General features: G+C 46.8%; 11 protein-coding genes, 5 long non-coding RNA genes and 4 other non-coding genes across 37 annotated transcripts; 12 read left to right on the top strand and 8 right to left on the bottom strand.

The window, feature by feature from the left end:
- Positions 1-557: 557 nt before the first annotated feature.
- TRNAL-AAG (transfer RNA leucine (anticodon AAG)) lies at positions 558-639 on the bottom strand. The gene has a single exon. It is a non-coding gene; the product is annotated as a tRNA-Leu (tRNA).
- A 994-nt stretch (positions 640-1,633) lies between these two features.
- TRNAM-CAU (transfer RNA methionine (anticodon CAU)) lies at positions 1,634-1,706 on the top strand. Its single transcript has one exon. It is a non-coding gene; the product is annotated as a tRNA-Met (tRNA).
- A 2,291-nt stretch (positions 1,707-3,997) lies between these two features.
- Positions 3,998-4,071, top strand: TRNAT-UGU (transfer RNA threonine (anticodon UGU)). Its single transcript has one exon. It is a non-coding gene; the product is annotated as a tRNA-Thr (tRNA).
- Positions 4,072-10,887: 6,816 nt separating this feature from the next.
- LOC109259430 (olfactory receptor 2B11-like) lies at positions 10,888-11,832 on the top strand. The gene has a single exon (XM_019437059.2). The coding sequence runs from the start codon at positions 10,888-10,890 to the stop codon at positions 11,830-11,832; it is 945 nt and encodes a 314-aa protein (XP_019292604.2).
- A 3,519-nt stretch (positions 11,833-15,351) lies between these two features.
- Positions 15,352-27,468, top strand: LOC109259463 (zinc finger and SCAN domain-containing protein 23-like). 3 transcript variants are annotated; one of them, XM_019437122.2, is made up of 4 exons: positions 15,352-15,433; positions 15,926-16,402; positions 16,666-16,807; positions 27,355-27,453. In XM_019437122.2, the coding sequence occupies exons 2-4, from the start codon at positions 16,013-16,015 to the stop codon at positions 27,417-27,419; spliced, it is 597 nt and encodes a 198-aa protein (XP_019292667.2). In that variant the 5' UTR covers positions 15,352-15,433; positions 15,926-16,012; the 3' UTR covers positions 27,420-27,453. The 3 variants fall into 3 exon arrangements, with proteins under 3 accessions (XP_019292667.2, XP_019292669.2, XP_019292668.2); XM_019437123.2 differs by having other exon boundaries at positions 15,373-15,433; positions 15,948-16,402; XM_019437124.2 differs by lacking the exon at positions 16,666-16,807 and having other exon boundaries at positions 27,355-27,468.
- On the top strand, positions 27,431-34,187 carry ZSCAN23 (zinc finger and SCAN domain containing 23). 4 transcript variants are annotated; one of them, XM_019437114.2, is made up of 4 exons: positions 27,431-27,838; positions 28,078-28,228; positions 28,545-29,170; positions 33,622-34,187. In XM_019437114.2, the coding sequence occupies exons 1-4, from the start codon at positions 27,431-27,433 to the stop codon at positions 33,670-33,672; spliced, it is 1,236 nt and encodes a 411-aa protein (XP_019292659.2). In that variant the 3' UTR covers positions 33,673-34,187. The 4 variants fall into 4 exon arrangements, with proteins under 4 accessions (XP_019292659.2, XP_019292664.2, XP_019292656.2 ...); XM_019437119.2 differs by lacking the exon at positions 33,622-34,187 and adding an exon at positions 31,745-32,275; XM_019437111.2 differs by lacking the exon at positions 33,622-34,187 and having other exon boundaries at positions 28,545-32,275.
- Positions 34,188-35,598: 1,411 nt separating this feature from the next.
- Positions 35,599-41,034, top strand: LOC128772508 (uncharacterized). Its single transcript, XR_008423005.1, has 3 exons — positions 35,599-36,239; positions 36,462-37,994; positions 40,395-41,034. It is a non-coding gene; the product is annotated as an uncharacterized LOC128772508 (long non-coding RNA).
- A 3,445-nt stretch (positions 41,035-44,479) lies between these two features.
- On the top strand, positions 44,480-60,941 carry ZSCAN12 (zinc finger and SCAN domain containing 12). 2 transcript variants are annotated; one of them, XM_019437110.2, is made up of 5 exons: positions 44,480-44,591; positions 45,043-45,498; positions 50,250-50,415; positions 52,643-53,777; positions 60,325-60,941. In XM_019437110.2, exons 2-5 carry the CDS (start codon positions 45,088-45,090, stop codon positions 60,488-60,490), a joined length of 1,878 nt encoding a protein of 625 aa, XP_019292655.2. In that variant the 5' UTR covers positions 44,480-44,591; positions 45,043-45,087; the 3' UTR covers positions 60,491-60,941. The 2 variants fall into 2 exon arrangements, with proteins under 2 accessions (XP_019292655.2, XP_019292653.2); XM_019437108.2 differs by lacking the exon at positions 60,325-60,941 and having other exon boundaries at positions 52,643-54,540.
- A 6,379-nt stretch (positions 60,942-67,320) lies between these two features.
- Positions 67,321-71,332, top strand: LOC128777797 (uncharacterized). Its single transcript, XR_008423127.1, has 2 exons — positions 67,321-69,382; positions 69,583-71,332. It is a non-coding gene; the product is annotated as an uncharacterized LOC128777797 (long non-coding RNA).
- Positions 71,333-78,652: 7,320 nt separating this feature from the next.
- On the bottom strand, positions 78,653-92,400 carry LOC109259434 (zinc finger protein with KRAB and SCAN domains 4-like). Of its 3 annotated transcripts, XM_019437067.2 has the most exons (7): positions 90,987-92,400; positions 89,813-89,866; positions 84,962-85,417; positions 83,291-83,438; positions 82,148-82,230; positions 81,077-81,200; positions 78,653-80,194 (listed from the first exon to the last, which is right to left on the bottom strand). In XM_019437067.2, exons 1-7 carry the CDS (start codon positions 91,062-91,064, stop codon positions 79,332-79,334), a joined length of 1,806 nt encoding a protein of 601 aa, XP_019292612.2. In that variant the 5' UTR covers positions 91,065-92,400; the 3' UTR covers positions 78,653-79,331. The 3 variants fall into 3 exon arrangements, with proteins under 3 accessions (XP_019292612.2, XP_019292614.2, XP_019292613.2); XM_019437069.2 differs by lacking the exon at positions 89,813-89,866 and having other exon boundaries at positions 91,408-92,400; XM_019437068.2 differs by lacking the exon at positions 89,813-89,866.
- Positions 82,225-84,572, top strand: LOC128777808 (uncharacterized). The gene is made up of 2 exons (XR_008423130.1): positions 82,225-83,299; positions 83,823-84,572. It is a non-coding gene; the product is annotated as an uncharacterized LOC128777808 (long non-coding RNA).
- Positions 92,401-92,611: 211 nt separating the features above from the next.
- Positions 92,612-102,955, top strand: ZSCAN31 (zinc finger and SCAN domain containing 31). 2 transcript variants are annotated; one of them, XM_019437081.2, is made up of 4 exons: positions 92,612-92,714; positions 98,409-98,871; positions 99,767-99,917; positions 100,417-102,955. In XM_019437081.2, the coding sequence occupies exons 2-4, from the start codon at positions 98,491-98,493 to the stop codon at positions 101,190-101,192; spliced, it is 1,308 nt and encodes a 435-aa protein (XP_019292626.2). In that variant the 5' UTR covers positions 92,612-92,714; positions 98,409-98,490; the 3' UTR covers positions 101,193-102,955. The 2 variants fall into 2 exon arrangements, with proteins under 2 accessions (XP_019292626.2, XP_019292624.2); XM_019437079.2 differs by lacking the exon at positions 92,612-92,714 and adding an exon at positions 95,884-98,284.
- A 4,835-nt stretch (positions 102,956-107,790) lies between these two features.
- Positions 107,791-142,778, top strand: LOC109259447 (uncharacterized). 2 transcript variants are annotated; one of them, XR_002076672.2, is made up of 3 exons: positions 107,791-108,212; positions 141,912-142,233; positions 142,431-142,778. It is a non-coding gene; the product is annotated as an uncharacterized LOC109259447 (long non-coding RNA). The 2 variants fall into 2 exon arrangements; XR_002076671.2 differs by lacking the exon at positions 107,791-108,212 and having other exon boundaries at positions 141,292-142,233.
- On the bottom strand, positions 114,324-143,539 carry PGBD1 (piggyBac transposable element derived 1). Of its 5 annotated transcripts, none has more exons than XM_053905348.1 (5): positions 143,398-143,539; positions 139,666-140,066; positions 138,161-138,317; positions 120,304-120,400; positions 114,324-114,982 (listed from the first exon to the last, which is right to left on the bottom strand). In XM_053905348.1, the coding sequence occupies exons 2-5, from the start codon at positions 140,050-140,052 to the stop codon at positions 114,931-114,933; spliced, it is 693 nt and encodes a 230-aa protein (XP_053761323.1). In that variant the 5' UTR covers positions 140,053-140,066; positions 143,398-143,539; the 3' UTR covers positions 114,324-114,930. The 5 variants fall into 5 exon arrangements, with proteins under 5 accessions (XP_053761323.1, XP_019292606.2, XP_019292607.2 ...); XM_019437061.2 differs by having other exon boundaries at positions 114,324-116,857; positions 143,398-143,535; XM_019437062.2 differs by lacking the exon at positions 143,398-143,539 and adding an exon at positions 143,270-143,387 and having other exon boundaries at positions 114,324-116,857.
- Positions 143,540-149,591: 6,052 nt separating this feature from the next.
- Positions 149,592-157,326, bottom strand: ZSCAN26 (zinc finger and SCAN domain containing 26). Of its 2 annotated transcripts, none has more exons than XM_053905356.1 (4): positions 157,304-157,326; positions 154,644-155,123; positions 154,204-154,321; positions 149,592-150,916 (listed from the first exon to the last, which is right to left on the bottom strand). In XM_053905356.1, the coding sequence occupies exons 2-4, from the start codon at positions 155,061-155,063 to the stop codon at positions 150,015-150,017; spliced, it is 1,440 nt and encodes a 479-aa protein (XP_053761331.1). In that variant the 5' UTR covers positions 155,064-155,123; positions 157,304-157,326; the 3' UTR covers positions 149,592-150,014. The 2 variants fall into 2 exon arrangements, with proteins under 2 accessions (XP_053761331.1, XP_053761330.1); XM_053905355.1 differs by lacking the exon at positions 157,304-157,326 and adding an exon at positions 157,122-157,297.
- Positions 157,327-164,880: 7,554 nt separating this feature from the next.
- On the bottom strand, positions 164,881-166,420 carry NKAPL (NFKB activating protein like). Its single transcript, XM_019437089.2, has one exon. It carries the CDS (start codon positions 166,306-166,308, stop codon positions 165,097-165,099), a length of 1,212 nt encoding a protein of 403 aa, XP_019292634.2. The 5' UTR covers positions 166,309-166,420; the 3' UTR covers positions 164,881-165,096.
- A 4,956-nt stretch (positions 166,421-171,376) lies between these two features.
- Positions 171,377-177,779, top strand: ZKSCAN4 (zinc finger with KRAB and SCAN domains 4). Its single transcript, XM_019437075.2, has 5 exons — positions 171,377-172,006; positions 173,530-173,677; positions 174,737-174,819; positions 175,791-175,914; positions 176,797-177,779. Exons 1-5 carry the CDS (start codon positions 171,578-171,580, stop codon positions 177,657-177,659), a joined length of 1,647 nt encoding a protein of 548 aa, XP_019292620.2. The 5' UTR covers positions 171,377-171,577; the 3' UTR covers positions 177,660-177,779.
- On the bottom strand, positions 172,390-173,728 carry LOC109259448 (uncharacterized). The gene is made up of 2 exons (XR_002076673.2): positions 173,669-173,728; positions 172,390-173,139 (listed from the first exon to the last, which is right to left on the bottom strand). It is a non-coding gene; the product is annotated as an uncharacterized LOC109259448 (long non-coding RNA).
- Positions 177,780-197,583: 19,804 nt separating the features above from the next.
- On the bottom strand, positions 197,584-205,758 carry ZSCAN9 (zinc finger and SCAN domain containing 9). 3 transcript variants are annotated; one of them, XM_053905358.1, is made up of 5 exons: positions 205,645-205,758; positions 203,714-204,220; positions 203,388-203,535; positions 200,065-200,163; positions 197,584-198,494 (listed from the first exon to the last, which is right to left on the bottom strand). In XM_053905358.1, exons 2-5 carry the CDS (start codon positions 204,128-204,130, stop codon positions 197,893-197,895), a joined length of 1,266 nt encoding a protein of 421 aa, XP_053761333.1. In that variant the 5' UTR covers positions 204,131-204,220; positions 205,645-205,758; the 3' UTR covers positions 197,584-197,892. The 3 variants fall into 3 exon arrangements, with proteins under 3 accessions (XP_053761333.1, XP_019292632.2, XP_019292633.2); XM_019437087.2 differs by lacking the exon at positions 205,645-205,758 and having other exon boundaries at positions 203,714-204,889; XM_019437088.2 differs by lacking the exons at positions 200,065-200,163; positions 205,645-205,758 and having other exon boundaries at positions 203,714-204,889.
- A 6,007-nt stretch (positions 205,759-211,765) lies between these two features.
- On the bottom strand, positions 211,766-211,847 carry TRNAS-GCU (transfer RNA serine (anticodon GCU)). The gene has a single exon. It is a non-coding gene; the product is annotated as a tRNA-Ser (tRNA).
- Positions 211,848-216,725: the final 4,878 nt, after the last annotated feature.

The raw sequence follows: 216,725 nt of genomic DNA on the forward strand, positions 1-216,725 counted from the left end.
TTGAGGTCCGCCTGAACCATCCAGGATAATTTCCCCATTTCAGCTTTTTGCCATATATGGTGATATTTACAGCTTCCAGGAATGGGGAGGAAGGGGTATTTTTCAGTCTACTACCGTCACTACGTCCTGAATCCACCTACAGGCACAGGGTTTCCTGGTCTTAACTTTAGTCTCCTTCTCTCCTTGCATCTCTAATGTAAATCTCCTTGCCTATTATTGAGAATATTGGATGGCTTAATATGTGTAAGGAACCCATGACAGTATCAGGGGACTAGCAGGACATACGTGGCAGTTGTGATGCTCACACCACGCGACAGGCTGGCGGGGAACCAGGACCTTCCCAGGCGCTATAGGAAGACAGTTTGGTAACATCTGGGGGAGGCCAGACTCAACAAAAGTGCCACCCCATGTCGGGTCTCACGACCGCTCCCCTGCCGTTTAGGGAGCTCGGTGTGGCTGGTGGAGGTCTCACTTCCGTGTGAACCTCATGACCTTAGATTACATATAAATAATTAGCAGCCAGACTTTTTTCTAAGGTCTGCTCACAATATAAAGGCTGGCAGCGGTGGGATTCGAACCCACGCCCCCGAAGAGACTGGAGCCTTAATCCAGCGCCTTAGACCGCTCGGCCACGCTACCGCACGCCTGCCGTTTGTGGATCCTGCGGGTGATGAGAAACTTCCCTCCCCCCCCTCCCTCCCCGCGATCCTTCCCTGGGGTTCTCCCCCTCCCACGACCCCAGGGGCCAGAACACCGCACACCCCGCGGGGTCCGCACGGGGGGGTGGGGGGCGCCGCTTAGAGCCCCAGCGCCGCAGCGTGCAGGGGTGCGGCCGGGCAGTGCACCCCCGCCCCCCTCTCGCCCAGGCCCGGGCCACTGCCCATCTACACCGTGGACATAAACGTGCGCACAGAAGGGATGGAGAGACGTGTGTCACTTCAGGTAAGTGGCTTCAAAGAGCACGGCCCAGGGGAGCTCACCGTCACTACCCGCGTCCCTCCCGAGCATCCGCGGCCGTCTTGTGTCCAGGGTTCGGTGGCGTAAACACTCCTGTTAGACGTCATCCCGTTTCGCACATCACGAAGCCCTTCCACGAGGCCCTTCCAATCAGGAACTTCTACTCGCAGGAAAACCAAGCGAATCGTTTCCTGGGCTGCCAGATGGCACGTGGGAGGCCTGCACTGAGTCAGGACGCGGTCCGCGTGGCCGGTGGTCTTCCGGGGCCGACCCGGCGGCTCCTTCCCGGTCCTCGGAGGTCCCGCCGCACCTGCTGCCTGGACGTCGGGGACGGGGGTCGCGGCCGCCCGGGGGCAGGGGGCAGGTGTGCGGGGCAGGCGCGGGGCCCGCGGTCCGGAGGTCCCGCGGGGGTCGGGGGGTGGGGAGGGTGCGCGCCCTGGCCCCACGCGGGGCCGACGTGGGGCTGGGGTGAAATCAGCCGTGTGGCGGCGCCGCTCGGGGCGGGTTCTTTCCTCGAGGGTAAACCCCGGGGACTCGGATCGGTCACTGAGACCTGCCGGGGACACAGTGTCCGCGGAGGGCCGCACGACAGCGGGCAGGACCTCCCGGGTCCGGGGTGTGCCTCGGGTGCCGGGGCTGGACCGGATGGAGAGGCCGAGAGGCCCGCCGGGCAGGTGCCTTCTTAGCGCAGCGGGCAGCGCGTCAGTCTCATAATCTGAAGGTCCTGAGTTCGAGCCTCAGAGAAGGCACGCGACTTTTGTCCCCTCCCCACGCCTTGTGGACCAAGAAGCCAGGCCACTACCGCGCCTCAAGACCCGTGACTCACTCCCGCCCTCCACGCCCCTTTTGCCGTGCAGGACACCGTGCTCACAGGTTTGGAGGTTGGGAAGCCGAGATCCCGGGGAGGGGGCGGGGAGACGCTATGGCACCTAACAACCTGCCCCCTGCTCCCCAAAGCCTTCCACGGGTCCCCCAGGACAAAACACGCACCCCAGCCCAGTCTCCCCAGATCTCAACTCGTCTAAATCGCCCAGTTAGGAAGGGTGTGTGAGCGGTGGCTCTACGCGTGAGCGATTCCGGACACAATTCCTCCCCGTTTGCAAATGTGCGACATTCACAGGCTATCTGCTCCCCCAAATGCAGCGGTGGGACAGGCATAGATAACCATGGTAGAGACTCCCCCTGCAAAGCGAAGCCCTTGAGGGAAGAAGGAGGCACCAGTCCTGGGCAAGTTCAAAATGAAGTTCCCCAGTCCCGTTTGGATCTATTTCTGGGCTCTGTTCTGTTCCATTCTATTTTTGCCACCAACACCACACTGTCTTGATCACTATGGCTTTCTAGTAAATCCGAGGTCAGGTAGTGACAGTCCTCGAAATCTGTTCTTCTTCAGTTTTGTGTTGGTTATTCTGAGCCATTTGTCTCAACTTTGGAATCGGTTTGTCAATATTCTAAGTAACTTGCTGGAGTTTGGGTTGGGATTTCCTTGAATCTATCAACCAGGCTGTGTTGAGTCTCGGGTCTGCGGTCCGGGTAGACAGCAGGGAAATGTTTTCAAGGTCTGCAGGTGGAAGTCACCGGGGTTCCCTCCCCGTCCCTGCCTCCCCCCCAGGGGAGCTGCACTCGGGGTTGTGCTTGCCTGACTGGCGGAGGGGGGGGGGGGCGGGGAGGGGAAGGAAGGGAGGGAGAGAAGTTTGGGGAGGGAGGGAGAAAAACAAAGACCCGGAGTTTAGGTCCTTTGGAATTCGGTGCGGATGTCACGCGGGGCAGAGTCCACACGCGGTCTGGGCGCGTCCTCCCACGCCGGTCCCTGCCTCCCGGTCTCCCGCCCTCCGCCCCTCACCTCCGGGTGTCCAGGACCCCTGCCCGCAGACATCCCCCCAGTCCCAGACCCCACCCCGGTCAGTCGCGGAGCCTTTCCGGGGGCGCAGCGAGACCAGGTGCCAGCTTGTGCGCCTGGCTCTCGGCGCCCTGGGTACGACCTTGGGGAGGGGGTGCGGGCCATCACTGGGGTGCGACCTCGGGTGCGGGGTGCGGGTCACCGAGAGGGATGCGACCTCGCGGGGGGCGGGGGGGCGGGTCATTGCAGGGAGGTGCGACCTCGAGGGCGTGGGTCAGGTCACCGTGGGGTGCGACGTCGGGGAGGCGGGGGGAGGGGGCGGGTCACGGCTGGGTGCGACTTGGGGACGGGGGGGTGGGTCACCGCGAGGGATGCGACTTCGAGGGGGAGTCGGGGAGCGGGTCACGGGTTGGTGCGACCTCGGGGGGTTGGGGCGGATCACCGCGGGGGATGAGACCTCGGGGGTTGGGGCGGATCACCGCGGGGGATGCGACCTCGGGGGGTGGTGCTAGAGGGGAAAAGGCGTCCCCGTCGCCAGCTGAAGACGCCCCTCCCTCTCAGGCGGCCCGGGCTGCGCGGGGTGGGACGGAGCAGAGTTCGCCGGAACCGTAAAGCCCCAGGAGGGCCGACCCGGACCCACGAACCAGCTGGGGCGCCGGGGGCCTCTCCACCTCCCCTTCGCCTCCAGCGGGGCACCTGCGCGGGTCCCGGCAGCGCCCTCCGCGCGGGCGTCGTGGATTGGAGACGCGGCATGCCTCGCTTGGCCGAGGTCCACACCCCGGCATCTCGCTCCCAGCTCCTGACCCTCCCTGCAAGTGACTGCTTGCGCAGTGCAGGTGCCGGGTGTCCGGGCGGCGCTCCGAGAGTCCTGCGTGAAGCTCCTTTGTTAGAGACCCCAACTTCGCACATTCGAAGGTGGAGTCCACGTTACAGAAGAGGCGCAGCCCCCGCAAGGTGTGATTTTGGAAGACGTCATCCCGCTGGGGGGTTACGGGGGATGGCGTCGACTTACTGAGGGCTAGCCTCGGCCTGAGAGAGGTGCTGTGGGTTATCCTTGGACCGAACGAAGCGCTGGGAGGCCTAACAGGGCAGAGGCGCGGAGCGTGTCCGCTTCCCACCGGGTCCTGCACCTGCACCTGCTGGGGCGGGAACGTTTAGTCTGAGAGCGAGGACAGACCTAGCACCGACCCCGCTGTGTGCGCAGGCCCCATGGCTTAGTTGGTTAAAGCGCCTGTCTTGTAAACAGGAGATCCTGGGTTCGAGTCCCAGTGGGGCCTCGGCTTTTCTCTTATTGATCCATTAACCCCTTCTGCTCCTTGTTCTGCACTGTATTCAGTGTTTCTATAAATTCTGACACAATCGTTCATAAAGCACTTGTGACCGTGAAATTCTCACTCTCAAGGGAAAGTGATGTTCCTTTATGATCAAAGTGATAACGACTGTAAGAGAGGGAATCAATAGAAATGGACCTCCGGTGACTCTCAGAGCCGAGAAACACAGAAATCGGCAACTCCCTACTTCGCTGAAGCTCCTCCGTGTCCTCGCTTTTTTGGGGGGAGGGAAGTGGCGAGGGAGGGGGGGGGAGACAATATAAATGTTCCCAACTCTTAAAACCTTTTTCCGAACTCCCACGGAATTTATTAGTGATTCTAGAAAACCCAGCATGGTATGTTTTACATGTGATTTTCCAAATACTACTAAATTATAAAATAGTAATGTATATTTTCTTATGTGTCTTCAGTCTTCAAGGGAGGCTTTTAGTCCCCAAGGAACTAAATAAATTGGCCCCACGGGAAACTGAACTTCAGTTCTGCAGTTTAAAACGCAGAACGATCCTACAACGCAGTGATTGCCAAGCTGGGTATGCACTGGAGTCACCTAGGGAACTTGTTAAAACAGTTTCTTGGGACTCATCCCCAGAGGTTTTAATTTGGTGAAGGACCCAGCTGTGTGTACTTTTAGCAATTACCTTTGCAAAACTCCAGCTTAAAATATTGCAGATAGAGCTGAACCCAGAGGGAGGTGGGTGTATGCCCTTCGCATTTTCGTGCTGGTTCACGAACATCCACTTACCCTCCTATCATCAAGTTCGAATTGTGGGACGTCTACAATATTCCAGGTGTTTCCAGACCCACCCTCTCTTAACCCACCAATCCTGTCGAACACGTGTAATAAATAGATCTTTGTCAATATGAAAACAGCCTCGATAATGTTCACAGACACATAGTTAAGGACAAAGTTCAATGTCAAACCCAAGCCTGTCTGATTCTAGAACCCATGCTTTTCTCATGATACATGTCTTCTATTTTATTAGAGTCAATAATGAAGTCTTTGGTCACAGAGCTGAACAAAGTTAACTGACTTGGACTGATCTCAAACCTAGTCAAAAAAAAAAAAAACAAAAACCTAGTCCAATGGGTTTGGGAGCAGGAGATAACTCTGGTTTTTGTTTGTTTGTTTGTTTGAGAAAATTCTTGCCCAGTGAACGACTGCTCAACTCATGTTTGAATCATGGAAGAGGAAAATGTAAAACTAAACCTCAGGAAATGATGTAAGAAGTTCTCCGTGAGGAATGAACAGACCCTGTGAACAAACCGGGCCTGTCTCCTAGGATCTATCTTCTTTTGCCCTGGACAAGCTCTCCTCATCCCCTGCTTCTTTTGATTTAAACATAGTGTATTAGTCAGCTGGGGCTGCTGTAACAAAATATCACAGACTGGGTGGTTTAAACAACAGAAGTTTATCTTCTCATAGTTCTGGAGGCTAAAAGTCCAAGACCAAGGTGCCATCAGAGTGGTTTTCTGGTGAGGCCTCTCCACCTTGTAGACATCAGCCTTCTGCTGAATCCTCACATGGCTTTTCAAGGGGAGAGAGAGACAGCGAGACACTGTGATAGATCTGCTAGCTCTTTCCCTTCTTATCAGGACACCAGTCTTTTTAAGTAAGGGCGCCACCCTTATGACCTCAGTTAATCTTAATTAATTCCTTAAAGACCCCATCCCCAAATACAGGCACATTAGGGGTTAGGGCTTCAACATATGAGTTATGAGTTGGAAGGGTGGGGGTGGGGGGACACAATTCAGCCCATAACAAGCAGGAGAGGGAGAATTGTGTGGCTGAGCTCTGAGGAACAACTTCGTCATGACAGCATCTAAGAGCTGCTAAAGTGCTACCTGCTGAAAAGGGAGCTTTGTGGATGTGAAGAAAGTGTTGAGAAAAAAGTGTTGTCATATAGTCAGCAAGGATTTGGCCTTTAAAACACTTTTTAAATGGCTTTTTCTGTTCTGCCTGGTCCTGAGGAGTGACCTGGTCTGACATATTCTCCCATATCATAATGGAGATAGCTGGAAATTTTCCCAGCCTTTGTAGGAAATAAAAGGAAGACTTAATTGGATTAACACCATCCTGAAGCCAGCTGAGAAAGACATGAGCCTTGTCTCCAAGGAACCTCCAATATGGTTGAAAAGACCAAATAAACACATATCCTAAACACTACAGGCATAAGAAAACCAATGCTTACTCATGACATTTGCAAAGAATTCACTTGGTGTCTGAATTCTGGAAATGTTGTGAGCCTTGGGTACATTGGACAAATTACACCTTTTTAAGCTTCAAGTTCCTCAGCTATAAAATTAGGACATTAGGGGGCGCCTGGGTGGCTCGGTCGGTTAAGCGTCAGACTTCGGCTCAGGTCACGACCTCGCGGTACGTGAGTTCAAGCCCCTGAGCCTGTTTCAGATTCTGTGTCTCCCTCTCTCTGACCCTCCCCCGTTCATGCTCTGTCTCTCTCTGTCTCAAAAATAAATAAACGTTAAAAAAAATTTGTTTAAAAAAATTAGGACATTACGGGCGCCTGGGTGGCTCAGTTGGTTAAGTGTCCACCTTTGGCTCAGGTCATGATCTCGTGGTTTGTGAGTTCAAACCCTGCGTTGGGCTCTGGGCTGACAGCTCAGAGCCTGAAGCCTGCTTCGGATTCTGTGTCTCCGTCTCTCTCTCTCTCTCTCTCTCTCTCTGTCCCTCCCCTGCTTGCACTCTGTCTCTCTCTCTCTCTCTCTCAAGAGAAAATAAACATTAAAAAAAATAAAATAAAATGAGAACATTCATAGTGCCCATCTCAAGGAGTTGTTAGGAGCATTGTATGAGAACATTCGTGTAAAGTGTCTAGGATATATTAAGCTACTATCATCATCATCATCATTAATGCAATATATGCTTTCTGCAAATTGTTGGAGTAAATCCTACTCACCCTTGCTATTACAATGGGACTAATGGGTGGAGGCAGTGACGCCCCTATAATCATAACCCAAACTGTAAGTAAAAGATGGATGCTGTTTCCCCAGGGAGATTCACTTGCCAGGGATGTGCCCCGCCCCGCCCCCAGGGGCCACTGGCATAATGGGTGAGAACTGGCTTTATATGCCTTTGAACCAGACTTGGCACCCAGGCCTCAGGAAACACATTCACCCTACCTGCCGCATCAAGACCCTTAGTGGCTCTTACCGAAGCCGAATCGTACTTGCTTCCCTCTCCCAGGACTTTTGGGATCCAACCCTTTGGCAATCTTTCTCCTGACTAAAAGCTTCTATAGCTAAAGACACCTGCTTAATACAAGTTCAGATGAGAAGAGGTATGTTCTGGTGATGTCTCTCTCTAGTCACACCAGCCAAGAGGGAAATGGGTATTGTTCAGTTTTATTTTGTTTTGAGACAGAAAGTGAAGGTTCCAAACTGTGAACAAGATCAAGCATGGTGAGGCGACCCCATGAGCTAAAAGAATTCTCATTCTGCCAGACCAATGGCTAGCGTGTATCCACTTCAGTCCAGAATCATGTGCAAAAGATCCCATTGTCCAGGAGACAGGAGGAAAGAGAGCAGGTGTCACTAAAAATCAGTTCTCTAAAGGCCAAGACTCTGAAGATAAATGCGAAGATCAAACGTTGTGAACAGTGACCAATAAGCCAACGTATTGAGGATTTTTGGTGGGGGAGGAGATGCTGTGGGATCTTGTTTTATTCTTTTCCTCTGCCATTTCATATGCACATGTAGGAACTTCCTGGCAAATGTAGTTTATTATGTTCTCTGTTTTGTGTTTTTAATTTATTTTTGAGAGAGAGAGAGAGAGAGAGCATGAGTAAGGGGGGCAGAGAGAGAGGGAGACAGAATCTGAAGCAGGCTCCAGGCTCTGAGCTGTCAGCCCAGAGCCCAACATGGGGCTTGAACCAACGAACAGCGAGATCATGACCTGAGACAAAGTTGCCCACTTAACCGACTGAGCCACCCTGGGTGCCCCTGTCCTCTGTTTCCGGAGACATGTTCCCTTACCACTGCCTCTGCCCTGATATCTGTCCTTGGTGGTGAAATAGCAGCAACAAAGCGTCCTAACCATAGATTCAGGTGGTTGTGTGACACTTCATGAATGGGAAGTTGGTCAAGTTGACACAGAAGTGACTTGAGAAGCAGAATTCATCCTCTGGACCCCGAGGACCCTTTGTTACAGGCCAAGCTTTAAATTTACCTTTTTTTAGGATGCGTTTTTTGGTTAAATCACATACTCCTCTCAATCCTCACATACAAGCCCCTTCCTGTCCATTGCATTTCCATTCTCTCAGCACCTCGGACTAACACTTCAGATTTCTCTCCACTGCTTCCTCTGTCTTGCACACATACCTGGCTCCTGATCATTTCCTAGCCGACACTCTCAGCCTCTCTCCCTGGACTCCTGCAGCAAATTTCCAACCGACCCCCCAGTTTCCAGTCTCCTCCCCTCAATCCCTCATTCTGCGGCCCTAGTAAATGTTCGGAGTGCCGCTCCCGTCATTTCACAGCCCTTCTGAAAAAAGTCCTGATTCGCTCAGACCCCTTAACCTCACATTCAAGATTTTCCGTATCCTGGACTCGAGTTATTTCTACAACCTGGTTTTCCACTGCGCCAGTCTATGCATCCTAGACTGCATCATCAGTGCGTGCTTCCAGTTTTCAAAAAAATGCGTCTCTCTCTAATGCCCTTTGTCATCACTTAGAGATCTCAAGATACCCTTCCATCCCTTTTCATTTAATTTTCATTTCTGTTCAAAGTTAAGAAATAAAAGAATACTATGAGCTCGCATCGAAAAACCTTCCTCATCGCTCCTCACTCTTGATTCCTGTTCGCCTGAGGTAACACATTTTTAATAATTTTGGTGTTTTCTTCTATTCACCCATATTTCCTAATAACCAGCTTTCATTCTGTTTGGATTTTTTCACTTTAAACATGATTTGTTTATTATTTACTATGAAAAATGAGAGGGGCGCCTGGGTGGCTCAGTCGGCTGAGCGTCCGACTTCAGCTCAGGTCACGATCTCGCGGTCCGTGAGTTCGAGCCCCGCGTCGGGCTCTGGGCAGACGGCTCGGAGCCTGGAGCCTGCTTCCGATTCTGTGTCTCCCTCTCTCTCTGCCCCTCCCCCGTTCATGCTCTGTCTCTCTCTGTCTCAAAAATAAATAAAACGTTAAAAAAAAAAAGAGAGAAACTTTAACCCTTACATAACAAAGAGAGAGTGAAAGGAAGAGCAAATGAGAGAAGACAGAGAGAGAGCGCTCTACGCCTCACCCTTCGAGTAGTCACACATCACCCTGTTTAGTTACAGCAGCATTGAGGGTTCACGCTTTCGTGGCTGTGTAAACGTTCGTAACGATGGAATCATGTAATGAACCACAGCTGCTTAAAACTCTCCTCTCAGTTCTATCGCAGATGGTACAAAATTCTTTTTTATTTTTATTTTTTTCATTGTTGGAGCTATGCTGTTCGACACTTGCTGTACTCTAGCACGTTCCCAAGACGCCCCATTGCTGTTGTTATGGGATTGCCCCTCATCGCGGGTTCCCTGTCTCCTGGGGTCGTCCTATTGTTTTGTTCTCGCCCCTATTTTGAAGGTGCATAGCTTCCGATAACTCCCTAAGAAATGGTGCCTGGGAAATGGCATTTGGGGTTTTGTTCATGCCTTCAAATGTCTTCTTCTAACTTCATACTTGATTGCTTGGTTGTGAATAGAATTCTAGGTTAGAAATCATTTCCTTGAGAATTTTAAAATCATCGCCCTTCCCTTCTCACTTCCATGGTTGCTGTTAGGAAGTTCAGTACCATTTTTTATTTTGTTGTACTTCATATGCATATTTTCCCCTCTGGAAGTCTTTGGGATCCTGTCATCCTGATTTATCTGGATGCCACCTATATCCTCATTCCAATTCTTGGAGTCCCGCTCTTTCCTCCTCAGTGCCCCGACTTACGAGAGACCTGCAGAAAATTTCAACCCACTTTCTGGTACCATTTTCTGTTTCAGTCAAGGTCCCTGGTCGTAAACAAAGATAATGATTATGATAAGTTAAGCAGAAAGGAGATATTGGAAGAGTGGTAGTTTACAGCGCAAAAGGAGAAGAACCAAACTTGATCAACAAGCAGAAACGAAGGGAAGCAAGACACAGCCAAGATCCCTCTCCAGAAAGACGATGAAGGATATATCCTTTAATGCTGTCACATGGGACATCAGTCAGGGAGGCACCTGCTCTGACAGTCCGTTTCCTCCTCCCCATTCTTTTGCATCATTTTACCAAGATTCAAATCCTGTGTAGAAGAGTCTGACTGACCACATGTAGATCACACGTACCCTTTAGCTCAAGGTTGCTGGGAGAAGAATACACTGCCCACCTCCCAATGGCTTCTTTAATGATACAGAAGAGCCACAACCACTAATGTCCACTAACCTATCACACAGTGCTTTGATTTAGGAAAGAGATAGATAGATAGATAGATAGATACATATAGATACATATAGATACATATAGATAGAGATAGAGATAGATAGCTATAGATATAGATAATATAGATATAGATAGATTTGAAAGCACTTTCTCTACTGAAAGGGCTTTTCAAATGTTACTTTATAATGTTAATTATAATTATGATATTCATTAATGTTATGATTTATATTGAGCATGTCCCCCACCTGTCTCGCATAAAAGTATATTTTTTCTCATGTCTTCAAAACTTCTGCTAACTTGGGGTTTTAAAATCAACCTTATCTTCCTTGATCTTAGCAGGTGTCTCCCATCAAAATTCAATGAAGCACATGAATGAAAGTTTTCCAGAAGATTTAATTCTTATGGGTTTTACCAAATACCCTTGGTTGGATCTCCCTCTCTTCTTTGCCCTCCTGATCTCCTACACGTTGACACTGTTGGGAAATATTGCTATTATCCTGGTTTCTCAACTAGATTCCCAACTCCAAAGTCCTATGTATTTCTTCCTCACAAACCTCTCCTTTTTGGACCTCTGTTTCACCACCACGACTGTACCCCAAATGCTGTTCAACTTGGGAGGCTCCAACAAGAACATCACTTATGTAGGCTGTATGGTGCAGGCCTATATATTTCACTGGCTGGGCTGTACTGAATGTGTCCTGCTTGGCATCATGGCCTTAGACCGCTATGTGGCTGTGTGCAAGCCTCTGAGGTACTCTGTAATCATGGACCACAAGCACTGCCAGCAGCTCTCCAGCTCAGCCTGGCTCATTGGTCTGGCAAATTCACTGCTGCAGTCGACACTCACAGTCCAGCTGCCCCTGTGTGGGAATCAGGGGCTAGATCACTTCTTTTGTGAGCTGCCCGGGCTTATTAAGATGGCTTGCACGGACACCACAATCAATGAGGTCACTTTGGCAGTGGTGGCCACCTTTCTGATAATGGGACCCCTCTCCATGATTCTTGTCTCTTACAGTTGTATTGCCCAAGCTGTATTTCGAATCCCTTCTGCTGATAGGAGACTTAAGGCCTTCAACACTTGTTCATCACGCTTACTGGTGGTGTCTTTATTTTATGGCCCCGGCATCTACATCTACATGCAGCCCTCAGGGGACAGCCCTCAAGACCTTACCAAAGCTCTGACACTGTTTTACTGTGTTATTACTCCTATGGCCAACCCATTCATCTACACCTTGAGGAACAAGGATGTTAAAGGAGCTTTGAGGAGATTTCTGAGGAGTGCCATTTTGTCCAAAAGAATATGAGAAAATGATGCTTTGCTATGAATTGAAAAGCTCAACAATAAACTGAAATATATCCTCCTTTAAATATATGTTTCACCAGAATTGTGCTCAAAAGCCAACTCAAGAAAACCTTCATGTGCTATATTTATCTACACCACTTTTAACACCAGTTATGTTGGTTTATTTCCAACACCAGCCAATTCTCTGACACCAATGGGGTGGCCTACAATTCGATTCAATTCTGATACTAACTACCCAGAGTTAGCATAGACCCCACAACTTAAGGGCTCAGTCCCACAAAAACAGCCTCCACCTTGGATGTCAAGCAGAAGTCCAGGCCACCTACACTTATGACCCACAAACTAAGTCAAGGATTTCTACAACCTCCTCAGGTTTGATAATTGGCCAGAACAGTATATAAAACTCAAGGAAACACTTTTCTTACTTTTACCAGTTTGTTACTAAAAAAACAAAACAAAACAAAACAAAACCACCTAGGAAGTGCTGAATGCAAGAGGTGCATGTGGTGAGGCTTGGCAGGGAGGGGTGGTGGGTAGGGTGTCCATTCATTCTCAGAGCATGACACCTCCCAGCACCTCAATGTGTTTACCAACCTTGAAACTCTCTAAACCCCATTGTTTAGGGGGTTTTATGAAAGCTCCATTACACAAGCATGATTGATTAAATTACTGGTGAGTGATTCAATCTCCAGCCTCTTCCCCTCTGGGGAATCCAGGGAAGGGGCCAGAAATTCCAACCCTCCAATAGAGGTAGTTCCCTCTGGCAACCAGCCCCTTCATCCTGAGGCCATGAATCACGTTATTAGGATAAACTCAAGTATGACTGGGAGGGCTTGTTATGAATAATAAAAGATGCTCCTATCACCCCTATCACTCAGGAAAACACAAGTTCTGTGTCAGGAACTGGGGGCAAAGACCAAATATATATTTCTTTTTCTCACACTTTGCTTGTGAAAATAAGCACCTTCATAAAAAACACATTTACAACAGGTGTTGTTAATTGCAACACATTAAATGTGAATCAAAAATTTGGTATGGTAACTACTTAATTTGGGTCTATTCTTCATAGTCTAAATTATAACAAATTATATTTGAATCAAAAAGTTAACATTTTTAAAAAGCTTTTCATGAAAAATAGTATATTTTTCTGTCACATTTGTAGAAGGGAATTGAATTTATGACAATTGAATAAATGGAATGTAAGACCAAACAAGATGAATAGAAATGATAAAGATGTGTGTCACAAAATAAACATAAAAAGTAAAGTTGTGGTTTTGAAAGTGTAGGCAATAGTATATTTTTTTCTATGCAAAATATAATAATTATGTAATATATACATTACCCTGCAATCACTAAATACGCAACAGCTAATAAATATACAGATAGTTTATGTATGGGGAAACATAGGGAAATATACCATTATGTGACAAAACTTGGTCTTGCAAACAAATTTTTAAAAATGCAGACAAGGTTGCAAACTGACGTGGGTTCCTGGCTCCTTCTGCTAATACAAGCTGGGAAATGTGATAGGTATATGAAAGAAGTTGAGGGGTCTTAGAAAATAACATTTTTTAAATGTGAGAAATAGTTGGAATATGTAAATTAGCTTAGTGCTGTTATCTGGAGGGCAACAGGACCCTAGAGAAAGAGCTTTGAGGGCCAAGACTAGAGGGTAATCTTGGGAAAACCTTCTCGCTCACATGTGACATGAGGGGATCCTTGCCCTCATTTTGGAAAAGCTGTCTGTTGTTCTTTGAAATATGAGGTGGTTACAGCCTTTTGGAAAGCAATCTAACAGGACCTGTTATTATTAAAAATATATATGTTTTTCTACCCAGCAATTTTACTAGAAATAAAATCATCTGTGAGGAGGGCATGCGTAAGAATAAATGCTGCAGGGGCACCTGGGTGGCTCAGTTGGTTAAGAGCCAACTTCGGCTCAGGTCATGATCTCGTGGTTCATGAGTTTGAGCCTGGAGTCAGGCTCTGTGCTGACAGCTCAGAGCCTGGAGCCCGCTTCGGATTCTGTGTCTTCCTCTCTCTCTGCTCCTTCCCCACTTGTGCTCTGTCTCTCTCTGTCTCTCAAAATAAATAAACATTTAAACAATTAAAAAAAAAAGAACAAATATTGCAGACTTGTTCCTTATAACAACAACAAACAGAAATATTTTTTAGGGGGATCCTGGGTGGCTCCGTTAGTTAAGTGTCCAAGCCTTGATATCAGCTGGGGTTGTGATCTCACAGTTGTGGGATCGAGCCCTGAGTTGAGCTCTGCATTGACCGTGGGAAGCCTGCTTGAGATTCTCTCTCTCCCTCTCTCTGCCCCTTTCCTGCACGCTTTATTTCTCTTTAGAAATAAAGAAACGTCAAAACAAAAAGAAATATATTTTAGTATGCTATTGATAGTAAATTAGCTATTAAAATAAATGCCTTAAGACCATTAAAAATAATGCTTAAAAATTATTCCAGATGACTTGGATCTATCTGGCTGTAGGGGCTCTTTACACATGATAACTGCCTGATATGTGTACTGTTATTCTTATTTTACAGATAAGGAAATGAGGTACACAGAGATTTAGTAACTGGGTCCTGTAGGGACCAAGGGCAGGCTGTCCCAAGATGGGCCTCCTAGGTGTGAAGGCTATTTTGAGTTAAAAAGCAATAGAAACCCAGCAGATTCTGGAAAAGCTCTTTACCGCCCCCACAATTACCTAAAAAGAATTTAGGTAGAAGAGCTGCTCCAGGAAGAGCGGTAACCATGGACAACCACACTATGGTATGAAGTAGGCATGGTGGACAGAGAGGAACCTGGCAAGGCTTCTTTGATCAGGGTCCTCCTCTATTTCCCATTGTTTCTGAGCGGTCGTGAAAACGTTTGTTTACCAGACACTTAACTCTTTTTCATCTGGTGAACTGCATTCCTTCCCTTGGAGTCTCAGACTCCGATCCCTTCTCTTTAGTTGAGAATGACATATGTGCCTCATTTTGCCAGTCTTGGCAATTTCATGTCTGTGTGGCTTCCCCTCACGTATACTATTAAATTTGATGTTCTCCCTTCAATCCGTCAATTTGATTCTTTTTGGGCTAGAAGGATCTTTAGGGCAACAGGTATTCTTGCTCCCCCACAATCCATAGCACAAAACTAACCGACCGGTTAAACCCCACAGTGCCCGTCTGTAATTGCACATGAACATGTGTCTGCATATATGATCACACGAGCCGGGAGGAAAATGCGGAAAGGGACAAGGGGAAGTGTAGACTTCGGGATGGCAGAGGTGGAGAGAGGAAGAGGAAAACCGTGGGGGGGGCGGGGGGGGGAGTGGAAGAAGAACAAAATCAGTATCTCCAGACTGACGGTCATTTCTGGACCAGCCAGCCAGGTGTTGACCCGGCAGAGCCCTGGTTCTGCCAATTCCCAGGCCACGCGAGACCACCTGGGACAAAACGCAGCGGTTTCCGGCCGGCGGGAGCCACAGAGACGAGAACTCCTAGAGCGGCACGGCGCACTTCCGGGTTATAGGCCGGCCGGAAGTGGGGTTTCTGGGCTTCCGGGTGAGTGAGCCCAAGCTCACCGACTTAGCTCCGGACCCGCCGCGCCGAGGGTAAGACCCCGCATGCAGGAGACGGGTCTCCTGGTGACCCACGAGGGCCCGCCCCGGCGGCTCCCGTCCCCAGGGCTGTCCGGAGTGTCAGAGGGGAGCCCCGCATCCGGCTCTGTGCTGTTTGCAAAGCAGGCCGAGCCTGCTTGGGATTCCCTCTCCCCTTTCCCTCCCCAACTTGTGTGTGCTCTCCCTCTTTCTCAAGAAAAATAAATAAACTTGAAAAAAAATTAATAAAATTGAAAAGGGTTTAATTGGAGTAGAGTGAGCACAGGAAAGACTGGTAGGAAAAGGATTATTCCCTTAATTTCGAAAATAGTCAGAAATTTCCATTAGAAAAAAAAAAATCCATTACCAAGAATGTCAACTCCTCCAATCATCTACATCAATCATTGTTAGCCAAACTTCAAAAATCTTTTCTGTCCTCTGGGCAGCCTTTAACGTAGATTAAATTGTAGATTTTGCTTTTTAACTGGTGGCAATTTTTCATCTTAGCACTTTCCTACATTTTGTGAAGGGGAATCTCCTTGCAGCAGAGAGCCGTCTTCGCGGACCCCTCCCCTCGCCCCCAGCTGAGAGAAAATGGCTACAGATCTTATCCAAGAAGGACAACAGGAAGGACCTGCGATGGTAAAGGTGGAGGAAGATCACTTTTACGTACAAGAAACTGACTTGCAGCTGAACAGCCAGTCCAATCAGATCTTCCACCAGCGCTTCAGGCTCTTCCGTTACCAGGAGACGCCTGGACCCCGCGAGGCGCTGCGCCGGCTCCGCCAGCTGTGCCGCCAGTGGCTGAGCCCAGAAACGCACAGCAAGGAGCAGATCCTGCAGCTGCTGGTGCTGGAGCAGTTCCTGACCATCCTGCCCGCCGAGCCCCAGGCCTGGGTGCGGGGACAGCACCCGGAGAGCGGGGAGCAGGCGGTGACCGTGTTGGAGGATCTGGAGCGGTTGCTGGACGAGCCCGGAGAGCAGGTGGGAAGAGAGGCATGTTCTGTGGTGACAAAGCGCAGCATTTACCGGTTAGGTCAGTAGGAGAGCTGTGAGGGCAGCCATGAGCTTCCGTCCCTGTCCTGCATCATTGTTTCTGTCTGTTCCTTTTCCTGCCTCATCTCTCCTTCTAAGCCTGTTGAGTCCTTTCTCCCTGTCCTGGCTCCATGGGAAGTACTTCCCAAGGTTTTACATCTAGTTCTCAGGGCACTTTCTTCCCAAGCCCCGTGGTCCCTAATTGTCCCCAGGGCACATTCCAAGCAGATGGACAGGAAGTGCTCTGGGAGGAAGTGACATCCCTGGGAGCGGGCTGCCAGTCACCATGTGATCAGCTCCAGCACGTGGAGACCCCGTCCAGCATGACCCTGGAGCCCCATTCCCTAGAGAGAGGTGAGGAGAAAGAGGAGGATCTGTCTGGAAAGGTGGATCAGGGTAGCTGGGCTCCCGCTTGGCCAATCACAGCCATTCTTTACAGTTTAATCAGGAGTAGTATCCAAGAAGACTGATGGCCGTGCATGATTTCGCCCAAAATCCTCCCTGGCTCATCTGCCTCTCTGTTTGCAAAGTATAACCGGTATTCTTGACCTTTTAAGCAAAAGATTTTTATTTACTTATTTACTTACTTACTTTAACATACCCATCTGTGCTTTTCATTGAAACGTGGAATTATCACCTCATTCAGTGGCTTCTTATATTATCTCTCCATTATGATCTTTACAGAGGCCTTCTCAGTGTCTTGCCCTATCCTGTCTTTTTAAGTTTTCTCTACCCGTTAGGATAGAGCCACCTTTTAAACCTTTCACTTTGACTGCACTGCTCCTATCTTCTTCCACATTAAATTCCCTCCTGTTTTCATGCCCATACCTTCCCCTGCATCTCCAGTCTACTTTCAACCCTTTTTCCCTCCCACATTCTCTCCATGTCAGGAAGAACTTCATACACAGCATGTCAGATGTGCTTCCCACTAACAAAGTTTCCTGATCCCCTTTTTACGTCCTGATCCCCTTCACAATCTCCAGAAAATAGGGATAAAGTGACCAGAACAGCCAAGAAATCAGACCTTTTCCGGTATTTCCTTTGAGTTGAGGTAGAATCTTCATCTTAATGAGTTTGGTGGGACATTTATCTCCCTCGGGCCAAATTTCAGTAAAACTGTTTTTCCATATCTTAGTTAATATAAGGGAATTGTCAGTTTACACTGAATCTTCAAGAAGTGCCCTATTTGGGGGAAGATTAAGAGGAAGTTTTCTTTCCAAGCAATAGAACGAATACACGTTTGCCTTTCTGCTATAATTGAATTTGATTGCAGTTTAAAGTGCTCTTTATACACTTAGACTTTTTTCTTAAGTTTATTTATGTATTTTGAGAGAGAGAGAGCAAGCACAAGCTGGGGAGGAACAGACAGAAAATCCCAAGCAGTCTCTGTGCTGTTAGTGCAGAGCCTGACTCGGGGCTTGATCCCACAAACCACGAGATCATGAGTTGAAGTGAAGAGTCTGATGCTTAACCAACAGAGCCACCCAGGCACCTCCTATAAACTTAGACTTTTAACAAACATTTTAATAATCTGTGCCCTTTGGTAAATTCTGTTCTCTGTCCTACCTTGGTAAGTATCACTTTCACCTTTCCTCTCTAGTACTTGCCTTCCTTAACTGAGCTGAGGACATATTTATTGATTGTTGGGGGAACATGACCACAAAAGAGAAAAATGGTCTCTTGGGGTGTAATAGACCATCAGCTCAAACAGGTGACATTTCCATTTTGTTTACTTTTATAGATGTTTAAAATTTTCCATAACAAAAAGTTTGGAAAGAAAGTGACATTGGAACAATCCATGCCCTAGTTTAGATAGTGAGACCAAGCCCAAGGCTGGGACATTGGCTGGGAGGCAGGAAGTGTCCAAAGGAATGGAATCAACAGAAGATGATACTCTGTGGAATCTGCAGAGGCAGGACCAGTTTCCAGGGGACCCATCTTGGAGACCTTCATGAATGCAAGGACAGGTCTGGCAGGCATCAAGGAAATTCAGAGGAAGGAGAGCCACACAGATGTGATCAGTGTGGGAAAAGCTTCATGCGCAGCATCAGTCTTCTTGGATGTCAGAGAATCCACACGGGGGAAAAGCCCTTTCAATGTGAAGAGTGTGGGAGAGCCTTCAGTCAAAACAAAGCTTTATTTTAAGTGCCCCCTGATTCACATGGGTGAAAAACGATATTAGTGTGATCAGTGTGGGAAAAGTTTCAGTCAAGACTCAGTCCTTCTTAGATGTCAGAGAAATCACACTGGGGAGGAAGCTTATGAGGAGCGAACGTGGTAAAACCTTCAGTAACAGCACAGGACTCGCTCATTGGAGATGCCGTTCCTTAAACCAGCACACTGACTGTGGGAGGGTTTTCAGTGAGTTCAAACCTCACCAAACATGAGCGAGTTCATATAGGAGAAAAACCCTAGGAATGTGATGAATGTGGGAAAGTCTTTAGTGGAAGTTCTGACCTGAACAGACATCACAGAATCCACACTGGAGAGAAACCCGATGAACGTGGGAAGGCCTTCTGTTTGATCATGTGGCAATTCTATTAATTTTTTTTTTGAGGAACCTCCATACTGTGTTCCATAGTGGTGGTACCAATTTACATGCCCACCGGTAGCGTACAGGATTCCTCTTTCTCCACATCCTCATCAACACTTGTTATTTCTTGATTTCTTGTCTTTTTTATTTTAGCCATTCTGACAGGTGTGAAGTGATACTGTGGTTTTGATTCGCATTTTCCTGATGATTTGTGATGTTGAGCATCTTTTCACGTGTCTGTTAGCCATCTGAATGTCTTCCATGGAAAAGTGTCTATTCAGGTCCTGTGCCCATTTTTTAATCGGATTATTTGGGCCTTTTTGGTGCTGAGTTATAGAAATTCCTTATATATTTTGTATGTTAACCCTTTATTGGATATATCATTTGCAAATATCTTCTCCCATTCGGTAGATTGCCTTGTTATTTTGTTGATGCTTTCCTTTGCTGTGCAAAAGCTGTTTATTTTGGTGTAGTCTAAATAGTTTAATTTTGCTTTTGTTTCCCTTGCCAGAGGAGACATATCCAGAAAAATGATTCTCCGGTCAATGTCAAAGAAATTACTGCCTATGTTTTCTCCTAGGAGTTTTATGGTTTTAGGTCTCACATTTAGGTCTTTAATCTGTTAGTTTATTTTTGTGTATGGTGTAAGAAAGTGGTCCAGTTCCATTCTTTTGCATGTAGCTATTCAGTTTTCCAAGCACCATTCATTGAAGAGACTGTCTTTTACCCCATTGGATATTCTTAACTCCTTTGTTGAAGATTATTTGACCACATACGTGTGGGTTTATATGTGGGTTTTCCATTCTGTTCCATTGATCAGTGTGTCTGTTTTTGTGCCAGTACCACACTGTTCTGATTATGACAGCTTTATAGTATATCTTGAAATCTGGATTGTAATACCTCCAGCTTTGTTCTTTTTCAAGATTGCTTTGATTATTCAAGGTCTTGTGGTTCCATACAAATTTTAGTATTATTTGTTCTAGTTCTGTGAAAAATGTTTTTAGTATTTTGTTAGAGATTGCATTTAATCAGTAGATTGCATTGGGTAGTGTGCATGTTTTAACAATATTGGTTCTTGCAGTTAATGAGCATGGAATATCTTTGTTTCTGTTATCTTTAACTTTTTCTATTATTCATAATATACTATGGATCCATTTTTAACAAGGATTTAATCATTGGGGTTATGATTGCATAAGAAATACCTAATGACCTGTCATATTAACAAAATTTGAATGTTTAAGAACATACAGTCTGGGAGGCTATGTGAAAAGAGGCACTCTCAGAGTGCAAAGTAATACAGCCCTTACAAAGACACCTCCCTTTCTCTCTCCTCACTTCTCTTTTCTGTTTCTTCATTGATCATTGATCATTGCAGCATTGTTTGTTAAAATATTGGAAACAATCCAAATACCCATCCCTCAAAGACTAGTTGAAAAAGCCACACGATGGAGTACTATGCCACTGTAAAAAAAGAAAAAAAAAAAAAAAGAATATTTGAATGAACAAATTTAGAATAATTTCCAGGTTTTTTAATAAGTGATAAAGCAAGGTATAAAAGAGTGTATATAATATAATTTATGGAGGTAAAGAAGGCAGGTGGTTATTTTTGCAAGAGAAAGGAGAGGAGAGAAGGAAGGAAAGAGGAAGGAAGGACAGGATAAATTAAAACTAATGAAAATGGGGCATGAGTATATAGCTGACCCTTGAACAAGGCAGGGATTGGCGTTCTGACCCCTGTGCAGTCAAAAATCATGTGTAACTTTCCGGGCATCTGGGTGGCTCAGTCGCTTAAGCAGCCAGCTCTTGATTTCAGCTCACCGTTTGTGAGATGGAGCCCCACATTGAATTCCGTGCCTGCTTGGGACTCTCTCTCTGCCCCTCCCCTGCTCCCTCTCTCTCTCAAAATAAATAAACTTTAAAAATTGTATTAAAAAATGAGATAAAATCCTGAATAAAAAAAATTATATATACACTCAATGATATGGCCTAGAAGCAATGATATATCCTACTACCCATGGCTTATCCGCTGGTTTCTGTATACCATTCTCCACTGAAAGGAACCAGAGCTTCATGCCTTATGGAACAATGGTGGATTCTAGGTCCAGGGCAGGTAATATATAAAGTGAACCTGAAATATCTCGTGCAATTAAGTAAAGTGCACAAAAATGATTTCTTTGCAGGAATGGCAATAAATGCAGAGGGAACGTGCGTGAGTTTCCTCATCTGTTAAATGGGGATAACTATCTAACTTACAGGGTTGCAATGCAGAATGAATAAGTTAATATGGGCTAAACACTATGTTGGCTGTTGTCCCATTGCCCCCGCGGGGCAGAATACACCTCCCAGCGCCTCGCTCCACCTGTGGAGCCGATTCGGCGGGGCGACCATAGAGGCGTGAGACCTCCGGGCTTGCTAGAAGGAAAGCGGCCGGAACGCCGTCCCGGAGCTGGCACGCGTGACGCACTTCCGGCCTTTGTAGCCGGTCACTGTGCGGGCTGTGGTTGTCAAGGACGGGGAGGCGGTGGGGCCTGGCGGGGTGGCCTCTCCTCCCGCGGATGCTCGGTGAGCTTCGGAGTCGGGCCGCGCCGGTGTGTGAGCTCTGTCACCGGGCCGGGTGCGGGAGGCGGGGGCGTCCTGGCCGGACCCGAGCTCGGGCGCCTCGGGCCGTCTCCGTCCCCATAGTAGGATGAGGGGACAGGCGCCGACGGAGGAGCGTTCCTCTCGGCCTCTCGGGGTCTGGTTCACCACCCACGGGGGCGCTCGCGATTTGCTTATGTTTGTTAAGCGAATATTTCAGCAGCAGGTAGTACGTTCTGGGCAGGCGTTGTTCAAAGCACTTCCCAGGTAGTAACGTATGTAGGTGGGCTCCGAGTACGGACCAGCCCTCTCCTGCCCCCTTTTCTAACATCGAGAAGGAAAGTGAGGCCCACTGACTCGACCGAACTCATACCAGCTGGTAAGGGGTGTAGTCAGGGTTCAGATCCAGGCCGTTTTCTTAAACCTGCTGTGCTGACTCTGTTCTCTTCTCTATATTAGCTTCACGGCCACAGCCCAGGGGTTACTTATCTCGTTTGAATCTGGTCCTCCTCACTTTCAGGCCTCAGGAGTCCTGGGCTTCCGGTTAGGATTTAAAAGTAGAGAAAAGTGTTATCTGAACACATGGATGTCTTCCAGAGTATGTTTGCAAGGTTGGTGAAACAGCTACTTTAGTGGTGTGTTAACACGTGCTTCCCCGCCCACTTACCCTTGCTGTGCTTTGGGCAATAGGAAGGAAACCTTACAGTCTTGGCCCCAAGGGTAGGTAGCAGGTATTGATTAAGCCACCTGAAGCCAAAAATTGTACAGTATTTCTTTAAAAGGTGGAAGTTTATTGTGTGCCAGGTTTTGTGCCGAACCATTTTGTATGCATTGTCTCCTGTAATACTCTTGACAACTTTGCAAAGGAACTGTCCTCATTTTGTACACGAGATTGAGGATCAGAAAAACCAGTCAAGTAACTTGCTCAAGATCACATTGTTAGTCAGAATTCATAACTAAATCTGCTACCTTATACCACTTTCTACTTATTGCAGATGAATAGGAAAGGTTGTGTGTGTGTGTGTGTGTGTGTGTGTGTGTGTGTCTGTGTGCGTGCACACATTAAAGATGCACAGACGACGAAAAGATACATTCTAATCTTTTTAAATTTTTTTTTAATGTTTCTATTTATTTTTGAGACAGAGACAGAGCATGAGCAGGGGAGGGGCAGAGAGAGAGGGAGACACAGAATCCGAAGCGGGCTCCAGGCTCTGAGCTGGCAGCACAGAGCCCGACGCGGGGCCTGAACCCACAAACCGCAAGATCGTGACTTGAGCCAAAGTCGGACGCTCAACCGACTGAGCCCCCCAGGCACCCCTGATACAGTCTAATCTTTAACGGTGTCTACTTCTGGGGAGTAGAGCTTGATGAAGGAATTGGCTATTCTGTACTTCTGGGATTTTGGTTTAATGTGAGAGCTAACTGCAAGATAGAGACTGGGGGCAAAATGATAGAAGAGCTGGAAGGAGGAAGAGGGTGGGCTGGAATGCATGAGGAAGACCTCAAAGGATGTGAGATTCAAATCAAGGTGCAGAGGTTGGGTAGGGTTGGAACAAGTGCAGCTGGCAAGACCACGGATATGGAGCAGGGATGAGGAAAGCCTGACTAAAGAACAGTGAGAAGAGAAGCCCGAGTGGAGCGGGCAGGTTTTGCATGTGGAATGTGGGAAAACAAGAGGGGCCCAACAGTTGAAGCTAGAGACCTGACTGGTCTTGAGCCGAGCTTGAGTGTTTCGGGGGCCTTAGATGGTGATATCAGGGGGGAGGGTTTGGGAGTGCGTACAGTAAGTAGTCGGAGGCCTTAGATGGTGACCTCAGCGGGGAGAGTCTGTGGCTGCATCCAGTAAGTGGTGGGGGGCCTTAGATGGTGATGTCAGGGGGTACGTTATGATAAAAACATACTTGGTTGCATGCTGCTTGATCTTCAGCAGCATGTATTTCTTTGGTAAAGAGCATTCCTTCCTGAGGGCAGTGGTAGATTTGGGAGTGTCAAGCTTGCCGAGACTCTAGGAGAAACCGGCTTTAAAATGCAGATGTGGTTCTTTTAAGTGTGAGAGATTATTATGCTAACTCTCTACCTGGCATGTACCGATGGTCCCCTACAAAGGGTGGTACACGTTCATACTACTTCGAATTATGAGTTTGATCTTTCTCGAGTTGCTCGTGAGAAATAACGGATACATTTATAACCATTCTGTTTTTCACTGTCAGGACAATATTCCCTAAGGTACATGAGATTTTCAGCACTTAACAACAAAACAGGATTTGTGTTAGGTGATTTTGCCCCGCTGTAGGCTCATGTTTACGGTAAGTGAGGCTAAGCTGTGATGTGTGGTCGGTTAGGTGGACTCTGCATTTTCAGCCTATGATATTTTCAACTCATGGTGGGTTCATCAGGACGTAGCCCCACGGTAAGTCAAGGAAGGTGTGTACAATGGGGTGGTGAACCTAAGTGAGATTAATAGCTGTATGTTTGTGAGCAGGAGGGCAGCACTGGGTTCAAAAAGCAGCAAAGATGTGCCGGTGTGAGGCCACCAGACAGAAGTGAAATCGGGAGGAAAGCGAAAGGGAGCCTATCCAGAGAAGAGAGGGAAATCGATCTTCGTGAAACTGAGTAAAAATGTGAAACACCACAGAGCGGAGATGACGTTCTATGAGCAGAGCTCAAAGCTTCAGCTGCATTTTCTGTGAATAGAAAATCTTTGACTTAAAGCCAAAGCAGACGGGCAGCAAATAGGAAAGAGACCTTTTTCAGGGCCTAGAAGATTGACAAAACAAGAGGGCATGAGTAGCCGTTTAATCCTTTGAACCTGTGTTCGGTTAACTGAGTGACATCAGAGCGCATGTCCTTCACTTACCTGTTTGATACTTGCACCCCAAACTTCCACACCGTAGAAGAGACCCTGCAGACCACGCTTGCAGCCACAATCATCGCTCCCGCAAAGACTAGATAGCTTCTGTCTCTGCTTCCACTTTTCCCATAGTCTGTTATCACGGCAGCTGGTTATACTTTCATATCAAGTGTAAGTAACATTTCATCGCCACCCCCCACCCCACTGTAAACCTCAATGGCTTTCCACATGTCTTAGACTAGAAGGCAGAGCCCTCACGTGGCGTTTCATAATCTCCCGACCTGACTCTGTCACTGTACCCTTTGCTCTCTCTGCTGTCACCACATTGTTCAACTGGTTGTTGCTTGAAGAACGCAGCCGTGCTCCGGCCTCCAAGGACTCGGTTCCCTTTGCATGGAACCATCCTTCTCCAGGGAGTCCTGTGACCGCCACTCACTTCTCGAGTCTCTGCTCAGACGTTACCTTATCCGCAAGGCCTTCCCTGATGCCCCACATGAAATGGAGACCTTTCTCCCCATCTCCTTTACCTTGAATTTTCTCTGTAGCGTTTGCTGCTATTTGGCATATTACCGTCTGTCCCTGTTGGCCCCTTCCATCTTCCTTCCCACGTAGAGGAGAACGAGTGGTGTAGTGCTCAAGACTGAATTCTGAAGTTAGATTTGTGGGGTTTAAAAGGCGGCTTCCCCACCTAGGCCTGTGAAACCTGTTTCACGAAGATTTAAAGTCTTTGTGCCTCCATAATAACAAAAGCTTACTTGAGGTTGTTTGAGGATGAAATGAGGTAATATATGTAAAGCGTCTAGTACAATGCTCGGTACCTCAAAAACAATATACGTCAGCTGTTACTGATATTGTTATTAGAATGTAAATCCCATGGAAGTAGGAACTTTGTTTTTTTTGCAGCTTATCTCTAGTGCATAGAACGGAACCTGGAATATGGCAGGCTCTAAGTAAATGTTGGCTAGATGCATGGGTGGTGTGTGAGAGGTTTGGACAGAAAAAGATAACGTGGTACTCAAAGTGATGGTGAGTCAGTGCCAGGCAAAGCTGGGGAGGGAATATGAGCTCAGGGATCCTGCCTTTGGAGGAAAAAACTCTCTCCACTTCTCCTGGAGTGGTGACTATAAAAGTTAGTGAAGCCAGAAATGTTAGGAATTTGTGGAAAGGATAATATTTGCAGGTTACCCAGAACGATGCTTCCCTGCCCTGGTAGTCTTTCTCTTCCTGATAAGTATGCCTAATACTGGCGATGCAGATTTAACTTCTCTTGTACTCGTAAGTGATCCATGTTCGGTTGTAATTAAATACCCTCTCCTTAGTTTTTCTTTTTATTTTGTGATGGATCCCAATACCTAAGAACAGTGTTGGGTTATATTTACAATGAATTATAATAATTTTACTTAAATTTGGCAACTTTTTAAAGCTATAGGTCATGACTCATGTGGATCATGAAGTCCATGTGGGCTGTGACCAGGGTTTTTTGTTTTGGGGTTTAAAAACAACAACCAGGATTTAGAAAAAGAATAATACGTATCACATAAATAAGGGTGCTTAGTTTTTGTGAAGTTATTATTTCAGTTATGTGTGTGCGTGTCTCATATACATTCATGTACACACACGTGCATATATGTGTTCTGGGTCTCAGTATAAAATACCTCTTACTGCGGGTCCTGGTCAAAAAAGTTTGAAAGCCTCTGCCCAAAAATGATCCTTTGAAATCACTAGGCTACATAATATTCTTTCAGAAAATTGCTTTCCTTAATTACTATTCTGGTTTAGATTCTTTCATAAGCTTTATGTGGTCATAGACATTTGTGTCTTTATGAGCACTGATTTTATTTTACGCATTGCTGTCCACTGTCCATCCTCAAGGTCTCAAAGATAAACAATTTCCAGGAAATTAAAGGACGAGAAACAGCTCAGACCCTACCCCTGTTTTAAAATATCAGAACCAGAGGCTTGGATCAGTCGATTGAATGTCCAACTCCGTAGGCTCAGGTCACGATCCCAGGGCTGTGGGATCGAGCCCTGCATTGGGCTGCGTACTGAGTGTGGAGTCTGCTTAAGATTCTCCCTGGTCCTCTGCCCCTCCACCGTGTGCACACGTGCGCTCTCTCTTTCTCTCTCTCAAATTAAAAAAAAAAAAATTCTAAAATATCAGAACCGATATTTCTTTCATTTTAATATCTCTTGACTACTTTCTGATTCTTTTGCCGTGGTGTTTTGATTGCTAGGATTCATTTATTCCTTCAATAAGATTTATAAGAAAAATGACAATAGTAGTAATTTATCATACTTTAGGATTTACCAAGCTGCCAGCTTCCTGTGCTCTTTATCCATGATCTTATTTTATCTTCATATCCCCTAGAAAGATGGGCCCGCACAGATTGTACCTGGAAGATCGGGTCTCAGCCCAAATACAGAACTCTTTCCTGCACACCTCACCCGACTGGACGGACTTGGCCTCTGCTCCCCAGTACATTTCTTTGGCTCCTCATTGTGTCCTTTTATCTTTACTTCTCCCTTCTCCATTTTGTTTCCCTTTTCTCCTTGACTCTTAGTGTCCTCTGTGACCACTTGGCACCATGATGCTCGTTTACCTCCATTCAGCATGACACGCCACGTCCAGGATCTTGCCATTCAAATGGAAACTCAGTTTATTCTGAGTTACTTGAGCTGATTCATTGAGGATGATCAAAATGGTCCCTTCTTCAATAAAACCGTGGTTGGGGGGGGCCTGTTCTGGGGAACGTGTTCTGTTTCTGTTTTCCTTCCCCCGTATCACCTGCCTCAGGATTTGCAAAGTCCTTACTGTTAGTCATGCATTCTCTGCTCTTCACTAGACAGTGACTGCTTTTGCTATAAGTACCCCAGTGCCCGCGAGCAGAAAAGATTTTCTACATTTTAATGTGTTTTTTTTCTCTGCAAAATATGTTTTAGATTTTAGGATTTTCAGAAGAAAAGATCAAAGGGAGTCATCAAGGATAGATTCTTTTTCTGAATAGTGAAGCCTAAAATGGCCACAGCCTCCGTCCTTCAGACTCCAGAGATGCAGGAAGGACGTCTGGCAGTAAAGGTAGAAGAGGAAGAGGGGGATTGTGCCTCTGGGCAGGAATCTGGCCCGTGGAGAGATCACCCGCATAGCAGAGAGATCTTCCGTAGACGCTTCAGGCAGTTCTGCTACCAGGAGACCCCTGGACCCCGCGAGGCTCTTCGAAGGCTCCGCGAGCTGTGCCGCCAGTGGCTGCGGCCCGAGACGCACAGCAAGGAGCAGATCCTGGAGCTGCTGGTGCTGGAGCAGTTCCTGACCATCCTGCCCGAGGAGCTCCAGGCCTGGGTGCGGGAGCACCACCCGGAGAGCGGGGAGCAGGCCGTGACCGTGCTGGAGGATCTGGAGCGGGAGCTGGACGAGCCGGGAGAGCAGGTGGGAGAGGGCAGGACAGAGGTCAGTAGCTGTAAGAACGAGTGTGGGGTTTCTGCGCAGCAAGAGGAAGAGGACGAGGATTTCTTTGTGCCTGATGTGGTCTATTGTGGGTGCCCCATCCTTCTGCCTGTTTCTTCCTGCCAGTTTCTTGGTCCTTCTTTTCCCGTGCAGTGGGCCTGAGGAGGCCTCCTTACGATGTCTTCTCTGACAGTTGATTTCTAACCGTCCTTAATTTCCAGCAGGTTCCAGCCTGTGCCCGTGAGCAGGAAGAGTTGGTGAAGGAGGAGGCAGGTCGGGGAGCAGCCCAGGACTCATCAAGCGGCCAGCCCCCAACCTTGGAAGGGCCGCATCAGTGCAGGTCGCGGGAGGTGTGCCTGCTTCGGGAGATCGGTGAGGACTGGAACTTCCTCAGAGGCCTCCCTCACTCCCTCACCGTCCATCTGCTCAGCGTCTGCTGTGTGCCAGGCGTTGTGCTTGGTCCTGGGGACACGGTGACCAGCAAGGAGGTTTGCGGCCTGGTTGGGGGAAGACAGTCCCCTGACAGTTACAGTTCAGTGTGTCTTCTCCCTGAGGTCCGGGCATCCTTGTCTAGGTGGGGGAAGTACACAGAACCGTGCTTATGCGTCCCCTGCCACCCACCCTCCTGGTTGCTTTTTTCTTTTCCATTTGGAAACATGACGTTCATGTGATCCATTTCTCGTTTCAGGGGATGAGGCTGGGGCTTGGAGTGTGCAGTCAGCCCCGAAGAGGGAGCTCTGTAAAGAAAAGAAACGTCTTGTGGAAGTTCCTGAGAAACTGAACGGTGACACTCTTCTGGGGCCTGAGTGTGCAGACACATGTGACCAGGAGGGCAGGTGGGAGAGGCAGCGGGCCAGCTCCTCGGCGGAGAGACCCTACGTCTGTGGTGAGTGTGGGAAGAGCTTCACCCAGAACTCCATCCTGATCGAGCACCAGAGGACACACACCGGGGAGAAGCCCTACGGGTGTGATGAGTGCGGACGGGCCTTCAGCCAGCGCTCGGGTCTGTTCCAGCACCAGAGACTCCACACCGGGGAGAAGCGCTACCAGTGTGGCATCTGTGGCAAAGCGTTCAGCCAGAACGCGGGGCTCTTCCATCACCTCCGGATCCACACGGGGGAGAAGCCCTTCCAGTGCAGCCAGTGCAGGAAGAGCTTCAGCCGACGTTCTGTCCTCATTAAGCATCAGCGAATTCACTCTGGAGAAAGGCCTTACGAATGTGAAGACTGTGGCAAGAACTTTATTTATCACTGCAACCTCGTCCAGCATCGGAAGGTCCACCCTGGGGTGGGTGCCGCTAGCCCCCTGGAGCAGGTAGGGCAGAGGCTCCCGGTGTCGGACCCTAGTGGAGGTGGTGGGGCAGGCTCTCACTTTGTCCCTGAAGCAGAGTCCTAGGAAAAGAATCGTTCGGTCCTCTGGAGTGCAGACTGTGGAGGGTGTCCGTGTTTTTATGCTGAGAGAAGCATAATATGTTAAGTCCATCTGTCAGCTTCTCTGGGGTCTGTGACATCCGTGTTTGCAGTAGTGAACACTGTTGTGACTTCATCAACTGGTCCCACACCTGTCTGTGCAGAAAGTTCTCCAGGTGTGCTCTAGGAAAACTCCTTCGTCCGAGTTCTAAGAAATTTTTTTTAAAAAGTTTTAAAAAATTACATGCTACCTGAATACACAATTATGTTAAAAGTAGTTTGAGTATTTAAAAATTAATTTAGAAATAATGGCAGTAAAACTTGCAACTTAAACGATTTGATTGTTTTCTCATAAGATATGATAATTTGCTTTTTAACCTACAAAAGGGGACAGATAAATCCTCCCATAGATACACAGAAGGCTTCTCCCTGTTAAGAACTCTGTAGAGTTCCACTGACTCCGCCTTCAGTGAGGAGCCAAGGACCCAAGTGAGGACACATCAATGTGTTACTGTTGCTCGAGATTTCAGATTTGTGTAGACCAAGAAACTTATCTAAAAATCTGGTATCTCACTTCTGATCTTCATTACGAAAATATAGGCCTCTTTGCATTTTTCCTGTGATTTATAAGCATTTTTGGATTTTGCTTTCTTTATTTAACCCTTAGTTATACAAAATTTCAAACATATACAGAAGTTGAAAAGTATGATCAGTCTTCCACATTGTTTTTTATAAGCTCCATGCTTCTCAGCATTACCTATTAATTACCACCAAGGTCATGCTTTAAAAAACTTCTTTCCCTTAACACTGATTGAACGTTTACCAAGCTTTATACTAAGCCTAGGACACAAAGAAATGGGAATCTATGGTGATGACAATCCAGATTGGAGTACCAAATACACTGCAGGTCACTTAACCATGATAGAAACATCATAAGGGACCCTACAGATCACTTCTGTGCCCCTTATATGATACAGAAACGGAGGCTGGAAGTGACTGCGGACCTTTCAGCTGGTTCACCGAGCTGGAGCCGAAACCCTGTCTCCTGATTCCTAGTGTTCTTTCTAAGCATCTGGAAGCATTTTATCACCATGTAGAAATGACTAGTATAAGGAACTTCCAGGATTTAGAAGGCACTGAGGCACAGCTCAATAAAGCCTCCCGTCTGTGCATGTTGCTCTGTTCGGTTTACAGCCGAGTTCCAGGAAGGACTCCTTCCACTGATCCCTCATTTGGGGCATTTTATTTATTTATTTTTAATGTTTATTTATTTTTGAGACCGACACAAAACACAAGCAGGGGAGGGGCAGAGAGAGAGGGAGACACAGAATCCAAAGCAGGCTCCAGGCTCTGAGCTGTCAGCACAGAGCCCGACATGGGGCATGAACCCACAAACCACGAGATCATGACCTGAGCCGAAGTCAGACGCTTACCAACTGAGCCACTCATGTGCCCCTTATTTATTTTTGTAGTGAATGATTTTTTTTTAACTTTTAATTTACTTAGAGGGACTTTTCAAGAAGATAGTTCATTCTTTGTCTGATTCAAGTATGAAAGCAACATTAAAAAGGGAGCCTATCTTTTCCCTCATAGGTAGCCATTTTTCTAGTATCTTACATATCTTCAGTGTTTCTTCATGGAAATACAAGAGAACGTGAACATATATAACCTTATTTCCTTTGTTCCACGGAAAGATGGTGTATATTTACACTCTTCAACCCCTTGCTGTGTTCATGAAACAATACAATCTTTAGAGAAACAGCCAGCCTCCTCTCTGTTTACAAGTGGACAGTATCTCATTTGCTGATGCTCCATACTTTAACACACTGGTGTAAATGCACAACCACTACTTTGAAATGTTACAGATTATTTCATTCTCCTCCCGAATGTACTTCAAATCAAACTTTAAAAGCTAACAACTTCCACGTGAGCTGGCAAACAGGGTTTCGGCAACTAGAGGTGGACATAATTCTTCTACAGAGAAATGCAGAGTGATGGGGATGCTTTCAGTCTCGTGTATTTGGCTCTGTTAGGTATTCTCAGCATTTCAAACCATTAGTGTCGCCGCTTATGGGTAATTGTAGGTCTTCTCAAAAATCTTAAATTTTCTCAAGATTGTATTTTACTGTATCTTGAGGTTTAACCATTTCCAAAGGAAATACATATAGATTTTAAAGTGAAGAAAGATATAGTAGACTTAAGTTTGAAATAAAATCAACTTCTCAAGTAAACATATATTCCATTCAGTGACATGAGACATACACTCTAATAATCTGAGTTTGTAAGCATCACAGATACCTCTGCATATGCCAAAACAGCATGTTTGGATAATTCCATTATATCAGCTCTTAAAAGATTTAAAATATGAACAGATCAGGATTTTAAAGGATATAGTTCTAATGGATTGTTTTTACAGCTGCAATTGAAGATTGAATGTTTGGTTTGTTTTGTGCTTGTTTTTGTTTTTTTGTTTTCACAGCTTTTCAAAAATTCTAAATTTTCTCAATAACTGATAAAAATGCCAAGAAAGAAAAGATGTTATCTGTGCTGTAGAGGCATATACCACTCGAGTGCAGTGATGGTTAACATGATTAAAACTACTGACAGTTCACCAAACTAACTTGCCTTGTTTTCTGATACGAATACTTCTAATTCTTTTATCTGGGATGCACATTTGTCATTAGTTGACTTAACCGCTAGACAGGGGCATGTAGGCCCTGGCCTTTCCTGTGATTACTCCAGCCTTCCTGGTAGGGTGCTCTTAGGTGTTGTCTCCCTTTACATTTCTGAATTACCCTCACTTCTCTTTTCTTTTTCTACCCTGGCTCTTTTCACTCAACCCATCGAGTCTCTGGCATTGATCTCCTTTCAGCTGCTCTGTAAACCAGTAACCATCTCTCCTTATGCCTTTGAAAAGCCCCAGTCTGAAAGACTAGTCAGTTTTATGGCTGAGCAAGGTGTAAGAAGTATTGATTCAAATCCAATTAAAAAGACTTATTGGTTCGAGGGATGCCTGGCTATCTCACTCAGAAGAGTGTGTGACTCTTGATCACAGGGTCATGATTTTGAGCCCCACGTTGGGTGTAGAGATTACTAAAAATATAAAGAAGCCTTACTGGTTCTTGAGGAATAATACAGCACCCCTCTGAGCATTGTTAGGACAGTGAACACTGTATGTCAAGAAATGACTGAGAATTTTGCAACTGAAAGCTATCTAGAGCTGTAGGTAAGAGCCCTGAAGACTCTCCTTCACTATAATTTTTATTTGAGGAACCAAATCTTCAAGGAGAACCAAGTCTCTGTCCAGATTTTGTATTTGAAAATGACTTCTATTTTCTCTATCTGACAATATTTTTCCTTTAAAAAACAATTTATAGTGGAAGATTGTTTTACATTTTTCCAATAAGACAAAAAATACCTCTGAGAAAATTTTAAAACAATGGCATATCTAAAGTCAAAATTATAAAATATGAAGTATCTTCTCAGGAGCAGTTTTGAAATCTATGTACCAGTATACATCTGTGTCACTGGTTAAATGTTGAGTTAGAAGTTGAGAGAGAACGTAAAAGTTGAGAGGAAAGTAGATTATTTGTAGAAGGAGCTGGAAGATAGCGGAAAGTATCTCCGATAGAGGAAACAGGGTGAAGAAGGCCCAGCTAAGACAGGCTCAAGAGCCGTGAGTGTGCAGGGGTGGGGGCCAGATGCAGAGGTCACGGAACACTTTGTTAAAGCATAATGGAATCATTGAAAGTATTTTGTTGTGCTATAGGAGTTTCTTAACAAAAAATGAGAAAATATTAGCTTTAAGAAGAAATTTTGAGTTGACCAATTTCATACCTGCATGAGAAAAGTGAAGTCCAAAGTGGTTAAACACTCGTAGTGATCTATTTTTTAATCACATTAAAAATTTTAAAGTTAAAAATCTTAAAAATGTTTAAAACAAAACTGCAAACAAAGATCATTGTGAATTATATAAGGTTTCACAGGCACTTGGACTTGGAGGCTCAGAACCTTTTAGGCCTCTGCAAACAGCAACAGCAGCAACAAAACAGGATGGAAAAAGGAAAGGGAAGAACGAAATGTGAGAACATAAAAAGGAAGCAGGGAAACTTACACGCTAAAACTGGATTAGGCCAACAAGTGGTGACCAAAGAGAAGGAAAAAATAAAAAGAGACGTTGTTACCAAGAAACGTGCTTTGTCCGTAAATAATACCTATTAGCCCTCAGGCTCTCAGTTGGTCCATGTGTCTTAGTGGAAAGAGTCCCACTGCTCTTCACTCCTCACTCTTCTCGGTGCTCTACGTAACAAAGAGGAGGCAAGCACAGTGTGTAAATCACTGATTTCTTTTTTTTAGGTCTCTCTGGACTCACACCCAGTTTTCCATGCCAACGTCTCAGCTCTATGATGAAGCCACTGCTTCTGAATATATACCTGTGTTAGAATCACCTGGGTTGTTTGAACTGCAGTTTCCTGGGCACTACCACAGACCGGCTGAATGTTTGTGAGGGCAGGACCTGGGAATCTGCATTTCAGCTAGCGTATCGGTGGTTGTCAGACTTGAGGTAACTATATATAATGTATTGCCCAACCTAGGACACTTCTGAGAATGAAAGGGATTGCTGTTAATAATTACAGCCAGCCAAGAGGCATAAATCAGGATGTATGGTCTTCCTACTTAAGACTTTTCCTGCTGAGGAGATAGAAGAAGAAGAGACAGAAAGAATACAATGTTCTCATGAAAGCTCAGGTAGAGCATCTATGAAGGAGGCTGTGGGATGTTTAGGTGTAGCCACCTAGACCAAAGTAGCCACATCTGCCTGGTTTGAAATAATCCCCGTTAACACATTTATTGGATTAGGTAAGAAGGGGAGGGTATGCCTATAAAAACAACACCCACCCAGAAAAGCCCTCCCTCCCCCCCCCCCAAAAAACCCACAAACAACAACAAAACGCTTAAAATAGCTAGTTACCTAAGATGAGCCTGTTGAGACTATGGCTTACCAGACAAGAGAGATGACGTTCCAGAAGCATAGGAGCATTTCCGTGGTAGAGGATCGATGGACTAGTGAGGGCTGTTCACCTCTAACACACAGAGGAAGCGTGGGAATATAGCGCGCCAGATCACAACCTCGCGGGAATAAGGCAGAGGGCAAGCCGTTTGAAGCAAGTAGCTAGGATGAACGAGGTCCAGATACTGTGCCAAGTTTCCTAAGTTATCATAATTGATGCACATTGTTCACGGGCTGTGCAACCAGAGCGCTCTTAACACCGCAGGGTACCAAACACAGGCTGACCAGGCCCCACATTCCGCAGTTGCCCCGGGGCCATTCACAGCGGGGACCGGGCATGTGGCTTCCCCTCACTTTCTGCTAATTCTGCAGAGTCAGGGATCTGTAAGTGGTTAGGTTACTCAAAAGGACCGGAGTCACATGCACAAAGACTGAGACGGTGGCCAGCAAACCAGCACCTGCGCCTCTTAAGGCCGCTTTGCTCAGGTGGGTGTCGATTATTGCTTCAGACCCTGGGGGCCGAGTGGACCAGGGTCCTAGGGAACGGAGGGCTGCGTCGCATTCCCTCAGTGTAACAGAGAGACGGGCCCAGGCTGAGTGGCTGCTGGACACCCGGTGGACCCGCCTGCGCTGTGCAGAGGCCACCGAGGGCCCCTGCGGTGGGAGCCGGCCAACCACTGAGATGCAGGACCTCTGTGCTTCCTAGAGGGGCGGTGAGGAGCGGGTGGAGGCGTGCCCGGGCGTCGTGACGTACTTCCGGTCTCGTGTGAGCCACGGCTAGCGCGAGCCTTTTCCGGCGGGAGGCGCCCGCGAGGCTTGGTGGCCGCTCCCCGAGACGCAGCCTCGTCTGTGTCGCCGCCCGCGGACGTGGACGCGAGCCCTGCGCGGACCACCCGCATCGGCGCTCCGGGCGCTGGTGCGCCTTTACGGCCGGCGGTGGTTTTCTGTCCCCCTCCGGAGTCCTGTTTTCATCGAGGCCTTCGTGGCGGTGGTCATAACCTTGCACGCCCGTGCCGGGAGGGTTCGTCCCGGAGGACGTACGGTGACGGGATCTCAGGACTCAGAAAACGGAGGAAAGTGATTTCCTCGGCTCAGAGAACGTTGAGAAGTGAGCGCGTCCTTCGAGCGGACATGGGCTGCCGGTCGCGTAGTGCGGGTCTCCAGGTGCTTTTAAGACCCCTCCAGCTCACAGTGCCGTGGGGACGAGGGGAACACCCCTGCGATACCGCGCGGATGCCCGGAGCCGGGGGTGGGGGCACCTCCCGGAGAGGCGGAGAGCTGAGCGGAAACGGGCGACCGGAGGCAGCCGAGGGAAGGTGGGTGTGCTGTGGTCGGGGCGGAGAGGATGAGCAGGTGACAGCTGCGATACCCCAGGGAACTTGGACTTGAAAAGGCAGTGTGCCTCTCCGTCCTTTCCGTGTGACGGCTCCCGCACAGAATGCACGCGATGTGTGTGCGCACACTGCCTCGCAGAAGGGAGCAGGCCCCGGCTACGCTGCCCCGGGTCCGCGCGCGGCCGCCTCGTAGCCCAGGTGGTCAATGTGCTGGCGCTGCCCCGGGAGGCGGACTCCGCAGAGACGGGAGTCCCTGTCTTCACGCACGGGAGCAGCGTCATCTTACTAGGCTTCTAGAAATTCCAGGAGCGGGGTGGCAGATGGATTGGAAGGGGGTAGGACTGGAAGCTAGAGAGGGGAGAGGTGCGCAGGCGTCACGGAAAGAGCCGGTACTGGGAGTTGGTGAAAGCCAGGTGCTGGCCGTGGAAGTGACGAGGGTGGAGTGGGTTGTGTGGAAGATGCGGATTTAACTCCACTTGATGTCTGAGGGAGAACGATTGTTGAAAAGGTGCTGAGGACGATGCCCGGCACGTAGTACGTATTACAAGCTTTATTTTTAACATAGTTGGGGATGATTAGGTTTTTGGATTAGATAGATGGTAAGAGGAATGAATGTGTCATTTTTCAACGTTTTTTATTTATTTTTGGGACAGAGAGAGACAGAGCATGAACGGGGGAGGGGCAGAGAGAGAGGGAGACACAGAATCGGAAACAGGCTCCAGGCTCCGAGCCATCAGCCCAGAGCCTGACGCGGGGCTCGAACTCACGGACCGCGAGATCGTGACCTGGCTGAAGTCGGACGCTTAACCGACTGCGCCACCCAGGCGCCCCTGAATGTGTCATTTTTAAAGAAATGGGTAGGGCCGCCTGAATGGCTCAGTCGTTAAGTGTCCGGCTCTTGGTTTCGGCTCAAGATCTTGTGGTTTCTGGGAGCCCCAGTTGGGCTCTGTGCTGACAGTGCCGGAGCAAAGTAAAGTTAAAAAAAAAAAAAGAAATGAGTAATTTTGGAAGAGCCATTGATTATGAGGGGAAAACGATGAGTTAATTTTTGGTGGTGTTGAGGTGCTTTTAAGACCTAGGACTGGAAGAGTCTTATACCATTGGACTACAATGGTCTTGATCTCCAAAGTAAGACTGGGAAAAGAGAATAGATTTAGGAGTTGTTAGGTGAAAGCGTCTCAGTTCTCAGATGCTACTGAATGGACGAGATTGCCCAGAATGAATGTGGAATGAGAAGGCCGGATCCCAGCTTGGGGTGACCGGACATTTCTTGGCAAGCTGAAGAAAAGCCATAAAGTGGACTTAAGAATGAGCTTTTGACAAGTCCTTATATAAGCTTGAGCACCAAGTGTTGGTCTAAGCACTTTACAAAAGCCAGCTCATGGGAAAACGGCCAGAAGATTGCAGTTCCTTAGAAGATTGGGAGTGGTTGGAGTGTTAGGGACTGCGGGGGCATCTGGTAAGTAAAGCACTGAAAAATACTCACTGGGTTTGTATACAAGGGGGGCTTTGGTTAATTGACTTGGGCCCCCTAACTCAAATGTGGGACACCCCAACTGACATGCACACTGTTCTTTTCTAAAACTAAAAATGCCTTTGAAAGAATCTACCATAATTCTTGGCACAGAGAGGTTGATTTATAAATATGATTGACTAAATCTGTGTCACGCAATTCAAGTAAGCAAAGCTGTTTGCGTTGTTTTTGTTATCGGGATATTTCACATTATCTGAATATTTCACTCCAGTTTCTAGATCTAAAAGCTACTAGTATTGTTCTTTAGTCCTAAAGTAACCGAATTGTCTATAAGTCAATTTTAGGACATTTTTCTAATGACATTTTGTGCTTGTCTTATCTTTTACAGGGCCTCTTTACCTTCAAATCATTGACTTGACCACAGCGATTCACTCTGAGTAAATATGTTCTTAGTTTGGAGTTGATCTCTGTTAACAGTGATGTGTTATGCCTTATCACCAGCCTTATTAAGCCCCTGCTACTGTTGTGGTGAACTGCTTTGCCCAGGAATGATTCAGTCCAACCCGTTTGGGCTGCAGAAGAACAGAAGGGATGTCAAATAGTTAAAGCATCTAGCCTGCACAGAAATGGTGCTTCTGACAGTTCTTCGGACAAAACTCATGGCAGTTCTGTTAGGAGGATTCCCTCGGGCCTCAGGAGTCCGGCTCCAGGCAGGCTCTCCGCCGCCAGTAGCTGCGGCCCGAGACGCACAGCAAGGAGCAGATCCTGGAGCTGCTGGTGCTGGAGCAGCTCATGACCATCCTGCCCGCCGAGCTCCAGGCCTGGGTGTGGGGGCAGCATCCAGTGTATAGGGAGGAGGCTGTTACTGGACTGGGGGCTTGTTGAGGAAGCTGGACCATCCAGGAGGAAGGTGAGATAAGGAAGAAACAATCTATTACCAGAGGCAGGTATTCTCTCCAGAGAGAGAGCAGAGACTTGAAGTTTCCTCTCAAGTGTAGTGAGAGGAAATGGCTAAGATGCATTGGCCAGAGTTGTGTTCCCCTCCCTGTCCATTTATTCCCTGTCCTTGTAGGTCAAAGGAAACTCTGCTTTCTGTCGTCCTCTTCTGTTCCCCGATTAATACTGGGATCTAAGCTCTAGAACCCTAGCAGATACCACCCTGGTCAAATTTCTCTAATTGTCCCTGGGTCCTTTGTCCTCCTGTGGGGACAGGAAGGGCAAACGAGGGCCCTAAGGGCAAATGGCTTGCCTGGCAGCAGCATTAAGACTCACGGGGTGGGGAGGGCAGGGCAGCTCCAGCCAGAAACAGGGCAGCTCAGATCTGAATCTACTGAGGAGAAAGAGGAGATCCTACCGGGGAAAAGATCAGAAATGTCTTTTGCGTTTTTCCAAATGAACCTCATCACTAAACCTTTTGCCTACCTTTCACTTGATGTCTTCTTTCATTTTTACCTTGTCCCTCTAAGCACATTGTTTTAACCTTGATTGTCATTCTCCCTTCACTACTTTGCACTAACATTGTTGAAAATCCTGATTCTATTGAAGGGTTGTTTCTCCATTCTAACTGAATACTGCCAGCTTCCCTGGGCCTGACCTTTTATGCCAAAGGCAGGACAACATTTTTCTACATTGAAGCCAATAGAAAATGACTCAAAGGCTACATACAATGGAAAAGTTATTAAATGTGCATTTTCAAAGTCTTCGTGTAGAGAACAAAACTTATTTAGTATTTTTATGTGCTCATTGGACAAGCACACATATATGCCCAAATTGTAATCATACTGAACATACCAACTGACAGTACTTTTAAATTTAGTATTACATTATGGACATATTTCCCAAGAGTTACATGTAATGTATACATATGGCTGACATAAGTTCCATTGTACAGATATCAAATTATTTTTCATTTTTACTTTAATCATGTCTTTATTAAAAATTAGCTGTCCAGAATGATTTGACATTTATGGAACAAATAAACTGAAGCTTATGCAGCAGGCTTCTTGTCTTACATGGTGGGTTTCTCTTCTGCACACTTCTCAGCTGCTGGTCTCCTATATTTATGACATGAGTCTAGGCATTTGACAGCTTTCTTGTTTCTGGTATAAAAAGAAGTATAAACTCATCTAATTCCTTTCCTCCTCCTGAAATCAATCATTTTCCCAAGGACCCCAGATTCTGTTTAGTGAGAAATGGTATTTTAAAACCAAAAATAAGGTACTAGGAATGTTCATATTGTTATTGGACATTGTTCCTAGGCCTTTCAGTGCTCAGAGCTAGGAAGAATTTAAGATAAAGTATGTATTGTGAATTCATACTGACAGTTCGAGTTCAAATTCAGGGCCTTAATCGTTCATCTGCATCTCCTTTTAGAGACTTTCAAAGACACCGGGAATGATAGAGTATGAAATACTCATCTGTTTTATCCCACAGTATCTCAGTGGCCTCAAAAAAAATGTTAACATTACCATCAAATATGGTTTTTATAAACAGCTTAATGGTGGTGTCTGATTTTTCCATTCTTTTGTCCTTAAGTTCTATATCATTGGGTATATACAAAAAAATTACTCTTCGAAGGACATTGGAAGTAATTTCTCTTTTGTGTGGTTATGTCACCAGCAGGTACACATTTAAATTCAGTTTGTTTCATTTCTGTTTCAATGTTTAGGGATTGCTTTTTTTATTTTATTTTTTATTTAAATTTTTTTTTCATTTTTTAAATTATGTGAAATACAAAATTTTATACATGAAATCGATAAAATGTTTTCAAGGAAATTCTCCTTTTCCTCTTCCTGTTCCCTCTCTCATGTAGGTAATCTTTTTTGCTCTTTAATGGTTTATCCCTTTATTATTTATTTATTATAGGCACATGTATACATGCACACCCTTCCCTTTTAAAAATAACACACTATAGGGGTGCCTAGTGGCTCAGTCAGTTAAGCATCTGACTTTGGCTCAGGTCATGATCTCACAGTTGGTGAGTTCAAACCCTGCATCTGGCTCTGTGCTGACAGCTCAGCCTGGAGCCTGCTTCGGATTCTGTGTCTCCCTCTCTCTCTGCCTCTCCTCCGCTTGCTCTCTCTCTCTCTCTCTCAAAAATAAATAAACATTAAAAAATTTTTTTAAATAAAAAAATTAAAGTAACACACTATAGTTTAAGTCATAAACTCAATACACATCTGTCTTACATGAAACATTTTTTCTTCCCTCTAGCATGTAGTTTGAATGAGACTTGTTCAGTGAGCAAGTAACTGAGTAAGGTATGTGTGAATGAGGGAATTAGGCTGAAATTTTCAATCTCTTCTTTCAGGTGATTTGGTCAAACTGGAAAATGAGAAGGTGTTTCCAAAGTAGAAGAAATCTGAAGAATACATGCCAACAGGGACACACTGTTAGATTTGATGGCAATATTCTTAAGTGCCTGAATTATGTAGAAGTCCCAAAATACCAGAGAACCCTAGAAATAGATCTATGATTGCATAAGTGATGAATGTGGAATGAGTTTCAGAGCTCCATCCTTATCCAGCATCCGAGATACACAGGAGAAATGCCATGAAAATGAGAAGTGTGGAAAAGCTTTTAGTCCAAGAGTGCTGGCTTCATTGAAGATAAGAGAATTCCCACTGAATTAGACCCACAAATATGGAGAATATGGAAAAGCTCTCAGTGTAGACACTGGACTAGTTCATCATAGAGAACCCATGCTGGAGAGGGACCCTATAATAAAAGTGACAAGTATGGTAAAGCCTTGGACGGTCAGCCCTTAACCAGGACCAGAGACTTCACACCAAGGAGAGGTGTTACCATCTTAAGTGTGGGAAAGGTTACAGTCAGAACACAGAGATTTTTCACTGTATCAGAGTCTGTGTTGGAGAGAAACTCTTCGTTTAATCAATGTAGTAAGAATTTTCCTGGATATTTCATTCCTTATTAAATACCAGAAAACTCAAGTGTGAGAAGTTGGTAAATGTGAATGGAAAAGCCTGTGAACAGTAGCATCTCATCTAACATTAAAAATTTTAGGGGAGCCTGGGTGGCTCAGTTAAGTGTCTGTATTTCAGCTCAGGTCATGATCTTGGGGTTGTGATATCGAGGCCGATGTCAGGCTCTACACTCGGCATGGAGCCTGCTCAAGATTCTCTTGCCCATCTGCCCTGCTTGCGCTCGCTCGCTCTCTGTAAAGAAAACAAAACAAAACAAACTCTTAAAGTGTCCAGCATCTGAAATCAGCAAGGCAGAATTTCTCCATACCAGACCTCTGGGTGGTCTTTGATGGGAACTGGCCTTTCAGAATGTCCCTCAAAACCTTGTCAGATTCAACAGAACAAGCCATTTACTTTTCCTTAACCGTCTCCTCAAGCAAGGTGCCTGGGTGGTTCAGTCAGTTGAATGTCCAGCTTCAGCTCAGGTCGTGATCTCGCAGTTCGTGAGTTTGAGCCCTGTGTCCAGCTCTGTGCTGACAACTCAGAGCCTGGATCCTGCTTCAGATTCTGTGTCTCTCTGTCTGCCCCTCCCCAACTTGCACTCTTTTTCAAAAATAAACATTGAAAAAATAATTTTTTTTAAGTCTCCTCAAGCAGCTACATTATTTTAGTGATTCAAAGGGCTGCTTATGGACCACCAGTTCAGATTTCCAGATGTTTTAATTAGTTCTTAAATACAGTTCTTACAAAAGCTTGGACTGTTAAATTATTTTAGTGAAAATTTAAGTTATGTATAAAATACAAATAGGAATGTTATTAGATGGTTAATTATTTTAAATGCTGCAGTTATGATTTGCCAAGTCAAAAAACTTGTTCAGCATCTTTTTAATGATGACATGGTGAGTTCTTGCGCCTTCCGTTCCTATCTAGGGTATGATGTATGACGTAGCCCCCAGTTAAGACTCCAGACAAGAAAGATGCATCTTTATTTATTTTTTAAAGGTTTTTTTTTTTTTTTTTTTTTTTTTTTGAGAGAAAGAGTGTGCACACATGAGCAGGGAAGTGGCAAGAGAGGATCCCAAGCAGGCTCCACAATCAGCAGGGAGCCCAATATGGGGATTGAACTCACGAACCGTGAGATCATGACCTGAGCTGAAACCAAGAGTTTGGACACTCAACTGACTGAGCCACCCAGGAGCCCCAGGTGCATCTTTTTTTCAAAAAGAGGTGTATTGATTTGTATTAGGAAAACAGAAAAGACCCAAGTTAGTGTTCAAGGGAGAATAAGCAAACTCAAATGCCCAGAAAAGGCAGGTAATAAAAATGAAGCAATCCTAGAGTCACAAAGAAAAACAAAAACCATTATTTTACATTGCATTAGGTTCAGGGAAATTGTTAGGATTCTCTTTATTGATTTTGAATTCTACAGGAGAAAGATGATCAGGTTAGTTATTCATTGCGACCACCATAAACAATGATCTTCTCCTACTCTTGAGTATAGTACAGTTGACCCTTGGACAACATGCAGTTAGGGGTATTGATCCCCTATACAAAAATCTCAGTATAACTTGACCCCCAAACACTTAATCGTCAAGAGCCTACTATTGACCAGAAGACTTGCTCATAACCTGAAGAGTTGAACACATATTTTGTATGTTATATACATCACATACTGTATACAAAGAAAAAAAATTTTTTTTTCAGTTTTTAAAATTTTTTAAAAGTAATCTCTACCCCCAGTGTAGAGCTCAAACTCAGGACCCCAAGATCAAGAGTCACACTACGTGTGAAAAAAAGCTGAGGTTCTGAAAGGTTCTGAATGATGTTACCTTCCTCTAGATTTACTTTTGCTTCTACAGGCACTTAAGAATATAGTTGGGAGCGCCTGGGTGGCTCAGTGGGTTAAGCATCTGACTCTTGATTTTGGCTCAGGTCATGATCTCACAGTTTGTGAGTTCAAGCCCCACATCAGACTCTGGGCTGACTGTGCGGAGCCTGCTTGGGTTCTCTGTCTCCCTCCCTCCTTCCCTGCTTCAACTCTGCTCATGCTTTCTCAAAGTAAATAAACTTAAACAAGCAAACAAAAAAATGAAACAGTTGCTTGGAATAACCATCCCATGAGATTTCTGGCCAGGAATTTGGTGAGGTCTCAGCTGGAAATTTCTTCCATTTCGTGTGGCATCTTACAGTGGCACTTGGTGGTGTTTATCTGGCAGCTGGGTTTGTTGGAAAATCCAGGCTGCACTGCCATGCCCAGTGCCTTGGGGCGAGAACTGCTAGAAGGACGGTCTTGGGGCCTCCTTATGTGATCTTTGCAGTAGGGCCATCGGATTCTTTCTGTGGTGGCTCAGGACTCCAGGAGCAATTGTTCCAAAAAACAGTGAAAGCTGCTGCTGTCCTTAAGGGCTCAGGCTGGGAAACTAAAACAGCATCAGTTTTGCTGTATTTTATTTGAGCTGTCCTCAAGCCCACTCAAGACTCAAGGGGAAATGACATAGACTCCACAGCTAAACAGGAAAAGCACGGAAGAATTTGTAGTCATCTTTAATTTTCCAAAATACCCTTATCCACCCAGATATAAAGCCTGGGGAAAAAATAATAAAGTTGTTTTTGGATTCTCTATATAATTAATTTTTTTTTCTCCTTTCTTGCCTCCTTTTTAACTTCCCTAAAGACACCCAGCATGACTCTGAGCTAATCAAGTGTATCTATGCTCATTTTTTATGTACAAAGTAACAAAGTGATCTGACATTACAGTTTCACCATTTGAGTGAATTTTTCTCTTTTCGTTTTAGAAGTAGTTAGAAGGCTTATCAAAATATCACAGGAGACGGCATTTTTTAAATGTTGGAATCACCTGGTTTATAAATTGTCCAAATGTTAGTAATAAACTAACGTCTATTCTGTGCCCCTACATCCCTGGGTTTCCCGCGTGTACGAGACAGGAACTCTGCTCCTCGGCTTCCCGTGTCTTGCCCCTCGACGCGCAGGTGCTTTCTCCTGGCACTTGCACCGGTGACGAGACCCGCAGCGCGCCGGTCGTGCCTGGGGCTGGCACCCACGCGGCGGAGCCTACAGAATCGGACGAAGTCACAGAAGGGAAGACGACGGGCCAAGATGTCCCACGAGCAGAGACGCCAAGTCCCCAACAAAACACTGGCAAGTTGACGCTAAAAATCTATAAAATGAATTACACACATGACAAAGTGGCACCGATTCCAGGTGTGCCAGGCCTCGCTCACCGTGGGGCGGGGCAGCGGGGACGGCGGGCGGGACCGGCAGGGCCGAGACCTGCAACATCAGTCAGCTCCCCGGCCACCTGCCGCGACCCGTGGGGCCTCCGGCTGTAGCGGAAGTGCGCTCGCGCCCACCGGGCCCACTCTCGCGACCTCGTGGGGCAGCGCGGGATCCGCCCGGCGAGTGCCCGCCCCTTCCTGAGGCTGGAGCGGAAGTGCGCGCGCTCCCGCCCGGCTCGCTTCCGGCCTTTGTGGGGCGCTGTGGGCTGTTCGGGCTCCCGGCGCCTTGGACCGCGTGACCCGTGGTCTCCCCGGGAGGGACCCGGCTGCCGGCCTCGGGAGCTGCAGGTGAGCGCGCTGCTGCTCTCCCCTGCCCTTCCCCGCCGGCCCGAGAAGCCGCAGGGGCGGGGGGCAGCCTTCGGGAGCGGCGTCCGCCGCCCTTTCACCTGCTGCGGGGCTGCCGCGCCGGTTTCGTGGTTTCCGCCACACGCCTGCCCGTTAAAAGAGGCCGTCTCAGTGTTTTATTATTACTTGTTTGCTCTGAACGTTGGTTGTGTTCCATTTGGTCGTCCTTTATTCTAGGGCTAAATGGAAGTGTTGCCTTTGTGAAGTCCTTAAACCCTTAGCACCTTTTACTGAATCTTTCTCTTTAATGTGTTCTTAAGTCTTTCGTATTCAGTTTCCGTGAGTGTCGTGAATTACCCTGGGGGTGGCTTGCAAAGCGCAGAGGTAAATTGTTAGAATTTGCAGTTTTCGCTTATGGTGTAGCTTGTGTTAAAAGCGACGGCTTCTCCCTCAGGTCCACCCTTGCTGGAAGCACCGCTAGAGCTTCTGCACGGCCGCGATGGCGTCGGCCTGGGCTGCGCCGGCCCACGAGGAACCGGGTGCGCTTCTGGAAGTAAAGGTGGAGGAGGAGGAGGAGTACAGGAATACCACCAGACGGGATCAGAACCTGCGGAAGAACAACACCCACAGCAGGGAGGTCTTCCGACAGTACTTCAGACACTTCTGCTACCAGGAGACGCCTGGACCCCGCGAGGCGCTGCGCCGGCTCCGCGAGCTGTGCCGCCAGTGGCTGAGCCCAGAAACGCACACCAAGGAGCAGATCCTGGAGCTGCTGGTGCTGGAGCAGTTCCTGACCATCCTGCCCGAGGAGCTCCAGGCCTGGGTGCGGGGACAGCACCCGGAGAGCGGGGACGAGGTGGTGACCGTGCTGGAGGATCTGGAACGGGAGCTGGACGAGCCTGGAGAGCAGGTGAGAAAGTGAGAGATGGTTTGTGACTGAGATAAGGTAAGTTACGGATTTGTAGGCCAGAGCGAAGGACAGCATCATTCCACCAAGTCATGGAAATTTGGTGAATGTAGTCCTAACTTATTTATATCTTTTTTATGGGAGGATCCTGTATTTCTGTAGTGAGCTTATGGTTTCCAGTTGATGAAATGCTACTCTAGAAACAAGATTTATTTCATTATTATTTTTTTAATTTACATCCAAGTTAGCATATAGTGCAACAATGATTTCAGGAGTAGATTCCTTAGTGCCCCTTACCCATTTAGCCCATCTCCCCTCCCACAACCCCTCTCATAACCCTCAGTTTGTTCTCCATATTTATGAGTGTCTTCTGTTATGTCCCCCTCCCTGTTGTTATATTATTTTTGCTTCCCTTCCCTTATATTCATCTGTTTTGTATCTTAAATTCCTCATATGAGTGAAGTCATATGATACTTGTCTTTCTGTAACTAATTTCGCTTAGCATAATACTCTTCAGTTCCATCCACATAGTTGCAAATGTCAAGATTTCATTCTTTTTGATTGCCGAGTGATACTCCATTGTGTATACACACACACACACATATACCATATCTTCTTTATCCATTCATCTGTTGATGGACATCTGGGCTCTTTCCATACTTTGGCTATTGTCGATAGTGCTGCTATAAACATGGGGGTACATGTGTCCCTTTGAAACAGCCCACCTGTATCCCTTGGTAAATACCTAGTAGTGCAGTGCTGGGTCGTAGGGTAGTTCTACTTTTAATTTTTTTTTTTTTTAACGTTTATTTATTTTTGAGACAGGCAGAGACAGAGCATGAACGGGGGAGGGTCAGAGAGAGAGGGAGACCCAGAATCTGAAACAGGCTCCAGGCTCTGAGCTGTCAGCACAGAGCCTGACGCGGGGCTCGAACTCAGAGTGCGAGATCGTGACCTGAGCCGAAGTCGGCCGCTTAACCGACTGAGCCACCCAGGCGCCCCTCTACTTTTAATTTTTTGAGGAACCTCCATACTGTTTTCCAGAGTGGCTGCACCAGCTTGCATTCCCACCAGCAGCGCAAAAGGGTTCCTCTTTCTCCACATCCTCGCCAACATCTGTTGTTGCCTGACTAGCATTACTATTACTGTTAGCCATTCTGACAGGTGTCAGGTGGTATCTCATTGTGGTTTTGGTTTGTAGTTCCCTGATGATGAGTGATGTGGAGCATTTTTTCACGTGTCAGCCATCTGGATGTCTTCTTTAGAAATAAGATTTCTAAGAGAAAATGTTAAGTGAGCGTAACGGGGTGCGCAGCAGTCTCTTGGAAGGGACATCGCTTCTGTTGCAGGACACAAGTAATTAAGAAATAAGGTCTTGCAGGTATATCCACTGCTCTGCATCCATTAAAGGATTAAAAGATGGAGAAATCAAGGTCACCATCTTGGAGGAATGTGAGGTCAGAGCAGAGAGGAAGGTTCAGAGAGCAGGGACGAGATTCCTGGAGTAGTAGAGCCCAGGTAGGTCCGACACATGGGTAGTGAGTAGAAGGGTTGAGAACAGAGTCCAGGACCTTGAGTATCACCTGTGGAGTGTAGAGTCTGTTCTGTAGGACACAAGCTTCTAACCTTTCCTCTTTAAGTGAACTTCTCTAACGCCAGGATCTAACCAAATTATGTAGAATTCTGTTCTATTTTGTTCCAACATTGATAAAAGACAGTAGTTCTCAACCAATGGCAATTTTCTGCCCTAAAGGGCATTTGGTGATGTCTTGGCACATTTTTGGTTGTCATAGTGGGGGGAGGTGCTACTGGCATCGAGTGGCTAAAGGGTAAGGATGTTTTGAAATATCTTATAATGTATAGGATGGCCTCTTACAACAGGGATTTTTCTGACCCAACGTGTCAATAGAATCAAGACTCAGAAGTCTTGGTATGAAGAGTATAAAACAGGGACGTAATAAAGCAAGAAATGCAACCCAGCATTGGCAAGGGGGAGGAACATGTGGCAGAGTTTGAAGATCTGAGTTTGAAGTAGAGTCAAGACGGTGAGGCTATGAAGGATGAGGCATGTCTTAGGTAAGTATTAATTGGAAACGATGATAGATTAGATGGATAAAAAGGGAAAACTCTCTACGGAGCCATCGATTCTAGGCTAAGCGTGGGGGATTTCAAGCTTGAGAGACTAGTGTAATTGAGGTGCTCCTAACAGAGTTCAAGGCTATCGGGGATGGTGGATTGGGGGAAAGTTCATTCGTTCAGAAGACATTTATTGAATGTTTAATAAGCACCAGGCACCATTCTAGGCACTGGAAACGCAGCAGTGCACAAAGCACAGAAGTTGCCTCTGTCTTGTAAACAGATTCTAGTCTAATGAGAGTAGTAACCAGGTGGTGCCAGGTGGAGATAAATCCTATATGAAAACAGCAATGAAGCGGAAAAAAGGTAAACAGTGAATGAAGTGGAGACTGTGCGATTTTTGACAGACTGGTGAGGGAAGGCCTTCCAGATGGGGTGACATTTAGAGCAGAGATCAGGCTGTGCAGTCACCTAGGCTGAGGACATTCAGCCAGAGGAAATAGTGGGCAGGTGAGAATGTGCTTATCGTGGTAGAGATATAGGAGATGAAATCAGGTAGTTATAACGAGATCAAATCATGGGGGCACTTACAGGCCATTATAAGGACTTTGGATTTTATTCTGAGATGGAAAGTCATTGGAGGGTTTTGAACAGAAGAGAGGCTTAATCTGACCTAAATGTTATTTATTTATTTTTATTTTTTTAATGTTTATTTATTTTTGAGAGAAAGAGCATGAGGAGGACGAGGGCAGAGGGAGAGGGAGACACAGAATCCGAAGCAGGCTCCAGGCTCCCAGCTGTCGGCACAGAGCCCGACGCGGGGCTCGAACCCACGAACCGTGAGATTATGACCCTGAGCCGAAGTCGGACGCTTAACCGACTGAGCCACCTAGGCGCCCTATGACCTAAATTTTAAAAATAATCACTCCAGCCGCTCTGTTGGAAGAGTCCTAGATTAGGGTTCGTGGTGGGAGTGCTGGAGGCCCAGGGTCAAAGGTCGAAGCCGGGAAGCCCAATCAGCACTAATCCAGGCAGGAGGTACCAGTGGCTTGAACTGTGACAGTAGCAGTGGAAGCAGCGAGATGCAGTTGGATCTTGAGGGGGTTTGTTTGAACATCGCATCGTGTCACATGGGTTTGTCATTCAAGGAGATGATAAAGGCGGGGAAAGAAGAAGGTTTGGAGTAGGGGCGGGAATCTAGAGTTACTAGGTTTTGGATGTGTTGAATTGTAGATTCCTCTTAGAACCCAATTGGAAAAGTTGGGCAAGCAACTCCACTCAGCAGAGGGATGTGTGCTGGAAATAACAAAATTGGAGCTTGTCATAATATGGGTGATATTTAAAGCTGTGGGACAAAAGGATCGACAGGACGGTGGAAACTGAGAGGGAGTGGCCAGGGAGATGGGAAGAGAACCAGAAGAAAGACTGGCACTCCCAAGTGTGGGCAGAAGTAATTTGGTTTTAAACATGTTGTCTTTGTACTGCCCTTTCCCTCAAAGCATGCTGGGGGTGGCTGATGGAATTTCATCCTGATTTCTGAGGCCTCACCAGAGATCCAGGGACAGAAGGAAGGCACAGCTCACTGTACCGGCCTTTTTCTCCTTCCAAATTTGAGGTCTGAAAACCTTTTTCTGTCCGCCTCTGAGAGCATCCTACTGACTTTGGCTCTTATTCTGGGGTCAGAAGTTACAGAACGAAGCTGTGTTGGAAGTAGAGGCAGCGTGTGGTGATTTCTTACTCCCAGAATGTAGCTGTTGCAGGATTGGGGGGTAACTTGAGGGGGTCTGTTGTATGCCGGTGCCCCCGCAATGTGCCTCATGCATAGTCTGAGTCATGCACGGTCTGAGAAACCACCCAGGGACATGGAGCTCCTGAACCAAGAAGCAACTAAGTGGCCCCCAAATCGCTGCCTTTCATACCACGCTGGGGAAATACGATTTATTTTTAAATACAAGAGGGAGTGATTCCGTGGAGGAGTGGAAGCCAGAGTGAGTGAGTTTAGGGAGCAGAGGTCAGAGGTGCAGGAAGGGATGGGGTTGAAGGCAAGAGTTGAGGTTACAAGGTACGGGCCTTGATGAAGCAAAGTCCTCTTCCTCTAAGTGGAAGGGAGTAAGTGTATGTGGGGTGATGAAGAAAAGAGTGGGTGATCTCTGATGTGACCATGACCTTGGACAAGGAGAGAACAAGGTCATCTCCTGGAAGGAAGTGGGGGAGGAGCCTCAGAAGAGCAGAGACTGTAGGGAACAGCTTCCTCCTCCCATCCCCTGTCTTTCCTCCCTCTTTCTCCTTTGTTCCCTCTGCCTTTTTGCCTCGTTTCTCCCATCATTTCTCTTCACTTACCCCGTCCTTTTCTTCTTTTTCTCTTCTGTTTTAATTTCCCCCAAGTTCTTTTCTTGTGCTCGTTGCTTCCCTTTACCTTCTCTTCCTTCTCTCCTTCCTATTTTCTTCCTCTCACATCTCCACTTTGAGCATAAGACAAAGACGTGACGGTGGCACAGGCAGCATTTTTTAGCGGTTCAGAACAGAAGGGCGGGGTTCCTGGAGGAGGTGGCTTGTATACAGGCCTTGAAGAATGAGGCGCGTTACAGCAGGCTGATGTCTGGAAAGAAGTGCAGGTGCCGGAGAGCCGGGTGTCACTGCCTCGGATCGGATCCTATATCGTTGTTTCCTGTTGGCAGGATGAATGTGGCCACCGTGTCCCTGTCCACACTGAGCAACAGGACACGCTCTTGCAGGAGACGGCCCTTGTGGGAACAGGACGGGAGCCCGGCATGTCCCTCCCATCCTGGGTTGCCCGGCTGAAGTATGAATCTCCAGGACCTGGAGCCCAGCCGGAGGAACAAGGTAAGGAAGACGGAGCAGCTTGGCAGGAAGGGAAGACAGGCAGGCACAGGACCTGGGGCCTCTTTAGTTCCGTGTACCGTTTCTCCTCGTCACAGTCAGGAAGACCTCTCGTGCACGGACTCTCAGCTGGTTCGGTTTGTCACGCTTCAACTCTCGTTTTCTCTTCATGTTAATATTTTGTTCTCCACTCCTGCAGTATTTTATGAGATCGCTTAATTGAGTCCTTCTGATAGTTACTTTCCTTCATACTGACTTCCCTGCTATTTCTGGCCTTTATCCTGTCAGATGGTGCTACTGTCCTCCTGCCTTCAGTAACCAGGTTTTGGCCCAGGATGTCTGCAGTTTTCAGATGGTTCAGGAGAAAGCATCTATATGTGTACTCATAGGAGAAGGAGGAACACAGCAAATGTGGCGGAATGTTAAGTTGGTGAATGTGCGAAAGACCCCATATTCCTTATCTCTGTGTTCTCTACTTTTAATTTTTAAAAATAGGTAAAAATTCATATAGTTAAAAGATAAAAATTTAAAGTTACCCAGTGACAAGTTTTCCTTCCACTCATTCCCTCGGCCATCTGGTCTTCTCCCTGCCCTGAGATGAGTTGTCACTGTTCTGTTTCTTGTACGTGCTTCTCTAGAGATCTTTTTATATGTATACGTTTTTCCACATTCAAGCAAATACATTTTCTTCTCTTTGTTACTAAGATGGTAAAGGTTTGCGTTTTTAAAAAAATTTTTATTTTTTTTATTTATTATTTTTTTTTAATGTTTATTTTTTGAGACATTGCGAGAGACAGAGTGCAAGCAGCGGAGGGGCAGACAGAGGGAGACACAGAATCTGAAACGGGCTCCAGGCTCTGAGCTGTCAGCACAGAGCCCGACGCGGGGCTCAAACTCACGGACAGTGAGATCGTGACCTGAGCCGAAGTCAGACACTTAACCGACTAAGCCACCCAGGCGCCCCTAAAAAAAATTTTAAATAGAGCATGCATGCACGCACATGAGTGGGGGAAGGGCAGCAGGGGAGAGAGTCCCAAGCAGGCTCTACACTCAGAGCAAAGCCCGACTCTGGACTCTATCTTACAACCGTGAGATCATGACCTGAGCCGAAATCAAGAGTCAGACGGACGCCACCCAGGCGCCCCATATTTTTTATTTCCTAATGGCACCTTAATATTAAAATGTATGGATGGGGGTGCCTGGGTGGCTTAGTCAGTTGAACATCCGACTTCGGCTCAGGTCATGATCTTATGGTTTGTGGGTTCGAGCCCTGCGTCAGGCTCTGTGCTGACAGCTTGCTCAGAGCCTGCAGCCTGCTTCAGATTCTGTGTCTCCTTCTCTCTCTCTCTGCCCCTCCCCGGCTCATGCTCTGTCTCTCTCTGTCTCTCAAAAATAAATGTTAAAAAAAAAAATTTTTTTTTTTTTTTTTAATTTTTTTTTTTTTTCAACGTTTATTTATTTTTGGGACAGAGAGAGACAGAGCATGAACGGGGGAAGGACAGAGAGAGAGGGAGACACAGAATCGGAAACAGGCTCCAGGCTCCGAGCCATCAGCCCAGAGCCTGACGCGGGGCTCGAACTCACAGACCGTGAGATCGTGACCTGGCTAAAGTCGGACGCTTAACCGACTGCGCCACCCAGGCGCCCCCAAAAAATTTTTTAATGTATGGATGAACCACACAACTTGTCCATTCCCCAGTTGTCCCCAGTGATTTGCTCTAACAGGTAGTGCTGTGGTGAGCGTGTGTGAGTACTTCAGTATAAATTCCCATGTGTGGAATTCTAGCCCCAAGGTTAAATACCGTTGTCATTTTGATGGACATTGGCAAGTTGGTCTGTATGAAGCCCGGGTCAGTTTACACTCCCACTGGCGATGTATACCCATTGCATGAACAGTGTTCTACTGATGGGCGGAGGTGATGGGTGCAAATTGTACCTCAATACTCAAATTTGCTTTTCCCTTATTTTGAGGTGGGCATCTTTAAGAGCTATTGTATTTCCTTTCCTGGAAACAACTTTTCCTTTCCCCAGTTTTTATTGGATTATTGGTGTTTTCCATAACAATTTTTGGAGTGTTTTATGTATTAGGTCTGTTGTATGTTTTAATACCATTGTACAGTCCTGCAGAAACTCTGGGTTCTTAATATGTTTTTCACCTGAATGATGAGCGTCTGACGAGGTGAATATGTTGTCTAACGAGGTGCAAACTAGTAACTGTGATCCATTGCAGTTTCAGGTGTTGAGACTGGAAATAAGTACAGGAATTTAACTCTAAAGCAAGAAGTGTCTGAAGAAGCAGCACCGCAGGGGAATATGTGTAGCGGATTTGAAAGTGCCATGTCCCAGTCGGCTAGGTGCAGAGAAGCTTACGGATCCGAAGCAGAAACAGAAGAGTCTTCTGGACACTCCAGGGAAGGTGAACAGTCTGCGGGTGATGAGAACAGACTCCGTCTGACTGAACAGCAGAGGGTCTGTCCAGGAGAAAAACCTCATGAGTGCGAGGAGTGTGGAAAAGCCTTCAGTCAGCACTCGAACCTCTTAGAACATCAGAGGGTCCACACTGGAGACAGGCCCTACAAATGTGAGGAATGTGGGAAAACTTTCCGTGGGAGAACTGTGCTGATTCGGCACAAAATAATACACACCGGAGAGAAACCATATAAATGTAACGAGTGTGGCAAAGCCTTTGGCCGCTGGTCAGCTCTTAACCAACATCAGAGGCTCCACACAGGAGAGAAACACTATCACTGTAACGAATGCGGCAAAGCCTTTAGCCAGAAAGCGGGCCTCTTTCACCATCTCAAGATCCACACGAGAGACAAACCATACCATTGTGCTCAGTGCAATAAAAGTTTTAGTCGGCGTTCAATACTCACTCAACACCAAGGAGTTCACACTGGGGCAAAGCCCTATGAGTGCAGCGAGTGCGGGAAAGCCTTCGTTTATAACTCCTCCCTGGTTTCCCACCAGGAGATCCACCACAAAGAAAAGTGCCATCAGTGTAAGGAGTGTGGGAAATCCTTCAGTCAGAGTGGCCTTGTGCAGCATCAGAGAATCCACACTGGGGAGAAACCTTACAAGTGTGACGTATGTGCAAAAGCATTTATTCAGAGGACGAGCCTTGTAGAACATCAGCGAGTTCACACTGGAGAGAGACCTTACAAGTGTGATAAGTGTGAGAAGGCCTTCACTCAGAGATCAGTTCTCACGGAACACCAGAGAACCCACACCGGAGAGAGGCCGTACAAGTGTGACGACTGTGGGAACGCCTTCCGAGGCATCACCAGCCTCATTCAGCATCACAGGATCCACACTGGGGAGAAACCCTACCGATGTGACCAGTGCGGCAAAGCCTTCAGGCAGAGGTCAGATCTTAGCAAACACCAGAGAATCCATAGTAGACGTGCTCCCTCTAATGAGTGTGGGGAGTCGTTCAGGCAGCCCTCAGCTCGCAGGCAGCAGCGGACTGTCCGCGAAGGGGAGGAGTCTGTTTCTGGGATGACCACGGGGACGCTGTGTCCCAGAGTACAGGCTGGAGAGGAATACTAGCTGGGGAGTGATTCCAACGGCAGTCACCGTTGCTACAAGGACACCTCAGACGTCTTGTAAAGGGTTCGCCGTGTGCCGCGCGTGACGTCAGCTGGTGTGTAGGACAAAGAGCGTAACACGAAAGTCCTCTTCTCGCCAGTTTACGGTGGAGCCTGGGGTCCGTCAGGTCACGTGTGAGCTTAGATCGGACTGCAGGACGGCAGAAGTGATCTGAGCCGCGTGTCCGTGAGGTGGCGGGTGGCGGCCAGTGCTGTCCGTCCTGAAGGACGGATCACCAATGCCTGAGCGGGCCAGCCAAGATTGTATTGAAGATCGGGGTTCAGTGGGCAGATTTGGAAGGCGGGGTGGAAACCAGGGTAAAGCCCACGTAGGGGGAGGCGACGACGCTCAGGGCTTGTGGCGCCAGTGGCAGCCTGAGGTGGGGCATCTGTTCAGGTGGGCGGTGGTGGAGATACCCTGGGAACGGCTTGGGCCGGGCTGGGAGGGCGCGGACGGTGCCTCTTACAAAAGGCACAAAGCACTTTTCTTAACTCCTAAGATCTGCCTGTAAATTAAAATCCTTCTCTGTTTTAAAAGTGAGGGTACGCCTGCTTCTGGAGAGGGTGACCTAGCTACAGTGTCACAGGGAGGGGCCGGCAGTAGGTCTCTGACTTGTCCTGTCCCTTGCTCTCGTGGTTCTCCCCTTCAGTGCACGTCAGAGTCCCCTGTGGAGTTTGGTTAAGATGCCTGCGACCCCCTCACATCCTGCTTCGTGAAGTCTGGGGCGGGGGCCGAGAATCCCCACTCTCCAAGCTCCACAGTCACCTGATTCTAAAATTCAAGGAACACTGCATTGAATCGCAGCTGCCTTCATGGTCGCCTGTGAGGTGGGGGAGCGTGAACACGGGCCACTGAACACAGGCCACTGCAGATTCTTAGCTTGGGGAAAGCTCTGAAGGACAGGAGTGAACAGGGAAATTAGCCATCCAGCATCAGGGGCTTCGGGATGGCCTTTCCACCTCTTCCAACTTAAGTCTTAAGGAAATCGGAGACTGACCTAACATTGTGAGGCACTAGAGCACAAGGCTGTGTGTTAGTTAGGGGAGAGTGCTGGTGTTCTGGTTTGCTCCTAACCTCTCTTTTTTCCCAGCTTATGTTCTGAATTCCCTTATAGTTGCTCTTCAAAACTGGTTTACAATTTTATGGTTTGTATACCTTCTTGAGCACATAAAAGAGCCAAAGATTGGTGACTCTATCCCTTGAGGCTTGTGCAAAAACATCAACCAAAAGCTAGTTGACCGGACTCCCGTATCACTGAGTAAGCAGTTCCGTTGTAGATGAGGGCCTGTGACTCAGTCGTGGACAACAGGCACACACACGTGGCTCCTGCTCAGTTTATCTTTTCTTTTTTTTCCTTTTAATGTTTGTTTATTTGGAGAGGGAGTGAGAGAGAGGACTCTGCACTGACAGTGCAGAGCCCGAGGAGGGGCTTGAATCCACAGCCTTGGGATCATGACCTGAGCTGAAATCCAGTCAGATGCTTAACTGACTGAGCCACCCAGGCACCCGGTTTATCTTTTTATTTACAGAGATTATTTTTAATCTTCATTGACATGTCCTCTGATTTCCTTCTTTTTGTACCTCACCGCAACAGGCCCTACAACTTCTGGGACTGTCCCCACGCCCCCTCCCCCAGATCATCCCACACAACTCCAGGATCCTCTTCTCCCCACACCTCTAGCTCCTTAGTGGGCCTGAAGTGGTGAGACACACAAGGGACAGGGGAGAAATGAGGGTAGTTAACGTCTTTACTCCTAACTGCCGTTCTGTCCAGCTGCCATGTCTATCCTGTTTCCTCCCCACTCCTGTATGTACTCTGCCCCCCTTTCCCGACGGCCCCCATCTCTTGCCCCTCTATCCATCACCCTATCCAGAACACAGTATCATCACTGGCTGGAACCAGAAGTCCCTGGAGAAATTGATACGTTCTAGCTTCTAAGCTTTAAGTGTGAGCACATTTTCATAATATAATAATAATAATAATAATAATAATGGTATTAGTACTATAATTTAGGTACATTGTGTGTCAGATTTGCTTTTGGGATTGGAATTTCTGTGACTAAGGGAAAACATCCTGAGTTCACAATAGAGGAAAGCAAATGAGCATTTGAAAAACAGCTCATTCTCAAGTTGAGGACCCTTGAGGTGTTATATCCTAAGACCAACATCGGAGCTGCACACAGAAGGCGTCGAGGCAGCTGGGGTTGGGTACCTCCTTTTTTACCTCAAGAAAACTGAGTTTGTTCCCTGAGTGAGGCTGGGGGCTCTCAGCCGGGTGTGTTCCTGTTCTCTTCCCAGCTTCCCCTGCCATGCGTCTCTCACTCTTGCAAGCTCTTTGTTGGAGGGGACGTTGCTCAGAGATGAGAACCCAAATGAGAATGTCCTTCAGATGCTGTCCATGCTTGTCACCTTGCCTGATTTCGGACATGTTATCCGGACCGAAGTTACTCTTCATAGTAACCTCAAACCTCTAATCTTAACTGCTCACTGGAACACGACTCTTAATTTAAACTTGCTTTCGGCTCTCAGTGCTGTTATCTGTGGGTTCCGCCCTTCATCTGCTGCTAAACACATCCTCTCAGGGCAGACATGTTCCTCCATTTGCCTCTAACACCTTTATTTGCTTAATATGAATGAACCCTAGACAAAGATCCAGAATAGTGGGCTATGCCTATCATATAGGATACAGTTCATAACTTGGTTAAAAATAAAGGTGGGGGTTTTGTTCTGGTTGTTTCTTGTGCTTAAATGTAGTTGCACTACCAAGAAAAGGTGAGTGACCTGGCGTTTCCAGGTAGACATCAAAGGGGCTCAAACTATCCAGGATAAGAAAATAGAACAATTGGAGCTAAATGGGCAACACAGGGGTAGGAGACCCTGAGGGGCAAGTGGAGGACGTGACCGAGGTTAGACACAGAATGGGGGAGTGCAGTGCACAGAGAATGCCTCACAGTGAAGTCCACAGTACGACGTTCTGAATAAAAGGTAGACGTAGAACAGCGACAGGCTCTAGGGTCGTTTGAATAGCTTATCTTTGCAGATTTTGAAACCATCAACAACAGGTGGCAGGACGGAAAGGAAAAAGGACACTGAAGCAAGTCCAAGGTAGAAATAATGTCAGTCCAGAGTAGTGACGTAACAGCCAGCTTGAGCAATTGGTGCGACACTCAAATGATGAATCGCGAAGCGGTGGCTTGGAAATAACATTAAGGATAAGAGTGAGATTGACTGGCTTCTCTTTTCTGGTTGATTCAAGGTAAACAAGATATTCAGTGTTTAAGACAAAAAGCTCCTGTAGGGTTTGGGGGAGAATCAAATTGCTAAAGCAGTGAAAAGGGAAGGAGGCTCGGGATGAAAAGTAACGTGACAAACAGGAGCTCCAGGGGGTGTAATAGGGGTTGCAAAGGGAAGAAAGATGGGCCTCCTCCAAAAGAAACCTCAGTTGTAGGAACAGGCTCCTGGAATTTTGGGTATGAGATAAAGCTAATGCGGAAAAAGTGGGACTGAGCAGGGCTCCAAATTGAGAAATGGTCCGCTGTGTGTTGAGGGCAGAGGTGGAGAGCACGAAGGTACCAGAACGTGGAGCAGCTCTGCACTCCCGTACCCTGAATGGAAGTAGCCTCCTGTTACAGTCCATAGATGATCTGTTCCAGAACTCTTAGAGTCAGAGTCCTTATTGGCCATCTTTTGGAGTCAAGAAAAGGGTTTGTTAGTAACATGTAACATTAACAGCTTATTAAGGGCCAGGCATTACTAAAGTGCTTTACATGGTTTTATTTTTAGCCGTGAATTGGAGGAGTTGAAGCTGCCTCAGGTCACAAAGTTAGAATGTGGTGGGGCCAAGATTGGAAGGCCAGCGGCCCAGTTCCAGAGCCCATGCTTCCTTGTCTAGTTCAGTTGAAGGAACCCTGTGTTGCAGTCATAATCAAGTATTTATCTGGGAAATCTGTCACTATTCTGGAAGATAGTTCAGAAACCCCAGAGTCCTGGGTCCAAACACTCAAGGCTAATAATACCACCACCACCCTCTCTGCATACCAACTCTTGGATGAGGTTTGGTCAGCATAACATGAGCCCTAATTGTTGCCTCACAAGGAGGGTGTCCACAGTAGACATTTCCGCTAAAAATGGGCTCTTTAGAGAAAGGGATCCCCCTCCTGGCTTAGAGCTGAAATTCACTCTCCTTTCTGACACAATAGGAGATTTTTGGCAGTCTCCATTGATGCACATCAGAAAGCTGTCCCGTTTTGGATCTACCCAGTAGCCCAAATGGATCTCTTCCATGTAGCTAATACCACTTCTAAGATGAAAGAACCCATCATTATTACATAAAGTCGTTCTTTGAGGTGCCTGTCCTGTCCCCACAGCCCAGAATTGGAGCAACAAGTGCGTGTTCAACTTGGTGATAATCATGTGATAACCTTTATTTTCAACGTCCATCCTTTGGCACTGAAAAGTTCTGTCACAGCTGCTCTAGCAGTTCCTTTTATTGGAATTTCTGTAGATCCTGCCATTCCAAATACTGGGTATAATTGGTAAGGAGTCCTTGCACATTTTTTACACATGTATTTCTGTAAATATATGGAGAGTACGTGTGAGTATATTTTATAAAAATGTGTTGTGTGTGTTTTATACATACAATAAGATTTTGACAAAGCCAACCGTGATGAGTATTTTCAGCTTCTCAGTTGCTCAGCTCCTTAGCTCACATAAGACCACCGTTGAAAGCCAGGAGTTTTCCCTTGATTTCATGGAAACCATTGATTCTCACCCATGGGTCTGAACGCCCATCAGCCCTTCAGTCAAGGCTCGTCTTCTGCCCGTCTCAGTTGAAGGTGGTCTTTGGGTAGGTCTTTAGCCTAAAAGGCCCGGTCCTGGATGTCCCAAGGGCTTTCTAAGTGAAGGTTACTAGTAACCAGTAACCTAAATACTAGTTAGGTAACTGTACTAGAAGGTAACTAGTAACAACCAAGGGTTAGGTGTTTACTGGTTCCTCTCTAAGCCTGATACGCATATTTTACTTTTTGAGCTAGTGCTTCAGTGTGCCTACTTCACTGAGATACTTAGGAGCAGGTATCTCATCATTTCATACCCGCTAAAAGTGGCAGCTTGCAGTTTACTGTAAATTCCAGCTGAGTGAGTTTGGGCAAGCGGTTTACTAGCCTTGTGTCTCACTTTCCCCTTGGGGAACATGGCAATAGTACCACCATCTCCTGGGGCAGTCAGGTGGGCTGAGTGGGTTACACGCGAAGCACTTGGACGGCGCTTAGCGCCTCTGAGGTGCTGTACGGCCGTTGGCGGTGTTCGGTCACCGGGAGCGCCCGCCGCAGGGGTCACCCGTCCCCGCGCGCAGTTCCCCCAGGACTGGTGCCAGGTGCGCCACCCAGTCCCGCAGTCACTGTCCTCCGTGGGGACAGGCCTCCCCGTGGTTACCGGAGATGACGCGGCCCAGGTTCGCGCCCTTCGTCTTCGGGGGTGGGGGGAAGGCGGCTCTGGCTCGGTCGTGCGGCGGGAGGTGGGCCCCGCCGGGATGCTCTGCGGGGCGGGGACTCTGCCAGGCAACCACCGAGAGGAGAAAGCCTCCAGATTCCTAGAGGAGACCGGCGGCGCCGCGGCTGGGGCCCCGCAGCTGACCGGGAAGCGCGAGCTCCGCCGGCCTCGGCGCGCACCTGTATCGGGAGAGGGGGCGGTGCACCTGCGCGCGCCGGGCTGGCTCCGCCTCTGACCCGGCATCTGGGACTGCGGGGGCGGGGGACGGGGGGGCTTCGGTCAGACTTCAGCGTTCCAGGGGAAGTCAAGCATGGCCTCCGAGTTTTGAATTGTATTAGGATACCTTGGCTGTGGGACACTGAGAGTGGCTGGGGAGGTGATCTGACTCACGACTAGAAGCCACTTCCCGGTTATGTGATTTGGCAAACGATTTGATCCCTCTGTGCCACAGTATCATTCAGCTGTCAGTGGAATTATAATAGTGTCTACTTAAATGAGTAAATTTGTAGTCACTTTTAAATAAATATTAGCTGTTATTATTTTCTCATTTCTCATGTTATCCTCTTACCATTTATTTGGGATTCTCTGGGAAGAACCGAAGGGAAGAGCATCATGGTCTTTCAAGCTTTATTAACTAATATTTAGGAAGTAAAATATTTTAGCATAGGGTGCTAGCTAATAATTTGCAAAGCCACTCCCGCTCTTCTAATGTATTTAGCTTCCTAACAAAGTTCCTTTTTCTTTCAGTGCATTGTCTGAGTAGTGAGTTCTTGAGTAAAAAAAGAGCTTAACAAAGTTTAGAGGTTTTGTTAACAATCTTATTTTGTGTCCCAGGAAGAAGACCGACTACAAGGAAATACTTCTGAAAAACCAGCGTGAACCTCAAGCTGGAGTGAATCTTCTCCTGAGTGCTCTCATTCCAGAATGGCGTTCCTCCTGTGGGAAGGACCCTAACGTGACTGATGGCCGAGGGAGAGGGCTGTGCCTGGGACCACGCTGACAAAGAAGTCACGGATATTCCTTCAGACTTTTAAGTTGCTACTACCCAAGATAGCTGCCTGCCCCCCCACCCCGGGGCTGCCAGAAGACTCAGAGAACTTTACTTGCAGGTGCTGAGATCAGAAACAGACCAAGGAGCAGGTGCTGAAGTAGGTCCTGACACCTACCTAGGGAGCTGCACAGTTAGGCAGGGATAATACCCAGAATGTGGAGAAGAGGCATCACTTGTGCTAGAGAAGTTGGAGACAGCTTGGAGGGAAAGCCATCAGGTGGAAAGGGTCGGGATAATCGCTTATGTTATGGCTTGACTAGTGACAGCCTTCTGGAATGGCACAGAAAGCAGTAAAGCTGAACTGTAGGATCCACCGTATGTCTCTGAAGCGAAAACCCAGCGCCTCCCTCGGGGCTTTAATTCGCCCTGGTATTTGTGCACACCGGGAAACTTCCGATGTTGGGTTCCGTTTTCCAAGACCAGCTTCATCCTACTGGCTCTAGGGTTCAGGCTAAAGGATAGAACAAGATATGGCAGAGAAAGTACTTCGGAATCCGAGGCTTCACATGCAGCCTGTTAAGACCCAATTTTAGTTTGACTTTCATCATTATTGCCTTTTGAAACAGAAAGCCAGTGAGAAAGGGTGTCTGCAGAGAGAAGAGATCCTTGAAAAGAAGCTTTTTGGGTCTCTCATTAGTTCATGTCCTTTCCCTTGAAAACTTGCCCCTGTCTCCTTGTTGTCTGCCCAGTTCTTTAGGTGGAAACTCAGCTATATTTGTGGGCAGTTTTGTTGTTTGGTTTGACCTATTCAGCTACTTTACTTCAAAGTGCTGCTTTCTTATGTTTTAGTCCTGAACATTACTGGAAAAATTATTTTTCCCCACTTTAGTTTTTCCATATCAAAATAGTATGTAATTTTGAAACATTTTCCCATATCAAAACAGTGTGTATTTTATAACTGAAACCTAGCTGTTGCTTCAAGTTAACTTTTGTCATTACCCACTGTTCATTGATTCACTCAACCAATATTTGTAGAGCATTTATTTGTCTGTAGTAGTGGCCTAGGTACATTTCAGTTGGTATAAATGATCCTTTTAAGTAGTCCTAACAAATTAAAGTTTCTCTTGATTTCATTATATTCTATTTTTTATGTCTGGATTCAAACTGATCTCTTCTTAAGTTTTTTGATTATACCTTCCTGGTTCTTTGTCACATTTTGTGGGAAAATCCTCCTTGCTCTTCCAAACTTTCTGCCCAGCTGTCTCTCCTCACTCAAAGTGGAACCTCACGTGCCTTTTTGGGCACTTTGCCAACCTGAGATGACAGTTTAGATACATAAAGTCGTGTACTTTAAGTAAAACTGGGTTTTACCTTTGTCACTGTTCTTCATTTTTAGTCTCATTATCTCAGCAGAAGAGACAACTGACATTTGAATTATCTGTGCGTTTTTTTAGATGGTTATACTAAGAATAAAAATAAGGACTTGTTTCCAATTCTGCAGATGTGAAATGCTGTGGTGGGATCTCTCTAGAACTGCAACATCTATGCGGTCAGTGTAGTAGCAGCTTTAGTAACTGATGAGTCCTTACTCAGCATCAGGGAATACAGATGCCGCAGAGAACCTCCTTGAGGGCAACAGGTTTGGAAAGGCTTTTCTTTGTAGCGGGTCCCTCCTTTCCTGCCAGGGGATCCACCACAAGGAAAAGTGCTCTGTGTTAGGAGTGTGGGCATGCTTTCATGTATTGTGGCCTTATTTTACATCAGAGAATCCACGTAAACGAGAGACTGCATAGATGTGGTGACCGTGAGGAGGCCTTCATTCAGCACAGAACCTCAACGAACTGTACGTGAAGGAAATGGGAACACCTTGACCCCGAAGTCAGGACCGACTGCACCAGAGAGTCTACGCAGGAGGGAGATCTTGTCAGCGGGATGAATGTGGGCATGCCTTGCATGGAATCACCACCTTTATCATTCAGCAGTGGAGAATTCGCACTAAAGAGAAACCCAGACAGTGTGAGGAGTATGGAAGTCTTCAGGGTGGTTCCACCTTGGTAAACATCAGTGAATCCGTAGGAGAGAGGTTCTTATAAATGGCAGGATCACAGGAAGTTGTATGGGCAGAGACCAAATCTCAACAACAGAATCTCCACAGTATTGAAAAATTAATTTAATATAAGTGCACAGGTTCCATTCCCCATGGAATGGGTATTCTTAATTGCCCAATTTGGCCAATAAAAACATTCAGTGGATGCCTCAGATCAAGAAAAGGAAAGGTCAGCAGTTCTTTCTTGCTATCTAGAGGAGTCTATAGATGTGACCAACCAGGAATTTTGAAATGAGCTGCTCACCTGTGTGTCGGGACTTGGGACACTGTCTCCTGGGTGACAGTGCACACTGGGGACATGTTTCTCCCAGGTCTGCTCTTCTCAGAGCTTCATTCAACAAGAGCAGATTACTGTCTACTGTGGTCATTTTATTTTACTTGTTTATGGGCTGAATAGGTTTGTGTCTGTACCCCAGGGCACACAAATCACATTTATAAAGTTTCAGTACATGTAATGAAGAACCACGTCGTTAATTTGTTGGATGCTCCCCTAAATTTGGGACTGCTTCTGTGTTCTCCAGCATAAGGCCATGCAAGTATCCTTCAGAGTATATATTTTCCAGCTTTGGTTTAATTGTTGTTGTTGTTTTTAAGATAGTGAAATTGAGAAATAATGATGAAGATATTTCCCCTTATAGATAATACATTATATAATGTGAAGGCTAATACTTTATGTAACTTGCTTATTATCCTTTTCAGTTCTGAAACAAACTAAAAGGGGAAAGGATGTTTAGAAGCTTTTCAGCAAGTTGTTAATATAGCCCAATCGCTATGAGACAGAATGAGGCTTATGTATTTTATACTAGGTTACTAAATACAGGAATACTTAGGAATATAGGAATTTAGGAATTCCTAAATATAGGAGTAAATATAGATTTTAAAACTTTGCAATGATTATTTCAGAATTCTGAGTATATTTGCTGTACATCCCTATTTTTTTTTTTTTTGCATAGGTATTACAGTCCATTTAGAAGATGGACTGCATTCTATAAAAGGTCTTTTTAGCATCTATAGAAATCACGTTTTTTTAAAATTATTTTTTAACTTCATTATTATATTATGTGCAAGGCTTTTCTAATATTGAACCAACATTGCATTCCTGCAATAAGTCCTGCTTAGTCATGGTGTATTCTTTTCTTAATGTGTTAATGAGTTTGACTGCTAATATTTTATTTACTCCATTTTCTTCAATGTTTATGTGAAATTGGTCTGTAATTTTTTTTTGTACTATATTTTTCAGGTTTAGGTTTCAACATTTTATACATTTTTAAAAAGTGTTTTATTTATTTTTGAGAGAGAGAGAGACGGAGTGCAAGCAGGGGAGGGGCAGAGAGAAAGGGGAAGAATTCAAAGCAGGCTCTAGACTCCCAGCTGTCAGCACAGAGCCGGATGCGGGGCTTGAACCTACAAGCCATGAGATGGACACGGGGCTTGAACCCACAAGCCATGAGATCATGACCTGAGATGAAGCCAGATGCTTAACCAAGTGAGCCACCCAGGCACTCCTAGGTTTCAACATTTTAACTGCATTTTTAAAGTAATTACATTTTTGTTCATTGTTAATACTCTAGAACAATTTATAGAGCATTGGAATTAGCTAGTCTCTGAAGTTTGAATTCTGATGTAAAACCATCTGGGCTGAGTGCTTTTCTGTGGGATAGTTCCTTGGTAACCTTCTCTGTTTCTTCCATTAAAAAATAGTCTGTTTGGAGGGCACCTGGGCGGCTCAGTCAGTTGGGCATCTGACTTCAGCTCAGGTCATGATCTTGTGGTTCGTGGGTTTGAGCCCCACATCAGGCTCTGTGGCACAGAGCCTGGAGCCTGCTTTAGATCCTGTGTCTCCCTCTCTCTCTGCCCTCCCCCACTCGTTCTCTGTGTCTCTCTCTCAAAAATGAATAAATGTTAAAAATAAATAAATAAAAAGCCCTTTTGGGCTTTCTATTTATAATGGGGGTCAATTTTGGTGATCTAATATTTGCCTAGAAAATTAACCATTTCATCTATATTTTAAAATTTATTTGCCTCGAATCTGAAATATAATCAGTTATGACTTTTTAAATAGCTTTATTGAGGGAAACTGATGTACAGTAAACTGCAAAGGTATACAGTTGTACATATGTTTTAACATGTACACACCTGTGAAATGATCACCACAATCAATATAACGAACATACCACCCAAAAAAGTTGCCTTGTGTGTTTTGGTAATTCCTCCCTTCCACACTTCCCTGCACCCTGCCGTCATCTCCAGACAATCTCTGCTAGAAATCCCTATAAACTATTATAAATTTGCATTTTTTAGAATTATGTATGGATGGAATACAGTATGTTCCTTCCTTTTTTAGGCTTCTTTCATTCAGCATAATTATTCTGATATTCATCCATGTTGTTGCATATATCAATAATCCATTCTTTTTATTGTTGAGTATTTCATCGTATGGATACACCAGTTTGTTTATACAGTTACCCTTTGATGGACATTTGGGTTATTTCCATTTGGGGGCTCCTAAAATGAAGTTGGTATAGACATTTGTGTACAAGTCTTTGTATAGACATATACTTTCATTTGTTTTCAGTAAATACCTAGGAGTGGGATGGTTGGATCTACGTGATGAGAATATTTTTAACTTTTAAAGAAACTCAAATTGTTTTCTAGTGTCTGTCCTCTTTCACACCCGTACCAGCAGCGCACGAGCTTTCCTTCACTACACATTCTTCTAATACTTGGTAAGGTCGGTCTTTCATTTCACACGTTCTAATAGGTGTGCAGTAGGACCTTATTGTAATTGTGATTTGCATTTCCTAATGACTAATGATATTGAGCATCTTTTCATGGGAACATTTGTCGTTCCTATAAAGCCTTTTCCTGAAGTATCTGTTCAAGTTTTTGCCCATTTTTCCCCTTCTCTAAGAAGTACCATTTTGTCAGTCAGCTTTGATAGGTGTATTGTGCTGGGTCAGCCATTTGTTAAATGCAAAAGCGAGGTAGAAAAATATGACCTTCTAACCTCTAGGGAACTTACTAATTGGGAAGACAGAACTTTATACCCCAAGAATACCTATGGAGCTACCGCCATCACATAGAAATGACCAACTACCCCTCACTCCATACATCCCTTCATGATACAGTTTTCTTCGCTGGTCTGTAGGTATGAAAGAAATCCATGATCTGGAGCCCTGACAGTTTATTCATAGTTTCATTCTACTGGGGCACCTGGGTGGCTCAATCAGTTGAGCATCTGACTCTTGATTTCAGCTCAGGTCATGATCTCACGGTTTGTGGGATCGAGTCCCACGTCGGGCTCTGCACTGAGCACATGGCCTTCTTGGGAATCTCTCTCTCCTCTCTCTCTGCCCCTCCCCTGCTTATGCACTCTCTGTCTCTGTCTCTCTCTCAAAATAAATAAACTTTAAAAATAGTTTCATTCCACTGCTTTTACCCTACAAGGGCAATGCTGTCAGCCATAACAGAAGAGGTAGAGTGGTGACACATCATTAGACTTCATGCTAAAAATGAAGTAACTTAGGGGCGCCTAGGTGGCTCAGTCGAAGTGCCTTACTATTGGTTTCAGCTCAAGTCATGATCTTATGGTTCATGAGTTTGAGCCCTGCATTGGGCTCTGTGCTGACAGCAAGGAGCCTGCTTGGGATTCTCTCTCTCCCTCTCTCTCTCTCTCTCTGCCCCTCCCCCACTCTCTCAAAATAAACTTAAAACAATTTTTTTTTTAATGAGGTAACTTAGATTTAATATGGACTACTGGAATCTGAAAGGTCGGGAAAAAAGGGCTGCTTGGACTGCTTCAGTGGAGTTGCCACGAGATGTGGGTGGGAAAAGACTATATGAAGAAGGTCTTTTATGAGTGTTTTCAAATGTCTTCTCAACCAGAGTGATTTTGTCCCCTGGGAGTCATTTGACCATATCAAGAGACTTGTTTCACAGCTGGCAGGAAGGTGGGGGGTCAGTGTTGGGGGAGGTGAGTTAGTGGTTGGGAGGGGGGAGGAAGGAGATACTGGAATCTAGTGGGTGGAGGTCAGGGATACTGCCGATCGTACAATGCACAGGACAGCCCCTCACAACAAAATTATTCAGCCCAAAATGTAAACAGTGCTGAAGTTGAGAGATTTGTTGAAAAGAAGAAAACTGGCAAGAAATGGAAGTAGGAAACACATGTTTTCTTGGTTTAAATTCTGGAACGTTTCTGAACTTGCTTGCTTTTTTTTTTTTTTTTTTTTTTTAATGTTTATTTTATTTTTGCGACAGAGCAGGGGAGAGGGGCAGAGAGACAGGAACACAGAGGATTCAAAGCTGACTCTGCGAAGATAGCGGAGAGCCCAATGTGGGGCTGGAACTCACTAACCTGAGATCATGACCTAAGCCAAAGTCAGATGCTTAACTGATTGAGCCACCCAGACACCCCAAGACTAGCTTTTTAAATGTACTACCTGATTCCTTAGGCTGTATTCTCTCAACCAGGAAATGAAACGCTGAAATCGTCATCCTTTGACTCATGTCCCCACCAGTATTGAATTTAATACCCTACAAAGTTTTTCTGTGGGAAGTTTGTTTTCTCAGCAGGGTATATTAACAGAAAGAAGGGGGGAGAAAGGAGAAAGAACCAGGAGGAGGAAGAAGAATCAACGGGGCTGCCCACTCATATTTCCTACGAGCAAGGCACTTCTTTTGGATCTTGCATGTTCATTGGCTGGTCCCTGATCAAAGGCAGGACAGATAAGTAGCAGGCCGGTAGGGGTAAGGCGCTATTTCTATCTAGCAAGTACTCACAAAGCACTTACTTGCTAAAGGACCATATAGAACAAGCCTGGTCAAGTGGGCAAACAACCCTATAAGGAAAGCGTCTGAACCTTACAGACGGAGTTGAGCCCCCACAGTCCGCGGGAGGAAGGGGTGCAGAGCGCCAGCTTCGGCAGGGAAAGCGAAGGCGAGCCTGGAGAACCGCACCCCGCGGCCCGCTAGGCCCAGCCAGCCTCTCCCTACAACGTCCTCAAGACAACCATCGAGTTAGGGACCTTCCTGCCATCCTAGAGCGGCCCGGAAGCGCATCCGGCAGACGCAAAGCGCGGCGGCTCCCGCGGTGGCCGGGGGCGCGCTGCGGAAGCTGTTCTCGGTTGCCGTCTTCCGCAGGTAGGGCTGGGAGCCCCGGGAGGACGCGGAGTTGGGGGTCGGGCCCGGGGAGGCCTCCATCGTCCTTCCCTCCTGGCCCCTCGCCGGCGGCCCCGCGCTGAAGTCGGCCCGGGGCGGGACCGCGCGTGGTGGCTGGGGAGCCGCGGCATGGCCTTTGGGAGGCTTCGGCCACGGGTGGAGGGTTCGGGCCCCGCTCCGTGGCCTGCGGCACTCAGGGGTCATCTCAGGGAGGCCTGTCCTACGTGCATCCCTGCTGCTCTTCATACAGCTCCTACTGCTTCGTGTCCTCTAGAACCCGCTCTTCGTTTTCGTCTGTTGCTTATTGCCTCACAGCCAACTCACTCCCACCCCGACATGGGTCTGAGCCCCCGACGGCAGAGATTCGTGTCTGTTTTTAACTCGTAAGAAATGTAAATTGCCCAGAACCGTGCCTGGCGGGAGTTAACAACTGTACGTGTCGACTGTTATTATTTCGTTCAGGCAGCATCTGGGGCGCCTAAAACAGGCCTGGGACGTAGTAGGAACTCAGTGTTTATCGAATGAATGAATGAATGAATGAATAAATGAATGAATGAGGTTCTTGCCAGAACCTTATGACAAAGAAAGGAAACAGATTTTCTGTGATTAGTTAAGCTGTGTCAGTAAATGCTTCTGAGTAGGGCACTGAGCTGGACGCTGGAGGTAGAGATTCTTAGCAGAGAGAGGCTTTTAGGGCAACAGGGAAACAAGGAGAGCTAATTGTATGTATGTATGTATAACATAAATAGCAAAGAACCACATGGCTAGCAGTGACAGAAAGTGCTACTGTAATCATTTTTGCCTCTCACCAGTAGGCACTCTGGGTTGTTTTATTACACTGATTTTTACCCAGCATCCAGTTTCAGCATCACAGACATCAGTGGCCAAATGACTTGAGGTTACATTGGATTTTTCAGGGAATACAGAGCTAAAAAACACAGCACTCTGTTCCCTGGAAATAATGCAGGTAGAAATTAAAATGTGAAATGAAAAGGAAAATGGAGTGTTTGTGATCTCGTTGAGAATGCTTTAGCTCACATGCTTCACTCTTAGGTTGTTTTTGTTTGCTGGGAATTTTTGCTGGTTGGTTGTTTCGGGTTTTGTAGGAGTCGTTGGGACTTACTTGGATATCAGATCTGGGATATTTGCTATTGGACTTGGAATGAGACAAATGGGATTAACAATTTTCTGTTTTCTGACATTTTAGCTACTCCATTTTCACGTTCTTCACATTTTTAGTGTTACTAGCAAAAGATGGAATTCAACATACTTAGAGTCCTTAATCACTTAACACATCTTTTGGGGAAGGTACAAAACAATTTTACAGGATTATTGCTAGGACATAACCTTTTCTGTTAACAGAAATCCAGTCACTCTGAGGCATCCACTGAATAACTTGAGGGTTTAAAAGATATATGTACCAACTAAATTGTACATATTCAAATAAGGAAGCATAATTTAGCCGAAGAATCAGTCATTAATATCATTTAAAATTTACATCTCCAAAAATGTATATATTTGGGGGCCTGGATAGCAACGTGTTTTACTTTCTAACTCTGTATGCGTAAAACCTCCCCTAGAAGATGCCTTTTGGGGCAGAAGACATAATCCTTGTTGGTGCCCCTTGTAGTCTTGTTTATTTGGTGTGTCTAAGTCTGACTGTCCATGCATATCTATCTCATATGGAGCACCCTTTGTGGATTTTCTTTTTAGATTCATTTGTTGCCTTTCAGTTTTACGGTGACAAAACTTTGCATGTGTAACTATTTTTTAAAAATTCTATTTCCGGGGCGCCTGGGTGGCTCAGTCGGTTAAGCGGCCGACTTCGGATCAGGTCATGATCTTGAGGTCCGTGAGTTCAAACCCTGTGTCGGGCTCTGTGCTGACAGCTCAGAGCCTGGAGCCTGCTTCTGTTTCTGTGTTTCCCTCTCTCTCTGCCCCTCCCCCATTCACGCTCTGTCTCTCTCTGCCTTTCAAAAATGAATACATGTTAAAATTTTTTTTAATTCTGTTTCCCTCAAAATGCATGCCTATGTAGGTATGGGAGGCCAGCACTCCCAATGACACCTTTTAACTTGCCCTGCTTTTACTCCTTGAAGGGCAGCCATCTTGCTCATTTAGTAACTATCTGCCTTTTTCACCCCCCCTTTCCCCTTTATTCCCTCCTCCATCTAGTTTTCCTAAATGATAGTCCTCCCTGCAATCTACGGCTACTTTCTTCCTTTCAGTTAATTGGCCAAAGTAGTGAAAGGCATATGAATTTTGGAGTTAGAGACCTATGTTTAAGTAAAAAAGCTTTCGTTTCTTCCTTTTTTCTTGCATATGTCACTGAACTATTCTGAACTTCAGTTTCCTCATTTGTAAACAGATTATAATACCTAAATTGGTCACTTGTAGGAATTCGAGCATCAGTATAAGCATCATAAATGTAAGCCCAGCACAGTACCTGGCATACAGAGGATAGTCACTAAATACTAGTACTTGTCTCTTCACCTACTTTCCTCCCCGTTAGATGTCTAGTAGCACCCAGCCTTTACCAATGACCATTTCTTTACATGCTTATCTAAAGGCCATTTAAGTCAAATCCATCTTTGGCTCCCTACTCTCTAAAATAATCCAAACTTTCCAGATTCCCCTTTTTGAGTAGGTTGGATTACGCCCTCCCCCCTCTTTTTAAAGTTTATTTATTCATTTTTGAGAGAGAGAGAGAGAGCACACATGAGCCGGGGAGGGGCAGAGAGGGAGGGAGACAGAATCCCAAGCAGGCTCTGAGCTGTCAGTGCAGAATCCAACATGGGGCTCAAACTCCCCAAACTGCAAGATCATGCCCTGAGCCGAATTCGGCCACTTAACCGACTGAGCCACTCAGGTGCCCCAGATTACAGCCCCTTTAAGTGCTCTTTTAGGAACTAGAAATTCCTCCCACATAATAGAGCGTATCCAGTGTTAGAGATGTTTCTTAAAAACACTGGCATATCCCAGTGCAATCTCTGTCAAAACACTAACAGCATTTTCCACAGAGCTAGAATAAATAGTTCTAAAATTTGTATGGAATCACAAAGGATGCTGCAAAGCCATAACAAACTTGAAAAAAAAAAAAAGCTGGAGGCGTCACAATTCTGGACTTCAAGTTATATAAACAAAGCTATAGTAATCAAAACAGTATGGTACTGGCACAAAAATAGACACATAGACCAATAGAACAGAATAGAAAATCTAGAAATGAAGCCACAACTATATGGTCAATTAATCTTTAACAAAGCAGGAAAGACTATCCAATGGGAAAAAGTCTATTCAACAAATAGTGCTGGGAACACTGGACAGCAACATGCAAAAGAATGAAACCAGACCACTTTCTTACATCATACACAAAAATAAATTCAAAATGGATTAAAGACCTGGGGCTCCTGGATGGCTCGGTTGAGTGTCCAACTTCGTCTCAGGTCATGATCTCATGGTTCGTGAGTTTGAGCCACATGTCAGGCTCTGTGCTGACAGTTCAGAGCCTGGAGCCTGCTTTGGGTTTGGGGTCTCCCTCTTTCTTCTGCTCCCTCACTTGTTCTCTCTCTCTCTCTCTCTCTCTCTCTCTCAAAAATAAATTAAAAAAAATTTTTTTTAATTAAAAAAATGGATTAAAGACCTAAAATGTGAGACAGGAAACCATCAGAATCCTAGAAGAGAACACAGGCAGTAACCTCTTTAACATAAGCTGTAGCAACTTCTTTCTAGATATGTTTCCTGAGGCAAGGGAAACAAAAGCAAAAATAAACTATGGACACTTAAAAGAAAAAGCTTCTGCACGGCAAAGCAAACAGTCAATGAAACTAAAAGGGAACCTATGGAATGGGGTAATATATTTGCAAATGACATATCTGATAAAGGGTTAGTATCCAAAATACATAGAGAACTTTTAAAACCCAACACCCAAAAAATAAATAAGCCAGTTTAAAAAATGGGCAGAAGACATGAGTAGGAAAAAAAAAAAAAGGTGCCTGGGTGGCTCAGTTGGTTAAGCGTCTAACTCTTGATCTCAGCTCAGGTCTTGATTTCAGAGTCATGAGTTCAAGACCTGCCTTGGGCTTCACACTGGGCATGGAGCCTACTTTAAAGAAGAAGTGGGGTGGGGAGACATGAATAGACATTTATCCAAAGAAGACATACAGATGGCCAACAGACACATGAAAAGATGTTCATCGTCCCTTACCGTCAGGGAAATGAAAATCAAAACTACAGTGAGCTATCACCTCACATCTGTCAGAATGGCTAAAGTCAACAACACAAGAAACAACATATGTTGGCAACAATGTGGAGAAAAGGGAACCCTCTTGCACTGCTGGTGGGAATGCAAACTGGTGCAGCCACTCTGAAAAACAGTATGGAGGTTCCTCAAAAAGTTAAAAATAGAACTACCTGTACCATGCAGCAATTTGCTGGAAGGTATTTATCCAGAGAATATAAAAATGCTAATTCAAAGGGATACATGCACCCTGATGTTTATAGCAGCATTATATACAGTAGCCAAATTTTGGAAATAGCCCAAGTGTCCATCGACTGAAGAATGGATAAAGATGTAATATGTATGTGTATGTGTGTGTGTGTGTGTATATACACACACATACATATACATATATATATATATGTTACTCAACCATAAAAAAGAATGAAGTCTTGCCATTTGCAATGATGAATGGAGATAGAGAGGATTATACTAAGTGAAATAAGTCAGAGAAAGACAAATATATGATTTCACTCATGTGGAATTTAAGAAAACAAACGAGCAAAGAGGGAAAAGAGAGGCAAACCAAGAAATAGACTCAACTGTAGAAAACAAACTGATGGTCACCAGAGGGGAGCTGGGTGGGGGGGATGGGCTAAATGGGTGATGGGGATTAAGGAGGGCACTTTGTTGTGATGAGCACTGGGTGTTGTATGGAAATGTTGAATCATAATATTGTACACCTAAAACTAATATTACACTGTGTTAACCAACTGGAATTTAAATAAAAACTTTCAAAAAAAAAAAAGGACATTGGCAGATTCCTATAGGTTAATCACAGAACAGACTCTTAGGGTTTTGGAGCAAAGCCATGCCATTCTTTTCAAATAGTTATTCTCTTTCTGAGAAACAGCTATTGGCTTGCTACTGGACCTTACTAGAGAATAAATGTTTGGCCACAGACCACTAAGTTGTCATGTAACCTGATCTGTTCATCATGAATTGGATGTTATCTGATATACCAAGCCTTAAAATTGGGCACGCACAGCAGCTTCATTATTAAATGGAAGTTGTATACATATGGTCAGGCTTGAGCAGCCTTGCGGACAAATGTAAGTTGCATGAGGAAGTGACCCAAGTACTCAAGACCTTTACTCTTGTTGCATTACTTCTCTATTTGCCTGAACCTATAGCCTCATGAGGAGTTCTCTATGACCAGTTGAAGGAGTAAGAAAACAACTCGGGCCTGGTTTACGGATGAATCTGCATGACATCTACAAAAGCAGACCATTGCAGCACTATAGGCCTACTCCGGGATGGACAGTCTAGAACAGTGATAAAAGGAAGTTCCCCAGGAGACCTAACTTCAAGCAGTGCGCCTGGTTGTTTGTTTAGGAGAGAGATGGCCAGAAGTAGGAGTCTAACAATTTTGGGTTGTGGTTCTTGGTTTGACTGAAATGTTCAAGGAACCATTAGAAGGAGGTCTGGGGAAAACTGAATAGACCTCTCCAAATGAGCAAGAACATGAAGTTACACATGTACCATTAAGTGTTTCACCAAAGGGTGACCTCAGCAGAGGATTTTAATAATTGGGTGGGTAGGGTGACCTGTGTCATAGTTGTCAGCCTCTTTCCGTAGATACTCCTGTCGTTGCTTAATGGGGTCCTGAACAAAGTGGCCATGGATGCAGGGATTGAGTTTACGCATGGGCTCACTTCCACTCACCAAGGCCAGCCTTGTTAGAGCCGCTGCTGAGTAATCTGTGTGTCAACAACAGAAACCGACACTAAACTCTCAGGATGCATCATTTCTCGGTGTGATCAGCCAGCTACTTAAGTACACTCAGCTGCTTCCACCATGAAAGGGAAGTGTTTTGTTCACACTGGAATAGACACTTACTCTGGATATGGATTTGCCTTCCTGGCCTGCAGTGCTTCTGCCGAAGCTGCCTTCTGTGCACTTACAGAATGTCTTATCCACCATCATGGTATTCCACACAGTGTCACTTTTCTTTTTTTTTCTTTTTAAATTTTTTTTAATGTTTGTTTATTTTTGAGAGAGAGACAGAGTGTGAGTGGGGGAGGAGCAGAGAGAGAGGGAGACACAGAATCCGAAGCAGAATGCAGGCTCTGAGCTTTCAGCACAGAGCCCGATGTGGAGCTCGAACTCATGAACCATGAGATCATGACCTGAGCTGAAGCCAGATGCTTACCGACTGAGCCACCCAGGTGCCCCACGCAGCGTCACTTCTGACCTGGGAACCCATTTCATAGCAAGTGAAGTGGACACTGGGACTGTGTTCATGGATCTCCCTGGTCTTACCGTAGTCCTCATCATCCTGAACACGTGGCTTGATAAAACAGTAAAGTGGCATTTTAAAGCCTCAATTATGGCTCAGCTAAGTGGACATGCTTTGCAGAATTGGTATTGTTTTCCAGGAGGCGATATATGCTCTAAATCAACATCTAATACATGATTCTATTTCTCCCATAGGGAAGGTCAAAAAGTCCAGAAATCAAGGGGTAGAAATAGAAGATACTTCATCACTCTACCCCTACCAGAAATGCACTAGCAAAATTTTTATTTCTGATACTGGCCTTAGTTTCTGCTGGTCTAGGGAGGAATGCTCACCTAGACGACACCACCTGGCACCACAAGGATTCCATTGACTGATAGCTGGCCGCTTTGGGCTCCACAATGCCCCTGAATCAACAAAGTGTCACTAGACTGGCTGGGGTGACTTATCACCCCAAGGGGAAAGTGGGTTGGTACTAGACAATGAGGAATAAGGAGGAATCCAGGAGTTTCTGGGCATATTTCAGTGCTATACCACCTGTGGTTAACGTCAGTGGATGACTGTGACAACTCAGCACGGGCCTCAGTCTCTTTGGGAATGAAGGCTTGGGTCACTCCACGAGGCAGAGAACCACAAGCAGCTGAGGTGATTGCTGGGGCAATGGGAACATGGAATGGATAGTGAAAGAAGGTTGTTACAAATAACAGTGAAGACCATGTGACTAGTTGCAAAAAAAAAAGCACAGTGGTAGTTATGACTGTTTCTTGTTTTGCTATGAATGTTTATGTGTATCAACCAGATTTTTTGTTGTCTCCTTATCATTTAACACCTGTTGCTGGCAACATGTCGATATAAAGTTAAGTTTATACTTCAGTATTTGGGTTATGGGGTTTCAAAAGGAGTGAATCAGGTAGGAGATGAATGAACATCAGCAAAGACAAAAAAAAAAAAAAAGTAGGGGAGGGGTAAGGAGAGGGAGAGGGACTTCGTATTGTTTCTTGAGGACAGAGTGTGGTGATGGTTCTTTGAGGGTTCCAGTATGGTTTAGACGGAAGTGCACTTTTGTAACTGCCTTTATTAGGCGACTAAGTATGGTTAAGGAAATGGGTATTGGTACCACGTTGCAGGGGTGGATTTTGATGGCTTATGTTGCGTCAGCTTGGCCAAGCTAAACTACACTCCCCAGAATCCTCTTTCGAGTATGTTGCGATTAGGATGGGCTGCAAAGATGGTCCCTTGAGAGTTACCGGGCAGGCAGGAGGCCGCAGCCACTAGGTGGCACACAGGTGCTGTTGCTAAGCCGCTGGCTCACCCGGTTGGTCTCAGGTACCTGGATCTTCCTTCTGGTTGACTCCTGACCCAGCCCTGTGTGTTCAGCTCCACACAGGCTCACTTTCCACAGGATACCTTTGTCACAAATGTCAAACGAACAGACACAGGTTTGCTGGCTTGTGATCTTCCCTTCCTGACTACCTGCTTGTGGGCTTTGGAGCCTCATGAAGGCTGTTTAGCCAGCCCCCCAAAGGCATAAGCCTGTTGACAGATACACAGATGGTAACTAGGTAGCTAGACAGATATCCTCTGTTCTCTGGTTGAACCCTGACTGGTACGGGGAAAATAAGACTCTCTGAACCCAGAGTCTTTGGCCCGCGTTCCTTATAAGGTGTTCTTTTTCTTTTCTGGTCATTAAAATTTCTTTCTTTGAACATTCAAGCCTGGGTTCTTTTTTCAGTTTCTTTGTTTCACTTCTACAGCAGGCAAAGTTTTACCAGTGATTTTCAAAAGTGAGTATACGCAAATCACCTGGGATCCTGTTAAATGTAGATTCAGTATCTGTAGGTCTGGATCTTAATTTTTAATAAGTTCCCAGGTGACACTTATATTATCTTTATTCATTTTCTACTGCCATCTTAACAGATTACCACAAACTCGGTGGTTTAAAACAACCTAAATTTATTATCTCAGAAGTCCCAGTTAACCCAGCTGGTTTCTCTACTCCAGGTTTCACAAGGGCCAGAATCAAGGTGTCAGCCAGTTGGGTTCTTCCTGGTAGGCCCCTGGAAAGAATCTGATTCCAAGTTCATTGGTGGACTTCAGTTCGGAACTGGGTTCCCCAAATCCTGATAGAAGAAAGCAAAGAAGATCTGAATGAACGAAGACACACTGTATTCATGGATTAAAAGACACAACACAGTAGGGATCTGTTCTCCCTACACCGACAATAAATCAGGTTTGATACAGATCCTATCAAATCTTAGCAAAGAGTTTTCGTAGATACAGATGAGCTTCTTCTAAAATTTATATGGAAAGCCAAGGGATCTGGGAAAAACTAAAATATGAAAAAGAATAAAGTAGGAGGAGTCAATGAGCCTGATATAAGCTTACCATCCACAGTGGTGCAAACACAGTTCAGTGCTGTGGACCACAGGTCCACACAGAAATGCCCAGCTGATTCTTTGCAAAGGTGCAGAAGCAATTCAGGGGAGAAAGGATAGCCTTTTCAGAAAATGGTGCTGGCACAAATGCATGTCCATAGGTCAAACAGAACAAAAACAGCCTAAATCTCACACCCTATACAAAAATCAGCTCAAAATGAATCATGGATGAAAATATAAGACCAACACCTATAAAGCTTTTAGAAGAAAGCATAGGAAATAATCAGGACCTAGATTTAGGCAAAGATTCTTAGAATTGGTATCAAAAGCATGGTGATTAAAGGAACAGTTAATAATTTGTTCTTCACCAAAATGTAAAAGTGTTGTTCTGTGACTCTTTCCACCATCTTGGAGCCTGTGGATTCAGGACTCCTGAAACGACAAATATGTCTGGAAGGCTGTGGCCCAAAGCCATTTTTGCTGGCTGTAAGTGGGGTCTCTGGACAGAGGGAGCACACAGCTCTTCTTAAAATTGAAGGTGTTTGTGCTTCAGAACTGAATTCTGTCTAGGCAAGAGATGTGCTTATGTGTGCAAAGCAAAGAACACCACAGTGATTCCTGGTGGCAAACCGAATAAAACCAGGGTAATCTGGGCAAAAGTAACTTGTGCTTAGGGAAACAGTGGCATGGGTCGTGACAAATTCCAAAGCAGCCTTCCTCCTAAGGCCACGGGCCACAAAACCTGTGTGATGCTGTACCTCTCACGGATTTAAAGTAACTGAAAAGTAAGAGCACCTGGGTGGCTCAGTCGGTTGGGCATCCAACCGTGGCTTAGGTCATGATCTCACAGTTTGTGAGTTCGAGCTCCTTGTTGGGCACTGTGCTGACAGCTCAGAGCCTGGACCCTGCTTCGGATTCTGTGTCTCCTTCTCTTTCTGCCCCTCCCCTGCTCAAACGGTCTCTCTCTGTCAAAAATAAATAAATAAATAAATAAAAATACTACAGTTGACGCTTGAACAACGTGGGGCTTGGGAAAGCAACCCCTGCCCAGTTGAAAATCTGCACATAACTTTTGACTCCCCCAAAACTTAATTACTAATAGCTTGTTGCCCGGAAGACAACAATAAAGTCAATTAACATGTATTTTTTGCTATATATAATTATATACTATTTTCTTACATTAAAGTAAATAGAGAAAATGTTACTAATAGTAAGGAAAATATACTGACAGTACTGTATTTATCGAAAAAAATCTGCAAATACGTGGACCTGTGCAGTTCAAACCACTGTTGTTCAAGGGTCACTGTAATGCTGACTTGCAAAATTTTTTCTCAACAAAATTTGACTATCATGAGGGGAAAAAAGGAGAGTCTACAAAGTGTGCTTCAGAAAAGTGATAGGGGTGCCTGGGTGGCTTAGTTGAGTGTCTGACTTGATTTCGGCTCAGGTCATGATCCCAGGGTCGTGGGATCAAGCCCCGTGTTGGACTACGTGCTGAGCATGGTGCCTATGTCCCTCTCCCCTGCTCACACTCTCTCTTTCTAAAATTAAAAAAAAAAAAATTTTTTTTTAAATATTAAGGAAAGTAGATAGCCTCATGAATTAACTTCATGGCTAAAATTCTCATCGTGAATAATTAAGGAGATGGTACCACATTGGTGACGTGGAAATTAATATTTAAGACCAAGACGGTCCCACATTAATAATGGAATTTTGAAGCCTAAGTAATACTTGCTTTAAATATTTGGTATGAATCTACTGACCTAAAGGAAGTTTGAACTTAGGAGGCGTAGGTCGTGACTCGGTCTACTATCCTTTTCGGTGGAGTGGGCTATGGGCAGGATAGTGTCTGTAGCTTTAGAGAGCACTGGGCCCAAGAGAACGAAAAGGTGAGAATCAAGATGCTGAGCATTAGAGAATTTATCATTTTATTTTGATTTGATTAATTTTCATACAGTCCGCATAGGACTATTTTCTCTGCAAAGAGTAGCGATATTAACGAATGGAATCCCAAGAGTGGCACACATTCACAGTGATTTAATGATGAAGAGCCTGTTTGAGGTATTCACATGAAAATTTCCAGTCTGGTCAAGAAATTGGATTCCTTCTATCACAGTAACCCCACACGCACCCCACTCCCAATCCTCTGATTGGCAAAAAATGCACTAGATTAACTCGGAGTCTAGAGCCTCCGAATTAGACACAAGCTCCACCAGGTTTCATGAGAAGTTCCTCACAAATCTAGGTGGTATTGTGATGCAGATCTACGAAGGTCATTTCAGTGTTACATTTAGTGTTTATTAGCACCTGTGTTTAAGGCACACTGGGAGGCATAAAATGTCACAAATCTGACTGTGGAGGATCCGTTATATGTAAAACGAACAGTCACAGCAGCAGCCCCCACATCGGAGCCATCTCGCCAGGAGACGTCATCAAGTGCTGGCTGGAGGTGGTTAGCCAGTCTGGAGGCCCATTTCAGTCCAGTAGGTGAGAACAATCATTTCATGTCCTACCTCTTCCAGAAAACTCTCCCAGAGCCTCCTACCAAACAAGCTGTTTCCCAGCCACCTTCTAGAATGTAGAAGACCACGCATCCCTCCAGACTCGGCCTTCTAACCCAAGATGGCATGTAGCGGTCAGTGAAGCCTCAGCCCCGTTCTGTGAGGAGTGAACGACTCTGGCACGTACGACGGGGCTCACTGTGACAGAACTTTCTTTCCAACATGGCTCCTCCGGTGTTGAACAAGGTATGAAGTTCGGGTGAAGCCTTTCCCGCATGTGTCACACTGATAGGGCTTCTCACCGGTGTGGATTTTCTGATGTTCGAGAAGGCTTCTACTCCGAGTGAAACTCCTGTCACACTCGTCACACGTGTAAGACGCGGGAGCCTCGACGCTTTCCCACCGGCTTTCCACCCTCCCCCGACCCTCCCGGGTCTCTGCACATTCACGATCCTGCGCATCTTTATCGCCGTGGATCCTCTGGTGTCTGAGGAGATGTGAATTCCGCCTGAAAGCTTTGCCACACGTGTTGCACTGGTACGGCTTCTCCCCCGTGTGGATTTTGTGATGTTCAAGGAGGCTGCAGCTCTGGCTGAAGGTTTTCCCACACTCCTCACACCCGTAGGGCTTCTCCCCGCTGTGGGTTCTCTGGTGTTTGATGAGGTTTGAGCTGTGACTGAACACCTTGCCACACTCCTCACACTCGTAGGGCTTCTCCCCGGTGTGGACTCTCTGATGGATGACGAGGGCAGAGCTCCCGATGAAGGTCTTGCCACAGTCTTCACACTCATAGGGCTTCTCCCCGGTGTGGATTCTCCTGTGTTTGGTCAGGCCTGAGCTCTGAGCAAAACTCTTTCCGCATTCGTGACAGTAGTGCCTCCTACTTCCCGTGGCAGTCTTCTGCTTTCTCGGGAACCTGCCCTCCCGTTCGCCAGCTTCGGTGCCTTCAGGAATCTGGGCGGTGTCTTCACGCGGGGGGCGTGGCATTCCCCCGGACTCTTGTACTGGCCGGACCTCGTCCACAGGCAGGGCCCGGATCTCGGCCTCTGTCTCACCACCTGAAATAACAAGTGGCCACACGTGGTCAGTGATGCCCTGCCACGCAGGAGAGCTGTGACTACGGTTCCACATACGCGGGGATGAGGGTTTCTGTACAAGAACGAGGATGGGGACGAAGGGGAGAACGGGCCTGGGGTCATTGGAAGCGGGGTGATGGGGGGTGGAGGAGGGTGGGAAGGACCGTGCTGGGGACACTCGCAGAGGCTCTAAGTCCTGAGGACGAAGGCAGGGCCCTGCACTGGGGCTGGACTCGAGGAGGGCTGGGCAGATGGCAGCGGTAAGCAGGCACGCGTGAGGACCTGGAAGTGTTCCGTGCGACACAAGGAGAGCAGGCACGTAGAAAGCCATCGTCGGTCAGGGACGGTCCTCTTGGCTCTTATCCCAGACGAAGGCAGGGGCCCCAACACGACGGGCTTCGGTGCTGACAGGTCTGAGCCAGAGCTCCTGCTGCACCATGGTCGAGCGGCACGAGCTCAGACGGGCCAGGCTGTCCCGTGTGTCCTGCACCCCGATCTCTAGCTCGCTTCTCGCTCTCGCCCTACAGTCCCACGGCCCATTTCCCGAGGACACCCCAGCTCTCGTCCCGTGTCAGAACCAGCAACAGAGAGGGGACCAACGGTGACAGCCCTACTATGAGCCAGGCCTGTGCTCGGGGCTCTACCTGCCGTGTCCCACTTAACCCGGCCAGGACGCGGCAGGAAAGGGAAGGGAGCCGGGCCGGGAGGGTTAAAGATCGGGTCACGCACGTGGTTAGTAGCTGGGTTCAGAAACGGTGGCTCTGAACGCAGACAGAATTCAGACAGCGTCTTACGGCCCAGTAGGTTCCAACCGACAGAGGAAGCCACGAAGGCCTACGACGAACCAGCCCCCGTCAGTCTTACCCGGGGAGGTCAGGCCGCCGGGGTTCTCCCGCCCTTCGTCTCCGTGGAAGCTCCCCCGAGAGGAATCCAGCTGCGCCCAGCCAGAGGACAAAGCCAGGGCCACGTCTTCCGTTTTCAGCAAGCCCTGAAACGGCACACGGGCCTCCTAGTTCCTCTTACCCAGAGTCCCTCCCGGAGCCGGGTGCTGCGCAGAGGGGCTCAGGCGGTGAGGGGACAGTCCCCGAAGGCTCCGCAGACCAAGCCGGCGCGGCACCTAACGCTACTTCTCCCGGTCTCAAGTGACGGCTTCATCAACAAAACCACTGCGGAAGTAGAGTGACAGCACGTGAGGACAGGGGTCTCCACACAAATACGCCAGTCGCCTGCGTCTCTACACAAATACCCCGGGCGCCCGCGTCTCCACACAAATGAGCCGGACACCAGGGCAGAAGGTAAAGAGATTTGGAAAACGGAGGCCACGCCACTGCAAGGACCGGAACTGACCCCCGCTAGTGATGGTGGCTCATTTGTATTAACAGTTATTCAGATTCAGTGAAACGTGGGTCTGAAGTGAGGAAAGTCAGGGAAGCCAATGGACACCACAGAGCCTCCAGGGCGTGGAGGACCGGGTAAGAAGTTCAATCCAGTTTAAGTACAGACTGTTGCGATCGTGTGACTAGTTGACACACGTGGGCATGCCGTATCCGTCCCGGCAAGCTAAGGGACCACGTGGTTACCCCCCCGGTAACAGGGCAGGAAAGCAAAAGAAAACCTTCGGAACAAAAGCACCGTCACAACGAAAGCTTCAGTTTGCTTTTGCAGAATCACCGTTACTGATGAAGAAGATCCCACTGAAGAAGGGGCTGGCCAAGGACACGGAGTAGGGGTCTGGCAGACGGCACCCAAGCTAGTCATGAAATAGGACGAGGCTCCCAACTAGGCACCAGGAAGTCAGACAGCGACAGACGACACTAGCATACACGAGAAAGTTGACATCCCATCTGGCATTTGGCTGGAGGATGTAGACGGGGACGGGGCGACCCTCCCAGGATGCACCACGGTAGCGAAGGGCAGGGAGGGGCTCCGGCTCACCTGGGGCTCTGGGGGCAGCCTGGCCGCCACCACTGCGTCTCCTCTGCAGCGCCCTCCCGGGGCAAGCCCAGGACCCTGGAGAACTAGGAAGGAAAGAAGCTCTGGATGAGACGTCCCTGGCACTCAGCCTCCCTCCCTGGCCTGCGGAATCCAAGCTCAAACACTGGGCCTGGAACTTCGTACAGAGTGTGTCTTCCCAAAGGCCCGATCCCTACCCGCTCCAGTCCCGGGGCCTAGAGACCTGTGCTGTGCTCTGCCGACACACAAAGTCTATGCAAAAACGGCAGGATCCTAGGAAGGGATGGTGAGTTTAAACCACATAAAACAAGCTTTTCATCTGAAGATACCCTGGGTTTTGCTTGCGAAGGGGAGAAGAGTAAGATTTTGGTTAAAATGCCTTTAGGGGTCCTTAAGGGCTTTCTGCTTTGGTTTGGAAGAACTAGAGTCAAAATAAAGCTGGAACCAGAAGGCAGAAATGGGCATCTGCTTGTACAGAACTTGCTCAGCGTCCAGAAGAACCGGAGGTCTCCCTGGAGGAGGCAAACTTTACATGGAGCACAAAACAGCTGGTTTAGCTAGAGCCTGTGTTGGAAGTCAGGACTGCGTGTTGGCCGGCGTCTCAGTGCTGTGTGTCTTGGGACACGTTCAGGGCACGTGAGAAGACCCCGCAGGACATACAGCCAGTCCTGTGGAGTAAATCCTGCTATTTTCATAAGACACCCAGGGTTTAGACATTTATACTCTAATCTGCAGTAGTCCTGTGGTCTGTGGGATATTCCGACGGGCTTTACAGAGTCTGTTCGTTTTCTTCTTGGCACTTACCACTACTGGAAGCTGTACTGTTGTGTGTATGTGCTGCCTTCCCCACTAGAATGTAAACCCCAGTGCCACCAGGAAGGACTCCGTCTCACCAGCGGCCGGCCCTCAGCACCAACCACACTGGCTACCACGTAGGAGGCAGAATTGTGTATTACATGAACGGGGAACCGATTCTTTCCAAACACCGTTTCAAATTTCCCTTTCAGTCTCAAAGTGGAGTCCGTCAGTGATGGCCAAATAAAGTCGCGGTCAGCGCCCTATCCGATGATCTCAGTGAAGCTGGACGAAGTCTGCAGGTTCACGCGCCCAGAAGAGAACACTCACCTGTGCCTGGTAAGGCCCGTGATCCCAGGGATTCATGCTTGAGCAGAGCCCTCACCGGCTGGAACTGGGCACTCCGTGATCCGCGGGAAGGTGTCAGTGCTGCCATCTCGCAACAGACAAGCGCTTGGCCCTGGTCACCACCTGGGACCTAGAGGTTATTCATTCGTTTTCATTATTTGTCAGACATTTCTGGAGCACTTCCCATGTGCCTCACAGTTTCCAGGGCCACGAAAAACATTAACTCAGGTAACACAGACAACAACCTTGAGGTGGGTACCGTTACCGTGATCATTTCACCGATGAGGAAGCGAAGGCACACACAGTGTAAGCAGTTTTCCCAAGGTCACCCAGCTAATAAGTGGCGGTGCTAGGATGGGCACTCGGGCAGAGGGACCCCAGAGCCCATGCTCTTTGCCATTACCAGGTGCTCCCGCGTTGTATACGTCGTGCTTTTACAAAGACTTGGGAACCGGTGCTGGCTCTCAAAATACTCCTATCCTGACAGGTGAGGGTAATAATTTCTCGTTTATAGGGTTTTGTTATTGGTTTTGAGAACCAAGAAAGATCACAGAATGTGAAATCACCTAACGCAGGACACACGGTCTATCCCCACTAAAAGGTGGCTTCCGCGCATTTATGGGCAAATTGCACTTGTCAAGTTACTTTCTCACGTGCAGCTCAGAACTCCCCACATCTTCTGTAATGACTGAGGAGGCTGAAGCTAAGAGACTTGAAACGCCTTCACTGTGAAGGGCTCGCGGGCAGTGGGCCCCAGTGCAGACCCGTACCTCCTGGTCAGTGGTTAGGAGGCTCTGGCTGCAGTCCCCTGAAGGAACATTAACTGGTGCACAGAGGACACCACCTTAGAACAGACTGGCAAAGCAAGAAGAGGCGGGGAGATCAACCTGTTTTCCACCAGGGGTGTTCTCTAGCCTGGGGTCCTTGGACTCCTCCCATGTGGTCCATGAACTTGGGATAGGAAAGGAGTAGTTTTATTGTTACCAGCCTCTAAGGGAACGTGGCCTTTCCTTCTATTATAAATTGAAGCAGCAATCATGTGGGATAAGCCACGGCACTTCGCCACCAATAGAAATTGCAGATGTTTTGGGGCGCCTGGGTGGCTCAGTTCGAGCCCCGCATCGGGCTCTGTTCTGACACCTTAGAGCCTGGATGGAGGCTGCTTTGGATTCTGTGTCTCCCTCTCTCTCTCTGCCCCTTCCCCGCTCATGCTCTGTCTCTCTCAAAGATAAACACTTAAAATTTTTTAAAAAGAAAAATTGCAGATGTTTTCACACCACAGTACAGCACAACGAACAGTGTCAAAGTCACTCATGCTTCTAACGACTTTGAAACTGCACCCGGGCTATTGGGCCTGTGCCCAGGTCTTACTGATTAGTGCAACATTTTTAAAAAACGCACGCATAACGTTGTCACTCATTTGTTTAATGCTTTGCTGGGTGTATTTCAACATAATCGAGTTCTTCTGTGATCCTTCATGTATCTAAAAATTCTGTTACGAGGAGGGGCCCAGGGACTCCACCCGAGCGGCAGAGAGAGAGAGAGAGAGAGAAAGACACGGAGAAGTTTCGATGTTGACGGCACGCCCCGCCCTCGGCCCCGCCCCGCCCTCGGCCCCGAGACTTGGGTTAGAAACCCGGCTGGGGCCTCTACCTGCGGTGTCGGCGCCTCCAGCTGTCTCTGCAGGTGCTCCAGGAGCACCACCACCTCGTCCCCGCTCTCCGGGTGCTGTCCCCGCACCCAGGCCTGGAGCTCGGCGGGCAGGATGGTCAGGAACTGCTCCAGCACCAGCAGCTCCAGGATCTGCTCCTTGGTGTGTATATCCGGGCTCAGCCACTGGCGGCACAGCTCGCGGAGCCGGCGCAGCGCCTCGCGGGGCCCCTCGGCCTCAGGGTAGCGGAAGTCCCGGAAGCGCCGGCGTGAGTCTTCAGGACCCCGATGGGGGCTGGCGTCCTGCACGAGGGCAGGGGCCTCTCCCGCTTCCGTCTTCACCACCAGAGGCCCCATGTGGTTCTCTGTGGACTTGGCGTCCCAGGCTGTGCTCTGCGCCGATTCTCCAGCCATCCTGGATCTGGCTCTAGTGGGCCGCCGTGCTCCTGCAGGAGGATCCTACCGGTGGAAAATCACTATTAACCAGCGACAGTGCTGGCAGCCCCCTCCGCTCAGGCCCGGGGGCCCAGACATTGCCAGGGGGCAGCTGCGATTTCTTCTAGCTCCATCCTCTGCAGCACCTGAAACCATAATCCCACAACAGGCTCCTAGGGATCCTAGGGGGTGGGCCTGAAACCCCCCACCCCCCATCTCAAGACTAGTCAGGAAAGAAACAGTGACCGCTCAGATCATCCCATTTGCAGCCTGCCCTGTGGGTGGCCTAGTTCTAAGACCCCAAGGAGTCCTGCCCAGGTCCCAGGATTGGAATATGATGATGTAGCTCGTAGCTCTCATGCCTGGACTGAGCACAAGGAACTGAATTCCAGCAACTTCCACGAGCTTGTAAGCAGATCCCACCCCAGAACCCCCCTACCAGCACCCTGAATTTGGCCTTGGAAGACTGTAAGATGAGGAGTCTGCTGAGCCTGCCTGGCTTCTGACCTACGGGATGGGGAACATCTGGTCATTTTAAGCAGACAGATTGTGTAGATTGTCACGCAGCAGCGGAAAGTGAATACCAGCTCCTTTTCTGCCATCAAGGCTGCACATTTGGGAGAAAGAGATTAGGAAAAGGCAGGCCCTGAATCAAAAGCAGTAGGACTGGATTTAAGCCCTGGACACCTGCCAGTGAGGCTCCCAGTTCTCTCTGAGGTGAGTCGCCCAAACAACAGGCATAAAACTGACCCAAATTCAGCTGAAAGTAGGGCTTCCCTAGGCCCCTCCCAGCTTTGGGCTGGAGACCTTTAGCATCTGTGAGAGACATCAAAGCAGCGGAAACCCGCACCGTGTGCTGCAGAGTGGCTGCACCTCGTCCTTAGCGATCCTCACCCTGCCACTCCTCCTCCCCTTCAAGCTGAACTTCTTGAAAGGAAACATCCAGACTCCAACCGCAGTACCGGCCTCCCGCTGGCCTTCGGCACGCCGTCCGCAGCAAGCCACCAGCGGTGACCACTGAGAGCTCCTGCGCCAGAGGTGCGCCCCCAGCTGGCCTTTTCCGTGGCTGCTTCTCAAGAAGCTCATGCTGCTGTCCACTTCCGGAAACAGTCTTGTCCTCGATCCCGGGCCCCACTCCTGCTTGTCTCCTTCCCGTTTCTTTCCAGCCCCCATTTACAGCCTGGCCAGGTGAACTCTCCCGCCAGACAGCCAGGCTCATGATCTTGGCTCCACTGCTCCCTTACTGAGTGGCCGTGGCAAATTAGTCCACATCTCTGCCTCACCTCCCCCACCGTACCAGGGATATTGGGAGCATTAAGTATGTGCATACAGTTCTCATGACACTGCCTGGCTGGTGGTAAATAGCACGCACATGTCAGCTAATAGCATATAGTTCACTGGCCTTTCTCCATTCTGTTCTTCACCCTTTCCTTTCTCCACATGCTTCCCCAGGACTGTCTTCAACCGCCTGCAAGATTTTACCTCTCACTTCTAGGCTAAAGACTCCTAATCCCTATTCTGAACTTCCTCCCAGGCAGTTCTGGCTGGAAATCCTACAAATAAACCCAATTCAGACCATGCTGGTTTTCTTCCCCCTACTCTGCTCCTTCCCCAGTCTGGAATTCTCTAGAAACAGCAGCACCACCTGCCAGGTTTTCCCTCATCTATTCTACCCTTGGGATGTCTCCAGAGCTGTCCCTTCTTGTCTGCTCTTGTCCTTGTCCTGGCCCAGGTCCTCAGCACTGTCTCTAGCCTTTTCTGCTTTCAATGCCTCTCTTCCTCCCCACCTTCCCCCCAAGGGACCTCTTCTAAAATACATACTTAATCAAGTCCCTCCTCTGCTATTCCTTTTTTTTTTTTTTTTTTTTATGTTTGTTTATTCTTGAGAGAGAGGGAGAGAGAGAATCCCAAGCAGGCTCCAGGCTCTGAGCTGTCAGCATAGAGCCCGATATGGGGCTCAAACTCATGAACAGTGAGATCATGACCTAAGCCAAAGTCGGACACTTAACCGACTGAGCCACCCAGGTGCCCCTTTCCGCTGCCATTCTTACCCAAGTAAAGCACTTGTTTCTTCTCACACCCACTACTCATCCTCTGTCCCCATGAATTGGTAAATAAACTCTGGTCCTTCAGGCTGAGAACTGCTAAATGCACCCAGCCAAGGAGCCAGGGGGGCTCAGGTAGGGCTCACCATCCAAGGCCCTCAGATGGTGTCCAGTCAACGGAGGTATCGGCTTTTCAGTGGGCACAAAGTTTGCCCAAATCTGTAGGAGGCCAGCTGCTGCCCTGACAGCTTAACGTAGTATTTGTTTCCAGGATGTCACATCTCTGCAGGCCAGCCACGCCAGCTCTGAAGCTGAAATGCCCCCTGCCTAGCACCTTTTCCACCCTCTTAGGCAGAATGAGGTCTCCTCCCCTGACACTTCCTACCTTCCTCAGGAAAACCAAACAAGAGAGCTTATGGAAAACACACCGGAGTACTCAAATTTGTATGAAAAACAACAGTCCTTGTGCATCTTTGTTCTCTATTTAAAATTCTGCCAAACCTGATGGACTGCGAGCCTCCTGCCAACAGCTGTGTCTTTAGCTTACCCATGTTTGTATTCCTAGGTCCTGACACGTAGTAAGTGAACCGATGAATGAATGCAAAAGCATTAGACACGAAGGGTGCCTGCTTGGCTCAGTCAGTGCACCATTTGACTTTTGACCTTGGGGTTGTGAGTTCAAGCCCCAAGTTGGGTGAGGAGCCTACTTTAAAAAAAAAAGCACTAGCTAGTTAGTTATTTCTGTAAGCCATGGATTCTCCACTTGGACACCACTGACATTTTGGTGGGATTAACGGTGTGTCTGGGAGGCTGGGGGTGCTTCTCGGTAGAGCAGGATGTTCAGCACCCCCCCCCCCCCGCCCACTAAATGCCAGTAGCTCTGTCCACTCCCAGTTATGACCATCGAAAGAATGTCTCCAGACATTGCCGAATTTTACCTTGGGAGCTAAAGGGCCATAGTTTAGAAACCCTGCGTTCACAGGATGTGCTTAGTCTCAGTTTGGGGGTACCTTGGGACCAGAGGAGGGACTCCCCTGGCAGGTGAGTCAGGGCAAAGCCGCCCCCAGGGAACAGAGGCAGGCACTGTAGGGACCAGGTGTCCCCTGGTTGGACACCGGCAGCAGAAGGGTGTGCAAACAGGCTGGGGGTCTGTGTCCCCTGCAGACGGTCCCAAGGAGGAGCCAAGGGAAGGGTGACCACTGCTCTGACACTGGGGAGTGTCAGATGTCAGGAGGGTCACAGGAGAGCCACCTCACAGGACAGCAGGCATTAACCATAACTAGTGCCGGCACCAGGCTGCGTAAACTACCACTCCTCGTGGTTAGAACACGGCCATGAGGGTCACATCCCACCGCTGCCACTTGTCTGCTGAGTGACGCTGGACATGTTGCCTATTAACTTCTCGGCGCCTCAGTCTCCCTGTCTCGAAAAGGGAGATCACAAAAGGGTCTACTTCGTGCAGTTACACATGTGATCTCTGTAAAGCACTTAAGAACGCTGATACACAGAAGCATTTATTGGAGTAAATGGAAGAGGATGGGATTCTAGATCCGTCCCCTCCAATTTTAGCACAGACAGGTAAGAAAATTCTTCCCCCACCTTGCCTGCCACTCCCCCCCCCCCCCCATGAGTCCACTGATCCAGGAAAGGGAGAAGGGAAGAGGGGAAGGGAGAGCCCTATCAGGCTCTGCACTGACAGTGCGGGGCCTGCTTGGAGTTCTCTCTCTTCTCTCTGCCCCTCCCCTGCTCGCTCTCTCAAAACAAATAAACATCAAAAAAAAAAAAAAAAAGAGGAGGAGGGAAAGAAAAATGTCATAGATTAAAAAGGACTGAATAGACAAATCAGCCAAATCCAAATGGTAAATTGTATTTGGACCCTATAGGGGAAAAAAATAAAACCAGCTGTAAAAAGGTCGTTTCAGGAGTGCCTGGCTGGCTCAGTCAGAAGAGCATGCAACTCTTGACCCTGGGGTTGTGAGTTTGAGCCCCACGTTAGGTGTAGAGATTACTTAAAAATAAAATCTTAGGGACGCCTGGGTGGCTCAGTCGGTTGAGCATCCAACTTCGCCTCAGGTCATGATCTCACAGTTCGTGAGTTCCAGCCCCGAGTTGGGCTCTGTGCTGACAGCTCAGAGCCTGGAGCCTGCTTCAGATTCTGTGCCTCCCTCTCTCTTCCCCTCCCCTGCTCATGCTCTGTCTCTCAAAAATAAACAATAAAAAAATAAAAATAAGAAAATAAAATCTTAAAAGACATATTTCAAACAATCAGGAAAATTTGAATACAATATTAAGGAATTACCGGCAATTTTGTTGAGTGTGATAATGCTATGATTACATTAAAAATTCTATTTGTTAGAAATTAACATTGAAGTACTGTAGTTGTATTTATGGGTGAACAGAGATGATCGCTGGAATTTTCCTTAAAGTACTGAAAGAAAGAGGGAAACAAGGGAAGGAAGGATGGGGGGGGGGGGCGGCAAGGGAAAGAAAGAGGAAGGAGGGGATAGAGGTATGAAAGAAAATGGCCAAAACAGGGGCTCTTGGGTGGTTCAATTGGTTAAGCTTCCGACTCTTGTTCTTGGCTCACGTCAAGATCTCACGGTTTGTTTAAGTTTGAGCTCCCTGTCGGGCTGTGCACTGATGGTGCAGAGCCTGGTTGGGATTCTCTCTCTCCCTTTCTGCCCCTCCCCTGCTCACACTCTGTCAAAATAAACTTAAAAAAGAAAAAAGAAAATGGACATAGATAGTAGTTGTTAAAGCTCAGTGATGGGCATACTGGGGTTCATGGTAGTGTTCTCTCTACATTGATCTAGGTTAGACATTCCCCCACCCCCCATTTAAAAATTAACATCCTACCTTCCTTTTTCCCTTCCTGACCAATACAGTCTAGAAGCATTTAGGTGGGGTCACACGAGGTGAGAGGGCCTCGGCCAGCCACCTGGGAGCCCAAGTGGTGTGAGGAGGGCGTCCCCAGAGCTGGGGGGAGGCACGTGTGACAGGAAGATTAGCACTGATTCATCACTACCATCAGTCTCACATTCCCCATCCAGGTTTCACCACCGGTGGTATTTGGGGTCTAAGCCCAAATGAACAGAGTGAGAAGGCACTGGATTGGGGGACCTGCTATAAACAGGAAGTGTGATCAAATAAGTAAATATCTTGAAGATAAGGAGAGCAGAATTTCTCATTATCATAGAAGAGAGTTACAAATATGGAAAAAAATCTAGTGTAAATCCTGTTATTAGGACTGGAGTTACAGGTGTTGGTATGAACTCAGTTTCCCAAACTAATAGTAACAAGGAAACCTACAAGTAGAAACACTAAGTTACAGACAAATACATCAGGCTAGCACGTAGGGCTCTCCTGGAGGCTTGCAAACTCGAAGATCTGCAGCTCGGGGACAGGACCCGTGACCTCTAACACTGGGGTCCGAAACCTTCACTGTTAAACCATTCCTGCTCCTAGTGAATCCAGGCGCCTCGAGGAAGGGGCACTCCCAAATTTTAAAGCCTTGGGGGAGTCTCAGCATCACAACACACAACACATACCAGCTTGGGTCTTTGCTTAGGGACAGGCTCTTCTTGAGAGTATTTTATTTTCCTTTCTAAAATAGAGAAATCGTTCATCACGAAGAAAACTGACAGATGGCCCTAAAACTTAAACGTAAGGAAAGCCAAGATCACTCATGAAAGAGAACAGGCCGTCATAATGAGAAGTAACAATAGCAATGATAACAGCAAATCTTTGAATCGTTCTTACTCTGTGCCTGGTGCGTGTTACGCATCTTAACTCGCTGAAGCCTCACAACAACCCCACGACTTAGGTGATATCATTTTCCCCGGTTTACAAAGCAGTCAGGTGAGGCACAGGTCAAGGGACCGGCCAAAAGCCACAAAGCCAATACGTGGCAGGGGGATGAATCGAACCAGGCGGCCTGACCGCACAGAGACTTAGGACCCGGGCACTGACCTTGTCTTCGAATGAAGCGCGACCTGGCCCCCATCGTCGCGGCGGGTATCTGTGCGTGCGTGTGTGCGTGTGTGCGTGTGTGTGTCCCGGAGTCCCGATTGCACACACTGCGAGGCTGCGGCACCTACCCGGAAGCGGGCTCTACCTCCCCGGGTCCCCTCGCGGGAGGAGGCGGCTCCTCGGCAACCCCACCCGGACCAGGGGAGCCGGCTCGCCGCACCCCAACACTTCCGAAAGTAGCGCCCCCGGGGCGGGGCGGGGCTGCGGCTGCGGCTGCGGCTGCGCGAGGGACTTTTGGGCCTCTCTAGCCGCCGCCGGCCGCCACTCGGTGGTCCCAGCCACCAGAGCTCCCCGCGCCTGACGTCCGCGTGCGCTGCGTGGTCCCCGCCACCTGCGAGCCTGGCGCGTGGCTGTCAGCGTGCGCTCGGCGGTCCTGGCCGCCTGTGCTCCTGGAAGTAGTCTCCTCACTGGTCCCCCTTCGTCTCAGATGCTTCCCATCCTGCGACCACAGCCACAGTAACATGTGCTCCCATCACCTAACTTCTGCTGAGGGACCAGTACAAGTCCCATCCTGCGCCATCCAGCAGTGGTCACACAGTCCTGTCGTGCTTCTCCTCCTGCTTCTCCCCGCGCTCCTCCCCTGGTCCTCGTCCGATGCTCCCCGCGCTCCTCCGTGATCCTCCGATGCTCTCCGCGCTCCTCTCTGGTCCTCCTCTGATGCTCCTCCCCGGATCCTCCTCCGATGCTCTCCGCGCTCCTCCCGGATTCTCCCGGATGCTCCCCGCGCTACGCCAGCTCTCCTATGCCTTCTGGGCCGCCTATTCGGCTTAGTACGGCTGTCTGTGTTCTAAGTACACAGCGGTCACTACAGCCTGGTCGATTTACAAACATTTATTTCATTTCGGCTACACATCAGCTTTATGTAGTCACTTGTTCACGTGTCCGCGTCTCCTCCTCGACTCCGAGGATCCAGACGACGGTCAAGAGTAAATCAATCACCCCCACAACCACCATCTCCTGTGGTGCGGCCAACACCGAGGGAGCCACGGGTGGCGAGCGCCGGAACTGGCGGAACTGCTGCGTGCCCGAGGCCGCCCAAACGGGAGGGCTGGCGGGGCTCGCGGGAGCCGGAGCTGGTTGGCGGGGTGGCCACCGAGACGCAGCGACCTGCGGGGTCCTAGAGAGGACAGGAAAGCTCCTGGAAGACAGCGGGGGCTCAGGCGGCTGACGAACTTCCGGCCTTCACGGCCGCTTGGTTGCCAGGGCGCCGCTACCCGCCGCGGCCCCGGAGCTTCCCTGGACCCGAGGTGAGTTTCGGAGCCCTCGCCCCTCGCCCCTCGCCCCGGGCTCCCGGAAGACGGTCCCGCCCCGTCGGGCGGTGGGAGAGACCCCCGCAGGGGGCGGGGAAGAGGCGCTCGGCGGCGGGTCCTGCTCCCCGGGGAAGGCCGGACTCCCCGGTACCCGCCCCCTGTGCGTCGCCAGTGTTAGCATTATTGCATCTGTTTTTTCTCTAAATATTTCGAAAGACCTCACAAGCGTCCTGACTTGTCATTCCTAGTTTAAAAATTGAGGTTTTATGGAAGCAAATCACTAACGCACCTGACTAGATGTAGGAGCATTCCCTAAGATCACCTAACACCTAGTCCCTAGTCGTCCTGCGGATGTCTTTTCCAACTGATGTGCACCGACTAGGATCCAGCTAAAGACTATTCATTGCAAGCAGTTGTCTTTTAACATTTAAAAACGAGTCCTGCCTTTCCCCTCGCTTCTCCCCGTCCGTCCGTCGAAGGGAGGAGCTGACAGACCTCCAGGAGGAGAGCACCGTCGTTTCTGGATTTACCTGCGGTTCCTCTACTCGTCGTTGCAGTTGGGCGTGCTTTGGGTTGTATTTTACAACACAAGTGGTTTACGATTTTTGTGATCTCTCTGTTGCTAATGCGCTGAAGCTAATAAGAAAAATGCTCTTTTATGCTTTTTCCTCCCATGTTTTTAGTTCAGCTAAGGAACAGGAGGACGCATGTGTTTGCTGCCTGGCACATCATTGACACTTAGTATCTGTGAGTTCTTTAGTGGGTTATAGGTAATTCTAGGAGCTGACTATTAGGGGTGGCTCAGTAGGTTGAGCGTCCGACTCTTGATTGCTGCTCAGGTCATGATTTCATGGTTTGTGGAATCGAGCCCCAAGTCGGGGTCTGTGCTGACAGTGTGGAGCCTGCTTGGGATTCTACCCCACTCACTCTCTGTCTCCCTCTGTCTCTCTTTCTCTCTCTCTCTCTCTCAAAATAAGTAAACTTAAAAAAAAAAAAAAAAGAAAGAAACTGAATACTGGATTTAGGATGAGCTCACTTACTTCCTCCAGGAGTCTGCCTGAACACACCTCCAAAATCATGCCTTGTATTTCACCAAATTGTAATTCTCTCCCCTTGAGCTATAAACTCTGTGAACCCAGCTCTTAGCCCAGCTCCATAAACATCTGTCCAAAGACTGAAGCATTTTTGTACAGTAAAAATTAAGCTGTTTTGCCTTTCAGTTGTATTTTTCAGAGTTAAATAAACTTGAAGAATACATTATTGAGGCGGAAGTCTTTCTGGATCCCATGCGACGGCCTCCCTCCCCACTCTTCTTTCACCTCTGGGCTTTTCGGCTTGCACTTTGGCTCCACCGTCATTCCTTAAGCTCATTCGCCATCCAGTAGCAGAGCTTGAAACATAAATCCAGTCTCTTCGCTTCCCTTCGTAAAAGCCTACTGTGACTTTTGCGCTTCAAATGAAACCCATGCTCCTGGCCCTGCGCAATCTGGCTTGTCTTGCCGGCCTAATTCTCTGCCACTCTTCACTCTTCTGTCTGCATCCGCTCCAGCCTTTCAGGTGTGTGACCACATGGGCCTTGAACGGTGTCACGTGCTCTTCCTGTCCCCCATCTCTGCTTTTTGCGTGGCTCGCTTCCTTTTTGCTGTTAAGGGCTCAGCTTACACGTTTACCTCCCATCCACCTGTCTTAACAGGTCCTCCGTTTATTTGGTAACTCAGTGGTTGATTTTCCTCCCAGTACTTACCACGACTGTCATTGTATCATTTGCCTCCTCACTTTTACCATTGTTGCTCTTACTTTTGTTTTGTCTTTCATAAGCCCCAGCAAAACAGGGGCGGGGTCCGTCTTTTTGACGATTATATCTCTGGTGCCTCGCTAAGTGGCCTGATGCATTGTAGGTGCTCAGGGAACGTTTACGGAGTAAAATGAGTGAGGAAATGGCAACATCGATCTAGAACACAGGAATCGACATCAGAAGAAATCAAATAGGAAAACTTTGAAACTTTGAGTGTGTAACAAAAACGGCACCAAATCTATCCACTATATTTTAGAAATACAAGTTGTCAACACTCAGTTTCTTGCAGTTGTAGGACAGAAGTTCCTGGTAAAACTGAGGTCCCCCTTTCCTTGCTGGCTGCCAGCAGGACACTGGTCTCAGCTTCCTTTACACGTGGCCCCTTCCTCCAGTGACCAGCCAGCAAATGTGCATCAAATCCTCCTCATGCTTCAAATCTCTGAATTCCTCATCTGCTACCAGCCAGAGAATAGTCTACATTTAAAGAGATCATGTAAGGGAGCACCAGGGCGTCCCAGAGGGTTGAGTGTCTAACTCTTGATTTCAGCTCAGGTCATGATCCCCACCCCACCTCCGTTGGGCTACACATAGAGCCTGCTTGAGATTCTCTCTGCCTGTGTCCCCTCCCCTACTCATGCTCTCTCTCTCTCTTTCTGTCTCTAAAATAAAATTTAAAAATTTTTAAAAATTCATAGAAGTAGTGTAGCCCCACCCAGAGATCTATCTTCCTATCATAAGGTCCACTAATTAGTAACCTTAATTATGTTGCTGCGAGAACTGGAGAGACTCCCTGGCCCTGAGGCTTTCACCTAGTAATCCCAAGGATGTCACCAAAGGGTCTTGGTCACATAAAGAATTCAATGACGGGGGCACCTGGGTGGCTCAGTTAAGCATCCGACTTCAGCTAATGTCATGATCTTGTGGTTTGTGGGTTAAGCCCCACGTTGAGCTCTGTGCTGACAGCTCAGAGCCTGGAGACTGCTTCAGATTCTGTGTCTCCCTCTCTTTCTGCCCTCCCCCACTGTGCTCGCTCTCTCTCTCTCTCTCTCTCTCTCTCTCAAAAATAAGTAAACATTAAAAAATTTTTAACTCATTACATTTGGTTCATCAGATGTGTATCAGCTACCTGCTTCCTCCTAGGAAATCAGATGACACCAAATTGTACTTAATTGAATCAGGGCACTTAATTGAATGAATCAGGTAAGTAAAACATTGAAGAAAGTTCCATCCATAATTTTATGGCAAATGTAGACTTGTACATCTTCTAGGCATTTTGTCATAAGAGGTGTTTGGGATCTGTAGCAAGTTGGGATGTGATCGGGAGTGGAGAGAGACCTGGGCACCAGATAATGCTGACGGATCTCTGGGGGGGTGGGCGGGGAGCTTGGGGAGAAGGGAAAGAGGGTGTTTCCCGTCCTTCTTCCCTTCCCGTTCCTTGCCACGTCTTGATGAGATGAAAAGGGAAAATTCACTTCTTGGTCCACAAACCTCCATGAGTAAAGGCAGGTTCAGGGCGGCATAAGGGCAGGAGGTGAGATCTCACCCGGCAGCTGTGGGGAGAACAGACAGAGGCTGCCCGCCTGTGGCTTTGCGTGTGTGGAGGACTCGCCTGCGCGGCTCCGGGGTTCTTGGCAGCATTAAGCATAATCACAGAACAGCTGTTGCCTGTAAACGTAACCCCGTGGTCAGCCACACTTTTAACAATCATGAAGTTAAATGCAAATCCATAGTTAGGACTTCTCAGACTTAGTCGTCTTGGACTGAAGACTCAAAAAACCTGATACTCGGTACTGCAGTAAAGAGTAAAAACAATGCAATTGGCCGTGGACATGGGCAAAGCATAAGCTCCAGTCCCTGTGACTCTCCCGTTTTCTCAACACCATAACGTTGTTCATGTAGACGTCACACGAGCGTCCGTCTCCCCCACCGTAGGCGCCATAAAGGCAGGGACCAAGTCTGTTTCCTCTCACCGCTCTGACCTGAGCACTATGCCAGGCGTCTGGTCAGCACATGTATTTGAATGAATGGGATAAATGCATTTTCCCGCAATAAAGTACAACTGGAAAACTTGTAAGTTCTCTCAGACATTGGTAATTCTTTTTTTAATGTTTATTTTTGAGAGAGAGAGAGGCAGCAAGTAGGGGATGGGCGAACAGAGAGGGAGACACAGAATCCGAAGCAGGCTCCAGGCTGTGAGCTGTCAGCACAGAGCCCGACACGGGGCTCGAACTCACAAACTGCAAGATCATGACCTGAGCCGAAGTCGGACGTTTAACTGAGCCCCCCAGGCACCCCAGTAATTCTGTTAACACTGGGCTGAGGCCATGTATAAAACTCAAATGCTACCATTAAAGTAAACTGTCAGTGTAACCGCCATTCGGCCTCCCAGCTTACAGTCCCCAACCCTGCAACATATTCTCACGATTTCCTTCCTGAATCTTCCTCAGTATTTCTAAACACAGATCTAACGCTGTGACAGTGACATGAAAGCCTCACTGCCCCTCAGTTTTCCGTAGGATAGAGTCTAAACATCTCAGCCTGGAGTTCAAGGCTGTTTTCTGTTCCCACCTTACCTCTTCCCACACGTTTTCTGCCCACACCCTGTAATCTGTAGTCCAGCCACCAGCACCCACACCGGTCCCTAGATCTTCTGTGCCCTGTAACCTTAGAGAGCTTTGGTCCTGTTGGGTCTCCTCCCGTCGCCCTTTCTTTGCCTGACAAATTCCTGTTTGTTATTTTAGGCCTAATTCAAATGCATTTGCCCGTAAGCCACATGTTTTCACTGCTCCATACCCAGTCAGAGTGATCTTTTCCTACTCTTTGCTTTCTGGATATTTGGTTAAATCCTCTGTTATAGCACTCATCACTTGATTTTTTTTTTCACATTTATTTATTTTTGAGAGACAGAGACAGAGCGTGAGCAGGGGAGGGGCAGAGAGGGAGGGAATCACAGAATCAGAAGCAGGTTCCAGGCTCTGAGCTGTCAGCACAGAGCCCGACGCGGGGCTCGAACCCACGAGTCGTGAGATTGACCTGAGCCGAAGTTGGACGCTTACCCGACTGAGCCACCCCGGCGCCCCCATCATTTGATTTTATAGCTAGTCTTGTGTGTCCTGTTCTTTACCTGATGCTACTGTGTATTGACTGTCTAGCAGGTTTTTAAATCACTATTTATTTTTGTTTGTTTTCTTGCAATAACAATTTCAAATGATACAAAAATCAGGAAAAGTAGAGAGTATTCTGTGTAAAGTAGATTTCCCTTCTTCTTGTTCTGCACCTGCCTGGTTCCCTCCCCAGTGGCCAAGGCTGTGTCTCAGTTTTTCGTGGCCATAATAACATGGTGTAACAACCGTAAAACTTCGCGGCCTGCAGCAATACACATTTATTTAGCACAAGAATCTGTGGGGTGCAGCTGATTGGGCAGGGCTTACCCGCGTGTCTGCAGCGAGCTGGGGGGCCGCCGAGCGGCTCGGCAGACGCGTCCAGGCTCACACGTCTGGGGGCCAGCTGCCTGTCAGCTGAGCCGGGAGTGTCCATGTGCCTCTGTCATCGGGGGGGGGGCCAGTGGGTCTTCCTCCTCACGGTCGTGGAGAGCAAGCCCGGGGGCTGTGTCACACAAGTTCTTCCCAATGTTTGTGTCGCATTTGCTGATGGCACGGTGGCCAGATCCAGTCACGTGGTTGAGCACAGACTCCCAGTGGGAAGGCGCTGGAAAGAGTGAGGAGGCCGGGCGGTTATGTGCCACATGCTTTTCTCCAGATTCTGGACAAAGGTAAGTAAAAGCCTAGATGTACTTTCATGAACATAAACGGTAGCACGATGCTCGTTGTTCCCGTGCTTTACTTTTTCCCCCGGCACTTTTTCACTTCCATGAATACATAACGTTTTATCGTCAGGTGTGTGCTCTTCAAGAAGAGCAGGCCAGGGAGCCCTGAATCCGCCTCCCTTGCCCGGGCTGGGGCGAGCCTTCTGAGCAGGATGGCTTCGGCGGAGGAGCAGCCCGGACTTAGAGCCGTGAAGGTGGAGGAGGACCGTGTCTGGGACCAGGAGACCTTCCTTCGAGAGAGCGGCATTTCTACTCAGGAGGCCTCCCGCCAACTTTTCAGGCACTTTTGTTACCAAGAGTCCCCCGGGCCCCGCGAGGCGCTGCGCCGGCTCCGCGAGCTGTGCCGCCAGTGGCTGCGGCCCGAGATGCACAGCAAGGAGCAGATCCTGGAGCTGCTGGTGCTGGAGCAGTTCCTGACCGTCCTGCCCGCCGAGCTCCAGGCCTGGGTGCGGGGACAGCACCCGGAGAGCGGGGACGAGGTGGTGACGGCGCTGGAGGGTCTGGAGAGGGAGTTCAGTGAGCCTGAGAACCAGGTGAGAGTAGGAAGACGGGCTCCCAGACACCGCGTACCGAGTGATCCGGGCCAGCTGGCTGCAGCCGGTTCTCAGTTGCTGTGTAGCAAACTACCCCCAAGCGTGATGGCTTAAACAACCCCAGCACTACCTCACGGACTCTGTGCGTCAGGACCTAGGGAGCTGCTTAGGAGGGTCCCTCACGGGGTTGCAGTGAAGATTTGTTTTCTTAACTTGGATTGTCTTTTTACCAGTCCTCTGAGGCTGGGGTGATCTAACCCACTCTCCTGAGGTGGACAGGGAAACTGAGGCACGGAGCAACAGGGCCTTACAGTGAGTCAGGGCCACAGGCCCCCCATGAATCCCGTCACCCAGAACCCAGACACGGTGAGGCGAGGTGTAGCGCCGGGGTCGCTGGGGTGGGTGGCTGCAGGGCTGGGCCTATTCCAGCCCCGTGCACAGGGGAGCCCCCTCCCGGCTTGCCTGGGGCTGGTGGATCCACTTCTGAGACTGCTCCCCCTGTGGGTGCTGGTGGGCGCCCCAGTTCCTCACTGGTGTTGGCCGGAGGGCTTAGATCTTTGCCGCGTGGGTTTCTGCCTCGGCTGAGTGTCCTCGCACGTCAGCTGTCTTCCCCGAGAGAGAGAGACAGATAGACAGACAGACAGAAAAGGAGCATGAGGATAGAGCCACAGTGCTTTGTATGACTTAGTCTCAGAAGTTGTAGACCATTGCTTCTGAGTCACTAAGTACAGCTCACACTCAAGGGGAGGGAATCAGGCAGGAGTAGGGATTGAACTCTGGGCCTGTGCCCATGCCATCCCTCTGCACAATGTTTCGGACGGTTCCTTCCATAGTATATCAGCCTGGGCTCCCGTGTCCCTCTCTTATGAACCCAAATATACCTACCTGCCTCCAGGCCCCAGACGATGCCCCTGGCCATTCGGAAGTGCTGTCAGAGGATGGGGTGCATGTGAAGGCCAAGCAGGAATCAAGAGCCATCCAGCTTCAGGCCACGGTGACACAGCTCAAATGTGAATCTCTCGGTCCCCACAAAATTGGGGAACAAGGTAAGGACTTTGATGGGTCCACCTGGGATGTCTGGTGGCCCTGCTGTGTAGGGTAGCAGTTAAGACCGTGGACTCTGGGGTCAGAGTGCCTGCGTGGTAACTTAGGCACGGCCACTTAGCAGCTCTGTGACATCGGGCAGGCCAGGTGGCCGTCCGGCACCTTTGGTTGACGCATCCATGGGATGGAAATCATCACAGTCCTAGAGTCGTTTGGGGATTTCCTGAGTTGATGTGTGTGAAAGAGGTGGAACCGCGCCTGCTTACACGCGTCCTTTCGGGAGCCTCGCCCGCCCTCTCCGGGGCCCCTGCAGCCATCGCAGCAGCGCTCCTGACCCCGCTCTGGTCTCAGGTTCCTCCGGAGCCCTTGTCTTCCTCAGTCCGCCACTTCTGTGCTCTTAGAACGCGTGTGCTTGGACGGGATCTTCCGATGCCCCGTCCTGTGGCTGTGCTGTCCCGAAAGGACAGAGACGTGACGTTGTCCGTGCACTTACCGTTCCAGGCGCTGACGTCGTACCAGAAAGCCAGGAGTCGGCGGTGCGGCAAGAAGTTTTGAAGGAAGTGGAACATCTTGCAAATAGCCGACTCCAAAGAGACGCTCCCCTGGACCCTCAGTGCCGGGAAGCTTGGAAGCGGGAGAGCAGGGCGGGAAAGCCGAGGGGACGCGCCGCCGGAGAGCGACCGCACAGGTGCGGCGAGTGCGGGAAAGGCTTCGCTCAGAGCTCGGTCCTCGCTCAGCACCAGAGAACCCACACCGGGGAGAAGCCCTACGAGTGCGACGAGTGCGGGAGAGCCTTCAGCCAGCGCTCCGGCCTGGTCGAGCATCAGCGGAGCCACACCGGGGAGAAGCCCTACGTGTGCGACGAGTGCGGGAGAGCCTTCAGTGCTGGCAACGGCCTCATCAGACACAGGCGGATCCACACGGGGGAGAAGCCCTACGGCTGTGAGGAGTGCGGGAGAGCCTTCCGCCTGAGCTCGTACCTCGTTCAGCACCAGAGGATCCACACGGGGGAGAAGCGCTACCGCTGTGGCGAGTGCGGGAAGGCCTTCAGCCAGAACGCGGGGCTCTTCCAGCACCTCCGCGTCCACACGGGGGAGAAGCCCTTCCAGTGCGGCCAGTGCGGCAAGCGCTTTAGCCGGCGGACCCTGCTCGGCAAGCACCAGAGGAGCCACACTGGGGAGAGACCGTACGCGTGTGACGAGTGCGGGAAGGCCTTCGGCCACCACTGCAACCTCATCAGGCATTTTAGAATCCATACCGTTGCCAAACCGGACTAATTCCCCGGACCCCCCGACTCCTAGATGGGGCCGCCTTGGGAAGTCGGCTTTTCGCGTGGCTCATTTTGTTTTGGCCAGATTTACGGTGCTCCGGATCGAGTAGCTCGTCTGCAGACTCGGTGCCGGGGTCTCCCGGTGAACGGCCGCGGTTGTGGGCGGTTCCGGGCACCCCCCTTCTTCCCTATCCTTTGGTTCGTTTCTACGGATTTCCCTCAAAAGAGACCGAAATCACCTGGAAATAAATTGCTGCGGAGGGGCCGTTCTCGGGTGATACTGAATACTGAACAACTCTGAAAAACTGGTTTCTGTGTATGTGTATACGTTTTAAAGATTGGGTAAATCCAGGAGCGCCGGGGGCCTCAGTATACTCTTTAAAGATTAGGTAAATCCAGGGGTGCCTGGGTGGCTCAGTCGGTTAAGCATCTGACTTCGGCTCGGGTCATGATCTCACGGTTGGTGGGTTCGAGCCCCACGTCGGGCTCTGTGCTGTCAGTTCAGAGCCTGGAGCCTGCTTCGGATCCTGTGTCTCCCTCTCTCTCGGTTCCTCCCCCACTCCTGTTCTGTCTCTGTCTCAAAAAATGAATAAACATTAAAAAAAAATTTAAAGATTGGGTAAATTCAAAGAATATCAAGACGAGGTGCTCCCCACCCCCCCACCCCCCCGTAAAAGTTACATTTTATACACACCTAAGGGTTGGGAATGACCAGTGCCGTGGTCTCCCCGAAGAATGTGGTGGATGACCATCAGAGGGGGTGGTGTACTCTCTGAGCAGCGTTGTCCGTGGCGTGAAACGTGTGGAACGTGTGGTCCTGACAGCTTAGAGCGCTGTGTGCCGGGAGATATCTGAGTGCAGGTCGTTACCATATTTCAGGTTTCCAGTTTTGTTGTAAATAATGAGGGGACACTTGAGCGCTTGCTCGGTGCACTCTTTCACTTGCAGCCTCTCGGTCAGCATTCTTCCCCTGCCTCTGCCTTTTGGAGGTCAGTCGGCGACGGCGACGTTGAGTGCCCTTGCAAGAATCATGGAGGGGGCTCTGTGGAGGAGGGGGGCCGCTGACCTGGGGCGGCCTGCTGCTTAACTGGAGAGACCAGCACGCACAGACCGTCTGCTGTCAGAGTTCAGCACAGGCTCTGGCACCAGACAGCGTGGGTTCCCGTCCTGCCCTCTGTTTGTGAGCCGTGCGACCTTGGGTAACTCACTCTAGACCCTGCGCTACAGTCTCCCCACCTATAACGGGGTGCTGGCGGCGCCCTTCGCACGGGGCACAGGAGACTAAGTTAACACAGGGGCGCCTGAGTGGCTCTGTCGGTTAAGCGTCCGACTTTGGCTCAGGTCATGATCTCACGGTTGTGAGTTCAAGCCCCGCGTCGGACTCTGGGCTGACAGCTGGGAGCCTGGAGCCTGCTTCGGATTCTGTGTCTCCCTCTGTCTGCCCCTCTGCTGCTTGCACTCTGTCTCTCGCATTGTCTCAAAAGTAAATAAACATTAAAAAAAAAAAAAAAAAAGACTAAGTTAACACAAACTTTGAAACACTTAAGCCAGAGAAACGAAACGATACCATCTAATGAATATAGGTGGCATTGTGAGCACGCTGGGGACTCCCTAGGATATTAAACGCCCCTGCGGACATTCTCATTATACTTGTCTCCACGGTCAAAATCTGAGGCAGAATTTCTAAAAAGAGGAAGTAAAAGTTCAGCTTTAAAGTATACTGTGCTAAACCTTTGTTTTTGAGGTTTATTTTTAAAAAATTAGAATGTGTGTGTGTGTGTGTGTGTGGTTTCCCTTATAGCTCTTACAGCTTTGGGGGGGGTGGCTCTTTAAAATTCCTTGACTGGGGCGCCTGGGTGGCTCAGTCGGTTAAGCCTCCGACTTCAGCTCGGGTCACAATCTCACGGTCCGTGGGTTCCTGCTCCGCGTCGGGCTCTGGGCTGATGGCTCAGAGCCTGGAGCCTGCTTCTGATTCTGTGTCTCCCTCTCTCTCTGCCCTTCCCCCGTTCATGCTCTGTCTCTCTCTGTCTCAAAAATAAATAAACGTTAAAAAAAAAAAAATTAAAATTCCTTGACTGTTTCATTTGTGAGTAGAACAATTGGCTAAATTCAGATTATCCTAGAATAATGCTTATCAAATTTTAGAGTATCTACAAATCACCTGCGATCTTAAAATACAGACTCTAATTCCAAAGGTCGGAGCGGAGCCCAGCAATCTGCATTTTCAGCACGCTCCCGGCGCTGCTGCTGGTTCCCAGAGCACCAAGGCCACGCGGCCCTTCGGAAACGCGAAGGGGCGCCAGGCCGGTGCGGTTTCCCTCCCGCCCCCTCCGTCCTGCAGCCTCCGTGGGCGGCAGCGTGTAGTCCCCAGAGCGGTGCTCCCGCGCAAGAGGGCGGAGGGGGAGGCCGTGTCTGGCACAGGCAAATCCGGCCCGACCTTCAGCCGGGGAGTCTGAAAGACGCCTCCATGTTCGCCTAGAGAAAGCGGCGGTCCTCGTCCTTCGTGCCTGAGCTGTGCCTCAGCTCCGGGGGTGAAGGCCCAGGGGCTGCCCCGCGCCCACGAGCACACCGCAGACCCGCCGGCCCTCACCCCCGGCCCTCCCGGGGACCCTGGGCATCCAGGACCCAGGGACCAGGTCCCCGCGGAGGTGTCTGTACCTGCCGCTCCCACGTACCGCCCTGAACTGGAGTCTGCCCCTCTGGGTTCCCCACCCCAGGGCTCCGCACGTTCCAGTCTCCTTCCCTCCTTCCCTTCTCTATTCGGGAAGGCAAAGAAAAGACCCCAGGAAGCCAGAGGGGCAAAGGAGAAAAGCAGGGGGTGGGGGAGAGGAGGCCTTCTGAGGGGTGCAGGGGGAGAGTCTGGAAGAAAGGCCTAATTCAGGGCGAGCCTGCAGCAGGGAGAAAATGGAAGGGAGAATCTGGGAATGTTTTCATTTTATTTTTCAGGTTCTGTTTCAATAATCTGGTCCAAGTGTTGCCCAGTAAACCGGGGAGACTCTGGGCCCTGGAGTCTCCACCCAGCCTGTCCCAAAGATGTTTATTTTAAACAGGAGGTTTTCGGTCTGATCAGAAGAAAGAATTCAAGGACACAGCAAATGAGCGACACAAGGGGGAAAGTTTATTTAAAAAGTACGCTCTTGAGGGGCGCCTAGGGGGGCTCAGTTGGTTCAGCGTCCAACTTGAGCTCGGGTCATGACCTCACAGTTCATGAGTTGGAGACCCACATCGGGCTCTGTGCTGACAGCTCAGAGCCTGCTTAGGATTCTCTCTCTCTCTCTCTCTCTCTCTCTCTCTCTCTCTCTCTCTCTCCCCCGCCCCGTGCATGCTCTGTGTCCCTAGGGCTTGTGTTTTTTATTGACAGTTGTTAAGGGGGTGGAATATCCATTATTTGGAGCAGGAATTTCTTGGAAGCAGGATTTTTTGGTTGTTTGTTTTGGGCCTTTTCTTCATTATTTGGTCAGGGGTTTCCGGCCTACCTTGTCAGTAATCTTGGGCCTGTGCTTTGTTCTGGAATGCTGCCAGGACAGGTCTCTGACCCTCTCTATAGCTGGCCCTGAATTCCCCTTTGCTAACCTCCAGGCATTCCTAGACAACTGCTACTCTAAGTTTCATTAATATTTGTGGAAAAAACATGGGGTGCCTGGGTGGCTCAGTTGGTTGAGCGTCCGACTTCAGCTCAGGTCATGATCTCACGGTTCATGAGTTTGAGACCCGTGTCGGGCTCTGTGCTAACAGCTCAGAGCCTGGAACCTGCTTCAGATTCTGTGTCTCCTTCTCTCTCTGCTCCTCCTCCGTTTGCGCTCTGTCTCTCTCTCAAAAATAAACATAAAAAAATTTTTTAAAATATATTTGTGGAAAAAACATTTAAAGACCCAATTTCCAAATATCTCCCTTTTAAAACAAATCTAATCATAAGATAGCATTATAATTTATGGATCTATTAATTACTTATTTTCCATTTTCCAGTTAGAACATGGCCCGTTTTATCCAAAGATACCAAATACTACGGCAACAAACAAACCAAGCGAAGCCCAGAGTGTCTCTATGAGTGTTGGTTCCTCCCGAAAGTTGAGGCTTTACTGACTGAACCAAATGGCTTCCTAGTTTCTGATCGCTTAGTCTTCCAGCCGTTTTTCTGTAATGCTGCGCACGAGACACTAATCCAGACATGTCGAAAAGAACTCCACTTGGGACATCTGAGACTCTGGTTTTCCTTACATTTTCCCGTTAGTAAGGACTTGCAGGTATAGGCTCATATGTATTGTCCGTATAGCCTGCCAGAGTTCCCTGGGGGTGGGAGGTGGTTTTCCAGGAGTTTTGGAACACAGTTCTCTGTTCCTTTTAGTTTTATTTTTTTATTTTATTAAAATTTTTTTTAACGTTAATTTTTGAGAGAGAGACAGAGTGCACGCGGAGGAGGAGCAGAGAGAGAGGGAGACACAGAATCGGAAGCGGGCTCCAGGCTCTGAGCTGTCAGCACAGAGCCCGAGGCGGGGCTCGAGCTCACGAACTGTGAGATCGTTACCTGAGCCGAAGTCTGACGCTCAACGCACTGAGCCACCCAGGTGCCCCTAATTTGTTTTATTCTTAGACTAAGGCTTGAATAAGATCTAAGGATATTAAACGTGGTAGATAGGGTGCTGCCTGTGAATGTCACTTCTAAACAGCCGTAATATACTCTCATATGTCTCAGTTTCTCCCAGCAAGGCCTAAGGCCGTCTAGGGGGCCCAGAGCACTGGACAATCAGTCCTTATGGATGCGTCCCCCGATAAACCAATCATGAATTACCTTACAAGACAGGAAATTCCTATGGGAGAGCTAAATCTCAAGGAATTCCTCACATACTCCCGCTAGGCTTTCAGTCACCTGAAAGCACCATTTGGCCAGAAGAAGCAATTGTCCCTTCATCTGAGCTGCGATTCAGTCTCTCACTTTTCTAACCAGAAAATTTTATTCGAGCCTTATATTAATAACATCAATTAGTATAATGCTAAATTAAGACAACCAACCCATAAACTTCCCCCTCTAGGTTATCCCCACTTAGAGAACATTACCTGTAACCTTTGACCGCTCAAATAACAAGCCCATCAACTCAAATTGACGAGGTCTGGAGAGCGGGAGAACACACCAGATACACCTTCGAGGGGCCGCGAGGTCAGGGGTATAAAGGGCCCGTGCTGGTGCCCGCTGTGCTTTCCCGAGCACCCCCGCGGTTTTCGGGTAAGTTGCTCTGAGCTCCTACCGGCTACACCAAGAAATGTGGGGCGCAGAATGAACAAACCTTTTAGAATTTCTTTACAAAAGGAAGAGTTTTTAATTGGAGCCCAAGTTAGGACAGCTGGCAGGGGTCCACAATCTTCAAAAAGGGCTCTGGTAAGGGAGTGTTTGGTGTTGCGGTGTATACGTTTTTACATAAAAAGTTGTAAGTCATCGCGGAGCTTATGGAACTGTTTTAGTATCAGCAGGGCAGCATGGCTTTAAACTTACTGCAACCAGGGATGGTGATTCCTTTTTCTTTTGTGTTCAGAATCCTTTCTGGTAACTTTAACCAGGCAGAGGTACAGTGTGTGTTCACAGCAGAAAGAACCCCTGCTTTGAGGTTTTGCCCAGTTGTTCTGACTTTGGCAAATGTTAAAGTATAGCTTCCCTGGGAGTCCAGGAGCAGGACCCACAAACATGAGCTGAAAATTTCCTTTATCACGGGAAGTGAGGGAGTCCCTCGGTGCAATCTGGGAAGAGGGTACGCCTACCAGCAAAGGGATGAGGTGGAGCAAAGGCCCTAGGGATGGAATGAAGATAGCTTTCCATTGGGTTTGTGTGATGATCCTTACCTTCCCGCAGAAGGGGCGGCCATGGGCATTCGCCACGGGCCTTTACAACTGCGTCAACGGAGCCCCGCATCGGCCTCATGTTGTACTTGATTGAGGTTCATATTTGAGGCTGACTGACGCCCCCATCTAGTGTTTCCTATTAAGTGCCTGGAAACTTTGTGCACCTGGAAAGTCGCTTTTTCCTTCCTCGTCTAGAAGGAGCAGGTGGTGCCTCACGCACAGGTATCAGTGTAATTGCTGGGAGACTCGCAGCGTCCGGAGCCCACGGCCTTCGCGCGCACGGGAGAAGACGGCGCTGAGCGTGGGGACAGGTCCGACGGCCGGCGAGCGGCAGGTAGGGGACGGGGAGAAGATGGGTGGGGGCTGGGAGGGGACGGGCGGGACTGGGGGGCGCTGGGGTCCGGCGGCAGGCGCAGAGAAGTACGCTAGTTTGTCAGCACAGCGCAGGTGTTCGTTACTCTGCGGCTGTGTGCCCGCGGGCGAGCTCCTCACGTCTCTGTGCCGCTGTGGAAAGGCTGGGGGGGGGGGGGGAGGCGGGAGGGCGCATCTCAGGAGGCAAGGCGGCAGGCGAGAAGTGGGATGGGGCCGGGAACTGGAAGGCTAGGGCCAGCCTGGTTTCCTACGGGAGGTCCGCTTTGGGGGAGTGGGGAGCGGGGCACTTCTCACTCCCCCACCGGCCGCCCGCGAGGAGGCCAAAGAGCGGACACAGCCTCCGAGCAGCCTAGAGAGGCAGCGGAAGTGGCCGGGCGTGCGCCGGAAGGGGGTCCGCGCGGCCTCGCCTGCCCGGCTCCGGAGCCTCGGTGGTAGCCCCGCCGCGGCCGGGTGAGCGCGGGCCTCGGCACGTGTGCCGTCTGTGATGGCACAGAGCGCTAGGGTGCGCGCCCGCGGGCCGCGTCGGCGTGACGCGGTGCCTCCCTGGGCTCCGAGCCGCGTCTGGGAGGAGCGCTAATCCCCTCAGGCGGCCGGGCCGGACTTTCGTCCCTACGGCCCTCCTAGAGCGGAGGGCGCGCGTTGCGGGCTGCTCCCCGTGGGCTGGCGTGGAGGTCGTGTCCCGTGGTCGCTGCCGGGGACGACATCGCCGGCCGGACTCGCGCATGACCGAGAGTGACGAGCGGCTCCCCGCGCACGTGCCGGCGCGCTTGCCGTTCGCGTCTGCCGCCTGAGGTTTTCCTCGAGGGTGTCCCGGCCCATGTCTGTGAGTGCTGCTACTTACATGTGGCGGCGTATGTTTACACGGTGCAATATTCTGTGTGTGTGTGTGTATGCTGTGTACCTACCAGACGTACATGTGTGTCGTCACTGCGCTCGGGCGTCCTCCCTGCTTTATAGAACACACCTCCTTTATCACGCACTTCGGTATGTGATCTCCTTCAATTAAACGATGATGGTAAAAGTGTACTTTATTATGCCTACGCACCCATGCTTCCCGCTTTGTGTTTTGGATACTGACCCTTTAGGGGATATGTCGTTTGTAAATCTCTTCCATTCATTGTTTCGTCTCTTAGATGGTTCCTTTGCTGCACAGGAGCCTTTTATCTCCACGTGCTCCCAGTAGTTTATTTCTGCTTTAGTTTCCCTTGTCTCGGGAGACACATCGAGAAATATTTTGCTGCCACCAAGGTTGAGAAATTACTGCCTATGCTCTTAACCTAGGATTCTTATGGTTTCAGATCATATATTTACGTCCTTAATTTATCTTGGGGGCATAATTTCATCTGTGGTGAACAAAGGTCGTCTGGTTTTATTCTTTTGCATGGAGCTGTCCAGTCCCAACACCATTTGTGAGGACTTTTTTCCATTGTATATTTTTGCCTCCTTTGTCGAAGTTTAATTGACCATATAATCTTGGATTTTTTTTGGATCTCTGTTCTGTTCCAGTGCTTCCTATATCTGTTTTTGTGCCGGCACCTTACTGTTTCAATTAGTACAGCTAGGGAGAATAGCTTGAAATCTGGGATCGCGACACCTCCAGGTTTGTTTTTTCAACGTTTTGGCTATATGGGGTCTTCTGTGGTTCCTATACAAATTTTAGGATTATTTGTTCTGGTTCTGTGAAAAATGCTGTTGGTGTTTTCATAGCATTAAGTCGGTAAAGTGCACTGAGTAATATAGATCTTTTAAGAGTAATTGTTCTCTCGCTCCAGGAGCGTTCATGTTTTATTTATTTTTGAGAGAACACGTGTGTGCAAGCAGGGGAGGGGCAGAGAGGGAGGGAGACACAGGATCAGAAGCAGGATCCAGGATCCCAGCTGTCAGTCCAGTGCCAGATGTGGGGCTCCAACCCACAAACCATGAGATCATGACCTGAGCTGGTGCTTAACTGAGCTGCCCAGGCTTCTGGGGAGCATGGACTGACTGTGTCATTGCCAGTTTATTTCACCAGTGTTCTTACAGTTTTCAAAGTACAGCCCTTTTACCTCCTTGGTTAAGTTTGTTCCCAGGTATTTGATTGTTTTGGTATAATTGTAAATAGGGTTGTTTTAATTTCCTTCTGCTACTTCATTATAAGTGTATTGATTTTGTTTTCTGCAACCTTACTGAATTCATTTATCAGTTCTAGTTTTCTGGTGGTGTCTTTAGGATTTACTCCATGTAGTGTCATGTCATCTGCAGATAGTGAAAGTTTTCCTTTTTCCTTACCAATTTGGATGCCTTTTATTTCTTTTTCTGGTCTGATTGCTGCCGCTAGGACTTTGAATGCTATGGTGAAAAAAGTGGTGAGAGTGGGCATCTTTGTCTTGTTTCTGATCTGAGGAGAAAAGCTTCCCCCCCCCAACCGTTGAGTTTGATGTTAGCTGTGGCTTTTTCATATATAGCCTCTACTATGTTGAGGGATGTTCCCTCTAAACCTTCTTTGTGGAGGGTTTACACTATGGATGTCCTACTTTGCCAAATGCTTCTTCATCTATTGAAATGGGTCATATGGTTTTTACCCTTTGTCTTGTTGATGTGAGGTAGCATGTTGATTTGCAAATGTCAAACCACATTTGCATCTGAGGGATAAATCCCACTTCATTGTGATGCATACTTTCTAAAATATATTCTTGGAATCAAATTTGCTAGTATTTTGAAGATTTTTGTGTCTGTGCTCATCTGAGATACTGGCCTGTAGTTTTTCTTTTTTGGTTAGTGGTGTCTTTGTCTGGTTTTGGTATCTGGGTAATGCTGGCCTCATAGAATGAATTTGAAATCTTTCCTTCCTTTTTTTTTTTTTTTTTGCAATTGTTTGGAAGAGTAGATGTTAACGCTTCTTTAAATGTTTGATAGAATTCACCTGTGAAACCATGAGGTCCTTGACTTTTTTTTTCTTGGGAGCTGATTACCAGCAATGAAATTTGAGTCTGTAATCATTCTGTTCAAATTTTCTATTTCTTCTTGATACAGCTTTGGGATGTTACATGTTTTTAGGAGTTCATGCATTTCTTCTAGGTTGTCCAACTTGGCATGTAATTTTTCATCATATTCTCTCAATCCTTTGTATTACTGTGGTATCGGGTGTCAGCTATCTTTTTTTTTTTTTTTCAACTTTTTTTTTTTTTTTTTTTTTAATTTATTTTTGGGACAGAGAGAGACAGAGCATGAACGGGGGAGGGGCAGAGAGAGAGGGAGACACAGAATCGGAAACAGGCTCCAGGCTCCAAGCCATCAGCCCAGAGCCTGACGCGGGGCTCGAACTCACGGACCGCGAGATCGTGACCTGGCTGAAGTCGGACGCTTAACCGACTGCGCCACCCAGGCGCCCCTCAGCTATCTTTTTTCTGATTGTGTTTGAGTCATTTTAGGAGTCTGGTCTAAGGTTTATCGATTTTTATTGATCATTTCAAAGAAACCATCTCCTGGTTTCATTGATCTGTTTTTGTTTTTTTTTATAGTTTTAATTTTTTTTTATTAAGTAGTCTTGATGTTCAGTGCAGAGCCCAACACAGGGCCTGAACTCACAACCCTGCGATCAGTCCCTGAGCTGAGATCCAGTCGGATGCCTAGCCCACTGAGCCACCTAAGTGTCCCTGCTGTAATCTTTCTTACCTTTCTTCTACTGATGTTGGAATTGGCTTTTTTTTTTTTTTTTCTTCTTCTGGCTCCCTTAGGTGTAAGGTTAAATGGTTTTTGAGATTTTACTTTTTGTTGTAGGCTTGTATTGCTATAAACAAACCGCTTGTGCATTTCAAAGATTTTTGTCCTAGGGGCGCCTGGGTGGCTCAGTCGGTTAGGTGGCCGACTTCCGCTCGGGTCATGATCTCGCGGTCCGTGAGTTCGAGCCCCGCGTCGGCTCTGTGCTGACAGCTCAGAGCCTGGAGCCTGTTTCAGATTCTGTGTCTCTCTCTCTCTGACCCTCCCCCGTTCATGCTCTGTCTCTCTCTGTCTCAAAAATAAATAAACGTTAAAAAAAATTAAAAAAAAAAAGATTTTTGTCCTAAATGTTTTCATTTTCATTTGTTTCCATGCTTTTAAAAAAAATTTCCTCCATGATTGCTTGTGTGACCCATTCATTGTTTAGTAGCATGTTATTTAACCTTCTTTTATAGGTGTTCTTTCCAGATTTTTTTCATGGTTGATTTCTAGTTCCTCAGCATTGTGATGGGGGTGCAGGAAATGCATAGTATGACTTTGCTCTATTTGAATTTGTTGAAATTTGTGATCTATTTCGAATAGTGTTCTGTGTGCACTTGAGAATAAGTGCATTCTGCTGTTTTAGGATGGAATGTTGTAAATGTATTTGTTAGATCCATCTGATCCAATGTGTCGTTCAAAGCCACTTTTTCCTTGATGTTCTGTTTGGATGATCCATTCGTGTATAGGGAGTAATAAAGTCCCCTATTAGTATATTACTATGGCTACTTCCTTTATGTTTGTTACTAGCTTCTCTGTTTTGGTGATTGTGATTATATAGTGTCCTTTCTTCTTGTAACAATCTGTATTTTAACACCTATCCCTTTGAGTTAGTGTTCTTGTATTTGGGGGTAAATACCCCATAGTGCAATCCTTGAATCATAGGGCAATTCTGTTTTTAATATTTTGAGGAACCACCGTGCTTGTTTTTCATAATGGCTGCACCAACTTGCATTCCCAGCAACAGCGCAAGAGGGTTCCTTTTTCTCCACTTCGGCAAGGATGCTTATTTTTTGTGTTAATTTCTTGTTAATTTTAACCATTTTGAAAGGTGTTAGGTGATACCCCATTGTACTTTTGGTTTGCATTTCCCTGATGGTGAGTGATGTTGAGCCTCTTTTCATGTGACTGTTGACCATCTCGATGTCTTTTTTGGAGAAATGCCTGTTCATGCCTTCGGTTTCTGTTTCTTGGTGTTTTTGGTCTTCTGCTTATTAGAGTATTTGTTTTGTTGGTCTTTAGTTGTAGAAGTTCTTTCTATATTTTGGATAGGTCATTTGCAAATATCTTCTCCAATTTAGTAGGTTGCCTTTAAGTTTTGTTTTCTTTGCTGTGCCGAAGCTTTTAATTTTGATGTAGTCCCAATAGTTTTTGCTTTTATTTCCCTTGCTCTGGAGAACAATGCTGCTATGGTCAGTGTCCGAGAAATTACTGCCTGTGTGCTCCTTGAAGATTTTTAGGGTTTTAGGTCTCACGTTTAGGTCTTTAATCCATTTTTGAGTTTATTTTTGTGTATGGTCCTCCAGGGGCACCTGGCTGGCTCAGTTGGTAGAGTATATGGCTCTTGATTGTGAGTTTGAGCTCCACATTGGGTGTAGAGGTTACTTTAAAATAAAATCATGGGGCACTTGGGTGGCTCAGCTGGTTGAGTACCCTAATCTTTTAAAATTTTTTTTTTTAATTTTATTTTTGAGAGGCAGAGACAGAGCACATGTGGGGGAGGGGAAGAGAGAGAGGGAGACACAGAATCCAAAGCAGGCTCCAGGCTCTGAGCTGTCAGCAGAGCCAGATGCGGGGCCTGAACTCACAAACCATGAGATCATGACCTGAGCCGAAGTCGGATGCTCAACTGACTGAGCCACCCAGGCACCCCAAGTACCCTACTCTTGATTTAGGCTCAGGTTAGGACTCCACGGTTGTGGGATCAAGCCCCACATTGGGTTCTGCACTAAGTGTGGAGCCTGCTTGAGATTCTCTCTCTCCCTCTGCCCTTCTTTCATGCACACTCTCACTCTAAAATAATAAAATGAAAAGAAAACCTTTAAAAATATTTTAAGTAACGTCTACACCCAACACGGGGCTTGAACTCACAACTCCAAGATCAAGAGCAATACGCTCTATCAACCTAAGCCAGCCAGGCATCCCCAAAATAAAATTTAATTTTTTTAATTTTTAAAAAATTTACATCCAATTTAGCATATATCACAACAGTGATTTCAGGAGTAGATTCCTTAGATTGCTTTAGCTATTTGAGGTCTTTTATTTAGAAAATCTTAGTTTTTTTTTCTAGTTCTGGAAAATGCTATTCATATTTTGGTAAGGATTGCATGAAATCTATAGATTGCTTTGGATATTTATAGATGTTTTAACAGTATTTGTTCTTCCAACCCATGAGCATGGAATATCTTCCATTTGTGTAGTCTTCAATTTCTTTCATCAATGTTCTATAATTTGCAGAGTACAGGTCGTTCACTTCCTTGGTTAAATTTGTTACCTACGTATTTTTGGTACAACTGTAAATAGGACTATTTCTTTCTGCTAGCTCATTGTAAGTGTATAGAAATGCAGATTTCTGTGTATTGATTTTTGTATATTGCTTCCTTACACATTATCAGTTCTAGTAGGTTTTGGTGGAGTCTTTAGGGTTTTCCATATATAGTGTCATGTCCTGTGCCAACAGTGAGTGTTTTACTAATTCCTTACCAATATGGATACCATGGATACCTCTTATTTATGTCATCTAGTTCTGGCTAGGACTTCTCAGTGCTATTTTGAATAAAGGGGGTGATAGCAGACCTTGTCTTGCTCCTGATCTGAGGAGAAAAGCTCTGTTTTTCACATTATGTTGGCTATGGATTTTTCGTATAAGGCCTTAATTATGCTGAGATATATTCCCTCTAGACCTGCTTTGCAGAGGGTTATCATGAATCAGTGTACTTTGTCAAATGTTTTGTCTACATCTATTGAAACAGTCACCTTGTTTTTATCCTTTCTTTTATTAATGTGATGTATCACATTGTTTTGTGAATACTTAACCACACTTGCATCCTGGGAATTAATCCTGCTTGATAGTAGTGTATGATTTTTTAAAATCTGTTGGATTCAGTTTGCTAATATTTTCTTGAGGATTTTTGTGTCTGTGTTCATCAGATATTGGCCCTTAGTTTTTTGTTGTTGTTTTTTTTTTTGTTGTTGGTGGTGGTGTCTTTATCTGGTTTTGGCATCAGGGTAATGCTGGCCTCATAAAATTAATTTGGAAGTTTTCTTCCTATTCTATTTTTGGAATATTTTGGGAAGAGTGGGTATTAATTCTTCTTTAAATGTCTGGTAGAATTTTCCTGTGAAGAACTTTCCTGTGAAGCTGTGTGGCCCTGGACTTTTGTTTTCTGGGAGTTTTTTGATTACTTATTCAATTTCATTTCTGGTGAATGGTCTGTTCAAATTTTCTATTCTTTTGCTTTGGGAGGCTAGGTTTCTAGGAATTTGTCCATTTCTTCTAAGTTGTCCAGTTTATTGGCACATATGTTTTCAACTGATTTTAACAGGGGCTTTATGTCAGCTTTACTCCTAACTTCTTTTCCTGATGGTGCTGTCGTTACCTGATTTGCTTCATATTTCATCATTTTTCTCAGTTTTCAAAGGCACTGCTTCACTTCGTTTTTCCTCTGTAGCACTCTTCTTCAGCATGCTTGCCTGGCCCTTCTCTCCTATGCACCATCTGATCCAGTTTTATGGTAAAGCTGAGGTCTTCAGCCTCTTATCACCTAAGGTTTTAAGATCATCTGTACATCATGAGCCCCGCCTTAATTTTTCAATTGTAGATTCAGCATCAGTCTTTGGTTATTATGGCATTGCCTGAATTAAAAAAAACAAAAACAAAAACAAAAACAAATAAAACCTCCACAAAGAATTAAAGAGACACAATTTCCTCCTTTCAATGCACAAATTAATCCAAGTTATTTCTCACATGTTTCACACCAAAATTAGTCATAGAAAAAGGTGTAGCACTCAGTCAATACAATTTTTTAAATTACTTCTTTGAAACTTTACATAGGTCATAGATATGACTTTTTAAAATGTTAATTTCATTACATCAGGTTTGCTTTGGAAGGGTACAATCTGATATATACCTGTGATTTTATCTTGTTAATACTAGCATTATGCTCATTTTATCTGCCTTAATCTGATAGATTAGCATTGTTCTCCAAGTAGAAATGTGCAACATATCTCCGAAAATCCAAGAGGTCTAGAGAGGTATCTGGGTTACAGGCTCTGTGTAGCTGCCATGCATTGTTCATGGCTACGTCAATTATGTAGCTCACTAAAATTGAGTACCATTTTTTGCTTCTTATTCTCACCCTGTATTTGGAAATGATTTCATCCATTTTAGCCACACCTTCCTTGCATTCATCATACAATTTCACTATAGACGGTTGAGCTATCTGATGGATCTCCTCATCATCGGCACAACTTAGCTCACTGGCCGGTTCTATGCCTACGGCATTGGAGCACAGACTGATGATGCCATCTCCATGCCAACGACACAAAATTATCTCCTCATTTTCTTCGACTTGGAAATCGAAATACCCCTTCTTCATTTTTTTCATATGTTCTACATTCATAAGGGGACATTTTTCAGTCCTGTTCTCACGAATTGTTCCTGTTGCCCTCACTCCTTTCTTCTTCAAGGCTGACACCAATTTGACACTTGTAAAGAAGCTATCAAAACACAGGTGATAGGGATATTGGCCTCTCTCTAAAAGGACATCAGCAAAATGCATCACTAGATTTCCACCTAAACCAAGGTTAAGATCCTTATCCACCATCACAGATGATTCTTCTTGATGGGGCTCAAACCAAACCAGATAACCCTGTGTGGTTGTGCCACACCAAATTTTATAGCCAATTCTAATAGGTTTCCCATTCAGGAATTGGTCACTATCAAAGCATTCACACATTGTCTTATCAAAATAATAGTGTTCTTCAAGGGGAGCATAGAGGAGGAAATTTCTATTCATTTGCTTTATGAGAGGCCTCAACTTTGTAAACTTATCTTTTTGATCTAGGTGGTTGTTATCTGCAAAATGTAGGTATGAGAAAATCAATTCAAATCTGTCCCTTCTAATTGCATCCTTGACTAGGTTCTGATCGGTATCAGAGATTTCCCAATACATTCCCCTTCTGGGACGCCTCACAAATCCACTCAAAAGCAAGATCCCAAACAGACACCTTATTTCCTGAACTGTGACTTCTAAGTTGACATTTTTCTGAGATGCATAATTATTGGTTTCATTGACAATCAAGCTGAATGTTTCGTCATCAAAAAATAATTCAAAGAGTTCTACTGGGTTCAACTTTTCACTTTTGAGATTCAAAAGTCCAGAATCCAGTGCTGACCAGCTTGGAAAGTTGGGTTTAAGGTCTCTTTTGGTCCAATTCTTCTCTGGGACGTTTGATATCTTTAGCCTTTTTGGAGCAGGGTGGGCCTCAGGCTTGTTCTCTTCTTCTACATCTGAGTCACCAGAAAATGCAAGGCCTTGGAGCAGTTCACTCACTCGAGCTTTGTCCTTTTTTCTCCCTTTTCGGGTAATGTCTCCTGCAGCATATTCCAAGGAGGAGATGTGCATTCGGGCCCACAAGTCACCTGGGTGACGGTCCTTCAGGGTGTTCATATGTACAACTGTCCTGTCAGTACAGACAGAGGTACCAGGTGGCTGGGGCACACAATCTCTGGAAATGAAAAAATTACCATATTACAAAAATCCTTAGTCTTCCTCACCATGACATCATGAATCTGGTGACACCTAAGTATTCTTCTGCAAAGACTACCCCCTTCTCACTCTTAGGACTTCGGCCAGACCTAACACTGGGGGCCTCCCTCCCAGTAGCTGTTGAGTCTGAAACAAGGAACTGGGCAGCTGAGGGCAGTGCCTCCCCCATCTTCAGGAGCGAGTGGCAAACATCCCATGTTCCTTTGGGCCCAAGTTGAATCACCCCAGCCTCTACCGGGGGAGATGGGCTGAGTCCTCTGCTTCAGGGCTTCCCTGTCCAGTTGAGCTTCCGTCAGTAACGAAGCTGAGGTTTTCCAGAATCCTTTTACTCCGGTAGCTCTATCAGTTGACTCTAAACCTGGACCAGGAAGGAGGTTATTTACTGGGCTCCTTCACACCTCTCAGGATTTCTGAACACGGAAGGATCTACATTCACCTGGTGGACACTCTACTCTGGGGAGAAACTCAAACTTCCTGTCTTTGAACTGATTTTTATAGGGTTACAAGGAAGCGAGCTAAAGTTACCAAGATGAAACCAACAGGACATTAAACAGTCTAGTTCTAAAAGACTGAAGGGCAAAAAGCAGTGAAGGGAATAGAATTCACACTACATGTATTGACTCATTTCCTTAAAGCCTTTATCATCCGAGGTGTCTCCAGTGTGCTTGTCTGGCCCATTCAACACACCACCCATCCTAGGGTTCCCAAATACTCTCAACTGCAGGGACCCTCCTCGGCCCTGTTGTCATGCTCAATCGCTGCCCTCCCATCTCACCAACTCCTCCCTTCCCTCCCTACTTGTGGACCTCATGATCCATCACAGCAGCCCCTCTCGGGCCGGGATCATCAACCCCCTGCTGTGATGTCCCTCCTCTAGCCCCAGACCAGCAAAACTTCACCCAGTGGAGACCCTGGCTGGTTCTTCTCAATCCACACCCCAGAGCAAGCAGGGCCGCAGATACCCCACGAGGGACACTGACGCTCCTTCCCTCTTGCCCCTTTATCCCCTTTCCCCACACTCCACATCTTGGTATCCGCAAACAGAGCCTTGTTTCCTACTCCAAAGAGGACCATTTCTCAGGCAGAAACCTGCTCATTGAGACGGTCTGCCTTCCATGGCTCCTGTAACTCCTCCCAGTCTTCTCCAACCCTGTCTGGGCACAGGCACATTCACTTCTCTGTCTGCTTCCTCTCCATCTCCTCTGCATCTAGCAAATTCCTGCCTGGTGCCCGAGTCTTGTTTCAGAGGTCAGTGCTCTGGGACGCCTCCTCCAGCATCCCAGGTCTCGGCCGGGTGCCTCTCCATACCCACAGCACAGGCACATGTCCCGCTGCACTGTGGTTCTGTCTGCTCCGCTGTGCCCTCACATGATCCACTGCAGGTGGGGGTCTCTGTCACACAGGCCTCTGAATACAAGTGATAAAATGCTTCCTGAATGAGTGGAAGAAAAAAATATCTAAGTTGGAAACTTCTAAAGATGTGCCTGGAAAATGGTCTTGTCAACCAAACTCTCTTGACCTCTCCTATCAGTTCATCCTGGATTCTCCAAACCAAGTTCTTGATGCATACCTCTGTCTAGTTCACCTTGACCTGTGACACCCAGAGAAAGCTTCCCTAATTATCTGCTTCATGACAGTGGCAGAGTCGGGGACTTTCCTGCCAATGCCCCTTGCCCTCTTCCCTTTAGCCAGTCAGAGACCCCGTTCTGGGGGCAGCAGTGCGTCCAGGTAAAGGCATGAATTGGTCTCAGCCAGGCATAGTAATCCCATTCCCCTTTCCTTGGTACCCCCCGTCCCCAGCCTCTCTTATAGCCAGAGGTGGTCACAGAAGTCCATTTCTGCCCGTGAGGAACGGGGGAGGGCGGGGGGGGGAGACCTCTCCTTTCGTGGTGCCAGGAACAAACAAGGGTAAAGATGCCCTCCTACCTCCTTTCTGTGCTCGAGTTGCAGGGACCATCATGGTCCTCGGTCAGAAACCAGCACACTAAGGAAGGTAGAACAAGAGACCAAGAGCCTGGATCCTTCAGTGTGAGAACTGAGTAATGACAAATGCTGGAAGGGTGTGAACCCTCTACTGAGCCGAGTACAGGTGGGGTGTTCTTCCCAAAAGTCAAGTCAGCAATACTGAGCTAACTTTAGTAAAACACACGACTCAGAATTCTGTTCCTAGGTGTTTGTCCCAAAGAAGTTCTCGCACAGGGGGCACGTTAGAGGCTGTTCCGTGCAGCAGTGTCCTGCTGATGGGGACCTGGAAGCAGCTGGGTGACCATCTCTGGGGAAGCTGACAGGCCATAGATGTACGTTACAGATAGTATGTGGCAGCTGTAGGTAAAGGGGTAGATGTGTGCAGATAACTCCTAAAAAGTTATGCTGAGTGACAGAATATTCACAGTACTATTTAAGTAGTTTAAAACACTCACATCAAAGTGCATATTTTTTACAAACAAATACTGATAATGGGTACACATTATGGCCCTAAATGGTAGAAGGAGGAAAGGAGAGTTAGTAGTGGGGGAAAAAGTGGGAAAGAAAGTGTGTAAGTGTGGCTGGGCAGAGGTAGTGGTGGGGAGATGCTGAGTCAGTTTCTGTTCACTGAAGTTAAATGTCTGACAGGCACAATATATTCCTATTTTGCAGTTAGAATGGTCACAAAACGTTTCTGGTAGAGCTTGGTTCGGACCTCAAAAGCTTTATGAAAAATTTCACTTCTCTTAAGCTTTAAGACATTTCCATTTTCACTAAGATTTAGCCCCATTTCCCTGAGATGAGCAAGTGTCCCCCCACCCCAGGCTTCAAGCTAATTGTCCCATGATGCTTTCTTCCTCCTCTGTGCTCATCTCGGAGGAGCCAATGGCCTCACCCAAATCCAACCCCCTGCCTTTGATCAGGTCCTTCCCTGTCTGCTTTAGGAGTATCTGTGCTACATCTCCCTCCCTTCCCTTAACCCTTTCCTCCACAACCAAGGCTTATTAAGTACCTACTACTATCTTTAATTTCCGCTTCATCAGCTACTTTCCTGGTAGTTCTTGTTCAGGACTCTCCCAGTGCTCTTCGTTTCTTCACTGCCATGATAGCCCTCACTCTTGTCTGAATTCTCTTCCTTTTCTGGCTTTTCTTCTCTGTAGCTCCACCAAGACAGAAGGGAACCCAGGGAAAGGTGGCCAGGCAGGGTAAACAGAGTCAGGATAGGATTCCTGGGGGCAACTGTGTACCCACCGAAGGTTTTGTATAATGAGGATACTGACCGGTCCCCTTCCTGGCCCGGGGCCTCCTATCATTCCTGAAGTGAGAGTAGTTCTCTTCCTGTATTCTTCCAGGGAAGCAGCTTTGACCAACTAGGTTCTCTGGTCATTCCAATTTGTTCTTACAGCTGCAGGATCAGTTCCACTTAACATGGACACTCACCTGTTGGGTGCTCCTGAGGCCTCAGCACCTTGCTGTATTTCTTCAAAAGTTTCTTGCTTTGCATTAAACAATCCATCTTTACTTACAGCTTCTTCAGCTAAAATAAGAATATAAATGTCATCATCTGCATTTTCCCCCTCAATTCAATATCCAGAGGGAATAGGATTTTCAAATTAAAATAATCATCAGGTGCCCCAGAAGTGCCATCACAGCCAGTCCTACAAAGTGTGGCACGGCATGGGAAGATAATAAGAAACGTCAGTTAGCTGGAGAGAATGTCTAACAAGGCAAAGCAAATTTAGAGAAAATTCTACATGGACAATAGTATTCTCAGAGAGTGAAGAGAACTTCCTCCAATATGAAGAAGGGATCAGGCAGAGGAGTTTGTGAGACTTCCAGACATGAAGAGCTGTCTGAAGATGACAATTACATGGAACCCTTTATAGGGAAGAAAATGGGAAGCAAAGCAGGACTCGTGAGAAATGATCAGAGAAGATAACAAGAATCATTAAGCTGACTGATGGGGAGGGATGCAAAATGGTAAAGACAGAGAAGTGTGCGGGCAGAAGCGGAAGGGAAAGCAAGGGTCTGGAGGGAATGTGGGCTCCCCAGGGCCAGGTCAGAGTTAATGATGGGACAGGGGAGCAGCCCGAGGCTGTCACTACTTATCAGATGGAAGTCTGTAACCTTCTGAGCTGAGTTCCCATAGAGGAACTCTCTCTCCTCTGAGCCAGACTCAGAAGTGGCCATTCTGGGAAATCGACAAAGGACAGCCTCTTGGGGTCTTCACTGTGGTAAGGACAGGGGTCCAGTTGTGAAGGGTGGTGGCTTCCACACTCTAGACCAGTGGTGCCAAGACAAGGACCATCCTTGCCTTTCTCCTGGGCTGTGGGGGTCGGCAGCAGTCCAGAGGGTTCTCTGGCTGGGAGGTCCCTTGTTCTGATCTCTGCCTTCACATTATAAGGACACCAGTCACCAGCCCTGGGGCCCTCCCAGATCCTGTACAACTTCATCTTCACTTGCTTATACCCACAGAGTGTCTTTCAAAATCAGACCACACTGATAGGTACCTACAGTTAGGGACGCAGATCTTTCAGGGGGACACAGTTCAACCCACACCATCAGTTACATTGAAAATCCTGTAAGTTTTACTTCCTATACAATTCTTTTCACAAGAGTAAATTAAGAACAGAAGACTCTGGCTTCAACAGGATCAGGAACCAATTAGAATCCGCAGTAAGGGACCAAGTGAGGAGAGGACTCCACAGGCACATGTTCTGAGAAAACTGAGGTAGCAACAAGGACTTAAATTTTAACTAAATGACTAGGAAAATGATTGAACCACCGTGAGATCAAGGAAAAAAAAGGGTCATCTGTGGTAATGTGAAGTTTTGCTAAGGACAGAATTCCCATTACCATCGTAACTGTGAGGTCTGTGCAGGAACACCAAGAATATAAAGGAGTGTGAGGAGGAACCTCCCAAGATACAGCATCAGGCCCTGAGCCTCAAAGGAGTGGAGGCACGGTCTGCAACCAAGCATCTCCCTGCCCTCCCTCCCTCCAGACGTGGACGTGCCTCCTCCACACGGTACAGAATGAGGCAACAGCCGGTCACTGAGACGAGCCCCTGCGCGAGGCACACGTGGTCTGCTCTCGTCACAAGGGGAACGCAGGGGGCTGGTGCCGCCCCACAAGCTCCCACAGGTGAGGACTGCTACCCACGCGCCCGTGAGCTGGGAGGAGACAGGAGTCCCGCGTGAGACCTGACAGCCTTGACGAGCGCCTTTTGTGGGGGGCCCGGCCTGCACACCTTCTGCTGTACATTGAACATCCCCCATCGCTGTGTCCGCTTTGCCAGGGAGCCTACCATTCTAACACTTCAGGGTCTGCCGTCCACACAACTGAGCGCTCATGAGCTGGTCGAGTGCTTTACGGTGATGCACTTGTACATAGCAGAGGAGGGAGAAGCTAGTGCTAAAGGAGAAATTAAGCTGAGAACAGATACAAGGCCAGGGGGAAATGGGAAAGTAGAAGAGGGAGTTGTGGTGACAGGGAAATAATGACACCCCCCCCCCCCCCCCAAGACACAAATACAAGTGGCATTAGACGTGAGGTAAAAATGTTGGGAATGTGCCACATAGGAGCTGATTCCAGAACAACCGACAATAAGTGGGGCACCTGGGAGGGGGGCGCTCAGCCAGTTAAGTGTCTGACTCTTGATCTTGGTGCGGGTCATAGGATCCAGCCCCAGGTCGGGCTCTGTGCTGGGCCTGGAGCCTGCTTGAAATCGTCCCTCTCCCCGACTCTTACATGCTCTCTCACATAAAAGTGAGCTACACTACCCATGAAACTAATGTAACATTGCATGTTAACTATGCTGGAAGTAAAATTAAAATAAATAAAAAATTTCAAAGGCATGTAAAGTCAGGGGCACCTGGCTGGCTCAGTTGATACAGTATGTGACTCTTAATCTCAAGGTCATGAGTTCAGAGCCTACTTAAAATAAAAATTCTAAAATAAAGGTACATAAAGCCAAACAGACCTTTGTTGATTGACTGCTTAATCAATGACCCATTAATTAACTTGCCCAGGTCACACCGTTGGCAGATAGCAGAGCTGGAATTCAGACCTCCACATATCCTTCTTGTCTTTCTGGAATGTTTTCCTCCTGTCCTGGAGCCTGGGGACAGAATGCTTCTCTCACCTGAAGGATGCCAGGAATGAAAGTAGGTTGTGGGCTGCACGTGGCTCTCCCAGACCCTCAGTTCACATCACCTTTAGGCCATCGTGCTGTCTGGTCTTGACCCTGATGGACAATCCTAAGGCCTTGGCTGCTGGGGCAACCACACCACTGAGGCAGGCACAACTCCAGCCTGCTCAGTTGAGAGAGAGAAGGATTCCAGTTTGGAGGCTAAGGCCTAAACCACTGCCCTTTAATGAAGGCAGGGATCACACCATTCAAATGCCGATATATTGTACCACAATGTGAAACCCTTGACCACTATCTCCTCCTAACTGCTCTGCTGCCTCAGCATCTAAGTTCAAGATAACAGAAAATTGGATTCCTTGGATAATGCAAGAGGCAATTTTGCAAATCACCCTGAGCTAAGAAGAGGCACCAGAATACTACAAAATCAGTTACTGCCTAACGAGATTCTGTGGTCAAGTTCTGTATTTAAGGTTCACACCTGAATACTGACAGTAAGAAGAGGTGTGTCTAAAAATTCTCAGAGGAGGCACAGTTCCCTCTTTCAACCATCTGACCATTGTTTGGGTGCACGGGAGGGAAGGAAGGGTGGAATTTTCTGGTAAAGACAGCTAAGAACTATGTGAGTATGGGGGCTATGTCATCTGATAATGAGGCCATAGAATTGGCAGGCAGAGAACAGGACACAGGCAAAGAACTGAAGGCCACGAACCAGTCCTATGTGGCCCCCAAAGGAATGAAGAGACAAACTCAGCAGGAGCCAGAACACTCATCAGCATCAGCTATTAACTGAGCTTCGACTATACGCACAGCAGTGGGCCTGGAGCAAAGGAGGTACAAGCTAAGGAGTTTGCTCTCAGCGGGTTGGCTTTACAGACTGACCAGAGAAAGAGAATGCAGACAAACTGGGTTTGCTGGCAAAAGAACAGGGTTAGACTGCTGGGAAGATGGCACTCACCTCGTTTCTTGGACACAACTACCTAACACTCACCACAGTGTAAATGCCCCAGAAAGCAACCCGAAGGCTGGCAGAACAGAGCCACAACTCAATGTAAAGAGGAGGACACATCAAAGAAGGTAGAAAGGGCGAAGATACAGTGAGGAGCTAATACCCACAGGACTCTCCCCGGGGTGGGGGCATCTGCAGGCACAGGGAGGGTAGACAGACAATCACAGGGTTGCCCATGTGGGAAGATGAAGCCTCATAACATTTGGCTTTGAAAACCAGAGGGGCAGAATTTCAAGATTCTTACAACCAGCAGAACTTAAAATCTGGAATTTTAAAAATCACCGGGCTTGGGGCACCTAAGTGGCTCAATCGGTTGGTTCATCATCCAACTTCAGCTTGGGTCATGATCTCATGGTTTGTGGGTTCAAGTCCTGCGTCAAGCTCTCTGCTGTCAGTGCTGAGCCGGTTTCTGATCCTCTGTCTCCATCTCTCTCTCTCTGCCCCTGCCCCACTCGTATCCCTGCCTTCTCTCTTTCAGAAATAAACATTTAAGAAAAAAATCACCGGACTCCGCTCTGGGAAAGAATGGAGGCCAAGAGAAAACTAAGTCCCTGCCCTTAAAGAGACGACACAACAGCCCGTGGAGATTCAGCATAGAAGCGGGAGTTGGAAAAACACCTGGGGCCTATGGGAGGCAGAGTTCTTTGCTAAGCTCGGAGCATGTCTGCAGGGACAGAACCCTGGAAGACCACCCCCCAGGGACAAAGGAGCCAGCAGGTGCCATTTCTCTCCCCCAGCCCCCAGGATAGACACATGGAGACCTGCGGGAGCTAGTGCAGCAGTAACAGTCACTACCTAACTTACACACACCTCACCCTGCACTTTGGGGGATCCGACCCCTCCAACCAGGCCTGCCCCAGCACTGTGGGTACCCTCCCCAGAGGACCGTCGAAAACCTTGCTAACACCACCTCTCCCCAGCTCGCGAATGTGATGGATCTGCCTCTTCCAACCCAGCTGGCCTCAGTCCCCATTCACAGAGGGCTGTGCAGAAAACCTTAGTAAAGCTGCACCTTGGGGATCCACCCCTCCACTACACTTGTGGCCAGAGCCCATCCAAACCGGGGCCACAGGCATGGCAGCATGCAAGCAGCCCAAATGAGCCACCGCCACTCCAGAGTGACTCCTGCTCCGGGGAGAGGAGAAGAGAGTCCTACGTACCACTCCAGGTATAGCCCCAGCAGTGGGCCGGGGGCAGAGAGCTGGTCTGGTCTGATCGCAGGTCCCACCACCAACGAAAAGCTTCTCAGGCGACAACACAGGGAAAGTGCCCAACAGTTGCCTGCTACTGCATCTCTGGCAAACACCTGGTCTGACTCCATTCGTGCTCGATGCAGTCGCAAGCTGCTTCACTAACACCACAGGGATCCCAGAAGGAGTAGGGAGAGAAAAGAGGGAAGAAAATTTATTTGAAGAAATAATAGCTGCAGACTTCTAAATGCAGGGAAGGAAAAAGAAATCCAGATCCAGGAGGCAAGAGATCCGCCCCCAAAACTCAACCGAGGAGGTCCACATCAAGACACATGATAAATAAAACGGCAAAAGGTCACGATAAGGAGAGTTTTAAAAGCAAGAGAGTCAGCTGGGAAGATGGCACAGGAGACGGACCTTACACTCGCCACGCCCCACATGAACAACTAGAGAATATCCACATCAGTGTATATGACCTGGAAGTTACCTGAAGACTGACAGAACAAACTCACAACTAAAGACCAAGAAGAGAGCACGCTGAAGAAGGCAGGAAGGGCAAGGATGCGGTCTGAGAGAGAAACAGACCAGACCATGGCCGTCCGTGGTGGGGAGGGAGCTGGTGGCAAGATGACGGGCAAAAACAGGCCTTCACACAGGGAGTCCACAAAAGAGAGGGCAAATTCCCAAAACATCTGCCTCTGAAAGTGAGAGGGGCCAAATTTCTTGAGTTCTTCTAACCAGTGGGACTCACATCCTGGAATTTTAAAAATTGGCGGGCTCAGTTCTGGGAGAGCCCGAAGGTATTAAGACGAGTCCCCACCCTTAGCGTGACAAACAGCCCGTGCAGGTACAGCGTGGAACGAACAGTCTGAAAAATGGCAGGGGCAGACAGGAGAGTGGTTTGCTCAACTCAGAACATGGCATGGAGAGACAGGGGTCGTAGGGAGACCCCTCCAGGAACAAAGGAGCTGGCAGGTGTCACTTACCTCCCTCACCCCCAGCATAAAAAGCAGCTACCTGAGGAACCAGCTCAGCTCCAACACTCTAAACATGACTTCCTTCCACCAAGCCCCCACCCCTGCATGTGGTCAGAGCTGCCCTTTCTAGTCCTCCTCAGATTAGTCTCTGCACCCAGGGCCTCGGCCCGCAGAAGAGCTGCACAAACCCTGCCAACACATCTCCTGACAGTGCACTTTGTAGGACCTCAGTTCCGGCAGCGACCAGGGCAGGTCACCTTTCACAAGTGACCTTTCACACCCCTTATTAAAACACACCCCACTCCCACTAGGGACTAAACACTGCACAGAAGAGGCAAAGAGAAGCTCTGCAGACAACTGGCTCACGGAAAAACAGGCCAAGATTCAAAAGCAGAACACACACAAGAGACATAAAAAACACTCCCTGGAGCACCAGGCCTAGGAACAGGGGACACTGCAGGGCAGGGCACTACAGGACCTCTTCTTCATAAGGCTCTTATCCTTAGGAGCAAGAGAAGTAGCTAACTTTCCTATCACACAGAAACACAGAGAACTGGAAAAAATGAGGAGAGAGAGAAATACGTCCCAGAACAAGACCAATCCACAGCAAGAGACCTCAGTGAAATGGATATAAGTAACATGCCTGATAGAGATTTTAATAATCCTAAAGATATTCACTGAACTTGAAAAAAAAAGTGGAGGACATCAGTGAGACCCTTAACAGAATGGCAAAAAAGAACCAATCAGAGATCAAGAACACAATTCATGAAATTAAAAATACACTTGAAGGACAAATAATCCAGTGAAGAAATGGGCAAAAGACACGAATCGACACTTCTCCAAAGAAGATATCCGGATAGCTAATAGACACATGGAAAAAATGCTCAACGTCACTCGTCATCAGGGAAATACAAATCAAAACCACAATGAGATACCACCTCACACCTGTCGGAATGGCTAACATTAACAACTCAGGCAACAACAGATGTTGGCGAGGATGCGGAGAAAGAGGAACCCTTTTGCACTGCTGGTGGGAATGCAAGCTGGTGCAGCCACTCTGGAAAACAGTATGGAGGTTCCTCAAAAAATTAAAAATAGAACTACCCTACAACTCCGCAATTGCACTACTAGGTATTTATACAAGGGATACAAGTGTGCTGTTTCGAAGGGACACAGGCACCCCAATGTTTATAGCAGCGATGTCGACAACAGCCAAAGTATGGAAAGAGCCCAAATGTTCGACAGATGAACAGATAAAGATGATGTGGTATATATAATGCAGTATTACCCAGCAATCAAAAAGAATGAATCTTGCCATTTGCAATAACATGGATAGAACTAGAGGGTGTTATGCTAAGCGAAATTAGAGAAAGACAAATACCATATGACTTCACTCATGTGGAATTTAAGATACAAACAGATGAACATAAGGGAAGGGAAGCAACGTAATATAAAAACAGGGAGGGGGACAAAACATAAGAGACTCTTAAATACAGAGAACAAACAGGGTTGTCGGAGGGGTTGTGGGAGGGGAGATGGGCTAAATGGGTAAGGGGCACTAAGGAATCTACTCCTGAAATCATTGTTGCACTTTAAGCTAAGTTGGATGTAAATTTAAAATTAATTTTTAAAAAATAAGCACATTGTGAGGAAAAAAATACACTTGAAGGAATAAATAGCAGGCTAGTCGAAAAAGAGGAATGAATTAACAAACCGTAAGACAGAATAATGGAAAGTAACCAAACTGAGAAATGGAGAAGCAAATTATGCAAATTAAGAATCCTTAAGGAATTCAGTGGTTCTACCAAGCCTAACATTCATATTATAGGGATCTCAGAAGAAGAGATAGAAAGGAGGGAGGGCTGCCTGGGTGGTTCAGTCAGTTGAGAATCCAACTCTTGATTGCAGCTCAGGTCATGATCTCATGGTATGCAGGCCTGAGCCCCTTGTGGGGCTCCGTGCTGACAGTGGGGAACCTGCTTGGGATTCTCTGTCTCTGCCCCTCCCTCTCCCCTGCTCATGCTCTCTTAAATAAGTAAACGTTTAAAAAAAGGAGGGGGGGGAGAAAATTGACTTGAAAAATAACTGAGGGGTGTCTCAGTGTCTCAGTCAGCTAACCACCCAACTCTTGATTTCGGCTTGGATCATGATCTCATGGTCGTGGGATCAAGCCCTGCATTGGGCTCCATGCTGGGCATGGAGCCTGCTTGGGATTCTTTCTCTCCCTATCCCTCTGCCCCTCCCCAACTCGTTCTCTCTCTCAAATAAAAAAAAAACAACAAAACCTGAAAACATCTCTAATTTGGAGAAGGAAACATATCCAGATAGATTCAGGAGGCACAGAGATCCTCCCAAGAATTTAACTCAAGGAGGTCGACACCAAGACACATAGTAATTAAAACGGCAAAAAGTAAAAAAAATAAAAAAGGCAAAAAGTAGTGACAAAGAAAAAAATCTTAAAAGCATCAAGAGAAGAGAGTTGCATACAGGGGAAACCTGATAAGGCTATCAGATTTTTCAGCAGAAATTAGCAGGCCAGAAGGGAGTGGCCTGATACTCAAAGTGCTGAACGGGAAAAATCTGCAGCCAAGAAAACTCTATCCAGTGAGGCTATCATTCAGAATAGAAGGATAGATATAGAGTTTCTCACAAACAAAAACTAAAGGAGTCCATGACCACTAAAAAAGTCCTGTAAGAAGTATTAAAAGGGATTCTTTGAGTGGAAAGGAAAGACCATAAGAGTATGAAAAGTAAAAAAAAAAAAAGAAAATAAGTAAAAACGAGTATATCTGTAAAAATCAGTCAAGAAAGAGATTAGTAAAATATGACACCATATACCTAAAACTTGAATGGTGGGAGGGGGAGAGGAATAAAGAATGAGTTCAAAACTAAGTGACCATCCTCTTTAAATGCAGACTGCTATATGCATAAGAGGTTATACACAAACCTAATGGTAACCACAAATCAAAAGCCAGTCACAGATATGCGAAGAATAAAAGAAAGAAATCCAAATATACAAGAAAGAAAGCCAACAAGCCATGAAAGAGGGCAAGAGGAGAAAGGACGAAGAAAATCTATAGAAACAATCACAAAAAAGTAAAAAATGGCAATAAATACTTGTCTATCAATAATTATGTTGAATGTAAATGGACTAAACAAATCCAATCAAAAGACATAAGGTGACATAGTAGATAAAAAAACAAGACCCATCTGTATGCTGCCTATAAGCGCCTACTAAAGGCGGCTGCAGATTGAAATTGAGGGGATGGAGGAACACTTATGAATAAAGCCAGAGTAGCAATACTTATATTGGACAAGCTAGACTTTAAAACAAAGACTGTAAAAAGAGACAAAGAAGAGCACTATATAGTCAGAAAGGGCAAAATCCAACAAGAAGATATAACAATTGTAAGTATTTATGCACGCAACATGGCAGCATCCAAATACATAAAACAGTTAATAACAAACATAAAGGAAATAAATGACAGTAATAATAGTGGGAGGGGGTTAACACCCTTTGTGCATTAATGCACTGATCATCCAAACACAAAATCATCAAGGAAAAACTGGCTTTGATCGACCAGATGGATTTAACAGATATATTCAGAACATTCCATCCTAAAACGCCAGAATACACATTCTCTTCTTTTTCTTTTTTTTAATGTTTATTTATTTATTTTTGAGAGAGAGAGAGAGAGTTAGAGAGCAAGCAGGGGAGGGGCAGGGAGAGAGGGAGATAGAATCCCAAGCAGGCTTCAGGCTGCCAGCACAGAACCCGATGCAGGGCTTGAACTCACAAACCGTGAGATCACGACCTGAGCCGAAACCAAGAGTTGAATGCTTAACCGACTGAGCCACCCAGGTGCAACACACATTCTTTTCAATTACACACAGAACATTATTCCAGAATAGATCACATATTAGGCCACAAAACAAATCTCAAAAGATTCAAAAAGATCAAAGTCATACCATGCATCTTTTCTAACAACAATACTATATTACTAGAAATCAGGGCACCTGGGTGGCTCAGTTGGCTAAGCACCTGATTCTTGATCTCAGTTCAGGTCTTAATCTGAGGGTTGTGAGTTTGAGCCCTGCACTGGGCTCCATGCTGGAAGTGAAGCCTAAAGAAAGAAAATAAAAGGGGCGCCTGGGTGGCTCAGTCGGTTGAGCATCCGACTCTGGCTCAGGTCATGATCTCGCAGTCTGTGAGTTCAAGCCCCACGTTGGGCTCTGTGCTGACAGCTCAGAGCCTGGAGTCTGCTTCAGATTCTGTGCCTCCCTCTCTCTCTGCCCCTCCCCCGCTCACGCTCTCTCTCTCTCTCTCTCTCTCTCTCTCTGTCAAAAATAAATATTAAAAAAAAAATTTTTTTTAAAAAGAAAGAAAATAAAATTAAATGAAGGAAGGAAGGAAAACAAGAAATCAACCACAAGAAAGAATCTGGAAAGACCACAAATAACATGGAGGTTAAATAACATGCTACTAAACAATGAATGGGTCAACCAGGAAACAAAAGAAATCAACAAGTACATGGAAACAAACGAAAATGACAATACAACAGTCCAAAACCTTGGGGATGCAATAAAAGTGATTCTAAGGGGAAGTTTATAGCAATACAGGTCTACCTCAAGAAGCGAGAAAAATCTCAAACTACCTAACCTTACACCTGAATGAGTTAGAAAAAGAACAAACAAAACCCAAAACCACCAGAAGAAAGTAAATAATAAAGATTAGAGCAGAAATAAATGATATACAAACTAAAAACACAATAGAACAGATCTGAGGGGCACCTGGGTGGCTCAGTTAAGCATCTGACTTCAGCTCAGGTCATGATCTCACAGTTCATGGGTTTGAGCCTTGTGTCAGGCAGGCTCTGTGCTGACAGCTCAGAGCCTGGAGCCGGCTTCAGATTCTGTGTCTCCCTCTCTCTCTCTGCCTCCCCCATCCATACTCTGGCTCTCACTCTCAAAGATAAACATTAAAAAACAAAACAAAAACAGATCAATGAAACCAGGAGCTGGTTCTTTGAAATGATCAACCAGATTCATAAACCTCTAGTCAGATTCATTAAAAACAAAACAGACTCAAAATCACAAATGAAAGAGTATAAATAACAATCAACACCACTGAAACACAAACCTAATAGAATATTATGAAAAACTGTATGCCAACAAATTAGACAACCTAGAAGAAATGGATAAATTCATAGAAACAAAGAAACTACCAAAGAATCAGGAAGAAACAGAAAGTTTGAACAGACTAATTACCAACAAGAAGATTAAATTAGCAATCAAGAAACTCCCAACAAAGTCCAGGACCAGATGGCTTCACAGGCAAATTCTACCAAATATTTAAAGAAGAGTTAGCACCTATTCTTCTCAAATGATTCCAAAAAGTAGAAGAGGAAGGAAGGCTCCCAAATTAGTTCTATGAGGCCAGCATTACCCTGATTAAAAAAAAAAAAAAAGATAAAGACACTACCAAAAAAGAACTACAGGCCAATATCTCTGATGAACAGATGCAAAAATCCTCAACAAAATATTAGCAAACCTAAGCCAACAATACATTAAAAACATCATTCACCACAATAAAGTGGGATTTATTCCAAGGATGCAATAGTGATTTGATTCAATATTTGCAAATCCATCAATGTGATATATCAATAAAAGGATAAAAACCGGGGCGCCTGGGTGGCGCAGTCGGTTAAGCGTCCGACTTCAGCCAGGTCACGATCTCGCGGTCCGTGAGTTCCAGCCCCGCGTCAGGCTCTGGGCTGATGGCTCGGAGCCTGGAGCCTGTTTCCGATTCTGTGTCTCCCTCTCTCTCTGCCCCTCCCCCGTTCATGCTCTGTCTCTCTCTGTCCCAAAAATAAATAAAAAACGTTGAAAAAAAAAAATTAAAAAAAAAACCATATGATCATTTCTTTCTGTTTTTAAGTTTATGTATTTATTTGAGAGAGACAGAGCATGAGTGGGGAAGGGGCAGAGAGAGAGGGAGAGAGAATCTCAAGCAAGCTCCACACTGACAGCACACAGAGCTCTGTGCGGGGCTCAAACTCACAAAACCGTGAGATCGTGATCTGAGCCGAAACCCAGAGTTGGACACTTAACTGAGTCACCCAGGTGCCCCCATACAATCATTTCAATAGAAACTAAAAAAAGAAAAAATATTTGGCAAAGTACAATATCTATTCATGATACAAACACTCAACAAAGAAGGTTTAGAGGAAACAAACCTCAACATAATAAGGGCAATATATGAAAAACCCACAGCTAATATCAGTCTCGAAGGGGAAAAACTGAGAGCTTTTCTCCTAAGGTGAGGAACAAGACAAGGATGTCCACTCTCACAACTTTTATTCAACATAGTACTGGAAGTCCTAGCCACAGCAATCAGAGAAGAAGGAGGAATAAAGGACATCCAAACTGGTAAGGGCAGGAAAACTTTCACTATTTGCAGATGATATGATACTATGTAGAGAAAACCCAAAAGACTCAACCAAGAAACTACTAGAATTAATAATTCAGTAAGGTCACAGGTTACAAAATCAATGTACACAAATCCACTGTATTTCTATATAATGACGAAACAGCAGAAACAGAAATTAAGAAAATAATCCCATTTACAATTCCACCAAAATAATGAAATATCTAGGAATAAACTTAACCAAGGAAGTTGTAAAACACTGAGGAAAGAAACCGAAGATGACACAAATGAAAGACTCACGGATTGGAAGTACAAATATAATTAAAATGTCCATATTATCCAAAGCAATTTACAGCAGCATTTTTTACAGAACTACAACAAACAATTCTAAAAAATTGTATGGAACCACAAAAGATCCCCAAATAGCCAAAGCAATCTTTAAAAAGGAAAAAACAAAGCTGAAGGTATTACAATTCCAGATTTCAAGTTATATTACAAAGCAGTAATAATCAGGGAGCCTGGGTGGTTCACTCGGTCGAGTGTTTGACTCTTGATTTAGGCTTAGGTCATAATTTTCCAGTTGGTGGGACTGAGCCCTGCGTCAGGCTCCATGCTGACAGCATGCAGCCTGCTTGGGATTCTCTCTCCCTCTCTCTCTGCACCTTCCCCACTTGCACTCCCTCACTCTCAAAATAAATAAATAAACTTAAAAAAAAAACAAAACCCAGCAGTAATCAAAACGGTATGATATTGGCACAAAACAGACATATAGATCAATGGAATAGAGTAGAAAGCCCAGAAATAAACCCATGATTATATGGTCAATTAATCTTTGACAAAGGAAGCAGGAATATGCAATGGGAGAAACCGTCTTCTCAACAAATGGTGGTGGGAAAACCAGGCAGCTCCATGTGAAAGAATTAAACTGCACCACTTTCTTACACCATACACAAAAATAAACCCCAAATAAATTCAGGACCTAAATTTGAGACACGAAACCATAAAATTCTAGACAAGAGCATAGGCAGTAATTTCTCTGACATGGCTGTAGCAAAATCTTTCTACATAGGTCTCTTGAGGCAAGGAAAATAAAAGCAAGATAAACTATTGGGACTATATTGAGATAAAGCTGCACAGCAAAGGAAATAACAAAACTAAAAGACAACCTACTGAATGGGAGAGGACATTTGTAAATAGCATGTCCAATAACGGATTAAAATCCAAAAAATACAAAGAACTTACACAACTCAACACCAACAAATAATCCAATTAATAAATGGATAGAAAACACGAACAGACACTTCTCCAAAGAAGATATGCACATGGCCAACAGACACATGAAACGATGCTTAACATCACTTATCATCAGGAAATGCAAATCAAAACTACAATGAGGTATCACCTTACACCTGTGAAAATAGCTAAACTCAAAAACATAAGAAACAACTAGTGTTGGTGAAAATATGGACAAAAAAGAACCCTCCCACATTGTTGGTGGCGAATGCACTGGTACAGGCACTGTGGAAAACAGTATGGCGGTTCCTTAAAAAATAAAAGATAGAACTACCCTATGATCCAGTAATCGCACTACTGAGTATTTACCCAAAGAATATGAAAACACTCATTCAAAAGGATATATGCACCCCTCTGTTTATAGCAGCATTGTCTACAATAGCCAAACTATGGAAACAGCCCAAGTGTCCACTGATAGATGAATGGATAAAGATGTGGTACGCATATAGAAGTATACACACACACACACACGAATGGAGTCACACCAACACACACAGACACACACAGGAATATTACTCAGTCATAAAAAGGATGAAACCTTGCCATTTGCAGTGACATGGATGGAGCTAGATAATGTTATGCTAAGCAAAATAAGACGGAGAAAGACAAATACCATATGACTTCATTCATGTGGAATATAAGAAACAAAACAAAGGGAAAAAAAGAGAAAAACCAAAAAGACTCTTAATTATATAGACTCTTAACTACATAGAAAAACAAAAAAAGACTCTTAACTACATAGAACAGGGTGGCTCAGTCAGTTAAGTGTCCAACTCTTGATTTCAGCTCAGGTTATGATCTCAGGGTTTGTGGGATTGAGCCCTGCATAGGGCTCCATGCTGACAGGATGGAACCTGTTTGGGATTCTCTGTCCTCTGCCCCTTTCCCCGCTTGAGCTCTCGCTTGCTTGCTCTCTCTCTGAAAATAAAACATTAAAAAAAAAAAAAAAAAAAAAACTACATAGAACAACAGACGTTTACCAGAGGGCAGGTGGGTGGGGGAATGGATGAAATCAGTGACCAGGATTAAGAGTAACATTTACCGTGGTGAGCACTAATACACAAAATTGTTGAATCACTGTATTATATACCTCAAACTGATATAAGACTGTATGTTAACTACACTGGAATTAAAAGAAAAGAAAAAAAAGAACTAGGTTACAGCTGCAGCTGTGTGACCTTGGGCCTGTCAGTCTTGCTAAGCCTCCCATTCCTTATCTGTGCCATGGGGAAAACAGAGTCCACTTTACAGGGCTGGTGAAGATCAAATGAATGAACACAAAAGCTCTTTGTAAAACTGCAAGACCCCCCTGAGGTCACGTATTATTATATTTTCAGATCAGCTTAATACCAGCTACACAAAACTAAATGAAGAAGACATGATCATTCTAACCCAGAATTTATCCAAGACTGTAGCATCACTTTTTTTTGCTCCAGACACAATGGATCACCATAGCACCTTTTCGCTGGTGGTGTTTCGTATCTAGAGGAACTAATAAAGCTTGCTGGAAAAACACGCTTGTCCCTGATGCACTGTTACGACCTTACCCCCAACTTCCCCCAACAACACATACATGCCAAACCCTTCAACTAAAAAAGCACAATGTGAAACAGGTCTGGTGACAGAGAAGGGGCTATATTGAGAAGGGGAAGATGGGAAAGAAAATGGAAAGGGGCAAACATAAAATGCAGTGAGGAAAGAAAACAAAGACAATGGAAAATCTGAGATAGCAAAGGTCAAATCAGACTTTGTGTTTGCTCCTTATCATCCTCCTCAGGTGGAAGAGCATTAGGGTTAAGCCCGAGAAAGAGGCAGAGGGATGTTTTCACATATGGGAAAGTTCAATACAAACACCACACTGATCTACTGCTGTGCATCCCTGCTCAAGACAGAACAGGAGGAGGCAGGCTTCAGGTGCAGTCTATCGGGTGATACCTCAAGGTCCCTTCTACTTCACCAACATGCAAACACTCAACAATGTGTCTGACACTAAGACTATCACAACTGAGCATTGAGAGACTGGGAAAAATACAGTACTCGTGAGTTTTCATTTAATTCTAGTGTCCCATGACAGATGAGAATACCACACACACACACAGACACACACACACACACACACACACACACACACACACACACACTACAATTGCTGTAAATCATATTTTTGATTAAAAAAAAAAAAAAGGCTGGGGCGCCTCGGCACCTCAGTTGGTTGAATGTCCAACTTCATCTCAGGTCATGAGATGTTTGTGGGTTCGAGCCCCGCATAGGGCTCTGTGCTGACAGCTCAGGGCCTGGAGCCTGCTTCGAATTCTGTCTGCCCCTCCCCCACTCACACTCTCTTTCTCTCTCTCTCTCTCTGTCAAAAATAAAACATTATAAAAAATTTTTTTTAAAAAGGCTTCTATGGCACCCAACTTTTTAATGACAGTCCAAACTTTAATGCCACAAAACGTTCCCACGTGACTTCCCCATTCCTCCCACACACTCTTTCGCAAACAAACCCTACCCTCCAGCCACACTGGTGAACTTACTATCCCATCCCAGCACAGGAGGAAGAAACCCCACTAGTCTGGGAAATTGGTCTAAGTCATGTACTGTCAGGTAGGCTGGAGAAATGTGCTGGGTTTATAACTGATAGGTAGGCCTTTAGCTAGAGTCTTTAAATATTCAGAAGGAGCTAAAAGGATATATATTAAAAAAAAAAAAAAAAGTCTTTGAAAATGACAAAGCATGCTTCCGGAAGGCCCAGAGAGCGTTCTCATCTGGATAACACCTACCACAGCAGTGGTGCCTCCCTCTGGGGACACAGAAAACCACAAGAGGCCACTGTCCTGCCCACAGTGCGGCTAGGGTCCGGTTTGTGAGCCACGTCATGCTGTTTTAAGCATTCACTTACACGAAAGAATCTTACATCCTACGATCACTGTTACCTATTTGTCAACTACCATCCTCGCCATTCTGACAACTGCCCACCTCTGTTCATTACCCCTCTCTCCTCTCCAGTCAAAACAAAATTGCTTCCAGTAGGTGTATATTCATCATCTCATAGGTAAGCAGGAATGTCTGCTCACTGTGGGGCTCCCCACTACCTCTCAACTTCTTCAGATAAACAAACTATTCTGGGGCTTTACGCAATGCTGGTTTTTCACAGCTGCAGAAATATGACAGAACCATCAGCCAAGTAAGCAGGGAAGTATCAAGTCCTATTCATGCTACATGATAGGAGTAAACACCATAAGCAATATGAGCCGTATACATTTCATCTCCCTCTAGTGATTTATTATATGAACCGTTTATTCATTCTACACTTACTGTCAAAATATCAGTATTCACAGATCACCGACGTAGCGAATTTGGTAAACCATGGTAAACCGTGACTGGGGTAAACCACGAACCCTCTGAAATCATATGCATAATTTTGCATGTACCTACATTTTCCAGGGAAGAGAGTCAAGTTTTCAATAACTTCCGGGGAAAAACTAGTAGCACCCCTCATGAGAAGGTTAAAAAACACTGCACTGTGGAATTCTAAGGTCTCTTCTTTGAACTTTCTGTGTACTTCTGTCTGTTATCAATCCATCTGCAGACCTCAAACATTGTGCCAGATGCCCGCACAGAGCTCAACAATAAGCAACAGTTGGGATGGTTTCCTGGAGGTGAAGCCTGGGTATGGAAAGTGGGGGGACCCTGCACACAGAAGAATGCACTTCAATGGAGAACAGAGAGAACCTGTTTAAGCCCACAGCTGCATTTAAAATGACTCCAGGTTAGACGCAGGGAGGATACTGAAGACAATGTTATTGTGGGGAAAAAGGTAAATTTGTGGAAAGCTGCCAAGTAAATCTTGAAAACACCCACAAGTGTAGAATTACACATGTAGAGCAAAGGTAAGTAGCAGAGAGACCTCCGGTCAGAAGGTCAGGTGACTTGAATTCTAGATGTCGCTCTGCCTCTGATGACCCTGGGCAAGTCATTAAACAGCCTGACTTTTGGTTTTCCCAACTATTGGGAGGGGAATTGGACAAGATCTCAGGATCCTAACATTTTACAATTCCAAATGTTTTTAGAAGCTTGCTTAGATACAGGGTAGGGAAAAAATATAGACAGATAGATACATACACACACATATATAGACATAAATACAGATATAGATACATACCTACCTATATATAAAAACTGAAAGACACAGATAAACAAGCGCCTGTCAGTGTCTGCTCCCAACTTCCGTACTACACACGCACTGGCACTCACCACTCACTTCTCCGGGGTTCTCCTGGCGGAGCTCTGGAGGTTCACACTTCAAGGCAGTTACCCTGGGCAGGAGCTGGAGGCTCTGACATGCTGAAGAGGCTCCCTGATACTCTGTCACCAGTGAGTGCATGTCCTGTCCCCGAGTATAGACAGAAGCCTGGGGATAAAAGATTTACCTTGAAAATGCATCCCGGTGGGAACAGGACTGAACAGCGGTTAGGGACATCTTCAAGGAAATACCACACATGCCCCATTTGATCTTTCAAAGCAGCAGTAAGTAAGAGAGTAGCAGACCGAGATGTCCACCCGTTTGGTAAAGAGGGACTGCACATCTACGGAGACTCGGACTGTGTTCTACGTGCTGGGGATATGTGGCAAACGAGGACAGCGCGGCCAGACAGTGCGGATGCCCGCCCAGAAAGAAAACCAAACAAACCCAGGTGGATGCTCACACTGGCGGATGGAGACTGTCCCAGGACAGCTCCCACAGGCTACTCAGGGGACTACCAAGGGGAAAGTGGTAACTTGAGGAAACGGAAATCTGACAGACACCACCTTAAGCTCATCAGTAATGCAACAACCCATCCCCATGTGCCTCCCTGATGTGATGCACTAAGGCAAACACCTCTCCTGTGGCATTCTAGGCAAAAGGAACAACATGGACCTTATCAAGAGAAAATGTAAGACAAATATCAATGTCGTGGCAGACAAGGAAAGACCAAGTGGGGGACCTGGGTGGCTCAGTTGGTTAAGCGCCCCACTCTTCATTTCGGCTCAGGTCATGACCTCACAGTTCGTGAGCTCCAGCCCTGCATTGGGCTCTGGGCTGACAGTGCAGAGCCTGCTTGGGATTCTCTCTCTCCTTCCCTCTCAGCCCCTCTCCTGCTTACACACACATTCTCTCTCTCAAAATAAATAAACTTTAAAAAAACAAAAAAAAGAGACGAAGTCACTGTTCCAGATTCAAGGAGACTAAAGAGGCAATTAAATGCAACATAGGTTGCTGGACTGTATCCCGGACCGGAGTAAAACTGCCACAGAGAACACTACGGAGGTGACCTGGCAGGACGCGAACAAGGACTACTGTGTAGATGATAGTCCATAATAATTTTAATTTCCCAAAACTCGATCTTTGTATTCCAGTTATACAAAAGAACGCCCTCATTCATCAGAAATACACACTGAACACTAAAGTGTTCAGAGATAAAGAAGTGTAGTATCCGCAAATAACTCTCAAATGGTCGAAAAAATACTGCATGAGTGTGTAAGTGTGTGTGACACGCAGAGAGAGAGGAAAGGGGGTGGCTTGCACAAGAGCAGGCACATCATGACACAGTGTCAACAACTAGGGAGTCTGGGTGAGCAGCAGACAGTTCTCTTTACTACTTTCCCAGATACTTCTGTAAGTTATAAATTATTTTTAAAAATTAAAAAAAAAGTTAAAAATTAATAGACAAACGTTCCCCACTTCTCCTCCCATGCCACCGTACACATCCTCTTCCAACCTGCTGTCCTGTGTCCTTCTCCAGACCCTCCAGCGCCATCACCACCTCGTCCCCGCTCTCCGGATGGTGCTCCCGCACCCAGGCCTGGAGCTCCGCGGGCAGGACGGTCAGGAACTGCTCCAGCACCAGCAGCTCCAGGATCTGCTCCTTGCTGTGCGTCTCGGGCCGCAGCCACTGGCGGCAGAGTTCGTGGAGTTGGGCCAGAGCCTGGCGGGGCCCAGTCCCATCCCGGTAGGAGAACTGCCGGAAGCGCAGGCGGCACAGCTCCTGAGCGTGGCAGCTGCTTTCCCAAGAGCTGCACGCCTGCTCCCAGGGGGAGTCCTCCTCCTTCACTGTCACACGGCTGTCTGCACCTTCAGGTGCGGGGCCTGGCACAGCTTCATCCATGGTGAGCCTAAAGACTTAAAGGAAAACGTTCACTTAGCCCAGGTTCACACTTCAGAATGTTTTCCAAACGAACGTCTGAGGCATACGAATGGATCAGTAACAGCACAAAAACAGACATTAAGATCTGTGGAACAGAAGAGACAACCCAGAAACGGACCCACAAACCTCTGGCCAACTTATCTTTGACAAAGAATATCCAATGGAATAAAGACAGCCTCTTCAGCAAGTGGTACTGGGAAAACTGAACGGTGACAACGCAGAAGAATGAACCTGGACCACTTTCTTACACCATACACAAAAATAAATTCAAAATGGAGGAAAGACCTAAACGTAGGACAGGAAGCCATCAAAATCCTAGAGAAGAAAGCAGGCAAAAACCTCTTTGACCTTGGCCGCACCAACTTCTTACTCAACACATCTCTGGAGGCAAGGGAAACAAAAGCAAAAATGAACTACTGGGACCTCATCAAAATAAAAAGCTTCTGCACAGCAAAGGAAACAATCAGCAAAACTAAAAGGCCACCGACAGAATGGGAGAAGATATTTGCAAATGACGTATCAGATAAAGGGTTAGTATCCAAAATCTATAAAGAACTTATCAAAGTTAACACCCCGAAAAACAAATAATCCAGTGAAGAAATGGGCAAAAGACACGAACACACACTTTTCCAAAGAAGACATCCAGATGGCCGACACATGAAAAAATGCTCAACATCACTCATCATCAAGGAAATACAAATCAAAACCACAATGACATATCACCTCACACCTGTCAGAATGGCTAAAATTAACAACTCAGGCAACAGGTGTTGGCAAGGATGCAGAGAAAGGGCAACCCTTTTGCACTGCTGATGGGAATGCAAACTTGTGCAGCTACTCTGGAAAACAGTATGGAGGTTCCTCAAAAAATTAAAAATAGTACTACCCTACGACCCAGCAATTGCACCACTAGGTATTTATCCAAAGGATATTAAAATGCTGATTTGAAGGAGCACACCCACCCCGATGTTTATAGCAGTGTTATCGACAATAGCCAAATTATGGAAAGAGCCCAGATGTCCATCAACTGATGAATGGATAAAGAATACAATGGAGTATTATTACTTGGCGATCAAAAAGAATGAAATCTTGCCATTTGCAAGATTGGAACTGAAGGGTATTATGCTAAGTGAAATTAGAAAGACAGATATCATATGATTTCACGCATGTCGAATTTAAGATACAAAACATGAACACAGGGGAAGGGAAGCAAAAGTAATATAAAAACAGGGAGTGGGACAAAACATAAGAAACTGTGTTTTTTAAATGTTATTTTATTTTTTAAAATTTACATCCAAGTTAGTTAGCATAAACATAAGAAACTCTTAAATACAGAGAACAGGGTTGTTGGAGGGGTTTTGGGTGGGGGGATGGGCTAAATGCACAAGGGGCATTAAGGAGGACACTAGTTGGGGTGAGCACTGGGTGTTATATGTAGGAGATGAATTACTGGATTCTATTTCTGAAATTATTACTGCACTATATGCTAACTACCTTGGATGTAAACTTAAAAAAATAAAAATAATTTTAAAAATGGATCAGTAAATTAGAAGAGCTTCAAAATTCTATGAAACATACTTGTATTTTTGTCCCCACTGTAAGTCATGCTCAGAAACTGAGCCTGCTTGCCCATACTACCAGTGAAGTTAATGAGAAGTATATCTTGAACCCTGAGGGGGGGTTGATCCAGGAGGTAAGGGATGTGAGGGAAGCAGAGTAAACAAGAAGATGCTTGAGCAGCCTACACTCCAGCTGGAGAGAAGAGAATTTCATCCGTGGAGGAATCCTAACATAGTCTCTCATCTGTGTATTTCCCACAGAATATTCCACCTTAAATGCAGGGGAGGTAGACTGTTTACAAAGTCTCCTGTCCTCTAAAACTTCGTACGATGAGATTCTGTCACTTCTGTCATCAAAAGGTGGAGTCTACTTGTCCTTCCCTTGAATCTATGCTGGCCTGTGACTCGCTTCGGCCAAGAGAATACGGGAATAATCGTTCTGCAAGAGGAAGTGCTTACAGCTCTTGGCACACTGCCACGAGACTGCCATGCATAGGGCATGTGGATTGGAACCCAGGTGCCCCCAACTAAAGCCCAGCGGGGCCTTGTTCCCAGCTGATTCACCACCTGAGTGCAACCACAGGTAAGTCCAGCCATAGAGGTGCCCAGTCAACCCACAAAATCAATGAAAAGTAATAAGCTGAGGTGGTTTTGAGCCACTAACTTTGGTGTTTTAATTTTTATTTTTTTTAATGTTAAGAATAGACCATTGAAACACACGCTTCAAGTTCTCTCTCTCCTTACTTTCTTCTTGTATGATCTCATTAATCACAATTTCAGTTCTATTCCAGGAACACTCAAATCTCTGGCTGACTCCACCTGCCTTTTACATTCCAGACTCACGTCTTGAAATGACAGTAGATGCCTCCAGCTTCCAGCCTCTCCTGGGTCGTAATTCCAGCACATCCCAAACTGAAATCAAAGTGTCCTCGGAGCTGAACTCACTGTTTCCCCCATATTTCCATTGGCATCACCACCATCGTCCATGCATTCAGGCTTAAAACCAGCCCCTGTACAATATTATTCTGAGTCCAGTCAATTCTTCCTCCAAAACGCCTCTAACAGCCATTACTTCCCTTTTATTCCCCTATTACCATTTACATGGCAATAAAATTTGCAATACAGTAATTTTCTGTGTGGTATCCCTGCCCCACAGTCCACTCTATTATGGGTTAATATTTCCTAAAGTACAGTTGGGACCTTGTTCAACGCATCTCCCCCACCAAAGAGTTTCAACTGCTCCTTTTGAACTAAATTCACACTCCCCAGGACCTGCCCTTCCCTGGGCTTTTACTGGTTTGTCTGTCACTGGATAGACATCTGAGCACGTCTTTATCCTGCGGGAATGTTAACCCCGGAATGAAAGACGCCCTCGCCTTCGCAAACTCCGCATCCCTGCCACGCTGACTGCTCAATTTCTATCCGCCCGCCTTCTCCTTCGCGGCCAGAACTGCCCTTCCAGGAGGGCCGATTTCCCAAGTCCCAGCGCAAACACCTCCCTGAACCTCAAGTCCACACCGGGAAAACCGGAGAGCGAGCCCGACCAGCCACGCCCACCCGGTCCCCCTTCGCCGGACGCCCGAGGACGGGGGCTCCAGTCCACACGGTCCAGCGCCCACCTGGTGCCCGGTCCGCGCGGCGGGTGCAGAATGCACCGAGGGCTCCCGCAGCCCAGCACACGCCCCCACCCACCCCCCGAGGTGGCCTCAGGCACCCCGGAGGCACTCGGCTGCCGCTCAATACGTACTCGTCCGACTACCGGTCAGTCCACCAAAAGCCCAAGGACCGCGCTCAACGAAGACGTCACGGTCTCGCGAGCGCCAGCCTCCCGGCAGCCCCGAGGCCGAGTCTCCACAGCTCTTTCTTCCGCCCCACGGGCAGTCGAGTCTCGGCTTTTCTAGGATCGCGGTCCCGGCCTCTCTAGGATGGCGGCCGCGCTTCTCTCTGGTGCGCCGGGAGGACCCCGTCGCCCCTTCCGCCCCGCGCAGGCGCGTCCCGACGCCCCGCGCCCACCCTCCTCTCTGTAAATCTTTTCAATTAAAAACATGACGGCAAAGGCAAAACTGAGACTGTTTAGGATCTTCTCAGGCTGCTGGTTAGACAGATAAATGAACAATTACAAAATAAGAAGCACAAGTTCTTAAAATTTAAGTATGCAGATCATAGAAACTCAAGTTGCACAGAGACTGTAAAATGAAAAGTGCACCATCCCTAAGGTCAACCATTGTTAATATTTTGGGTGTGTGTTTTCCCAGGACGCCACCAGCCACATAGTAGCACTCAATAAATATTTATTGAGTGAATATGGACCTATAGGATCACCATAGGATTTTGCACCTCAGCTTTTTCTGTTAAGATAGCTGGGAGATCTTTCCATACCAGCTTATTGATTAACAGCTAAATAATATTCCATTGTATGGATGCATCATAATTTACCTAACTATCCCTGTTTTATGTGTACATGTATACACATATGTGTGTGTATATGTAGGGGTGTGTGTGTGTGTGTGTGTGTGTGTATACAGTAAGTAATGGTGCAGAGAACATTCAGTATCTTTACATGCTTATAATCCCAGGTTAAATGCTACACATTGGAATTGATCTGTTAAAGAGCATGTGCTTTTAAAATTTTATATACAGATCCCCTGGTTAATTTTTAAGGGCACTGCTGTTTAAAGTAAAAGAAAAATCTAACAGAAAAATCCAGAAAAATGTGAACACGGCTGTTTACAAAATCAGAATTATAACTGACCAATTAACATATAAAAAGATGTTCAACTTTGACAGCAAAAATGTTTGGTAAAACCACTTAAAAAGTACCAGCTTGGCAAATCAAAAGAGTAATTCCCAGGGTTGATGTGGGTATGAAAAATGTGGGCATTTTCATAGACTGCTAACACGAGGTGTAGATTAGTATAACCTTTCTGGAGGACCACCTGGCAAATGAATCAAAAGCCTTAGAAAATGTGCCTATCAGGTGCTTGGATAACTCAGTGGGTTAAGCATCTCTTGATCTCAGCTCAGGTCTTGATCTGAGGGTGTCATTTCAAGCCCTGCACTGGGCTCTGTGCTGGGCATGAAGTCTACTTAAGAAAGAGGGATGGGGGCGGGTGGGGGCGGGGTGGGAAGGGAAGAGAAAGAAAAGAAAAAAAGGAAAGATGCTTACCCCTTTGCCTCATTAAGTCCAGTTACAGGAATTGAACGAAGAAAAATAATTGTACAAGTGAGCAAAGCTGTATGTACACGGATGTTCACTGAAATACTGTTTACAGTGACGGAATTATAAACTAAATGACTCACAATGGGAACATATAGAATATTGTGCCACCTATATTAAAAGTTACCTTCCATGAAGACTTTTGGTTATCTGTTTGTCTTAATCAGGGATGTTTTTGTTCATTTGTGGGCAAGGTTCAGAAACCCAGTCAAACTAACTTAAAAGAAACCTTTAACAGAAGGAAACAAGGGTATTCCCTGGACTCCAGGACCAGCTGGGAGCACAGTGGACCTGAGAAGCTGAGGGCCAGACCTGCTTCTCCTGTCTCTGAGTCTTCATAGGATCCTAGCTTCAGGACTTGCCTTCTTTATTTCTTGCTGGGCTGGTTTGTTTCTATTTGTTTTTTATGTGATTATAAAAATGGTTCGAGCTCTAGATTAGTTTCTTATCCAAATGCCTAACAGAGACCAACCAGAATCTGATCCAGTATCAAACTTCTAGGGGTATCCAAATGACCACACCTGGCTTACAGGTCCCCTCTTGGTCCAATCCTCAGTGGTCAGAGAAGGATCACGTGGCAAGCTGCCAACTCAGGATTATGGCAGATCTGGACTAGAATGGACTGGGAAGATAAGCAAATTGATTGTACTTTACTTTTACAAATAAAAATTGTTCATGATATTAAGTACAGTGAGAAAAGTTAAGTGTTTCTATGCTTCAGGATCTCAAAATACATTATTAAGAGATTATATCTGGACCATGAACAGGATGATTTGCTTTCTTTATATTTTTCAGTTTTTACAATTTATGTGAATTTCTATCATAAGTAAACATGAGTTAATTTATTAAGAATTTATGAAGATACAACATGGACAATTATGATATATTAAAAATTGAGCAGAGGGGCGCCTGGGTGGCTCAGTGGGTTGAGCGTCCAACTCTTGATTTCGGCTCAGGTCGTGATCTCATGGTTGATGAGTTCAAGCTCCACATCAGTCACCATGCTGACAGCGCAGAGCCTGCTTGGGATTCTCTCACTCTGTCTCAAAATAAATAAACTTTAAAAAATACAAAAATTAAATTGAGCAGAAACTATCAATACTAATCACAATTAGTTTGTACATATATACACATACACACACACTGAATAGTGATTATTTTGGTAAGTGAAAGGGTGATTTATTTTCCCCTTTCCTATTATTTCATGCTAGTTTTATAACAGCACATTTATTAATAACATTATGTTTTTTAAACCAGAAAGTGAGCAGGAAATGAAGACACACAAGGACTTTCATTCCACTACTGTTTGAACATTACAGGATACTATCCCAACAGAAATGCTGATCGGTAGAATTTGTTTTTCAGATTTGTTTTAGAGAGCTGTAATACAGCTCATACTTTCTGGGTTCCTGCAGTCTAAACAGACTTCCAACTTTGCTTTAAGAGTGTCTAAGATGTGTTACATTGTGGGGTGCCTGGGTGGTTCAGTGGGTAAGCGTCCAACTTCAGCTCATGCCATGATCTCATGGTTTGTGAGTTTGAGCCCCGCATGAGGCTCTGTGCTGACAGCTCAGAGCCTGGAGCCTGCTTCGGATTCTGTGTCTCCCTCTCTGTTTCTCCCCCACTTGCTCTCTCTCTCTCTAAAATAAACATTAAAAAAATTTTTTAAAGATGTGTTGCATTGTAAGCAAAACTTTCATCAATACCTGTTATAACATCTGCCCTTTGTTCAATGTTTCTGTATTTAATTTTTAAAAATTTTTAAATGTTTATTTCATTTTTGAGAGCATGCGTGTGAATCAGGGAAGGGCAGAGACAGAGGGAGACCGAGAATACCAAACAGGCTCCATGTTGACAGCAGAGAGCCCAATATGGGGCTCGAACCCACGAGTCGTTTGATCATCACCTGAGCTGAAGTCAGACACTTAACCGACTGAGCCACCCAGGCGCCCAATGTTTCTGTAATTTTCAAGAATAGATGAAAGCAGATTATTAAAAGATACCTGTATTGGGCACCTGGGTGGCTCAGTCAGTTGAGCGTCCAACTCTTGCTCTCAGCTTGGGTCATGATCCCAAGGTCATGGGATGAAGCCCCGGTTCGGCTCCATGCTCAGTGTGGGATTCTCTCTCTCTTCCTCTGCCCCTCTCCCCAGCTTCCTCTCTAAAACAAATCTGAAAAACAAATAAAAAATAAAATCTACCTGTATCCTACATTCGTGTCTAGGCGGTTATGGGTGTGCCCCGGGGGTACCTATGAGAACACCATTTTCCCCCTGGGACCGTGAGAGGAATGAGCTCATTTCAGATGCCAGTGAATTTAGAACCTTTATAAATTTATACTGTGTGTACTATAGTATCACCAGAAAAAAAACGCAGAAGTAAAATTTCCAGATATTTAAGGGTAGATCATTCTTCATACATTCTTGTCATTGTCACTGCTTTTTCATGAGAATAATGACGACATTCTCTGTTCTTTCCTTCTTAAACTGAACAGAATCAAACAGACTTAAACCAGGACATGGAGCTGAGTGCTTATGTACTAACCTCAGCACAGCCCTCAAAACACACAGGGGAACATCCCTGATATCAACTCAATTTTACCCATAAAGGCAGAGAAAAAGACTTCCTGAGGGATGGCATAGGATTGTGTTTCCATGAAATACCAAAGTGCCTGAAAAGTTGCACTGCTTTTGGGGCGCCTGGGTAGCTTGGTCAGTTGGGCATCCAACTTGGGCTCAGGTCATGATCTCACAGCTCACGGGTTGAGCCCCGCATCAGGCTCTGTGCTGCCAGCTCAGAGCCTGGAGCCTGCTTCAGATTCTGTGTCTCCCTGTCTCTCTGCTCCTCCCCTGCTCACACTGTGTCACTCTCTCTCTCTCAAAAATAAACATTAAGGGGTGCCTGGGTGGCTCAGTCGGTTAAGCGGCCGACTTCGGCTCAGGTCATGATCTTGTGGTCTGAGCGTTTGAGCCCCGTGTCGTGCTCTGTGCGGATAGCTCACTGCCTGGAGCCTGCTTCTGTTTCTGTGTCTCCCTCTCTCTCTGCCCCTCACCCATTCGCCCTTTGTCTCTCTCTGCCTTTCAAAAATGAGTAAATGTTAAAAAAATAAAAATAAACATTAAAAAAAATGTCTTTAATAAAAAAAAGTTGCACTGCTTTGGGGTCAACCCTGTGTGGCTCAGTCAGTTAAGCGTCTGACTCTTGGTCAGTTCAGGTCACAGTCTCATGGTTCATGAGCTCAAGCCCCATGTCCGGCTCTGCACTGCTTGGGATTCTCTCTGCCCCTCCTCTGCACATGCTCTCTCTCTCTCTCTCAAAATATAAATAAAATTTTAAAACGTTGCACTGCTTCTCCTACAGATTCTGTCCTCCCCCAGGACATTGCTCTCAGTTGGAATGCATACAGCCGGATGCAGGACAAAAGGAAGTGGGTCAAAGACTGCCAAGTGTCTGTTCTGGCCTTCACGCTACCCTTTCTTCTTAGTGACAGAAGGCGGATTTTCAGCTGGGCACCCTGCAACCCAAAACAAGACACTCTCCAGACTCCCTTTCCTAAGTTTTGGCGTGCAACATATGTACTTACAGGACGCTTTTTGCAGAAGGCTGGCTTAACTGCGACGGATCTGTTGTCCCACCTGTCTGCATCTTGCATGTGATGACTGGAGCTTTGGCACCACCAAGGACCATGTGACCACCTCAAGGGCTGATGGTGTGCACTAGCATGTTGGAACAGAAAAGCAGAGGGAGGGTCCCTAGCGGTGTCATGGAACCACTTTATCAGTCCTGGACTGCTTATCTCCAGATTATTCTGAGAGAAAAACAAGCTTCCATGAAATCACTCCTACTTTTTTTCCGTAATCTATATGCAGCTGAACTAGATAGATCCTCAGCCACACACGAGGCCTCGCTCCTGTGGCAGACTAAGTAAAGTCTTTCCCAGACACTACACCCTAAGCAGCTACTGCCGATCAGCAAGCAGTGACGATGGTTCATGAGTGGACTCCCTGAAGCTTACTATTCTTATCATTTCCATGACATTTTGGTATTCACAGTACAAAGATCATGATCTCCTCCCAGCTGACTTTACTGTTTGCTTCCAAAGAATTCCAGAACAAGCAACATTTTAAAACTGCATTATCAGGGCGCCTGGGTGGCTCAGTCGGTTAAGCGCAAGACTTCAGCTCAGGTCACGATCTCATGGTTCGTGTGTTCGAGCCCCATGTCGGGCTCTGTGCTGACAGCTCAGAGCCTGGAGCCTGCTTTGCATTCTCTGTTTCCCTCTCTCTGCCCCTCCCCTGCTCACGCTCTGTCTCTCTCTCAAAAACAAACATTACAAAAAAAATTTTTAAACTGCATCATCAGTATTAAAGGAAAACAGTCTAATTTCTTTCCCCATTTCCTAAACAGGGTCTATGGAGGACCCACTATCCTGATACTGAAGTTTGTATCAAGTAAGACAGTTACTACCTGGATTCACTCAGCACTGTTCATTCACATGACTTATAAAATCTCTCCCATAGTTTAACCTGGATTTCTAACCTGAATGAGTGAAGTATTGTAGCAAGACTAGGGGTGGGAAATGGTAAAATTAGATCATCTTTGCTTTCTAAAATGCTTCTGCAGATGGTGCGGGGTGGGGGGATGCCAGTAGGGGTTGATTAGTAAAACCACTGGGGGAAAATGTCCACCATTAAACCTGCACTTTAAGACACCTTTAAGAGTGGTATATTTCCAAATGTCGTTAGTTTTATTTTACAGGCATTGTTGCTGCACCAGATGTAAAATTATCAACCTGCTCTTGTTCCGTTTAAGCCTATAAATCTGTGGATATGTGACTTGCTGCTACTTCAAAGCCCTAACTCAATCATGAGGCTCCCTACCACCTGGAGATGCACAATCAAGCGTTTACCATGTTAAAGGCTCAGAGAAGTCCTGCAGTAAAGAATGCTCTTGTTCCCACGGTACCCTCTAGGGTCAGATCTCTATGGGCCAAGGCTGAGCACAAGTGGATGTGCACAGCCTCCCGTGTCCCCCCCCCCCCCCCAGTGAGTTCTGTGAGGCTAGAATTGGCCGCAGTGACTCTTCCTGACGTGCTGTTTGCTTGTCGACATCCTGTCTGTGATGGTCTCCGCAGAGAGGACGCCCCGTCAAGCCATACTGTCTTTGTGGTGATATCTCTGATGCTGAAAAAGCCCCGACCTCTGCCTGAAGGCTTCTCCGCATTTGTTACACTCATAGGGTTTTTCTTCTTTGTGGATCCTCACGTGCTGAGCCAGGTGGGAGTTTAGGCGGAAGGCTTTCTGGCAAATGTCACACTTGAACGGCTTCTCTCCGGTGTGAATCCTATGGTGTCGAATGAGGTCTGAAGTCAGACTGAAGGCTTTCCCACACTCATTACAGCGATGGCTTCCGGAGTGGCTGTGGGTCCTCTGGTGGTGGGTGAGGAGAAGGGCCTGGCTGAAGGTTTTCCCACACTCCTGGCACTCACAGGGCTCCTCCTGACTGTGGATTCTCTGGTGTCGGTTGAGGTGAGAGCTGCGTCGGAAGGTCTTCCCACAGTGGATGCACAGGTAAGGCTTCTCTCCAGTGTGGATCCGGAAGTGTTCCAAGAGGCCTGTGTTCTGGCTAAAGACCTTCCCGCACTCTTTGCACTGGTAAGGCTTCTCGCCAAGATGGATTTTCTGGTGTCTGACAAGGTGTGAACTCCTCTGAAAGGCTTTCCCACACTCGTGACACTGATGACCTTTCTCTCGAGAGCGGATTTTCTGACGTCCAATGAGACCAGTACCGTGACGTGCCGCAGACTCACAGAGCTTCCCTCGCGTGTGCACGCCTTCGTGTGTGACCAGGTCCGAGGGGCGGGTGAAGCCCTCCCCACATTCTGAGCACTTATACTCGGGCTTCTCCTTGGGCTCGACCCGCTGCCTTTCCAAGTGAGATTCCTCAGAACGAGGCTCTACGGGCTCAGATACTTTCCTGGCTGATCCCACTCCTCCACAAGAGTCTGTCTCTGCAAATACCTTCCCGTTCTCAACCCTGGTCTTCTCACCTGAAACATTAAACATATATCACCAATTACTTGGTTTTTGATGCTTTGGGAAAGGAACCTGCATTTAGGAGGAATAAATTTAAATTTTTTTTTTTAACGTTTATTCATTTTTGAGACAGAGAGAGACAGAGCATGAATGGGGGAAGGTCAGAGAGAGAGGGAGACACAGAATCTGAAACGGGCTCCAGGCTCTGAGCTGTCAGCACAGAGCCCGACGCGGGGCTCGAACTCACGGACCACGAGATCTTGACCTGAGCCGAAGTCGGACGCCCAACCAACTGAGCCACCCAGGCGCCCCTAGGAGGAATAAATTTAAATCAAGCCGTGTGTGCTGGTACAAATGCTGTGGTTGTGTGTGTCTGAACAGGACATACGTGCAAGGGGACACAAGAAACTATTAACAGTGGCTGCTCGGGGGAGGATGGGGATTGTGGTAGGAGGCAGCTTATCCCCATTGGTTTGAACTTTATATGTGATATACACAGCACACAGTTAGCAAACAAGGAAACAGTCTTAAAAGGCCTGCCTATACATTCTTCAAAATGGCTTGTCAGCTGGAGTGCAAAAAAATGAGGTCAGGGCACCTGGGTGGCTCAGTTGATTGAGCGTCCAACTTCAGCTCAGGTCATGATCTCGCAGTTCATGAGTTCGAACCCCGCATCGAGCTTTGTGCTGACAGCTCAGAGCCTGGAGCCTGCTTCAGATTCTGGGTCTCCCTCTCTCCACCCCTCCCTGCTCACGGTCTCTCTCCCTCCCCCTCTCTCTCTCAAAAATAAATAAACATTTAAAAAAAATTTTTTTTAAAGTGAGGTCAACTGAGGACCTTGGGGCTCGTAAGGGAAAGCACCGGAAATGAAGAAACGTGGACACAATGCCCACTGTATCACTGCTTAGCTGTGTAATCTTAGAAAGGTGATTTAAACCCTCTGGGCTCAGTGTCCTCCAGTGAATCAAAACCACTGGACCACAAGACCTTGCGGGTGACATGAAGCTGACGAAAGTGTCTTGGGCTTTCCCGATACCCTTGGACAGCAGCAGCTGCCTTCCTGTGCAGTTCAACGAGACAGGGGACCTCGGTGCTGGGATAATTAGCTCACGTTTCTGGTACGTGAAAGACCGTAAGCCATGTCTGCCGATAACACCTAAGCTCAGGCCCGCAGGCACAGGCGGGTGAAGAGGACAGGAGTGAGAACAAAGACGCAAAGCGAGAACGACAGGCAGGAGCCATTGTAGGCAGCACGAATAACCAGCCAATGCGAGCTCATCAGTGTGAGCCACAGAAAGCAGCAGGCAGCGTAAGGTGAGAGCATGCGAGAGTCCGTGTAATGCGGACGACTGGCAAGGAGCCGCCAGAGACCGTGGGTCCCCTGTGGGGCAGGAAGATTCAGCGGGACAAGTCACTTTGTGTGTGTAGGCCCTCTGCAGGAGGGAGGCCGCCCACAGGGGAGGGAGGGGTTACAGGAAGACGAGAGCGATCCTTTACCAGCCATGATATAACGACATAAGCACTAAAAAGAGGGGAATGTCTTGAAACCAGAAAATAACTTGAACTTTGAGTGTAAAATAGCATTTTTCAACAGACCCAGAGGGCAAGGAACAGCGTCAAGGATCTCCTGTGACTGCATTTACTTGTTGCATTTCAAATAGTGCCCATCATGGATGACAGGGCCTAAATTCATTTCCGCAAGGCTGTTCACAAAAGTCAGGCCCCTCTCTTTCAGCTACTTTGCTCAGCAAATTTCCATTAGGCGGACCTTTGAACAGACTCAGAAATTGAACAGGGGAGGTGGAAAGAAGGTAAAAGAAGGTTTAGAATCACAATCAGCCATTCATCAAACATTTACTGAGGGTCTGTTCGACCCAGGAGCCACAGCAGACTCAGGAAACAAAACAATGTCCTGCCCTTTTCTGGCAGGAGAAAAAAAGACATGAACCAGCAACAATACGACGTGGTCAAATGGGAGAAATCTTGGAGCTCTAGGAACACAGGTCCTTTTCCACAGAAAAGTCGTCCAGGTTTGGGGGACCTTGGGAAGGTTGAGAAAGGGAGGTCTAAGGCCCTGAAGGAGGAGTACGAATTAGGGAAAGCGAGGACAAATTACTCCAGACAGAAGAAACGTGGCAGGAGAAACTCAGAGGAGACAAACAGCAAGGAGCAAATGGGAAACAGAATGTAGCTCAGCATGAAGGGGACCCACGGTGTGATAGGGTCACAGGGGGAAGGACAGTCCTGATTTGTCCAGGACTCAGGGGACATGCAGTGTGATGGGGCCACGGGGGGACAGACCATCCTCATTCCTTCAGGACTAAGGGGACCCGTGGTGTGATGGGACCACAGGGGGACGGACCGTCCTGATTCATCTGGACTAAGGGGACCCGTGGTGTGAGGGGGCCATAGGGGAACGGACTCAGGGGTTTCCCAGGACATGGAACCGTCAGTGCTAAAAGTCTCAAGCAAACTGGTAAGGTCACGCTCATAGATGTGAGGCTGAGAAGGCAGTAGACACCACTGCCAGGGAGGCCTCTCTCACTGCCTGCTGGAAGTCACTGCAGGTGGTAGGTTTCTTCTTGGTTTTATTTCTTCCTTTTGATCATGGAATTTTTCAAATGATAAAAAAAACATGTAGAAAAAATAGCATAACTCAGCTCACTGAAGGGTTTTAGGGACGGGAAGAGCGTTAATGAATCTAACAGTGTAAATGATGGAGAAGGAGCAGGAGGTAAGAATCCCAGCGAAGCACTGAGATGACACAAGTAGCAGGAAGCAGGATTGCAAGGCCGGACTTGCAAGGGGGAGAAATGTAAGCAACAGAAACACGAAAGGCGGATTTCAACGACGAAGACAATAGAGTAAAAACTAACCTAGGTGACATCTGGAAATAAAAGTGATAACCATACAGTAATTTGAAGGAGACAAGAAAAAATGAGCAATGGAGCACGGGCTGGGTGAGAAACCAGCCATCCTTTCTTTATTCACCCCCGCAGCGAAGGAGGGAAGGAGAAGGCCAGGGCAGGAGAAGTCCTGTTTCGGCTGAACACAAACACCACGGAAGGGATGGGGGGAAATGTGGGGCGACGAGAGTCCTCCAGTCCTGACTGTGGCAGTGACTGCGTCACGGACTGCCTTCCTGTCTGAGGAGACAAACGGACCAAACTCCCAGAGTGGACTCCACCACGTGGACACCGCACCTCGACAGAGCCACCTCAAGACAAACACGACAGCGGGGCCTTGGAAGGGACGCCGATGCCCCCCCTCTCTCCCGCCCCGAGATGCAGCTGCTTCTTACCCTTGTCTCCTTCAGGCTCCAGAACTTCGCGCTCCGGCTGGGCGCGCCGCCCCCGCACTGCTTCCACCGGGGCTGCCGCCCCCGCCAGCATCGTCTGCTCTTCAGCCTGGCCTGGGTCCTAGGGACATGCGGGGACATGCAGGGACAGTTAGGGACCTGTGGGCTGAGGAGGAAAGTGCTGTTCAGAGAGACACTCCCACGTGAGAAGAAGAAGGAGAAAGCCCAGGGGACAAAGAAGAGGCTGGGGAAGCAGCACGGCCGGTCCCTCCCAGGGGACAGCAGGTGACACCGTGGGACGAGCCAATGGCTCTGAGCACCGGACTGGAAAGAACCCGAACAGGAGCTCCGCAGGCCGTCCCCGGGTGCCCAGCTCATGCCCTCGCCTCCGGCCCCAGGTCCCAACTCCTGCTTTCCTGCAAAAGGGCACATCTGGTCCTCACCGCCTGCTTTCCTGCGTCTCCAAGCTCTGGCTGCAAATCCTCCAGAACCACCACCACCTCGTCCCCGCTCTCCGGATGGTGCTCCCGCACCCGAGCCTGGAGCTCGGCGGGCAGGATGGTCAGGAACTGCTCCAGCACCAGCAGCTCCAGGATCTGCTCCTTGCTGTGCATCTCGGGCCGCAGCCACTGGCGGCACAGCTCGCGGAGCCGGCGCAGCGCCTCCCGGGGCCCTGTGGTCTCCTCATAGCGCAACTGCCTGAACTGTTTGCACAACGGCTCCTGCCCCGGGCCTGTGCCGTCTCCCGGCAGCCGGACTCCCTGTTCCCCAGTAGAGTGGGGATCCCCCTTCGTGGTCCGAAGCACCTCCTTCTTCAGATTCAGAGGAGCTGGGGAACGGGTGCCAAGCGGTGCTGTCGCCATCCCCAGTGTCAGCGTGTTTGCTCTCTCTGCTTCAGAAAACTTCCTTTTGATGGTCTCCTCCTGAAAATGTAAAACCAAGAATCACGGAAACAATAACAGTAGTAGGAACAATAATAACAACAGCAACACGCCTTGGTTGGGCTTATACATTTGCAACAATCGCTATCAAATTTTCTTTCTCTGAAACAACCATTCCTAAAAATGGAACACACATACAGAATGAGAAAACTCTGTTCTACAGAAGATTGCCGGCTGACAGAGCAGGAATAACACATCTGAAAAACCACCATTTTGCAGCTTGATGAAATAACCAACTGAATCCAGGACCACATGGGCAAAGGCACTGGGCAAAAGAACTGGGTAAAAGGGCATTCTCACGGTCTCAAAGAATCATCATGCTAACTGTGTATTAATTACAAAGGGAAATAAATGGAGATGTCTGGCAGCCACAAACCTAATCAAATGATCAAGCCTGGCAACAACAACAGACAACTACTGACCTTCTGCCTTATCACTTATGCAGCATTTTCACTAAATATTTAACATGAATCTAATAATGAGGAGACTTTCTGATAAATCCCAAAGGAAGCTTATCAAAAAAAGACACGGACTCCTCAAAACAGTCGATTTCACAAAAATAAAAAGTATTGTTCTGGATTACACAGACATCTAAATGAATTGTGAAAAATGGCTCCTAGGTTTAAAAAGAGCTATAAAACCCAGTTAGGCTCCAAATACAGCTTGCTGTTATATAGTCCAGGATGTGTGCATGGTAAGTCCCAGCTAATACATACATATATGTTTTTTTCTTTTGGTCAAAAAATGGACCTAAGATACAAAAAGTCAAATCCAGAGCACCTGGGTGGCTCAGTCGGTTAAGTGTCCGACTTTGGCTTAGGTCATGATTCCCCAGTCTGTGGGCTCGAGCCCCACTTCTCGCTCTGTGCTGACAGCTCAGAGCCTGGAGCCTGCTTCGGATTCTGTGTCTCCTTCTCCCTCTGCCCCTCCACCGCTTGAATTCAGTCTCTTTCTCTCTCAAAAAAAAAAAAAAAAAAAAAAAAAAAAAAAAAAAAAAAAAAAAAAAAAAATTAAAATTTTCTTATGACTAGTGAACTTTCAGTTCCTCAGACTTTCAATGCTCTCCTGTTCCTGGGTCCTCCCACGTCTTACTCCTTCCTGGAACACTCCTCATCGTCCAATTTTCTCATTTGTGCCCACACACCCTTCATGTCTCAGCATAATGAAACAATAAGCCAGCACAACTGTTGCATGTACTTTTTTAAATTTTTTAATGTTTTATTTATTTTGGGGACAGACAGAGACAGAGCATGAGCAGAGGAGGGGCAGAGAGAGAGGGAGACACAGAATCCGAAGCAGGCTCCAGCCTCTGAGCTGTCAGCATAGAGCCTGACGCGGGGCTTGAACTTACGAACCGCGAGATCATGACCTGAGCCGAAGTCAGACGCTTAACCGGCTGAGCCACCCAGGCGCCCCATAACTGTTGTATGTACTTTACGAAAGTTATGCATTTAATCCCCACACAACTGCATCTAATCCTCACACAACTGCATCAAGACACGAGTGCACGAGTGCAAATTTCACTGTACAGAGCAAGGTACCGGGACACGGACAGCTAAATAACTGACACAAGGTCCCAAAGCTCAAGCCCAGATCTTTCCTTCAGTAGCTCTTGCAGCCGCAGGCCAAACCCTTGGACTGATCGTTGCCTCCTTTCTCACAATGCACATCCGCTCCAACAGCAAAGCCTGCTGGCTCCGCCTTCCAGGTAGGTCAGCAATCTGGCCGCTACTGACCACTTCTCTGGTTCAAGAGCCCCTCGGGTCTCATCTCATCGTGAGTCCCCAAGTACAGATGCCCCCCAAAACCTCCACACCACCCCGCACACCGAGCCCCGCCCACGGTGGCCTGGTGGCCTGGCTACTCCTCCGGTGCGTCAAGCAGGCGGTTCCCTCTGCCTGAAAGCTCGTCCCCCAAAGGCCACATCGGTCTCACCATGTCCTCCAGGTTTCTGCTCCAGTACCAGCCTCCGAGGCTTACCTTCGATAGGGATTTAATACTGCGCTCAGGGGACGACGCCTGTGCAGCCGACGCTGTGCCCCGTTCAGCGGACATCTCCCGCCCGGCTCCTTCGTCGCCGAGCGTTTCCCTGCACCCGGGGCCCCACTGCCCCCCAGTCTCGGCCGCAGGCCCTCCCAAGCCCCAGCAGTGACACTACGCACCCGACAGCTGACGAGCAGGCGCACCACGCTCGCTCGGCACCGTCTGCGCTACGCGCCGAGCGCCAACACCCGCTCCCCAGCGCGACGTCGCTTCCGCTCTAGGCACGCGGAGGACCGCGGCTCGATGGTGTCCGGCTCAACCCGCCCTACCGCGGCGTGCAGGTGCGCGCGCGAGCTTTTCTCTTTTTTAAGCCGGACTTAATTTCCTTCAAATAAAAACAGGCTAGCCCAGTTCAGTGTTTCCCTGACGAGCCGTCGTTTCCACTTTGCTGCTTCATAAATTAAACACGGTCACATACTTTTCCATTTCTCCCCGATTTAAACAGTCGTTAAACACAATGGCCAAAAAAAAAAAGTCAACGCATGGGGTTTTTCCCCTTTTTTCATAGTAGCAAAGATCTGAAGATTAAATTGAACAATGAAAATGTATTTGGACTGGAATATTTAAGGTAATGAAATTTCAGTCTATTACTGTAAAAGGATAATCTACAATACTTTGCAATGAATGTAGGTTTCAGGGGAAAAATCATTAGATATCACTTTACCAAAAATTCTACAGAAGAATACAGAATATTCCCTCTTGTTCATTTTACCAAAAACTGTATTTAGAGTCTTTGAATGAGATAAGTCCTTTTAAAAATCTAAACAAACGTCTGATTAGTTAATAGTTTTGAAAAATCATTAAATATCAGACTAATCATTGTTTTATGACAGGTAATTTATTCAGTGTCTTCAGCATTGAAATGATCAGAACAAAAGAAAAAAAAAAACAAAACACGTTTCATTGTGACAAGGAGAGTTACCCTTTCCTCCTTGGGTGCCAGAAGCTTGGAAGTATCTTTTAAAGTAGCAATGAAACATGTTCACTTTAAAACTTCCTAAGGCAAACAAATCCAATGAATGCAAATATTTTACTAATTAGAACTTAACATTTTTTCTTGAACAGAAAACTCATGTCTGATTTTCTCTCTTTCTAACGAAGGGCTTATATATTTTACACAAATTATGTAAGGGATAACTATAAAATTTAATTTAAAAAGGAAGTAAATAGGAGTGCCTGGGTGGCTCAGTCACTTGAGAGCCCAGCTCTTGATTTCAGCTCAGATCATGATCTCACGGTTTGTGGGATCAAGTCCCATGTCACGCTCTGTGCTGGCAGCATGGAGCCTACTTGTGATTCTCTCTCTCCCTCTGTCTCTCTGCCCCTCCCCCTCTCGTATTCTCTCAAATAAATAAATAAATAAACAAACAAATAAATAAATAAAAGTTTTAAAAAAGGAAGTAAAGATCTTAACTCATTTACTGCCCCTTTCAAACTCCCTACAATGGCTGGCTTCTTAAATGTCACTCATAGTATCAAGGCTCAGATTATTGGCATTGTATTGGATATCCCATGAAAATCAAAACCAGTAATGCAGGTTAACAAAGTATTTTTACAAAATTCAAGGTGCGCATTTTTATGTAGTCTGTATCTTTTGGAAGGGGTAGATGTAGATGAGAATAAATAAAAATGCTACCTTTTTAAAAAAAATTTTTTTTAACGTTTATTTATTTTTGAGACAGAGAGAGACAGAGCATGAATGGGGGAGGGTCAGAGAGAGGGAGACACAGAATCCGAAACAGGCTCCAGGCTCCGAGCTGTCAGCACAGAGCCCGACGCGGGGCTTGAACTCACGGACCGTGAGATCATGACCTGAGCCGAAGTCGGCCGCTCAACTGACTGAGCCACCCAGGCGCCCCTAAAAATGCTACTTTTACCAGGATAGTCTACATGTTGCTAATAACAAAAATCAATTTTCATACTTGAGATTTTCATTTTCCAGAATTATCCTTAGTTTTGTTTTTTTTTATTTTTTTAATGTTACTATTTGTTTTTGAGACAGAGACAGAGCATGAGCAGGGGAGGGGCAGAGAGAGGGGGAGACAGAGAATCTGAAGCAGGCTCCGGGCTGTGAGCTGTCAGCACAGAGCCCAACACGGGGCTCGAACTCACGGACCGCGAGATCGTGACCTGAGCTGAAGTCGGACGCCCAACCAACTGAGCCACCCAGGCACCCCCAGAATTATCCTTATTTTTGTAAACAAAATGGTGGTCTGTATGTTTTCATCAGGTCCATTCTTAAGATATTCAAAATAAGTTTCCTTTTCTATATGATCACTAGAGGCACAATTGCGTTACAAGTCATGCTACCGTGCTATAGCATAAGATTAGCAGTTATCTTTTTGTAATGATGCTTTCTGCATTTCTCTCTGCTTCCACCCGTACAGCAAGATATTATTATTCTGAAATTTTTAAAGTTTAGTTATTTATTTTGGGAGAGGGAGAGTGCGAGCAGGGAGAGAGAGGGAGAGGAGAATCCCAAGCAGGTTCTGTGCTGCCAACGAGGAGCCTGACACAGGGCTTGCTAAAATCAAGAGTCAGATGTTTAACCATCTGAGCCACCGAGGTGCCCCATCATTATTCTGAATTTTAAATAGAAAATTATGTGACCAGTGAGTGGTACAAACGACCAAATACCTACAAATGAGTCCAATAAATTTAATTCATAGTTTAATATTAGGAAATCTATAATTCTTTTCAACGTGTATTTATTTTTGAGAGACAGAGAGAGCGCGCGCATGCTCAAGAGAGAGAGTCGGGGAGAGGCAGAGAGAGAGGGAGACAGAGGAATCAAAGCTGGCTCCGCACTGATAACTAAGAGCCTGACACAGAGTTTGCAGCCATGAACCTCAAGATTGTGACCTGTGCCAAAGTTGGACACTTAACAGACTGAGCCACCCAGGCGCCTGGAGATCTATAACTTTAAACCATCTTATTAATAGGCAAATAAAGAAAAATCCTATGACCCCTAAATGCTAATAAGTCATTTAATAAAATTTGACATGCATTTCTGATTAAAAGGGGAAACTCCTAATAAAATAGGAATAGATGGATACTACCTTTATATGCCAAAACCATATACATCTCAAAAAAAAAAACACCCTCCCTCAAGACCGTGAAATCTTACAAGGATTCTCATAAAAATGCCCCTGAATTTGTTAAGAATAAAAAGACAGCTATTTGCCAGATTAATAATTTCTTACTCCCTAAGTTGCTTATAGCTATAGGTAGAAAATATCTCCTCTTGTGCTAAAGAAGAAGGAGAAGGTGAAGAAAAGGAGAAAATCTACCGCAAAATCCTCATTAGAACCCCTTATTCCAGTGGAGGAGTTTTTATATCTCGTGAAACACTATTTTACATAATCCCCCAAAGTCATAAAATAATGGCTCATGGTAAAATTAACGATGTCTCACAAAATTTATGGATTGTAATTAAACAGCAGTAGCCAATCTAATTTGCTTTCTTGGGCTGTTTCTCAGTACTGAATAAAACTAAGTGTAGGGGTGCCTGGGTGGCTCAGTTGGGTGAGCATCTGACTCTTGATTTCAGCTCAGGTCATGACCCCAGGGTCGTGGGATTGATCCCCAAGTCGGACTTCAGGTTGATCTGGAGCCCGCTTAAGATTCTCCCTCTCCGGGGCACCTGGGTGGCTCAGTCGGTTAAGCGTCAGACTTCGGCTCAGGTCATGATCTCACGGTCCGTGGGTTCGAGCCCTGCGTCGGGCTCTGTGCTGACAGCTCAGAGCCTGGAGCCTGCTTCAGATTCTGTGTCTCCCTCTCTCTCTGCCCCTCCCCTGTTCATGCTCTGTCTCTCTCTGTCTCAAAAAAATAAACGTTAAAAAAAATTAAAAAAAAAAAAGATTCTCAAAAAAAAAAAAAAAAAAGAAAAAAAAAAAAAGAAAAGGGGCGCCTGGGTGGCGCAGTCGGTTGGGCGTCCGACTTCAGCCAGGTCACGATCTCGCACTCCGTGAGTTCGAGCCCCGCGTCAGGCTCTGGGCTGATGGCTCAGAGCCTGGAGCCTGTTTCCGATTCTGTGTCTCCCTCTCTCTCTGCCCCTCCCCCGTTCATGCTCTGTCTCTCTCTGTCCCAAAAATAAATAAATGTTGAAAAAAAAAAAAAAAGATTCTCCCTCTCTCTCCCTCTGCCCCTCTCCCCTTACTCTCTCTCTTAAATAAAGTAGTAGTAATAATAATAATAATAATAATAATAAAATAAAAACCCTCAGTGTAACTCTGGTGGTTAATTCAAGCTATTTGATCTGTTCAACTGGCTCCTTGAGTAGAGTTTAGTAAACAATGATTCTGATGGTTTTTGAAGCCTAAATATGACACATTTTTTGTTGTTCTGTTTTTCTTCTATTCCACAACCCACAACCATGTACTCTGGGCAACACTACTTAAAAAGGAAAAAAAGTTCTACTGCCTTTTATTATCTCCCCTGAGACAACATGATCTGTAATCAAATTATAAATCTCACAGTCTTGTTTTAAGGCAGATATATTGGCAGGACCCTAATAACAACATTAACCAGCAAGTCAATCCTACTGACGGCACGGAATACTGTCATGGGAACTCTGCTGTGAGCATTGCACTGTGTGTTGCATTGTGTGTATTTTATCATTTTGGCAAAACCCTCTAATTCTGCCTTGACTTCTCAGAAGGCACAGCTCCTCAGCTGCATCTTTCTGCCAAGTGAAAAAGACAAAGATATTTAATTGGCTAGTATTAGGGAATCTTTGGGCCTTAAAGAACAATATGATCAAGTGTTTCCCAGAAAAGCTATTCAGAAGGCAGACAAGAGGGGAAATATTTCCAAGACATGTGAGAGAGAGATAATTTATTATTTGAAGAATTCTTATGATTAATAAGAAAAGACCAACAAGCCAGTAGGAAAATGGACAAAGCCTATGTGAGTACTTCACACACACACACCAAAAAAATTATAGGACTCATATATATACGTATATATACATATATACATGTATATATACATATATATATACATGTATATATACATGTATATATATATATGAAAAGATGCTCAACTTTGCTCTTAAATGAACATAAAAAAATAAAATGCCACTTTTCACCCATCAGATTGGCAAAGATCAAAAGGTTTAGAAGTACAATATTGTTGATGATAAGGTGTGAGAACTGGTAAATTTTATTTGGAAAGCAATGTTGCAATCCTATTAAAATGTAAAAACACATACAACTTACACGTGACATTCTTAAACTTTTCCTGAACACCCTTTTTAAATTTTTTTAAAAAAATGTTTATTTATTTTTGAGAGAGAGAGTGAGACAGAGCGTGAGTGGGGGAGGGCCAGAGAGAGGGAGACAGAATTGGAAGCAGGCTCCAGACTCTGAGCTGTCAGCACAGAGCCCAACTCGGGGCTGGAACCACGAACCGTGAGAACATGACCTGAGCCGAAGTCCGACGCCCAACCGACTGAGTCACCCAGGTGCCCCTCCTGAACACTCCTTCAAAAATGTCCCCCAATTACTGTCTCTAGTCCTTTATTTTCTTCACAGCATACTGCAATTAATACATATTGTCTGTTAGTTTTTTAAAGGCCTGTCTCCTCCAGTAGGATGTAAAATTCTGTGATGGCAAAGATCAAACTTAATTTGCTCTCTGGTTTACAGCCAGCATAGTCCCTAGTATATAAAAAGCACCTATTAGGGGCACCTGCGTGGCTCAGACGGTTAGGCATCTAACTCTTGGTTTCAGCTCAGGTCATGATCTCAAAAGTTCATGAGTTCAAGCCTTGCATCAGGCTCTGCACTGACAGCACAAAGCCTGCATGGGATTGTCTCTGCCCCGCCCCAGTGCTCTCTCTCAAAATAAATAAGTAACTTAAAAAAAGAAGACACTATACACATTTAAAAAAAGAAAAGCACTTAATAAATATTTTCCTTTTGATCCAAGAACTCTACTTCTAAGTGGCCATATCCACAAAGATTTTCACTACACTACTGTGTAATTGCAAAATATAGGAAACATCTTAAACATCCAATAAAATATGGTCCTTTCATTCAATATATTATGAAGTCATTAATTAAAAAGAATAAGGTAGATTTATATGCACTGATTACAACATCTCCAAGATATATTAAGTGAAAAATGCAAGGTGTTAAGTCCATGCATGTAATGCTGTATGGTTTGTTTCTAAAAATAGAAATATACATATGTAACACTGGTTTTTAGTAGTGTTGCCCAACCCTCTTTGGGGAAATTCTCGAGGTAGTGTGGTCCGGTGTCAATGTCATCTACTAGGACGAAAGTGCCCTTCCGCATCACACTGCCTGTGAGATTCTAGAACCCCTTCACCTTCAGTTCTGTGGGGCTTAGTAGGGTCTTGAGCCTTGAAAAGGGAGTTTACTCTTTTTTTCTTCTCCTTCTCCTCGCTTCTACTTCCCCTTCTTCTTAAGAGATAGTGCATGAGCCAGGGAGAGGGGCAGAAAGAGAGGGAGAGAGAATCCCAAGCCTGACATGGGGCTGACATGGGGCCCAAGTCCTGGGATCATGACCTGAGCTGAAATCAAGAGGTGGAGTGGATGCTAACTGAACTGAACCACCCAGGTGCACCACAGGGCCCCTTTTCAAATGAGGTAGTTTGCCTAGTGATGAAATGAAATCTTAAAATTCAGGCAGATGTCACTTGATAAAAACAAAGGTTTATGATAGACCATGAGTGGAGCTCACTCTAAAGTCTTCTCCAGTACTGGTGCTAGCCAGGTTCTCAATGTCAACTCTGTTGTCCATGAGGTCCCTCCTGATCTCCTTTCCATGAGCTCCACCAACTGCATTCTTCTTTATACCTTCTCATTTCTTTCCTTGTCCTCTTAGTCTAAGGTGGCAGCTAATCCACTCTTTGGAAGACCCAAGCACCATGGACCTTCATCTTTTCTTCTTTGTATCTATTTTATGGATAAACCCTATGTCCCTTCCAATCAGCTATTCCCCAATATTCAAAACCAAGCTTCAGCAAAATTTTGGCTTTCAGCACATGTATTGGTTTTTAGAAATCATTCACAACTATATTTGGCATTTTTTCGTTGCCTATCTGCCTTCCAGTTCTTCCCCATGTATGTAGCCTATAAACTGACTATACCTATAGCTCCAGGAGTGGGCCTATTTCCATGGCAACAGTACATTTTTTTGAGAGTAGGCATGTAACTTAAGCTAATCCAATTAGGGTGAATCTCAGGATTCTTATTTGGAATGCCAAGACAGAAATGTTCTTTCTTCAGAGGTGGACCAGGAAGTATATAATCAAATCCAGGACCTTTGGCAGCCTTTTTGTTATTTAAGGGAAACTAGCCTCAGGAGGAAAATGACCCATGATGAAGAAGAAAGCCAAAGTCGCATAAAGCCACACAGGACACCCATTCTCCTGGAGGACTTTGCAATTTCATGAGCCAGTAAATCTTTACTTTTTAACACCAGCTGTTAATTGCAACCAGAAGTCTACATTCAATTGAATCCTCTCTTCTTTCTGGGGTTCTTCTGGTCTTCCTTGGGGCAAATGAAGGGCTCCATAAGGCCCTTCAAGAGAGAGAGAAATCAGAGCAACAGGGAAAATAACCTTCAGGTTAATATCTCCAGCCTTTATCCTGAAATATGCTTGCATAGACACGGAACTTATGAACAGACATAAAAGACATCAAAAAGATTTCTTTGGGGAGAAGAATTAGTGTCTAGGGTGAAAGACCTTTTATTAACTTCTACTATAGCATTTGAATATTTTTTAAACTATGTGCACATATTAAGTTAAAAATACAGATCTCAGCAGCTTTTTCTTGAAGGACTTTCTAACATCATAGATACAGTAGCACCGTTAAGTCTTTTCATATTGTTTTGATTACATAAAATTGTTGTTAAAGTCCCACTGTACAACACAAAGTCCTTACTTGTCATCTTTCCCTCTTGTCTTTCTGTACACCATCTCTCGGAAACTGGCTAGAATCTTATTCTCTCTCTTTCGTCTTTCTTCTTGGTTAAAGGATGCAAGAGCTCTCTTCTCATCAGCACTGTAGATCTGGTTCTCTTTACGCAGTCGTACAGCCTCCATTCTACGATGCCTGCTACCACTCATGACATAACCTGAGCATTCAAATGAAGCAATCTCTTCACTTGTCAGCCCAATTTCACCTCTTCGTGGGATTCGCTTTCCAGCTTTCACATATTCAGCCATTGCTGCACCTTCACCTGGGAGCAGAGCATGGCCATAGTTCAAAGGTTTCTCATCTTGAGAGATATGTATTACAGGTGCTTCTGGACCTATTAGATCCATGGCATCTGTAATCTTTGACTGCTCAATCCAGGTATCTTCTGGCAACTCCCCTTCTGAATCTTTAAAGCTTGAGTCGCTGGATTCTTTCTTAGTCTTCTTATTCTTCTTTTTCTTGGTTCTTTTTGCCCTGTGTTTCTTCTTCTTTTCCTTCTTCTTGGCTTTTTTGGCCCTCTTTTGATCATCAGAACTAGAATTAATGTCGGAGTCTGAATTACTATCACTATTATCAGAATGTTTCCTATGTTTCGTTTTAGACTTTTTCTTTCTTTTTTTCTTGCTTTTTGAACGACTGGTGTTCCCCTTTTCTTCGGAGTTGGAATCTGAACTGCTGGTCTCCTGACTCTTTACCTCTTCATCCTCCCCTGGGGTATGTTCATCAGAATCCGGCTCAGGAAACTTTGGAGAGAGCCCCCACACCCCAGGAGCTCCCAGCTCCCCAATCCTCTCTCTCTCTTTCAGCCACCTCTGATGATAGCTCTCCTCCTTCTCCTTCTCATACTCTTTGGCCCACTGCAGGTCGCCCGCATAGCGGTGGTGATGGAAGCGGTATCCGCCAGAGTGGACGGAAGAGGACGAGAACGCGTAGTTGCGGGGCCCCGAAGGCTGTGCCCGAGACTCAAATCGGCCCAGCGGACTCGGGTCGCCAACGCCCGACACCCCCCACGAAGGCCTGAGGCCCTCGCGGCCGCGGGAGTGAGAGCGGGAGCGGCCTCCACAAGGGAAGCGTCTGGCCAGCGCGCACGGCGGGCTCCCCACAGAGCTGCGTCGCCGCCTCCGAGAGCCGGCGGCGTCCTCGGGATAGCGGGACTGGGACACCGGGGCCATGAGCCACGCCTCCACCGGCAACCAAACGGCCAACGCCGAGCAGTGGCCACGGAGACTGCGTACGGCCGGCACTTGCCGCCCACGCAGGCGCCACAGCAACGGTGCCCACGCAGGCGCGTCAGCAACGGTGCCCGCAAGGCTTCCGCTTCCGGTGGGTTGGTAGGCGAAGGCGTGGCGCGCGGGCGAGGGCGGAAGGCGTCAGGCCGTAAGGTTTCTCTGGGGCATTTGGTGGAGATGCGCCGCTCCTCTCGTGGTTCCGATTTGCCTGCGCTGCCCTTGGCCCTCGGGGACGCAGAGGAATTTGCGCCAGTGACCCTTATACTGTTCAAACGTCTCCTACTCCTCTTGGGTATTCGCCTTTCACCATCTTGATACCCTTCAAGTCTCCATGCTCCCCTCGGTCCTCTTTATCGTCACCCCTTGGTGGGAGCCCCTTACTTCCCGTGCTCCTTTTGTTGATCCCTTAGAAAGGAACCTGTCCACCAGTTTCATGGCGGAAGCACGTTTATTGACTTCAAAACCCCACTTGTTCCTACTGGAAGCAAGCACCAGAACTTTTGGAATCAAAAAGTTTAAGCTCAGCCTCTGAGCCAAGTGAAGACCAGAGGCATGATTTTAATTCTTAAAATTCACAGACGTTTCTACCCTTGAAATGCAGGGAAGCATCCAACCCAGTCTTGTAGATGTCTCCTAATTTGGTTAATTTCTTCAGGAATTTTGTGGTTGGGAGCCAGTTTATGCATACACTGTGTTCACTGTCTGAAATGGCTAGCATTTCATGCAAGATCATTTCCCTCTTAGCTTAAAAGGTACATAGGCATTACCATCACCTTGGTTGTCTGTAGTTAAGTTGACCTCAGTTATTTAACAGACTTGGAAAGTGACAAAAACTAAATCAGAATTTAGGTATAAGTGCTTTCCTGATGCTAAGACTCTAAACAGTGAAGTGGGAGATTAAATCGAATAGGATAAAATTAGATTTTTATATATTTATCAGCAAGATGCATGGAAGTTGGCAAACCGCAAACTCTCAAACTTGGTATCAGTATTCCCATCGCCTATCACTTCCTGTGCAGATATACTAAGTATCTCCATGCCAGCAGGAAGGCATTGACCCCGTGCCCCTTCATCTGTGAGATGACTGCAGGAATAGGACTATATCCTGGAAAGCCCTTCCAAGCTAGCTGCTGACTCCTTCCTCCTGGCCGTCTACGTGAAAAAGTTCAGACACTGGGCTCCTACCATTGAGTATTACGGTGGCTACAAGACCTCTGATCTTCACCCCTTGATCAACCAGTTGAACATCCTGCTGATTTTGTGTCCTTGCAATAAGCTGGAGACTCTGCATTCCAAGTATTCTCACCAGATCTTCTTTGAAGTCACCAAAATCTCTCCCTTGGACGTTTTGAAGCTGAAGGAGATTTTGAACTATGCTAATTCTGAGGCTGAGAATTCACTCCGGCAGCAGCCAACAGGGCCAGGCAGGCATTTAAATAGGCTATATTTATTCTATCATTGAATTTGTCTTTGGATCACTTTTCTCCATTTTTATTCTGTTTGTCTTCCCAAACTGATAAAATTGTAAATACTTACGTTTTTTAATGAAAGAAAATAAAGTATTATAGTATTTGATTAGAAACTGAATAAAAGTTAATTTTGTTAAAATATATAATTAAATACATTTTTGTAACACAGGTCTTCTAACGGGAAGAATAAATTTTTTAAAATATATTTAATGTTTATTTATTTTTGAGAGAGAGAGAGAAGGAGACAGAGTGTGAGCGGGGGAGGGGCAGAGAGAGGGAGACACAGAATCTGAAGCAGGCTCCAGGCTGCAAGCTATCAGCACAGAGTGTGATGCGGGACTCGAACCCACAAACTGTGTGATCATGACCCGAGCTGAAGTTGGATGTTTAACTGACTGAGCTACCCAGGCGCCCCCCAAAACTTTTAACACTTACTTATTTTTGAGAGACAGAGAGAGAGAGAGCATAAGCAGAGGAGGGACTGAGAGAGAGAGACAGACAGACAGAATCCAAAGGAGGCGCCAGGCTGTCAGCACAGAGCCTGACACGGGGCTCAAACTCTCCAACTGTGAGATCATGACCTGATCTGAAGTTGGACACTTAACTGACTGAGCCACCCAGGCACCCTAAGAGTATAAAAAAATTTTTTGAGGAATAATATTTTGCTGAATTGCAGTTCTACCACTGTAGAGTGAAAGCAGCTATAGACAATATGTAAATGAACATGAATGTGTTCTAATAAAACTCCTTATAGACACTGAAATTTGAATTTCTTTAATTTTCACATATCACAAACTTTTATTCTTCTGATTTTTCCCCTATAATTTAAAAATATAAAATTTCTTGCTAAGGCCATACAAAAACAGGCAGGGGAACAATTTGGTCTGTAGGCAGTAGTTTGTTGACCTCTGATTTAGTAGAGAAAGCAGTGGTGTAAAAAATATGACAATAGGAATAAAAATAAATGCCTACCATAACTTTTGGTGGTGAGAGTCTCTTATTTTCTTAATTTTACTTATAGATGAGCAAATATCCATTCAGATAGAGCACAGAAATGTATTGAAAGATCTTTCTCAAAATTTCTCAAAATTGTTTTACATAAATTTCCCCCAAATATTAAAAAAAAACTTTCAAACCTACAGAAAAGTTAAACACCGGCATATCCTTTACCTAGATTCACTAATTGTTAAGATTGTGTTTCTTACTCACTGAAAGTTAGACATTATGATGCTTCACCCATAAATACTCCACTAATCAATGTCTAAGGACAATTCTCCTTCACAACCACAATGCCATCATTATTCTAAAGAAATTTAATATTATCATTAAATATTAGGTAGTGTTATCTAATATGCAGGATATGTTCAAAATTCCTCAATTGTTCCAATAATGTCTTTAAATTTTTTTGATGTTTTTTTATTTTTGAGAGAAAGAGAGCCAACAGAGCACAAATGGGGGAGGACACAGAGTCTGAGACACAGAATCCAAAGCAGGCTCCAGCCCCACTGTGGGGCTTCAGCCCACAAACCGGGAGATCATAACCTGAGCCGAAGTGAGACGCTTAACCGACCAAGCCACCCAAGCACCCCTCAATAATGTCTTTAAAATGGGATTAAAATTCAGTCAAGTTTCCTTAAATGCATTTGATTGTGATTACTTATTAGTCTGTTTAATCTAGAATAGTTTCTCTACCTACACTTCTACATCCACTTTTTAAATATTACTTGACACAGTTTTGCTGAGTCTGGGGTGATTGTTTTGTAAAATGTCCGACAGTTTGAATTTATCTGATAATGTCCTCATGATTAGATTTAGGGTAATTCTGTTTGGCAGATCACAGGGGTGGAATATAATTCTTATGGTATCTCAGCAGTAAGCACATAACATTAGTTTGTCACCATCTATACTTATTACTAAGAAATTCCTAACACACAAGTTATATAGAACTCTGAGAACAAGCTGGAATTAAACATCCCTCCAAATTACATTTGCTTATGGCCTTTACAAATATGCGGGTCACCTTTACTCACCAAGCAACAGAAGCAGTCATTCACTAATGACACTTACGTGACCTGACAGTCCCCTCCAGCTGCTCATATTTGCACGTCCACACAGTGCTCTGATTTACATTTTACAGTGTTTTTACAGGAGTTATCTCATGGCTATGCTCCAGATTACTGAAATCTATGTTGGGAAGAGGAAACAAACACTTGTATTATGACTACAACCTATGTTTCTTACCCTGATAAAGGCAGGAGCAATGGGACTAAATGAAGAACAGCTGACCCTTGAACAACATGGGTTTGAACTGCAGGGGTCCACTGGTACACGGCTTTTTTAAGAGTTGACAGCAAAAGGCATAAGGCATTTACTTTCAAATGCGCACCCCAGTCTACACAGGAACCAATGTAAGACTGGAGAAGTGGTTGCACCTGCTGCCCTTGAGTACCAGGCACCCCGGGGGTGAGCAGCTGCCAGACCCTAGGACTGGGCAGGGGTGGAGGTAGCTGAGTGTGCCCACCGGGTAATCATGCCCAGGCCAGGAGATTAATAGAAAAGATAGACTGAGGAATTAAAACTCAGGAAGGTACTAGCATGATATTTTTTCACTTAAAAAACATCTACCAAACTTACATTCTGAGTAGAAAGCAGACTCACTGACATCTCAGTCCAGCAAAATAACTGCTGTCACTTCTGGCTTAAAATCTAGCCTCCTTTGGCTCAAAGGAATCTCAGGGCTTCCTACCGTTTTAGGGTAGGCCTAGCTTATTACAGGTTAGCCATTATTTTAAGAGCTTTACATAAAAAAACCTCACCCACTGCTCACAGCCCTATCTATTACTATCCTCAGTTATAGATTCAGAAAGTCAGGCACAGAGAGGTTATATAGTTAACTGCGGTCACTCAGCTAGTAAGTGGTAAATAAAGCCAGGATTAGGAGCCCAGGTAATGTGGCTTGAGAGTGTGTAGCTTTCACTGTGCTAGAGTGTGAATGGGAACTGGAAGGAACAAGAAGACAGCGACCAGGAGTGAACAGGGTCCCCTGGCCAAAGACACGGGAGTGGCTGGAAGCAGGGAGCAGCACAAGCCTGGCTGCCCGAGGGGAGGCCACAGAAAGTGGAAAGTGGTAACTGGTGGGGGCCGTTGGGGATCTCGGGTTGCTTTTGCAGGAAGGATCCCAATGGCGCTGCTGGCGGTTCACGCGGACAAGGTGTTAAGGATGCATGGAAGTGAGGACGAAGTCAGAGGCGGGGAGGGTCTTCCCGCCGGCAGGCCTCGCAGGAGAGGCGGAGCTGGTCAGGCTCAGGTGCAGCCGCTGCTCTCCCAGCCTGGCCCAGTGACGTCCGCGGCCGCGGGGGAAAGCCTCAGGCCCGAACTCTGAGGGCCCAGCGGGCCCGCGTTCGCTGCAACGTGAGACGTCGGCTTCAGCCAAGCATAAACCACAGCCCCCCCGTCGTCTCTCGCCGTCTCGCCGGCGGCGGCCCGAGAGCCGAAGGGTTAACGGGCCGCCACCAAGAGACGCGTCCTAGAGGGCCCAGGAAGTGGCTCGGCCCGGCTTCCGGCCCCGCGCTCCCGCTCTCCCGCGCCGAGGGCGCCCGCGGATTCCGGCCGGCGGCGTGGAGACTGGCTGCGGGGCCCGGGGCGGGAGCGGAGGACGGCTCCGGCCGCGGAAAGCCGCAGGAGTGACTTACGCACGACTTACGTCCCGAGAAGCGCAGCCGTCCGCCAGCGCCAGGTCCGGGATGGCCGGGGAGTCGAAGGCGAGCGCGACCTTGGATGCCGGCACTGCAGAGGAGCGGCCGGGGTTGCTGACGGGCATCCTGACCGTGAAGGTGGAGGAGGAGGAGGAGGAGGACGTCCCCACGGCCGCGCCCGGCAGCCCGGCCCCCGGCCCCGAGCGCTCGCGCCGGCGCTTCCGGGGCTTCCGCTACCCTGAGGCCGAGGGGCCCCGCGAGGCGCTGCGCCGGCTCCGCGAGCTGTGCCGCCAGTGGCTGAGCCCGGATATACACACCAAGGAGCAGATCCTGGAGCTGCTGGTGCTGGAGCAGTTCCTGACCATCCTGCCCGCCGAGCTCCAGGCCTGGGTGCGGGGACAGCACCCGGAGAGCGGGGACGAGGTGGTGGTGCTCCTGGAGCACCTGCAGAGACAGCTGGAGGCGCCGACACCGCAGGTAGAGGCCCCAGCCGGGTTTCTAACCCAAGTCTCGGGGCCGAGGGCGGGGCGGGGCCGAGGGCGGGGCGTGCCGTCAACATCGGAACTTCTCCGTGTCTTTCTCTCTCTCTCTCTGCCGCTCGGGTGGAGTCCCTGGGCCCCTCCTCGTAACAGAATTTTTAGATACATGAAGGATCACAGAAGAACTCGATTATGTTGAAATACACCCAGCAAAGCATTAAACAAATGAGTGACAACGTTATGCGTGCGTTTTTTAAAAATGGTGCACTAATCAGTAAGACCTGGGCACAGGCCCAATAGCCCGGGTGCAGTTTCAAAGTCGTTAGAAGCATGAGTGACTTTGACACTGTTCGTTGTGCTGTACTGTGGTGTGAAAACATCTGCAATTTTTCTTTTTAAAAAATTTTAAGTGTTTATCTTTGAGAGAGACAGAGCATGAGCGGGGAAGGGGCAGAGAGAGAGAGGGAGACACAGAATCCAAAGCAGCCTCCATCCAGGCTCTAAGGTGTCAGAACAGAGCCCGATGCGGGGCTCGAACTGAGCCACCCAGGCGCCCCAGAACATCTGCAATTTCTATTGGTGGCGAAGTGCCGTGGCTTATGCCACATGATTGCTGCTTCAATTTATAATAGAAGGAAAGGCCACGTTCCCTTAGAGGCTGGTAACAATAAAACTACTCCTTTCCTATTCCAAGTTCATGGACCACATGGGAGGAGTCCAAGGACCCCAGGCTAGAGAACACCCCTGGTGGAAAACAGGTTGATCTCCCCGCCTCTTCTTGCTTTGCCAGTCTGTTCTAAGGTGGTGTCCTCTGTGCACCAGTTAATGTTCCTTCAGGGGACTGCAGCCAGAGCCTCCTAACCACTGACCAGGAGATCCGGGTCTGCACTGGGGCCCACTGCCCGCGAGCCCTTCACAGTGAAGGCGTTTCAAGTCTCTTAGCTTCAGCCTCCTCAGTCATTACAGAAGATGTGGGGAGTTCTGAGCTGCACGTGAGAAAGTAACTTGACAAGTGCAATTTGCCCATAAATGCACGGAAGCCACCTTTTAGTGGGGATAGACCGTGTGTCCTGCGTTAGGTGATTTCACATTCTGTGATCTTTCTTGGTTCTCAAAACCAATAACAAAACCCTATAAACGAGAAATTATTACCCTCACTTGTCAGATAAGATAGGAGTATTTTGAGAGCCAGCACCGGTTCCCAAAAGTCTTTGTAAAAGCACGACATATACAACGCGGGAGCACCTGGTAATGGCAAAGAGCATGGGCTCTGGGGTCCCTCTGCCCGAGTGCCCATCCTAGCACCGCCACTTATTAGCTGGGTGACCTTGGGAAAACTGCTTACACTGTGTGTGCCTTCGCTTCCTCATCGGTGAAATGATCACGGTAACGGTACCCACCTCAAGGTTGTTGTCTGTGTTACCTGAGTTCATGTTTTTCGTGGCCCTGGAAACTGTGAGGCACATGGGAAGTGCTCCAGAAATGTCTGACAAATAATGAAAACGAATGAATAACCTCTAGGTCCCAGGTGGTGACCAGGGCCAAGAGCTTGTCTGTTGCGAGATGGCAGCACTGACACCTTCCCGCGGATCACGGAGTGCCCAGTTCCAGCCGGTGAGGGCTCTGCTCAAGCATGAATCCCTGGGATCACGGGCCTTACCAGGCACAGGTGAGTGTTCTCTTCTGGGCGCGTGAACCGCAGACTTCGTCCAGCTTCACTGATATCATCTGATAGGGCGCTGACCGCGACTTTATTTGGCCATCACTGACGGACTCCACTTTGAGACTGAAAGGGAAATTTGAAACGGTGTTTGGAAAGAATCGGTTCCCCATTCATGTAATACACAATTCTGCCTCCTACGTGGTAGCCAGTGTGGTTGGTGCTGAGGGCCGGCCGCTGGTGAGACGGAGTCCTTCCTGGTGGCACTGGGGTTTACATTCGAGTGGGGAAGACAGCACATACACACAACGGTACAGCTTCCAGTAGTGGTAAGTGCCAAGAAGAAAACGAACAGACTCTGTAAAGCCCGTCGGAATATCCCACAGACTACAGGACTACTGCAGATTAGAGTATAAATGTCTAAACCCTGGGTGTCTTATGAAAATAGCAGGATTTACTCCACAGGACTGGCTGTATGTCCTGCGGGGTCTTCTCACGTGCCCTGAACGTGTCCCAAGACACACAGCACTGAGACGCCGGCCAACACGCAGTCCTGACTTCCAACACAGGCTCTAGCTAAACCAGCTGTTTTGTGCTCCATGTAAAGTTTGCCTCCTCCAGGGAGACCTCCGGTTCTTCTGGAGGCTGAGCAAGTTCTGTACAAGCAGATGCCCATTTCTGCCTTCTGGTTCCAGCTTTATTTTACCTCTAGTTCTTCCAAACCAAAGCAGAAAGCCCTTAATGACCCCTAAAGGCATTTTAACCAAAATCTTACTCTTCTCCCCTTCGCAAGCAAAACCCAGGGTGTCTTCAGATGAAAAGCTTGTTTTATGTGGTTTAAACTCACCATCCCTTCCTAGGATCCTGCCGTTTTTGCATAGACTTTGTGTGTCGGCAGAGCACAGCACAGGTCTCTAGGCCCCGGGACTGGAGCGGGTAGGGATCGGGCCTTTGGGAAGACACACTCTGTACGAAGTTCCAGGCCCAGTGTTTGAGCTTGGATTCCGCAGGCCAGGGAGGGAGGCTGAGTGCCAGGGACGTCTCATCCAGAGCTTCTTTCCTTCCTAGTTCTCCAGGGTCCTGGGCTTGCCCCGGGAGGGCGCTGCAGAGGAGACGCAGTGGTGGCGGCCAGGCTGCCCCCAGAGCCCCAGGTGAGCCGGAGCCCCTCCCTGCCCTTCGCTACCGTGGTGCATCCTGGGAGGGTCGCCCCGTCCCCGTCTACCTCCTCCAGCCAAATGCCAGATGGGATGTCAACTTTCTCGTGTATGCTAGTGTCGTCTGTCGCTGTTTGACTTCCTGGTGCCTAGTTGGGAGCCTCGTCCTATTTCATGACTAGCTTGGGTGCCGTCTGCCAGACCCCTACTCCGTGTCCTTGGCCAGCTCCCTACTCCGTGTCCTTGGCCAGCCCCTTCTTCAGTGGGATCTTCTTCATCAGTAACGGTGATTCTGCAAAAGCAAACTGAAGCTTTTGTTGTGACGGTGCTTTTGTTCCGAAGGTTTTCTTTTGCTTTCCTGCCCTGTTACCGGGGGGTAACCACGTGGTCCCTTAGCTTGCCGGGACGGATACGGCATGCCCACGTGTGTCAACTAGTCACACGATCGCAACAGTCTGTACTTAAACTGGATTGAACTTCTTACCCGGTCCTTCACGCCCTGGAGGCTCTGTGGTGTCCGTTGGCTTCCCTGACTTTCCTCACTTCAGACCCACGTTTCACTGTATCCGAATAACTGTTAATACAAATGAGCCACCATCACTAGCGGGGGTCAGTTCCGGTCCTTGCAGTGGCGTGGCCTTCGTTTTCCAAATCTCTTTACCTTGTGCCCTGGTGTCCGGCTCATTTGTGTGGAGACGCGGGCGTCCGGGGTATTTGTGTAGAGACGCAGGCGACTGGCGTATTTGTGTGGAGACCCCTGTCCTCACGTGCTGTCACTCTACTTCCGCAGTGGTTTTGTTGATGAAGCCGTCACTTGAGACCGGGAGAAGTAGCGTTAGGTGCCGCGCCGGCTTGGTCTGCGGAGCCTTCGGGGACTGTCCCCTCACCGCCTGAGCCCCTCTGCGCAGCACCCGGCTCCGGGAGGGACTCTGGGTAAGAGGAACTAGGAGGCCCGTGTGCCGTTTCAGGGCTTGCTGAAAACGGAAGACGTGGCCCTGGCTTTCTCCTCTGGCTGGGCGCAGCTGGATTCCTCTCGGGGGAGCTTCCACGGAGACGAAGGGCGGGAGAACCCCGGCGGCCTGACCTCCCCGGGTAAGACTGACGGGGGCTGGTTCGTGGTAGGCCTTCGTGGCTTCCTCTGTCGGTTGGAACCTACTGGGCCGTAAGACGCTGTCTGAATTCTGTCTGCGTTCAGAGCCACCGTTTCTGAACCCAGCTACTAACCACGTGCGTGACCCGATCTTTAACCCTCCCGGCCCGGCTCCCTTCCCTTTCCTGCCGCGTCCTGGCCGGGTTAAGTGGGACACGGCAGGTAGAGCCCCGAGCACAGGCCTGGCTCATAGTAGGGCTGTCACCGTTGGTCCCCTCTCTGTTGCTGGTTCCGACACGGGACGAGAGCTGGGGTGTCCTCGGGAAATGGGCCGTGGGACTGTAGGGCGAGAGCGAGAAGCGAGCTAGAGATCGGGGTGCAGGACACACGGGACAGCCTGGCCCGTCTGAGCTCGTGCCGCTCGACCATGGTGCAGCAGGAGCGCTGGCTCAGACCTGTCAGCACCGAAGCCCGTCGTGTTGGGGCCCCTGCCTTCGTCTGGGATAAGAGCCAAGAGGACCGTCCCTGACCGACGATGGCTTTCTACGTGCCTGCTCTCCTTGTGTCGCACGGAACACTTCCAGGTCCTCACGCGTGCCTGCTTACCGCTGCCATCTGCCCAGCCCTCCTCGAGTCCAGCCCCAGTGCAGGGCCCTGCCTTCGTCCTCAGGACTTAGAGCCTCTGCGAGTGTCCCCAGCACGGTCCTTCCCACCCTCCTCCACCCCCCATCACCCCGCTTCCAATGACCCCAGGCCCGTTCTCCCCTTCGTCCCCATCCTCGTTCTTGTACAGAAACCCTCATCCCCGCGTATGTGGAACCGTAGTCACAGCTCTCCTGCGTGGCAGGGCATCACTGACCACGTGTGGCCACTTGTTATTTCAGGTGGTGAGACAGAGGCCGAGATCCGGGCCCTGCCTGTGGACGAGGTCCGGCCAGTACAAGAGTCCGGGGGAATGCCACGCCCCCCGCGTGAAGACACCGCCCAGATTCCTGAAGGCACCGAAGCTGGCGAACGGGAGGGCAGGTTCCCGAGAAAGCAGAAGACTGCCACGGGAAGTAGGAGGCACTACTGTCACGAATGCGGAAAGAGTTTTGCTCAGAGCTCAGGCCTGACCAAACACAGGAGAATCCACACCGGGGAGAAGCCCTATGAGTGTGAAGACTGTGGCAAGACCTTCATCGGGAGCTCTGCCCTCGTCATCCATCAGAGAGTCCACACCGGGGAGAAGCCCTACGAGTGTGAGGAGTGTGGCAAGGTGTTCAGTCACAGCTCAAACCTCATCAAACACCAGAGAACCCACAGCGGGGAGAAGCCCTACGGGTGTGAGGAGTGTGGGAAAACCTTCAGCCAGAGCTGCAGCCTCCTTGAACATCACAAAATCCACACGGGGGAGAAGCCGTACCAGTGCAACACGTGTGGCAAAGCTTTCAGGCGGAATTCACATCTCCTCAGACACCAGAGGATCCACGGCGATAAAGATGCGCAGGATCGTGAATGTGCAGAGACCCGGGAGGGTCGGGGGAGGGTGGAAAGCCGGTGGGAAAGCGTCGAGGCTCCCGCGTCTTACACGTGTGACGAGTGTGACAGGAGTTTCACTCGGAGTAGAAGCCTTCTCGAACATCAGAAAATCCACACCGGTGAGAAGCCCTATCAGTGTGACACATGCGGGAAAGGCTTCACCCGAACTTCATACCTTGTTCAACACCGGAGGAGCCATGTTGGAAAGAAAGTTCTGTCACAGTGAGCCCCGTCGTACGTGCCAGAGTCGTTCATTCCTCACAGAAGGGGGCTGAGGCTTCACTGACCGCTACATGCCATCTTGGGTTAGAAGGCCGAGTCTGGAGGGATGCATTGTCTTCTACATTCTAGAAGGTGGCTGGGAAACAGCTTGTTTGGTAGGAGGCTCTGGGAGAGCTGCCTGGAAGAGGTAGGACATGAAATGATTGTTCTCACCTACTGGACTGAAATGGGCCTCCAGACTGGCTAACCACCTCCAGCCAGCACTTGATGACGTCTCCTGGCGAGATGGCTCCGATGTGGGGGCTGCTGCTCTGACCATTTTGCCTATAACGAATGTTTCACCAGTTGGTCAGACCTGTGCCATATTATACTCCCCACTGTGCCTTGTGTGTAGGTGCTATAAACGTTTATTTAGTACACCAGTGAGGTGACCTCCATAACTCTGAAAATCTGACGTGGTCTAGATTTCTGAGGACTTTCTAAGGCTATTTGTGTTTGTGTCTAATTCTCTGAGGTTCTAGATTCTGGGTCAGTCTAATGCATTTATTACCAAATACATAGGGTTGTCAGATTTGGGGTGGGAGAATCCATATTTCTTCACCAGCATAGTACTTGTAAGAATGCCTTAAGCAGCTTCTAATTAGACTTGTGAGATTGCTCCATCCATGTAACTCCATTCTTTGGTCCGTATTATATTTGTTCACATTAATTTTGCTCCTTTTATGGGATAAACCTTTCACGTTCTGGTAAATAAATGAATTGATCAAGTCAGATCAAAATGATGATGGATTTTGATAGAAATCCTGTGATGTTGAACAGCTTGTTTCTCACCTCGTAGTTATCTTGGGCCTAACAAAGTGCTAAGACAGCATCTGCATGCCTCTCTCCCAATTCAGAGCCAAGTTGCACCACAGCTTATACCAGCTAAGCTTCCTCCAAGTTAGAGGAGTCATGCCAGATATTTATAACAAATTTCACTCATGTTTTCAGAACTGGTGTGTTGGTTGGGGATAGGAAGATAGGGTCAGAGGCAGCCAATGAGGATGGGAACCCAAGTGTAGACAGAGAAAATGTATCTGTTCAGAATCACATTGGGAATCCTACTCCACAATATCCAAAGTATCAACACGTGAAGCCACAATAAGAATTTTGTGATATCTCTTGTTTCCACCCAAATCACCTTCTACAGAGTTCTTCAGAGACTTAACATCTTCCTGATGCCACCAGCATCCAGCTTTACCAAGCTGTGCCGAAAATGGTGTCCATTTCTCATGGATCTCAGACCATGTTTTGTTGAGTCACCAACATGGTATTCTCTGGGTTCGTGCTCTGAAGCACCGCAGACTGACTAGAGACGCTGCAGACCGTGGGGCTCTCCCTGTACCACTTCTCTGAAGTCTTTCATTGTCTTCATTTCTGCTCATTGGAGTCTAATTTAGAACTTCTGTAGCTTTCCAAAATTCCATGGACTTTCTCCATTTAATCTGTTTTAGCCTTTTAAAATTTCCTTAAATTAACCTTTTGTTACTCTGCAAAGCTAGCCATTTCCTTTCCTCTGTTTTTTCTAAATTTTTCCTAATAGCCTTGATCTTAAACACTGTTCATTTTCCTTTGGTATTTGTTTGTGTCATGGAGATAAATGTATGTGAAAGCTTTTGATAAACTAGACAGCGTACATGTGTAAGTCATAGAGATTGACAAGGGACCACTGTGCCTCCTTTCATTCTTTCCGCTCCTTCCCAGCCTAAAATATTTTTCTGTGGAGGAGGACATATTGTAGAAAAATACTTTCAAGTGCCTACTGTGTCCAATAATAAATAAAGCACATGCATACATATATACATACCTAGGCTTAGGGTTTCAGTATACTAAAGTTGATAAGACATGTACATAAATCAGTGCCGTGAGAAATGCCTTGTGAATGGTGAGCTGAAGGGTGTGGAATCTCAGAGAGGAAAAGGTTTCTTCTGGCTGTGAGCTGTTATTATCACATGGATAGGGTAATGTTTGACAGAGCTGGAAAGACTGAGTTTGTCAGATTTAGTAAATAGGGCAAGTTTAAAGTAGGTACATTGTAGGGGTCTTCACTGCCAGAGCAAGGAGCTTAACTTTTATTCAGTAAGTACCAGAGACCCACTGACGTGATCAAAATATTATCTGTCTGGCAGTATTGTGTAATTTCACCTGAAAAAATTACCTTGTTGACAGTCTTTTGGACACCTTGCTTTTGTATAAAGCAAAGGTATGTTGATAAAGTGAATTATAAAGTGGCTTCAACACTAGCCTGTTGAAAAAAGGTGGTGAAAAAATTATTTCTAGATGAAATTAGATCCAGTAAAATACGTTGCTTAGTTAAGCTATAACCAATATTTAAAGTAGAATAAAATGCTACTTTCTGTGCTTTTTAAAATTGTTTTTATGAATTTTAGTGTCGGTTGGTCAGCCATTCTACTTAATTCCTCCATCTGCTGCAGTGCAGTCTTCCATTTTCTTTTTTCTCCCTTTGCATAAGTTAAGGGGCTGGTTAAGACGTATTTTTTTCCACTTGGGTAGAATGAATAGTTATTATGAAAAGAGCTTTTGATGAATAGCCCTTCTAGACATGTTCTTAATTTTGGTAAAGAAGCATATAACCCTATGAAATACTATTTCTCTGCTTTCTCCTTTAGAAGGAAAAAAGGTGCAGCTTACCCACGGGGTTGTGAGGATCACCTATACAAACAAGTGCTCGGAGGTTGTAGTTCCGGGTGGTTCCATAGGAGACTTTGAACTCACCTGTTCCCACACATTGAGTCCAGCTACAAGGGAACAATTTCCTCTTAAAAAACAGGCTGGCTGAGTGACAACTACACACGGGCAAACCAGAAGAAAAACATGTTGAAGCACATAGAAGAGTCCGGGACAGAATCCCCTCATAAAGCCCACTCCTGGCACAGTGACGTACAACTGGGAAGGAACTCAAAACCTGGAGCTTCTTTGTGAGGAGCACTGGGCTCAACTCACATTAGGCATAACAACTTTTAAGACATACGCTTGAGAGACAACTCCCCAAAACGTACATCTGAAAACCGACAAGGGCCTGTGTTCCAAGACCCACAAGACTAAAGTGATCTGAGAAACTGCTCTTCTAGGACTCACGTGCTCAGACTCACCCATCCGAGGGCCCAGAGGCAGCTGATAGCACCCAGATTGAAAGTGAAGGAGGCTCACTTGCTTATATTAAAACATTGGCCACAGCGTCAATCATCTAACTCGATACATATCTAGGAGCCTGCTGGAACATTCCAGAGAGGGAAACAGGCACCATCTTTGTATTCTTCCTTAACTGTGCTTCAGAGCACAGTATCTCTCATAAGGGAGCTTTTACATGCATCTGGTATCCTGATTTTTGTGGCTGCCACTCAGGGGATTCCTTTGGATCACCTGTCTCTGGAGGCCAGGGAGCTTACATTCCTGGTCTCATGGGACTGTAATATTTGGTGTCACCCAAAAAGGAGCTCATACCCAGTCTGGTGCCCCAATTTGTATGGCCACAAGAAAAGAAGAAAGAAACAGAGAGGAACCACAAAAACAGCCAGAAAACAATAAAATGGCAATAAGCATATACCTATCCATAATTACCTTAAGTCCATGTAAATGGACTAAATTCTCCAATCAAAAGACATAGAGTGGCTGAACAGATAAAAAGACAATACCTATCTGTATACTGACTACAAGATACTCACTATAGATGTAAGGACACACAAAACTGAAAGTTAAGGGATGGAAAAACATTTCATGCAAATGGAAATCAAAAGAAAGTTGGAGTAGTTATACTTCTAGCAGATAAAATAGACTTTACAACAAAGACTAATAAGAGATAAAGAGGGGCATTACATAATGATAAAAGGGTCAGTCCAACAAGAAGAGGTAACACTAAATATTTAGGCAACCAGCATAGGAGCACCTAAGTATATAAAGCAAATATTAACAGGAATAGAGGGAGAAATAGTAGTGCAATAATAGTAGGGACTTAGATTGATGGACAGATCATCCAGACAGAAAATAAGGAAACACTGACCTGATAGGAAATGTCAGACCAGACAGAGTTAACAGATATTTACAGAACATTCCATCCTAAGGCAACAGAGTACACATTCTTCTGAAGAACACATGGAATATTTTCCAAGATAGATCATGTCACAAAACAAGTCTTAACAAATTTAAAATGACTGAATCATGTATCTTCCAACCACACTAGTATGAAATTAATTACATGAAGAAAACTGAAAAATTCATTAATCTGTGGAGATTAAACAACATGCTACCGAACAACTAATGGGTCAAGGAAGAAATCAAAGGAAATATCAAAAGATAGTTGAAACAAATGAAAATAGAAATGTAACATACTATAATTGAGGTAATGCAGCAAAAAGCAGTTCCAAGAAGTTCATAGTGATAAATGCCTACCTCAAAAAACAAAAAGTGTCAAACCATCTAACTTTACACATCAAGAAACTAGAAAAAGAACAAATGAAGCCCAAAGTCAATAGAGGAAAATAATAAAGATTACAGCAGAAATAAATGAAATAGAGACTAAAAAGATAGAAAGAAAAGCAATGAAACTAAAAGCTCTTTCTTTGAAAAGATAAACTTGACAAACATTTGGTTACACTTACCCAAAAAGAGAGAGAGGACTCAAAAAATCAGAAAATGAAAGAGATGTTACAACTGATACCACAGATATACAAAGGATCCTAAGAGACTGCTATGAACAGTTATATGCCAACAACTTGGACAACCTAGAAGGAACGGGTAAATTCCTAGAAACATATAACCTACCAAGACTGAATCCTGATGAAATAGAAAATCTGAACAAAACAGTTACTATGAAGGAGATTGAGTCAGTAATCAAAAACTTCCCAACAAACTAAAAGTCCAAGACCAGATGGCTTTACTGGTGAATTCTACCAAATATTCAAAGAAGAATAACAATCTTAAATTCTTCCAGAAAAGAAAAGGGGAAGGAATTTCACACTCCTTTTATCAAGTCAGCATTACCCTAACATCAAAACCAGACAAAGATGGCATAATAAAAGAAAATTACAGGCCAATATCCCTATTGACTATAAATGCAAAAATCCTCAAACAAAATATAAGCAAGCCAAATTCGACATAAACAGAATTGTATATGTGATCAAGTGGCATTTATTCCAGGGATGCATGGATGGTTCAACATCTGCAAATTAGTTAACGTGATACATCACATGACATAACAAAATGAAGGAGCAAAATCATATGATCATCTCAATAGATGCAGAAAAAACATCTGACAAAATTTAACATGTTTTACGATAAAAACTCTCAAGGTGGGTGTAAAGGGAATTTAACATAATGAATTCCATACATGAAAAGCCCACAGCAAACCTCATACTCAAAAGTGAAAAGCTGGAAGCTTTCCCTCTAAGATCAGGAACAAGACAAGACTGCCCACTCACCACTTTTATTCAACATAGTATTGAAAGTCCTAGCCAGAACAATTAGGCATGAAAAAGGGGAAAAAAAGGCATCCAAATTGGAAACGAAGAAACTGTCATGATTTACAGATAATACATGGATATACATAGAAAGCACTACACATTTAAAAAAAAATTTTTTTTAATGTTTTATTTATTCTTGAGGGAGAGACAGAGCATGAGCGGGGACGGGGCACAGAGAGAAGGAGACACAGAATCCGAAGCAGGCTCCAGGCTCTGAGCTGTCAGCACAGAGCCCGACGCGGGGCTCGAACCCACAAACCGTGAGATCATGACCTGAGCCGAAGTCGGATGCTCAACCAACTGAGCCACCCAGGCACCCCAGCACTATACATTTCTATGTATACATGATATACATAGAAAACGCTAAAGACCACACACATATATACACATACACGCACACAAAACTGAAATAAATTACAGGATACAGAATCAATACACAAAAATCTATTGTGTTTCTATACACTAATAACTATCAGAGAAATTAAGAGAACAATCTTACACCAAAAAGATTTACATACCCAGGAATAAACTTAAGGAAGTAAAAGATCTATATTCTGAAAACTATAAGACATTAGTGAAAAAAAAAATTGAAGAAGATACAAATAAATGGAAAGATATCCAATGTTAATAAATTAGAAGATTTAATCTTGTTAAAATGTCCATACTACCCGAAGCAATCTACAGATTCAATGAAATCCCTATTAAAATTCCAATGGCGGTGGAACTTAAGCAGCTCAGTTGTTAAGAATCCAGCTTCACCTCAGGTCATGAACTTATGGTTGGTGAGTTCGAGCCCCACGTTGGGCTCTGTGCTGACAACTCAGCTTTGGATTCTGTGTCTCCCTCTTTCTCTGACCCTGCCCCCCCCTCTTTCTCAAGAATAAACATTAAAAAAATTTTTTTTTTTAAATTCCAATAGCATTTTTCACAGAAATAAACAATTTAAAAATTTGTATGGAACCATCAAAGACCCTGAATAGTCAAAGCCATCTTGAAAAAAGAACAAAGCTGGAGTCATCATGCTCCCTGCCTTCTAACTATATTACAAAACTGTAGTAATTAAGAGTAAGGTATTGGTGTAAAAACAGGCACGTACATCAATGAAACAAAATAGTCCAGAAATAAGCCCACACATATACGGTCAATTAACTTATGACAAAGGAGCCAAGAATATACAATGAGGAAAGGTCAGTCTCTTCAATAAATGGTGTTGGGAAAATTGGACGGTCACATGCAAAATAATGAATCTGGATCACTATCTTGTACCATGTACAAAAATTAACTCAAAGTGGATTAAAGATTTGAATGTGAGACTTGAAACATAAAATTCCTTAAAGGAAACACAGGCAGTAATCTCATGGATGTAGGTCTTGAATCTTTTTTGAATCTCACACCAAAAGCAACAGCAACAAAAGTAAACAAGCAGGGCTGCATCAAACTAAAAAGCTTCTGCTCAGCAAAGGAGACCACCAACAAAATGAAAAGGCAACCTATGGAATGGAAGAAGGTATCTGCAGATAACATATCTGATAAAGGTCTAATATCCAAAATACATAAAGAACTCGTACTAGTCAATAGCAAAACAAACAAACAAAACCCATCAACAATCCAACTACTAAAAGATCTGAATAGCCATTTTTTCCAAAGAAGACACAGATGGTCAACAGGCACACGAAAAGATGCTCTACATCATTAATCATCATGGAAATGCAAATCAGAACCATAATGAGATATCCCCTCACACCTGTCTGAATGGCTATTATCAAAAAAGACAATGCTGGCAAGGATGTGGAGAAAAGGCAACCCTCATGCACTGTTTGTGGGAATGTAAATCAGTGCAGCCACTATGGAGACAGTTTGGAGGTTCCTCAAAAAATTAAAGATCTAACTACCATATAATCCAGCAACTCCATGTCACTATGTATTAAAGCAAACAACAAAAGACAAACCCAAAAACGACAAACGCCACTTAAAAATATATATGTACTTCCATGTTCACTACAACATTATTTGTGATAGTCAAGGTATGGAAACAATGTAAGTGTCCACTTATGGATGAATGGGTAACGAAACTGTAGTATATATACACGATGGGATATGACAGGACAGTGATTTAGAAGGACTCTCTATCTCCCCACTCCTCTTGGTTTAGCAACCCGTCTCTGTTGGTATCACATCCTGCTGTTAGGCAGCATTAATTGGTGGCTGATTGCTCTATTCTATATTTCAGCAATGCCTTTTGCCATAAATTATTTAAGTGTGATCCAATTAAATTTGAAGCCCTTTGTAGGGATACTTTTTGAGGCCAATATGTGTAAGGTTTCTTTCTGAGCCCAAGAGGACTCTCCTTACTTGTCTTTTTCCCTGGTTTTCCTTGGTAAACTAGCCAGCCTAAGAATTATCATTTAGCTTTCATGGTTAGCTTACTTTAAGTTGCTTACTACCAAAATCGACATTGTTTTGGAGAGTACCTTTAGGCTTGACCTTTCCCTTAATCTGTTCCAACTATAGTCAGTTCCCTTGGGGAGAGCCTCAAAGCCCTCTGCTCTTATACCCACCCCCTCCCCAGGTCAAAATCTCTGAGTCCCTGCTCCAGAATTGAGGACAGGGACAGTGACCTACTCCTCTCGGTGACACTTCTGCATTATGATTAGGGTGTTGGGCCAGGCAGTAGCCTCTAGTCTTCCCAGCATGGAACCTCTGTCCTATGTGTGGAACTTGTGTGAGGGCTTTCTGGGCTCCAGTATTCTTAGCCTGCCGTGTCTGCAGTAGAGCCTCTGCCCTATGAATGGGGGCCAGGTGGAGGAAAAAGCTCGACCTAATTGGTTTCACTTGCCTGGAATTTAGTCTCTGAAAAATAAAACTTTGATGTCTTGTCCCTCTTAAGGTGGTACCTTAGCCTTTGCTTGGTACCCCCATCTTCTTGGACATATCCACCCAGATTGGAGTTTCCCTCATGCTGAGCCAGTGGATAGAGATAGGATAGAAAGTAGTTCATGGCACAAGTGCCATAGATTGTGTTGGGGCACCTGGGTGGCTCAATCAGTTAAGCATCCAACTCGGTTTGGGCTCAGGTCATGATCTCACGGTTTGTGAGTTTAAGCCCCACATTGGGCTCCGTGCTGACAGTGCTGCTAAGGATTCTCTCTCCCTCTCTCTGCCCCTCCCCTGCTCACTCTCTCTGTCGCTCCCTTAAAAATAAGTAAACTTTAAAAAGAAAAAGTGCCATAGATTGTGTTCTTACCAAAATTTAGTAGATTTTCTTGAATAAATGTTTCCTCATTTGCTGTATGCTCTTAGGACAATTTCCAGAGACCGTATGAGGTAGTTTTCACAAGTTATGATTGTTTCACCCTGCGTAGGTCCAGGATCCCCTCATGCTGCCAATTCAGAAGTTATTTTAAGATTTAAATTTGTAACTATTTATTCCTAGTTTAATAATGGGTATTAAGGGGCGCCTGGGTGGCTCAGTCGGTTAAGCGTCCGACTTCAGCCAGGTCACGATCTTGCGGTCCGTGAGTTCGAGCCTCACGTTGGGCTCTGTGCTGACAGCTCAGAGCCTGGAGCCTGTTTCGGATTCTGTGTCTCCCTCTCTCTGACCCTCCCCCGTTCATGCTCTGTCTCTCTCTGTCTCAAAAATAAATAAACGTTAAAAAAAAAATTTTTTTTTTTAAATGGGTATTAAATCTCTGTCAGTCATAGCCCATCCTTCTTTTAATATGCTGCGGGTCTTTTTGGCTAGTATTTACTTAGGATTACTAAATTAATATTTATGAGTAAATTTCAGTGGCAGTTTTCTCTATGCTAGCGTTGACAGGTCTTAATATCAATGTAATACTGTATAAAAAGAACTTGGCTTAAACTTACACAGTGAGGTATGTCAATTACTTCTCAAGAACACTGAAAACAAAACCCAATTTGGAATAACATCCTTTTCTTTCTCTATGCTCCATAAAAGTTTACATAAAACCAGCTTCGTGTTCCTTAGAATGTTTACAGGTTTTCCTGTGTAATTCAGTGAACCTGGTGCTGTCTTAGGGGTAGAACTGTGACGGGTTTTGTGTTTGTTCTGTTATTGGTCTATGGCAGAGACTGCTCACTGTGCACCCGGCGTCCACTTTCCCTTTCCTCCTCACGCCCATGATCCTGATTTTATCTAGACGCAGTGCCACTACGGGACATTTTGCAGTCTCCCTAGGAGCCAGCTGTGGCCCAGAGACTGCGTTTAAGTCAGTGGGGCACTTGTGGAAGTGCTCTGTGGCACTTGCTGAGGAGTGCCCACGGGGAGTTGACTCAGCTAGGGCTGGGCGTTTATTTTTCCTTCTGCTTTTCTTACTCCTTTACTCTTATACCGCAGATGTGATTGCTGGAGATCTAGCAGCCTCACTGGATCTCTAAGTTGATCTTGAGAAATGTCACCAGACACCATGGTGGTTTAACAGAAAAAGATGAGCCTATATCCCTGAAAACAAAACAGATGCAGATATCTTGACATAGATAGTTAGATAGATAGATAGATAGGTAGATAGATCGATCAATCTCCTATATGATATAGGGGAGCTGCCATAGCAGTCCCAAACTGTCTGTCTCTATACTTCTTTTACAAAAAAGATAAATGAAATTTTATTTAAGCCGCTATTACTTAGACTATTTTACCATATTCAGTCAAACTTAATTCTAAGAAATATGCAGTCTCTTTAAACTTTCTATCTTTTCAGGAGTGAATTTTAGTAATTTAAAATTTTATAGAAAATCACCATATGTTAACATGGCCAACCGACACAAGTAAATGATAAAGTATAACCAAAGAAAATTTAAATAGCTGAGCTCAAAAGAAAGAACAGGAGATTTTCCAGGTGCCAGAAACAAGGAGGGAACTTGCAGGTACCACGCAAGGTTGTGGAATGGTGCTACGGGAACTTTCAGAGCTACTGTTCCTGGACGCCGGCCATCAGTAAGGCAGTGAATGAGCTATTTCTGAATAACACATTCCCTCAAACCTCAGTGGCTTGAAACAGCATTTATTGTATTTCACAATTTCTGTAGTTCAGTAACTCAAGAATACATTAAGTGGGTAATTCTAGCTCAGGGTCTTGCGTGAGGTTGCAGGCAAGGTATCAGCCACGGCTGCTGTCATCCTTGACCGGGACTGGACGATTCCTAGCCGGCACGGCGGGCCAGCAGCAGGACTCAGTGCTACCTGGGCCTCTCCGCCCAGCTCACTCCCCCCAGGCAACCACCGGGAGGCAGTTGGGTGCCCCCACCACAGTCTAGTTGTGAGAAGCCGGTGGCTACACTCAGCTCACACAAACGTCCGGTTCCTGGTTCTGAGTGTGAGGAGCCTGGAAGTTACCACTCTGACCTAACACGGAAAGAGCTGGACAGACTGAAAAGTCAGTAACGCTTCCTGGGTCAGAAGAGAGGGCAGGATACGGCAAACTGCCCAGACTGGAGACAATCACATGAATCCAGGGAGGGAAGGTGTAGGAAGCAGAAACCTAAGCGTAAAAACCAGTGTGACACCAGTGTGGGGGCAGGAAAACTTGAATTTAAAAAAAACTTTTTTTTTCACATTTATTTACTTTTGAGAGACAGACACAGCACAAGTGGGGGAGGGGCAGAGAGACGGAGACACAGAATCCGAAGCGGGCTCCAGGCTCTGAGCTGTCAGCGCAGAGCGCAACGCGGGGCTCGAACTCACAAACCATGAGACCATGACCGGAGCCAAAGGTGGACGTTTAACCGACTGAGCCACCCAGGCGCTCCTGGAAAACCTGAATATTAATGGTGGAATTGCTGGAGCTCAATGAAGGCAACTCTGAGAGTTAAAACCTCCAGGGAGGCCTGGAGTTAAGGCCTCCAGTCATAGCGATGCCCGCACAACACTATGTGTTCTACCTCCAGGAGCTCAACCAGGTTCCCACAGTAAATACTGGAGAAAAATCCCCTTTTGCTTCCAGCTGGAGGAGAGGAAAAGGAACTATTTTTAAATAAACAGAGCACTCTGTTCTTTTTAATCAGGCCTGCTTTCAGGGGAGACTAGTTAACTAGAGCCTAACCTTCTGGGGTATTATCAGATCCTGACTGGGTTGGGGGAAGAGAAATACCCAATTTCACTCGCTCTAGCCTTCCTTGTGGGAGAAGGGAAATAACAACTCTAACTACCGCATCCCATCTAAGAGGAGAACACTGAGAGATACCTGTGAAGTTCAGTCCAGACAGACTCACTGAGACCTAATCAAAGGACTTTAGCATTAAAAAGCCAAATTCGGGGTGCCTGGGTGGCTCAGTCGGTTGAGCAACCGACTTCGGCTCAGGTCACGATCTCACAGTTCGTGGGTTCGAGCCCCGCGTCGGGCTCTGTGCTGACAGCTCAGAGTCTGGAGCCTGCTTCGGATTCTGTGTCTCCCTCTCACTCTGCCCCTCCCCCACTCATGCTCTGTCTCTCTCTGTCTCAGAAATAAACAAACGTTAAACAAAATTTAAAAATAAATAAAAATAAATAAAAATAAAAAGCCAAATTCAACTGAGTAAATTTTAAAGATCTTGCTGGCTTCAGCAATTCATGAATTGCGCAGCATCGCACCCATCAGACGGAAGCATGGAGAGGAGCTGTAAAAATGAAGGACTTGAAGGAAGAAAGGTCTGGGAACAAGGGAGCTACTCTGGGCAGAAAAAGGTTGGTTTTGAACGGTCACTTTCCTTTAGGGGATGACAGGCATCTGCCAGGCATATTACCTAACTAGTGCTGACCAGGTGATTCCTGATTGACTAGTTTATTTGATATTCCATTTCCAGGAGAGCCGGAACTGTATTTAAGTTACATCTCAGTTTGGTGACGTGGGACTTAGCGTAAGTGACTGCATTTGGGGCCTGTTTTGTTTTTAATAACAGAATGCTTCCCACACATCACAACCACATTGCTAGAGGCCATTTTATAGCACTTCCTGGGCGCCTGTGTGGCTCAGTTGGCTAAGCGTCCAACTTCAGCTCAGGCCATGATCTCGCGGTTCATGGGTTTGAGCCCCGCGTCGGGCTCTGTGCTGACAGCTCAGAGCCTGGAGCCTGCTTTGGATTCTGTGTCTCCAGTCTCTCTCTGCCCTTCCCCTGCTCGCGTGCTGTCTCTCTTTCAAAAATAAGCATTAAAAAAATATATGTATACATTTACAGCACCTCCTTTTTACTCAGTACATCTTGTCTAGCTTTCAAGAAAAAAATTACAAGGCATACCAAACAGCAAAAAACACAGTTTGAAAAGGCAAGCAAGCATCAGAACAAGACACGGCAGGAAGTTTGGAATGGGCAGACCACAAATTTAAAATAACTATGATAAATATGCTAAGGGCTCTAACAGATAAAGCAGACAGTGTGCAAGAACAGATAGGCAATGTCAGCAGAGAGATGGAAATCCTAGGAAAGAACCAGAAAGTGCTAGAGACGAAAAACACCGTTAACAAAAATGAAGAGTGCTTTTGATGGGCTTCTTAGAAAACTGGGCACATGTGAGGGAAAAAAAAAATCTCCGAACCAGAGGATAAATTCAGCTCACACTCAAGGAGAATGGGATTAGACTCTACCTCTGGAAGGGAGGGGTGTCAGGGAATTTGTGGATACATGTTAAAACACAACAAAAAGAGACAAAAAGAAACTAGAAATGAGACTCCCTACAAGAAGCAAGAACAACTGTGCTGCTGACTTAAGAGGACTTGTCTCCTGAGCCTCTGGATGGAAGTTTAAAGCCCATTAGAGAAGAGGGGAGGTGAGAAAGTGTAATCACAATTCACAGTACCTCCGCTTTTTAGGAATCTTAAATTCCAAAAATTAATATATTCAGAAATCAGTATCTATGGTCTTGGGTCCAGGAAACCCTCGAGTTATTTAGCAGAAGTAAATACAGAACAAGCTCGTAGCAACAATTCCATAACCTCCAACACAGGGTGCTGCCACCGATCAAAAGAATCCCTCCTGGGGATGAGCAATGGCAGAAAATACAAACCAGAGTAAGCATTTACCCTGGAAAAAGGCTGTAGAAATGAATAGCAGAGTCTGCTCCCTAAGAGCTTCAGATAACATGATAATCTGAAGGAAATGGTAAAATGTATTTTACCAGGAGACAGTTCTGAAAAAGAATCATGTAAAACATCAGGAAACGAAATATAAAGGCATTGAGATGAAAATCACATACAGTAAACAGCACATTAAATACAGCTCATGGAGAATACGTAAACTATATGACTGATCTGAAGACATATATCACAGAGAGATCAGCAAGACACAATGGGAAGGAGGAACCTGGAAGACAGCGGGAGAACGCCCAATGCATACATGTAACGGGAGAGCCAGGAGGAGGTATTTCCTGAGAGAGAATTTGGACGGAGATGTTGACTGAGAATTGCCCGACTTGATGGAAGCCATAAATCTCAAGTTGGAAGAAGCATTTCAGAGTGCTGAAAGAGAAAAACTGTAAGCCTTCTACACAGACTGAGTGAATGGGGGCTCTGTCACTGCAAATACATGGAAACCAACATTCAAGGGGGAGAGTGGAAAGAAAGCATGTTCACACAAAGCCGAAGGGAACTCACCACCGCTAAACCACCAAAAGACATGCTTCAGTGAGAAGAGAAATGAATCTCCAAGGAAGCCTCAGTGAGTAAAATCAGCTTGTTAAAACACACACATGAAAACCTAATTAGTCATTGACTATTAAAAACCCAGTGACAATAAGAATTATAATGACAAGGTCAATTTGGGCTCAAGCATAACTAGATACTAATCCACAGTGGTGTGGACTTCTGGAGCAGGTTCACAGGAGGTATTCAGGTTTTGGGTAATATCATGGAGAAGGGCACAGATAGAGATCAGTTTCATAATCTCACAAGTCAGGTGGGCATATTAAAATGTTACGCGTAACCAGTAAAAATAAAGACTAAAAATGTGTAATTTTCAAACATGTAAATGGGGGAAAAAAGAAGAAAATACAAACTAAGCAGCATAAAACAGGAACGGAGAAAATTTTTTTAAAAATCATGGAAAACAGAAAAGACAAAATTGGGTGGTAGAAATAAACCGACAATCAGAATAGACAAAACCGGATCACACCGAGGAGTTAAAAGACAAGATTGAACACAGGAAATTTTACAGAGTTACTAAAATCAATTAAAACAAAAACTCTAGTTAGTAGGAGAACATATGTAGTAAAAGTATAAAAATAGGAAAGCACGAAATTATAAAATCGGGATTTAAGATGATGTTCCTTTAATTGGGAAATTGAGGTACGGGATGAGGGAGGGGTACCAAGTGACCAGATAACACAGGTGTTTTTCAAGGTCTTAACTTGTTTTGTTTGTGTTTAATGGCATGTTAGTGAGTGCTAAGTACTAAATTAACTACCTAAGTTACCAAACTAATAACGTAGTTAGTCATTCGTGGACCATGACTCCTATCAAGCATTATAATTAATCTAATTCTGTACACAGGTTATTCCAAGGAAATAATTTTTTTAAAAAGGATGGGAAAAAGTAAAAGTAAAAAGGATGGGAAAGAGATACTAGGCTAATATTCGCTTAAAGATTTTGGACCAGGGCACCTGGGTAGCTCAGTTGGTTGAGCATTCAACTTTGGCTCAGGTCATGATGGAGTCCCACATTGGGCTCTCTACTGTCAGTGTGGAGCCTGCTTGGGATTCTCTCTCTTTCCCTCTCTATCTGCCCCTCCCCCACTCATGCACATGCGCACATGCACTCTCTCTCTCAAAAGTAAATATTAAAAAATGATTTTAGACCAGCTGCATTAGTATCAGCAATATAAGCTTATTAGAGAGAAAAAAAAATCATTAAAGGAATAATTCCACAAGAAGACACACAATCCTTGGACCTCTATAAAAAGCAAAACTGACAGAACACAAGGAGAAATGGGTAAGTCCCCTCCCACAGCAAAGTCTTGACACACCCTCCCAGCAGGCAATAGATGAAACAGACAGAAACTTAGCAAAGATGTAGAAGAATTTCAACGGTACAATTAAACTTGAAAAACCAGTATTTTAACAAGAGAAAATGTGTTAACAATATTTTAACAACAGAAAATCATTCATGATAAAGAATTCTTGCAAATGAAGAATGGGTGTGAATATTCTTAACGTTATGTGGATAATTACCAGAAACACTGAGAAAATGTGATTTTTGCCAAATCATTAGATGCATCCTTCAAAACTAGGAATAAGATAAGGATGACCATTGGTATGATTTATGCTCCACACTGTGCTGGAGAGACTGGCTAGTGCATCAAAGTCAGAGAAATGAGCAAAAGAAGAAGTAAGTACTTTAGTACTCCTTAGTCACAATGACAGGCTTACGTAAAAATACAGGCACGTTTAGCTCTCAAGCAGAGCCGGAGAAACAGAGATGTGCAGACAGCAGTGCCTGGAGGCAGCGGGGCAGTGTTACAGACTGAATGTCTGTGTCCCCTTCCGTTCTTGTTAAAGCCTTAACCCCAGGGGCGCCTGGGTGGCTCAGTCAGTTAAGACTCCCACTCTTGATTTTGGCTCAGGTCATGATCTCAGATTTCAGTTCATGAGATCGAGCCCTGCGTCGGGCTCTGCACTGACAGTATGAAGCCTGCTTAGGATTCTCTCTCTCCCTCTCTCTCTCTGCCCTTCCTCTACTCATGCTCTCTCTCTCTCTCAAAATAAATTAAAAGTTAAAAAAAAAAAAAAGCCTGAACCCCACAGTGTGATGTTATTTGGAGATGGGGCCTTTGGGAGACAATTAGGGTCAGGCAAGGTCATGAGGGTGGGGATTAGTGGGATTAGTGCCCTTTTAAGAAGAGACACCAGAAGAGCTTGCTCTCAGCCTCTGCCTGTCTGTTCTGGGTCGGTCTCTCTCCCTACCCCCTCCATCCCCCCTACCCCCCCCCCCCACACACAAAAGGGGTCACATGAGCACAGAGCAAGATGCAGCCAGCAGACGAGCCAAAAGGAGGCTCAGAAGGGACGGCACCCTGCAAGCATCCCCATCCTGAACTTCCAGCCTCCCCCCCCACCTCGCCGCATAGTGATGGCAGCCCCAGCCTGCGACAGGTACACGCGAGCAGGGGACAAAAGAGGTCGGGATGGGAGCATTCCTAGATGGATTCAGTTGACAAACTGTCGCAGACTTATGTTCCACACGAACTAAATGCTGAACCGCATGTGCGGGAAATGAGGAATTGTACTCCAGACACAAGTCTTTACTTTTTTCTCAGCTCCCTGATGCAAATATTGATCTACTTAAAAAAAAAAAAAAAAAAAAAAAAAAAAGTTTATTTTTGAGAGAGAGAGAGAACCACAGCGTGAACAGGGGAGGGGCAGAGAGAGGGAGACGCAGAATCTGAAGCAGGCTCCAGGCTCAGAGGTGTCAGCACAGAGCCCAACTCAGGGCTCAAACTCACAGACCACAAACGAGATCATGACCTGAGCCAAAGTCAGATGCTCAACCAATTGAGCCACCCAGATGCCCCTTATTTTTTTTTTTTTAATGTTTTTATTTATTTTGAGAGAGCAGGAGAGGGGCAGAGAGAGGAGAGACAGAATCTCAAGCAGGCCCTTCACTGTCAGCACAGAGCCCGGTGTGGGATTCAAACCCATGAACCGTGAGATCATGACCTGAGCCAACATCGGACACTCAACTGACTGAGCCACCCAGGTGCCCCAGTATTGATCTACTTTTATTTATTTATTTATTTATTTTTATTTTTATTTTTTTTAATTTTTTAACGTTTATTTATTTTTGAGACAGAGAGAGACAGAGCATGAACAGGGGAGGGTCAGAGAGAGGGAGACACAGAATCCGAAACGGGCTCCAGGCTCTGAGCTGTCAGCACAGAGCCCGACGCGGGGCTCGAACTCACGGACTGCGAGATCATGACCTGAGCCGAGGTCGGACGCTCAACCGACTGAGCCACCCAGGCACCCCTTGATCTACTTTTAAACCCATGTGACAGCAGTCTGTAATACATCTTTTTTTTTTTAATTGAGGTAAAAGAAAAAGTCCCACAAAAACCTTAACTTACAAGGAAGTCTCTCACTGCTGTCCAACCCTCCTTTTCTGTATCATGTTCGCATTTAGTAATCACGTCCCCTTCTCCTTATCTGACATGTACTTTACGGACCCCAGTGTCCTTCTGTACCACTGCCGTCTGCTGCTCCTCAGAACAGTCCTGCAAAGGGGCGGGAACAGGCCCTGAGAGCCTGGGCGCAGTCACAGATGCCAGTGGTTCTGTGCCCTGGCCTTCACCCGGCCAGCGCGCCCGTCCCCACTGCCATGAGGGCAGCCCTCGATTGGTGAGTGCCGGCACACGAGGTAAGTTTTGTTCAAGAGGCCCTTCCTCCAAATTAGGCTAAAGCTGGACTGAGACCACATCCTGCTCAGCCCTTTCCTTCTCCATGTCCCGTTTTCCCTGCTGTTACTTCTCCGAGTGACCCCCCCCCCACCCCTGCCGGAACCTGAATCCCTGCCCAGGCTCCGCTTCTCAAAAATCCAATCCAGGAGACTTATCCAAGGCCCCACCTTCCAGGATCCACTGAGACTCCATCCCAGGGGCCCTGGCTCCTGGTCCTCAACCTCCCTGCTGCACCACGTGGTTTGCAGACATAACAAGGGATGGGGACAGGCTACTTTCATAGTTGAATCTTTGAGTCTGAACTCACACAAGACCGCAGACTCTATGACAACTGACATCATCAGCAGGAGCGAATCCTCAGACCATGTCTGTATTTCATGCTAACATTTCTACCAAATGATCCCAGGGCCTACCTTCAAGCCTACTATGATGTGGAAACTCACCTTGGGCTTCTCAGAAGTAGAACCTTCCATGACAGAGTGAGGGAAATGGCTCAAGCTGGTGCTTCGTGGAATCTGCATTAGGTAGTTTCTCTCCCTGTGATGGGAAACTGTTCGTAAGAGTTTTGACTTAAAATCCAACTTCCCAAGAAACAAGAAGAAAGGAGAGGGAGACTTGGACTGAGAAGGGGCTCAGTCATAAGAGCCACTTAAGGATCTCAGCCTGACCGACCTCTACATTGTAAGTCTTCCTCCAGCTCCCCCCAGAGGAAGTGGAGAAGGTGTACACAGACAGAATGCGCCCCGCGTCATAACCGTGGAACCTGGTGCTAAGGACATGGGGGTCACCACTGTGCTCCACTTCTGACTGAAATTGTCCCTTGGAGGTAAAGGACAGAATCCCCAATTCCAGGGCCGGCTGCCCTGGCCAACTGAGGGCACTGCTCCTGTGCCTGGGGGACGTCCGCTCTAGCGGATCGAAGGAGAGAGATGGGGCTGCAGCCTTGGTGGAGAAATCATAAGAGGGAATGAGGGAGCCGCAAGCCCCGGGTCTGTTCCGCCCTGACCAGGGGAGCCTCGTCTCCCCACAAGGACACGTCCCCGGGAAGGCAGCTCCCTGGAAGGCAGACACTCAAGGCCACACAGCTGTCCTCTGAGCTGCTGCCGAACCGCTGCACCAGCTGTGGAACCGTAGGAAAACCCCAACATGTTCAGGGGGGAACCTTTCTCCGGACCGAGCCAAGCGACAGAAAAGAAGGACTCAGGAGATCTAAGAGGGGTGTTTTAAAAGCACGTTACGGGGCGCCTGGGTGGCGCAGTCGGTTAAGCGTCCGACTTCAGCCAGGTCACGATCTCACGGTCCGTGAGTTCGAGCCCCGCGTCAGGCTCTGGGCTGATGGCTCGGAGCCTGGAGCCTGCTTCCGATTCTGTGTCTCCCTCTCTCTCTGCCCCTCCCCCGTTCATGCTCTGTCTCTCTCTGTCCCAAAAATAAAATAAAAAAACGTTGAAAAAAAAAAATTAAAAAAAAAAAAAAAAAAAAGCACGTTACATGGCTCATGATCCAATTCCCTGGCCTGACCCTGCACTCGGGATACGAGTGACCTGTGGTGCTGACGATGGACAGGCACCAGGGGGGTTCCGGGTGACCAGAGACTGCCAACATGCAGCACAACACCCCGACAGACTGAGGATAAAGACAAAGTCTGAAGCCAGGGGTTTAACTACGTGATGTTAGATGTCAACACTAGGGAACCCAGTTAAGAGCATGTGAAAACTCTACCGTTTTCAGGAGCTCAAATTATTCCACAATAAAGGTCCAGGTTTTCAACCTTGACTCCCAGCCTGGACTTGAGTCTTCCCGTCTGCATCCATACAAGGGACAAGGCCAGTGCAGTGTCCCCGCCCCTTGCGGGTAGGTAGACCCCGCACACGGTGGCCCCTGTTCCAAGGGCACACTGAGCGCATCACGGGAAGCGGTGGGGTGGACAAGGAGTGAGCGCAGAGGAACTGGCCCTGGGGACACTGAAGACCCACGTATCATAAAACATCAGCAGGGCTCTATGTGACCTTATGGAATTAAACAGGGACGCACGTGTTTCAGGCATATCGGCCTGGCAGCGCCGTTTATTCCATTACTAGGAAGGTTCAGCAGCTGCCATCTGAGTAAACAAGAAGGGTGAGTACAGGGCCAAGCAGGGTGGGGACGGGGCGAAGCAGGGTGGGGAGGGGGAGAACCAGGGCGCGGAAGCAGCAGGTGCAAACACCCAAAGCTTCCTCTTCGGATTTGCCCAGACCACGGCTCAGCGTCTGCTCCAAAACGCGAGGAGGGGGCGATAAGACGACGCTTCCTGGCCTTCCCCTCCCCGGGGCCGGGCCCCTGACCCGGGACAGGCGCGCCCCGGGGTCACCGCGGCCCCGTGGCCGCGTGAGTCTTCTGGTGGCGGATGAGGTTGCACTGGCGGGTGAAGTCCTTCCCGCAGCGGGCGCAGCGGTGCGGCCTCTCCCCGGTGTGGCTGCGCTCGTGCTCCAGGAGGAAGGAGCGCCGGCCGTAGCTCTTCCCGCACTGGGCGCAGCGGTGCGGCCGCTCGGGCCGGTGGCTGCGCTGGTGCTGGATGAGGCCGGCGCTCTGGCTGAAGGCCTTCCCGCACTCCCGGCAGCGGTACCGCCGGTGCGCGTCGTGGATGCCGCGGTGATTGAACAGCCCCGAGCTGCGGCTGAACGCCTTCCCGCACTCGCCGCACGCGTAGGGCCTCTCGCCCGTGTGCACCCTGCGGTGGCGGGTGAGGCCCGAATTCTGGGCAAAGGTCTTGCCGCACTCGTCACATGTGTGCCATCCCCGCCCCGGGGGGCCGCCCCGGCGCCCCTCTGCCCAGCCGGGTCCAGGCCCGGGACCCCCGCGTGCCTCCTCCCAGGTCTGTGCGGAAAGGACTTCCCCGCGGGACTCCGCTATCTTGGGACAGTCTTTCCTCGGCACCACTTCTCTGTCCTCAGCCATGCTCGTTCCATCTGAAACACAAGAGACCAGGCAAGCGTCACCTGCTCCGACCCCACGGGAGGGTCCCTGTGCGCGTGAAACCGCAGACTGCTTCCACCTGGTGTGATCCCAGGTCACAGAGCAGAGAGGAGGAGCTTGGAAACAGAAGGGCCAGTGCGGAAGCCTCCCTCCAAGTAACAGGGAAGGCTGCCCTCCGGCAGAATGTGGCTCAGTCCTTCCTGACAGGGCAGGGGCCTGGAGAGGACTCCTTAGGCTTCTTCATGGGGAGGGCAGCTCAACGTCAGGGTGCCTTCTCCTAGTTTTCCCCTAGAACCCCTCCCCGATTTGGGTGCGGAGCCTCAAGGAGACCACGTACTCATTCTTTCCTTTATGGAACAAGTGCTCCCACTCTTCTGGGGGCATCGGACAGTAAGTACTACAACCGTCAGATCTGCGACATCCCAGGTGCGTCCCCGCACGTCCCAGGTATGACCTGGCCTGTCCCAGTGGGCTCCAGGCACATCCCAGGTGTGTCCCAGCACAAGGCCCTTACTGGCTCCACACTCTGCCTGGAAAGCTCTAGGCTCAGACAACAGCTAGAGTTTGCTCAGTTCCCACCTTCTTGGTTCCTGTACTCAGGGCTGCGGTTGGCCTGCCACACCCATGGCGCCCTCGATGCCCCCGACTCGCTCCAGTCCCGGCCTGGTGCACAGCACTGACCACCGTCTGACACGCGGCATCGCCACCCCATCTGTGTGCTATGTGTTTCCCCCATCCCACAGTCTAATCTCCATGACAGTGGGATCTTTTTGTTTTATTCCTTGGGTCATGGCTGGCACATGGCAGTTATTCAATAAATATGTGTTGAATGAATAAAAAACAACAAGGACTGAAACCGAGCCTGCTGCTGTGGCCTCAAATGACCGGCCCAGGCATGGGCACGGGAGGCACACGGCACCCGATGGAACTGGCCCACACCGGACGCTTGTCCAACCAACCCAATCGGACTTGAAGGAATTGAAGACAGGAATGGAGACACACAGACCCAAACTGTCTAGACAGCAGAGCACAGCCCAGTGGAATCTTCAGGACGTCTCAGGTTCCCTGGGCATGACTGCTGGGGGAAGCCATCGAGACTACGAGACAGCCAACCGACCCATGAGCTGGATCTGGACAATCGAAAGCTCCTCACCCCCTCCCCTGAACTTGAAACGTGAGCTCTAGCTGCCTGCCCCGCTCCCAAAAGCTGCCCCAAGGACAGTGACTACCTGGACAGCACGCATGACTGCAGTCAGGTAAAGCCTCTACATAAACTTGTAAAATGTGTGGGCGGGTGCCGAGATCTACGCATTTTGCCATGCCCAGGACAAGCCTCCTTTGCTTATTAAAACTGCCATCCACCCCCTTTCTCTGGTCTCTTCCTGCCCCCCACATAAGGGGCAGCCTCAGGTGACACCTGGGAAGCTCCCAAGGACCTTGTGAACCAACAGATTTCCACCTTGCAACCCAGAAAAGTCTCAGGAAAACACCCACCAACCCCGGTCCTTTTGCCAAAACATCCGGCTTTTTCTCCCCCATCCAATTGTACTGTCGCTCACGCACCAGAACGGGCGCCTTGTAGGGCTCCTCTGTTGTCAGACCACGGTTCTCCTGCTCCTTTTAGCTGGGGGAGGACAATAGGTGTGGAAAACAGAAATGTGTCTGCAGAGAAGAAACAGACCACAAATGGGATCAGTACTGCCCTCTGCCCAAACTTCATATTTATAGTTGAGATACACAAGGAAACCGGGTGGAATGAAAGCAAAGACATTTCTCACCTTTTTCATAATTAGCACTTACACAGCCCTCCATGACTTACAAGGCACTGTCACATGTGGTATCACCCGAACGCACCTCTTTATTCGGGGTTATTACACCACCTCTTTAACAAACTGCATGACAAAAGGTAGACCTGTAGCTAGACAGACTCTACACGTACATAGAAAAAGCCTGGAAAATACACAACAATTTAACAAGTGTGGCTACTCCTGGGGAATAAAATTCGGAGAACTTTCATGTTTTACTATATACAAACTCCTATATTATTGGGATTTTTTACTATCAGCATGAATTCTGAAAGAAAAGCAAACTCAGTACTACACAGTAACCTTAAATGCAGCTTGATTTAAAAAGATTGAAGAGCTGGACGTTGGTTTTTGGTCCTTGTAATCTCAAACACTTACTATGTTGCTTAACAAAACTGGCTTTTCCTACATGTACAACATATACCTGCGCTGACAGTCCTAGAAGAGAACTTTTTGATTTGTAGATGTCCTCTGTGTACTCTCCTATGGCCATGGCAAATGCTTAATGAATGACTGGATGAAGGGATGGATGGAGGAGAGGATGGAAGGATGGGTGGAGGGAGAGAGGGAGGGAAGGAGGGAAGGAAGGAAGGAAGGAAGGAAGGAAGGATAGATAGATAAAGGGGTGGATGGAAGGAAGGGAGGGAGAAAGGAAGGAAGAGGGATGGATGGATGGGAGGAAGGAGGGGTGGAAGGAAGGATGGATAGATGAAGGGATGGAGGCAGGGATGGATGGATGAATGAGAGGATGGATGGATGGATAGATGGATGGGAGGATGGGAGAGAGGGATGAAGGGATAGAGAGACGGATGGAGGAATGGATGGATGAGAGGATGGAAGGATGGGTGGAAGGAGAGAGGAAGGAAGGAAGGAAGGAAGGAAGGATAAAGGGGTGGATGGAAGGAAGGGAGGGAGAAAGGAAGGAAGAGGGGATGGATGGATGGGAGGAAGGAGGGGTGGAAGGAAGGATGGATAGACGAAGGGATGGAGGCAGGGATGGATGGATAGATGGACGGGAGGATGGGAGAGAGGGATGAAGGGATGCAGAGACGGATGGAGGAATGGTTGGATGAGAGGATGGACTTACTCAGATGTGCTTCCTGAAGGGAGAAGAAAGGGAAACATGCCTGGAAAATAAAAAGTCCAAGTTCATGGAGAGGAGAAAGAAACAAAGGAATTGACTGGGAAGATGTTCATAAAAGAGGAAAATGAAATCAAAGGAATTTAATCTGATGAGGTCACTGGAGCCAGAGGAAGGTCTGCAGAGCACATTTACTAAGAAAAAAAATCTTTTAAAATGAAGAGATATGTTTCAAGTGGCAGAAATCCATGATAACTACATGACTGCTAGGGTAGACGAAATAGAGGCAGGAAGCAGAGAGGCAAGAGAAGTTGTGGCTTTGATGAAGTGAAAATGCAAACAGCAGACGCCACTGCAGACTGACTGTTAGAAAGTTAACAGGGGCGCCTGGGTGGCGCAGTCGGTTAAGCGTCCGACTTCAGCTCAGGTCACGATCTCGCGGTCCGTGAGTTCGAGCCCCGCGTCCGGCTCTGGGCTGACGGCTCGGAGCCTGGAGCCTGTTTCCGATTCTGTGTCTCCCTCTCTCTCTGCCCCTCCCCCGTTCATGCTCTGTCTCTCTCTGTCCCAAAAATAAATAAAAAACGTTGAAAAAAAAATTAAAAAAAAAAAAAGAAAGTTAACAGATAGTCCGGCAGAGGCTACGCTGTCCTGGTGAGAAATCAGACAGAAGCTGAGCCAGCTGTGACAGGGAGAGCTCGAACGGGACGACAGCTGGCACAGCCCCCAGCGCCCAGGCCTGCACCCGCCACTGAATTACACACCAGGAAATGCCAGACTGATTCCACTGGATTCCCCCGCCCAGTCTGCCACCCACTGCGCGTTCCCCACCCCTTCCTCACCCCTTTATACTGCAAACGTAAGCCCACATGGGCAACGGGGACCTGGAAGAACAGCTACCATATACTAAGCAAAATGCCTGCCAAGTGCTTTTCATCAGTGGTCTGTTCTGTGCTCGCAACTACCTTCTATGGTACGTACTTGTTAGACTGAATTGTGTTGTCTCCCTCCCCCTAGAGTCACATGTTGAAGCCCTAACTATATTTAAAAATGGGGCCTTTTAGGAAATTAATTAGGGTAATTAAGAGTGGGGCCCTAAATGGGGCGCCTGGGTGGCTCAGTCGGTTAAGCGTCGGACTTCAGCTCAGGTCATGATCTCACGGTTCGTGGGTTCGAGCCCCGCGTCAGGCACCGTGCTGACAGCTCAGAGCCTGGAGCCTGCTTCAGTTTCTGTGTCTTCCTCTCTCTCTCTGCCCCTCCCCTGCTCACACTCTGTCAATCTCTCTCTCAAAAAGTAGATAAACATTAAAAAAAAAAAAAAAAAAAAGAAGAAGAGTGGGGCCCTAATCTAATAGGACTAATGTCCTTATAAGAGGTAACAGCACCAAAACTTTCTTTCTCTCTTCCAACAGGAACGTATACAGAGAAAGGCATGTGTGAGAACAAAGCGAGAAGGTGGCCGTCAACAACCCAGGAAGGCAGGTCTCACCAGAAACCAAGCCTGCTCGTATCTTGATCTTGGAGATCCAGCCTCAAGAACTGTGATCAAATGAATTTCTGTTTCAGCCACCCAGTGTGTGTCATTCTATTACAACAGCCCAAGCAAACTAAGGCAATGCTATTATCAACCCCATTTTGGAGATGAGGGAACTGAGACCAAATGGTTAAATAAACCTGCCCACGTACAAGCAGCTTCTAAAACGCAAAGCCATGATTTGAATGTATCATACCCATTCCCTAAAGCTGCCCTCCACGGTGATTCCTGAAAGTCTTCCTAAGGTACCACGTGCCAGAATACCAGAGAGATGACAGGATAGTTCACAGGGGAAGCCTGAACGCAGGGAAGGGGACAAAGTGAGGACACTGGGCCCTCAGCAGCTGTAGCGCTGACCTTACCTGGTAAAGGGACTTCTGAGCCCCTGGTTCCCCAGGTCTGGACTTTTCATTTGTTTTTGCTTGACAAGAGGGGATGTGTTCAACACCAGAAAAGTCCTATCCCTCACCTGTCTCTCCAGTAGGGTGGGACTCTTGGGCAGTGTCACGCGGGAGCTGGGGCTCCTCGGGCTGGGACGGAAGGCTCAGTGACGTCTGCTCGCCTAGAGGCACCGTCTCTCTAGAGCAGACTTCTCGTCCCTGTCCGTAGGCTACCATCTGGAAACAGAGAGGTGACATTTGACTTCTGAAGAAGTTAACTGTCTAAAGAAACCCTTCCCAGAAAGCAGCAGGAAGCAGAGTCAGTGTCAGAGTCAGTGAAGGGGATACAAAACAAGGGATCCAAGGGTCCTTGATGACACACATACACTTTTTCCCTGCAAATCTCCCTTCCTACCTCAAGTTGTGGTTCATCGAGCTCCTTCTCCAGATCCTCCAGCAGAATCACAGCCTCTTCCCCGCTCTCTGGACAGTGCTCCTGCACCCAGGCCTGGAGCTCCTTGGGCAGGATGGTCAGGAACTGCTCCAGCACCAGCAGCTCCAGGATCTGCTCCTTCGTGCTGGCATGAGGCCTCAACCACTGGCGGCACAGCTCTCGGAGCTGGGTGAGAGCCTCCCTGGGCCCAGGAGTTTCCTGGTAACACAGCTGTCGAAAGCGCGTTCGGAAGACTTCCCTCGCCAGGGGACTGCTACGTTTCAGTCTGGATTCCTGCATCTGGAGGCGACTTTCCGTCTCCACCTTCACGGTCAGTTCTTCCCAAGCCTCAGGACCGTGTACATCCATGGGCAAAACCTCCTTTGAGTCTGTATTCATCCTGACTTTGAATAGTTTACAAAGCACCCTCCAGCTGGAGTCGTGTTTTAGAAGCACCTTGAGAAGTTCCCTCTTGAGCAGTAAAAATCACTGTTTATATAGAAGAATGACAACAGCTAGAGATGGGCACTGATACCATAAGCAACTGTCATAGACCCCAAGCCTCTTCACTGAAAGTAAAGTCATTTGGTGACCAAAGGATGGGAATAATGGAAAACATAAGGTCATAATGTGCAAAAATCACAGGCTTTCAAGTTAAACAGAACTGGATTCTATTATGGTTCTAACATTTACCAATTTACTGATTGAGTGACTTTCAGCCAATTTCTTATCGTCCTTCAATCTCAGTTTCTCAATGTAAAGAAATAGCAATAAAAATACCTTACAGAGCTCATGGAGAAGAGAGGGACCACACAATTCACTCGGAATTGTTAAAAAGTTCAGACTCGTTTTTTCAAAGTCAAATCAGAGAAAGAATAGATGAAAATACTGCTCTTATCTTTGATAAATGAATGAGCTAACTCTCATTGGACTCTTTGCTAGAGTTTCAAAACAATCTTGAAAACAACCATTCCATTTCAGGTTGTTGTCCTTTGAGCTAAATTTATTGAAAACTTTATTAAACTGAGAGTAACAGCGCTGCGCTGCAGTCCACAACACGCTTTCGGCTACGAGACCACATTTAAGGCTCACGTCACCCTCTGAGGTTTGGTGACAACCACGATGTGAGGTTGCCTAAGGTCAAACCCTCTGTGAGGACAGGCCCTGGGGGAAGCGGTCTGCTCCCAGCCAGGCTGCGCCTCTCAATCACCTGGAAGTGCCGCCCCGCAGCTGAGTTCCAGCTGGACAGGTGGGGGGGGGGGGGGGGGGGGGGAAGGAAGACAGGAGGGGTGGACAGGACGTCCAGGGAATGGAATCCTGGGTGGATGGAGATCCGGGGAGGGACGGCGATCTGGGGTGGAGGGGGATCCAGGTGGGAATCGGGGACAGCTGCGGAGCCAGGGTGTATGGAAACCCGGGGTGTATGGGGATCCCAGCACGGAGGGGAATCCGGAGACGGAGGAGGATCCAGGAACAGATGCGGATCTTGGGACGGAGGGGTATGCGGGGACGGATGCGGATCCGGGGTTCGGGCGGGAGGGAGGCAGGGCTCCCAACGCCGCAGGTGCGCTCCAGGGCGCGAGGATCGCGAGGCTAAAGGAAGCGGAAGGGCAACGGGCACGTTCTGCGCCTGAAAGCCAGTCCGCTCCAAGCCCCTTCACCGGTTTCGGAACCGAAAGGAGAGGGCGTGACATCTTACACCCGTGCTTGCCTCCCCCGCCCCCGAGGCCGGACGCCCAGGCCGTTCCCGCCGAGTCCAGCCCGCGGCCGTCATGCCAGTGGCGGCCCTCGAGCCTCGCGGCCTTCCCAGGCCCTGCCCGCGCGACGTCCCCTCCCCGGGCGGAGGCCCGCCTTCCGCAACCCGCCCCCCACCCCCCCAGCCACGCCCGCCCGGGTTCCCGGCGCCGACTCACGGGAGCTGGACGCTGCAGGGAGACGGAGAGCGCCGACGCGGCGTCTGCGGGAGCGCGCCGGCCGGAACAATGCGCCGCACCGAGGGGGCTGCCGGCCGCGGGGGGCGCTCGGGGCCGAGGCACTTCCGGGCCGCTCTAGGATCCCGCGTCTCGCCGCCCGCCGCCCGCCGCCAGCCTCCCCGCGGCTCACGTGGTTGGAGCTGCGGCCGCAGGTGCGCCCCGCGCAGGTTTTAAACTGAAGCGCAGGAATCCTAGGTCATTAACTTGACGACACTTATTTTTAAAACTTTTTTTTTTTTTTAAAGAATATATTACCTGTGGTTTTTAAAAAACCTCAGGCAACGCCAAAATTAACCAAGTAAAAGGTGAAATCCCATCCTGTCACTAAGGTCCCCCTACCCTGGGATCGCCGCTGTCATGGTTCGCTGGGGATTTGCGTGTATACTTCCGATCTTTCTCACGTGCAGCTGCATAGACAGGCATTAAGCTATTTTACATTTAGGGGTTTTTTTAATCACTTATTTTAACGTTTTCACTTCAGGTATCTTAGATCTCTTTATTGGTCGTGTAGGTCCGACTCATTTGGTGGCTGAGAACATCAAGCACAGAGACTGCAATTTATTTGTCCAGGCCCCTACACATTGATAGACTTTCCTTCTTCCTTCCTCCCTTCCTTCCTTCCTACCTTTTTTCCTTCTGCTTTCCTTCTTCCTTCCTCCTTTCCTTCCTTCCTTTTGTTTTTTGCTACAGAGGTTTTTTTGGATTTTTAGTGGTAATACAAAATCTGTCCAAAATAAGTTGGCTTTATTTGTACAAAAGAGTATAATTATTAGTACAGCTAGTCATCCATCAATTTTATCATGCCAACCAGAATGATAGTATTGCATAAATTATGTTTGTTTTGTTTTTAACAGAACCTCATTATTTAATAAATATTTTTAATGTTTATTTTAGAGAGAGAGAGAGCATGTGTGCTAGCCCGGGAGGGGCAGAGAGAGGGGGACAGAGAAGATGAGGCAGGCTCTGTACTGACAGCAGAGAACCTGAGGTGGGGCTTGAACTCACGAACCTTGAGATCATGACCTGAGCAGAAGTCAGACACTTAGCCACCCAGGCGCCCCCAAAACCTCATTGTTTATTTTAATTACAGCAGTAGGAAAGTATCTTGAATGTTAATGTAAATTCTGTGATGCGTTTTAACTCCAAAACTATAGCTCTATATATTTCTTCGGTTGGTCTCCTCAACCTAGCCATCTAGGGTCATTAAATAAACACAAGCTTCATCCTTTATGTTGACTTCTTCTGAATATCCAATAAGTCTGTTATCATTAAGAGCAGCAGCATGAAGCAAATCTGCTCAAAATCCTGATCACTCTCTTCTACACACCTCACTTCCAGAGCCCTCAGTACAAACTTTTCCAACAAACTATATAATGGCCACAAATTCCCAGCTTCCCTTTAACTGGAATACAGTCCAAATATGTTATTCTTGGGGCACGTGGGTGGCTCAGCCGGTTAAGCATCAGACTTTTGATTTCAGCTTAGGTCATGATTTCACAGTTCGTGGGATCGAGCCCCTTGACAATGAAGCACCAGAGAGTCTGCTTGAGATGCTATCTCCCTCTCCCTCTGTCCCCCTCCTGCTCATGCTCTCTCTCTCTCAAAATAAATAAATAAACATTTTTTTAAAAACCCACGATTCAGCTCAGACAAGAAGAAATGCTGACTACAAGAACATTGAGCGTTACCTGAATTTGGAAACAGGTATATTGGGATATTGACTCTTCTGTGGGTTATGTCATAAGCTTAAAAAAAAAAAAAATGAAGAAGGAGGAGGGAGAAGAACAAGAAGAAGATGGAGAAAAGGATTTGGAGAACTGTTAACAAACAGATTGAGGGAACTAGCTGGTATGAGGATTAAAATGTATCAAGTATAACAATATTGATGTCCCATGTGAACCTTCCCTAACCCAAGATAGTTTCAGTAAGTACGTGGGCAAGCTCATGTGCTCAATGGATGTCACCAATCAATTCTGAACCCTAGGTATGATGTAACATTCCATTTGGAACAGCCAGTCACCTGTTGATTACATTGGACTCTCTCTATAATGGAGAGAACAAAACTGCTTCAGAGCGATACATTTTGTTTGGATTTCCATTGGCCTTCCATGCCCACCATCTTGGTATTGACTTGATGAAAGCTGTGCTCACACCAGCCCTAACTTAGTTGGGCATTGAAATGAAGTGTTTTTCCCCCCAGTCTACTTTCTAAGTTTATTTATTAATTTTTGAGTGGGGGGCAGAGAGAGAGAGAGAGAATCCCAAGCAGGATCCTAGCTGTCAGCGTAGAGGCTGATGTGGGGCTCAAACTCATGAACCGGGAGATCATGACCTGAACCCAAACCAAGAGCCAGGCACCTAACCCACTGAGCCACCCAGATGCACCCCACCCCCAGATCTGTACTTTCAGCTAGGTTCTTGTGAATCCTTCTTTCCTGTCCTTTAATGCTACCTTGGGCATACCCCATAGCTTTCTGGTCAATTTTAAGTATTAAAGATCCTATCCAGAGGTGTCTGGCTGGCTCAGTAGGTAGAGCATGTGACTCTTGATTTGGGGGTTGTGAGGTTTGAGCCCCACCTTGGGTGTAGAGATTACTTAAAAATACAATATTAGAAAAAAATAAAGATCCCATTCAATTTATTTTTTTTATTTTAATGTTTATTTATTTTTGAGAAAGAAAGAGACAGAGTGCGAGTGGGGGAGGGACAGAGAGAGGGAGACACAGAATCTGAAGCAGTCTTCAGGCTCTGAGCTGTCAGCACAGAGCCCCACGCAGGGCTTGAACTCACAAACCCAAAGATCATGACCTGAGCCAAAGTCAGACGCTTAATCAACTGAGCCACCCAAGTGCCCCCCATTCAACTTATTTTTAGCTTGAAAATTTATTATCTATTGAATACGTTACATAGCAACAGATTCAAAATACAAGAAGTATAAAAGGGCAAATGTTGAAAAGTCTCCCTCTGGAGGGTACTTGCGATGAGCACTGGGTGTTATAGGTAAGTGATGAATAACTAAATTCTACTCCTGAAACTAATATTATAATATATGTTAACTAACTAGAACTTAAATAAAAATGTGAAACATTAAAAAAAATCTCCCTGTGAATTTTTCTTCTGTTGACTTTGATAATGATATTGTAGATCCATAGGAAAATGTCCTTATATTTTAGAGATGGGTATCGAAGTATTCAAAGGTGTTATGTGTAATGATGTCTATAATTTACTTCGAAATACTTCAGCAGAGGAAGAAAAAGCAAATATGGCAAAATGAACAATTATAAATGTAGGTGCGTATATGGTGTTCATTATATATAAACACATAAATCCTTGGGAGTAACTGTTTCCGAATTCAGATTTTCTTAAGACTGTGTTTGCCCCAGATGACCGATGGCTTCGGACGAAACACCTTCAGCGGTTTCTCCTTCGCCCAGTAAGGGCAGGCAGGTGTCCAACCTCAGAGCCAGGGTCACCACGCCGCCCAGTCCCGTGGGGGCCTGGGCCTCCGGACGCACGGAGCCCAGAAGTAAACGCGGCCCCGTCCGGGAGGTGGGCGCAGCGGTGGGCTCCCGCCGACCAGGCAGAGACACACTGCCCCCTCAACCCCCGGCCAGCGCCCCCATGACACACACACACACACACACACACACACACACACACACACACAGCAGGCGTTCTGCCCGTCCCCCCGCGTGCAGCCCTCCACATCACTGTGGACAAAGCCCATCCCATGGGTCGTGTGGCCAGAACCCCTGCCGCAGGGGGAGGGGGTGCCCATCGAGATGCTGGAGGCTCTGCAGATGAGAACCAGCCTCCAAATGCAGCTGACGGCCGGCGTCGCGCCGCCCCGCCGGGTGTACGGCCGCGCCCCCTGCTGGACGGAGGCCGCCCCCCACCCCCGCCCCGTCTCTGTCTGTCTCTGTCTCAAAATAAATAAAAATCGAAACAAAATTAAAAAAAAAAAAAAAAAAAAAACTACAACGCTCTAACAATATCTAAAAGCGATGCCACCCCAAATCTTCACCAAATTTTTTATCTTTGCAAAGCTCATAGGCAAAAAATGGTATATTATTGTAGTGTTAACTAGCATTTTAATTATGAAAACATGAGTACATTAATATTCATGTGCATTTCCTTTCTGTGAACTTTCTGTTTACACCCTTTCCCTTTTTCCTACTTGTGCTCGTTTTTCTCTTGACTCGTATAATCATCATATACTAAGGAAATTAGACCTTTGTGATAATTTGTAATATTTCCATTCTACTTTCTTTATGGGGGCTTTAGTTTACAGCAATTTTTAATTTTTTAAGTTAAATTTACTAATTTTATATGTTTTCTGTGATAAGAAAGGCCTTCTTTGTGCGATGACTATAACAGAAAATTCTCATGTAGTTTTTTTCTAGTACTTTCACAGTTTTACTTTTTTCCTACTTAAATTTTGAACCACCTGGAAATGATCCAGTTGTAAGATGTGAAGTGCGGACTACACTCTACTTATTTTTTTCTTCAGATTTTTACACAGATGTCCCAGTACCATTTCTTGAATGATTTATCTTTTCTCTAGTAACCTGAGATGACATTTTTATCAAATGCTTAAATATCGATATTGCCTACTTCTGGATTTTCTATCCTGTTTATACTACAGTACTTTGTTCATTGTAGCTTGTAATATGTTTTAAAATCCCAGAGGCTTGCGTTTTCCTTGTTACTCTTTTCTGAATTTTCCTGGCTATTAATGCTTGTTTACTTTCACATAAACTTGAGAAGCAATTACCCAGTTTGAAAACAAAATTCTATGTTAATTTTTATTGGCATTATATTAAATACCTAGACTCACGTGTAGAGAAATTGATTTTCCTCTTTCTCCATATCTTTGGTCAATCAACAATATATGAAGATTTTCTTTTAATGTTTATTTATTTTGAGAGAGACAGAGCAGGAGACGGGCAGAAAGAGAGAGAGAAAGAGAATTCCATTGCGGGGCTCGAGCCCAAGAGCTGAGATCATGACCTGAGGTGAGATCAGAGTCTGACATTCAACCGACTGAGCCACCCAGGCCCCTTGAGATCTACCTTTTAAGTGGCGATAATCAATAACCCTCCAGTTTGCCCTCCCGAAGGCAATTCCCTCTCCCACCGCACGTGTGTGACAGCGACTTCAAGCCGGACCCCAGGCCACCTGGTCCTCCGCCTGTCTCCGCCTCCACCTGCGCTCCAGTCTGCTTGGCCCAAACCCCCTCCGGCGCGTGTCCTGAGCGGACGTCCTGAGTAATAGGGGTGCCCAGCTGGCTCAGTGGGTAGAGCATACAGCCCTGAGGTTGTGAGTTCAAGCCCCACCTTGTGCATAGAGTTTCCTTAAGTTAATTAATCAAAAAGATAAAATAAAGAAAAAGCATGTGTCTTGGGAAAAATGGAAATAATTAAATGAAGAAATATGTTATCCCCCCCCCCCCAAAGTTCTGCCAACATGGAAGTCACAGTAGAAACTACACAAGACTAACGTTTTCCTTTGCTCCCCTCAGGAAGAAATCTTTAGCCCTAACTGGGAATGTGACTTTTAGTTTGGTCATACCTCTAAGAATTCATATCCCTCCTTGTCAAAGACAGGAATCCTTAGGAAATAACGGTTGCTTTTAAAGCTAGTATAAATAACAGATGAAAACTGCAGTAGAGATAACATTAGTTTGAAAATGCCTTAAATAAGCCGCGGCGTCCAGTGTTAGTTACAGTGTTACTCGGCAGACAATCTTATCAGTTCCTCTTTGTTAGGCAACATGTTTCTCTGGTGCTCAATTATCCGGTCGTTTCCTTAGCGGGGAATCCTTTCTAAGCAGAACTTGTCAGGGAATGAGAATTCGGCGGGAGGCTGAAACGTGAATCCACTAACTCAACTGACAAAGTAGGTTCCAGCAGGAGAAGAGCTACCGAAAAGGTGGGGAAGGAGGGGTGGGGCGGGATTAGAGGGAATTACTCCACTGGGTGGAGAGTAAGGAATTAACTCTGCAAAAGAGAGCACTTACGCATCGCTTGGGAAGGGCGACACTACGGGAGGGAAAGCCAGCCGACGAGGATGGGATTCGAACCCACGCGTGCAGAGCACAATGGATTAGCAGTCCATCGCCTTAACCACTCGGCCACCTCGTCGCACGGGAACCCAGGCTGTTCTAGTTCTTCCTCCCCGCTGCACTCCATGATTTCCCCCAATGCGTCCGGTCGCCCTTCCCTGGCTTGCTCGCCACACCCGGTCCGAGTCAAGTGTCTGAAAGGACACAGACCCCACGGCCCCGGCGCGGGGGGCAAACGCCCTCCGGCAGGTGGAACCAGGCCCGGGTGCGCTGACCTTCAAGGGCGAGAATGGGCTTCGGAAAGAAGCGGGCAGGCGAGAGCGTGCGGGGAGGTCCCTGCGGGAGGCGGGCGTGGGGAGGTCCGTGCGGGGAGGCCCATCCAGCTGGGCACCAGGTGCGCTCACCTGTCGCGGTCCGTCCTGCAGGGCGGGGGTGCAGGTGTGGCTCCGTCCCGAGCATCTCTGACTGCGGCCCCCACTTCTCATCTGCACCCCCCTCCCCTCCTCCCGCACTCCTGAGGGTCTGGTGCTTGTTTAGTGCAGAGCTTTGGGGGAAGATGTGCTTTTTCCGCCAAAATGTTGGCTTCTTTCCCTCCCTGTGCAATCTCTTAGCTCTGTTCTCAGCTGTGTTGCGGGGAGTGGTTTTCTCTCCCCCGCGGTCTCCGAATTTCAGAATCCCTCCGGTCAGCACGAAACTACCACCTCGGCTACTGCATCCACGCCGCTAAATGGGACCGTCTTTCCCGTTCCTCTGCAGGGACACTCGCTCTTCAGAGAGTCAAGGGCAACCCCATTCCCACCAGCAACTTCAGAACGATTCCCAGGGGAGGGGGAGGAGCGGCATGGACACCACCCTCCCTCAGCTGGAGGGCAGGGAATCGTGTGTGCGTTCTGATCATCCCCGTCCAGCAATGCCGGAGTAAGCAAACAGTAACTGTAGCTAAATGCAGGATGAAATGTTCTACATTTAATTCAAACTCTGAGCATCAGGGTCAAGATACCTAGAAAGGATATTTTCAATTAATTAAACCTCTTGGGTTAATAATCCTAGTTGTTTTTTTTTATCATAAGGTTCTGATGAATATTAGTTAATATCAATAAAATGCTTAGAAAATTATCTTGCAAACAGTAATTGTTGTGTAAGTCTTTGACACTGTAAGTTGTTTTCAGACTAATAAATAAACTAATAATTAATTACATGAAATTGTATTCAACAAGAAAAAGAAAACCCGGTAGGAAAAAAAAAAATTTAAAAACCCCACCAGGTATGGTCAATGCACAGAAGACCATCGGATGGTTAATGAACATAACTGAAGTGCACCAGCTAACTTGTACATGGGGATAGGACACTTAAAACCTCATTCTCCCTCCCCTACTCCCACTTCAGATTTCTGAAATACTGCCCATGCAGGTGTTAACTGGCCCAGCCACCCTGAAGGACAATTGCGTAAGACCTATTAAAATTTACAAAGTTCATACCCTTCCTTAACCCAACAGTCAGCCCACTAGTAGAGAATTCTGCTAGAGAAATACCAACACTAGTGTGAAAATACACACACACACACTCACACACACACACACACACACACACACACACACACAACATTACATACATTTTCGTGGAGGGCTACTTCTGATAGTTAAATATTAGAGACTGCCCAATGCCTAACAAATGGAATAATTTTATGATCAAGCATAACATTGGAGGAGTCTGTGGTCATTAATAAGAACAACACAGAGCTACATGTAGTAACTTACAAATATTTTCCCAATTACTTTTTCTTAAGGCAAATTGTAGAACCGTATGTATAGCATTTTCATATTGTTTTGGTACTGTGTTTCATTTTAGGTGATAAAATGAGTTTAGATATTTATTATTATTTTTAAAAGGGGGTTTTATTTAATGTTTAAAAATTTACTTATTTTGACAGAGAGGACTCACAAGCACATACATGAGCGGGGAAGGGGCAAAGAGAGAGAGAGGATCCCAAGCAGGCTCCACTGTGCCAGCACAGAGCCCCATGTGGGGCTTGAACTCATGAACTGAACCTTGAGATCATAACCTGAGCGGAAGCAAAGAGTTGGATGCTTAACCTACTGAGCCACCCAGGTGTCCCCAGATATTTCTTATTTTTTAAAGTAATCTCTACACCCAACGTGGGGCTCCACCTTACAACCTGGAAATCAAGAGTCACACGGTCTACTGACTGGGCCAGCCAAGCACCCCTGGTTTAGACATTTAATATCAGTGAGGGCCATTTAGCTGCAGCATCAATTTTATCAAGGTCCCAAATTTCGACTTTCCACGTTACCCTCACAGAAGTATTTACACCTACACCTACGTATCTATTAAGCATCACACAACAATTGTGCATTTCTTTTTAATGAGTTAGCTGAAGAGTTTTTAACATATCCCAATATTTTCAAAATTTATTTGGCATTTATTTTTTATATACTGGGCACGAACCTTTTGCAGTTTCTGAAAAGTCTCTGATATGAAAATTAAAAAGTCCTGAAGGATGTGTGTCAATTGTTAACAGCTGAGTTTTTCAATGTTCTTTATTAAGGTTTTTCAAGATTTCACTTTTTCTCTAACCATATGTTACTTAACAATTTCATTATTTTAAAGAAGGATCCACACCCAACCTGAGGCTTGAACCCATAACCCTGAGATCAAGAGCCAGATGCTCTACTGGTTGAGCCACCGAGGCACCCCAGTGATTTCATTTTAAAAGGTAAAGGTAAATTTAAATGAAGTATTTAAAGGCTGAAGCATGGTGACCAGCGCCAAATGATGCTCAGAAATGAAGATACAAAGAAATGGCCACTAGGTTTACCAACAATCTTTATATATGATAGGAAGGAGTTTCATCTTAACATCTTACAGATCAAGCTGATGGACGCCACTTGTAAGAGGTCGGGTCCCATAGACGTCTTCAGGACAGTGGGAAACAGCCTTCTCACTATATTTGATAGCACAGTGAATTGTGCTCCTGCCTGGGCTGTCTTCCCACCAGATTCCTAAACCCATTTCTTGTTTCTCACCCAACCACAGAGGATGGGGCTCCACTTCCCCATCTCTTCTCAGTGGGGATCCGAGTTGCAGTTTTCATTTCCTCAGAGAGAGCATTTGATCTTCGGGAAGGTATTTGATCACTACCTGCTCTCAAACGGTCGGAGTGGGATTTCCACCAGGCACCCTGCGTTAACCCTGTGTCTCCACCCTTTTCCCCCATAACCATCCTTCAGATGGTCTCAGGTCCTCTGTGCCTGTTATTCCGGTTTTTCTCTCCTTCCTACGTGTGTAGATAATGCTCAATCACTGAGCAGTGTGGGCACTCACGGTTCAAGCTTGGGACGTGTGTTTGATGTTGATCCTGTTTAATTAATATTGTGTAGTTGCAGGAGGAGGAGAGACTGCCGCAAATCCACCGAACGAACTCGAACTCCGAGCGTGATGAAATCACAGCACCTGCCGTCCACGCCTCTGTTCTCTCAGCAACTATTTAACAAATGTCCTTTCTCTTCCCGTGCAAAGAGTACACTGTCAGGGGGAAGACAGACGTTTAAACAAAGAACACACGTAAGTACATGACCACAAATTTTGTTAGGGGACAGGAAAAATGTACAGAGTGGCATGAGAACAATCACAGGGGAGAATTCACGTTCACTGGGAGATTAGGGAGTGTGGCTCTGAACAGATACCCTTTAGGTGAGTAGGTGACATTTAATATAAAATTAGGGCAGTGTAGGGACAGGCAGGGCAAGTGAAGTGAGGGGTATTCCGGGCAGAGTGAGAGGTGTGTGTAGGGGAGGGGGGTCGTGGTCAGGAAGCTTGGGAGAAGGCCAGTGTGAGCCAGACCCAGTAAGCAGTGGAGACAGTGGGGAAAGCGAGCCCACTGGGGACAGTGTGGCCAATTCACACAGGCATTGACTATGTTCAGGATTTGAAATTTTACCCCAACTACAATGGGAACGTATTGAAGCCTCACAAGCAGAGGACGAATACAGTCTAATATTTCTGAAAGACCACATCCAAGATATATTTATATATCCAAGATACACCTGCAGCTGACTCAGATGCACACTGGCAGGGCCTGCAGGGTGACCACTCGAGTTTGATGCTGAGAGCTTTCCCCTTTGAGTTCCTCCTCCCTGGGGCGCCCTCAGCCCCAGGCAAACCCTGGGCAAAGGGCAAAGAGTTTGCTGAAGAATTTAGCTTTTTAAAAGACTGTAAAAATTATCAGATTTATATCCATAATGAGTGGTTGACTCCCTAGTCAAGATTTTAATTACCAAGGGTAAAGATTCTGGAACTTGTGTGTGTGTGTGTGTGTGCGTGTGTGTGTGTGCGTGATATCTAATTCACCAGGAGATCATTTGATTCTTGGTTTGTTTTGCAGCTTTAATGACTCTGTTCTTTCTTTTTTTTAATGTCTATTTATTTTTGAGAGACAGAAACATGGCACGAGTGGGGGAGGGGCAGAGAGAGAGGGAGACACAGAATCTGAAGCGGGGTCCAGGCTCCGAGCTGTGAGCACAAAGCCCGAAGTGGGGGAAGTGGGGCTCGAACTCACGGACGGGGAGATCGTGACCCAAACCGAAGTCAGACGCTCAACCGACTGAGCCACCCAGGCACCCCTGATTCTATTCTTTCTTTTGACAATTTATTTAAATACTGCACAATTGTATGTGTTTAATTTATTCAAAAGAATAGGGAAAATGTTTAAGAAAACTTCCAATCTCGCAAAAGCTTTGATAACCAATTTGTTTGAATCCATATTAACTGGAATAAAGACACTCTTGTATTTGTAGATGTCTTCTTAGCTAGGGTGGCAGGTTGGTCTTGAAACCTGAAGATCCAAGTACAAGCTTCTGAGAAGAAAGTGTGTTTCGACAGAAAAAGGACCCAGGCTAAATGTAAAAGAGTAAATGAAGTCCAGGGAAAGGAGACTTTA

This window comes from Panthera pardus, unplaced genomic scaffold, assembly GCF_024362965.1.
Source record: "Panthera pardus isolate Hobbes unplaced genomic scaffold, ASM2436296v1 HiC_scaffold_17, whole genome shotgun sequence".
In the NCBI taxonomy this organism is placed as follows: domain Eukaryota; kingdom Metazoa; phylum Chordata; class Mammalia; order Carnivora; family Felidae; genus Panthera; species Panthera pardus.

Excerpts from the sequence above, each read along its gene's own strand:
- LOC109259430 (XM_019437059.2), top strand. The coding sequence starts at position 10,888 with ATGAAGCACATGAATGAAAGTTTTCCAGAAGATTTAATTCTTATGGGT.
- LOC109259463 (XM_019437122.2), top strand. The coding sequence starts at position 16,013 with ATGGCTACAGATCTTATCCAAGAAGGACAACAGGAAGGACCTGCGATG. Across the intron at positions 16,403-16,665 it reads TGGACGAGCCCGGAGAGCAG|GGCACATTCCAAGCAGATGG; the intron begins GTGGGAAGAGAG and ends AATTGTCCCCAG. Across the intron at positions 16,808-27,354 it reads GCCCCATTCCCTAGAGAGAG|ATTTTAGGATTTTCAGAAGA; the intron begins GTGAGGAGAAAG and ends AATATGTTTTAG.
- ZSCAN26 (XM_053905355.1), bottom strand. The coding sequence starts at position 157,196 with ATGTCCGCTGAACGGGGCACAGCGTCGGCTGCACAGGCGTCGTCCCCT. Across the intron at positions 154,322-154,643 it reads GAGACGCAGGAAAGCAGGCG|GACCCAGGCCAGGCTGAAGA; the intron begins GTGAGGACCAGA and ends GCATGTCCCTAG. Across the intron at positions 150,917-154,203 it reads GGAGCCTGAAGGAGACAAGG|GTGAGAAGACCAGGGTTGAG; the intron begins GTAAGAAGCAGC and ends TTAATGTTTCAG.
- PGBD1 (XM_019437061.2), bottom strand. The coding sequence starts at position 140,052 with ATGGATGAAGCTGTGCCAGGCCCCGCACCTGAAGGTGCAGACAGCCGT. Across the intron at positions 120,401-138,160 it reads GAACCCCGGAGAAGTGAGTG|CTGAAGAAGCTGTAAGTAAA; the intron begins GTGAGTGCCAGT and ends TTCTTATTTTAG. Across the intron at positions 116,858-120,303 it reads GCCTCAGGAGCACCCAACAG|AGATTGTGTGCCCCAGCCAC; the intron begins GTGAGTGTCCAT and ends TTTCATTTCCAG.
- ZSCAN31 (XM_019437079.2), top strand. The coding sequence starts at position 98,142 with ATGTTTGTGTCGCATTTGCTGATGGCACGGTGGCCAGATCCAGTCACG. Across the intron at positions 98,285-98,408 it reads TCTCCAGATTCTGGACAAAG|GTGTGTGCTCTTCAAGAAGA; the intron begins GTAAGTAAAAGC and ends TTTTATCGTCAG. Across the intron at positions 99,918-100,416 it reads CCACAAAATTGGGGAACAAG|GCGCTGACGTCGTACCAGAA; the intron begins GTAAGGACTTTG and ends TTACCGTTCCAG.
- ZSCAN23 (XM_019437111.2), top strand. The coding sequence starts at position 27,431 with ATGGCCACAGCCTCCGTCCTTCAGACTCCAGAGATGCAGGAAGGACGT. Across the intron at positions 27,839-28,077 it reads TGGACGAGCCGGGAGAGCAG|CAGGTTCCAGCCTGTGCCCG; the intron begins GTGGGAGAGGGC and ends CTTAATTTCCAG. Across the intron at positions 28,229-28,544 it reads GTGCCTGCTTCGGGAGATCG|GGGATGAGGCTGGGGCTTGG; the intron begins GTGAGGACTGGA and ends TTCTCGTTTCAG.
- LOC109259434 (XM_019437067.2), bottom strand. The coding sequence starts at position 91,064 with ATGAACGATTTCTCTATTTTAGAAAGGAAAATAAAATACTCTCAAGAA. Across the intron at positions 85,418-89,812 it reads CACCCATAAATACAACTACA|GATCCTCCTGCAGGAGCACG; the intron begins GTACTTCAATGT and ends TTCCACCGGTAG. Across the intron at positions 80,195-81,076 it reads CGGCGGCCTGACCTCCCCGG|GTGGTGAGACAGAGGCCGAG; the intron begins GTAAGACTGACG and ends TTGTTATTTCAG.
- NKAPL (XM_019437089.2), bottom strand. The coding sequence starts at position 166,308 with ATGGCCCCGGTGTCCCAGTCCCGCTATCCCGAGGACGCCGCCGGCTCT.
- ZSCAN9 (XM_053905358.1), bottom strand. The coding sequence starts at position 204,130 with ATGAATACAGACTCAAAGGAGGTTTTGCCCATGGATGTACACGGTCCT. Across the intron at positions 200,164-203,387 it reads CCACCCTACTGGAGAGACAG|ACACATTTCTGTTTTCCACA; the intron begins GTGAGGGATAGG and ends TCTTCTCTGCAG. Across the intron at positions 198,495-200,064 it reads CCTACAAGGCGCCCGTTCTG|ATGGAACGAGCATGGCTGAG; the intron begins GTGCGTGAGCGA and ends CTTGTGTTTCAG.
- ZSCAN12 (XM_019437108.2), top strand. The coding sequence starts at position 45,088 with ATGGCGTCGGCCTGGGCTGCGCCGGCCCACGAGGAACCGGGTGCGCTT. Across the intron at positions 45,499-50,249 it reads TGGACGAGCCTGGAGAGCAG|GATGAATGTGGCCACCGTGT; the intron begins GTGAGAAAGTGA and ends TCCTGTTGGCAG. Across the intron at positions 50,416-52,642 it reads AGCCCAGCCGGAGGAACAAG|TTTCAGGTGTTGAGACTGGA; the intron begins GTAAGGAAGACG and ends GATCCATTGCAG.
- ZKSCAN4 (XM_019437075.2), top strand. The coding sequence starts at position 171,578 with ATGGCCGGGGAGTCGAAGGCGAGCGCGACCTTGGATGCCGGCACTGCA. Across the intron at positions 172,007-173,529 it reads TGGAGGCGCCGACACCGCAG|GTCCCAGGTGGTGACCAGGG; the intron begins GTAGAGGCCCCA and ends AATAACCTCTAG. Across the intron at positions 173,678-174,736 it reads ACGGGCCTTACCAGGCACAG|TTCTCCAGGGTCCTGGGCTT; the intron begins GTGAGTGTTCTC and ends TTTCCTTCCTAG.